The 267391-nt window shown below is 42.3% G+C and overlaps 3 protein-coding genes across 3 annotated transcripts; 1 reads left to right on the top strand and 2 right to left on the bottom strand.

Moving 5' to 3' along the window:
- Positions 1 to 25914: 25914 nt before the first annotated feature.
- Positions 25915 to 27451, bottom strand: LOC117534473. The gene is made up of 3 exons (XM_034198664.1): positions 27283 to 27451; positions 26280 to 27095; positions 25915 to 25925 (listed from the first exon to the last, which is right to left on the bottom strand). Exons 2-3 carry the CDS (start codon positions 26926 to 26928, stop codon positions 25915 to 25917), a joined length of 660 nt encoding a protein of 219 aa, XP_034054555.1. The 5' UTR covers positions 26929 to 27095; positions 27283 to 27451.
- A 30681-nt stretch (positions 27452 to 58132) lies between these two features.
- Positions 58133 to 150253, top strand: phf2 (PHD finger protein 2). The gene is given in 29 exon segments (XM_034198665.1): positions 58133 to 58502; positions 108180 to 108222; positions 108224 to 108266; positions 110861 to 110975; positions 111266 to 111426; positions 114402 to 114451; positions 114453 to 114716; positions 114719 to 114760; positions 114762 to 114795; positions 114798 to 114814; positions 114910 to 114951; positions 114953 to 115027; positions 115029 to 115064; positions 121525 to 121593; positions 121595 to 121650; positions 121945 to 122051; positions 126383 to 126474; positions 126559 to 126648; positions 128488 to 128850; positions 129058 to 129174; positions 138858 to 138973; positions 139059 to 139237; positions 139687 to 139754; positions 143931 to 144097; positions 145797 to 146083; positions 146738 to 146833; positions 146916 to 147025; positions 147105 to 147414; positions 148194 to 150253. Coding segments are annotated over 29 exon segments (3336 nt in total). The 5' UTR covers positions 58133 to 58404; the 3' UTR covers positions 148283 to 150253.
- Positions 150254 to 238180: 87927 nt separating this feature from the next.
- On the bottom strand, positions 238181 to 241822 carry barx1 (BARX homeobox 1). The gene is made up of 4 exons (XM_034198677.1): positions 241325 to 241822; positions 240426 to 240702; positions 238971 to 239056; positions 238181 to 238741 (listed from the first exon to the last, which is right to left on the bottom strand). The coding sequence occupies exons 1-4, from the start codon at positions 241524 to 241526 to the stop codon at positions 238707 to 238709; spliced, it is 600 nt and encodes a 199-aa protein (XP_034054568.1). The 5' UTR covers positions 241527 to 241822; the 3' UTR covers positions 238181 to 238706.
- Between the last annotated feature and the right edge of the window lie 25569 nt (positions 241823 to 267391).

Below are 267391 nucleotides of genomic sequence, written 5' to 3'. Positions count from 1 at the left end.
GACTAGAGGAGGACTAGGAGGGGACTAAGAGGGACTAGAGAGGGACTAAGGAGGGACTAGAGGAGGGACTCGAGAGGGAACTGGAGAGGGGACTCGAGAGGGAACTGGAGAGGGACTCGAGAGGGAACTAGAGGGAACTGGAGAGGACTGGAGAGGGAACTCGAGAGGGACTCGAGAGGGAACTAGAGAGGGGACTCGAAGAGGGACTAGAGGAGGGACTAAAGGAGGGACTAGAGGAGGGACTAGAGGAGGGAACTCGAGAGGGGACTAGAGGAGGGACTAGAGAATTGACTAGAGGAGGGACTTGAGTAGGGACTAGAGGAGGGACTCGGGAAGGGACCAGAGAGGGGACTAGAGAAGTGACTTGAGAAGGGACTAGAGATGGAACTCGAGAGCTGACTCGAGAGGTGACTCGAGAGGGGACTTGAGAGGTGACTCGAGAGGGGACTCGAGAAGGAACTTGAGAGGAAACTGGAGAGGGGACTTGAGAAGGAACTTGAGAGGAAACTGGTGAGGGGACTCGGGAGGGAACTGGAGAGGGACTTGAGAAGAAACTGGAGAGGGGACTTGAGAGGAAACTGGTGAGGGGACTCGGGAGGGAACTGGAGAGGGGACTTGAGAAGAAACTGGAGAGGGGACTCGAGAGGTGACTCGAGAGGGAACTCGAGAGGTGACTCGAGAGGTGACTTGAGATGGGACTCGAGAGGAAACTTGAGAGTTGACTGGAGAGGTGACTTGAGAGGAATCTCGAGAGGGAACTCGAGAGGAGACTCGAGAGGTGACTTGAGAGGAATCTCGAGAGGGAACTCGAGAAGGGACTCGAGAGGGGACTCGAGAGGGGACTCGAGAGGGGACTCGAGAGGGGACCCGACTCGGGTAGGAACTGGAGAGGGGACTCGGGTAGGAACTGGAGAGGGGACTCGGGTAGGAACTTGAGAGGGGACTTGAGAGGGAACTTGTGTCGGTCGGTACGCCGACAGGACACGGGGAGCTGGCGTCGTCTGGGGAGCCAGCAGGAGACGAGGTGCTGGAGTCGGCCGGTACGCCGACAAGACTCGGGGAGCTGGCGTCGGCTGGGGAGCCAGCAGGAGACGAGGTGCTGGAGTCGGCCGGTACGCCGACAAGACTCGGGGAGCTGGTGTTGGCTGGAGAGCCAACAGGAGACGAGGTGCTGGAGTTGGCCGACGCCGACAAGACTCGGGGAGCTGGCGTCGGCTGGGGAGCCAGCAGGAGACGAGGTGCTGGAGTCGGGACCATGACTGCTGGAGCCGGTACTTGAGCCGGAACCATGGCTGGAACTGGGGCCGGAACCATGGCTGTATGGGCCAGCTCTGGTGCAGGGACCATGGCTGTTGGGGCCTGTACTGGAGCCTGGATCATGGCTGTGTGGGCTGGTTTTGGAGCCGGAAACATGGCTGCTGGGGCCGGCACTGGAGCCGGAACCATGGCTGTTGGGGCCTGCACTGGAGCCGGAACAACGGCCGCTGGGGCTCGGGCTGCCAGCCTGGCCCTGCGACGACTCCTCTTAGCAGCCTCCTGAATACTCCGTGGACCTCCATAAGCCTGACGAGTTCCGGAATACGACTCCTGGACAGGAGCAGGAACTGGGGCAGAAGCACGGGTTGACTTCAGGCGGAACCCACCAAGGCGTATGGTGCCAGGTTGGGAATTGGGAGAAATGGAGTTAGCATGCCTGGGGCTAGCAGGCCGGGAATCACATGTTTCAAGGAAGTCCAAAATCCAGTCGGGTAAGAACTCAACAAAACATAGTTTCTCTGCTGCCAACCGGTGCGCCTCTACCAGAGCGGCCCTCTTCTGCCGAACACTGGACGCTTCCTTCCACCAATCGAAGCAGCAAGCCAGATAGAAGGTAAAATGCTGTAATTCTACCTCCCATGGATCATCTACTGGGTCCATTTGTTTGGTCGGGTTGTACTGTCACGGTGTGTGAAGCAGGTAGGACCCAAATGCAGACTAAAGTGAAAGTTCCTTTATTTCAAGGCTAGGTGATAACAGACAGAACAGAACACTCACCGATGAACTAGTCATGACAAAAGACAACCCGACAAAGAGAGACAGAAAACCCAGAACTGAAATACACCCAGGACTAATCACATAAACACGAGACAGGTGAGGAGGGAGGAAAAAACACAGAGGTACCAGGTGAACACAATCGGGTAATCTGGGAGGGAAACAGACAGAAAGCAGACAGGCAGGAAACGGGGGTGAACACTTTACAAAATAAAACAGGAAACCCAAAGATAGAAAAACACCAACACAGACAGATCCTAACAGTATCTGGATCTGGATCTGGATTAATACTGAGCAGAACCCAGAGGTATCACGCTCAGTGGGGGATGGATGATCCCCGCTAAATGTCTCTTAAAATTTGCCGGAAGCACTCCACGGTTTCTGCGATGACAGCTTCTTCTGGTAGCAAATTCCACTCTCTGATTGTTCTCAGAAAGAAGGAGTATTTAAGAGTGTAACTAGTTGCGAAAATTTGCTCGAAGTTCAAAGAGTTGGCTTTGCGGGTTGCACTTCTTCTAACTGGCTCTAGGTACATTGATGCATCAAGGGCTGAGATGTTATGGACAATCTTGAAGAAGAGAACCAAACGAGCCAATCGCCGCCTTTCACTTAATTCCACCCAGTTCAACCGCTTCAGGCCACAAAAGCTGTCTCCTTCAGTTTCTGGGGACAGCGTCGCAGGTTCCGGCGTAGGAAGCCGAGCGAACGGTTTGCCTGTGTTACAATTTGGCCAATGTGTTGGCCAAATTTCAGGTTGTTATGGATTTCTACCCCAAGATAAGGCTGGTGGGTCACCTCTTTTAACACCTGGCCACATAGAGTATAGTTTTTAATGTGCGGGTTTGTTGATCTGCTTGTTCGTAGGATGTAGCACTTACTAGTATTAAAGCACATTCCCCAAGTGTTAGCCCATTCCTGAAGTCTAGTCAGGTCACCCTGTAGGTCTTCTTGGTCACTTCCATTTTTAATAGGCCTGTAGAGCAGGCAGTCATCCGCGAATAACCGCACTGTAGATGCTACATGTGACGGCAGGTCATTAATGTAGTATAAGAAAAGCAATGGACCCAGCACAGTGCCTTGTGGGATGAGGACATTATGCCTTTCCAGGTGATTCAACAGGTGTTTGCAAATGATGTGTTCCAGGAGTTTACAACACACTACTGTCAGGGAAACTGGTCTGTAATTTGCGGCGGTGTGCCGGTCCCCTTTCTTGAATATAGGCGTAACGTTTGCCTGCAGCCAGTCATCGGGTAGATTTCCTGTTTGCAGTGACTGCGTGAATACGCACTTGAGCAGTGGGCCTATTTGGGGGGCCAGCATTTTGAGTATACGATTGGGTAGACCATCTGGGCCGCTAGCCTTGTTGATCTTAATATTTGCCAGTAGTTTGGTCACTCCTTCAGTCGTGATGATCAGGTCTTCTATCTGCGGGGCTGGATCTCCTGATATAGAGCGCTGGCTACCATCATCCTTAGTAAATACAGATTTAAATTGTTTGTTAATTAGTTCAGCCTTGTCTTTGCTGCTACTGTAGAGGTCTTAACCCTCTCTAATAGGGGAGACTCCAATGTTGTCCGCTCCACACACTTTGACATATTTCCAGAATAGTCTGGTATTGTTTTCAGCAAGACTCTGGGTGAGTGTGTTTTCGATATAGTCCCAGTGTGCACTGCGAAGGTTATTTTGAACATATTTCTTTTGGTTGCGGAAGTTTTCCCAATCACGAGTTTTGCCTGATCGCTTGGCTTAGTTGTAAAACTTTTTTTAATTTTTTATTTGGCGTTTCATGCAGTGAGTGAGCCAGGGCAGGTTGTGCCGTGTGGTAGTGAACTTGGTCGGGATATGCTTATCCATCTGTGAAAACAGTTCATCTCTGAGAATATTCCAGTTGTCATTCACAGTTCGCTGGTTTTCTGTTCTAACTAATTCTGTGCTGAACACTTCCAGCTCAGTTTGGATGGCTTCCCAGTCTGCTAATGAAAATTTGTAAATTTTTCTCTGGGCTTTCTTTGTATATACAGGATGTATACTAGAGTCCATCATGACAGCACAGTGATCTGATATGCCTGGTATTGTATGCACATTTTGCACGAGCGTTTGATTTGAAGTGAATATCAAGTCTAATATGTTCTGTTTTCGAGTAGGCTCGAGTTGTACTTGTGTTAGTGAGTATTCTTTGACGATGTCTAAAACATGTTGGTTTAGAGCTATGTTGTTTGTCCCTGGTTGTTCATTTTCCCAATCTATACCAGGTGCGTTGAAGTCACCACCTAGAAGTATAGTTTTTTCTGATGCGTTACCAGGCAATAGAGAAATTGATTTCCGAAGCTCATCCAGTTTGGTGTGATGATCACTTGGTGGTCTATAGAAGCTACCAATGTAGAATGTTTTGCTCGCTTGGGAAACCTTGACCAAGACCCACATGATTTCAATTTCTGTGTCTGTGGTTGCAATCCTTGTTGCTGTAAAGCCTTCCTTTATGCCGATGAAGACTCCACCTCCGTTTATATTGCGATCCTTCCTAAAGATAGTATAGTGTTTGGGGAATATTGCACCATTCTTTATGGTTTCATCTAGCCATGTCTCATTCCCAATTATGCAATCTGGTTTGGTGTCATCGATGAGAGCATGCAGGTTGGGGGTCTTGCCCTTTACGCCACCACAGTTGATCAAGATTGTTCGCCATTGATTATGTCTGTTGGTTGTGGTCCCTACAATGTTGTCGGCTGAGTCATCCACAGAGGTTTTCAGTTGTCAATATTACATTGTTATTGGTGGTTGCTGGGTGTCCGTTTTCTCTATATTGGGTTATGGGTTCGAGATCTATTCTTGCTTCCTTAGTTTGACTAGTCGCAGGTTCCAGGGTGGACCGCGAACTCGGAAGACGTAGTTTTTTGACTCATCGGCTGCTGTTTTTGCCTTGGCCTCCTCGACTTTATTCCTGATGAGTTCACGATCTTCCTTGTTGTAGTCATTTGAAATGCTTATTCTCTGATACTTGTTTTCACTGTTTTTTAGTTTCCTCACATTCTTGAATATTTTCTCTTTGTCATCCCTGTTGTTGAGTACAATTTGTAATAGTCTGTTCCGTTTGGGGCCCTGGGTAGCCTGTGTTCCTAGTCTGATAACCTGTTTGGTCTGAAGTTTCCCTAATTCAAATTTTTTTCCACAAAGACTGTCAAAGAACTCTACCGGGGTTTCTTCAGTACTTTCATCTGCATCTGTACAAAGAATCAAGACAAATATTGGTTTAAATAAATGAAGTATTGACTTTAATACACTGATATACATTCCATTAAACAATACTAAATACTAGATCACCTACACATCAGTTAAGTTGAGGGTTTTTTCCATGCAAAAGGTTACATTTAGATGTTAACAAGCAATATGACTTTGTCAGCTTTCTAATTTAATGTATTCAAGGCAAAGATATTTAACACATAGTGAGAACTGCTACTATTTATCTCTCAATATTGTCTGTAAAAAACGTGGTAAAAGTTATTCTTTCAGTGAGACAACAGAGCAAGCTTCTACAGTTGCACTACGTTTTGATAACAGTTAAATATGATTTTGATAATAACATATATTTCAATGTTGATGAATTTCATACTGTTCATTCATAATCTGATTACAATTTAAAAAATAATTATATCAACAGCCCCATAACACACCAACACACCTCTTTCATAAATAACACACTTGTTCTGCAATAATGTTTTATGTTTCCTGTCATTTTTGTTAGGAAAGGACATGCCCGAAAGACACGACTCAGCATCTCCTCTTTCTCTCAGGGTCAAGAAGAACATCCAAGAGGAACATTAAAGGCTGATGTTATGAGATTTTAAGACCAGTACAGGACATTCACTAAGAAACTACTTTTATTGTGAAAACAAAGATCTGCACACCGAATATTTTTGTAGTCTATCAGGACCATAATTTGTTTGTGACGCTGCCTGCACCTCAGAGAAGGCTTATAAAGTGTGGCGAAAAACACAGTCAACTGATTATTTCTATTTGCCTCGCTTTATGAGCTTCACATCACTTGTGCCTTGTACCGCAGAGTTTGCAACATCACAAATACATGGGGCCAATCTTCAGTCAGATGTGAATGTGTAATCTAACATTTTCAGTAAGAATAATGGACGAAAGGAGTGCAAATACAAATACAATTTATTGAAATGTGAACCAAAAGTTAATCAAACATGTTTTAAATAAAAAGCACATATGGACAGAAGGTGTAAACCTATTAAATGTATAAGTAAACACATTTAGTCAAATAACGTGACAGACTAGGCCTGTGCAGTTGGTATCAGCTTTGCCCAGCATTGGCTCCTCCATCAGGCCTGGTCCTCCTCGCTGAGGCAAGACCCTCAGTCCTCTCCAAACCAACAGACAGGACGTCCATCACATGGAGGTTTCTCCCTGAAGTCTCTGCAGCTCTCTGGACACCACGCTGTCTCAATCCGTCCACACTGAATATGAGAGGGGAAAAATGAAAATAATAAATGCTTTAGACAATAAGAAATATAAAGTTAACTGTTGAGTTGCTCAGTTTTTTAGATTGTCAATACTATTACTGTATAACTAATATCTCAGGTTAAGAGGCACATTCAAATAAAGATTGGTCTTTAAATAAATGTTGTCTTTTGAATTGTTTGTCTAAAGTCAAGGATCTAGAACTGGTACTTGTAGTTTTAATGATACAGTCTGGTTATTATGCTGTTTGGAGGAGGCATCACAGGTAAGAGTACTAACTAGCTACCATCACATGTACCTTAGCTTGACTTAAATGTATAATTAAGTGATATCAAAATATAAATAACTAATGTCATGCAAACATATTAATTAGGGCCGGGACTTTAACGCGTTAATTAAGATTGATTAATTACACAAAAATTAACGCGTTAAAGAAATTAACACATTTTAATCGCACTTATTTTTGCACCGCGGAACGTTTCTCACTGGATGAGTTTCAGGCGTACCGATTATACTGGAGCACCAACTAACGTTCATGACTTCAGACAACAACAAACCACAGTGAACAACAGTGGGAAATGTTGTTTTAAAAAACGGACAGATGGAAGCGTCGATAAGAGCACGGTTGTGTGCAAATTATGCAAAAAAGGAATTCGCATATCACCGCAGCACATCAAGCCTCAAGTATCACCCTCAATGCAAAACATATAGCAGCTAGCGTGGAAGCTAGCGTGGACGTTAGCCTCTTTTATCGCGTTCACACCAAAAAGAGCTGGTACTAAAATTAGTTCATGAGAACCTTTTACCCCCACGAAAGTCCCTGCTAGAGAGCAGAGAGCTGCTAGAGAGCAGGGACTTTCGTACGGCTCTCAGTGAGAAAAGAGCTATATGTCTGATTGGCTGGGCGGATTGCAAACCACGCCCCGTAAAACTCCCAAAAAGTTTTGTGAAGCCGCCATTTTATTATCCTCGCATTAGCATTATTAGCATTAGCCCAGCGCAGAAACGCAGAGAGACTAATTTATGGCAACACAAAATAAAACATGGGAGCGGTGGAGATGAGGAGGTGTCGGCGTTCTGGCGATTTACTCGGAAGGCTTCAGTAGAAGCTGCTGGGACTCCCAGCAGCTTCTACTGAAGCCAGTCCCCAACTCCGGGGACTTCCGGCCGGGGACTTTGGGCGGCAGTATCCCATGGGCAGTATACGCCGTTTGCGGCCTGCCAGTAAACCCAAAGCAGAAGAAGAAGTGACGTCAGCGGCTTCATTTGCCTAATCCTCCCCCAGGTTCAAAGAGTTCTCATGAACTAAATTCTCATGAACCTTTGTGGGAAAAGTACTGCGGTGTGAATGCGCCTAATGGTATACTAAAATCCATGTGAAAAAAATTGCTTCTCACTGTTCTCAGGTCAAATATTTATATGTGATTAAAAATGCGATTAATTTTGATTAATTAATTACAAAGCCTCCAATTAATTAGATTAATTTTTTTAATCGAGTCCCGGCCCTAATATTAATATGTGCTTGATTCCAGAGTTGAATTTAGCACAATTGCATACAAACGTGAAGGGATTTTAAGATTCTGAAGTCTTCGTTCTAAATAGAAAATAGCATGGATCATTTACAAATTCTTTAAAAACACAGCAGGAGCCCAAGACAATTATAAAACTTGTCATTATTTCAGTACAGTTCAATTGGTTTTATTTTTCATAAACGGTTATCAACCGTTAGTGCCAAAGCAGTAGGCTATACTATATTAATTATTAAAACTGCATTATATCTGGGGAAAATGTCCCTTGGAGTTCCCCTGTTAATTTGCAAAGACCATTGATGATTAACAAAGAAACTTATGGGCCTCTCCTGACATCTGGAAACTGCAACAAGACTTTCTGAAAAATACTTCTCAACGGGTAATCTTTTCACTCAAGGCAGAAATCACAGGCTATACTAAAAATGGGACAATTAAAAGGAATATACCAGAAATACGCCTTATTGAACTTTCTGCTATAACACGTTAATTTAATACTCTTCAATTCCCCCTTTTGATCTCATTTCAAGAGATCAACATAACCACTGTCATTCTTTTCTACTGTGTCCGTCCCCCAACTCTATATAAACCCCCTCTTCCGTAAGATCGATCTTGTCTAAAGCTTTGATAGCCTGGCACATGCAATGCAGCGGAGGGAGAGTTGGTATGAAGCCATGTTTCTGATAGGCAGAGAAAATCTAAATTGGAATCATGAAGAAGATGATAGACTTGATCAGCTTTAGGTGTGAGGCTACGGATGTTCAAATGTCCTCCAAGGATGCCCTTCGGTTTATGTTGTTGATCCCAGATCACTAAAGAGTGATTAACAGTTTTAAAAAAATTGAAGTTTCTGTGTTTTTTGAAAACAGGATTTATGGTCCTGTTGCTTTTGTAAGCATGTTGTTGTTTGTCGAACGGACTGATGCGCTGAGTTTGCACCTGAACGCAACATCCAACTATCGGGTTTGCTGGACAGCGCAAGCCGGTCAAGTTAGAAATGCCATGCGGGTCAGAGGACACCTCCTCCATGGCCATCGAGCCATCCTCGACACTGTGGCCGAACGCAGCAAGCCGGTCCCGGTCCCCGACGCTCCCCTCGCCCACAGCCACGGCCCCCGGCGTCCCAGATCTCCGCTCCTCCGCACCGGCAGCTCCACTTCCCAGTCGACACAGCTCAGCCAGTCCGTCTCCGGCACCCAGGCAACAAACGCAAGGCATCACACCAGGTTGGTGTATGTATTCAATCACTTTGCTTTCTCTGTGAGTGTCACGTACCTGAGAGACAGGGTTGTTGCTCTTCGTGACTTCACGGTTGATGTTTCGAGTTGTTGGGCCTGGGCACTGATGTACGTCTCCAGATAGCAACAGGTAGAGTGTGATGATGATACGGCAGTTACTTTGACGTTTGTCTCGGACTTCACTATTTCGCTTAAGGTTATGTTGTTGATGTTGGCCCGCGGTGAGAACAAATGTTTGCATCAGAGCGTGTTTACCGTACCCAAAGTGCTTCAATTTGTCTGTGTGCACTGCTAAGATGCAGGGCCCATTATTCGGATTTAAGAAGAAGTTTCTATGTGTAACCGCGGCCGCGCACACGGCCTAAAGTTTAGCTGTTCTACTGATCAAAGTTGCCCTCTAACTCAACTTGATCAAACAGCAAAAACTCCACAGATTCAATTGAAAGAAAACACGATACAGTTGGCAGTCAACAAAAAGGCTTAAAGGAGAGGTGTCATGGCCATTTCCACTGATCATAATTCCATTGTTGAGGTATACTAAAATAGAAAAATACTGTGCAATTTTCCAAACTCACATTGGTTTCGCATACAGCATCTCTTTAAAGTATGTGTATTCACTTTCTCCACTAAACGGCTCGCTGCAGCTCTTGCCCCCCCCCCCTCCCTGTGAGCACAGTGTGCTCCGATTGGTCGGGACCAGTCGGGACGTTGTGAATCGCGCTGAGCTCCGTGGAGGTGTGATTTCCTTGTTTAGCGATACACAGGGAAACACAGCCAAACTCAACCTGAACACACACAAAGTCACAGCCGAAGTAAAAACAATAAGTGTGGCTTGATATTGAGTAAGAAAAAGGTTGATAAACGCTGTGAGAATGGGTCTGCAGAGAGAATTTCGCCGCGATCCCAACTGTCTGTTATCAGCCTGCAGCCAGGGAGGATAAATCAGTAGAGCTGCCTGCACTGAGTATGTGTGTGAGGAAGTCGTGGATTGGTCAATTTGGACCAATCAGCGGGGGCTTAACGTAACAGCTCCGCGGACGTAACGTAACGGCTCCACGGATTGGCCCATTTGGTTCTGGGTACCGCATGACCGTATCACGTCATAGTTCTGGGCGTGGCTACTGGGTGCTACACATACAGCACCCAGGAAGTAAAAAATGGACAATGACGTTTCACCAACGAGGCGTTTTGGGGAGGTATTTTCTGTTTTAGAGTTTTACTCGCGACAGGGTGTACTTTGAGGGTTTTGACTCTGCACACTGTTTACATGCATAAAAACCTTCATAACACACAAGGGGACGGGTAATAACCGGAAAAGCATGACATGTCTCCTTTAAAGGAATGCTCCACTCATTAGATAATTAATCAAAACTTCAGTATTTAGTGAAACATTATGTTTAAACCATACCCTGAAGAAATCAGTGATATTCCCCGGTAAATAATGATTTTATAGCTCTTTTTTATCAAAACCTGTATATTCCGTCAGGCCGCTGCCATTTTGCCCATTTTCAGTAGTCACGTGATGGTCGTGACGTCATCCATAGCGTTCACTTTGTAAACACACGAAAACATGGCAAAGTTTTGAGCAATATGAAGAGATTGGAAGGGGAATTCAGCCATACAGGTTCGAGCCTACTTAGTACTACTTAGTAGATACAATGATTTTGATTACTAGATATGTATGCATGTAGTACCACCCTTGCTAGCGATTCCCTCTCTAGTTTAGCATACTCAGCCTCGTTGTCCCTGGCCCTTGAACCACGATTTTATGGGGCCGGAAAAAACTGGGGGAAAATACCCACTAGCCGGTACTACGCTATATGGAAAGGCCACCAAAAACTGGCCTGGCCTGGACGATAAAGGACGTTTAAACAGGGCTACCCGCTGCAATGGAAATGCACTATAACATACCTTATTCTTACTCCGAGCACTACTTCTGGTCCTCTGTCGCTTCACACTTGCAGAGGGCGATTTCTCAACTGGCCGAACTGGTGTCCTGGTCGGTGATGACACCAGAAAGACCGATGGTACTGCATCTCCATTAAGTAATGGTTGTTCAATAAATCCCATGTTATGTTTTATCATACTCTCAGAGTAATCGTCCGGAAACTTGAAATGTTCGCTGCATACATGCGCCTGTGGATCTTTCGGTTCGGGCCGGCCACATTTCGCTAGCCACTGCCTCCGAACGTACTTCCTACGCTTACCTTTTGGCAACAGATGGAACCGAGCATTCCGTGGATTGTTCCTATCAGAATTGTGGCAATGTTTCGCGATACAATGAGGCATATTTGAGGAGAGTAACTACAGTAAATAACATGAACATCAACGTGTCCTCGAAACCAAACGCATGGTTTACGTCACATCCGGTAAAATGGCGCCGCCCACAGTGTTGATGTTATTTCGGTAATTAATCAGTTTAAAATCACTGATAATGTCATCGGATTAAAAAAAAAAAAAGAAAGACTGGCAGAGACTGGTCTGTTTTATCGGATGATAATTATTTAAAAATGAGTGTCATGAGCATACCATTCCTTTAAGACAAGGATTTTCTCCCAGGAGTATTAGTGTTTTTACTATCTCAATGAATTGATGTACTATTGTGCTTTGTGTCTTTTGTTGAGGGATCCAGCACCCCTGACGTGAGCGGCAGCCTTGGGAGTTGGGATTCAGCGGTGTTAGGCCCTCACGTGCACTTCACTGCCCCTTAAGTGTGTGTGTGTTTAGTTCATTTTGCACTTTTCTTAATTTATCACTTTCTTTTCAGTTGCTGTGTCTGTACAGGGCACGTGTGAGTAGCGGTGAGTAGTATTTAGATTTGACCTGCTTGTTTCCCCCTCTCAACTGTCTGCGCTCATTTAGTCGTTTTTTTTATACGCTGGATACCATTTTAAATAGCATAGTAGATGAATTCCTAATAAATTGTTGTTTTTTACTGGTTAAAATATTGTTTGTAAATCTGTCCATTTGATAATAAATGTCATACTCTTGGGAGAAAATCCTTGTCTTAAGCCTTTTTGTTGACTGCCAACTGTATCGTGTTTTCTTTAAATTGAATCTGTGGAGTTTTTGCTGTTTGATCAAGTTGAGTTAGAGGGCAACTTTGAACAGCTAAACTTTAGGCCGTGTGCGCGGCCGCGGTTACATTCGCTTTTATTTTGAAGGCATGTTTGGGCACTGGGTGATTAGAGCACCTGGTGTAATTGTATATATTGGAGACAGGTGGGCGGTGGGAGCCAGAGCACTAGTAGGTAAACGTTTTTTTTTTTCAGGGTGTTTCAAGCCACACAAAGGAAAGCCATAGGAACGACTTAAGGCCCTGACACACCAAGCAGTCACCAGAGGACTCGCCAACGCCGGCTGTTGCGTCGCCGTGTTCTCCTGCATCTTGGCCATGTGTCGCACGGGAACACACCGCAAAGACTTCAGTGCGTGAGTGGTAATAACTCTCCTTACCAGCAGGCGGCGGTAGTGTGTATTCGTCATTCAAAAGAGGCAACAATCGGAAGACAGAGAAGAAGAACAGACTGCATGATATAAACAAACAACAAATAGCGTGTGCCAGCGCCATATAGTTTATATACATATATACATAGTCTATATGGCGCTGGCGTGTGCGTTCCATTTCCCTCTCGTCCATCGAAAACATGTTTCGTGCGGCACTGGAGCTAGATTTGGGTTCTGCCCGCTCTGTATTAATGTCATGTGGATTTTCCTGTCATGTTGACAGGTTATCATCATGTAGGCGTTGATAAAAGCTCATTCTAATGTTGTGTTATGTGTGCATGAAGGTATGAAATAAAGTTTTGCATTGCCTATCCTGCTATTTGTGTAATATTCTTTTAATCACACAGCGATAAGAAACAATAACAATGTGCCTACATAACTGTCAGTTGCAGCCCTAGCATTAGTATTGGTTATAGTAACAGCTACAACATTAAAATACTTCTAGGCAGATTGAGGATAATGGGAGAATGAACAGAGGGGCAGAAACATCCATCTGAATAATAATAACTTTATTTGTATAGCACCTTTCATACAGGGGATTGCAGTTCAAAGTGCTTTACATCAGTAAGAAATAAGATATAAAATCAGTGTAAAACAAGCAGCAAGAGCAAAGCATAAAGTGGGATAAAATAATGCAGATATATTATATATATATATATATATATATATATATATATATATAGTAATCCCAACAGGCCACCTTGTTTATGGTTTGATTCAGTTTTAGTAGAATATAAAATACATGAATGATGAAATGAGCACATAAAGTGCAGACATACTATAATTATATTGAGGTACTTGAGACTAATCCTGCAACTGTATAGTTCTGCTCCACAACAGTTCAAGAATGAAGAAACCATCACGTATGGAAGGCTACATGTGAAGAGAGGGGCAGAAAAACGGCTTGCACATTTACATTTCAATCTTGAACAATGAACAGCGGTAGACAGTATCTCATTTAGTATCATCATCCTGCGCTTCGCCGGAGGCCTTCGAGTGCTGAGTGTGCTTGGCCTCTCTCCGAGCCGTGCCGGTGTGGTGCAGATGGTGGATTCTGCCAGGGGAGTGCAGGGCTCAGCACCAAAGTGGAAGGACTCCTCAGTGGTGCTGGTCCAGGTCTGCTGGTGCCACCGGGGGTTGATTCTGCAGCCACCGGACGTTCCTTAATTTTTTTTAAATAAATTCACAGTTAGTTGGATTTAATACCATGGCTTCTTAAAACTGTTTACAAAGCATTCATAACAAAACAATACCCTGAAATGTGTGTGCCATTAGTTTGGGGTGTGGTCAAGTGTGAGAGGCACATTGTAGACACATTGTGATGCTCTATTCAGATGCTAAAGACATACTTCTAGAAGATTCAGAACACTACAAAATATAATCAAGACATATTTGATCATGTATTATTATAGGTTAAGATAAAAGCGTTATTGATCCCATGGTGAATTTCATAAGCTACCCAGCAGTATATCATGTAATTTCAATTAGCTCCTCCTTTACCAGCTGCAACATTAAGGTGATGAGCACATCAATAATTATAATACAATAATATATATTATTCTGTTATTATATATATAATTTTTTATCTATTCGTGTAATATTATATTTTATTATAATGTTATGTTCATTGGGAAGCACCCTCTGTTTTTAAACTGTGCTATATAAATAAAGTGGATTGGATTGTTATTGTTATATTTAACACTGTAACCACCAAATGAATGAAAATAATGTTTTTGTAAATGAAAGAAGCAAGAAACACTTATTTGTACTCAACAAATAAAATAGTTACCGTGACAGTGAGGTTTGAAGTACTCTCCTTCCTTCTTGTGTAGGGCTCTAAAAACTGCAGCCTGGTTATGATCCACTGCTGTCTGCCCGTCTTTGGTGCTCCACAACTACCCGAAGGGGCAAGTCTCCTGTTCCTGGTGTACTGGGTTCGCAGAGAATCCCAATTCTTCCTCAGCTCTTTCTCTGAAGCACACAAATAAACGATGTAAGCATTGTGGCTAGTTAGCATGTCCAATTAATATCTATATGCAGTGCCAAACTGCACAGCTAGCAACAGCTAGCAACAAGATAACAACAAAACACAAGGTTGAAATAACAAGTTACATTTCACGTTAACGTCACTGTACGCTGGCAAACAATAAAAAGCCAACAATATCAGCTAAAGAGCTCAATTGATGAAAAAGATAATCTTACCCGAGAAACCAAGTTGCGTTTCAATCTCTCGCCAGAGTCCGGTTTTCACTACTCGGTTCGAGTACATTTTCTCTGTGATGTCGTACAGAGCTGGCCTCTCCTGGATCAAGGTGATGAGCAGGTCTTCGTTTGCGTCACTCCAGATCGCCATGATGAGATGAAAATGAATATCAGTCTGTGTGTGCCTTCTTAAATCGTTTGTTTACGTCCCTCACTTCCGTTTCGCTTCTCATGCACTGATTCGCTAGCTGAACAGCCAATCAGAGTGATTGCTTGGTCCGACTGCCTGACCAGATGCATGGCCGATTCAACATGTTGAATCGGCCATGCATCGGGTCAGGCAGTCCAAATAAGGCGTGTCACGGCCGACGGTGCGGGACACACCAAATTGAGTTTGGGCGACAAGACACGCTTCATCTTCCGACTAACGAAATCGGCCTGGTGTGTCAGGGCCTTTAAGGAAAAGAGATATAGGAAACCTGTTCATTGTACTTTATTATTGGAATAAAATGCACAAATGGAGGTTCTTGTCTGGACTTGGATGATCATTGCCCTGCGTAAGATCCGCTAACTAGTGCCTCAGCGGCTGTTTTAGTTCTATATGATTTTGGCCGCTACACATATACATACTCACACACATGGGCGTCGCCTGGGGTAGGCATCCGGGGCTTAAGCCCCGGATGTTTTTTCTTTAGCCCCGGACAAATTCTCCCTCAATAATATAATACATTAACCGTACTTCACCTAGAGCAGTGTTTCCCAACCGGGGGTACGCGTACCCCTAGTGGTACGTGGGTGGTCCCCAGGGGGTACGTGAAAAGATTTTGAAAAGTGTAAAAAAAAAAAAAAAAAATGTGATTTTAGATTTTTTTGTATTAAACATTTTACAGGAAAACTGTACACAAATAATGAATAATGCATAATCTGTAATAATGTAACCAAAATTGGGAGCATTCAAATTAAGTAATAATTTGCTGGCTATATATTATTATTGGCGCGGCGTTCGGCTTCCCGCCGGACTGTCAGGTGTTACATCATCATCATCATTGTAGTGGCGCGCTGGTTTTCTTGCTAGCTAGCAAAATATCAACATCCTATCAAGTGAATGCGCTGGTGTTTATTGAGATCAAAATTTCTGTTAACATAATCATTATGGATCAATGGCTGAGTCGAGCTGGTTCATCCAGAAACAACAGCACAGGTGATACTGCTGAATCAGGAGAACCCGTTCTCAAGAAAATGAAAACAGAGAAGGTGAAGAATCGTCAGTTTGGTGAACATTATGTGCTCTCCGGGTTTACGGTCACAACTACAGAGCCACTGCAGCCAATGTGTTTCATCTGTGGCGACGTGCTTTCTAATAATAGCATGAAACCATTCCATTTACATCGGCACCTTAGTACTAGACATCCCGCCTGTGTGGGTAAGCCTGCAGAGTTTTTCCACCAAAAGCTGGCTGAATTTAAGGGAAGCCAAGAAAAACTAAAGAAAGCGACATCGGTCTCAACCAAGGCCTTGGAGGCATCTTATGCCGTGTCGCTACTCGTTGCTAAATCGAAAAAGCCATTTACCATAGCCGAAGAGCTAATCTTGCCTGCTGCTATATTTCTCGCAGAAACTATGCTCGATAAGAAAGCAGCTGATGTCCTGAAGAAAGTGTCGTTGTCAAATAATACTGTGTGCCATCGGATCGACGACATGGGAATTGACATCATTGACCAAGTGGTGGAAAAATGTAAAGCGTCTGGTACGTTCGCTTTGCAGTTGGACGAATCAACGGATGTCAGTGGGGAAGCACAACTGATTGCGTTTGTGCGTTACAAAGACACTTTGGAGATAAACGAGCACATTCTGTTTTGCAAGAAACTCACGGGGAGAACTACCGGACAGGACGTTTTTAACGTTATTGACAATTTTTTCTCTCAACACAAGCTGGATTGGAAATCCTGCTCTCATGTGTGCACAGCCGGCGCTGCGGCGATGACCGGCAGAGTAAATGGATTAATGGCCCACATAAAAAAGGTAAATCCTGACGTTACATGGACGCACTGCATGGTTCACCGAGAAGCATTAGCTAGCAAGAGAATGAGTCCAGAGTTAAACGATGTTTTGAATGATGCCGTAAAAGTGATCAACTTCATACAGTCCAGGCCTTTGAATCATAGACTGTTTCAGTCACCTTGTGAAGACGGTGGGTCAGAACATAAACAGCTCCTGCTTCACACTGACGTCCCCATGGTTATCCCGAGGGAAGACGTTACAGCGGCTGTTCGAGCTACGCAATGAAGTGAGGGCATTTCTGTCGGAGCACACACACCCACGTGGCTATGTTCGACGACGCTGACTGGGTAGCTCGGCTGGGATACCTCTCTGATATTTTCAGCAAACTCAACCAGCTGAATCTCTCTCTTCAAGGTAAAGACACACATGTTCTTAGCTTGTATGACAAAGTGTGTGGATTCATGGAGAAGATCAAGCTCTGGCAGAGCAAATGTGAAAAAAGGGATACAAGTTGTTTCCTGCAGCTGAACGCATACATTGCTACTGGTGAATGTGACAGAGCTCCAATTGTGAAAATAGTACACACACATTTGTCCAAGCTCAAGAATGAGTTCAACTCCTACTTCCCTGATATTGACAACAAGTCATCCACACTGGACTGGGTGCGTAATCCATTTGTGACGTGCATCAAAGCAGCATTCCCGCCAGACTGCAAGAAGACCTCATAGATGTGTCCTCAGATAGGAGCCTGAAGATGAGGTACTCAAGCACACCACTGACACAGTTCTGGTGTGGTGTGGAGAAGGAGTATCCTGAATTGGGGAAACATGCCCTGAATGAACTGTTGCCTTTTGGGTCCACATACCTGTGTGAGGTGACATTCTCCGCCATGATCCACATCAAGACTAAACACAGGAACAGACTCAACTTGGAGAATAACCTGGTCACAGCTGTTGCAACAATCTCCCCCAGACTCACAAAACTGATGAGGGAGAAACAGGCTCAAGTGTCACATTAATTGGTGAGTTACCTTACTTTTTGTTTTAAGTCTTTAAACAATGGCTATTATAATGTATATGATTAGTTATGATTGAATATGATTTAAGTGTCACATTAATTGTCGCATTGGGTCACACAGACAAAAATATCCTCCTCTTCTCTATCTCTCCTCGTCACTTCTCTCCTTCTTCCACTCCCAGGTTTCACCTTAGCTACACACAGGGCCGTATCCAGGCCCCGCCCCCCGGCCCGGGTCTGATATGTGCTGCCACTGCACACACACACAAACACACACACACACACACACACACACACACACACACACACACACACACACACACACACACACACAGCCGGTCTGCCACAATATATAGACTATTAATATATCCTGGGGATCACCACGATTGATTGCGTAGTAGGGGGTACTTTAGGTTGGCTTGAAATGCTTTGGGGGTACAGTACTCAAAAAAGGTTGGAAACCACTGACCTAGAGGATGGCAGAGTTGTAATTTCCCGTGTTCAGTGAATGCAACAGAGGCAACCACCAGACCAATCCGAGAGTTGCATGGAAATAAACGTGTGTTATTGGCTGACCTCTCCTCTGTGACAGTGTTTAAACTTTAAACTTTCAGCCGCGGACGCGGAGTTTCTGAAGATGGACATTAGACATTTTTTAAATAAAAAATACGGCAATTCTCAAGTGGTGGCTCACACAACAACCCCAGAGCCACCACCTGAGCCAGGTGAACAAGGTATGTAAATGTCAGTAAACTTACAAGTTATGTCAACATGTAAGCAAAGCATAAATTATAGCTACGTTGACGTTACTTTGAATCGCGGGGGTAAGCTAAACCGTTAGCAAGTAGCTATAGCTAGCCAGATATATTAAATAAACACTTTGTCATAAAATCTAAATGTTGTGTTTTTTAGCGTTACCTGGTGATTTCAAAGAAAGCTCTCTGGGAAATGTTGACTTACTGTCAGTGTTCGACATGAAGCTAGAAGCTACCTTACATTACACAGTTGATCCGGAGTCCTGTCAGTTAAAGTGTTTCATAGTTAGCTTAGCTAAGCATCAACCTAGCACTGAAATATATGGATGTTATGTGACAGTATTTCTGAGGAAAAGTCAGCTGAAATGGTGGCATAGTTGCCACTGCTTTACGTGTCAACAGCATGTTTGAACGTATTTGCAGCAGTACATGTGGCTGTTTGGCCACTGACGTTGCCATAACAACACCTGAATTTAAATGTGCAACCTCTTTTTGTGACAGATTTTTGCATGAAATTATAATTCTTCTGATTGATATTCCTATTGACAGCTAGTTTCTATGTGTACATTATGAGATGGACAGCCAGCTAACAAGCTTTCAGATCAAAGCTAATCCAGTGGGGCTCCTGAAAGGGGGCAAGGGACACTATGCTCTAGAGATGGGCGAGTCATGATTCATCCGGATCATTAACCCGGATCCTAGTAATGAGCCGGTCGTGACGAGTCTCCCTCTCGATTAACCCGAGTCCTTTGAGTCCTACACCTGATGTGACGTAACAATTAAAACTATAAATTGCGTCACTCTTTACTCTCTTTATAACGTGTACAATCACATTACAACGTTGTTGTATCCAGAGATCCAGCAGACTCGTCGCCATGCACGAATCAACAGCAAATGCAGCCCCTCCTCCGGCTCCCGCGAGAGTCCCGTGAGTCGTGAGTGAGCCGTGAGTCGTTGGACTCGCGGGAGCCGTGAGTGAGCCGTGAGCCGTGAGTCCGCAAATCTCTGAGTCTGCTGCGACTCGTCGAGGGAGCCGTGGGACTCGCGGGAGCCGTGCGAGCCGGAGGAGGGGCTGAGTCTGCTGTAGATTTGTGCATGGGGACGAGTCTGCTGGATCTCTGGATCTGCTGCCTGCTATAAGTTACGGCTCTGAGTCCTCGTAGGCTACTGGTCTCTCTCGATCATTGACCTGGATTCACGGATCCCGCGATTTTTCCGGCTCTAAATTAAGTTTCAGTGTAGACTTCTAACAAAATGGTCATGTTGTGCAACAGTCTCCTGTAATAATATCTGCATTTCCAATAAGGATCTTACTTGGAAACTCGTTTATTTTGAACATGGCACACAAAAAGAAACAAATGATAGAAAATTGCAAAACAGTTAGAATATATAAAATGTAATTATACAATTATTATTATTATTATTATTATTATTATTATTAAATGAAAACAAAATTGTGCAAAATTAGCTTAAGTACAGGAACATATTAAAATAACTATATACATATAATGCAAAACACTTATTTTTTAAAATGCACACACACACACATGTTTTATTAAAGCAAAAGACACTGTGTAGCGGAGGTTAATATAACGTTAGTTTAATATGCTGGTTAAATGCAACAACTTTTCGGTTTCACCGGTAGGATTTCTACGGTCTTGGTCATGCTGACTCATATGACTCAAATGACTCAAATGACTCGTATGATCCGGATCTCTTCAATGATTGACTCAGAAGACTCCGAGTCCATAAAATGATCCGGATTTGCCATCTCTACTATGCTCCCAAATATTAAGCCTTGACCCCCATCTTAAAATTGATATGATCACAAAATGATCTGCATTGTCGGAGGCCTTTTTTCCTCATTATCATGTCAAATTGTACAGCTTTCCTTAGTGTTGAATGCAGAAAGATGACTATATTAGAGTATCAAGTGAAAATGACTATATTAAAGTATGAAGTGAATATATTAAGTGAATTACTCAAACTGCATTTGTATAGGAATGATTATGTCCTATTGGCAGATAACTACTCTAACAGTGATATCTACAAGAGATGTACATTTAACTATTTTCAATTGGTTAGTATTACATTTTGTGAGAGTGTGGTGACACTCATTTTAATGAAGACAAATGTGTGTATCTTGAAATTCATTTATTTGACAGAGCTGGAAACTGATTGACTTACATACTTGTTTGTGTTACCTACACAGTCATCACAGATGAGCCAAACAGAGTAGAGGATGAAGAAAAGGAGAACAGGAGAAAGGGACACACAAGAAGGAGATACAACAGACAAGAACGACAATGGAGACAACAATGAACAGGAACACCAGAACAGACAAGTCAATGAGTAACATGACTGATTTAAGGACTGCAGATACAGGGCCAAGGCAAGGGAGACACCACTGCTTTCCATCCAGCATGTTTGGCCAGCAAAAGAGATCATTTCAACCGCAAACAGCAAGTGATGAGGGATTATTATTTCCTCCTTCCATCCCTTTTTTCTGTTTAATCTGATTACTAACAACTTCTAATAATTTGACATAGTTTATGATTTAATTGGAAAATAAAGTGTTTTTAAATAATAAACCCGTTTCTGATTCTGATTCTTTGATTTTTGTTGACATATGGGTGTTGAGAGATGTATCCATATCTCTTAATGTTGCTCTCAAAGTGCACAAGATTGATGCTTTTAACTTCAACATTTAAAAAAAGTCTTCCTGGGGACCCCAGAGGTGAGTTCCCTCAAAATAGCACTTTATCTCTGCTTATGTAACTCCGGTGTAGTGTCCCCTCGGCAACAGATCACTCAGCTGGTGATTACTTTCCTGCATTTCAATGGACAGCATAAAACGACACGTGAGCTGGGGTCTGGTGCTCAGATTAGTTATTGATGATCACGTTGATAAATCATATAAAACTAATCACACAAAAACATGTTGCTGTGACTGTGAGCATTAAACAATTAACATTAAACTAAACAAACACAACAGTACGTTATTGTCCTTATAAAATAAAAACATACATTTTGTCCACCGAGATAATACAGGCACCTTACCCTCAAGAAATCCTCACGTGCTATGAGAATCTCCCACAATCCATTGCCGTAACAAAGCTAATGCAGACACACGTTTGTGACACCAGATGGCGCAATTGTGTATGTGCGTGTGGGGAGTCTTGCAGTAGAAAATTCGACTGTAGAGCCGCCACTGTGGGCTAAGCCCCAAATGTTTCCAGGTCCAGGCAACGCCCCTGCTCACACATATACACATAAACATAGTCAAACACCTTCCCCATCCCTGTACCTCGAGAAAATAATGTCTCTGTATTTCCTCTTGAACTAGTTAATGTCTGGACATCGCTTTAGCTCCACATTCACACTGTTCCATCGTCTCAGTCCACAGGCTGAGATATAAATGGCGCATTTCCACTACAGTGCGGTTTAAGCGTGCCGTGCCGTTTTTCTCGCCCCATAAAATCGAGGTTCTTATCGGGCCAACAACCGGGCTGAGTCAGGCTGAGTATGCTAAACTAGAGAGAGAATCGCTGGCAAGGGGGCTACAACTACAACAAGATGAACATATTTGACCGTGATTTAATTGTAATACACGTTTCAAAATGATGCCGAAGTAACAACATACTGATACCGGTTAGTAAAAACCATGAATTAATGCTTTGACAAGTCTGCAGACAGACGGCAGGCGAAAAACCCTTTTAAAATGCGCGTTTTCTAAATGGTTAAAAAGCTTTAGCATTTTTAATCTCTATAAAAATCCCGACTGCATATTTGTTGTGTTCAAGGGCATCTGTGATATCCTCAATTGATTCCATAATTGCCACTGATGTTGATCTGTTTGATCTGAATCCGTATTGACTGTCCGTGATTAATTTGTGCTTTTCTGCGTCCAGTCTGTTGTTAAATACTTTTTCTAGTATTTTTGAAAATTGGGGAAGTAAAGAGATAGGTCTGTAGTTCGTGAAGTGGTGCTTGTTCCCAGTTGTGTATACAGGTATGACTTTAGCTATTTTCATTTTGTTTGGACAAGTACCGGTTTGGAATGATAGGTTACAGATGTACGTTAATGGTTTAGAAATCCCCCAATGACCATTTTTACTAATGTCATTATAATCAGTAGACTTTTTATTTTTACATTTTTGAATAATATCTAATATCTCTTTCAGAACTGGTTTAATGAACATTGAGCAGGGATTTATCTCTAAAACAACATCTTGATGTTCCCCAGTTGTCCCTGGATCAGGGATTTTTCCAAAGAATTGATTGAAGTTCTTAGCTACATTATTTATATTATACTTTTCATTATAGTTATCAATAAAATACTCAGGATATCCTTTTTGTTTAGAGTTATTTCTTACAATACTGTTAAGTATATCCCATATTCCTTTAATATTGCTTTTGTTTTTATCTAATAATTCCTTATAATAGTCTTTCTTGCTTGTACTTATAATATTAGTCAACTTATTTTTATATTGATCCTCTGCACCTTGAGTTCTTTGTTTAATGAAGTCCCTATATAGTGTATTTTTCTTTTTGCAGGCATTTTGTAATCCCTTTGATCCATGGACAATGAATATATGTTTGTTTTCTGCTGTATTCTTTAATTGGGCAGTTTGTCATATAATGACCTAAATATCCTTAGAAAGGTTTCATAAACAGTATCGATGTCTCTTTCTTGGTAAAGTTTGTCCCAATTCTGTTCCAGCAATCCATTTGTCAGTGCATTGATGGATTCCTCTGATCGCATCCGTCTGTATCCTTTTTCTTTATCTGACGTATTTTCCCTAGTTACTATCATAGACTGTGAACACTGGCAAGTGATCACTGATATAATAATAATAATAGATTTATTTTGTTAGCGCTTTTACAGGTGCTCAAAGACGCTTTACAGATATAGTGAAAAGAAAAGAACAACAAATAAATATAGTTAAAGTTAAAGTCACACATTAAAAGCCAGATTGAAGAGATTAGTTTTTGTGAGTGTTTTGAAGGTGGTGAGGTCAGTGCATTCTCTGATGGGTTGTGGGAGTGAGTTCCAGAGGGAGGGGGCAGCGACGGAGAAGGCTCTGTCCCCTCAGGTCTGGTGATTGGTGCGGGTGGGGATGGATAGGAGGTTGGCTTCTGATGAGCGGAGGCAGCGGGAAGGGGTGTGGTGGTGCAGCAGGTCTGTGAGGTAGGGGGGGGCCTGGTTGTTGAGGGCTTTGTGAGTAATCAGGAGGACTTTGAAGTTGATTATTTGACGGACGGGAAGCCAGTGGAGGTTCTGGAGGACCGGAGTGATGTGGTCTCGGGAGCGGGTGAGGAGGCGGGCAGCAGAGTTCTGGATATGTTGGAGTTTATTGAGGAGGTTGGATGGTATGCCGTAGAGCAGGGGTTCCCAACCGCCGGTCCGCGGACCGGTACCGGGCCGCGGACGTGTTACTGCCGGGCCGCGAAATAGCTGTGAGTTTATCGTAATATTTGCAGAATTATAAATATATAAAAATATTTGATCATAATATTTTTTTCAAAAAGTGTTTAATGTTCGCACCTATACCAGTCATATTATTTAATCAAGTAGCCTAGTTAACCTTTCACCAGATAACCGTTGAAAATGGCTTTTATGATGTTCCGAAGGATTCGGCGGCTCAGGGTCTCAGCCTCTCGTGCGCACGAGAAAGTTACCGGTGCACCAAGTAGGAAGAGGGAGCGCACAGGAGACAACCGTTTGATTGCAGACTGTTGTGTTTATGTGGGGAAATGGCAGTGCATACATTATTTGAGATATATTTCAAACTCTGACTTCATTTTAAGGACATGTCGGCCAGGGGTGTAGAGCTATATGTTTATTTTATTAGCTTTTCTTTTTAATGACTGATTTTAAATGCCATTTTCTTAATGTCTTTCATTTTTTTGTAAAGTACTTTGAATTGCCTTGTGTTGAAAAGTGCTATATAAATAAACTTGCCTTGCCTTTGTTTAAGCACCGGATTGGCAAAACAGGAGAGTAAACCAGTCTGCCTTGATCTATGAATGCATGTCCGGGACTCTTACGGTATCTGCTGCCCGCAGCTGTTTTATAGAAGGAAAGCCTCCTTCACTTCATGAAATGGCTGCAGGCAGCATCAGGAGGCAGCGGGACGTGTAACTCTGCCTCTGAGAAGTGCAGCACCAGCGCGCCGAGAGCTGTGCCTTTTTACGCACCGCCTTCGCTGTGTTTACCTTCATCAGAACAGCTTAAGAGTGACTGCAGGCTGCAAAGTGTTAACCACACACACCTCTACACACATCAAACTGCCCGATTACTCCCCCTTTTATTAGTTTAATGAAGGAGATGTCCGTCACCAAGGCGCATGATGTGGTGTGTGTGTGCTCAGCTCAGCTCAGTGTGTTTGTGTCTGTCCGACACCGGCATTTGTTTTCAAATGACCATGAACAGTAATTTACACACATCTGGCTAACTCCATAGGTAGCCTATATGCGGGTGTTCCCAAAATAAATTAGTTTAATCTTAATCTCGATGTAGTGCTAAATGCTGTCGGAGTGCACCGGAACGAACGTCACTATCATAATATCTTCTGAAAACAAATGCCAGTGTTACACACACACACACACACACACACACACACACACACACACACACACACACACACACACACACACACACACACACACACACACACACACACACACACACACACACACACACACACACACACACACACCCCTCCTTCATAATGCGCCTTTTCCTCGTTTTCCCAGCATTCACTGGATTATCCGTAAATCATACAAACAAAACCAAAACGTTGATTTATCTGTTTTCCCGTTTTGGTTTAAAAACTGAATAACGTCGGTTTTTTGGTTTTCCATTTTTCCGAAAAAACTAAAAACGACACCGGTTCTTTTTTAAACGTTGTTAATATGTTTTGGATGCATATTGTTCTAGTATTTGTTCAGGCTATTACATACAATTAGCCTCTGTTGCTACCTGCTGGTGGTGAGTAGATATTAAAATCAGTTAAAATTGACAACCGTTTTTTTAATGTATCTGCCGGTCCTTGGCACAATAAAGGTTGGGAACCCCTGCCGTAGAGCAAAGGTTCCCAAACTTTTCAGCCCGCGACCCCCAAAATAACAGTGCCAGAGACTGGCGACCCCCCACTATCACGTGGTGACTGGAAGAAAAAAAAAACGTGTGCACAGGACGCATGCACTAATAGGCGTATACAAACACACGCATAACGACAACACACAAGAACAGAACAGCCTGACAACCATGATATGATTTTACATATACAGGGCATGACATTAAGGATTTTGGGAGATGGCCCTGTGGGCCATCTAAGCTAATTTACAGATGGCCCTGAGTCCAATAGAGATGGCCCTGAAAAATGCGTGCGGACGAAATGACACACGAAAGGTTTTGGGGACCTGCAGGTCTTAGATGCTGTCTGGTGCATTCTCTAGAATTATAAGATGAACCACCACAATATTATATTGTACAATTTCAATTTTATTCTTAATTTAACTTCTTCTTGTTTGTGTTTGCTGATTCAACGACTGATAGTCTTTCAAGAAAGTGTCAATGTCTGACTCGTCTATGTCTGACTCATCTGAGTCGCCAAGAGCTTCAGCCAAGCGCTTCTCGCCAGCAGCCACATTCTCTGCCTCAAGTCCGAGCTCGTCAGATATGGCCTCCTGGCGCACATTCTCCTCCTGCTCGGCTTCCTGATCCATAAGAACCAGGTCTTGATAGAGGTCGTCCCGTATCTCCTGCTCCTGCTCCTTCTGCCACGGGTTGAAGCCAGGGCGACGAGCCCTATTTCCTGAGGTCCACCACTTCTCCACGGCTCCGGCAGCATCAAAGTTGTCCATTGAGGGGCCCTCAATGGAGGAAAACATCAGGCGGCTGAGCTGCTCAGTACCCAGACAGGAACGCCAGTCGTTCTTCACCCTCTTCATGCAGCTGAACCCCCGCTCACACACTGCAGTGTTGACTGCCAGAACAAGGTATATTTCAAACAGTATTGACAGCCCCTTATACTGTTTGCATCTCTCAGTGTCACACAGGATGCCAGAGAAGATCTGTGGCATTCGAAGTGTGCGGGCTGCTGCATAACTCTTGTAGAGGATGAACTCAGACTTCAGCATTTTAGTTGTAACACTGTGCTCGTCCATCAGGGGCTGATCATGCTCACAGATATCAGCAAAGTCTTGTTTGCCATAGGCAGCCAGCTCCTGTCTGTCAAAGGGCCACTGACTGGGGTTGAAGATGGAACATTTTGAAGGGACACTCCCTTTCTGGAGATCTTGGAATCTTTTCTCCAGGTGCTTGATGAGCACATCTGCAAACACATACAAAATGTCAAATTATAATCCCTGTCTCTGGACCACCATAAAAAATCATTTATATCATAACAAATGTGAAATTATATTCCTGTCTTTGGACCACCATAAAATAACCATAAAAGTATCTATTAAAACATGTTATGCCCATATTTACTTATGAAGAAAATATTATTGGGCACATACCTATGACTTTCTTCCGGAGAAAGAGAATCTGCCCTTCGTTGACATACTTGAGTTTAGTCCCTCGGAAGAGGCCGGTTTCAGCTGCAGCTCAGTCTTTCTCTTCTTCTTTCCAGGTTGTTCACCTTGCTTTGGTGGACTAAGAAACATTGTAATACACTCTGACTTTAAATTATTTGATCATTATATATTCAGCATCAGAATCCGTAACAAACTGAAATTCCCGCGAAAATGTGGTTGCATTCGATTCATTGTCTGGGTAGTATTCAGTTGCGCCACTTATGTGACAGACAAGAATAGTCAATTCTAATGTCTAACACTTAATGTGGAGAAAGAGATGTCCTGTGTGGGTTGATTGTGCGTTGATCTGTTGGTAATGCCTCAGGGTTCCGGTGGGCATGTAAACAAATGCATAATGCTGCGCTATACTTTGTGGCCTCACCCAGTTGCATAGCGACACTCATTGTTTAGGTGTCTTTTAATAAGCAGGTAGTCATATCATTAGCTAGAACTAGCTGGATCTGATCGATTTGGACATAAACGCGAGTGAAGTCTAATCTGACGGGAGAGAGAGATCAGCTGCTGCTGCTGCTGAGGAGTCGACACGCAGCTCTGCATGCACATGCAGCGGTGAGCGGACAAAACACACACACACACTTCAGGTTAGAATATCACACGTAGCTATTTAATTACCTCTCAAACTACCTAAACTAGTTATAGTAGATGTGTTTTAGTTTTACTGTCGGGTCACTCATTACTGGATCCGCGAGCTGCATGATACTGGCATAATAGATTGCCCGATCGGGCAACCAGCAGGTGAGGCTTCATTGCCCGAGCTAAATGCTAGATGGCCCCGGGCCATCGGGCCATCCTTAATGTCGAGCCCTGATATAGCAATTTAATATAAGATAACAGCAGAACTCGTGAGTCAAAGTAATCTCCATGTGAATTAGGAGAACATTGTTGCGGTGCAAACTTTAAAAGACATAAAGTAAACATATGAACATTGTTCCAGGAGGGCTTGCAGGTGGGTAGTGTAAGTAATTCAAGAACCCTGAAGGCAGGAGAGACTGAAAAGAGTCAAGGGAAGCTTATAAAAGTTAACAGCATTTAATTACACAAAATATGCGGTGGTGTACAAAATGAAATGTGCGAGTGGAGGCGCTCTCCTCATCCGACCGGTCAGTCCAGGTCAGCAGGTCGAAGAGGTCAATTCTTGGCTTGCTCTTCCTGTTGTCATCTGAGGTCTTCTCCTATTGGCCGGCGTTGTCGGGGGCGGGTCCAATGCAATTCCTGCCTTTTTCTGTTGTTAAATTATATCATTCTGGTGTCTGTGGTTATTTGAACATTCCCTAATAAACGTTATTCAGCGGCAATAAATGAGTGCTAAACCCAGTGTGCTCAGTGTACAACATCACATGTCATTTCACCTTTGATTCACGGTTTGAAAAAGCAGCATTTCGCCACATGCTAATGCTAACCGGAAGTGAATAATTTGCAGAATAAAAGTATTAAGTTAATAGTTAGTGTGAACTTCCGGTTTTTCAGAATAAAACTGATTTAAATTAAATAGTGTATTTAATTCAAATTTCGCCATACCAACATTGATTTTAATTTCTAACAGTAGTGATAGACTTCTTCACAGAGTTAACACTAAGATCATTTTCCTCTATGAATTCCTCCAGCTCAGGAAACAATCCTGCCCATTTCAACTCGCGCAGTCCAGTTTCCTCTTGAATGTGCAGATTTTATCATTCAAGGACATGATGCTTGTGTTTTCACCTTGCAATGACAGGTTAAGTCCGTTCAGTCTGTCAAATATGCAATCTGCCAGCCTTGTTAACCAGTCAGGGTCAGTCAGGTGGTCAGCGAGTCTATGGCTGGGACCCATGCTCCGTGAGAAATAAGCGCACCTCATACAGGCGGCTGAGAACATTTCCCCTTGAAAGCCACCTGACTTCTGTGTGGAACAGCAGGCCCTGATGCTCCGATCCCAGTTCATTGCAGAGACTGGCGAACAGCCTGGTATTGAGTGGACGGGATTTAATGTAGTTGACCATTTTTATCGCAGTCTCAAGAACACTTTTAAGCTCTGGGTCAAGCATTTTACTCGCTAGAGCTTCTCTGTGGATAATACAGTGCGTAAAGATAACGTGGGGCGCCACAGCATTGCTCCAGCACCATCTGTACACACACTGATGCACTCATCCCAAGACAGTCTCTCTTCTTTTATTTTGTTGTCAAGTTTTGTGAAAATTTCCTCGCCTGTGCACTTTAGCTCCAGCGGGGTGCAAAACAGCATGTCCTCATCAAGTTTTCCTTCAAAACTGTATCTGACGAAAACAAGCAGTTGGGCAGAGTTTGACACATCTGTGGATTCGTCTAACTGCAAAGCATATTTCCCTTTCTTCACTCTGTCAATCAGCTGACACTTGATATCCTGGGCCATGTCCGTGATGCGCCGGGATATGGTCCCGTCAGACAGCGGCACTGCTTCCAGCTCCCGTGCCTGTTTATCCCCATGCATTGCCCTACTCATAGCGATAGCAGCAGGTTTAATTAGGGTTTCCCCGATTGTGTGTGGCTTTTTTGCCTGTGCAATTAAATATGCCACCTCATATGATGCCTTTTGAGCCTTGTTGCTTGGTTAGTTATAACTTTGTTTTGGCCTTGCAATTCTCTCTGCTTTCGGCGGAAAAAATCTGCTGGTTTAGTAGCAAGAGAGGGGTGCTTCGTGTTTAAATGTCTGAGCATTTTTACGGGCTTTAAGCTCTCATGTGCAAGAACCTCAGTGCACACTACACATTGGGGATGTTGTGCTTCATTGATAATGAGGCGTGTGAATCCGTACTGGATGTATTCCATTCGATACTTGCGACACTTGGATAAAGGCTGGTCTGACTGCTTATGGACCGCCTTACGGTTGTCGTCTCCCCTCCTCCTCCTCTTCCCGCGCAAGAAGTCGACGGCCTTTGTGATGGCGGCTCTCCGCTCTCCTCCGCTGCCTTCTCCGCTGGCCTGTCTGCCTTCTCACTAGTTGGTATTAACCAACGTTTCATTTTGAAAAATGTATTAAAGATCTGTTCAGAAGAAATATACTAGTGCGTAGTTGATGTGTGTTTTACGTCTGTGATATTTACTGTGGTGCTGTAAAGTGACCTTTGAGCTGCAAATGACTGTCGTAAATCTCCATCCATCCATCCATCCATCTTCTCCCGCTTATCCGTGGTCGGGTCGCGGGGGTAGCAGTTCCAGCAGAGAGCCCCAAACTTTCTTTTCCCTGGCGACATCAACCAGCTCTGACTGGGGGATCCCAAGGCGCTCCCAGGCCAGCGAAGAGATATAATCCCTCCACCTGGTCCTAGGTCTACCCCTTGGTCTCTTCCCAGCTGGACGTGCCTGGAACACCTCCCTAGGGAGGCGCCCAGGTGGCATCCTAACTAGGTGCCCGAACCACCTCAACTGGCTCCTTTCGACGCGAAGGAGGAGCGGCTCAACTCCGAGTCCCTCCCTGATGACCGAACTTCTCACCTTATCCCTAAGGGAGACACCAGCCACCCTGCGGAGAAAACCCATCTCGGCCGCTTGTATCCGTCGTAAATCTGTCAATCAAAATTCCTTTAGTTGTCCCACTTACCTATTAAACAGACTTACATAATACAAAATGTCTATGCACACGTTATTATTATTAATAATAATTAAAAAATATATTTAAACTTTTTTTTTTTTTTAAAACACCTCAGGGGTCACATCAAGAGGATTCTGAAATCATCTCGCGACCCCCACTTTGGGAACCCCTGCCGTAGAGGATGCTATTGCAGTAGTCGAGTCGTGATGTGATGAATGCATGAATCAGGGTTTCAGCAGCAGAGGAGGAGAGTGATGGGCGGAGACGGGCAATGTTTTTGAGGTGGAAAACGGCGGTCCTGGTGATGTGATTGATGTGGTGATTGAATTTGAGCTGACTGTCGAAGATGACTACGAGGTTGCGGATGTGAGGTAGAGTGTGGCTGTCAATGGTGAAGTTGAAATTCTGGATGTCTTTGATACGGGATAGGGGGCCGATGATGATGATGTCTGATTTGGCACTGTTCAGTTGGAGATAGTTTGTTTGCATCCATGGTTTTATTTCTGAGAGACAGTTGGTGAGAGTGGAGTGTGTTGTGGGGGTGATGGTTTTTGTTGAGATATAAAGTTGGATGTAATCGACGAAGCAGTGAAATTGAAGGTTGTGGCGACTAATTATTTTGCCAAGGGGGAGCATGTAGAGGATGAAGAGGAGGGGGCCAAGCACCGAACCCTGGGGGACGCCTTGGGACAGAGGAGCAGTGGAGGAGGTGCAGATGTTGATGTTGATAAACTGATGTCTGTCGGTGAGGTAGGATTTCAGCCAGGAGAGTGCAGTGTCAGTGATGTTGAGTGATGATTCGAGGAGGGACAGCAGGATGGCGTGGTTGATGGTGTTGAATGCTGCGGTGAGGTCGAGGAGGATGAGGATGTTCAGGTTGCCGGAGTCAGAGGAGAGGAGGAGGTCTTTTGTGATTTTCAAAAGAGCTGTTTCTGTGCTGTGTTTTGATCGGAAACCGGATTGAAATGGCTTAAAGAGGTATTACAGCCGCTACTTTCGTTATGCCATTAACTCTGGTTGTGTGTGTATATGTAAATGAGCTGTGCAGTTCCTCTGCTATCATTGGCCGTCCCGACCTCGCAACATCCGCGGTGATTGGACGGACGTCACCCAATCCCCGCCCGCTTCTGCCACGTCATCCGGGGGAGGAGTATAAAGGCCAGGCACGGACACCATTCGGGAGGCTCTGTATTGTGTGACAGACGCCTCAACCCTCTCATTGTGACAAGGCCATTTTCTGTGATTCCTTAGACTGCCTAGCAGTGTGTATTCTGTGCTTCTTTAGACTGCCTAGCAGTGTGTTCAGTAGGGTTCTGTGCATGCACACTGATTGTCGTAGTATTCTGTGTGTAGTATAGGGTTTGTGTGTGTGTATTGTGTAGATCCAGGTTGCTTAGCTCCTGTAGAACCGCATTTAGGATATTGACATTGTGAAACAGCTTAGACCCAGGTTAGCTTAGCGCCTGTAGATCAGCATTTGTGAAAGTATTGCTTAGACCCCGGTGATTAGCACCGGTTGATCAGCAACAGCTGTGTTCCCACACAGCCTCCTTTTGTTTAGTGTTTTGTTCCACTTTCGAAGTGAGGTACTTTCTTTCTTTTGTAGCATACTGTGCAACTCTCTTTTGGAGTCCTCTTTTGTTAAACCGCAACAGTTTGGTCCGTTGTTGGTCCAGGCTGTTCGTGTATTATTGTGTTCATTGTTTTGGGTTACAAATAAACCACCGGTAACATATACCAAATCCAATCTGGTCGTGTCGTGTCCCTTTGGTCCCCCTAGCCCAGGGGTCTGCAACCTTTTTGACCAAAAGAGCCATTTTGCTCCTTTTTCCAAAAAATTGTTTTGTCTGGAGCCGCAAAACATATTAGTTTTTTATTGTTGTATCAGAAAAAAACTACAGTATTTTTGCATTTATTAGGCTATTTATTACATGATATAAAACTGTTAACCTCTAATAAGAAACAAATAACTCTTATAAGGAGAATTACAAATAATACACAGGCCTACTTTAAAATAAATTAAACACATCACTTGGGGAGTCCTCTGCACATTTGAAGGGAAAAAAAATATTATTAAAATGGGCCCACTTTGAAATAAATAAAACATATAGCTGCACCCTAAAAAGAGTTAAAGGTAGGGTAGGTAAGAATGGAGAAACCAGCTCGAGTGCGCTAGAATTTGAAAGTACACAACCGGAAAAAATATGCCTCTTCCTTCAGACTTTCTTACAGAGTCCCTCCTCCAACACACACGAATGCGCACATGACCAATGAGGGCACGAGATACATTTGTGCACAGATGGAAGGCTGACAGGCAGTTAGGCCATCCAGTTATTTTAGCCGGGCCGGCTCAGGTGATTGGTCGTGCTTTTTACAGCGCGACGGCTTCCAGAGATTAATTTTTGTATGTATTTATTGTCAAAGCATTTAATATATTCATTGCTATCGGGACGTTAAGAGCATTCCATGGAATATAACAAAAAGTGTTTTCTGAAATAAATTACATACCCCATTGAATTATGACTGAAGATTGTCAGCTGTCTTCCTCTCCCGTGTTGTTCCTCGATACGTAAAGGCTGCAGCACCTTTGACAACTTCTCTCTACATATCAAACATACCGGTAAACCAGCATCGTTTGCTGTGAAAGCATACAACTCTGTCCACGCAGAATTAAATCCTGTGTTCCTCCGGTACTTTTCTTTGATTTATCCATAGTTCGCTCATCGAGCCGGGGGTCAGGTTATTTGCCTCCAAAAGAAGGCGCTCACGCGGGACCGTAGCGGGATGTGACGCATATTTTAGTTGACCTAATTAAAACCGTTTTGTTTTTTATTTATGTGTCACAGTATCACCTCAAAATACAAGATACGAAACATTTTCAACCATGCAACAAAATATAAATAGTCCTACAAATACTTTTATTTTATTTGCTTCTTATTTTTGTCTAAGCTCAAGGGAGCCAGAGCAGAGGGCTTAAAGGGCCGCATGCGGCCCGTGGGCTGCGGGTTGCCTACCCCTGCCCTAGACCAATAGGGAACGTAACCCGTGGGGACTCGTCCGGGATCTTTAAATCAATTCCTGGGGTTATAGGTGGTTTTATTGTGGCTGAAAACTTGGTGAAACGTGTGGGCGGTACACTCAGGTATGGCATCGTTCGACATAGAGGCGTTCTTGGTCGGGCCGTGCTATGAGCAGCTGGACCGGTGTAAAAAGGACGATTTAATGGAGATAGCGCGGCACTTCAGTCTTGTGTTAAATCTGCAAATGTTAAAGAAGGAGTTGAAGGTATTGCTGGTGGATGAGATGGTGCGAAGAGAGGTACTAGTACCGGCTGTACCAGCTGAGCTCCCAGTGTCCGATGTTCCCACTGAGGGCCTGTTGCGTCCGGGGACTGAGGCAGAGTTAATGTTTACTGAAGGAAGGGGTAGTGACAGCGAGGGGGGCGAGCCGTGTGAGGCACCGCTCACGCCGCCTCGCAGATGTCCACCCTCTCCTGTTGGTAGTACAGATTCCCGGGAGGGGGCTAAACTCAAGGTCCGTCTCGTCCGGCTCCAGTTGGAAGCCAAGGACAGGCAGCGTCAGTGGGAAGCTAACGACAGGGAGAAAGCCAGGCAGTTACAGCTGGAGCTACGAAAGTTGGAAATGGACAAGGAAGTCCGAAAGTTAGAAATTGATAAGGAAGTGCGGATACGTCAGCTGGAGCTAGACTCCGAGCTGCGCGCCTCCGGTGCTTCTGGCCATGTTATGACCTGGTGAAGCGTGCCATACTTAGGGTGTACGAGCTAGTTCCCGAAGCTTATCGGCAGAAGTTTAGGAATCACAGAAAGGGGGCTAATCAAACACATGTCGAGTATGCCAGGGAGAAGGGGATGTTGCTCATTAAGTGGATTGACTCATGTGACGCTGCAGAGTATTCTGCCTTGAAAGAATTAATCCTGATGGAGGAATTTAAGAGGGGATTGCCTGACCATATTGTGGGGCATATAAATGACCAGAAAGTGCAATCTCTCTCCGCAGCTGCTGTACTGGCGGACGAATATGTGCTAACGCATAAAACTGTGTTTTCTCCGGCTGTTGCTGAGAACTCTCGCCGCATGCCGGGTGCACCTGTTGGTCAGCCAGCTAAAGTATTTACGAGGAACAAAGAGGAGAGAGAATGTCACTATTGTCATCAGCCTGGACATGTTATTGCTAACTGCATGATCCTTAAGCGGAAGGAGCAGCCACCAAACATGACCAGGCCGAAAGGCATCGGCTTAATTAACACGAACGCACTCAGTATTTCCGCATCTGACAACGAGGAGGAAATAGATCCCTGTTTTAAGCCTTTTGTGTTCGAGGGGTTGATATCATTAACAGGTGAGTCAGACGATCAGAGACCCGTCCGCATTCTACGAGACATTGGAGGCTCACAGTCAGTGATTGTGGCCTCGGCTCTGCCATTCTCAGACCAGTCAGCGTGTGGGTATGGATCAATATTATGTGGCATTGAAATGGGTTACGTGCCCCGTCCCGTACACAATGTACACATACAATCCAAGTTAATTACTGGATTTTTCACTGTTGCTGTGTGCCCAGCATTACCCATACGGGGTATAGTCCTTTTAATGGGAAATGACATCGCAGGAGGTAAGGTAACTCCCGCACTTGAAGTATTGGATTCTCCTCAGACTGTACTGCCTGAGGTAACAAATGCTCACATTTTTCCCATTTGTGCTGTCACTCGCGCGCAGGCGCGTAAGAGTGACTCGGAGGTGTCTTTACATGATACTATGTTTGGGACCATGTTTTCAGATGACAAAATGCCGGAGGAAAAGCCAGCAGTGGTGATTTTCGCTTTCCCTGCTGTGACCGCTGCGCCAGCGCAACCTGCCAGCCCAGCCGTTGACGGTTCCACACTCCCGGTAACCCGAGAGTGTTTACTCGCCGCGCAGAGGGCGGATCCGACGCTTGCGAAGTGTTTCGAGCAGGTGGAGAGTAATAACAAGGCAAGGGGTGAGAAGGTAGCTTATGTGTTGGATAAGGAGGTATTAGTGCGCCAATGGTCCCTCACTGCTACTGCTGAAGCTGATTGGAGTGTAGTGCATCAGGTAGTCGTGCCGGCACCATACCGTCAACATGTACTATCTGTAGCGCATGAAAGCCAATGGTCGGGACACTTGGGCGTGACTAAAACGTATCAAATAATTCTCAAGCATTTCTTTTGGCCAGGGTTAAAGAAGGATGTCTCTAGCTTTTGCCGCTGCTGCCATGTGTGTCAGGTTGTCGGTAAGCCTAACCAGAAAATTCCGCAAGCTCCGTTACATCCCATACCGGCTATAGGTGAGCCCTTTGACCGGGTGTTGATAGACTGTGTTGGCCCTTTACCACGTACAAAAACGGGTCAACAGTATTTGCTCACCATAATGTGTACGTTGACTCGTTTTCCGGAAGCTATTCCGCTGCGTAGCATTACTTCCGCATCTGTAGTTAAGGCCTTGACGAAGTTCTTTTCTACATTTGAAATTCCGCGAGTAATCCAGAGTAACCAAGGGACAAACTTTAAATCGAAGTTGTTCAAACAGGTTCTTCAAACCTTACATGTAAAACATGTTATATCCAGTGTGTATCATCCCGAGTCGCAGGGGGCGTTAAAACGGTGGCATCAAACTTTGAAAAGCATGCTGCGAAAATACTGTATGGAAACAGAAAAAAACTGGGATGAGGGAATTCCCTTCGTTTTGTTCGCAGCCCGTGAAGCTGTTCAGGATTCAGTCCCGCGGAGCTTATTTTCGGTCATTCGCCCCGCGGTCCACTTAAAATTCTTCACGATGAGTTTCTTTCGACTGATATTCCTCCAGATAAGAACGTACTGGAGTACGTTAGTCAGTTTCGTGAGCGTTTGCACCGAGCAAATTCACTCGCTAGAGAGTCGCTATCCGCTTCACAAGCTGTCATGAAGCGTAATTATGACCGTGCCGCTGTTCCCAGGCACTTTGAAATAGGTGACAAGGTCCTCGCACTATTGCCTATCCCCGGCTCTGCGCTCTCAGCAAAATTCCTCGGCCCGTACGAAATCCGTGATTGTCTCAGTGACACAGATTATGTGATTGGTACTCCAGAGAGACGACGTAAAACGCGTGTCTGTCATGTGAACATGTTGAAGCGTTATTATTCACGCACTGCGACTGATAGTCCGCCGGCCGGCTTGGCTAATCAAAGAGTAGCTGCTTCCGCATTAATAGTTACAGATAGTTCCGGCCCATCTGACGACGGTTTGGTGATGCGTTCACATCACCAGCCGGGTGCTCGGTTATATAACTCGGAGATGGTAAAGACATTGCCAACTACGTTAGGTCATCTGCAGGAGGCACAGCAGCATGACATAACCCAGTTGGTGGATCGTTTCCCGAGCCTTTTCCATGATGTCCCGACACAAACTAATGTGATAACGCATGACATCGATGTAAAGGGCGCGAGGCCGATTAAACAACATCCGTACCGTGCCAATCCGACCAAGCGCGCGCTTATGAAACAGGAGGCTGAATATCTTGTATCAAATGGCCTGGCGACACAGAGCTCTAGCCCATGGTGTTCGCCGTGTCTTGTAGAAGCTAAATCGGATGGTTCTCCGCGCATTATCACGGACTACCGTAAAGTGAACGCGTTACGGTGACCGATTGCTACCCATTGCCGAGAATGGAGGATTGCATCGACAATTTAGGTTCCGCTAAATACGTCAGTAAATTGGACCTACTTAAAGGTTACTGGCAGGTACCTTTAATGGACCGTGCCTCAAAAATCTCCGCTTTCGCTACACCTGACTGTTTTCTGCAGTACACAGTCATGGCGTTTGGCATGTGTAATGCTCCTGCTACGTTTCAAAGATTGGTGAATACTGTCCTCTCAGGGATAAGTAACTGTAACAGAGGTCATTGGAGCTGATGTGGGATTTAAGTTGTGAGGCAATGACACATTCAAGTCTTTTTGACAGAAAGGGGAGATTTGAGATGGGCCGGAAGTTGGACATGGTGTGAGTCCAGGTCTTTTGAGAATGGGTGTGACAGAAGCCAGTTTGAGAGAGGGGGGAACTGATCCAGATCCGAGGGAGGTGTTAATGATGGTGGTGATGAGTTGGGAGATGGCAGGGAGGCTCTCTTTAACACATTTGGAGGGCATTGGGTCAAGTGTGCAGGTGGAGTTAATTCCAGTCATGATGTCAGACAGTTGCATGGGGGTCACAGGGGAGAAGTGGAACAGGGGCTGTGAGGTGAAGGGGGGGAGCCAGGAGGGGAGGTGGGGGGTGCTGATGAGGGTGTCAGATTGCTGTAAATGTTGCTGATTTTGGTTTGGAAAACGAGAGGAAGGAGTTGCACTGTTCGGTGGTGAAGGATGAGGTGGCATTGTCACAGGGTTTGAGAAGTTTGCTGATGGTGGAGAAGAGACACTTGGGGTCGCTGGAGCCAGACTGGATGATTTGTGAGTAGTAATTAGACCGGGCTGCTTTGAGTGCGTTACTGTACTGTTGGAGATAGTCTTTGTAGATTTGAAGATGGACTGTTAGTGTGGTTTTCTTGTGTTGGCGTTCAAGTTGACGTTTCCATGGGTTTTCAGAAAGTGGGGGGGGGGAGACAGACATCTTGCAGGTAATGGAGGCAGTGATTGCTGAAGGTGAGATGGATTTGAGATTTCTGTAGGTTATTGTGCGTTTTTGCTTTTGGGCGGGGATGGGGATGTTGATGTCAATGATGATGGCCTGGGCCCAGGAGTTCAACACTTTTAATCCCTATCTGATCAGATCAGATTTGGATTTTGGGGAGTTCAAAACCAAAACACAGGATTAGGATCGCTTTGATATCCGATCAGATCAGGAAATCCAATCCAAGCTTTAATCTGGATCAAATCTTCAAAACGGGTAGTTCAAACCGACAACACAGGATTGGGATCAGTTTGATCCCAAAAAACTGGATTATCCTGATCCCACCAGAGGGGTGGATTTCCAGTGGATTACCAGAGCAAAATGTACTGTACAATTTATTTAAAAATATGTTTCAATTTAAATTAGATGGCAAAGTTTGTTAACTGAAATAATACACCATTTTTAGCCTTCATGGGAAATACATTTTATTTTTTCCATTTTTGCTCACGTTTGTGGTGGCCTATTTTGTTTTCAACCAAATGTTGATGACATAAATGTTTATGCTCATAAAAGTATCACAACAAAGATTGTCAATCACAAATTTAATTTAGATTCAATTAAAAATATCTTCAACAAAAAAAAAGTCCATCATCTGTCATCACCTTTCAAAAGTAATTGTGAACAATAGATGTCTCTGCAATGTGGTCTCTTGTCTTCCTTGTATTATTTTTCATATCCACTAGATGGCGATCGGTAGGATTAAAGCACTGATATTCAGGATCTAGTCATCTTGAAAAATCGTAATCTGGATCAGGGTGATCCTATCCTGAATTGCTTTGAACTCCAGGGACAAAATTTGGCCGACTTGTCTGATCCTGGATCACAAAAAATGGGATTTCAAAATCTGATCGGATCTGATTGAGATTAAAAGTTTTGAACTCCTGGGCCCAGGTGATCAGAGATGTGGAGATTGAGGCTGGACAGATGATGGATGGTGAGACCAGTGGAGCAGACCAAGTCCAGGATGTGACCACGGCTGTGTGTTGGGAAGTTGATGTGTTGAGAGAAGTTGCAGCAGTGAAGGGTTTCCTTAAATTCAGAGGCATATTTGCAGGTCGGGTCGTCAACATGAATGTTAAAATCACCTAAGAGGAGAACAGATGGGGATATGGCAGAAAGCTGAGTGAGAATGTCAGAGAGGTCAGAGAGAAAGGAGGGGTTTGGCTACGGGGGACGGTAGATGATGGCTGTGACCAGAGGAGTGGGACCAGAGAGTTTAAAGATCAGGTGTTCAAATAAAGAAACATCAGGGATGGGGATTATGCTAGCTTTTATTTCCTTTCTGATAATAGCAACTATACCAGCACCTCACCCTTGTGGGCGAGGTTTGTCAATGTATGTGAATCCTGCTGGGGTGATTTGATTTAAAGAAAAATAGTCCAGGGGTTTTTGCCATGTTTCGGTCAGATACAGAAAGTCGAGGTTATTGTCTTTAATGAATTCATTCAGAATGTGGCTTTTATTGTGGATGGAGCGTGTGTTGAGCAGGGCTGCTCTGAGGTGACGTTGCATTGGGAGGGGTTGTGTGGACCGGGGGAGTGGAAGGAGATTGGTCAGATTCACGTGTTGTTTGTTGTGATGGCGTAGTGTGGGCGTGTGACAGGACCGAATGGACGGGATGTGTGGAGACGTGGAATGAAATAAAAACTTACGGCCAGAGCCTCTGTGTGGAGGACGGCGTTTGCGGAGTATTTCATTATCTGCGAGGAAGTCCATGCAGTCCGGAGGCAGGCGGTTATTAAAGGAGTGGAGATCTGACAGGGAGTAGAGCGGCGGCATGATCCGGTGAAGTGGCGCTAGCACGGAGCTAGCTAATGCTGGGGACCCTGGCAGCAGAGACCAGGAGCCGGATGACCGTGGAAGAACGAGCGGTGTGAGTCCAGGTAAAATCAGAAGGATAATCCACAGCATAACAGGAGAATACTTCCAGTGGTTTCCGGAGGAGAATCGTAGGAGGGGCACAGCCTGGTGCAGAGTGGGAGCCGGGTGACCAGCCTACTAGCTTGATAGCCACCGGCAGTTCTTTCACACACACATACGGGTTTTGGGCCGAGGGCGACACCGTACTTCCGGTATCCACCATTTCACACGAGGTGCAAGCAGAATATCATAGTCTATTGCCTTAATCAATATCTAGTCAACTCTAAAATACCACATATATGCATTGGCATGATAATATTATTGTGACAAGTGGGGTATTCACCTGATGTGTCTAGAAGATAGACGTAGATGCTGCCAAAATCGACCGAAGGCCACTTTCGAGAGTCGTTTTTCCATACATCTGCAGGCAGTCTTTAAGGGCAATCGGACAACCCACACAGCTCTAGTTTACGCTGGTAACGACCTAGAGCACACCCCTCAAGTCCAGAGATGTAATCCGAAGACATGCAGCGATTTCTTCGGTCGTTAATTCAGAAAAAAAACCTAGTGCGCTCTGCCTGGCTACATTACCTAGCTGTTTATATTAGCACCTCCAGGATATTAGCACCTCCAGGAAAATGGCGTATTTCTATATAGATATATGGCGCGCGTTGTATTGTGGGTAGCTTGTGACGTCACTGTGTGTGAAAGAGTAGGCGGCAGGGAGAGACGATGTCAGCGGGGAAGACGGCTGATCGCAGCGGGATGGGAAGACCCACACGAGCCGTGGAGTTAGGGTGGAGTTGGGGTGGAGACAGAAATGTTAGCTCAGCAGACTTCGGGGAGCCGAGGAGCATCTAGGTAGCAGCCTGCTATGTCCGATAATGCTAGCTAGCGGGCTAGGGACCAGTGAGCAGGAAAGAGCCAGCAGGTAGGAGATGATAACACAAAGCTCTGTTTCGATTCGATAGAGAGATGCTGCTGTTTTTGCTGATGACTGACGTTTAAAAAGTAGAGAGCCAGACAGGAGAGGTTCTGATCTGGACTAAAGAACAAGATTTGGGGCGGAGGAGCGGCGAACAAGCAACGCCAGCACCCTCGACGACCCAGAAAAAAACTAACCCGATATCATTGATTAATAAGCCACTTACTGTGTGGTTTTCAATGCCATTGTTAAATAGAGCACTTAGTTGGCATACAGGGAACTGCTTTAGGCTGGTTTAGGTCCTATCCATCTGAACGCTCTCAGTTTGTACGTGTCAACGATGAATCTTCCACGCAAACCAAAGTTAGCCATGGAGTGCCACAGGGCTCAGTGTTCGGACCTATTTTGTTCACATTATATATTCTTCCGTTAGGCAATATTATAAGGAATCATTCTGTACATTTTCATTGTTATGCGGATGATACTCAACTATATTTATCAATCAAGCCTGATGAAATTAATCATCTAAATAAAATTCAAGACTGCCTCAAGGACTTAAAAACGTGGATGACCTTAAACCTTTTGATGTTAAACACGATCAACGCCCACATAAAATCAATTTCAAGGACCGCCTACTTCCATCTACGTAACATTGCAAAAATCAGGCATATCTTGCCTCAAAACGATGCAGAGAAACTAGTCCATGCATTTGTTACTTCAAGGCTGGATTATTGTAACTCCTTATTATCAGGGTGTACCAAGAAGTCAGTCAAGTCGCTTCAGCTGATTCAAAATGCTGCAGCTCGTGTACTAACCAGAGTTAGGAAAAGGGACCACATTACTCCTGTTCTGGCTGCCTTACACTGGCTCCCTATAGAACACAGGATAGAATTTAAAATTATTCTTCTCGCCTACAAAGCCCTTAATGGGCAGGCGCCATCTTACCTTAAAGAACTCATTATACCCTATTGTCCTACTAGGGCATTGCGTTGCAAGAATGCAGGGTTGTTGGTTGTTCCTAGAGTCTCTAAAAGTACAATGGGAGCTAGAGCCTTTTCTTATCAAGCTCCACATTTGTGGAATCAGCTTCCAGTTTGTGTTCGGGCGGCAGACACCCTATCCATGGGTGTGGGAAGGGGGGTGCTGAGGGCGCTGCAGCACCCCCTAGCGGCAGGCAGGGGGTGCGGAGCTCCCCTGTCTGAATTATTATTTGACGGTTATTGCTGCTCAAGCTGTGCATAATCTGTGTAATATTTAGCCAATAAATTCCACATTGTTGGTAAAATAATATTTTGGCCTGCCCCGAATGTTTTTTCTGTAGCCCCGGACAATTCTACCTCAATAATATAATACATTAACCGTGCTTTACGTGAACCTCATCATGACACTAGAGAGGACGACAGGACTGTAATTTCCCGTGTTCATTGAATGCAACAGAGGCAAGACACCAGACCAATCAGAGAGTTGCATGGAAATAAAGTGTGCTTGTGTCATTCAAGCTCGTGTGTGTGTGTGTGTGTGTGTGTGTGTGTGTGGGGTGTGGGTGTGTGTGTGTGTGTGTGTGTGTGTTGTGTGTGTGTGTGTGTGTGTGTGTGTGTGGTGTGTGTGTGTGTGTGGTGTGTGTGTGTGTGTGTGTGTGGTGTGTGTGTGTGTGTGTGTGTGTAGTGTGTGTGTGTGTGTGTGTGTGTGTGTGTGTGTGTGTGTGGTGTGTGTGTGTGTGTGTGTGTGTGTGGTGTGTGTGTGTGTGTGTGTGTGTGTGTGGTGTGTGTGTGTGTGTGAGAGAGAGAGAGAGGGAGAGAGAGAGAGAGACCGGTGCCAGCAGCAGGGACCGTGTTGTTAGCATCTGGTTAGCTAGCTGCACTAACGGACATACGGAGCTGTTGGTCCACAACAAGCTGGAGGAGAGCTCTCCTCTCAGACTGAGAGGCTCAGGTGAGCTAAAGGACTCTGAGTGTTTAGATAGTTAACTTTAGTCTAAGTTATCTCAGTGGGTCTCAAACGGTTTGGTCACAAATTATTCAAAAGATTATTTCCGCGGCACACTTTCATATGATCATTATCGTTAAAAAAAATAAGAGAATAAAGGAAAAACAGTTATGAAATACTATATGGCAGTAAAACAAGAATACAGTTTGAAAGGGGAGTGATTTGTAAAATATCCATAAAGAAAAAGAAAATCTGCTTACAGTTGTGTTTCATCTGGGTGTTGAGAGATGTATCCATAGATCTCTTAATGTTGCTCTCAAAGTGCACCAGATTGATGCTTTCAACTTCAATATTTAAAAAAAATCTTCCGGGGGGAGCATCCCCCGGACCCTCCTAAAGGAGGTGAGGTGAGCTCCCCACTCGTAAAAAAATAGCACTTTACCCCTGCCTATATGCCGTGAGCTGATTATCGAGCCTTCATTGTAACAGTCGCGGGTGTACTGTGTATTTGCGTGTGGGGAGTGCTTTTGTGCGTGCTCTATCGTGCCCGTAATAGTGTTCACTGGAGTCCAGCACCTCAGCACCCCCACTCAAAATACCTTCCCGCGCCTCTGACCCTATCCGTTTTTAAGAGTGCGCTTAAGACCTTCCTTTTTGATAAAGCTTATAGTTAGGGCTGATTAGATTCAGCCCCTAGCTTTGCTGATATAGGCTTAGTTTGTCGGGGGACATCTTACTTCTTCCTTCTCTCTGTCTTGTGTACTCTCATGTTCTGATTAACCCAGCTTCCTCAAATTTCTTTCTTTTTGGTGTCTATATACGTCGGGATCCGGAGTCATGGATGATCGTGTTGCTGCGGTCCTGTGTCCTGGATCGCGAGTCGTGGCTGTGGTCCTGGATCATAAGTCCTGGATGGATATCCTCGTGGATTAATCTTCCTATTATACACACATGCATTTCCAAACATTTGGACTACCTATGTTGCAAATGTATTATCTTTTAAATTTACACACGGCATCTATTGCACGTCTGTCCGTCCTGGGAGAGGGATCCCTCCTCTGTTGCTCTCCCTGAGGTTTCTCCCATTTTTCTCCGGACGTTTTTCCTTGTACGATGTGAGGGTCAAACGACAGAGGGTGTCGTATTGTCATACTGATATTCTGTACAAACTGTGAAGTCCACTGAGACAAATGTAACATTTGTGATATTGGGCTATATAAATAAACATTGATTGATTGATTGAATATATTATCTAGGGTGGCACAATGGGATGTCACTCTACTGGGTCTAGCTATTTTCAGAAACTCCTGAACAACAACAAAAAGCCGGCATTTTATCCAGTTTGTACACAACGATACTCATAGAAGCTGGGTTACATTACGTAACCCCAGTTCTATATCGTATAAGGCTTCGCCCTCTAAGGCTATCGCTATTGGGTTAAGGGCGAAGCAGGATGTAGTCTACGCCCCACTGGTTCAGTCCGTTACCAGAAGCACAAAACACACCTCAGTTAATAACCCATGTCCATTTCGCCAATGCGTAAATGGAGCGTCACATTGCCAGGGCATTAGCATTAAAAAATTAATATTCTCCATCAGGGAACGAAGGAAGGCTTACTCGGGCTACCTGTCGTTTATAAAAAGTAGAGATCGAGTCTCACTTGTTAAAAACAATCAAGAGAGGGGGAAAAAAGGCAGCTCTCTAAGTGCCGACAGGCAGGAGAGAGGGCATGCAATTAAAAAACCCGACATTACTCATTCTGGCAGGCTATTCAGTACTGAATGTGTCAGAGAGGAATGGGAGAAATCCCTCAAATACAAACGAATAAAAGAACAGGGGGAAGACCTAGATGCAGCAGTGCAAATGTCTTTCACTGTTCATTCCTCCGTGCAATGCCGTAAAGGAGGTGATGAGGAGGAAAGAAGCCATCCAAAGTTATCACTCTCGATCTAAAACGAGCTTGTGATAACCTTTGGCATAAAAACCGGGTTAGGGCGCAAAACAGCTAAGCTGCCATCTCCTTGGATCGAGAGACATGACGGAGCCACAGAGAGAGCAGACCAATCACTCACCCTTTTAGCTGATGTCAGAGCCAAGAGCAGAGCTACTTTGGCGGACAAAAACTTCAGGGGAACCTGATCTAAAGGTTCAAATGGAGCTTTACTCAGTGCGCGTAACACTAAAGCCGAAACCCATTGAGGCGCCAAAGCACGTGACACAGGTCTGAGTCTCTGTGCTCCCCGTAGAAAACGTTTTGTCAGAGGGTGACTACACACCGTGCTGACACCAATCTACGTGGCAAGATTAAATGGCAGCAGCATATGTTTCGACCGTGCTATAAGCCAATTCCAGTCCAGCAACAGCTGGAGGAACGACAGCGCGAGGCAGGGGGCCCAACGGGGTCCAGGATTTTCCCTACACACCAAACGGAACATTGTCCATTTGGCTGTGTAGGATGTGTGTTCAGCAGCTGCGCTGATCGAACACCTCCCTGGCGATTTATGTAGGCCGCCGCTGCTTTGTTGTCTGTTCGAATCAACACATGTTGATTGTACAGCAACAGGGCGAAGTGCTGGATTACTTTCCATATAGTAATTCCAGCACGTTTATATGGAGAGACATGTGCGCCAGCCACCCCACTGCCTGCGACATGCACGTTCCTCAGCCTGCGAGAGATGCGTCTGTGAACACTGTGGTGTGTGACGTCACTCTGCTCAGGGGCACCCCCACTGATGTGGAGATTTTTCCAATGGGTTCAATCCAAACCCACGGAAGGAGGAATGTACACCATGCGTCTCCTCTGACGCACGGGGTCGATACGCAGGCAAATAAACCACCTCTGGAGTCTCCTCACTGAAGGAGACCCAGGGGGATCACCACGTGACCAGCTGATATCATACCTAACAGCTGCATCACGGAGAGGGCTGTCACCGCCCCGCGGGGTGTGACGCGCCGGAGGAGAGCTGTCCGAGCTGATTAAAAACCAATAGGTTTTTAAAGACAGCCGGTTTATGCAGCGAGCCATGCTGCCTATAACCGACAGGTCAGGGGCAGCCGGCTTAACCGGTGAGCCTTGCTGCTTATTATTATCCATCTGTCCATCGAACACGCGCGTCGCCACTCTGAGTAATACTCTGAGAGCGCGCGACCTGCTCTGGATGTGCTGTGGTTGTCATGGTGACGAGCCACGTCAGAGCCCTCGCCGCCGTTGCCCGTGAAGCAACCCAAGAGGTGCCCGGTCCGAAAAGGCTGCAAGGGGGCCTCCACACGCTGCATCTCACACCGTCTCTCATCCTGTCTCTGTTTAGGAGAAGGCTCGTAAACTGGACATTGAGGCGCGTTCACGCTCAAACCTGCTGAGGAATGAGCAGAGGTGTGTGCAGTGCTATTCACACAGTGCGTAATAACAGCCCTGGGCTCATTAAGACCGTGTGTAGTAGGCACATCTGGGACAGAGGAAAAACCGTGCTGCCTGCTAACCGACAGGTTAACAGCTGCACCGGAGGAGAGCTGTCATTTTCTCCATTCTCTGCTGTGACAGTCGCGCTCTCATGCGGGCTGAGTTCAATTCCACTCCCAGTTAAATGTCTGGGAGGGAAGAGGACAGCTCTTCTTCCAGTTGATAATGAAACCCAGGCTTGACAGATGAGATACGAACTGTATCGTCTGAAAAACCGCTTCCTCCCTGGAGCGAGCCAGCCACAGCCGGTCGTCCAGGCAAAATAACCCTCATCCCCATTCTGAGGAGCTGCTCCAACCGTCTCCACCCACTTTGAAAAAAGTGCGTGGAGCCAGGAATGAGAAACGCAGGAATTTGCTGTGTTTCGGGATGATGGTTACGTGGAGGTAAGCATCCTTCAGGACTATGGATGTGCACCTCCCTGGTGAACACACTCCAGCACCTGTTTGATCGTCAGCATGGGAAAAGGCCATTCCCTTGTTGGACACTGACAGATCGAGGATGGGTCTCATTCCCCCCGCCCCGTCTCCTTCGGGACCAGAAAATAGCGGGAGTAACAACCCCTGATTTTCTTCCCTTTGAGGAACCCTGGGAAAAGGCTTTCTTTAACCAGAGTTCCTGCCGCTCTGCACTTGAGCACGAGACACTGTTCCTGGGATGACAGGACTTCCTGTATCCCGAAGAACTGCGGGGGAGAGAGGCGAATTGCAGAGACTACCCTCTGCCCATCCGCCTGCTCATCCATCTGTCCATCAGACACACTCGCCGCCACCCTGAGTACCATACAGTACTCTGATAGCGCCGGGTGTACATTCTCTGGATGTACTGTGGTTGGTGATAAACCATGCCAGAGCCCTCCACACGCTGCATTCCACACAGGCTCTCAATATGTCGTCGTTTAGGAGAATACTCATAAACTGCGCGTTCACGCTCAACACCACTAAGGGATGAGCGGAGGTGTGTGCAGTGCTGTCCACACGAGGCGTAATAATGGCCCTCCGTGGGCTTATTACGACCGTGGGTAGGAGGAGGTGTCTGAGATAGAGGAAATATCTATGCTGCCTAAACCCAAATGTTTACGGTAGACGGATTGAATAGCAAGCCCAGCTGTTTTATTAACTGATAAGTTAAAAAACCCAGCCGGCTTAGGCAGCGAGCCATGCTGCCAAGTAACCAATAGGCTATTGGCAGCTGGCTTAACCGGGGAGCCTTGCTGCATATTAACTTCCCTCTGTCCATCTAACCCACGCGCCGTCACTCAAGGTGCGAACCTGCTCTGAATGTGCTGTGGTTGTCACGGTGACGAGCCACGCCAGAGCCCTCCAGACGTTGCATTTCACACAGGCTCTCCTTATGTCGTGTTTAGGAGAAGGCTCGTAGACCTGGACATTTAAGGTGCGTTCACGCTCAACACCCCTAAGGGATGAGCGGAGGTGTGTGCAGTGCTGTCCACACTGTAATAATGGCACTCGTGGCTCATTACGACCGTGTGTATAGGAGGTAGGTTTGGGACAGAGGAAAAAAATCCGAGCTGCCTAAAACCCAACAGGTTTTAAGACAGCCGGTTATGCAGTGAGCCATGCTGCCTATAACCGACAGGTTAGGGGCAGCCGGCTTACCCGGTGGGCCTTGCTGCTTATTATTATCAATCTGTCCATCGAATACACGCGTCGCCACTCTGAATAATACTCTGAGAGCGCACGCCTGTTTTGTATGTGCTGTGGTTGTCATGGTGACGAGCCACATCAGAGCCCTCTCCGCTGTTGCCCGTGAAGCAGCCCAAGAGGGGCCCTGTAAGTGCATCCTTGACATGTTCATAATTTAACTGTAATGTGTATTTTCTAAGTGTAATAATAATTATTGTTCTAATGTTTCATGCGTGCAATATTTCGTCTTTTATTTTGAAGTCCAAGCTCACGTCTCGTTATGCTGTTCTCGCGTGAGTTAGAGAGCGAGAACATGAGAAGCACCCTCAGAGTAAGATGCACAGATACTTAAAGCTCCGTTAGTTTTGTATTCTTATACATATATAAGTTGTGAAGAGAACTGAAGAATACTTCCCTCTGTATACAGAGCATGCAGCCCAACGAGGTATGTTGTTGTGTTTGTATTACTTTTATGTTATTACCTTGCTAGTTATCTCACATGCTGTGCATGTTATTGTGTGTCTAACACGAAACTATGTTTGTCATTTATACTGTTTGTTTGTGTAGTTTTCACGGTGGATTCGGAGGAATAAACCCGTTATGAGAAAGCCACTTGTGTCTGCCTGTGCTTCGAGGGAATTACATTGAAACCTCGACTGTCCATCGACGCGAGTGTGTCTTAATTGACGAAGCTGCAACTTCAGAGGATCACGGACTGAGCACGAGGCTGTCTTCAAATGGCTGCCGGAGGAGGAGAAACTACGCATGCACACACAGAAGTGGACGACGCGCGCAGTTCTTAAAAGAGCAACGCTTCAAGACAGAGCCATAAAGAACTTGGACACTAAGAAATCAAGAGTGATCTGAGTAAAGGGCTTCTGTAAAGGTTTGCTAAACCATTATTACTGTGAGTGCCAACTATAGTAGCGTGTGTGGTTAGCGTTTTGACTTATTTGCTCATGTCATTTTATTAAGGCTTGTTAATTAAAGTTAAAGGGAACATAAGTGTTTTTATTTCCAATTTCTAATTCAAAGTGTGTTTTTGCGGAATAATAAGTGAAAGTTATTTCATTGAAGTTCTGAAGTCTTATTTTGAAAGGTGTAAAGTTCAATTAAGCTGTTTTTTGCACATGTTCTATTTTAAGTGCATTTCTACCTCTATTGAAGTCTTATAGGGTACATTTAAGTCACACTTACATTTGAGTAAGTGTTGAAAGTTCATTAAAGGTTTAACTGCATTTTGCTGTTTTATAAAAGTGAGTCACTTTAAAGTAGTGGTACTAATGTCTACGTCTAGTGAGCCTACAATTCAGGTTAGGGAAAGTGCAGAGTCCCAAGACGAAGCTGTGGATAACACTGAAGCACAGCAGCTAAGAAGAGGTCAAAGAACTAAAACTCCTACAGAAAAGGGTAGAGAAATGCAAGAAGAACAAATGAAAACGCTCCTACAAAAGTTCAACTACAATTATGAGAAATGGAGAACACAAGTGAAAAACAGCTAAGCGGCCATTATCTCAAACAACAGAGTCTTTGTCTGAAGATTTGCTTAATGACATAATTCATGATGTCACAAGTTTGTCAGAAGATGTCCAACATGTTTATGAGGATCTGCGTACAATCTCAACTCCAGACCAGGACACGCGTCGAAGAGTGGATCTGTGTGCAGAGATTTCTAAGTTTGTCATCATCAGAGCCTCAAGTCTCCTGGATGGAAAGGTTCCAGAAGGAGAAAAGAAAGATTGGCCTGAAGCAGGTTCTCTCTTTAACTCAAGCACCTACACTTCTCTTCGAAAAGCAACTCCAAGCAATCGAACCAGTCTTCTGTGAAGCGACAAGAAGCTGCTGCTGAGGCTGCTGCAAGCCAAGCTGTTCTGAAAGTGTTACAAGAACAAGAAAGAGAACATTTGGAGATTCAGCGCCTGGAAGCAGAAGCTAAAAGAAAGATAGCTGATCAAGAGACTGCAGCCATGAGGCGTTGTTTAGAAAGAGAAGCAGAAGAGTTAAGACGTTGTTTAGAAAGAGAAGCAGAAGAGTTAAGACGTCGTTTAGAAAGAGAATCAGAAGAGTTAAGACATCGTTCAAAAAGAAAATCAGAAGAGTTAAGACATCGTTCAGAAAGCGAGGAAGAGGAAGCTAAAATGAAAGCTCGTCTAGAAGAAGAGCATGTAGCTCTACAACAGACTCTGGATGACAAACGGAGAAAAATACAGCATTTGGAAGCAGTAAAAGATTTAAATGCAGCACGAGCAAGAATGCAAGTGTATGACCAAGAAGAGTCCATTAAAGAAGAATGGAAAGACGTGCTAGAGAGGGATCTGGTAAGTAACCCAGTGCCTGTTCCCACAAGTCCTCAACGACAGGTTGTCACTACTTCCTCAAGTGAAAGTACAGCAGAGCTTGTTAAGGTGCTAGCTGGTGCCTTAACTGCCAACATAATTCCAGTTCCTGAACCTTCAGTATTCAGTGGGGATGCATTGAAATACAATGACTGGAAACTTTCATTTGAAATACTGATTGACCAGAAGAACATCCAAGACAAAGAAAATATATACTACTTAAGGAGATTTGTTAGTGGACAAGCTAAGAAAGCACTTGATGGTTATTTCCTGCTCGGAACCAAATCTGCCTATGTTGCAGCATGGGAGATTTTGGAGGAGAGATATGGGAATCCATTTACAATTGCAAAAGCCTACAGAGACAAGCTTCAATCGTGGCCCAAGATAGGATCTAAGGACAGCTTTGAGCTCAGAGATTTTGCAGACTTTCTCCGTAGTTGCGAGGCTGCCATGGTCCATATCAAGGCATTAGAAATCTTGAATGACTGTAATGAAAACAGGCAAATACTTTCAAAATTACCAGATTGGCTAACTGCAAGCTGGAATCGGAAGGTTACTGAAGTCCAAGAAGACAGTAAACAATTTCCCTCCTTCAGCCAATTTGTAAAGTTTTTGACAAGAGAAGCAAAGATTGCCTGTAACCCTGTCACATCATTGCAATCACTGAAGCAAGGTGAAGCTGAAAACACCAAATCTCAAAGACAACAAAGCTTTGCAGCAAAGACACTGACCACAAGTTCAGACGAAAACACCGTCTTAACATGTATTCTCTGTAAGAAGAATTGGCATTCCTTGCACAATTGCAGGAAGTTCATGGAGCAAGCTGTCCCAGACAGAATCAAGTACATTCAAGCTCAGAAGCTATGCTTTGGATGTCTCGAGACTGGCCATCAGTCAAGGAGCTGCCACAGTAGGAGTGTATGTGAAATATGCAAGAAGCAACATCCTACCTGTATGCATGAAGAGCGTACAAATCGAGAAAGATACAAAGAAAGACTTCAACCAACACAACAAGAAGAAAGAACCACAGCGGCTATTTCCAACAGAGTAATACTTGGTGAAGGTAATACACAAACAGCTGCTATAATTCCAGTCTGGCTTTCATCCACATGTCAACCAGCAGAAGAAATCCTTGTATACGCTCTGTTGGATTCTCAAAGTGACACAACATTTGTGCTAAGTGAAGTAGCTGAGGCTTTGGAAGCAAGTAAACAACAAGTCAAGCTCAAGCTATCTACTATGACCTCAAGAACCACAGTTGTAAGTGCTCAAAGAGTGAACAACTTACAAGTCAGAGGCTTTTACTCCGGTAAAAAGATTCCCTTACCACCAGTCTATACACGTGACTTCATTCCAGCCAACAGAACTCACATACCAACAGATGAAACTGCAAAAGCTTGGTCTCATCTAGAGCACCTCCAAGGAGAGATTGCACCTCTGCAAGACTGTGAAGTGGGTCTGCTCATAGGGTACAACTGCTCACAAGCTTTACTTCCAAGAGAAGTTGTGTCTGGCAAAGAAAATCAACCTTACGCACAACGTACAGACCTTGGATGGAGTATTGTTGGAAACATGAATCCCTGTCTAGATTATGGAGACGCCATCGCATAGTAGTAAGACAAGTGACACCAGGTGTAGAACCTTCTCTCAGTCTCAAAACTGAAGTACACTATGTGAGCCGAACCAAAGTTAAAGACAATCCAGCAGATCATGCCTCTCAAGGTTTAACTGCAGAGCAACTGAAGACTTCAAACTGGTTCACAGGACCAAAGTTTCTTTGGCAAAAGGACCTACCTGTAAGAGAATGCAAGGTGGGAGAAATCAATAAGGATGATCCTGAACTTCGCAAGGAAGACGGGTCATTATTGGATCGCTTACAGAAATGCTCTGATTGGTCAAGAGCAGTTGCAAGACTGAAACGACATGCCAAAGAACACCAAGGTGTGAAACAAAGAACCAATGAATGTACAACCATTCAAAGGCGAAAGACCAAAGTTACCTGACAACAAGACGTGTGCAGTACACCGCCTAAATTGTCTTGAAAGAAGTCTTTCCAGGGTCAGATAGTAGGGTCAGAAAACTTAAATTACTGGTTAGCCAAAGCACATTTGACAAAAAGGGTAAACCCACAATTAGGACTGTGTTCCTTGAAAGACCTGTACACAAGGTTGTTACTCTGCTTGAGGCAGAATAAGGTGTTTAATGTGTTGCCTGAGATTCCATGTTAAGTTGTTATCTACAGGTAATGTCTATTTCAAAGGGTAAAGCGTGTACTTTGTACAATAATCTTTTGTGTGAAATCTCACGAGTAATGTGTGATTTGGTGGGAGTGTAAGTGCAGCCTTGAAATGTTCATAATTTAACTGTAATGTGTATTTTCTAAGTGTAATAATAATTATTGTTGTAATGTTTCATGCGTGCAATATTTCGTCTTTTATTTTGAAGTCCAAGCTCACGTCTCGTTATGCTGTTCTCGCGTGAGTTAGAGAGCGAGAACATGAGAAGCACCCTCAGAGTAAGATGCACGGATACTTAAAGCTCCGTTAGTTTTGTATTCTTATACATATATAAGTTGTGAAGAGAACTGAAGAATACTTCCCTCTGTATACAGAGCATGCAGCCCAACGAGGTATGTTGTTGTGTTTGTATTACTTTTATGTTATTACCTTGCTAGTTATCTCACATGCTGTGCATGTTATTGTGTGTCTAACAGGAAACTATGTTTGTCATTTATACTGTTTTGTTTGTGTAGTTTTCACGGTGGATTCGGAGGAATAAACCCGTTATGAGAAAGCCACTTGTGTCTGCCTGTGCTTCGAGGGAATTACAGGCCCGGACAGAAAAGGCTGCGAGGGGCCCTCCACACGCTGCATCTCACACCGGCTCTCATCCTGTCTGTTTCGGAGAAGGCTCGTAAACTGGACATTGAGGCGCGTTCACGCTCAAACCCGCTGAGGGAATGAGCGGAGGTGTGTGCAGTGCTATTCACACTGTGCGTAATAACAGCCCTAGGCTCATTACGACCGTGTGTAGTATAGGCACATCTGGGACAGAGAAAAACCGTGCTGCCTATAACCGACAGGTTAGGAGCATCAGGTTTAACCGTCAAGCCCTGCTGTTTAATAACCTACTGGTTAATTACAGCTGGCTTGTGCCGCGAGCCCCGCTGCCGCGCTAACCAACAGGTTACAGCCGGCTCAAACGGCGAGCCCCGCTGTCTGTTAACCTACAGGTAACAAACAGCTGGCTTATGCACCTCCACACGCTGTATTACACAGCGGCTCTCCTCATGTCGCGGTTTAGGAGAAAACTCGTAAAACGGACATTGAGGTTCACGCTCAAACCCGCTTGAGGAATGAGCGGAGGTGTGTGTAGGAGGCACATCTGTAACATAGGAAACAAACCCGGGCTGTCTAATTAACTGACAGGTTTTAAAGACAGCTGGTTTGAGCCGTAAGCTTTGCTGCCTAACAACCGACAGGTTGTTGAGGCAGCCGTTTATGCAGCTTTTTTTATGTCATCCGGAGGACAGCTCTCCTGAACCGGGGGAACGGGGAGATCTCATTAGGCGGCTGCCTTTCCGATGATCTCCGGGAGTTCCTGGAGAATGCCGCCTATCGACGGCAGAGCCGTGATGGCGGACAGAGGGACCCGGCGTCAGTCCGGCAGCCGAACCTACTTGTTCGGGCTAACACCGGGCCCCCGCCCCGTCTCCCCCGCCGGAGGAGAGGGAGACAGGGCGTGGGAACCACATGGTGATCCGTGAATGGAGGGGAAGGAGTCGCCTGACTGCTGCCCGCCACTCGGATCCAATAAATAAAGGGCTTGGTCTACAGAGTAAAAACTCCTGGACTAGCCAATCATCCTCGGCCGCAGCAGCGAGAGCGTCCGCTCTCCACAGCCTGTGGGCCAGAGGGAGACGGACACAATGAGTGCACGACACCTGGGGAGTGAGAGCCGCGTTTGCGTGCTCTAATCCCCGGCAAAACTCACACGTGAGCTCCGGTCGTAACTCATATGTCGGGTTGACACTGGGCCCCCCACCTTGTTTCCCCCGTCCAGAGGAGAGGGAGGATGGGCCCAGGGGAACCAGGAATGTTTGCTCTTTTAGTAAGTAGCTCTTAACAGAACTTGTTTTGCCTGTCAATGCTTCTGCAACGGAGTGCTGAAGAAAAGTAGGAGTGGATTGTAGGGCCTACTTCCTATTTATACGGAAGTGAGCCCGGAGGTGGGGCCCACGTCATAGGTGGGCGTGGAATAAGTCTGTCAGTGCTGCACACGTGCAGTGGGATTACCCAATAGCGATAGCCTTAGAGGGCGAAGCCTAATATGATATAGAACAGCTACCTACTGGGAATCTGGTCTTCCGAAGAGGAAAAGAGGAACCTGGAGCACAATCGGCCATTGTTGTTGTGGTCGGTGTCAGCTGTGAGGGGTTTCCCGCGCGGTTTGGCTTTATGAAGCAGGCACGCAAACGGTTACGTCATGGCGCAAACGATGACGCAATGACGGAGCACCAGTCGGACTCTGGGCAGTGTGAAAAGAGCCGGAGCTAAACCGAAGAACCGGTTCTGAACCTGAAAAGCTCTAGCACGGAGCTTGAACCGGAGTTGCGTTGGTGTGAATGAGGTAACAGATGGCAACTCCTCCTCCTCCCTTATTTGGTCTATTTTGGTATCTGAGCTCATATCCATCCAGCTCAAAGTCTATGTCCTTTTCGTTGGTGATCCATGTTTCAGAAATAGCAATTATGTTGAAGTAAATGTATGTAAATATTCTCCATCCATCCATCCATCTTCTCCCGCTTATCCGTGGTCGGGTCGCGGGGGTAGCAGTTCCAGCAGAGAGCCCCAAACTTTCTTTTCCCTGGCGACATCAACCAGCTCTGACTGGGGGATCCCAAGGCGCTCCCAGGCCAGCGAAGAGATATAATCCCTCCACCTGGTCCTAGGTCTACCCCTTGGTCTCTTCCCAGCTGGACGTGCCTGGAACACCTCCCTAGGGAGGCGCCCAGGTGGCATCCTAACTAGGTGCCCGAACCACCTCAACTGGCTCCTTTCGACGCGAAGGAGGAGCGGCTCAACTCCGAATCCCTCCCTGATGACCGAACTTCTCACCTTCTCACTGTAAATATTCTCTGATATTGTTAAAGTTTGCATACAGGCTTCTGCTATTAAAATGGATTGATAATTTGCCATTTGATTCAATATTCTGGTTGTATTGTTCATCAGTGTAGTAGTAGCAGATGCTGTTGTTGACGGATCAGTTTCATGTTCCAAGTCATGTAGCTTGTGATCAGTGTACTCGAATGTTTTTAGTTCAAATCCTTTATCCTCTGAGTTATGTCACTATTGACTTCAGATGTATATGAGCAGGTGTCGTCAGTGTGCGCCATGGCTTTGTGTGCGTGTTACCTCACAGTCCGGTGTATGATGATGATCACTGGTATCTGTCCAAATCCATGACGTTCCTGATGACCAGCACTTTTGCTTCCTCTGGTGTTCCATTTAGTTTAATAAATATTTTACAGTTTGAAGTCTAAGTGTTTTGAATTTTTCTCTGTTTCTTTAGGTAGAGCGCTTTTCTAGCTATGTTAGCGTTGCGCTTAGTTAAATTATCATTCATATAGACATCTGTTATGTTTTCTCTCACTGATTGTGCTGTTATGTTAAATGTTTGTTGTTTGTGTTTCATGTATTGTGTCTGGATACTTGTCTGTTGATGTTGGACATGGAGCTGCTGTGACGCAAGTCACATTTTAGACTTGATCTGACAAATAAAGTATTATATTATCGTTATCGTATCATATCTGATCCTTTCAGCTTTCTTCCCTGTTTTACAATAGCAATGCATACAAAAATACTACATATTCTAGAGTCTAGAGTAGACTAATGGGTGTGGGTGAACTTTGACCTGCAGCATCATTATGAGACCCAACTTTCAATTCAATTAAATTCAAAACCTTTATTTATCCAGGTGAAATCCCATTGAGATCATTGATTTATTTTTCAAGGGAGACCTGCAGCAGTAGGTTCCACACGAAGACATAAAAACATAAACAACAACAGGACATCATACAGCAAAACAGAGAACAATTACAGGGATTACAATTTACATATCTATCCACATGTACAGGTACCAACAGCATCTGATTGTGTAGTGGTACCAGATTGGTAATTTTCCATTCTTTTTGCAGACTGTTCCATGTTAGTGGAGCTGCACATCGAAAAGCTTTCTTCCCTAAGACAGTCCTAGCACTTGGCACATTTAATAAAACCACAGCATGCGATCTCAGGCAATAACTACTTTCAATTCGCCGTGAGATCAGGGAGCAGATATAAGATGGTAGTTTATCCAACATGGCTTTGTAGATGAACATGTACCAGTGACTGAGCCTCCGTACAGTAAGTGATGGCAAAACCGCCTGGTATACAGGGTAGTGATGCGTAAGTGCTTTACAATTTGTCAAAAATCTCAGTGCACTGTGATACGCAGCATCTAACTTGCTCAGGTAATTGGCAGGTGTATTCATATATAACAAATCACCATAATCCAGCACAGGTAAAAAGGTTACAGACTAGCCTTTTCCTGGCCTCAAGTGAGAAGCAGGACTTATTTCTGTAAAAGAAACCTAGCCTAACCCTCAGCTTTTTAAGCAGGTTATTTACATGAAATTTAAAAGTGAGAGTCATCAAGCCAGATACCAAGGTATTTAAAACCTGGGTACTTTAAAACAAACAAATCATTTCTGAGGAAATGTGCAGCAAGGCCATTCTGTCATATAGAGGTTAGATATCGTAATGCCTCTAAAAATGAATGCATGTGAATTATGAAGCCAGAGATGTGACTACTTTTCATTTAATAATTCCTGATCAACTCTAAAACTGTAACTCAAAACAATGAGGATCGCACACGTTCTTTTTTTATTTACCTATAAAAACACATAAGAAACAAATATAGCCTAAGTGCTCAGCTTTTAAAAATAACAATGTAGACTGTATAAATCCTAATGGTACAAAGGACCTATGAAAAATCATTAGAAAAGTAAATGACTTAGATGTTCCCATATTTAACAAGCATGACTAAACAGTGAATGGCTTTTGTAATTACATGTCATATTTTTTCTTGATTGAAGAAACATTATTATAACTAATCTAACACATTATGATGTAGGATTTCCTACTTTTTATTAATTTGCTCATTTTTAATGAAATTTAGATTGATTTAACATTCATCACGTAATAATAAAAACAATAATGTAATTGCAAATTATTTATTATTATTTGATTAAGGCTACCGTGTTTTTTTTAATCAGTCTCTGACGTAACTTTTACTTTATTTCTTTATGAGTCGACGATACATTTTCTAGTGGCTCCTCTTATGAGAGCCTCGGTGCCGCGCAGTCACCAGGGGGCATGCTCATAGTAATAATACAAATAATAATAATGATGATAAATGCATTGAGGAAAGCCTTCTACACAAGCCTCCGTCGTTTCCAGCCCCCGGCCGTGTTGTGATGGAGTAGTGCGTTTAGGTTCATGTGTCCGACCGGCGGCTCTGCCCCTGGCTTTTTTTCTGGGGGACATCATATTGGATCATATTGTTTGCAGGACGTTGTTCCTCCTGCAGCCCCCCCAGTCTATCCCGACGTAGTTGTGAATTGAACATGGCGACTGTAGCAGTATATTGCATCTGCAGATTACCTTACGACGTGACCCAGTTTATGATCGAGTGCGATGCTTGCAAGGACTGGTTCCACGGCAGGTAAGCCCACATTGCTCACGTTGTGTTTTTGTGGCGGGTTGCATTTGCTGGAAACAAACAAAAATGGCGAGCTCTCGGCGCGTTTGACAGCTTTGTGGCTCTCGCTCGGCCGTGTACATCTGAAGAGAGGCCGCTGGAGAAGAAGGGGAAGGCGGAGTTAAATATAGACAGACCGGGCTGTGACATTTTTTCGCAAATTAGATTCCCTTATTAAAAGTTCCGTTGGGTTATAAAGCTCTGTCGCTGTGTGCTTTGTCTATTATCTGCACTTTGTGTGTATTTGACATCCCGCATAGCCTACACGAACCCTCCCCGGGTTAGAGAGCGGGCGGGCGGCAGAGGCAGCGAGGGGAGCCTCGGCACACTCGCTGCTCATTTGTCCCCCATTCCCCCTCTTAATAGCCGCTTTCATGCCGATACTTTGCTTTTATTTTGTGTAACCGTTGTTCTGTGCGAGCTTTCACCGAGGAATTATATAGAACACGGATGGAAATCACGACCCGAGTCTGAACCGAGCCTCTGCTGCCTTCCTGCCAGGCGGCAGAAGCTATGGCTGACAATAGCCCGGACTGGAGCCCTGAGCTCCAGCGGGAACAGACAGGCTCAGTTATTATCGTCCAGTAAGCAGTATTGACACAGTTACGCTATTTCGAGCTGCAAATAATGACTGTTTTGTTTTACTGTGATGAAACGGGCTCATCACTTTCCCCTCCGTAACGTGAAATACAGTAGCCCGCGCTGAAGCCTGTGTCAGCGGGCTGTAATGATGCGTGTATTGCCGGGCTTTATGCCCTGCTGCCGCTGTATGTTTGTTGCCTTTAGCTAGTGTTTTTGGGGAGACATCAGGTGTTAATCGTGCTTCGTTAGGTGAACAATCCCCTTCAGATCAGAGGACAGTATTTACGCGCCTGAATGTTAACCCTTTAATGCTCCCCCTGGCTGCTTGGCTGTACTGTATTGCTTTATCACATTAAGAAGTGCGGAGTTAAAAGCTGGGAATGAGCCATGACCTCCACTCATGCATCAGCAAAGCCAAACAAGCAGTATGATAAAGAAGACCCTTCTACAAATGTTCCCACACTAGCTTGATGCTGTTATTACAGAAGAGTTCAAGTCTGAGAGGTTTACAACACATGATCAATAGGAAGCAAAAAGAAAGTGTGTTAAAAATATATTTCCCTTACATCCCTGCTTAGAATACAAAATATAAAAAATCATTCAGCAGCATCAAACTAAATGAGGTTATTTAACTTAAAATACCTATAACTATAATAGCTGTACGTTTAAAATGAAGACAAACAAAGTTATCCTTACTGCACTAACATATTGTTCTTAAAGGAACTGAATGTGTGGATCTCAGTTCAGTCGCTGAATGTTATTGTATCATTCCTTTTTAGCGTGGTTCATGTTCAGCACAGGTCATGTGATGTAATACAGAGACAAAGTGTCACCGATGACATCAACAAACCCAGAAGCATTGAACCATAATGAACCCTGGGGGGGGGGTCTCATCTACCTAAATACTCCACATACAACAAATGTGGCAAAGAGTAGCACTTTGTTGGACGATGCTTTTTGATGTTTGACACATGCATGTCACAAGAGGAGGTGACATGCTAGGGTTGTCATCGTATCAGAAATGTAGTGGTCAGTACCAGTTTCACGATTATCCATACCAATTTGAGCATGCTAAAACAAACACACACACACACATATTCCAATGTACTTTGATACACTCCTCTATACCAGTTTGCATTCTGTTTTTTTGTCTGTTAAGAAGTTAAAGATGCTTCAAACAACAGCTTTATTTATGTTTCTTCCAGATTACATTTTGATCATATCACAAATAGTTTACCTTCACCAAATGCTACATTTTAGTATGCCACGTTTTCAGCATTTTGGCATTGAGGAGCGATTGCAATAAGGTTGTTATATCTTCTATTTTGGATGAGGAAATACGTAATATGCATTAGTCGCCTTTTGTGTTTGAACATTTACAGTCAAAACTTGTGTTACTGCATTAGATTTTTCGGTAACCGAAATATGGTTCAAAGTAAGGTTCTGCTTATCAGTTTCTAAATAGGCACTTTCTCTGGACTGGGTGGCACTCATACGTACATTTTGCTTATGTTTTTCTCAACATTATGGAAAGATTAATAAGAGTTGCGTGCACCAGGGGCTTAAGGTTTTTATCTGAACCCGTCTTTCATTTTGATTTGTGTGCGATGTGTTCTGGGTTAAATAGTTAAACTAAACTAAATAAGAAGGAGGCAGTACTGTGTCTCTTCTACTTTACATCTTTTAAGAATATGAACAAAATCATCCACCTTGTATTTTTTGTGTGTGTGACAGTCTGCTCTCCACTCTGTCAGCTTCTTTACAATAAATATGAATACAAACTTAGATTTAATAGATATTATAAAACGATTACATTTCATATGCTTAATAATAATATCATACCAAAATGAATCACAAAATCTGAAAATAAATTTAAAAAAAAATCTAGATTAGATCTAAGCGATCCGATCTCGCAACAGGGGAAGCAAACACAGACATCACAACACAGAGCTTTTACGGGTGATCGTCTCATCGTAGCTGTCAATCTGATCAAAAGATGTGTTCAATGGCATTACAACGAGAAAGAAAAAACGCGGCTGAATCGGTTGATCCATAGGTTGATAATGTATCTGTGGCTTTGAAGCAATTGTTTATAATCCATAATTCCATTTTTATGTAAAAATCGGAGCACAACAGTTAGCTGCTAATGGTAGCCACCAGAGTGTATGCAGCTTCCGGTTTTGGCTACGCGTCACTCTCACTCCTTATTTGGTAATGTGTGTGTGTTAGACTGCGCTGGACGCCGCATAGCCAAGACCGGAAGCAGCAGCCACTCTGGTGGCTACCATTAGCAGCTAACTTTTGCTCTGCGATTTTTACATACAAATTGAATTATGGATTATAAATGAAATACTTTTTTTATACAGAGATGTTAAAAACCTATGGATTAACCGATTCAGCCGCGTTTTTTCTAGTTTTAATGCCATTGAACACGTCTTTTGATCATATTGACAGCTACGGTGATACATCTCCCCTAGAAGCTACGTAAAGGTACGTGTTGTGATGTCTGTGTTTGCTTCCCCTGTCCGAGTTCGGATCACTCAGTGATGATACTATATACCTAAATAATCTCGGATATCTTGTATGTGCAGCTACGATAAGTAATAAGGGTACTTTTATCTTGAGTTCTGTGCCAAAGTGTGTTAGCATTTTTCGCTCAGGGGTCATTTAGATGCTTCTTATGAGACTTGTGTTTTGTTTTGGTAAAAATGGTTTGTATCGTCAGTTAGCTGAGATTATTTCCATTAATCTGGTATAACACATTAATAGGTTCTTAAATATTAAGATCCCCTGAGACACATTGTCTTGAAAAAAAAAGTAAAGTACCCGCCGGGACTTTGGGACAGGTTAAAAAAACCGCAATATATACCACAGGGGGGAAAAAATTGCGATGTCAGTTTTTTTCAATATCGTGCAGCCCTAACACACACACACACACACACACACACACACACACACACACACACACACACACACACACACACACACACACACACACACACACACACACACACACACACACACACACACACACACACACACACACACACACACACACACACACACACACACACACTTCAGGTTGAATTGAGGCGAATATTTGTAATGATCAGAGGTTGTGATGTTTAATATTCATGAGTATATTTGTCATTGATCACAACCATTTGCATAAAGCATATTTGTCCACTCATATGTTGATAAGAGTATTAAAAACTTGAAAAATATCCCTCTAAGGAACATTTAGAGCAGATAAAAAATGTGCGATTAATTTGCGATTAACTATGGACAATCATGCGATTAAATATTTTTAATCGACTGACAGCCCTAGTAATTATACAATTAAACTCTCTAAGATTAAATTGATGACTAGAAAAAACCCTAATAGTATGTCTTACTGTGTTGTTTCTGTGTGACAGTCGGCGCCCTGATTCATCAAAAATAAAAAGATTGTACTAGGACAGTGATTGGTAAACTAGTTGGGGAACTTCTTAAAATAGCCTATATTCTCCATTTGCACAGAACTAATTGGATATCAGTGTTTCCCCTAGGATGGAGTCATAGCAGCGGTGCTAAAGCACCAGCAAAATGTGAGCGCGGACCGCGTGGAATTTTTGACGAGTGCGTGTGCGAAGTGCGCCCCACCAATATGTTTCTATGTGTCTGCCAGCACAAGAAAGGCCTAGTACATACAGTGGCAATGTCTCAAGTCATTGCCACTGTATGTACTAGGCCTCAAAAGGTGTATTTTGCTAAATCTTGAAGATTTAGCAAAATACACCTTTAATGAACATACAGTAACACAAATACTACAAATCCACATAACAAACAATCAAAATAAAATGAATGCAATTTAATTATTTTAACCTGCTTTATTTGGGGGTGGACCTCACATCCTCTAGGGGACATGTTCCCCCAGGAAGATTTTGTTTAAGTTAAATGCATCAATCTGGTGCACTTTGAGCATAAAATGAATTCATGGATACAGCTCTCAACACTCAGATGAAAGAGAGCTGTATACTTTTCAATAATCCAAACATCTTTAGAATATAATCACAACCAATAACAAATCATTGAAACTTGTTTATTCTCATCTTATGTTACCTAGTTAGTATTCTTTCTTTTTATTTATGCATATTTTACTAATTACTCCCCTTTTAAACTTTTTTTTTTACTGTCCTATAGTACACATTGGAATGATTTCTTACTTTATTTTTCACAACTATATTAAATAGATAAAGGTTTGCTCTCTCTAGCTCTCTGTCTCGCTCACTCTCTCTCTCTCACCACAGAGGCTGTGTGCTCCTCCGTGGCGATGACGGCTTGCATTTAAAATAATAACATATTTGTAAAGTGGGGGGACACTAGTGCTGGGGGGAAACGATTATTTTGAAAACGATTAATCGGGCGATTATTTGATCGATTAGTCGACTAATCTAACGATTATTTTTCTGTTGTTCAATTCATAAAAAACGTAATGTAAAAATTTTTTTTTTCACGATACTGTGTCTCAGGGGATCTTAATATTTAAGAACCTATTAATGTGTTATACCAGATTAATGGAAATAATCTCAGCTAACTGACGATACAAACCATGTTTATCAAAACAAAACACAAGTCTCATAATGACCCCTGAGCGAAAAATGCTAACGGACATTGGCACAGAACTCAAGATAAAAGTACCCTTATTACTTATCGTAGCTGCACATACAATATATCCGATTAAAGCTGAGACTCCACAGATTATGTAGGTATATAGTATCATCACTGAGTGATCCGGACTCGCGACAGGGGAAGCAAATACAGTCATCACAACACGTACCTTCACAGAGCTTCTCGGGAGATCGTCGCACCACCGTAATCTGATCAAAAGACGTGTTCAATGGCAATAAAATGAGAAAAAACGCGGCTGAATCGGTTAATCCATAGGTTTTTAACGTCTATGTATAAAAAAATGATTGAATTTATAATCCATAATTCCATTTTATGTAAAAATCGGAGCAAATGCTAGCTGCTAATGGTAGCCACCACAGCTAGCTGCTGCTTCTGCTAGGCTATGCAGCAGTCTCAGTGAGATATAAATATATAAATATCTTTGCGTTTTGGACTAACTTTAAAATATTCCCATGCTTTTGAAGACCTAGGGCGAGATGTTTTCGTTTGGGGGCTTCGTGCGCAATCCTGTGAGGAGGAGGTGGTAGCCGTTTCAGTCTCCATTGTGTTTGAAGTGCGATTGCGAACTGCTTGTTGCTTTGGGTGACCCACATGTGTGTAGCGACGCGTCGACGCGGAAATATGTCGTCGACGATATTTTTAAGTCGTCGACGCGTCGCTACAGCACTAGGGGACACAAACGGGATTTCGAAAAGTGGGGGGACATGTCCCCAGTGGAAATAACGCCATGTGTGTGTGCGCGTCAAGTGCAATAAATGTATATGCAAGTTGCAACACACACAGAGTAAAGCTCTGCCCCTCATGTGCTGTATAGGCTGGCATGACTAGGTTGTGTTCAATGGGGCTGATGTGTTGTGTAGATTCTGCCAGAAGGAAAGGTCAAACTCGCGTGCCACTTATTATTATATTAATTTATTTATTTTTTGGTACCTGGCTGGCGCCCTGTAGCAGCTGAATGTATATAGGGGAAACACTGGATATTATATATATACACCTAGATTAAACCAGTAGATTACATTTGCATCACAATAAAAATATTTACAACTCACTTTATCAGACGCACTCCACCTCACAGCTTAGCTTACACACACATATTCATAACACGCACACACACAGGTAAGAGATAAAACATACATAAAAGCTTAAAAATAATCATCGGGATTGTTTTAAAAGGGCACGCCAGAAATATATGCATGTATTTATTATTAAATAAATATATGCCTGAAATGGCTACTATTGTGATAGTGTAAAAGCGAAATTCAAATTTAAAACGAACCCTGACTGAGGTTGGTTGAAACACTGCATCTGCTGAGAATTATATCATTTGTGATTTTTGTAAGTGCAGTTGCTGTGCTGTGAAAGGGTTCGTAAAGGTTCAGATGAGATGAGATTTCAGTTTCACCAGGATTCTGGACAGAAAACGGATGTTGGAGATGGGCTGGAAGTTGTAGGGAATGTCAGGGTTGAGTCCTCTTTTTTTAAGTAAGCAGCAAGCTTGAGGGAGGAGGTTACAATCCCAGTGGACAGGGAGGAGTTGATTATGTCTGTAATGATTGGGGAGGGTGAAGGGAGGCAGGTCCTGAAAAGGTAGGTGGGGATAGGGTCAAGGGGACAGGATGAGGAAGGATTGGTTGCTGTGATTTCTCGGAAGGATGAAAGTGAGTGGCTTGGAGGTGTGGGGGTTTGGGTTGAAATACAGTTGTGGTGATGGAGGAGCAGGCGGCCAGTTGTTTGTGTATTGTGTCCATTTTGGAATAAAAAAATGAAAGGAAAGACTTGCATTTGTTAGTTGTGAAAGAGTTGGAGATGGGCTTGAAGAGTTCTTAAAATGTATAAACAAACAAAGAGTGCTCAATAGAAAGAAAATAATTGAGAGAAGAAAAAGAGATTTTATCTAACAAAACCCAGTTTGATTAACATTCCCCGGATTGCACACTTTGTTTGTTTGTGTGGATATGTACGAAAAAGCTGTTCCTGCTGACAGACATTAAATCCGTCTCTCTTTAATTTGATTGTGTTCATAACAAAAATTAATTGGAGATCATGAGAAAATGTTGAATGAATAATATTATTTTTGTTCAGTTATATCACATATTTTCAACTAGATGATACATTAATAACTAAAATAACAGTATAAAATGAGGAGTGATTACCTTTAATCTGTTATATTTAGGGATGCTCCGATCGCCAATTTCGTGGCCGATCGCCGGAATCAGTATCGGCCGATCGCCGATCCGATCAAGTGGGCGGGGCCTAAATGGAAGATTTAAACATCACTTTAAATCTTCCATTTAAAGTGATGTTTAGAACTCAGTTAATGGGGCTCATTCACTGGAGCTTCCACAAACAACAATCAACTTAATTATTACATTCAAATGATGTACATTATTCAAGTTTACATTCACTTTGGAGAATAACACGGGAGAAATGAGCGGAAGCGCTCTCTTTTCCTCTCTCCCCCTCTCCCGACAGTATCTCATGCAGCCCACTGATCCAGTAATGAGTGACCCGACAGTGAAGAATAAACATATTTATAATAACTAGTTTAGCTTGTTCCAGAGGTAGATCAAATAGCTAAGTGTGTTAGGTCTAACTCTTGTGTGTTGCTCCGCCCACCGGTCCGTCACAGCGGGTGGAGCTGCAGGATTTCTGCTTCACACACGTTGCATACCGCTATTTTACTGTCTTTTTCGGACACCTTGAAATACTGCCAGACCGGTGAAGCCATTTTGGCGAGCTTGTATTGCCGCGCACAGAGAAAAGTGTCATGTATTTTACGTCATGCGATCGGCTCTCGCGATCGGCATGTTCAGAGAGCACCGATCGATCGGTAGAGAGTGAGTATCGGCCGATCTCGATCGGTGACCGATCGATTGGAGCATCCCTAGTTATATTCACTTGACTGTTAGACTGCTCTCATGTTAAGAAGCATCAGATCAGTGCATGCGCTGCATCGTCCAATCAGTGACGGATACACAGTAAGGGGGCGGGACGAGTGTCTGAGGATTTCACTGAAGGATGGTCTGGTGTAGGCCTGTCGCGAAAATCAATACATTGACTTATCGTACGATAAATAAAAATGGACTCGATAACTTTTCTGAGCTCGATAAATTGCCGTTTACATGCGTGTTTGTTTACATAAGGATGTGACCAGAATTTTAGCCCGGTGCGCTGTGTCTGCCGGTCCGGCGGGCTGTGTCTGCCGGTCCGGCGCGCTATGAGGGGCGGGGCTCACACACAGCCAGGTCAGGACACTCCGCGTGCAGCAGTGTAGCAGCCAAATTAATAATATAGAGACAATCAGGAGACAACGTGAGACTTACTCGAGGGGCATTTGAAGTTAAATGGAAGTGGTTGCAAAACCTAATACCACATCTCCGGTGTGGGAATATTTTGGATTCAAGCCAAATCAACGAGGCGACCCTATGGACTTGAATGAGCCGGGCGGTGTGTCGCATTTGTTTTAAAAAGGTAGCGACAAAAGCTAGCAATATGACCAACCTTAAACTGCACCTGAAACACAACCACCCCATTCCGTTTTCCCAGCTGGGAGCAAACATGGCAGCTGGAGATGGAGAGCCCCCACCTTCCCTACAGTTAGCAATCAAAGATGCATTTGCCCGACAATGCAAACATGTTGGTGTTCCTTGCTCGAAATCTTTGAAATACAGATTTGGATATGGCCTGTTGAGGCATCTGGGTCTTTGTATGGACAGTGGACTGTACACTTGACTGTTGTTTTAAGGAGGGTTTTTTTACTTGTGAGTAGGGGTGGACGATATTGAAAAATATAATATCACGATATTTTTCAAGCAGTATCACGATAGACGATATTTATCACGATACTTTTTCATGTTGGTTATTATGGTTATTTTTCAAGTTACTTAACAGTACAACCACCTACAAGGTAACAACAACTACAATAAAAAGGAGTAACAGACCAGAATACCATTTCAAGCTGGTTTTAATTCTGCAATGAATTCCTGAATGAACAATTCAACAGGAATTTTGATATGCAGGGTTCGTACGGGTGCTTGAAATCCTTGAAAATGCTTGAAATTTGACGTGGTGTTTTCAAGGTTGGGAAAGTGCTTGAATGTTGGGAATGGTGCTTGAAATTGAGATAAAGTGCTTGAAAATATAAATGCTTTACTTTTACAATAAATGTCTGTCTGACTGAATAGTTCGCTTTTTAGATTAAAAGAAAATAATTGCTTCGCTTCTACATAAAACAGCTCCGCTGCGGCCTTCCCGCGCTATGAGCTGCATAAAAATAGACTCACAATGGTGAGTCTATTTTTATGCAGCTCTGCTTGATTTTGTGGCTACAATTCAGACTAATACGCTACCAGAGGTGGAATAAGTACTCAGATATTGTACTTGAGTAAAAGTACAAGTACTCAGATCTTGTAGTGAAATTATAAGTACTCAGATATTGTACCAGAGTGTAGGAATACTCTGTTACAGTAAAAGTCCTGCATTCAAAAATGTTCCTCAAGTAAAAGTAGAAAAGTATTCTCATCAAGATATAGTTAAAGACAGTAAAAGTATTCATTGTGCAGATTGGTCCATTTCAGAATAATATATATGATATGTTTTATAATGATTGATCATGAAAGTGTTCTCAAAGCTGGTAAAGGTGCAGCTAGTTTGAATGACTTTGTATACTGCAGGGTAGCTTGTGGATTTACTCCAGGTGGAACTAAAGTCTGATTTAACACTTGATTAGATTTCATATCATTCATCCACATCTGTGAAGTAACTAAAGGGATTAAATACATGTAGTGGAGGAAAAGTACACCATTTACCTCTGACTTGTGTTTACTGCCAACCTAAAAGTACCTCAAAAATAGTAATCAATAATCTATTGAAAAGTTATTTGGCTGATTGTTGTATATTGGCTCAGACAGGTTATATGGGAGGCCTAGTCTACGTACAGATCACTCATTTTGAAATATTAAACTTAGTTTTCTTTTCTTTAATTTGTCATCCTCGTGTAGAATGCTATCACGAAACACACATTTGGTTGTTTATAGCATAAAGAACATCTGATTTAATGTGAGGTAGGGAAATAATCATTTGAGCATGTGTATATTAATATGTAATTTACAACAGCTGTAAGCTGCTTGAAAAGCTGGAAAATGCACCTTGAAAATGCTTGAAAAGTGCTTGAATTTGACTTTGGAAAAGGTGTAAGAACCCTGGATATGGCTTCCTCAGTGTTCAAGTAGGTAGGCCTACACCCTACACAAAAAATGTTAAGTGCACTCTCTTGCTAAATAAAATAAAAATATTCAAGGCACAATTTCTCAGTATAAAAATGCACTTTCTGTTTTAGGTAGCACTAGCAGTGATGTAACATCAATAAACATGAAAAGGAGAGTAAAACATAACTAAGTAAAACATAAAACATCAATGAGGTGCCAAACAATTAAAATGTAAACTTTAGACTTGAAGTGCTGTGACGAAGGTAACTTCGACACTGTGGACTGACGGCTTCGGGCCTTGTACTATTGCACATGTGGTTTTATTTTGAAAAGTGTTTCCCTTTCCCCATGTCTGTTACTCCTGATTATGTTCACCTGGTGCCCTGTGTTGTCTCCTCCCCCCTGTCTAATTGCTGATTAGTGTGTGGGTATTTAGGCTCTGTTTCCCTGTCTGTGTTGGCTGGTAGGGTGTGTGAGATCCTTGTGGCTGGTGACTGCTCACGGGAACAGCAAGATTGAGGCTGTGTCCTGTGTTCGAATTTAATAAATGCCCACACCGGGTTATATTTTTGGACGTTCTGCCTCTGCCTCCTTGCTTGGTCGGGCCGCTCAATTGTCGGCTTCACAAGTGCAATCAAAGACTTTATCATAACTGAACATCTGTTTCAAAAGGGAAAAACAATATAAATACCTTATTGATAAAATTAAATATAAGCCAACAGCAGGGTTCGTACGGGTGCTTGAAATCCTTAAAAATGCTTGAAATTTGACGTGGTGTTTTCAAGGTTGGGAAAGTGCTTGAATTTTGGGAATGGTGCTTGAAATTGAGATAAAGTGCTTGAAAATGTAAATGCTTTACTTTTACAATAAATTGCTGTCTGACTGAATAGTTCGCTTTTTAGATTAAAAGAAAAGAATTGCTTCGCTTCTACATAAAACAGCTCCGCTGCGGCCTTCCCGCGCTATGCGCGCGACCTGCAAGTGTTTGTGTTACGTGTGACCTGGGCATTCTGATGAGAGTGATAGATGACTGTGTGCCAGGAGGAGGTTGCAGTTTCAACGAGCGTTGGCTAGCAGAAGACAAATACAAGCCATGGCTAAGACGAGGGTCAAGCCCACGAGTAGCCTCCTGCAAAGTTTGCAACAAATAATGATGGGAGAGTCTGCGCTGACGAGCCACATGAAAGGTACGCCGTAGTTGAGCATTTTAGATTAGGCTAACGTTGCATGTTACGTTTGTTTAAGCTAACGTTAGCGAGCTGAATAGCGAACTCCATGAGGGATAATAATAATTGCAGGGGACAATCATTTCAGAGGAGCGTACCTATGTTATGTGCGTTACAGTCGCCATCCTGTGGTCTTCAGAGGATTAAGCACTCACGGCATTTCGTGTTATAGTCACGAAATATAATCTCTTGATTCGACACAGAGCGATTTTGAAAGCAATGTATTTCTACTGGTAGTATGTTTCGTGCCTAAACCAAATGTGACTTGCTCTATCGAAATCAGTCACATTGACCCGAAGACACATTTTCGTTTGTATTACTGGTCTGGGGGAAGTGTGTGTGTGTGTGGTGTGTGTGGTGTGTGTGTGTGTGTGTGTGTGTGTGTGTGTGTGTGTGTGTGTGTGTGTGTGTGTGTGTGTGTGTGTGTGTGTGTGTGTGTGTGTGTGTGTGTGATTGTGTGTGTGTGGTGTGTGTGGTGTGTGTGTGTGTGTGCTGTGTGTGTGTGTGTGGGTGGTGTGTGTGTGTGTGTGTGTGTGTGTGTGTGTGTGTGTGTTTGTGTGTGTGTGTGTGTGTGGTGTGTGTTGTGTGTGTGTGTGTGGTGTGTGTGTGTGAGTTGGATGTGTGTGGTGTTGTGTGTGTGTGTGTGTGATGTGTGTGTCCCAGGGGCCCCCTCCCCCGCCCCAAACCAGGCTGTTGTTATGCTTGCTGTGACTGTTACCATTAGTCCGTTCTCTGCTTGTAATTATGACGAAGCTTCAAAGTTGTATTATCATCTGAATTTGCCGAAACAAGTTAATATTACTGAAAGCCAAGACTTTGTTTATTTGAAAACAGATGAAAACAAACTTCTCTTTTATATAAAATTGAAGTATTATACAAGTAAAACTACATGTTGCTTTAATGCCATGTAATTGTAGAATGAACACAGTCTTCCTTTGAAGATGTATAAGTCAGGTGTCTTGAGTAGCATTACCTACAAATCATTTTACTGTACACATTTGTAAATATTATTTTCCACTTGTTACCATTGTGAGTCTATTTTTATGCAGCTCTGCGTGATTTGTGGCTACAATTCAGGCTAATACGCTACCAGAGGTGGAAAAAGTACTCGATCTTGTACTTGAGTAAAAGTAGAACCAGTACCAGAGTGTAGGAATACTCTGTTACAGTAAAAGTCCTGCATTCAAAATGTTCCTCAAGTAAAAGTAGAAAAGTATTATCATCTAAATATAGTGAAAGTAGCGACAGTAAAAGTATTCATTGTGCAGATTGGTCCATCTCAGAATAATATATATGATATGTTTTATAATGATTGATCATGAAAGTGTTCTCAAAGCTGGTAAAGGTGCAGCTAGTTTGAATGACTTTGTATACTGCAGGGTAGCTGGTGGATTTACTCCAGGTGGAACTAAAGTCTGATTTAACACTTGATTAGATTTCATATCATTCATCCACATCTGTGAAGTAACTAAAGGTATTAAATACATGTAGTGGAGTAGAAGTACACCATTTACTTACAGTATGTTCACTGCCAACCTAAAAGTACCTCAACAATAGTAATCAATAATGTATTGAAAAGTTATTTGGCTGATTGTTTTATATTGGCTCAGACAGGTTATATGGGACATACAGATGGGTCACTCATTTTGAAATATTAAACTTAGTTTTCTTTTCTTTAATTTGTCATCCTCGTGTAGAAGGCTATCACGAAACACACATTTGGTTGTTTATAGCATAAAGAACATCTGATTTAATGTGAGGTAGGGAAATAATCATTTGAGTATGTGTATATAAATATGTAATTTACAACAGCTGTAAGCTGCTTGAAAAGCTGGAAAATGCACCTTGAAAATGCTTGAAAAGTGCTTGAATTTGACTTTGGAAAAGGTGTAAGAACCCTGCAACAGGACTAACCAAGACAATACATGAAGTGCAATACTGTCTGAATCCTGACTAGACAGCTTTAGAGCATGTCTTTCACATCAGTTTTTTTTTTGTTATAGTTTTTATTTATTTTTATTTTTTACTTCTTGTTGTATGACAGAACACAGTCACAGATTTGTTGCCAGGAAAATCAGTTTGTCAACTTTCTCTGGCTTGAGACTTGCCCTTTGCCATGTGACAATATTGCCACCAGTGGTGAGCACTCTCTCTGATACCTCATTCACACCAACGCAACTCCGGTTCAAACTCCGTGCTAGAGCTTTTCAGGTTCAGAACCAGTTCTTCGGTTTAGCTCTGGCTCTTTTCACACCGCCCAGAGTCCGACTGGTAATGCGTCGTTGCGTCATCGTTTGCGTCATGACGTAACCGTTTGCGTGCCTGCTTCATAAAGCCAAACTGCGCGGGTGAAATCAGTTGCATTCATTTCTTATGGCTCTATCTGCAGCTTTTCCGGAGTCATTTCTGTGGTTTAGTTATATTCTTATAAAAAGTGTAGTCGTGTCAATAAAGGTTTTTTTTAAAACACAACTGCTTCCGCGGTCGGTCTTATTTCTTAAGGTGGACTGAACCATGAGTGTGGAGTAACGTTGTATCTTTCATTTAAATGCACTGTAACCTTCACCCAGGTATGTAACAGCTGTTCTCAAATGAACACGTGAAGTAAAGTTTAATATTTATTAGGGATGCACCGAATATTCGGCCACCGAAAATTATCGGCCGAAAATGGTTAAAAAGGCCCTTTCGGCTTAGCACCGAAAAAATATCACCGAATGTCAGAACAGGCTTACGTTGGTAACCTAACGTGTTGTTGTGATGACGTAATAAAGACGCGGCGACCATGCTCGCGGCTGGCTCACAGGGGGGGGGGAACATTGACCTTTGTCATCGAGATTGCCCTGAGCCTTTAACAAATCGTATTAAATAATTCTGATGACAGACTGTAAACAGAATAGCTGAAATATTAACAAACTAAATAACTCAGTTTCCTCTAATCATTAACCCATGTTTGTATAATGTAGTTAACTCCGTGTGTTGCTGCTAGCATACAGAACACCTGACGTGGAAACGTTACTCGTGATGGAGCTACAGAGCTGCTAGAAAGACGGTCGAACCCGGTACATTCCTCCGTCTGCATGCGGTGCACTTTTGCTAAATGTTTAGACAAATTGCTCGTGCTTACATGCTAAACTCTTATTGCACTTATGGTAACAAGTATTCTCCACATCGAGACGGGTAAAGTTTAACCACACCTCGGAGCGCGTTCTTTCCGCCATCTCCGCAGTGTGCTCCGCTGCATGTAGCAGCTGCGTGTGTGTAAACTGCCCCGCCCCCTCGCACACAGACGGGGGAGAGAGATCTCGTCTGATCGAAAATACATCATAGACGCATTTGTTGTCTTTGCATATTAGAAACGAGTTGGCGACACTAAGACTGCGATATAATGTTTTTTAGCAATAATACATGACATATATAAATGTACTGTATGCATTCAAAAGTGCTGAATAAATGTTTTATGGACCCATAATAGTGATTATTATTTAAGTTAAGTTTTGCCATAATCATGTCTATTTCCATAATCAGAACAACATTGGTAAAAAATGTATACATTATATATATATATTTCTATTAATCATTTTCGGCCTTTCGGCATTCGGCCAACTGTTTCCTATTTTCGGTATCGGTTTCGGCCAAGAATTTCCCATTCGGTGCACCCCTAATATTTATAGTTTTATAGATTTATAATGAGAGGTGATCAACGTGAATGCTCAGGTTCCACCTTAACACGCAGACACGTTGCTTCACCATGAGCAGAAACCTTTATACAGTCTATGGCAGAAAAACTGAAACTCTGGTTAAGTTTCTCCATCGTTGTACAAACTGGATAAAACGCGGGCTTTTTGTTGTTGTTCAGGAGTTGATCTGTCTCTGCCCCCCGCCTCGACGTAAGCGTGACGTATGTGGTGCTTTTGCTCTGGCCGGACAATTTGTTGGTGCTTGAAACGAACCGGATTCCGGAGCTAAGAGGCTGCTCCGCTGCGGTGTGAAGAGGAAAACCCGGTGCTTTTCAAGCTCCAGCTCCGAACCGGCCCTGAAACACCGTTGGTGTGAATGAGGTATGAGGGAGCACTAGTTGCCGGAATGCAGAGATACTTTCTAGCTAATTGGCTAACCCATGGAAAGTTTCCGTCATGGTTTTGCCACCATTCCAGAGGATCCATTTCACTGTCTGCATTTGGTACGGACAGGTAGGACTTCAATTCTGCCTCTATTGCTTCTTTTAGGGATGGAGAAGCAGATGTGCCAGCTGCAGTTACAGCAGAGGTCTTCAAAAAGCTGGCCAGTGTTTTCTTAGCTTTCTTTTGGTGGGGGCCCTGGTTTTCTTCTGCCTCAGGGCTAGGGATGGGTATCGTTAAGGTTTTAACGGTAATACTACTTTTATCGATCCCGCTTATCGGTCCGGTTTTTTAACGGTACTCTTATCGGTTCTTTTGGAGAAAAATACAAGGTAAACTAACTAAACAAATTGTGAACAAAACTAACATTGCTTTTTATTTAAATAAAATAAATAATATGTCACATCAAAAGAAACAACAATGCTTTAACAAATCGTATTAAATAATGTGATGACAGAATAGCTGAAACTTTAACAAAATAAATAACTCAGTTTCCTCTAATCATTAACCCATGTTTGTATAATGTAGTTAACTCCGTGTGATGCTGCTAGCATACATAACACCTGACGTGGAAACGTTACTCGTGGATGGAGCTACAGAGCTACTAGAAAGACAGTGGAACCCGGTGCATTCCTCCGTCTGGATGTGGAGCACTTTTGATAAATGTTTAGACAAACTGCTCGTGTTACCGCCCTTACATGCTAAACTCTTTTGGCAACGAGCATTGTCCACATCGAGACGGGTAAAGTTTAACCACACCTTGGAGGCGCGTTCTCTCGGCCATCTCCTCCATGTGTGTGGTGTGTGTGTGTGTGTGGGGGGGTGTGTGTGTGTGGTGTGTGTTGTGTGTGTGTGTGTGTTGTGTGTGTGGTGTGTGTGTGTGTGTGTGTGTGTGTGTGTTGTGTGTGTGTGTGGTGTGTGTGTGTGTGTGTGTGTGTGTGTGTGTGTGTGTGTGTGTGTTGTGTGTGTGTGTGTGTGTGTGGTGTGTGTTGCTGCATGTAGCAGCTGCGTGGTGTGTAAACTTGCCCCGCCCCCTGCCCAAGCAGGCAGGGGAGAGAGATCTCTCGAATGGATTGGAAAGATCGAAAATACTAAAAATAATCAGACGCATTTTGCAGTCTTTTTGCGTCATTAGAAACGGAGTTGGCGAAACTAAAACTGCAATATAATGTTTGTGTAGGTCAATAATACATACGACATATATTTTTTAGATATCTCCAGTACCGATAAAAAGACCGATAACGTTGGAGCTTAACGGTACCACGGTCTTTAATAATTCGGCGGCCGGGGCCCGTTTAATACAGAGGCTCGGTACCCCATCCCTACTCAGGGCTCTGTGATGTGGAGGTAGATGAAGATGCTGCGGGACACTGTGCTTGTACAGTGACAGTCAGCAAGGACTCAAGCTCAGACACAGTTCTGGCTTGTATCTTCTCTAAGTTGTCACCGTCAATGTACTTTGTTTTGAACCTTGGATCAACAAGTGAAGCCATATCCAGCAGTTCATCAGTTTTGGGATCCTTGTATTTGTCAGTGAGGTAGTTGAGAATGGTCATTTCTCCTGAGAGGTCAGTGTCGTCATCATCCGCTTTTAAGAGGTGTTCTTTGAACAGGTGAAGCACTGGCTTTACATAAGACACACTCACATAGTCCTCACCTAAAAAGAAAAAAGAGGACAAATAGCAGGTTATTGTATTTTAAATGTTGTTGTTGTATTGATTGTATTGCCACTTTTCTAATTAAAAAAATATAAATAATAAAACATTTAAATAAACACAAGTCTTCACCTGAGAGTGCATCTGTGAAGTCCCGTAGTGGACCCAGGGCCTTCACTACAGACTCCATCACATCCTTTTCCATGTATCCAGGGACCAAACACCTTGTCTTCTTGTCTGCCTTAAGGATATCAGAAATGGCCTTTTCCTGTTCCAACACTCTCTCAATCATGGCGAGTTTGGAACCCCATCGAGTTGGTGAGTCGGTGATGAGTTTGTGCGGAGGTAGCCTCATCTCTGTTTGAAGCCTAGCCAACTCCCTCTTTTTCTTCCAGCTGAAGGAGAATGCACTGACCATTTTCTTCAAGATGGACACTGTGCAATCAACACGAGGGTCTTTGGCACTTTTTTTTAAGAAATAGAAGATGAAGATGTATTAATCTGGTTGAACCTCTGCCAACTATTTTGCACAACAATGCAACATAGGGACAGTTTGGCCTAGCTTGTAGAATGCACTATTTATTATCACTACTACATATTTGTAAATAGGGCTTAATTGGTTAATCACACAATACATTTTGATTCACATTTTCATTCAACTATTTATATTTGTACTATTTTTTTTCTTGTTTTGTAGATATCGATTTTTATATATTGAAATGCATTATGCGTGCGTGCACACACACACACACACACACACACACACACACACACACACACACAATGAAGAAACGTATCATTTGTAGTCATATATTAATATAAAAGTATTTATGAATACAATATGAATCCCGACCTTATCTGAATGACAGACAGTGGCAAAATTCTACTTGTTTCACTCATGTGACCAAAGCACTGCAGGCGAGTCCAGGCGTTAAGATCCAAAGCTTTAACCATGTTGGCTCCACTGTCTGTGGTCATGCAGGTCATGTTCTCCTCTTTCAGTCCCCAGCCTTGAAGTAAGTCCCTTAGGCCAAGGGTTCCCAACCCCCGGTCCGCAGAATTATAAATATATACAAATATTTTATCATAATATTAATTTTTAAAAGTGTTTAATTTGTGCACCTATACCAGTCATATTATTTAATCAAGTAGCCTAGTTAATCTTTCACCAGAAAACCGTTGAAAATGGCTTTTATGATGTTCCGAAGGATTCGGCGGCTCAGGGTCTCAGCCTCTCGTGCGCACGAGAAAGTTACCGGTGCACCAAGTAGGAAGAGGAGCGCACAGGAGACAACCGTTTGATTGCAGACTGTTATGTTTATGTGGGGAAATGCAGTGCATACATTATTTGAGATATATTTCAAACTCAGACTTCATTTTAAGGACATGTCGGCCAGGGGTGTAGAGCTATTTGTTTAAGCACCGGATTGGCAAAACAGGAGAGTAAACCAGTCTGCCTTGATCTATGAATACATGTCCGGAACTCTCACGGTATCTGCTGCCCGCAGCTGTTTTATAGAAGGAAAGCCTCCTTCACTTCATGAAATGGCTGCAGGCAGCATCAGGAGGCAGCGGGAGGTATACTCCGCCTCTGAGAAGTGCAGCACCAGCGCGCCGAGAGCTGTGCCTTGTTACGCACCGCCTTCGCTGTGTTTACCTTCATCAGAACAGCTTAAGAGTGACTGCAGGCTGCTACGTGTTAACCACACACACCTCTACACACATCGAACTGCCCGATTACTCCCCCTTTTATTAGTTTTATGAAGGAGATAAAGGCGCATGATGTGGTGTGTGTGTGCTCAGCTCAGCTCAGTGTGTTTGTGTCTGTCCGACACCGGCATTTGTTTTCAAATGACCATGAACAGTAATTTACACACATCTGGCTAACTCCATAGGCAGCCTATATGCGGGTGTTCCCAAAATAAATTAGTTTAATCTTAATCTCGATGTAGTGCTAAATGCTGTCGGAGTGCATTGGAACGAACGTCACTATCATAATATCTTCTGAAAACAAATGCCAGTGTCACACACACACACACACACACACACACACACACACACACACACACACACACACACACACACACACACACACCCTTCATAATGCGCCTTTTCCTCGTTTTCCCATCACTGGATTATCCGTAAATCATACAAACAAAACCAAAACGTTGATTTATCTGTTTTCCCGTTTTGGTTTAAAAACTGAATAACGTCGGTTTTTTGGTTTTCTGTTTTTCCGAAAAACCAAAAAACGACACCGGTTATTTTTTAAACGTTGTTAATATGTTTTGGATGCATATTATTCTAGTATTTGTTCAGGCTGTTACATACAATTAGCCTCTGTTGCTACCTGCTGGTGGTGAGTAAATATTAAAATCAGTTCAAATTGACAACCGGTCCGCGATGTTTTTTTAATGTATCTGCCGGTCCTTGGCACAATAAAGGTTGGGAACCCCTGCCTTAGGCCATGTGCGATTAGTTCCCCTGTATGGTCTACTGGGAAGTATATTGTTTGAACACATGCACTTTGCAGCTTCCACTTGTGAATGAAATGAATGGTCAGACTCATATACGGTTCTGACGTGCGGCTAGACCATAAATCACTGGTTGTAGCAAAAAACTGGCCGTTTTGAATTTCCTGTTGTACCTTCTCTCGGCATTCAGTGTACATGTTTGGAATGGCCTTTGTAGAAACATATTTTCGACTGGGCACCTGGTACCGTGGCTCAACTGTTTTCATCAGCCTCACGAAACCTTTGTTTTCCACGCTCTTTGTTGGATGCATATCCGTGGCCACATAAAACGCCACCGCGTCAGTTATGTCTTTCCACCGTTTGCTAGTCTTTTCATAAGGAGCCCCTTTATCAAATGCCTGCGTTATGGTGGTTTGTTTTGGTCGTATTTGAGCAGTCGCTGCGGTAGATTGTGCATTCACACGCGGGGGACCTTGCACTCTTACAGACTCTGCATACTCTTTCTGGTGCTTGCGTTTGAGGTGGTCTCGTAAGCCCGACGTGTTGCCATCCATAGCCGCGGGAAGTCATTTTGCTCAGGGGGTGCTGCCAAAAGTGAGGATGGAGTCGTTTAAAAAAACGGCTCCATCCTGTTTGTATAAGGCGAGACACGGCAGGTAAAAACATCGTTTTTCATGCACTGGTCAATTTTGAGATGTTGTGCTATTTTGATTCCATAACATGTTTCTTTCAGGCTTTTGGAAGGAAAACGTACAAAATACACATTTAAGTGTTCATTTTACTATAGTTTGTCTATTTGCATCTGTATATTTCTCCTAAATTCACCAAAAGTTAGCATTCTAACGTAACATAAAGTACCGCGATCGCTGTTTGCACAATGTCATCGTTGGAAAAGCTCCGTCTCTCCTGCACAATGATCTCATAGTCATCGGATCCAAATATGGTCATTTCCTTTGTATCAGCAACCAATCGTGAAAGTACAAAAGGGTCTTAAACCAAGAAACAAAATCTCATTGGCTGGTGTCAATTTCTGACAACGTGATTCGTTCAGATGCATCACGTGGTGTGCTAAAACACTTCCTGGTTAGCTTTCCGCTAGAAATGTAAATCTCAAAATGGCAAAAGAACGGCGAAAAAAAACGTTCACAGAGAAGACAACAACAATTGTCACTTGCACGAAGCAAGGTTATACAAAACACAAATGACCCCGAACATGAAATACCTTCACGGAGTGCGTCGATGCGCAAGCTGTCATCCAAAGAACAGGAGGGTTTAGCTAGCGCCTCACTGCAATCTTTAAAGTTCGTTTTCTCAAAATGAGTTTTTTCTCCTACTCTGAGTCCGAAATTTCCACTTCAGTTAAACGTAGATACACCAAACCTTCCAGTTATATTCCTATCAATATTATGAAGGCTTTTACCGAAGGGTTTGTTCATATATCATTCATAGCCTGAATTATATAAGATTTTATACCTAGAAACATGGCGAAAATTGATATTTTAGGGCTGTTGACAATATTTTCTGATTTATGGAGTGATAAAAAGAGATATCCAAAATCCCTTCTGTAAAAGCCTTAGATGCTAATATGACTACAAAATAAAACGAGAATTTTGAACCTGGCTTTATCCAAAGTTCAGATTTCGGTTCCTGAAATGTGTTAAAATATGCGTAAATGTAATGAGATAATGGATAATTTATATATATATATTACTTTAGTTGTAGAGGTGGTGGGCTGAGGAGTAGCTGGTGGTCCACTCCACTCTTTTTATTGGGTTGTTTGTTGGAGAAAAAAATCCAAAATCCTTTTTTGCACCATTCTAGAAAGTTGTCACTCTGCAGTGTGTGTGTCGCGTCAATTACGTCACTCTCCCAAGACCTACGACCTAGATGACTCGGATTTTACTGATTTGGAAAATAAATTCAAGCCACCTGATATATACAAATATATACTATGACTATTATATGCTACTGTATACAGCTAATTTTATTTTAAGTAAAATCATAACTATTTTATGTAGTTTAATCATTTTTATTTAGGTGGTCACTCAGTTTTTCAAATGTACACCACTCGCCAACAGGGGGTGCTGCAGCACCCCCAGCACCCCTACTTCCCGCGGCTATGTTGCCATCTGTCGCTTTCACATTTTCTTTTTTGCAAATTACGTTTGTTTGGTCTGTGTCTGTTGTGTAAAATCCAAAATAGTTCCATACCACAGACGTAGAGTTCTTTTTGGGGACTAATTCTTCTATATCTGAATCTGACTCTCCGTCCATTATTGCTGTGTGTGCAGACTGCCAACAGTGTTGCTTCCCTCGCTGCAAAGAAGAAAGGGGGCGGGGACCTTGGGAGCATGTGATCAACACAACAGACCTTCAAGCAAGCAATGAGGTCATTGCGGTCGAGACGCGTTGTTAGCTTGTAGATCTGTTATTTTTTGGAAAAAACGAAACCGTCGTACTACAGAAGTATAAATGAAGTTATAGAACTGCAAATCATAGAATGTGCACTCGCAGCACTCACAGTGAGTGCACATTCTATGACTGAGTGACTCTCTGTATCACGATAGATATGATATCGCTGAAAAGGCATATCGTGGAGACCTAATATCGTCTCGACGATATATATCGTCATATCGCCCACCCCTACTTGTGAGACAATGTGTGCTCATATTTATTTATATATATATATATATATAGAGAGAGAGCTCTGTTTTTTTGATTGTTTTGGTGTGTGATTTAATACATTTTTTATAATTTAATTTGTTTTATTTATTATATATAATTTATATATTTTAATATTATTTCACATTTCATTTGCAATGTTGGATGTTCAATAAAATGTTCTGTTTGAAAGGATGTACTTGAATTATTATTATATATTATCATTATGTCAGTGGTCTAAAATGGTCTTACAACGGTGCCGACAATATTATCGTTTATCGCAAAATATTTCGGGAAAATGTATCGTCCAACAAAATTAATTATCGTGACAGGCCTAGTCTGGTGGTTCCTCAGTTATCGCTTCTCGCTCCTCCGGGCACAAATAAGCGCCATGGGACGCTCTTTAAAGGTCTCCTATCATGCAAAATGCACTTTTTTATGTCTTTTACACAATTATGTGTCCCCGGTGTATCAGGGAACTCACAAAGTCTCAGAAAACAAAACCCTCTCTTTTTTCCTCCGTACCCACATCTCTAAAAACGGGGGCACAACGGAGCTGATCCAGATTTGCTGCCGATACGACGTAATATCGGAAATGTGGGCTGGCTTTACACCCACAGCCCTATCAGAAACGTCGCTATCAGAAACAATGTGCAACGTTTTGGAAGTAATATGGTCTTTGTTTACATTAGCAAGCATCGCTAACACATCTAACGCTGTACTGGAGAGAGTATGTGTAAGAAAAGCAGGATATAAAAATATACTCACCCTTCTTGTGGTAAACTCGCAAGAGAAAAAGCAATTTAGCTCCATACTGTTTCAGAAATAATCCTTGATGTGGTTTTGAACATGATATGGCGTAAGTAACTAAGTACTCTACTTGGGTACAATTTTGAGATACTTGTACTTTACTTGAGTATTTCTATTTTATGCTACTTTGTACTTCTACTCTACTACAGTTCAGAGGTAAATGGTGTACTTTTACTCCACTACATTCATTTCATACCTTTAGTTACTTTCCAAATTTGGATTAACCTGTTAAGCCCTGAGCCTGTTTTTCAGGTCTCAGGCTCGAAATGACATTCCCAGAACAAATGACCATATCTTCCCTTCTAAAAGGGGTAAATTAATAATCTCTTTTCTCAAAGCAAGGTTACATCTGTGAGTTGGATGTAGAAGTGTCAGAATCAATATAGATGTTTTTATTTTAAAGTAAATTCAGATTGAACACAGTCAAAAAATGTAAATGATTGTGTCCGTCCAAAAAAAAAGAATGGCTTATAGTGAAAACTACGCTTGAATGATGGGATGGTAGACTAAAAGCTTTAGGAATCCAAACTATAACATACAATAAGTACCCTGTATCAAGATTGATGCAAAACAAGTGAAATTTGACCTTTTTATAGAGATTTAGCACAAAAAAACCCACTGCTGGGGTCATTTGGGTGGATTTGACCTATCTCTGGCCCCCCTTTTGGTCGATGTTGATGATTGACATCTCTTTTTAACCGCTAGAGCCAATGGAATCGAGGGGAGGTTTCACATACACACACGTTACCAAATAAGGAGTGAGAGTAGACAAAACCGGAAGCTGCGATACACTCTGGTGGCTACCATTAGCAGCTAATATTTATTCTCAGATTTTTACATACAAATGGAATTATGGAATATCAATAATTTTTTCAAAGTGACAGACACATTGGATTAACCTATGGATTAACCCTCAGCAGCGTTTATATCGTTTTAATGCCATTGAACACGACTTTTGATCAGAATGACAGCTAAGGTGAGACGATCTGGACGCTGCACTAGGTCAGAAACCAGAGGAGACTGTGAAGTCCACCGTAGACGGACCACTTTTGGACAAAATGTCCTCTCCATTAAAGGCAGCTCATTGTGGAATAGCCTCCCAACTGAGATACGGGATTGTCCCAATCTCAATAGCTTTAAAGGTCAACTCAAAGAATGCTTTAGAAACAAATGTGCAATCACCGCTAAATGCACTAAAATGCGCTAAATACAGTGTAGCTCTTTTTGCACTTTATGTAGCACTTTTATCTCCTCCTGCACTTTATATGTCGTAGCTGCTACATTGTACTACCTTGTGGTAAATGCTTGTATGCTGCTCATGCTCTTCTGCATATCATGTATTTCTGTTTGCCATGTATATAAATGTTATGTTCATAAAGGTTGTATGTGACGGGACTACGGATGGAAATTAGCACAAAGCTAAAATCCGGCTCATTTACATTTGAAAGCATTATTTTGTTTAAAATGTTCATTAATGTGCATTGTCCCCGGTTCAAATATACGATTTAAATGAAAAAATCTCCCGTGTTTGCTCCGTAATGCTACGTGTTGTGATGTCTGTGTTTGCTTCCCATGTCGCGAGTTCTGATCGCTCAGTGATGACACTAATACCTATATATTTGTGGAATCTCAGCTTCAATCGGATATCTTGTATGTGCAGTTACGATAAGTAATAAGGGTATCTTTACCTTGAGTTCTGTGCAAAGTGCGTTAGCATTTTTTCACTCAGGGGTCATTTAGACGCTTCTTATGAGACTTGTTTTGTTTTGGTAAAAATGGTTCGTATCGTCAGTTTAGCTGAGTTTCTTCCCGTTAATCTGGTATGACACATTAATAGGTTTTTAAATATTAAGAAGCCCTGAGACTAGGGCTGAACGATATATCGTGTCATGGCGATAACCGCGATATGCGCATGCGATTCACATCGCAGGGACGTGCGATTTTCAAAAAAAAAATTTTTAGGACGTGCAATATTAAGTAGGTAAATTAACTCAAACACGTCATGTTACAATTATTTTGCTGCTTGCTACAAAAGGAAAACTTGCGCGGCTCTCATTTCAGGGTTGTGTTGAGTGAGTGACATGCAGGCTCTGCATGCACAGCAAACCACCAATCACAATAATTCTTGATCAGATCACAGCAGGCCCCGCACCGCTAGTTTGCAGACCATCAAAACACTGGTAAAAAGGGTAGCGAGGTACAGGAGGGACAATACCGGGCGAAAATGAAGATTTACTTCGAAAAAGAAAAGCAACATCTGCCATCTGGAACTATTTGGATACAAAAAGGTTGATGTTGACCAAACAAAGGTACTTTGTAGACAGTGCCATGCAGTTGTTTCGGCAACCCGAGGCAACCACGTCGAATTTACTCACCCATTTGAATAGACACCACAAATCTCTGTATGACGAGTGCAGAGTCAGATCTGAATGCCATCCACAGCCAAAGCAAAAAACTATTTCAGATGCCTTTGCCGGTGTTACACCATATGAGAAAGGTTCAAAACGGCATAAAGACATCACAGATGCCATAACATTTCACCTAGCAAAGGACATGGTACCAATTTACACCGTTACCAAAGAGGGTTTTAAGAAAATGATCTGGTCACTTGATAAGCGGTACGTAATACCGTCACGCACCTATTTTTCTCAAGTCGCCATCCCCGACCTGTACGAGAAATACAGGGCAAAAGTTGAAACACAGCTGTCAAAAGTGGAATACTATGCTGTTACAACGAACGTGTGGTCCAGACGGACAATGGAGCCGTACATAAGCCTGATGGTGCACTTTATTGATGAGGACTTCAAACTGAAAAGTCGCTGTTTGCAAACGGCATTTTTCCCAGAAAATCACACAAGTGAGAACATCGCAGCAGGGCTGAGAGAAGCGGTGGCTGCTTGAGGCCTGGATGAGACACGTCAAGTATAACAACAGACAATGCTGCAAATATGGTGAAGGCTGCCTCCCTGAACGAGTGGACCTTGCAGTTGGTAAGTTACCCCGCCCACGCTTTATTTACTAAGTGTGTGTTTTTTTTAAATAACCTTTATTCAGGGAAGTGTAACAGAGTAATGCTATCTTTTCCAGGAGTGCTTAACAACCTGTCCTGAAATACAACAGTTTTCTTAATTTTAAGGCGAGACACGGCAGGCAAAAACATCGTTTTTCAAGTACTGGTCAATTTTGAGATGTTGTGCTATTTTGATTCCATAACATGTTTTCTTTCAGGCTTTTGGAAGGTAAACGTACAAAATACACATTTAAGTGTTTATTTTACTATAGTTTGTCTATTTGCGTCTGTAGATTTCTCCTAAATTCACCAAAAGTTAGCATTCTAACGTAACATAAAGTACCGCGACCGCTGTGTGCACCATGTCAACAGAGGTATCGCTGGAAAGCTGTGTCTCTCCTGCACAATCTCATCGGATCCAAATATGGTCATTTCCTTTGTATCAGCAACCAATCATGAAAGCACAAAGGGGTCTTAAACCAAGAAACGAAATCTCATTGGCTGGTGTCAATTTCTGATAACGTGATTCGTTCAGATGCGTCACGTGGTGTGCTAAAACACTTCCTGGTTAGCTTTCAGCTAGAAATTGAAATCTCAAAATGCCAAAAGAACGGCGAAAAAAACGTTCACAGAGAAGACGACAACAATTGTCACTTGCACGAAGCAAGGTTATAAACCCTGAACATGAAATACCTTCACGGAGTGCGTCGATGCGCAAGCTGTCATCCAAAGAACAGAGGGTTTAGCTAGCGCCTCACTGCAATCTTTAAAGGTCGTTTTCTCAAAATGAGTTTTTTCTCCTACTCTGAGTTCGAAATGTCAACTTCAGTAGCACGTACATACACCAAACCTTCCAGTTATATTCCCATCAATATTATGAAGGCTTTTACAGAAGGGTTTGTTCATATATCATTCATAGCCTGAATTATACAACATTGTATACCTAAAAACATGGCGAAAATGGATATTTTAGGGCTGTTGACAGTATTTTCTGATTTATGGAGTGATAAAAAGAGATATCCAATATCCCTTCTGTAAAAGCCTTAGATACTAATATGACTACAAAATGAAACAATCATTTTGAATCTGGCTATATCCAAAGTTCAGATTTCGATTCCTGAAATGTGTTAAAATATGTGCATATTTAATGAGATAATGGATAATTTGCATATTTAAACATGCTATTTCAGAAAACTTGTAATACAAAAGACAATTGCCTTATTGTAAGTAATTAACTGGAGAAATTTCTAGCTGATAACTTTAAGTTAAAAAAATTACCCTATTCACCTGGGGTGTCTCGCCTTAATCAGTTTCATAAATGTTACGTTTTATAAGCAATTCATTGTTGAAGGCAGCTCATTTCAAACTGGAGGACACACACACACACACACACACACACACACACACACACACACACGTAAATGTATAGTTAATATAAATGTGTATAATATTTAATCTTTAGTTTTTATTTATTTATTCCCCCTTAGAAAATGCAGTGAAAAAGGATGGCCGCATCAACCATACTGCGGGTGTGTTCAAGAAGCTGGTGGGTCACTTCTCTCACAGCTGGAAGGCCAGAAGTGCTCTTGAAAAAGCCCAGAAGGAACTCAATCTGCCATCACATTCCCTCATATCAGAATGCCAAACAAGATGGGGTTCCAGGCAGATGATGATCAGCAGGATACTGGAGCAGCAGAAAGCTTTAAGTCAGGTCCTGTCTGTGGACAAGAAGCTGCGGCATCTAATTCCAAACTGGCAAGATATAGATGTCCTGGAATCTGTCAGCAAGTCCCTGGGCCCATTGCTGGAGTTCACAGACACACTTTCAGGGGAAGGCTACGTTAGGGTCTCCTATGTGAAGCCAGTTCTTCACCTCTTCAACTCGTCAATGCTGCTAATGCGAGAAGAAGACACAGACCTGAGCAAGACGTTGAAGAAAGAGATGAGGGACTACCTGAACGAGAAATATGAAGATACTCAGAAGCTGCTAGATATGGCATCTTGTTTGGACCCCCCGGTTCAAGATGGACTTCATCACTGCAGACAGCAAGCCCCAAGTCAAGTCCAGAGTGACATCGGAGATGATGACGACAATAATGACATGCCAGGAGACTGCAGCTGCAAGCTGCAGCACTGAAGTGGAGTGCGAAGTGGCTGGCACGTCCCAGGCAAAGAAAGGCAAGAGGTCTTTGGGAAGTTTCTTTAAACAGAGCGAAGCTGCAGCAAAGGCTGATTCGTCTCAGTACCTAAAGCAGGGGTGGGGAACCTCCGGCCCCCGGGCCGTATACGGCCCGCGAGACCATTTGGTGTGGCCCTCGGAGTAATTTATAAACACACGCAAAAAAGAAAAAAATTAAAGAAATCTAGACTGCAAAATAATTAAACAAGTGAGTACCTGTTTTTCCTGGCCAAGGTCAGGGTCCTTGAACACAACACAAGCCTAACGTGTCATCACGTGGTATATGTCTCGTCTGACAGGGGTGCAGTTCTGACGGAGAGCACCAGAACGCCGCTCTGCTCCGGCACTTCCAGAAATTGCAGTACCCATAAGGAGCCGTACACATGCTGCAGTTTCTGCGTGGATGTGTCTTTAGTTGAAAGCCCAGTGGCGATCTGTTCATCTGTCATACTGATCATACAGTCAATAACTTTGTTGTTAGCATCTGGTTAGCTAGCTATGCTAACGAATATAAGAAGCTTTTTCTCCAACCACTGAGGTAAAGGCACATCTTTATATGATCATTATAGTTATTATAAAAATAAGAGAATAAAGTAAACAGGTATAAAATACTATATGACAGTAAAAAAAAGTTGTTATTAATAAACAAGAATACAGTTTGAAAGGGGAGTGATTTGTCAAATATCCATAAAGAAAAAGAAAATCTGCTTACAGTTGTGTTTCATATGGGTGTTGAGAGATGTATCCATAGATCTCTTAATGTTGCTCTCAAAGTGCACCAGATTGATGCTTTTAACTTCAACATTTAAAAAACATTTCTTCCTGGGGGAGCATGCCCCCCGGACCCCCCTAGATGAGGTGAGGTCCCCCCCACTTAAATCATGTTCACATGGATAGGATACTAAATACATTTGCACACATCTTGTGTCCATATCTTTCTGTTTTGGTGGTCATGCCACACCGTGCACGTGCATGCATGCGCGAGTCATGGTGAGATATCTGGATTCAGAGGTTGCTTTTTCTTTGCACAGCATGAAAGAAAGGTCAAATGAGTGGGCTGTGATTTTAGTATCTTTAAGCAGAGGTCAATAATTTGTATGGCCCTCGAGGATGTTGAAAACATTGAAATGGCCCTTGAGAGGAAAAAGGTTCCCCACCCCTGACCTAAAGGATGCTGTGGAAGCAGAGTTAAACAGCTACCTGCTAACACCTTCAATAGACAAAGAGGAAGATTCACTTGCATGGTGGAAAACGCACAAAGTAATCTTTCCACAACTCGCCAAGCTTGCCCGCAAGTACCTATGCATACCTGCTACAAGTGCCCCCTCAGAGAGGCTTTTCAGTGCAAGTGGCAACATTGTCACCTGCCAACGTTCTTGTCTCAAGCCTGCATTAATGGATAGACTAGTATTCTTGGCCAAAAACCTCTAAGCCCAATGCATACAGATGCTTAAAAAGTCAAATTATTATATTTAACTACATTATGCAACAGTTGAAATTGTGAAATAGAAATGTTCAGATTGATTTAACTGCTAGGTGCTCTGTTCAGAAAGAAAGCAGATATGTACTTGTTTAGGCTAGCCATGATGACCAAGAACACTTTGTTTCACTGATTGTTGCTTTGATTTAAAAAAAGGTTTGTTAAACAAAATGGTTCACAAGTTGTTATGTAGTAGATACATTTTTATTACAAGTTATTTGTTTTATGACAAATTATATTTATTTTAAGTTGTTATTTTGTAAACCACTCAGGGAGCTGGTGTATAGCTGTTCTTAATTGTATTTTTATAATGTTGTTTAAAAGATGTCCACTACTTTGCTGCTATTTGCACAAAAAAGGTTTTAATTGTGGAATAAAAAGTTCAATTACCTATTTTGTCACCTATGTTTATGTTTATGTTTATTAAGGATCCCCATTAGCTTTTGCTCTCGACAAAAGCTACTCTTCCTGGGGTCCGACACTTAAAACAATACAACAATAATACAGCAACATTTAGGACATAAGTCCTGACATCATTAACAACATTAAAAACATCACCAATATCATCAACAACATGCGATCAATTCAATTAGGGTTCACAGCTCACAGGGTACATGGTCATTAGTAGATGGCCCTTCAATCTCTTCTTGAAAGAGGCTCTGGACTCTATTTCAGTAAGGTAGTTGGCAATGAGTTTCCATTCCTTTATAGCTCTATAAGACACAGAAGAGTTCAGAAGATGTGTCCTGGGTTTAGGTGCCAGTAGATGGCCTGATGTAGCTTGTCTAGTCTTATGGTCATGCTCGTCTCTTGTGTAAACTATTTGATCATACAAATACAGTGGTTTTTTGCTAAATTGGACATTTTTTAGAAAAGTGATAACACGAGATTGCAGACGTTTCTCAACTGGAAGCCATGATAGGCTTCTATGCATAACTCCAATATGAGTGCGCTTCGAACAGTGGAGAGCTAGTCTGGCAGCCTTGTTTTGAGCTATTTGTAATTTCTGTAAATGTGTTTTTTCTGCTGATGACCATATGACCGGACAGTACTCTAGATGTGACAAAACCAGAGACTGAATGACTTGTTTCAAAGTGGTTGGTGTTACATACTTTGTACATTTTCTCGCCACAGCTATGCTCCTTCCCATTTTAGTACGATACTGTCAATTTGCTTTGTCCACCGTAAACCAGAATCAAGAACAATGCCAAGCAACTTAGTCTCGTTTACCTGTTCCACTGGCTGACCAGCCAGCATCAGGCTTAATGAGGATTGCTGCTTAACATATGTCTGGATCCGAACACCATTGCTTTTGTTTTTGCAATGTTGAGTACCAGTTTGTTATTGTTGACCCAGTCTGCTATGGCTTTAATCTCTATTTTAAGTAGATAGTTTAACTCACTGCATGTTGATGCTGTACTCTACATTGTGGAATCATCAGCATACATTATTACACTGGACTTATTTAATACGTAAGGAAGGTTATTTGTGAATAATGAATATAACAAAGGCCCAAGCGAACTCCTCTGTGGGACCACACACTGCAACACCTTACTTTCAGAAAAGCTCCCATTGAAAAAGACTCGCTGCCTTCTCCTAGTCAGGTAGCTCTCCATCCAACACCTAGCAACAGAACCAAAGCCATAGTATTTGAGTTTGTTCAGCAGCAGACTGTGATCGATTACATTGAAAGCTGCACTAAAGTCACAGCTCCTACAAGCCTCCTATCATCCATGCTCTTTAACCAGTCGTCGGTCATTTGTGCAAGTGCTGTACTTGTAGAGTGACCATCTCTATAGGCATGTTGGTAGTTCGTTGTCAGATTGTTACTTGAAAAGTAGTATTGTTATAGTATTATAGTATGTTAATTCCCTAATGTGATAATGAAGCTTCCTATAGTTTAATGGGCCTGGATAGGGCCTGGATTGTGTTTTGGAGGAGACCAACAGCTTTGTGGATGTCTACATTACATTACATTACATGTCACTTGTTAGACGCTTTTATCCAAAGCGACTTACATACTCAATACTGTGGACAATCCCCACAGGAGCAATTTGGGGTGAAGTGTCTTGCCCAGGGACACAACGACATGCTGACTGCAGTGGGGTTTGAAACTGTGCTCCCCTGATCCGAGCACCAACGCACTAGTCCACTGCGTGATAAAACTGCACGTTTCAGAGTGGCCTTTTATTGTGGCCAGCCTAAGGCACACCTGTGCAATAATCATGCTGTCTAATCAGCATCTTGATATGCCACACCTGTGACGTGGAATGGATTATCTCGGCAAAGGAGAAGTGCTCACTATCACAGATTTTTTCAGATTGTGAACAATATTTGAGAGAAATGGTTATTTTGTGTATATAGAAAATGTTTTAGATCTTTGAGTTCATCTCATGAAAAATGGGAGCAAAAACAAAAGTGTTGCATTTATATTTTTGTTCAGTGTAAGTGAGGACCATCCAGTTAGGCTTTACAGTTTGCAATGATGAGTCCTATAGGGTGCATTTGATATATATCGCAGTGCAGCATGGTAGAGTGGGTCAAGTTTGTCCAAAACAGTGGGACAGGCAAATCTATAAATTGTATCACCGTAGTCAAACTGGGACAGGAATAAGCCAGAGACCAACATTTTATGGGAAGAAGTTCAAAAACAACTTTTAAGTCTGTAAAGGAAGCCAAGAGTGAATTTCAATTTCATTACATGATATTACATGTTACTTGTTAGATGCTTTTATCCAAAGCGACTTACATACTCAATACTGTGGGCAATCCCACAGGAGCAATTTGGGGTGAAGTGTCTTGCCCAGGGATACAACGACATGCTGATTGCAGTGGGGTTTGAACCTGTGACCCTCTGATCCCAACACCAAGGCTCTATCCACTGCGCCACACCCCTAATTTCTTAGTTAGAACTTCAATGTGGTGTTTAAAGTTTAGATTTCTGTCCAAACAAAAGCCCAGATATTTGTATGTATCGACAAACTCAACGGAGACGCCATCAAGGGTGTCAATGGAGAGGCAAGAGGACGCCGACTTGGGAGCAAAAAGCATTGCTTTGGTTTTCTTACTGTTCAATAGCAGTTTCGAATCAAGAAGCGCATGCTGTAGCGGGATAAAATCAAATGTTACCCTAACCCTTGGAAACGGCCATATCCAGAGAAGGAGCACATGAGCATACAATAGTGTCATCAGCATACATATGATAGGTAGAACATTGCATCTGATTACAAATATTGTTTACATATAATAAAAAGAGCAAGGGCCCCAAAATAGAGCCCTGTGGAACTCCATTCTCCAAGGTGACAGGGTCAGAGACAGTACTACCCAACCTGGCGCATTGAGTACGGTCGGTTAGATAACTCTGAAACCAGCAAATGTTGTGACCGAAACGAGACACCAACATAACATTAGACAGAATGTGGTGATCTACTGTGTCAAATGCTTTGGCTAAGTCAATAAACAATGCAACACAGAAAATATTTTGTATCAAAAGCAGCCTTAATATCGTCTAAGACTTTCAGACTGGCAGTCACAGTACTGTGCTTTGATCAGAATCCAGATTGCTTAGGGTTAAGGATGTTATGTGAATTTAAAAAAAGTTTTAACTGAGTAGAAACTAGGGACTCAAGAATCTTTGATAACACAGACATATTTGAGATAGGACGATAGTTATTTAACTCCGTGGGATCACCAGCTTTCAAGATGGGCGATACCAGAGCTTGTTTCCACACAGCTGGCAGTGTGTGAGTGGACATGGAGAGATTACAAATATCAGTTACTGGTTGTGCTATAATCTGAGCTGCAATTTAAAAAAAGAACGGGTTGAGGCCGTCAGGCCCGGCAGACTTTTTAGGATCAATTGAGTGCAAACCCTGTAAGACTTCAGAGACCGAGAAAGAAGCAAAATCAAAAACAGGGGAGTTCATCTCTTGACTAGGGCTGTGAGTACGACCCTGTAGAGAGTCATGACTTTGCTCATCAAAAATGTGACCAGCCTTTTTGAAGTGAGCATTAAAGGCATTAGACATATCATTTGTATCTGAAATAAAAGAATCACTGACCTTCAGTTTTTGTGGGAAACTAGAAACCTTCTTGTTCTGAAGTGATTTAATTGTTTTCCAGAACTTAAGATGGTCATTAAACAATCAGTGGTTAAGCTCAGAAGGTAATCAGCTTTAGCTTTTTTAATAAGCGCTTAACATTTATTTCTGAGGACACGAAAAAGAAGCCAGTCATCACTAGTGTTAGACTTTCTAGCTAAAGACCATTGCTTATTTCGATCATGAATGAGATCAGATAGTTCTCTAGTAAACCATGGAGTGTTCCTATTCTTAACTGAATTTTCTAAGGGGGGCATGTCTATTAATAATCGATAAAAAGTGATCAATAAAGAATTGGACAGCAACATCGACAGATGGAATTAACACTTTGAAGTGCCATTTAACCTCCGCCAGATCGTGTAGGAAAGCCTGCTCAGAGAAGTGTTTGAAGCAGCGCCTGAGCATAAGGCCCTTGGCTATGGGCAACTTAGTGCTCCTAATGCAAGCAATAGTGCACTGATATCATTAGAAAAACACGAACAGACACATACTTATGAGCTGCATTTGTTAGAATGACATCTATAAGGGTATCGTTATTGGGTTTGGCAGGGTTTATTCTAGTGGGACTATCAATAAGCTGAGTTAAGTTCAAAGAATCACAAAGCTGCTTAAACTGTGAAGATATATCACTCAACCAGTCCCAATTTAAATCACCCAATAATATGATTTCAGAAGAAAACTTAGACAACAATTCAGTAAGGCTAGTAGTTGTATCCATGATGGCCGATGGAGGCCTATAACAGCCATAACAGTGAGAGGAGCATTTGCTATAGTTATTTGGACTGCTAGCAACTCAAATTGCCTTGGAATTGAAATAGAATGAAGGACAGAGCACTGTAGTTTCTCAGCAGTGTATATTGCAACACCACCAGCTCTGCCCTTACGATCCATTCTGAATACATTATATCCATCAATGTGAATAACAGTGTCAGTGACAGACGGTTTTAACCAGGTTTCAGAAACTACAACAATATCCGGCTTAGCAACTAAAAACCAGGCCTTGAAAACATCTAATTTGGGCACTAGGCTTCTAGCATTAACATGCAGAAAACCCAATCCTTGCCTACAGCTAAACTTATTCGGAGTTGGCAAATGCTGCAAGGAAGCAGAGAAACAATCAGGACCAGGGTTAATGTTAACGTTACCAGAGAGTAAAAGCAGTAACAATATTAACAGCCTGGAAGATGATTTTTTTCACATGGGCTCTGGATGCGTCACTCCTCGGGGGGCGGGGTCAAATCCGTTACTCTCTATGCTGTCCAAGATTTTCTTTTGGAGTTCACGGGCTGACATTTCCACAAACCCCAAGAAAGCTTAGTTTATCAGGTTATCGTTTTCATCCCTCTGGATTGTCACATATTGGCCAATTTGGTCTCTTTTGGAAATATCTTGGGTGGTGTCCATGATCACAGAAAAAAACTGAGCATTATTTATTTCTACTAGAATGTCGCACTGCATCCGCTTTCCGATTATGTATATTATCTCATTTTGAACAGCTGGACTCTAGTATTTCACAGAACCTTGTGATAGCTCAACAAGTTCTTTCAGAACCGGATCGTAACATGCTTAAAGTTATATCATACTGAGAAAGTTCCCACTGTTGGGCTGTCAAGTTCAAGTACCTGTCTCCAGTAATTAGCAGCATTCCTTGCATTCCTCTCCATGTTTGCATCCATTCTCCCGTTTCTCTTCCACTGTTCATATATTACACATGCTCCGACATGGACCTGAGATTGTGCATGTGTGTCAATCCTTGCCGACAAATGTTACCATTCGCGAACTCCTTTGACCCACGCATCACTGTTGAACGGTGCACCTCGGTCTGCAAACAGCCAGCACGGCTCACAATAGGCACAGTCCAGGCTGGGGGAGTAACACAGCCTTGTCCGTGGCAGTTTGATACCTGCTCTGGTAGTGGTGGTGTAATACGTCATGGAGAAACACCTGTTTCCTTGATGTTTGTCTCTGGGGAATGGGCCGGTAGGCCTACATGGACCAGTTGCTATAATATAGCTTTTGATCTTGGCGTCGGGGGTCTCAATAGCGCCATAGAGTCCCCTATCGGTTGGTGCCTATGGGGGGACTGTAGGACCACCGCCGGGCACAGCCAAATCCAGCCTCTCCTCCTGGCTGGCTGGAGAAGAAGGTTGCACAGCCACGGCCACGAATACAGCTTCACTTGTGGAGCTAGATGGCAATGATGGTGGTAAGGCAGGTGAGCTATCGTTAGCCCCCGGCTCCGGCTGCCGCTGCACGTCAACATTGCTAACGTTAGCGTTCGATTTCGAGGACGATGTATGACCAGAAAAAAGTCTAATTGTGTCAGTTTAGCCTTTACATCTCCTTGTTCTCTCTTGTCCTTTCTCTTTTGAGCACCGCTCTTGTGCTTTGGTTTGCCGTAAATTATAAATGCAAGCTATTCCGTTTTTTATAATGCTGCCGAACTTGCTGCTGCTAGCTACAGTACAGGTTGATTAAACGGTTCGCTTGTCATGCAAGGTATCACATGACATGAAAGGGAGCAAGGTCATTGGACAGACAAATTACAAATTAATTTAGGTTGCTTGGTTACTTTGAAGACTGCGTGAACCGGTCAATGCCATTGGGGCCCCAACAAATATACATAAATATAAAGGGGGGGGCCCAAAAACAAAATCATAATCACGATTATGTTGGTCAATATCATTACACGATCATTACATACAATTATTCATTGACTTTGAAAACATCCATTTATTGAACTTTAAAATAAAATTATAATAATAATTTGAACAGTATCTTTTTAGTAGTTGATTACCCTGAACTTTAAGTATAATTCAACTGCAAAGTATTCAGCTGAAGCCACATCCTTTTCAACTTTGTCATATAGGGCAGGCAGTGCAGATCTGGTGAAATTATGCAGAGATGGCATTGCATAACGCTTGTCCATAGTGTTAACCAGTTGCTTAAAGGGGACCTATCATGCCAAATGCACTTGTGTACGTCTTTTATACATGAATATGTGTCCCCGGTGTTCCAGGGAACTCACCAAGTGTCAGAAAACACAACCCTCTCTATTTTCCTCCATACCCAAATCTCTAAAAATGGGGCTGCAACGGATCTGATAAAAACTGATCCAGATTTGAACACTGTCCTGACGTCAGGACGGTGGTGCTACGGCTATTGGGCCAACTCTCCACCTATCAGGGGAATGAGAGGTTGGGCCACGGCCGGCCATTGCCGCTCGAAAGCGCTGGAGACGCTGTAGTACATATGCCAGGCCTGTAAGTGGTGCTGTAGTCTGCCACAAAAGCAGCGAAGAAGACTTCCCGTGCATGGTTGCCATGGTTGCCCTTCTGTTTATTCTCCGCTGTGGCTCTTTTTCTCCCTCCCCGAGGCAAGCGTTTGCTCCCGCTGCTGTAATTCAATGCAATCCCTCCCCGTCGAGGCAAGCGCTGTAATTCTCTCCGGTTTGCCACCAGCAGATGACAAACACCCACCTCTCCGCCTCTTCCAAGGAACGAGGGGACCGTGCGGCAGAGTTAGGTTTTCTTTCGCTGGTCAAGATGTCCGGTAAAGTTGAAATCTTCCGGACAAAATTAGAAAAGTGCCGGTCAAAGGTCTTCTTTGTTATTTATTGAGCTTTAAAACAAATGAATAACGACTCTATATAATAATATAATAAAACACGGAGGACGGAGAACTATTTGTCTCCCCCTCTTCTGACTTGATCAGAGCACGCTCCCCTCTCCTGCAGGGGGGCGTGGTCAGCTGCAGCTCACAGAATCAGCCCCCTGCAAAAACAGGGCTGGAGAACAGCAAATAGAGCAAAATGAGGCATGATCTGTTTGGTATTTTGAAAACAGAAACGTATAAATATACCGTATATAGGTATGGCCCACAATATATCATTTAAATATAGCATGATAGGTGTCCTTTAACCTGCTAAGCCCCAAGGTCCCCCTCGGCGGGTCCTTTTTTTTTTCTTCTTCACGACACTGTGTCTCAGGGGATCTTAATATTTAAGAACCTATTAATGTGTTATACCAGATTAACTGGAATAATCTCAGCTAACTGACGATACAAACCATTTTTACCAAAACAAAACACAAGTCTCATAAGAAGCATCTAAATGAACGCACTTTGGCACAGAACTCAAGATAAAAGATACCCTTATTACTTATCGTAGCTGCACATACAAGATATCCGATTAAAGCGGAGGTTCCACAGATATATATATCATCACTGAGTGATCCGAACTCGCAGGGGAAGCAAACACAGACATCACAACACGTACCTTTACGGAGCTTTTACAGGAGATCGTTTCACCGTAGCTGTCAATCTGATCAAAAGACTTGTTCAATGGCATTAAAACGAGAAAAAACGCAGCTGAATTAGTTAATCCATAGGTTGATAATGATAATGTTTCTGTGTAATATTTTTTTAAATTTATAATCCATAATTCAATTTGTATGTAAAAATCGGAGAGTAAAAGTTAGCTGATAATGGTAGCCACCAGAGTTATCGCAGCTTCCGGTCTTGGCTATGCGGCAGTCTCACACACACACATTACCAAATAATGAGTATGTGGGAGTTCCCCTTGATTCAATTGGCTCTGATGGTTAGAAAGAGATGTCAATCAGCAAAATCGAGCAAGGGGGGCCAGAGATAGGTCAAATCCACCCAAATGACCCCAGAAGTGGTTTTTTTTTCTTAAACCTCTCTAAAAAGGTCAAATTTAACTTGTTTTGCATCAATTTTGATACAGGGTACTTATGTTATAGTTTGGATTCCTAAAGCTTTTAGTCTACCATCCCATCATTCAAGGGTGGTTTTCACTATAAGTAATGTTTTCTTTTGGACGGACAATAATTTACATTTTTTTTTACTGTGTTCAATCTGAATTTACTTTAAAATAAAAAATATCTATATTGATTCTGACTCTTCTACATCCAACTCACAGGTGTAACCTTGCTTTGAGAAAAAAGATTATTAATTTAACCCTTTTAGAAGGGAAGATATGGTAATTTTCGAGCCTGAGACCTGAAAAACAGACTCGGGGGTTAATGTTTTTTTGGACATGTCTAATAGTTTACTCCACTGAGTGTTGACAAGAAACACGTGTTTTGTTTTGATGACCTATCAGGTACGCAAAGGCGCATAGTGACACAAGTGACGTTACGCATTTCAGATGTTTGCAGCGCATGCGTACCTGCGTTATGTGCAGTGGGGAGGCTGTGGCGCAGTTGACAGGTTCAAACCTCACTGCAGTCAGCATGTCGTTGTGTCCCTGGGCAAGACACTTCACCCCAAATGGCTCCTGTGGGGATTGCCCACAGTATCGAGTAGGGAGGGGTATCGTTAGGATTTTATCGATACCAATACTGCTTATCGATACCGGTATTTTTCGATACTCTTATCGATACTTTTCAATAATTTGGTGCTCAAAATGATATACAAGATGTGACGATTGAACAGTCATTTTATTGTGATTTTCTTGCAGAAATAACTGTATAACTTATACATTAGCTTCTCAGAAGCAGACAAAAATAGATAAAATAACTTAAAGGGCCCCGCCCTATCATGCTTTTTGGGGTTTTCCCTCATACAGAGGATGAAAAAAGGTGCTGCTGCACAGGCAGTATGAGACAAGCATTTTTTTTTTACATGGAAACATGTCCAAGAATGAAAACGAAATACCCCCAAAAAAATGAATGCTGCACTCAACAGTTTTTGTTTAAAAAGATAAGCATGTTCACTTTCTCCGGGAGGAGCCGTGATCTCTCCTTACTGAGAGTGTTGCCAGCTATGAAGAACACTCTCTCAGCAGGCGTTGAGGAAGCCTGAACACAGAGGTAGGTGGAGAGCCGAGAGAGGATAGGAAAAGTTTCCTTCTTACTCCACCACCAGTGGGCAGGGTCTTCTGATGTAGGGATGGGAAGGAGGCCTCTGTAGACTGACAGCTCATTCCTGATGTTCTCGAGGATTGTTGGCGCAGTTTTTTGCTGTTGAATAAGGCTCCTCCGCAGCTCTTTATCATCTTCAGCGAAGAGTTCATCCAGTGCAGAGACCCTGGGTTTCTTGACAACATGACGCTGAAAGGCAAGGCAAGTTTATTTATATAGCACTTTTCAACACAAGGCAATTCAAGGTGCTTTACAAAAATGAAAGACATTCAGAAAGTCATTAAAAAGAAAAGATCATAAAAGAAACATTAAAAGAAAAAATACATTAATAAAAAGTAGATGAATACAAAGTGACAGTGCAGTTTAAGATATGAATAGTTCACACAGAAGTTCCATTTTAATGATGCCTTTCTTTAAGGTTTCTCCGAACATGATCTGTGTACGCTTGTATGGCACATACGTCCCGAGCAGCATACACAGAGAAAACCAGCCAGGACAAAGTCCCCAGACACTGATTCCCTGGGGTTACTAGCCCCAAATGTTCATTAACCAAAAACGAAACACAACGGCTCAGTTTCAATTAAAAGCAGCGACAAAAAGAAAAGTCTTCAGCCTGGATTTAAAAGTAGTCAGAGTTGCAGCGGACCTGCAGGTTTCTGGGAGTTTGTTCCAGATATTTGGAGCATAATAACTGAACGCTGCTTTACCATGTTTAGTTCTGACTCTGGGGACAGAAAGCTGACCAGTCCCTGAAGACCTGAGAGATCTGGATGGTTCATAATTTAGCAGGAGGTCAGAAATGTATTTTGGGCCTAAACCATTCAGTGCTTTATAAACCAGCAGCAGTATTTTGAAATCTATTCTTTGACACACAGGAAGCCAGTGTAAAGACTTCAGAACAGGAGTGATGTGATCCACTTTCTTAGTGTTAGTGAGGACTCGAGCAGCAGCGTTCTGAATCAGCTGCAGCTTTCTAATAGATTTTTTAGTGAGACCTGTGAAGACACCATTGCAGTAGTCGAGTCTACTGAAGATAAAAGCATGGACACGTTTTTCCAAATCCTGCTGTGACATTAGTCTTTAATCCTAGATATGTTCTTTAGGTCAGTGGTTCTCAAATGGGGGTACGCGGCCCCCTAGGGGTACGTTGGAGTACTGCAGGGGGTACGTGAGATTTATTTTATGCTAATGAAAAAAACAAACATAATGAATGCATTTAAACAAACTACTAATAGTAGATTAACTACTTTATTCAAAAGTTTACAGTAATGGATGATAATAAAATGGGAACAATAAACGGGGCGCTCTCTTTTCCTCTCCCTCTCCTGACAGCTCGTCAGGCTCGTGCAGCTCGCTGAACCTGTAATAAGTGACCCGACAGTAAAGAATACATATATTTATAACTAGTTTAGCTAGTTCCAGAGTAGATAAACTAGCTAAGTGTGTTAGGTCTAACTCTTAGTCTATTTTGCAACGCTCAACTGAGGTACAACTTGTAACGCTCTTGTTGCAATTCAGCTTCCCGCACCACTGTAGTTAAGCTTAAACGCTCCATCTCAGTTTCCTGTTCACGAGCTCTAGCCCAGTCCTCACGAGCACTTGCTCGTTCCTCACGTTCACTGTCTTGTTGGTACTGCAGCAGCATTATTTCCTTTCTCTGTTCAAATGTAATTTCACCAAAGTCAAACAAAGAAAAACCTGCACTTCTCTGCCGCTCTGGATTTATAGCTGCCTTCACAGCCAACTCCTCCTCGGAACCATCATCGACAGCTGGCAGAACTTCTTGCAGTACCAACTGGGCCTGTAACGTAGTCACTATGGTGTCTTTACGACCCTGCTTTGGAACCTCTACCTCAAAATGCTCTGCAATTTTTAACAGTTGGTCTTTAGTACATTTTTCCAGCAGTTCCACAATGGGACACTTAACAAAATCTGTCAATGTAGCCATGATTATGCAAACTCCCTTGAACCTGGTGCACAGACACCTAAAAACACATATATATATATATTTTGTTTAACTCTGGAATACCTCTCCCCTAGCTAACTGCCTACCCAATACTAGCTATCTTGTCTCACCCTAGTCTTCATGCATGCCACGACAGGTGTTTTAAACACTTACCCAATGACTCGGTAAAGCCCCAGCAAAGCTGTTACTCACCAAGACAGCCACGGACGTGTACCCATGACAAAAAAATGTCGAATCATGTTTATGCAAAAAATAACAAACCAACAAGCTCCCCTGAAGGAGATGTTGCTTATGATTATCAGGAAAGGTCATTCCAAAGCCACTCCTTAATGCCCTACACCAGGAACAAACTGTCTAACAATCAAGGCAGACAAATCAAGTCAACACATATCACCTGGTTCTTTATCCCGGACGAGTCCCCATATGTTACAAGCTGGCTCTGCTTGCAACATAAGGACAACAGTTCCACACAGGAGTTGCCCAAAACAGTCATTTATTTTACCCAACACAGTGGTTACAACCAACAATAAAACACACAGAGGAGCAGTGTCCTGCTGCACCGAGCAGGGCAGCTGAGAGAGAGCGAGAGCCTGTTCTGCAGCCCTCTTATATACTGGAATCAAGTGCCACAGGTGGGTCCCATCACTGCTGATTACAAGAAACACACAGGTTACAGCAGCACCACCTGGTGGACAACCACAGGGTTGTCACACACTTTTCAACACAAGGCAATTCAATATAGAGTGAGTGATGTGATCCACTTTCTTAGTGTTAGTGAGGACTCGAGCAGCAGCGTTCTGAATCAGCTGAAGCTTTCTAATAGATGTTTTAGTGAGACCTAGGGATGGGTATCGAGAACCAGTACTAAGCCATTCCCGGCAGCCGATTGGACGGTATCGGTATACCGTTAAGCCGCTGGACAAATGGTGCTGCTATCGGTATATGAATTACGCTACTTCCTTAGTTTAAACAATTCTGGTTGGTTGGGAACCCTCATCCTGTGTGACATATCCGGTTTGAGTACCACTCTGATTGGCCACTGTGAATGCCACTCGTCATCTCTCCTAACAGCGCACTTATTATTGTGAGACTCCCGGGGCAGACCATAGCAGGGGCAGACGCAAAATCTTGCTCGAAACAGCGTATCAAGGCTTCTTAACATTTAACAACTTATTAATGATGCATACCCACTTAACGAGAAGAAACTCAGCTAACAGACGATATTAACCATTTTACCTACACGGAACAGAAGTCCAACACCAAGAGTCTAAAATCAACACTTAGCGAAACGGGCTAACGAGGCTAATGGCTACTTTAATAATAATAATACATTACATTTATAAAGCACTTTTCCTGGTGCTGAAAGCGCTTACAAGCAAGTCAAACTTAAGTAAAACTGCTAAAGTAACACTTTAGCACATAACTGGCAAAAGTGATCTTTTCTACGTCATGTTATCTGACGTGTTCTTTCTTAAGTGTTTACCCGCTAGAACAGTGTCATTATATGTATTATATATAACAACTTTACTCTAAGTCCCTCCTGCAGACATCCTGCTGAATACACAGACACACAGCTGGGGGAGGGGATTCAGCTAGATGACTGTATAGGTTGGGACGTATCACATGTGCCACATTTCGCCATTGACGTCAGAGGAGAAAAATACTGGATCTGCTCGTTTGCACCCCCGTTTTTTAGAGATGTGGGTAAGGAGGAAAAGAGAAAGGGTTGTATTTTCTGAAACTTTGTGAAGTCTCCTTACACACCGGGGACACATGATTATGTATAAAAGACATTAAAAAGTGAATTTTGCATAATAGGTCCTGTTCTGCCCTCACTGTCGTTATGAGTACAGATATGCTGACAGATAACTCCTCGACAAGTGGCAAGCGTTTATCTTCTTTAATAAGATGTCAACAGACATAAAACTGAAAGAAACACAATATACATTGAAATTAGACACTTAGCTGTGATGCAGAAATATATAATACAACGGTTAATTACGTCACTCACAAACATCACAAAATATGCATATCAAATGTTTACATGCAAAAGTGCTGTGTAATACACTTACAAAACATGTGCTAACCATACATCAAACATCAATGAATAGCAATCTACCTCAAAATAATCGTTGATATCCTCTTAAGAATACGTACAAAAATACTTACAAGCAATGCAACAACATAGCAAAGAAGGATGGATGCAGATTCAAACAATGATATTTTTCCTCTCTGTCCCTTTCAACCACGACTCACATGTGAGTATCACTTCCTGTGTTTTTAATGTAAGTCTTTCCCATTGGCTGGTACTAACAAAAGAAGAAGAAACAAAAAGTAACAGAACCACCTGCTGGCTGGAATAAGACAGCGTCTTCGACAGCACACTCCCCGCTTGACATCTATGAGATGTCACAATTTTCTTTTGATTGTTCTTATCATTAGTGTTTGGAAGGAGGAGGACAGTGTCCGTTATGGGCCTCAAGAAAACCTTGCATGTTCCTCCAGAGGCAACCTTGACTTCTATCTTCCTGACCTTTCCGTCGTGGCTGGGGAAGGTTTGACCACCATGCCCATTGGCCATTGATTCCGATGGACCTGACTGTCCTTCAGCAGCACGAGGTCCCCTTCTTGCAGGTTAGGTCTCTCCGATTGCCATTTCCTGTGGCCTTGTAGGGTAGAGAGGTATTGGTTTTTCCAACGATGCCAGAAAGCGTTTGCGAGATGTTGCACCTGCTTCCACTGGCGTTTGTAGAGGTCACTGTCTTTGAAGTCACCAGGAGGTATTGATGGAATGCCAACCTTCTGGGTTAGGAGGGTAGCTGGTGTTAGGATGATAGGAAAGCTTGGGTCGGTGGACACTGGGATGAGAGGTCTTGTGTTCACAATGGCTGTCACCTCTGGTTGCGGCGCAAGCTTAGCCTTGCCGAACAGAAATCCAAGTTTACTTTTGCCTTCTGCATCTGTTACTTTAATGTAGGCTACAGTTGCTATGGCTTGTGTAGAGGCGTCGCAGAAAATACAAAGCTCCCTGTGTGTTGAACTGCTCAGGGGGATGGCAGTGTATGTCCTTGGAATGCGGACGTGTTCCAGATCTTTGATAGAGTCTTTCCACTCACACCAGTCTTTAAGCTTCTTTTCAGGAAGGGGTTCGTCCCACTCGCAGGCCTCCGTTGTAAACTCTCTTAGCAGGGCTCTACCTTTAATGCTGACTGGAGCTGCAAAACCAAGCGGGTCGTAGAGGCTATTTAAGGTCGATAACACCCCTCTGCGAGTGTAAGGTTTCTCTGCCCTGGACACCTGGAAGGTGAACTCGTCAGTGGTAACGTCCCAGCTTATTCCTAGACTTCGTAACATGGGTGGAAAGTCTGCTCCAAGATCGAGGTCTTTTAAGCCTTTTGCAAGATCCTCTTTTGGAAAGGCTTTCATCACTTCGATGCTGTTAGAAGCTATCTTGTGCCGCTTTAAGTTGGATGCAGCTAGCGTTTCTTGGGCCGCCTTGAGAGCTGCAACGGCCTCATTTCCCGATGGAAATGAGATGAGACCATCGTCAACATAGAAGTGACGCTCAACTAGGTCTTTGGATGCCTTTCTGAGCGCGTAGTTTGCCACGGCAGGTGATGGACTGTTCCCGAAGACGTGCACTCTCATGCGGTACTCCACTATGGGTTGCTCCAAGTCGTTGTTCCGGTGCCAAAGGAAGCGTAAGAAGTTCCTGTGATCTTCTCGTACCAAGAAGCAATAGAACATCTGCTTGATGTCAGTAGTTACTGCCACTCGCTCTTCGCGGAACCGCATAAGGACACCCAGCAGGCTGTTGTTGAGATTGGGGCCTGTGAGAAGGACATCATTTAAAGACACTCCATGGTGTTGAGTGCTCGAGTCCAAGACCACCCTGATTTGTTCTGGCTTATGAGGGTGATAAACCCCAAAGAAGGGAAGATACCAGCATTCCTCATGTTCTTTGAGTGGGGGTGCCGGTTCTGCATGACCGCTGACAAATATATTTTCCATAAAGTCCACAAAGTGTTGTCTTGTTTCAGGTCGCTTCTTCAGCGTGCGACGAACTGAGGAGAGGCGTTGACTTGCTTGCTGTTTGTTGTTGGGGAGACGTGGTCTTGGAGAGCGGAAGGGCAACGGAGCCACCCAGCTGTTTGAGTCATATTGGTAAACTTCCTTCTCCATTATCTGCAGGAAGGTTCTTTCTTCTATGGAGTAGGCAGGTTTCTCGTCTGCGCTAGTAGACTGAAAGACTGTATCTCCCATGGTGTCTGCCTTAGAGTCCATCCTGTCGCGGTCTTGGCAATCAAAACGTTCCTTTACCTGCATGCTGTTTTGACATGGAAGGAAGTAGCTTGTTCTTCCATTTTCCAAGATGTTTGTCTTGAGAACATTTACATGTCCAGGGTTGTGAGCCCCGCCAAGACAGACATCACCAACATAACCCACCCCAGAGCTAACTTCTGTGCGAATGGAGCATTTAGGGGCCCGTTGCACTGCTCGAGCACCTTGTGGGTCTGAATAACATCTCTTCCAAGTAGCAACAGAATATCAGCCTTGGGATCGAGTGCTGGGATCTCTGTAGCAACGTCCTTGAGATGTGGATGATAGTGAGCGGCTTCAGGAGTTGGTATTTAATTTCGATTGTCAGGAAGCATGTCGCATTCGATAAGCGTGGGCAAAGCCAGACTGGATTGGCCATCTGCTGATTCCACTATGAATTACTCGCTCTTCTCCCAGTCACCTTTGAAACACCTGCACATGTCTTAAGAGTGTATGGAGAACAGTTTTTGTCGATCCCAAAGATATCGAAGAAGGAAGATCTAGCCAGAGACCTGTTGCTCTGATCGTCCAAGATAGCATAAGCTCTGAGTCGCTTGTCATAGTGATCCTTTGGATAGACATCAACGAGGCAAATCTTGGCACATGAGTGTCCACCGATCTTATTTCCACACAATGGTGGCAATGGGTGAAGCTGAGCCTTGCTCCCCGTCGTGATCAAAGGCAGGTCCTGCAAACCTGTGTGTCGCCCATGGTGCAGGACCAGCGTGGAGAGCACTGATATGTGAGTTACTTTCACATTCTGAACAGTGGATTTCCATCTTACAGTTCTTTGCTTGATGGCTGGAAGAAGCACAGCATTGGAAACATATCTGATTTTGTCTCAGATAAGCCTTACGTTCTTCCAGAGACGCCTCTCGGAATAACCTGCATTTTTTGAGTAGATGAGGTTTTTTGTGGATGGGACACTCTTTGCTTGGGTCTGTAGTGGTTTTTTCAGCACTTGGCATTTGTTCGGAGCTAACCACTTCTGTTCTGTGGACTGTGATAGGCATTTTTGATTTGTCGTGTTTTTCCAGATGCTTGTCTGCTTTGAAGGTCGTGAAGGTGGGTGGAACCATAGACATGAAACTGGGGTCATTTCTCATTTTGGCCTCATCTTTAATGAAGGTGGCAAAGACCGAAAAATGGAGGGAATGACAGAATAATCGCTTTTGTATCTGGTTCCGTGCGTCATCCATTTCTCTTGCAGGCCAAATGAAAAGTGTATCCACTATGGGATGGATTCCACGTGCCGTGTCGAGGTACAGCAATCCTGGTATGTGTCCTTCGCTCTTAGCAGAGTCAATCTCTAACAGTAGGTCACCAAGGTCCCGTAACAGATGAGGCTCCTTGTTGGTAATTCTGGGGAACTGTTCTAGCCTATCAAACATAGCCTTTTCTAAGGACTCAGGAGATCCATAACACTCTTGAAGTCTCTCCCACACTTTGTTCAGACCGAGGGAAGGGTAGTTAATATGCACTGCTCTGAGGCGTTTTGCATGTTGTGAGGATTTGTCGCCTAACCACTTAGTCAACAAGTCAAGCTCTTCACTAGCTGTTAGATGTAGACCTTGGATGCATTTTCATATGAGGATTTCCATGCCCAGTAGTCACCTGGCTTGTCGCTAAACCTTGTAAGACCTCCAGTGAGCAACTCACGTCTAGCTAGAAATCTGGGAAGGTCAGAAATACTTGAGGTTTCTTGTGGGTGAATCAGAGGACTTGACCATTGTGGTTGTTCATGCACTGCAAAGCTCTTAGGTAGCTGAGATGCTCTGTCATTTGCGTTGTTCTTGCAAGGCAGCAACGTGTATGGAGATCTCGGGTCAGGCATTTCAACTTCCTGCTTGAGTTGGTTAAATGTGGAGTCCGCTGGAGCCTCGTTAGGCTTCAGGGCTGCATGTGGAGTTGATTTCTCATTTTGGAGAAATTGGTCATTCACATACTCGCTTGTGCGTTCTAATGGGTGAAATGTCTGTGGGAAGCGAACGCTTATGCGGTCTTCTTCTATTTCGCTTGTCGCAGCTTCGTACACATTAGCTTCAGCGAGAGCTGCCTCTGCATCTTGTTCCTGATGAAGCGCTTCCAATGTAGCCTCCAGACGTGTTTCTTCCACTCTGTGTTCTGCTTGTTTTACTCTCAATTCGATTTCCTTTTGAGCATAGGCCGCTCTGGCTAGTGCTGCCTCCGCTCTAGCCCGTGCATTGACCGCAGCCAAGCTGGCAGATGACTTACTGGAGCCCTTTGATGATTTTGATGCATGAGTGTGGACTGATTCATTATCTCCTGGCTGAGACATGTTTAGTTTCTTAGGGAAGACTGACGTGTGTATCCACCTGATACTTTGATGATGTAGACGAATCTGCTTTTTACTGTTCTGCCCTCACTGTCGTTATGAGTACAGATATGCAGACAGATAACTCCTCGACAAGTGGAAAGCGTTTATCTTCTTTAATAAGATGTTTACATCCACAAGTCAACGGAAGTAAAACTGAAAGAAAACACAATATACATTGAAATTAGAACATAGCAAAGAAGGATGGATTGCAGATTCAAACAATGTCCCTTTCAACCACGACTCACATGTGGGTATCACTTCCTATGTTTTTAATGTAAGTCTTTCCCATTGGCTGGTATAACAAAAGAAGAAGAAACAAAAAGCAACAGCACCACCTGCCTGGCTGGAGTAAGGACAGCGTCTTAGACAGCACAGGTCCCCTTTAAGTTGATAACTTGAAACTTTGCAATGCAAGCTCCAGCAATAGAGTTTTGTTTGACTTCATATGTGCTCAAGGCCACCAGCAGTGTGTGTCTTTCTCAGTATCAAGCAAAATAAGAGTTTGATAACCTTTTTTTTTTTTTTTAAGTCAAGCAAAGATAATGTAATTTCAAAAGTATAAGTATATAATTGTTTTACTCATGTTAGTATTTTTTCTTTTCTAACATCTCTTATTGTTTTGCAGTTTCCTTTGCTTCTTTCTCAATGATCAGACGTTTGCTCTCTATGGGGGCTCTGTGGTTACGCTGCAGCTCTCTCTTTGGGCTCGGTCATTTTTTGTTTGCGATTCTGACACAAACCTCTCAGGTGGGCGGGACTTTCAGGGTGTGTCCCCATTGGCTACTCAGTTTTCACAGCCAGAGATGTTTTGATCATTAAAATAATGGTTACAACTGAAAACATGCATGCTGTCACCATGACAGCAGGCAGAGACCTCAGAGCCCAGCAGCGTCCACATGCCTCTGCAGAACGCTCTTTATGCTCACATTCCTAACCTTTAAACCATGCTTCTGTTTCAGCTGTGTTGAGGTGGATGAAGATGACGCTCCAGATATTGACATACTATCACTGTCCAAACTGTGAGAAGAACCACGGCAAATCCACCTGTAAGTAGCAAGTAGTGCTAACTAGCTCAGAGTTCCCCTCCAAATCAAACTGTGTTTCTAAGAAAAACATTATTAAATGTCTTAATATGAAATAAAATGATGTGTTTCAGGGGGCCTCATTTATAAAGCCTTGCGTAGGATTCACGTGGGAAGGTTGCTTACGTAGGACAAAGCAAATAAATACGCACAGACATTTTCCGATGCGTGCGACACGTCCTACGCCGGTTTTCACGTAACGCCCATATTTGCCTATAAATAGTCAAAAGAAACGCCCGTATTAATATTCATTCTGACTGACTGCATGAAGAAGATAGCAGAAATGACGACAGAACAGCTAAAAAATAAATTTCACACCGTGTCAGATTTTGGTTATTTTGGGGAGGTGGAGATAAATCACATTGTTTGGTGGATGCAGTTTGAACCAGAGTAGCAGCATGGAGGTCGGATCGTCACCAAAATAAATAAATAAGTGGGTCCGAAAAAAGTTAATGACAAAATACACATAGCCTACCTCAGGCAGTGTGTTTGTGCCAGACCCCCCTTGATGAGTAACTGTAAGAAAGTATCGGGGGGATCCACTGGCGGAGTGGAGTCAATTCATGTTTATTTTTTTATTTGGTGGTTTGTGTTCCAGCTGTCGATCAGCTGTGCGCAGCGTCTCCACTGCAGCCTGTGCGTCTCAACCCCCCCCGCAGCAACTCTATATCCACCAGTTAAAGGAAATAAAACAACTGTGTTGTGTAATATCAGCTGCCAAATCTACCAAATATATGGGTGTTCTTAGTTTCCATACCTCCTGTGATTTATTAGCGACTAATCAAGTCTTAGCAAACAGCATAAAACATGATTATCAACATGATAGTATACAGTGGCGGTTTTATATGTACAAATTGTTGGTGGGGCCACAAAAACACTTAGATGTCTATATATAACCTTCTGCAGTGAGGTTCATGGCTGGTGAGGCACTGGCACTGACTCTTCAGGTTTACAAATATTATATTTTGACCTAAATCAAAATATAATATTATTTTCAAAGCCTCTTTAGTCTGATGCTTCGATTAATTTTAAACAGACAGTTCAACAAAAGGATACCCACAAAATGTAATTTTATCATTTAAATATTGAATTGTTCTCTCTTAGTAAGATCCCATTTTCAATAAAATGGTGGTCTTACCTTGACTTGAAGATGAAGTCCATTTGCCTATCCTTCTGGACAAAAACCTCTATTACTTTTTTGTAAAAGTCCTCCTTATCTTCTTGTAGTTTTCAAAAGTCTATCATAAATGTAATCGATAGATTTATGATTTGAAAATTATAAAAGTAGGGTAGACATGTGGATATTATCCGGCTGAACAAAATGTGCATTTATCTAACGGCTACGTTTCCCACAGATCTTATTTGGAGCTATTTTCTAAAATCCTATGGAGAAATCTCATTGTTTTTTTGTCGAGGGAACCCATGAGCAGCTTACTTCCTGGTTTTAGGACGCACCACTTTTGCCTCCTCTTCACACACCACACTTTTCGCGGCACACGTACTTACAGCCAATCAGCTCTGAATTATGTGAGATGACGTATGGTGGGGATGGCAGCTCAGTGCCCCTATGGTCATTATTTTTTTGCCACCACACTTAAATAGGACAATATTCTGAGCATGCACAGTGTAGTTTTTACAGTCACCATTAATTTAGACAGTGAGAGGGAGGGGCAGGATCGGGTTTTTGTCCCACATGGCTCTAAACAGCTCAATAGGCACACACTGTAGACACTAATTAGAAGAACACAGACTAAAACAGCAAATGTACAGAACGAATCAGATGATTAAACATGACCTTAAAATATATTTTATATATTTTTTTTTTTTTGCATTTTGTTGTAATCATTATTTGTAATACTTTCTGCTGACACTAGGTGGGGCTGTGCCCCTAATGACCAGGGGCACCTGCCCCTAATGAGCAGGTCGCCATTGATAGTATATAAAAACCATGCATCGTATCTATATAACCTATAGAAATGCAAAACGGCCTCAGTTTGGACGTAATTCTGTCCTCCTGCATACCGCATCATTTATGAGAATACATGTCATAACATAAGGTGGGGACATTAAGACAACATATTCGAGGTGGTTTTCAATAACATATCTGTATATATTTATTTCTCCAAGTTACGTTTTTGTGTGCACTGAGGAGTCTCAAACAGGCGTTTATTAAATCATTTTAAGATTGGCTTCAATCAGTTTTTGCGAATAATTCTTACTATATGATAGCCTACATGAGAGGGTAACATTATATTTATGGTATTATTTTCACAATATTTCTCTCCATTCTTCCTTCTGCCAATGGTTTGGTCGCAGTTTTCTCGTCTCTCTCCCGTTTTTGTGCGTACCGCATACGGATGGGTCCGAGTTTGTCGTGGAGGACCGCACACTTTTCCCGTCAAGTTGTTTTTATAAATCGCAAACATTGCTTAGAAACTGGCGTACGCCATCTTTTGAGCGTACGCCACCGTGTATAAATGAGGCCCCCAGGTCATGTCTGCCTGTGTTGTTCTGCATGGTTACTGTTCTTGAATGTCATTTGTTTTTCTGTTTTTCAGTGAAAAAGAAAAAGAACTGGAGCAAACATGACACAGGACAAAGCACAGATATCAAAGCTGTTCAGAACGGCAGCCAGGTTTTCATAAAGGAGCTGCGCAGCAGGACCTTTCCAAGGTAAAGACATGACACACATCCTGCTGTCCTCATGTCTCATTACTGAACTACAAACAGAGGAGTCCTGTGAGATGAAGTGGGAAATGTTCTGAATAATCAGAATCAGATCTCCCATTTAATACACTCTATTTAACTGTCAATGTTGATTAGGCTTCTTGAAATGTCATTAGTGACTCTAAAGAGTTGTCAATCTCCCAAAGTATTCCTCACTTAACAATAAGCCCACTAGGGGGCAGTATCAAATTACTTTTCAAATTCTGCTTTAAAATTGTTTTGTGTGTGTGTGTCAGTGCTGATGATGTTGTGGTGAAGCTGAGCGGCGGTCAGCTGACCATGGATTACCTTGAGGACGGGGGCTTCAACGAGCCCCTCCTGGTTCTGAAGAAGGAGGGTCTGGGCCTGAGCGTGCCCCCCCCCACCTTCTACATCAGTGATGTGGAGAACTACGTTGGTAAGAATCTGAGCAGCTACTACAGTACTGCTCTCTGCTAACTTCTGTTAGCTAATGACTTAACTACTGTTACTATAAATACTGCAGTACTGCTCTCTGCTAACTTCTGTTAGCTAATGACTTAACTACTGTTACTATAAATACTGCAGTACCTGCTCTCTGCTAACTTCTGTTAGCTAATGACTTAACTACTGTTACTATAAATACTACAGTACTGCTCTCCTGCTACTTCTGTTAGCTAATGACTTAACTACTGTTACTATAAATACTACAGTACTGCTCTCTGCTAACTTCTGTTAGCTAATGACTTAACTACTGTTACTATAAATATACTACAGTACTGCTCTCTGCTAACTTCTGTTAGCTAATGACTTAACTACTGTTACTATAAATACTACAGTACTGCTCTCTGCTAACTTCTGTTAGCTAATGACTTAACTACTGTTACTATAAATACTGCAGTACTGCTCTCTGCTAACTTTCTGTTTAGCTAATGACTTAACTACTGTTACTATAAATACTGCAGTACTGCTCTCTGCTAACTTCTGTTAGCTAATGACTTAACTACTGTTACTATAAATACTGCAGTACTGCTCTCTGCTAACTTCTGTTAGCTAATGACTTAACTACTGTTACTATAAATACTGCAGTACTGCTCTCTGCTAACTTCTGGTAGCTAATGACTTAACTACTGTTACTATAAATACTGCAGTATTGCAACTACAACATGTGCTATTACTACAATATTACTTGTGTACTAGTACTACAACCAGCCTACTGCAGTACAACTTCAATGAGTTCTATCATCACTACTATTACTGCTGTATATTGAATGCAGTAATAGTAGAGTTTTGGGCCCTCCCAGGAGAAATACAGCCGGTTAAAAATGTCTGGGTCTGTAACATATTAGTGAAAATAAACGTGTGTGAGTGTGAGATAGACCTAACAGTCTGTCAGAATAAACGGAGGGTGGTTTGTTTGTTTGTTTGTGTGTGTGTGTCAGAGCTGTGTGGACTCGAGTCACATGACTTGGACTCGAGTCAGACTCGAGTCACCAATTTGATGACTTGAGACTCGACTTGACACAATCACAAAAGACTTGCGACTCGACTTGGACTTGAACACCAATGACTTCGGGACTTGACTTGGACTTGAGCCTTCTGACTTGAGGTGACTTGATACTTTAATTCAGAGGTCTCCAACACGCCGATCGCGAGCTGCCGCTAGAAGAGAGCAGACTCCCGTCGGGGAAAGAGAATAATCTTCAGACCGCTCCTACTCTTGCTGAGAATCCTTGCAGGCAGGGGCGGGTCTTTATTTAGGGGCCACCATGCGGCCAATCATATGTGAGGACACACTAGGATAATACCATTATGTGAAAGAAGGGTGGGGGCACAAAGATAGCTAGTGGTACAGGCCAGCTGCACAGAGCGACGGGGAGACGGATTTAAATGGCAAGCGCGTCGGAAAAAGGCAAGAAATGAGCGAAAACCGAAAAAGAAGCAGCTCTGGCTGCTTTTCAATGATATGGAGAAATAGCCAAAGCTGAGTGCAGATCTGTAAAATGAAACTAACCTTCAGAGCAGGGGTTTTCTTTTTGGTAAACCACTCAGGATTTATTGTCAGAGGTGGGAGAAGTTCAGATCTTGTACTTGAGTAAAAGTAACCAGAGTGTAGAATCCTCGGTTACGATAAAAAGTCCTGCATTCAAATGTTACAAGTAAAAGTAGAAAAGTATTATCATCAAAATATACTTAATAGTACCACCTGCAGAGGGATCTAGATGCAGGTGTTCTCTTCCCCATAGAGACCGCCTGGCTGCACATTATCAACCTTGCATAAAGATAGATTGTGGGTCCCTTATAACATGTTGTACACAGTGGAAATAAACATTCTGGTCACCTTAACATCAGGGATCTTATCCATTAAACTCCTTCTGATCAAACCGTCACGGTAGCCTTACTTTACTGATCCCTCTTCAAATAGAAAAAACACGTTACTTTACCAGCAGAGAGAAAATGGATTATTAAATTATTAATGTGACTAATAAAGAGCTGTTTGATTATTAAGTATCATTCTGTTGATCGATGTCATTACATTTGGTGAAAAACACATAATGACTTGTTTATGACTCGTTTTGTCAAAGTTTAGGACTTGGACTTGGTCCCCTCTGGTGTGTGTGTGTGGTGTGTGTGTGTTGTGTGTGTGTGTGTGTGTGTTGTGTGGTGTGTGTGTTGTGTGTGTGTGTGTGTGTGTGTGTGTGTGTGTGTGTTGTGTGTGTTTGTGTGTGTGTGGTGTGTGTGTGTGTGTGTGGTGTGTGTGTGTGTGTGTGTGTGTGTGTGTGTGTTGTCAGAAGAGGAGCTATGGCAGAGCATGAACATTCTTACATCACAATTGATATGTAATCTTCAAAATGCACATGTGTTTGCGGTATAATGTTTACACATTGACATTTTCCCAATGTTTGAGTATGTTCTCTTTATGTAAATGAGGCCAGAATGTACAAAATAGAGCATGTTTGTCCAAAGAATTGCCGGACTCCCTTACAGAGAATATATCGGTGATGTTCCGGGAAATGTCGTTTTTGTTTCTGAGATGCACTTTAACTGTGTTGTTTTCAGTCAACTGACATTCAAGACGCTCATACGATTAGATACAGATATATGCTTGAAATGAATCAGCAAGATTAGCTTTTAAGCAATGTTGTTATACCATGGGCATGCCCTCACATATGAAATGCCCACCCAAGGACTTAGGTCTGCTGCCCAGTCTGTATTCAAAGTGATCCTTTCAAACTGTTTGTGTTTATTAGTAAATAAAAATACCTGCATCAAATAAACGTTTTAAATGGGGGTAGGTACATGTGTCTTCATTGCCTCTGTGCTCACGTGTAACACATGGACAGAAGAAGATGTTTAGCCAGTAGCGGTTAATTTTCTTCAGCTTTTATCATGTTTTGTCCCCTTTTTTCTCAGGGTCCAGATGTGGTGTGGACGTGGTTGACGTCACCAAACAGACCGACAGCAAAGATGAAGCTCAAAGAATTTTGTAGATTTTACTACAGCACAAACAGAAAGAAAGTGTTGAAATGTCAATCAAACTTGGAGTTCTCCTGACACAAGGTAACATGCTCTTTACCTGACGTGATTTTTAATGAAGTGAAAAGTCCTTGTACTCATCTTGTTTCTCTTTGCTGCGTCAGGATGAATACTTGGTGAAGTCCACACATTGTACGTCAGTTGTCCTGGGTAGAAAACTACTGGCCTGATGATGCTCTGCGTGGGAAGCCAAAAAAGTCACAAAATACTGTCTGATCTGTGTCAAAGACAGCTACAACAGACTTCCACATCGAGTGTGGTGGCGCCTCCGTCTGTACCACGTCCTGAAGGTCTGTCACTCTCAGCGTCACGCCTGTTGTGAAACATCAACACCTTATCTCTCATACGATAGTGATGGTGCTAGAACATGTGATTGTGTTTGCAGGGGGAGAAGATCTTCTTTCTCATCAAGCCCACCTCTGCCAACCCTGTCTCTGTACGAGCGCTGGAAGGGTCGTCGTCCAATCACAGCGGAGATGTTCTTTGCCGACCAGGTGGACAAGTTGTTACAAATGCACTCTGAAGCAAGGGCAGACCGCTGTTCATCCCATCAGGTATCTTATCCAATATAACAAACCAGGCAGAAAGAGTTCAGATCGGAGACCAAAGGAAGTGGAGTCTGTGTGTATAAAATAGAGGAGAACACTTTTATTAGCACAATTGTTCAACATTGAGAATTAATTAGTCAATGCAATAAACTGAAACATACTTCCAGCTTCTTGTCACTTTGTTTTGTCTCTGTAAATGGGATGTCTTGTGTTTATGCTTTTTAATTAAACCTAATATGTAATGTTAATTCATTAAAACAAGTGTGTATTTCAAAATCTGCTACATGTAGGAGAAATCAGGGTTAAAGAGTTAAAAAAAAAAAGTGTGTCCCCTCTTCTTCATGTCTCTTCTACATCAACACGTGTCCCCTCTTCTTCATGTCTCTTCTACATCAACATGGTGTCCCCTCTTCTTCATGTCTCTTCTACATCAAAGATGTGTCCCCTCTTCTCCATGTCTCTTCTACATCAACATGTGTCCCCTCTTCTTCATGTCTCTTCTACATCAACACGTGTCCCCTCTCTTCATCTCTCTCATGTCTCTTCTACATCAACATGTGTCCCCTCTTCTTCATGTCTCTTCTACATCAACATGTGTCCCCTCTTCTTCATGTCTATTCTACATCAACATGTGTCCCCTCTTCTTCCATGTCTCTTCTACATCAACATGTGTCCCCTCTTCTCCATGTCTCTTCTACATCAACATGTTCCCCTCTTCTTCATGTCTCTTCTACATCAACACGTGTCCCCTCTTCTTCATGTCTCTTCTACATCAACATGTGTCCCCCTCTTCTTCTTCATGTCTCTTCTACATCAACATGTGTCCCTCTTTCAGTCTCTTCTACTCAACATGGTCCCCTCTTCTTCATGTCTCTTCTACTCAACATGTGTCCCCTCTTCTTCATGTCTCTTCTACACAACATGTGTCCCCTCTTCTTCATGTCTCTTCTCTACATCAACATGTGTCCCCTCTTCTTCATGTCTCTTCTCATCAACAGTGTCCCCTCTCTTCATGTCTCTTCTACTCAACATGTGTCCCCCTCTTCTTCATGTCTCTTCTACATCAACATGTGTCCCTCTTCTTCAGTCTCTTCTACATCAACATGTGTCCCCTCTTCTTCATGTCTCTTCTACATCAACATGTGTCCCCTCTTCTCCATGTCTCTTCTACATCAACATGTGTCCCCTCTTCTTCATGTCTCTTCTACACAACATGGTTCCCCTCTTCTCCATGTCTCTTCTACATCAACACGTGTCCCCTCTTCTTTCATGTCTCTTCTACATCAACACGTGTCCCCTCTTCTTCATGTCTCTTCTACATCAACACGTGTCCCCTCTTCTTCATGTCTCTTCTACATCAACATGTCCCCTCCTCTCCATGTCTCTTCTACATCAACAGTGTCCCCTTCTTCTCATGTCTCTTCTACATCAACATGTGTCCCCTCTTCTTCATGTCTCTTCTACATCACACGTGTCCCCTCTTCTTCATGTCTCTTCTACATCAACACGTGTCCCCTCTTCTAATGTCTCTTCTACATCAACATGTCCCCTCTTCTTCATGTCTCTTCTACATCAACATGTGTCCCCTCTTCTTCATGTCTCTTCTATCTACATCAACATGTGTCCCCTCTTCTTCATGTCTCTTCTACATCAACATGTGTCCCCTCTTCTCCATGTCTCTTCTACATCAACATGTGTCCCCTCTTCTTCATTTCTCTTCTACATCAACATGTGTCCCCTCTTCTCCATGTCTCTTCTACATCAACATGTGTCCCCTCTTCTTCATGTCTCTTCTACATCAACATGTGTCCCCTCTTCTCCATGTCTCTTCTACATCACATGTGTCCCCCTCTTCTTCATGTCTCTTCTACATCAACATGTGTCCCCTCTTCTTCATGTCTCTTCTACATCAAAATGTGTCCCCTCTTCTTCATGTCCTCTTCTACATCAACATGTGTCCCCTCTTCTTCATGTCTCTTATACATCAACATGTGTCCCCCTCTTCTTCATGTCTCTTCTACAAACATGTGTCCCCTCTTCTTCATGTCTCTTCTACATCAAACATGTGTCCCCTCTTCTTCATGTCTCTTCTACATCAACATGTGTCCCCTCTTCTTCATGTCTCTTATACATCAACATGTGTCCCCTCTTCTTCATTCTCTTCTACTCCATGTGTCCCCTCTTCTTCATGTCTCTTCTACATCAACATGTGTCCCCTCTTCGTCAGTCTCTTCTACATCAACATGTGTCCCCTCTTCTTCATGTCTCTTCTACATCAACATGTGTCCCCTCTTCTCCATGTCTCTTCTACATCACAGTGTCCCCTCTTCTTCATGTCTCTCTTCTACATCAACATGTGTCCCCTCTTCTTCATGTCTCTTCTACATCAACATGTGTCCCCCTCTTCGTCATGTCTCTCTACATCACATGTGTCCCCTCTTCTTCATGTCTCTTCTACATCACACGTGTCCCCTCTTCTTCATGTCTCTTCTACATCAACATGTGTCCCCTCTTCTTCATGTCTCTTCTAACATCACCATGTGTCCCCTCTTCTTCATGTCTCTTATACATCAACATGTGTCCCCTCTTCTTCAATGTCTCTTCTACATCAACATGTGTCCCCTCTTCTTCATGTCTCTTATACATCAACATGTGTCCCCTCTTCTTCATGTCTCTTCTACATCAACATGTGTCCCCTCTTCTTCATGTCTCTTCTACATCAACATGTGTCCCCTCTTCGTCATGTCTCTTCTACATCAACATGTGTCCCCTCTTCTCATGTCTCTTCGACTCAACATGTGTCCCCTCTTCTTCATGTCTCTTCTTCATCAACATGTGTCCCCTCTTCTTCATGTCTCTTCTACATCAACATGTGTCCCCTCTTCTCCATGTCTCTTCTACATCAACATGTGTCCCCTCTTCTTCATGTCTCTTCTACATCAACATGTGTCCCCTCTTCTTCATGTCTTCTACATCAACATGTTCCCCTCTTCTCATGTCTCTTCTACATCAACAGTGTCCCCTCTTCTTCATGTCTCTTCTACCTCAACACGTGTCCCCTCTTCTCATGTCTCTTCTACATCAACACGTGTCCCCTCTTCTTCATGTCTCTTCTACATCAACACGTGTCCCCTCTTCTCCATGTCTCTTCTTACATCAACACGTGTCCCCCTCTTCTCCATTTCTCTTCTACATCAACACGTGTCCCCTCTTCTCATGTCTCTTCTACATCAACATGTGTCCCCTCTTCTTCATGTCTCTTCTACATCAACATGTGTCCCCTCTCTTCTTCCTGTCTCTTCTACATCAACATGTGTCCCCTCTTCTTCATGTCTCTTCTACATCAACATGTGTCCCCTCTTCTCATGTCTCTCTACATCAACACGTGTCCCCTCTCTTCATGTCTCTTCTACATCAACATGTGTCCCCCTCTTCTTCATGTCTCTTCTACATCAACATGTGTCCCCTCTTCTTCATGTCTCTTCTACATCAACATGTTGTCCCCTCTTCTTCATGTCTCTTCTACATCAACTGTGTCCCTCTGTGGAAAGAGACTCTGAAAGTTTCAGGACACAAGAGTTCTCTCTCTTTTCCCAGTCTTGGTCCATTTCTATAAAAACCTGTCTGAAAATGAGCTGATCAGATTTTGGCCACTTTGTGTAGTCATAATGATGTTTTGTCTTGTGTAACCCAGTTGTTCTCAACGTGTCAGGCCTCGGGACCATACTTGCCAACCTTGAGACCGCTCAGAAATCGGGAGCATTTCATGCTTATTGTAGTTTTTAAGAAGTGCACTGTCTTGCGGCCTGTAGCACCATCCTTGATGGAAAGGAGTGAGCAGAGGGTGGAAGTTGTCGATTCTTGTTCTGTTTTCTGTGACTTATCTCATCTTCCTCACCCTCGCAGACCTGTCAGTTGTGCGCGCTACCATGGAAACCAAACAATGGTGTAGCTGTATTAAGTCGTGGTAAATCTGATTTTGTCAGAAAATCGGGAGAAATGCGGGAGAAATATGACCCCCGGGAGTAAACCGGGAGAGGGCAATGAAATCGGGAGTCTCCCGCGAAAATCGGGAGGGTTGGCAAGTATGCTCGGGACCCACTTTTTACTTTTTGGTCAATACATCGCGACCCAACATTTTGAAGCACTCAAATCTATTCAACAAAAAAATCGTGCTGTAATATATATACTTTTCAGCATACAATATTAATAAAAAGTGAAGTACAGTGGCATATATCCCTTATATCCCTTCACAGAACTAAAGTATGCTTTTAAAAAAGGTTTAATGAGATGATGGAATCAAAGCTGAAACGCCAACCCCAGCAGGGGGTCTGGGGGGATTCTCTCCAGGAGATTTTAGAAATACTATCATAAACTATGCATTCTGGTACACTCTGAGAAAGAAAATAAATAAATCTATTACTACCAAATCTATTAACTACCCGACATATTAATAATAGGTTTATGCCATTGTTTGTTTTTCACTTAGTTCTGACATCTTGCTGCGAGAAGAGTAAAGAGGAGATGTGTCTGTGTGACTTACTTTAAATTGTGGGTAAGGGTAGATAGCTCCCATTGTTCTGTGACCTGTCAATCATCAAACCGGGGCCATATTTCATGATGTGTTCATTTCTATCTGAAGTTGTACTCAATGGATGTATAAAGAAGAGTTCTCCTATTACCGCAAAGTTATTCTCCGTGGGGAACTTACAGCAACAATCTTGATTCTGATTGGCCAGAAGACTCGAAAAAACATCAGCAAATATATTTTATTGAGAAGATGATCACTATGTGACAGAAGTTTTCAAAACCGTTTATGGTCCCCGGTACTTCCAGTCCAACTGCCGACTGCATGCACAGCGTTAAGAAATCGGGCCTTCAAAATAAAAGTTGAGACTTTTTCCCCAAAAAAAATCCAATTTGTTTTTCTTCACTCACAACATCCTGCGACCCCCTCAAAATAGGTCCGCGACCCACTTTTGGGTCGCGACCCCACCAGTTGAGAACCACTGTTAAACCATTAGCCAATCAGCAACCAAGGTAACCCCCCCCCCCCCCCACCTTATCACCTGAATCTCCTCCTAGAGCACCATTGTGTTCTTTTTCACCAAATCTCTCTCAGAGGGCGTGGGGAGGGGCTCCTTGTTTTCATCTAAAGCAGGGGTGGGGAACCTCCGGCCCCCGTGCCGTTATACGGCCCGCGAGACAATTTGGTACGGCCCTCGAGGTAATTTATAAACACATCCGCAAAAAAGAAAAAATGTGAGAAATCTAGACCGCAAAAAAATTAAACAAGCGAGTGCCTGTTTTTCCTAGCCAAGGTCAGGGTCCTTGAACACAACACGAGCCTAACGTGTTCATCACGTGGTATATGTCTCGTCTGACAGGGGTGCAGTTCTGACTGAGAGCACCAGAACGTCACTCCGGCACTTCCAGAAACTGCAGTAGCTACCCATAAGGAGCCGTACACATGCTGCAGTTTCTGCGTGGCTGTGTCTTTAGTTGAAAGCCCAGTGGCGATCTGTTCATCTGTCATTACTGTCAATACGTTGTTGTTATTAGCATCTGGTTAGCTAGCTATGCTAACGAATATAAGAAGCTTTTTCTACAACCACTGAGGTAAAGGCACATCTTTTATATGATCATTATAGTTATAAAAAAATAAGAGAATAAAGTAAACAGGTATAAAATACTATATGACAGTAAAAAAAGTTGTTATTATAAACAAGAATACAGTTTGAAAGGAGAGTGATTTGTAAAATATCCATAAAGAAAATGAATCTGCTTACAGTTCTGTTTCATCTGGGGTGTTGAGAGATGTATCCATAGATCTCTTAATGTTGCTCTCAAAGTGCACCAGATGATGCTTTTAACTTCAACATTTTAAAAAAAAATCTTCCCGGGGGAGCATGCCCCCCTAGCGGAGGTTAGGTCCCCCCCCACTTAAATCATTGTCCACATGAATAGGAAACGAAATACTTTTGCACACATCTTGTGTCCATATCTTTCTGTTTTGGTGGTCATGCCACAACCGTGCACGTGAATGCATGCGCGAGTCATGGTGCAGATATCTGGATTCAGAGGCTGTTGTTCTTTGCACAGCATGAAAGAAAGGCCAAATGAATCTGTGATTTTAGTTTTTGTTAAGCAGAGGTCAATAACTTGTACGGCCCTCGGAGGATATTGTAACATTGAAATGGCCCTTGAGAGGAAAAGGTTCCCCACCCCTGACCTAAAGTAACAGACAGAGAATCAGCACTTTGGAAACAGGGTTGATAACAGAGGGGATTATGGGGTAATGCTGCAATGATCTGTTTTGGTGTTTCAAACAAACACTTAGGAGACATGTTTGTATCTGAGACCTATAATATATTGATGAAAAACAGTATAACACCTTTACTGCAATAATAATGTGTTCTACCTTTCAACAGACACAATAAATGTCCCTACAGTTTCTTGCGGTGTTTGAACTGTGATTGTGTCCCTCAGGTTGGATCAATGCCATCCTGACCCCGGTGGACTTGCCTGGCGTTCTCGGGACACTTTGTCCACAACCTGAGTGTGGAGATGCAGATGAGGTGAGGACTCACTCATCCTTTACGCTGCCCTTGTCATCGTCAGGTTTATATGTATTCTTTATTCTAATTGCTGTCGCCATGCCTCCTGCAGACAGTCATGTCCTAATTTGGGGGATCGGTGTGACTTGATGACATTTCAGATTTGTCCTGGCTGAGCTTTTCTCCTCCATTAAGGACTTGTTTTTAGCTCCAAATTCCACCAATCTGATTATGAATTTAAATTGTTTATTGCAATAAGATTGTTGATAATGCATGTTAATGTTGAGCTGAAACATCTTTGTTTATTTTGCTCAGAGCGTATGAAATCGAGAAGCGGCTAAAGGTCAGAACTCTCACCCCCTTCCCCAACTTCGAGACGGCGTGCTGGTATGTCGGACGACATCTCCTCGAGCGATTCAAGGGTAACCTATCAACACAGTTGGATGTATTACTAGATCTCATTTTTAATATTTGAATGTACTCTCTCCCTCTCAGAGATAAATGTGTGAGCATGTCTGCTGCACAGATGAAGAGCACAATGCTCTAACATGAATTCCCTCACTGCAACATGTTTGGCCCAATCCCCTCCATCACTGCCTTCTGGCTGATGTTTCCTCTCTGCTCTGTGGATGTGTAAGTGGTAAAGCCAGACTGGTTTTGTGTGTGGTGCACGCAACGTGTAACACACCATATAACAACATTCTTTTAAACTGAAGATCAGCTTTTGCAGTGCTGGAAAAAGGCTGCTGGTACTATACATCATTAAGATGAAACTTTATTGATCCCTCTAGTGGAAATTCACTTTTCCACTGTGTTTATATATTTTGTGGAATACACACACAGTACAAATACACACATGCATTGGAATACAGGTGTAGGTGCAGACATTAGAGAGGTGCCAGAGCAAAGAGGCTCCAGTCTGACTGGCACCTCTCCCAGTCCACACTGGTTTTTGAATGGCCTGAGAGGGACTTGATTAAGACAATGCTGTTTTGCCATAAAACTGAATTTAAAGAGGAATTCTACAAAAGCTTACTTTAACCTGTTAAACCCCGAGCCTGTTTTTCAGGTTTCAGGCTCGAAAATGACATTCCCAGAACAAATGACTATAACTTCACTTCTAAAAGGTTTATATGAATAATTGTTGTTATCAAAGCAAGGTTACATCTGTGAGTTGGATCTAGAAGTGTCAGAATCAATATAGATTTTTCTGTGTCAGAGTAAATTCAGATGGAACATAGCAAAAAAATGTAAATTCCTGTCTCCGCCTAAAGAAAACCCATTACTTATAGTAAAGACCAACCTTGAATGATGGGTTAGTAGCCTAAAAGCTTTAATAATCCAAAGTATAACATATAATAAGTACCCTGTATCAAGATTGAGGCAAAACAAGTGACATTTTGCCCTTTTTAGAGAGGTTTATGAAAATAAAGTCCAGGCGGAATAAGCTTTGGGCACATTTGGTTCCATCAGTGCCATTTGACCTTTTTCAGGTACCAGACTATAACAATTATTGTATTACATTGAATAATCACTATAGGTATTCATTCCACCCAAAAAAAAAATAATAATAATCTGTGGAGTATCAGCTTTAAGAGAATATGGAGTTTGTGCAGAAAATATTAAGTTTTAAAGATCGTTTTTGCTAGTTAGCACCAGAAGTAGCATCTTCCCGTTTTAGCTAAGGGCTAATGCTAACGCTTCTTGTGAGACTTGTGTTTTGTTTCGGTAAAAATGGTTTGTATAGTCAGTTAGCTGAGATTCTTCTCGTTAATCTGGTATAACACATTAATAGGTTTTTAAATATTAAGATATGTATCTTAATATGTATGTGTAGCTGTGTGGTTATGTGTAGGTGTGTAAGTGTAGCTGTGTGTATGTAACTGTACCAACGCACTATACAATAAAACCACACTGTAGGTCATTGTGTGTAGGTGTACTTGCGCAATAAAAAAAAAAACAGAAACATAGGTAACATTTGACTCCAACTGGGGCAGATTTATTTCAAACATTTTACCAACAACACTATAGGCATGTAAAAACCAAACATTTTACTAATGTACTATACAATAAAACCACACTGTAGGTTTGTAAAAACAACAAATATTTAAGTATAAGTATTTTTTTTTAAATAAACACTCGCAAAACGTTATACCTACCTGAACTTTATACCTACCTGAATGTTCCAGTATTTAGGTCGTGCCACTCCCTGAAACAGTTCTTTTGACAGTGAAGCACAGAGGGACCTGGCACTTCCTGCAGTACACAGGTGTCTTCACCATTTTGAGTCCAGCATCTAGGCACCTCCTGCAGTTCTTCCTGACCTTGGTGGCATCTTCCCCATAATACTCGGACATGCATGTGAGTGGTGGAGGAGGGGGTGGGGGTGGTGGAGGTGCAGGGCCTTCAGCAGGGCCTTCAGCAAACTCCAACAATTCTGTAGCAAGCTGCTCCCTGAAAGTCTTCTGGGTGTGTGCTTTGTCCTGCTGGGGTCACTCCTCATCTAACAAATGTGGAAAACAAGAGATTAGATTAATTCACTGGCTTATACTTATAGGATAATATTGGACTATAAATGAATAATATTACACCAATAAATAAGTAAACACATGTATATTCATTCACTGGCCATTCATTTAGAAAATGTAACTCCAAAAAGACAAGTAACACTATTTAGCATTTTGCCTAATCATTCCTGTAGCTTCTTGGCTAAGCTAACACTGTGATGCATTTCCACCAAACACAAAAGTAATATATAAAAAGGATAATATTGGACTATAAATGAATAATATTACACCAAATAAATAAGTAAACACATGTATATTCATTCACTGGCCATTCATTTAGAAAATGTAACTCCAAAAAGACAAGTAACACTAATTAGCATTTTGCCTAATCATTCCTGTAGCTTCTTGGCTAAGCTAACACTGTGATGCATTTCCACCAAACACAAAAGTAATATATAAAAAGGATAATATTGGACTATAAATGAATAATATTACACCAAATAAATAAGTAAACACATGTATATATATTCATTCACTGGCCATTCATTTAGAAAATGTAACTCCAAAAAGACAAGTAACACTATTTAGCATTTTGCCTAATCATTCCTGTATCTTCTTGGCTAAGCTAGCACTGTGACGCAGTTCCACCAAACACATAAGTAATATATAAAAACAGAGAGATTACATTCCTTTCCCGTGGTGGAAGTTCAACATCCGAGTCACTACTGTCCGGATCCAGGTCTGGCTGGAGGAGATCTTCATCATCCGACGACGAGTCATCTGGTATGAGCTATCGTCAGCTAGCATCTCTAGCACCTGCTCGCCTCGGTGGTGAAGCTCTCCCTTCTGGCTGCGTAATGCGTAATGAAGCCGGAGCATGCCTAGTTTATACTACGCAGGATCATATCTTTGGAACCCATTGGTCGATTTGGGTGATTGACACCTTTTATGAACCGTTAGAGCCAATATAATCGAGTGACAGTAAGTAAGTCCCGCTAAACACTTAGGTCAAGTAGAGAGAGGTCTGCGTAAACAGCACGTGAGACAGCATTAGCTCGGGACTGCGAAACTTTTTACCTACTCTGCTACCATGAATGTAATGATAGATTATCAGGAACAATACAAAGTGACTAATAGACATTGGATTGACCTTAAGCAGCGTTTGTATTCCCTTGAACACGAGCTTTGATCACAAAACAGCAACGGTAAGACATAATTATTGTTATGGTTTTGAAAACAGTTGTTGTTTTTCTTCTCTGTTCTGGCTGATATCTCAGTGAGTCTGTGTCCTACAGTGATGATACTTATAACAAAATAATCTGTGGAGTATCAGCTTTCAGATGATATGTAGTTTGTGCAGAAAATATTAAGTTTTAAAGATCATTTTTGCTAGTTAGCACCGGAAGTAGCATCTGCCCGTTTTAGCTAAGGGCTAATGTTAACGCTTCTTGTGAGACTTGTGTTTTGTTTCGGTAAAAATGGTTCATATAGTCAGTTAGCTGAGATTCTTCTCGTTAATCTGGTATAACACATTAATAGGTTTTTAATATTAAGATACCCTGAGACACAGTGTCGTGAGAAAAAAAAAACAGGGTCCCCGCCGGCGGGAACCTTCGGGCTTAACAGGTTAAATCAGGGCTGTAGTTTAACTGGTGAGCATTTTCAAAAATATTAACCAAAATAATTAACACAACACAAAACAATAAACAAACAAAAAACAATAAACAAACAAAAAACAACCACTAAAATAGTCATGTATGTGATGAGGAGGTTGATGAGGAGGGGTGTGACTGAAAGGACCTCTCAAGTCTGTGAGAGAGCCTCCCACATATATCAGTATCTGCAGAGAGCCCTGACAGTACCTACTTCTACTCCATACATATCTTCATTACAATTCTTGAGAAAAGATCATACATGTTGTTTATGTAATCTGTTCATGTCTAAAAAATGATTATTGGCCGTTAAACATTAATCTGACCTTTTTAAAACTGTATTGGAACAAGAGGCCACATGGCGTCCAGTAGGATGCACTGCAGCTTCTTAATGCAAGAACACACAAGCTCTCTTGAATATGCCCAGTCCTCTTATAGTGCAATACATCACTCTGAATGTGGAGTGAGAGACATCATCATTGTGTTGTTTGGGCATTTTAGGAAGATTGACATGAAACATGCAAAACTGCATTAGCGTACAGTGAAAATTGCACAGTTTTCCCAATGATAACATTTGCATTTCTTTTTCTGCAGGTTTACATAAAGCAAATAAGCAACCAGCCCCATACCTAATACATGGTTCCAAAATCATTAACGGAGCCTTCAGAGCTTGGACTAAGAAACAGGTATGGACATACGCACATCACAATGTGTGTCTGACCATCCATGCTGTGGTGGAAAGTATAAAGGCTTTGTTCTCCTCCCAACAGGCCCTATTAGAACACGAAGATGAGCTTCCAGAGAACATGAAACCATCACAGCTCATCAAAGATCTTGCAAAAGAGATCCGACTCTCAGAGGTATCATATTTCATTTTTGACATCGAGAAGAAGCCATTGTTGGGATGTGCGATCTGAGAGCCAGTCCAAAGATATCTCAACCGCTAAAATAAATCTAATGTGTACACTCATGACAGAGATGTGTCTGTCCCAGGCAAATACACAAACACTGACCTTTTAAATCGCGTTGTTCGTATTCAGTTGCAGTGTTTTATATTGCCCTAAGCTGTCACTGCAGCGGGAAAATATTCTCTCATCTGCTCAATCGGTTGACCATAGACTATAGCTATATAATAATAATAATAATATATAATAATGATTTGCGGAAAGAGTTATAATATAAATCGTTTTCTTATATGTAGCCTATAAAATCCATAATATTCATTATTTAGAGGTTATGTACAATCACTGGCCACTGACAAAATAAACATAAACAAACATGTCAATCAACCACATCGTGAACTATGTCGTTACACATGGTCAAGACCACCTGGTATCTTAAGGTATAATGACTATAACACATGGTTTTATAGTCATGGTCTAATACAGGGGCGTCAAACTCAATTCCATTGCAGTCCACATTATGGTTGCACTCAAAGGGCCGGTTGTAACTTTAAGACTTAATATATAATATATATTAAAGGTCCCATGTCATGCTTTTCCGGTTATTACCCGTCCCCTTGTGTGTTATGAAGGTTTTTCTGCATGTAAACGGTCTGCAGAGTCACAAACCCTCAAAGTACACCCTGTAGCGAGTAAAACTCTAACACAGAAAATACTTGTCTGTGCTGCCCCAGAACGCCTCGTTGGACATTTCTCTTTTTCTTCCTGGGTACAGTGACATGCCCATACCCAAATGGGTATGGACACACACACACACACACACACACACACACTCAGCTGCAGCTCCGCCGATTTCTCCTCCCTGAGACGGCGGGACGCGGCGAGGCTGTCGGTGTGTGAGCACACCACACAAACTCCCAGCCAGGCTGCGGGTGTGTGTGTGTGTTTCGGGCTGGGTTTAGCTGTGTCTCGCAGACGACCACTGGGATCATATGGAGGGGAGGGCAGGAGCTCCAACAAGCCGTGTAGGACAGAGAGTGAATGCACATACTATACAGAGATGCTCTGTGAGAAACCAATGTGAGTTTGGAACATTGAACAATGTGAATCTATTCTAGTAGACCTCAACAATGGAATTATGATCAGTAGAAATGGCCATGACATGGGACCTTTACATTTTATTATTTCAGTTCTGGTTGTAACTTCATAAATAACTATGTTTGAAAGCACACGTCTAGGGAAAATCATTGAAAGCATACATTCAACTATTACACCTATTGTATTGTATATTATATTCTTTGCAAACCCTTCCGGGCCACATAAAAATGGGCCTTGAGTTTGACACCCCTGTTCTAGGGGTGTCAAACTCACCCCCTGTTCTGTTCGACAGCTCATGTCGCAGGCTCACAAAACCGACTCTGTACCAAAACTCAACCATGTTAGCCTTTTACTTCTGCAAATAATATTCACAAACCTTATTTAAAGTTAATGAAAATGTTAGCGCCTCTACTCTCTTCCTATTGGCTCACAGGGCCGAGGTTCTACACACCAGTAAAACACCCAAACCATCAGCACAATAAAAACTGAATAAAGGTCTCAAACACAATCAAATAAGGTTTAATCTATCTATTTTTACACTGCATTGATTTTTCACTTTTTCACCCATTTATTTGTGATCTTAAAATAAATTAATTGACGTATAATTTCAGCACTAGTTCAGGGGTACTTAAATAGTCTCAAGAGGGATTTAACTGCAGATTAAAATGTATACCTTTACGTTCCCTGTGTTTCCTTTAGAATGCAACAAAAGCTATTAAGAGTGAGCCCAGCATCAAGGTTCCAGTGGAGGAACCCCCATCCACACACTCGGATCCTGAAGAGCCTGAAGAGCCTGTCTCACCGGCCCATGTCCCCTCGCCCAGCAGAGAGAAGGCCAGAAAGAAAGCTTTCAAACCCCCCAAGCCTCCGAAGCCTCCCAAACCCCCCAAGATGCCTAAGGCCCCCAAGCCTCCAAAGGTGCCCAAGGTCAAGGAAGGAGGAAAGAAGAAAGGGAAGAAATTGCAAGAGTCGTCGTCGCCTCCCAAACCCTCCAGCTTTGCAGCTCTTGAGTCCCATGCCAAAGACATCTTGAGCAAAATGGACCAGCCGAAAAAGACGAAGGTGAGTGTGTGGTAATGTAACTGTTAATGATATTGTTCTTATTTTGTGGAATGATTATTTGTATCCTTAGTTGTGACTTCACTTAGGCCATGTTGTATTCCATTAAGCAGAACGCTTTATAAATATCTTTATTTTGCTTCCAAACATGCAGAAAAGAGAAGGAACCCACAGTTACTTTTCACTTTTGATAATTGTGTCTCCTTTCAGGCTGTTAAAAACGTCCTGAGTATATCAGAGAAGGAAATATCAAAGCAGAAAAACGCAGAAAAGTTTGAATTCAGAGAGCAGAATAAAAACAAGACTGAAGCAAAATGGAAGTATAAGGTAAGCTGATAAATTGATGATTTTGTTTTAAACACTTTCTTTAATTGTTTTGCATATATAGACAATCTATAAGACAGTACACAAGACATAACAAAATGAAGTACATTACAAGTCACATAAATAAAATTAACTTCACAAACACGTGGATATGCTAAGTAAGGAAATATATAAATATAAAAAAATATAAAAACATGTACATGTAGATATGTTTGCGTTGCAGCAGCATAAAAAACACAAGGCAATGTACATAAGAGAAATTAAGACACATGAAATAAACAGTCCAAAATATTTCAGAAATAGAAATAAAATAGCATTAAACAATTTAAAAATGTAAGAATATAAAATAAACAATATATATACATGTGGAAAATATACAAGTGGAAATACAAATTTCGAATGAATGTAAAAATGTACAGTGGAAGTTTAAGTCCAGTAATCAAGAGAAGCTGGAGCAGAGGGTTCTCTGACAGCCAGAGGTGATTTGTTATAGAGTGTTATTGCAGTGGGCAGGAATGTTTTCCTGTATCGGTCCTTGTGTAGGCAGATATGAAAGGCTTCTGTCCTTCCTCCAGCAGAGGGACATCAATCATCTCCAGTTTGCTGACCCAGAATACTCTCTAGATCTGCATGTTCCAGATAGTTAAGGAAAGGGCCCCATACTTTTTTTAATAGTTCTTGTTTTCCTTGAATTAAATTGGTTATTTTCTCTAATGAGACACATGCAGACAGTTCTTTTAGCCATTTTCCAATACTTGGACTGTTAAAACGTTTCCATTAAAGTGCTATCATGCATTGTCTGCATTGATCAAATCTCTTCTATCATACGTTTTTATCGTGGTACACTCCCAAACACAATGAAAGAAAGTTCCCTTAGATTGTCCACATTTAAAACATAAGTCCGGGATATTACCATTACATCTGTATAGCTTTTCTGGAGTAATATATGTACGCATCAGCCAGTTATATTGTAAGAGCTTAAGATGGGTATTTGCTGTTTGTGATTGAGCTTTCTTAAAGGCACCTTCCCACTCATCAATTGTCCTGCATTTCCTGCAAATCCTACCTCCAATTCCTAAGTTTAGCTTCAGAGGACTCAGGGGAGCCAGATATAAGCAAGTTATAAAGTGCAGAAATTAAGTCTTTCCCCTACAGTCCCTTAACATTATTTTCTCTAGTAGTGAGTATGGAGGTATAGTTAGTAATTGTTTTTGGTTTGCTCCAATATAGCTTCTAATTTGTAAACATTTGAAAAAATGCTTCCGTGAAATGTTGTGCTTGATTGCAAGCTCCTCAAACGACATCAGTTTATCATCATCAAGCCTATATAGATCCTGAATTCTCTGTACCCCCTTATCTGACCAAATCTTAAACCCACTATCAGCTCTGCCTGGAGTAATGTCATCATTTCCCTAAATTGGACTAAAATATGAGAGAGAAAGGTTCGCCCAAGTACTTCCTCGCTTCATGCCAGACTCTAATCATGTTCCTAGTAATAGGGTTAGTTTATAAAAAAAAGTTTCTTCACACTAGTTGAGTACAAATACATGGGAAGAGGTAACTCTAAACATTGGGACTCCATCCCTCTCTAGGCAGGGGGGTTGTCGTTTGTAAAATAAAACATAATAGTCCTAAACTGAGTTGCCCAGTAGCACCAGAGAGGGTTAGGACAGGCTATCATAGGGCATATACAGGAGGGCCAAGCCCAGGCGGGCTCGTTTGTCGTTCCACAGAAAATTCAAAAATAATTTCCTTAACTTTGAAAATAGGTTTGGAGGAGGAGGCAGGGGGATGTTTTGGAATAGATACAGCAACTTGAGGAGTATGTTTACTTTTTATATATGAATTCTCCCAATTAAAAAGATCGGCATTTGCTTCCATCTATCTATTGTGCTTGTAATTGATTCCATCATAGGATCGTAATTAGAATTCACCTGGCTTATTGGTCTTATATGTTTGCATCTATTGCAGGGTTTCCCTGGTTTTGATAACAATGTAATGAAGGCTTCTCTCAGTGATGGTGGAAGGATTTCATTTTTTAAAGATTCTAGCAACATATTTAAGAGGGGAGTTTGTATTTTATATTTAAACTTTTTGTAGATATCTATAGGTAGGCCATCTGGCCCTACAGCATGTAATCAATTGCATTAGAGATCTCTTCTAATGATAATTCACCTTCCAGACTAGGTCTGAGTTCTGCTGGGATACTAGGTATATTGAGAGTGTCTAATAAGTTATTTTGACTTGTCAGTCGTATAGATTTTCATAGACATTTTTAAAAGCCTAATTTATTTCTATAGGATCTATATTATCTCCCTTATTGTTCTGTATTGACGTAATAAGACAATTTGTAATTGTTTAATGCGCTACGCTAATATCTTTCCAGGCTTCTCTCCTTGATCGTAAAATGTTTGTTTGAGTCTTAGTAGATTTGCCACTGCTTTAGAAGCTGATCATTCATTATACTGGGACCTCAGTACTAGCAGTTCTTGTTGTACTTTAGGGCAGGGTTTCTGAAAGGCCTCACTCTCCATGGTTTTTATTTTTGATTCCAACAGTCATTTTATGACCAGCTTTTTGGGATTTAGAGCTTGTGTAGTTAATAATGTGGCTTCTAATACATGCTTTAAAAGCTTCCCATCTTATAGATACTGATGTTTCCGATGTATTTGTCTCAAAATATAAATCAATTGGTTTGCCAAGATACGTCTGAGTCTTGCAACCATTTTTGTTGGATTCGCCATTTAGAAGAATCTCTCACCAGCGTTGAGTGAAGCAGTGAGTTTGGTGCATGGTCCGAAATAAGGATTCCATCATAAGTGCCGTCTTTGATTTTAGAAGCCACATTTTCTGATATCAAAAGTAATCAATACGGGAATACGATTTGTAAGAAGCAGAATAGCAAGACTACTCTATAGCATCAGGCTTTAATTCTCTCCAGATGTCCTTCAAATTTAAATCTTTCATAATATTAAGTAAGGCTTCCCTGCTTTTGGTGTGTGGTTTATCTATGCCCCCTGACCGATCCTTTGTTGGATCCAATACACAATTAAAACCCCCTGCTATGATGTAAATACCAGTAAATGTTGAAAGCGTATAAAACAGGTCCCTAAAAAACTTCGGATCATCATTATTGGGGGCATATACATGAACTAAATTAAAGTTATCTGTTAGTAGAGTACCCTGAACAATTAAGTATCTACCAGCCTTGTCCTTGATTACATTTGTTACCTGAAATGTTACTGATTTAGGAATTAGCGTCATAACACCCCTAGCCAGAGTAGAAATGGTTGCTGAATACACACATCCCGCCCACCTCCTCCTAATTCTAATATCAGCCTTTGGCAATAAATGTGTCTCTTGCAAAAAAACAATTTTAGATTGCAGACCTTTTACTTTTTTTTCTACTTTTTTACTCTATTCATAACCTGTTTAATTGTTTTACATTTTTGCAGGCCTCTGCAATTCCAGGAAGTAAATGTAACCTCCAAACCCTGCAACATGACCTTTGACACAGATTAGGTTACCCACATGTACATAAAAATAAGAAATACATTTAAAAAACATTAAGAAACATAACACGGTTGTTCCAAACCACATCCAAACATGTGAACATGCATCCACCCCAATGGGCCGCACCCCTCTCCTCATGTTGACACTTCCGCTTATAGCTGACAGTCACCGTACTAATACAGCATGTGCTTCAGCTCGAATATTCTTCTATTCCTAACCTTTGTTTTACATTACTAACCGCCATGTAATCATAAGAAATCAGGAGCTCAGGAGGAGCCAACAAATGTTATGCCGCAAAATTCAAGATTATAAAAGTACCTAAATAAAATAAAAAGATGCGTTCATTCCTCAATTTTAAACTGAAGGCTCCACATACCCTTGTCATAAAACGACACACACCCGTTTTGTTAACCAGCCATTGCAGGGCTTAACACAAATGTAGCTGAATAGCTAATTATCAGAGCCAGATTTAACTTAAATCAGCAATCTCCATAAGAGCTGGCCTCTGCAGTACTTATTAACTCAACCTCATAAAGCTATTGCTTTCAAACTTTTAACTTAAATATGCCATGCAACGTTGGCTAGATACTGAGACGTATGGTGTGAATTAGTGCTGGGGGGAAACGATTATTTTGAAAACGATTAATCGGGCGATTATTTGATCGATTAGTCGACTAATCTAACGATTATTTTTCTGTTGTTCAATTCATAAAAAACGTAATGTAAAAAAAAAATTGTTCACGATACTGTGTCTCAGGGGATCTTAATATTTAAGAACCTATTAATGTGTTATACCAGATTAACGGAAATAATCTCAGCTAACTGACGATACAAACCATGTTTACCAAAACAAAACACAAGTCTCATAAGAAGCATCTAATTGGCACATAACTCAAGATAAAAGTACCCTTATTACTTATCATAGCTGCACATACAATATATCCGATTAAAGCTGAGACTCCACAGATTATGTAGGTATATAGTATCATCACTGAGTGATCCGGACTCGCGACAGGGGAAGCAAATACAGTCATCACAACACGTACCTTCACAGAGCTTCTCGGGAGATCGTCTCACCACCGTAATCTGATCAAAAGACGTGTTCAATGGCAATAAAATGAGAAAAAAACGCGGCTGAATCAGTTAATCCATAGGTTTTTAACGTCTATGTATAAAAAAATGATTGAATTTATAATCCATAATTCCATTTTATGTAAAAATCGGAGCAAATGCTAGCTGCTAATGGTAGCCACCACAGCTAGCTGCTGCTTCTGCTAGGCTATGCAGCAGTCTCAGTGAGATATAAATATATAAATATCTTTGCGTTTTGGACTAACTTTAAAATATTCCCATGCTTTTGAAGACCTAGGGCGAGATGTTTTCGTTTGGGGGCTTCGTGCGCAATCCTGTGAGGAGGAGGTGGTAGCCGTTTCAGTCTCCATTGTGTTTGAAGTGCGATTGCGAACTGCTTGTTGCTTTGGGTGACCCACGTGTGTGTAGCGACGCGTCGACGCGGAAATATGTCGTCGACGATATTTTGAAGTCGACACGTCGCTACAGCACTAGTGTGAATATAAAAAATTAAATAAAAAACCCAGAAATAAAAGCTAGGTCAGGGCTAACGTAATTAGCGACTCATGTGTGGAATCAGACTCCAATGTTATATATTGTTAGAAAATACTTCTCCACGCTGCTTTCAAACTGTGAGTAAACAACGTGTGCTTCACTTGGAGGCTGTCTGAAGGTGTACACAGGTCTCAGATGGACTTGGTATCACATTAAGAATGATATTCAGTAATAAGTCTGGCAAAATTAGATGGTTTAAATGATTTATTCAAGCTTGCAATGTTTTGAACAGACATCCCCAGTCACCTCATGTGTCTTTTTGTAGTCCTCGCTGTACACGTCCGCATATCGGCATCGCAACCACTACCTCACACACTGGGACTGAATGTGCATCAAAGTGTTCCTATCCAGCCAAATATACCAAAAGATGAATGTAAACGACAGAAGAAACGATCGAAATGTGTATTTCCTGGTTATTCGACAAAGGCCACACCCCTGTCTAAAATAATACTGTAGAATGACGCCAGCTGTCATGACTCAAGTTATACTCTAACAACGTTATTCAGCCTGTCCCTTCTCTCTTGTAATCCGCTCGATGAAGTTCTCCATAGCAGACGGGTTCTCAAAAGTATGCGACTTGTCCATGTAGGTTACCAGGAGCCGAGCCGGTAATAGCATGCCGTACCGGATCCCCAGGTTCAGTAGTTTCTGACGGACATTATCGAACGTCTTCTACCGCTTGTGCACTCCTGCAGCCAAGTCTGGGTAAAATCTCACTGCTGGTCTTTGTATAGGATCTGTTTTTTTGCCCTGGCTGCCTTCGTTACAACCATCTTGTCCCTATAGTTTAGGAATGTCATGATAAATGTTCTTGGTGGGGCATTAGCATCCCTCCTTTGGCCGATTCTGTGAGCTCTCTCCAGTATAAACTTTGAACGTAGCTGGTCCTAATTCAACACGTCTGGGATCCAGTTTCCAAGGAAAGCACAAGCATCCCCTCCTTTGGCGTCTTTGGCAGATTCACCAGTCTCAAGTTGGATAACCTGGATCTTGCCTCCAAGTCTTCAACTTTATCCTCTAGCTTGGTGTTTTTAGCCTCAAGTGTTTTCACCTTAGCTTGCAAGGAGTTCACGTCATCCTCGGTGGATGAGATTCTTACTTCATCCTCTGCAATTCGTTCTGAGCATTCACGTACCTCCTTTCTCACTCCCTATAATGCCATCAAGTCTTGTGTCAGACTTTAGAGAGCCTATGGCAACCAGGATTTTCTCCGAGCCAGCTTCCCCCAGCCCGATCTCACCCGTCTCAACAGAGGCCATGGCTGGCGCTATGCTAGCGCTAGGAGAACTTTCTTTAGCTTCCACGTGTAGCTTGGATGCTCCAAGGTTTTCTAGTTTAGACTGAAGTGATTTCGTTCGTCCTTTAGTCGATTTTCCGGCTGCATCCGACATTTCACTCTCTTCTCCGTAAAGTAGATGCGATGGGTTGTCATAAAACGTGTTTAAAACAGTATTTAAGATAGAAATTGGCGGAGCACTGATAGTTGCGTCTTTCTAGCGAGCCACCATAACCGGAAGTCGATGATTGATGATTTAAACTAATGGCTGCATGTAAAAGTCAAGAATATCACAAGCCTTTATAATTTCAGACTTTTGGTAAAAGGACTCAAAGAGTTTTCACTGGTTCAAGCTGAACAGGAACAACATGTAAGATCCTCCAAAAGTATTGTTGAGTTCACCTCGTGAAATCACACCTCGTCCCCATCGGCCGCCTTCAATCCAAGTAGTTACATGTGCCCTCTTCTTTAAAAGGACTTTGGTTTCATGGAACATTCCATGCCAAACTGCTGGAATGCTCCAAGGATCTCCTCACATCAAACACTTGCAGCTGGAGCAGAGACCCTGAGGTCCCTGATGCTCTGCTGAGTCATCAAGATCTCTGCTGCAGTAAGGCAATGCTACATGTTATCCTCGGTGAACAGAAAGCATTCTGGTCACAACACGCCTCACATGCCTTTTATTTAGGAGACAAAATGGTTATAGAGGGATTTTTTGAAAAAGAATATTCTTGGATCACAGTTAACCACACAGTGTGCTCATTGGTGATTGTCAGGCCATTCCTGCATTCCTACATTTAGTTTAGGTTGAGTTGGCTCAGAAAATATCATGTGTGATCATTCTGATTTCACTAATTTCTTTTAAATACAATCTCTTCATCACAGAAGAGGGATTGCATTTGTTGTCTTGCAATGAGTTGATTAGACAGGTACTGATCATCCATCCTAAGTTCAAAGGTCCCATGTCATGGCCATTTCCACTGATCATAATTCCATTGTTGAGAATAGAGAATAGATTTATATCGTGCAATTTTCCAAACTCACATTGGTTTCTCAAACAGCATCTCTGTAAACTACGTGTATGGACTGAATTTCACTCTCTGCCTTTAACGGCTCGTTGTAGCTCCAATAGCTCCAGCCCCACCCTCCCTGTGAGCACAGTGTGCTCTGATTGGTCGGGACTTTGTGAATCGCGCTGAGCTCCGTGGAGGTGTGGTTTCCTTGTTTAGCGACAGCGAAACACAGCCAAACTCATCCTGAGCACACACAAAGTCACAGCCGAAGTAAAAACAATAAGTGTGGCTTGATATTGAGTAAGAAAAAGGTTGATAAACGCTGTGAGAATGGGTCTGCAGAGAGAATTTCGCCGCGATCCCAACTGTCTGTTATCAGCCTGCAGCCAGGGAGGAGAAATCAGCAGAGCTGCCTGCACTGAGTGTGTGTGTGAGGAAGTCTGTGGATTGGTCAATTTGGACCAATCAGCGGGGGCTTAACGTAACGGCTCCGCAGACGTAACGTAACGGCTCCACGGATTGGTCCATTTGGTTCCGGATAACGCATGACTGTATCGCGTCATAGCTCTGGGCGCGGCTACTGGCCATTCCTACGTCACAATACCCAGGAAGTAAACAATGGACAATGAGTATCTCAAATCAAATCAGGTTTTATTTATATAGCACATTTATAAACGATTTTTGGTCGAGCCAAAGTGCTGTACATATAATAAAAATAGCCTACAGTAGAGACACTTTACAGCAAATACAACAGCACAGATTGTTCAGAATATCAGTATGAGAAATACGACACCCTCTATCCTTAGACCCTCACATTGTACAAGGAAAAACTTCCAGAGAAAACCCACAGTGTAAAGGGGAACATGGGAGAAACCTCAGGGAGAGCAACAGAGGAGGGATCCCTCTCCCAGGACGGACAGACGTGCAATAGATGCCGTGTGTAAATCGAAGAGATAATACATTTTACAGCATATATAAGATGGCAGCAGCAGTGTTTCTTTTCCGAAATCAGTCGTGATTTTTTAACATTATATAGCTACAAAATAATATTAGATATTCTAAAAAATAATATTTGAAAACATTAAAAATAAACTTTTTTTTTTAAATTCAAAAATATTTTTCATTAGTTTTACCAAAAATAATTGTATTTAATTGTATTTAAAATAACATTTCAAAATAAATAAATCCTTCGAATCTGCCTGTTCAGTTTCTGTTGGAATGTGAAGGGTTAAATGAAAGAAGCTCGTCTGGCCCTCTCTGCGATCTCCAACGAGGCGTTTTGGGGAGGTATTTTCTGTGTTCGAGTTTTACTCGCTGCATGGTGCACTTTGAGGGTTTTGACTCTGCAGACCGTTTACATGCATAAAAACCTTCATAACACACAAGGGGACGGGTAATAACCGGAAAAGCATGACATGGGACCTTTAAGTCAAATAACAGCAGTTTACATCCGATATAACTGCATATGTTACATCCGTACATGTGCTGATTCTAGCCATTTGGTGGCTGCTACAGTACTAAGCGGCATTTTGTGTTGTTTGAAATATAAATGTTTCTGAGAAACATCATTACAGGACATTTAGCTGATGCTTTTATCCAAAGCCTCTTACAATAAATGCAATCAACTATGAACATAAAAATCTCAGAAGCAAGAATCCTGGAAGAACAATAGCTTTTGGTTAGCCAAACCAGTATGTGTTACTGTATTGGCTTTACATTTTGGTCCCATGATTTATTTTGAAAATGTTCCTTTAAATTGAACCCATTGTATCCCAGGTATTGTGTATTGAGCATGGCCTTTTACAGAAATGGATAGTCGTAATTAAAAGATAGAGAAACCGTACATTCATCTTCACTGTAAATGAAATTAACTATAAAAGCAACTAGTACAATATAATGTATGAATGTCAGGAAAATAAAAATCAATCCTATGAAGCTTAGAATAAACATCTGAACTAAAGACTTCACTATTAAATAAACATAACACGCTAACCGGCAGGACTGAATGGGCAGTGTGAAAGCCGCCAGCATGGATTTCATTGATTTGATTGTTTCTCTGGAGGAAATACAATTAGCTGCCAACACCACATTAACATTAAATCATCTTATTTAATTATTATCTGAAACATTAAAAATAATAAAGGCTCCATCATGTTCACCAGGTTGATGAGAGCTGCAAAACAAAGGGCTAAAATGTAAAACTTAAAAATGCTATGATGTGAAAATGTACTTACGATATGTCCTGTGTAACTTTACAGAATAGTAAACCAGATTCCCTGCTGAAAATGGAAGAAGATTGCAAATTTGACAGAACACCACTGTCAGGCAATAAAGACAGATTCAGCTTCACCATGTCTCACAAGAAGACGCTGGGGTATGTTTTCCCCGCTCTCAGATGTTATGTAGTGATCATAGCAGCAGCTCCAACACTGCGTCATTATCCTGTGTTTGCTTTTCAGCTCCAAGATGCTGAAACCTCAGACCAACTCAAGTGTTTTTGGATCATTACAAAACCTAAAAGAGGACAAATCCAAGCCGGTGAGAGACGAGTACGAGTATGTCTCAGATGAGGGGGAGCTGAAGATTGACGAGTTCCCCATCAGGCGGAAAAAGAACGCGGTCAAGAGAGATCTGTCCTGTGAGTGTCCCTTTGTAGCAGGGATGGAGGCCTTGACCTCACGTTCACAGTATTTTTGTAAACATAGCTTTTTCTTTGCATTTTGGCCACACCCACACAGCGTTTAGGTCACAGAGTTATCTTGTGTCAAACAACGAGCTAATACTGTGTGTGTGTTTGTTTTCTGCTTTTTATGTGTACACATTTATTTAACTGTGCTTGTGTGAGCGGCGTTTCAATAGAATGATAAAACCTGCGTATAGGGACTGGGCACTTTGAGACATTGTCTTCCTAGCTAGATAACTAGAACCACACAACATAGCGTGTGAAAGTGAGACCCTGTCAAAGACATTTCAGATATGTTAGAATGTGTATTCACCAGAGTAAAGTATAGATTGTTGTTTGAAGCAATATTTCCATTGCATCCTGTGTTTGAGCTGTTGCTCAATGGTCAATGTTTTTTCTTCCAGTTTTGTCGGACATTAAAGAACCCATTCAACCAGCAAAGAAACCAAAGTTTCAGCCCTTGGTGAAACCGGTACGTATTACAGATGGCAATCCTTCCCTCCTGGCCATCATGTTATCAAGCTTTCCATGACAAGACCATGCTGCAATGCTCCTTTAAAACTCAAATCCAAGTGTAGAGATACAATGTTGTGAATCTGAACAAGAACCCTCTAAGCTGAAAGTAAAAGATGGGGTATGAATATGAAGCAGGTGCTTGTGTGGTCACTGACACCATTCCATCATAACCGCAGCATAATCCTACAGACCGTAATGTAATCCTACAGACCATAATGTAATCCTACGGACCGTAATGTAATCCTACGGACCGTAATGTAATCCTACGGACCGTAATGTAATCCTACGGACCATAATGTAATCCTACGGACCGTAATGTAATCCTACGGACCATAATGTAATCCTACGGACCGTAATGTAATCCTACAGACCGTAACATAGTCCTGCAGACTGCAATGTAGTCCTACAGACGTAACGTAGTCCTACAGACAGGAACGTAGTCCTACAGACAGTAACGTAGTCCTGCAGACTGCAGCGTAGTCCTACAGACGTAACATAGTCCTACAGACAGGAACGTAGTCCTACAGACAGTAACGTAGTCCTGCAGACTGCAGCGTAGTCCTACAGACGTAACATAGTCCTACAGACAGGAACGTAGTCCTACAGACAGTAACGTAGTCCTGCAGACTGCAGCGTAGTCCTACAGACGTAACGTAGTCCTGCAGACCGTAACGTAGTCCTGCAGACCGTAACGTAGTCCTGCAGACAGTAACGTAGTCCTGCAGATTGCAACGTAGTCCTACAGACCGTAACGTAGTCCTACAGACCGTAACGTAGTCCTACAGACCGTAACGTAGTCCTGCAGACCGTAACGTAGTCCTGCAGACAGTAACGTAGTCCTGCAGACTGCTACGTAATCCTACAGACCGTAACGTAGTCCTGCATACAGTAACGTAGTCCTGCAGACTGCAACGTAGTCCTACAGACCGTAACGTAGTCCTACAGACAGGAACTTAGTCCTACAGACAGGAACTTAGTCCTGCAGACTGCTACGTAATCCTACAGACCGTAACGTAGTCCTGCAGACAGTAACGTAGTCCTGCAGACCGCAACGTAGTCCTGCAGACCGTAACGTAGTCCTGCAGACAGTAAAGTAGTCCTGCAGACCATAACGTAGTCCTACAGACAGTAACGTAGTCCTACAGATAGTAACGTAGTCCTGCAGACAGTAACATAATCCTACAGACCATAATGTAATCCTACGGACCGTAATGTAATCCTACGGACCGTAATGTAATCCTACGGACCATAATGTAATCCTACGGACCGTAATGTAATCCTACGGACCGTAATGTAATCCAACAGACCGTAACATAGTCCTGCAGACTGCAATGTAGTCCTACAGACGTAACGTAGTCCTACAGACAGGAACGTAGTCCTACAGACAGTAACGTAGTCCTGCAGACTGCAGCGTAGTCCTACAGACGTAACATAGTCCTACAGACAGGAACGTAGTCCTACAGACAGTAACGTAGTCCTGCAGACTGCAGCGTAGTCCTACAGACGTAACGTAGTCCTGCAGACAGTAACGTAGTCCTGCAGACTGCAACGTAGTCCTACAGACCGTAACGTAGTCCTGCAGACCGTAACGTAGTCCTGCAGACCGTAACGTAGTCCTGCAGACAGTAACGTAGTCCTGCAGACTGCAACGTAGTCCTGCAGACTGCAACGTAGTCCTACAGACCGTAACGTAGTCCTACAGACCGTAACGTAGTCCTACAGACTGTAACGTAGTCCTGCAGACCGTAACGTAGTCCTGCAGACAGTAACGTAGTCCTGCAGACTGCTACGTAATCCTACAGACCGTAACGTAGTCCTGCATACAGGAACTTAGTCCTACAGACAGGAACTTAGTCCTGCAGAGTGCTACGTAATCCTACAGACCGTAACGTAGTCCTACAGACAGGAACTTAGTCCTACAGACAGGAACTTAGTCCTGCAGAGTGCTACGTAATCCTACAGACCGTAACGTAGTCCTGCAGACAGTAACGTAGTCCTGCAGACCGCAACGTAGTCCTGCAGACTGTAACGTAGTCCTGCAGACAGTAACGTAGTCCTGCAGACCATAACGTAGTCCTACAGACAGTAACGTAGTCCTACAGATAGTAACGTAGTCCTGCAGACAGTAACATAGTCCTGCAGACCGTAACGTAGTCCTACAGACCGTAACGTAGTCCTACAGACAGTAACGTAGTCCTACATACAGTAAATTAGTCCTGCAGACCATAACGTAGTCCTACAGACAGTAACGTAGTCCTACAGACAGTAATGTAGTCCTACAGACAGTAATGTAGTCCTACAGACAGTAACGTAGTCCTGCAGACAGTAACGTAGTCCTGCAGACAGTAACGTAGTCCTGCAGACTGTAACGTAATCATACAGACAGTAACGTAGTCCTACATACAGTAAATTAGTCCTGCAGACCGTAACGTAGTCCTACAGACAGTAACGTAGTCCTACAGACAGTAACGTAGTCCTACAGACAGTAATGTAGTCCTACAGACAGTAACGTAGTCCTGCAGACAGTAACGTAGTCCTGCAGACAGTAACGTAGTCCTGCAGACAGTAACGTAGTCCTGCAGACCGTAACGTAGTCCTACAGATTGTATGTAACGTAGTCCTACAGACTGTATGTAACGTAGTCCTACAGACAGTAACGTATTCCTACAGACTGTATGTAACGTAGTCCTACACTGTATGTAACGTAGTCCTACAGACAGTAACGTAGTCCTGCAGACAGTAACGTAGTCCTGCAGACAGTAACGTAGTCATGCAGACCGTAACGTAGTCCTACAGACCGTAACGTAGTCCTACAGACTATAACGTAGTCCCACAGACTGTATGTAACGTAGTCCTACAGACCGTAACGTAGTCCTACAGACCGTAACATAATCCTGCAGACAGTAACGTAGTCCTGCAGACTGCTACGTAATCCTGCAGACAGTAACGTAGTCCTGCAGACCGTAACGTAGTCCTACAGACAGTAACGTAGTCCTGCAGACCGTAACGTAGTCCTGCAGACCGTAACGTAGTCCTACAGACAGTAACGTAGTCCTACAGACAGTAACGTAGTCCTACAGACTGTAACGTAGTCCTACAGACCGTAACGTAATCCTGCAGACAGTAACGTAGTCCTGCAGACCGTAACGTAGTCCTGCAGACCGTAACGTAGTCCTACAGACCGTAACGTAATCCTGCAGACAGTAACGTAGTCCTGCAGACTGCTACGTAATCCTGCAGACCGTAACGTAGTCCTGCAGACAGTAACGTAGTCCTGCAGACAGTAACGTAGTCCTGCAGACCGTAACGTAGTCCTGCAGACCGTAACGTAGTCCTACAGACAGTAACGTAGTCCTACAGACAGTAACGTAGTCCTACAGACAGTAACGTAGTCCTGCAGACAGTAACGTAGTCCTGCAGACCGTAACGTATTCCTACAGACAGTAACGTAGTCCTGCAGACCGTAACGTAGTCCTGCAGACCGTAACGTAGTCCTACAGACAGTAACGTAGTCCTACATACCGTAACGTAGTCCTACAGACTGTATGTAACGTAGTCCTACAGACAGTAACGTAGTCCTGCAGACTGTAACGTAGTCCTACATACCGTAACGTAGTCCTACAGACTGTATGTAACGTAGTCCTACAGACAGTAACGTAGTCCTACAGACAGTAACGTAGTCCTGCAGACTGTAACGTAGTCCTACATACCGTAACGTAGTCCTACAGACTGTATGTAACGTAGTCCTGCAGACTGTAACGTAGTCCTACAGACAGTAACGTAGTCCTACATACCGTAACGTAGTCCTACAGACTGTATGTAACGTAGTCCTACAGACAGTAACGTAGTCCTACAGACAGTAACGTAGTCCTACAGACTGTATGGAACGTAGTCCTACAGACTGTATGTAACGTAGTCCTACAAACTAAATAACCACAAAGAGGTGGTCAGTAGGGGTCCAAAGCTCAGTTTTGTCTGTAAGAACTGCAGAAAAACCTTCAAAAGTAATGATCAGGCACAACCTGAAAAATTCGATCAGAGAAGTCACATTCAAAACAACTTTGGCTGCAAGTGTCTCAACTTTGAAGCTACACCATATTCCTATGTGTGTCTTTTGTCTCTTTCTCCTTAGAGTGTGGACTCTTCAGATGAAGAGACTCTGCACATAGACACAGAGGTCAAGCCTGAGGTGAAGAGTCGCAACTCTAAGGTCAAGAAAAAGGGCGGAAGCGCTGCAGGGATTCTTGACCTACTGCAGGCGAGCAAGCAAGTGGGAGGGATTGACTACAGCACCAACAGGTAGACTGAGCTCCTGCAACACTGCAGTGTTCCTCTTGTTTCTCCTCTCAACAGACTAGGGATATGCATCTCCATCACTGAGGCCGATGCGATGCGCATCTCGATACGTTGCCAACGATACGATACATTTGAAGCACCAGGCGATGTGATACGATACCATTCACCCCTGTTGCGATACAGTTCGATACGATTTGATTCAACATTATGCGATACGGGGCGATACGATGCGATTCAACACCATGCAAAATAATGATACTTCAATATGGTACGACAGAGTATTTTTGTTCTATTCCTCATATGCAGCAAATCATAAATTAACAAAAAAGTGCTTTACATATTTGGTTCTCTCTACTAGTACTGCGCATGCCATCATGCCGTTTATTTTTTACCTGTTTTACCTTACAAACAGGCCTTTTCACAAGTGTAGTAGTGTTCTCTGCCTCCAGAGTACAGTGCCATTTTATAAGACCTCACAGTTAAACAATTTAAGGATGCATTTCCTATGATTAACAATGTGCAAATAACAGCTACCATAGTGCAATGCCCATACAGCTGCCAGCCTGATGTGCTTAACACTCATTCATAGGCTAACTCACCAGTGAGCAGAAAGCAGTGGGTTCTATATGAACAATAAAGAAAAGAACCTTTCACAAACAGCTCTTTCATAACTGCTGACAGTGAGGAAGACATTTAAACTGTTATTGGCCGTCACAGGCTGCTGTAAACTAAACACCACTCTCTCTGACAGAACACCTCACTGAGTGATTTCACTCGCGTCTAACTTTCAGGTTTCTCTTTTCAGCCGCAGACCCCATGTCGCCTCTTTATGTGCGTCGCTAAGTTCCTCGTACTACTTGTGTACTTTAAAGCGGCTCGGCATCGTTTACAATTTGCGAGCGATTTTTCAAGTTGACCGTCTTTCTTGAAAAATCCGAAGTGTTGCCAAATGATTGATTTGTAGGTATTTTTCGGTGCGCTGTGTTTTTCTTTCTCCTCGACTTCATGTGTGTTGATAACTGAGACTCTCGGCCTCCGTAGTGCGAAGCAAAGATCGAAGATCGTCTCTGCTGAGTGCTGACAGGATGAGAGGATATTATATGAATGAATCGTTTGTTTACCGATGCAAAGACGCTACAATCGATGCATCGCGAGTCATCCCTACAACAGACACATTCTAGGTCGTATGCTCCTTCATGGGCAACAACTGGCAAACAAATGTCTTGCTCAACAACGATGTAATTGGATGAAAAAGCAGATATTTTACATCTTCGCTTGTAGCTGAAAAATCAACTAGCAAGTGAAGCAGGTTCTGTCAGCAGTTGGTTGATTCATGGCGGCTCCTGGCTCCCCCCCCCCCAGTCTGCTGCAGCTCGTGATGGTCTACTTTTTACCCTGTAAAATAGTTTCTGGGCTTTGAAGAACAACGTGGTGAGTGCAGAGAATGAAGAGGTCGCACTAGGCTCCATGTTCAGCCTAGCAGCTTCATAGTGTAATAGGTGTGGGAATATATTTCCATGGAGAGTATTTACAGATTAACATTTTATTATATTTTGCTGGTGTCAAATGATAATAATAATACAGCAATACTGCTGACATTTCCATGGACGATCATACCTCTGAGTTACTCTTCACCTCTGCGGCGTGCTGACTGCTGTGTAATGGCTGTGTTGTTGTGTATTCTTTATTGACGTACTTACAGTCAGCCACCTGCATCTCCCAGCACACAGGAGGCCATTCAGGGCATGCTGTCCATGGCCAACCTGTCGTCTTCAGACAGCCTGCAGCAACCGTGGAGCAGCCAGTCCAAGAGCAACTCTCACAGCACGCCGGCCGGCAGGAAGGCGGGCGGGGGGGCGGGCGGTGGCAACAGCAAGCGACCCACCAAACGGCTTCCTAAGAAACCCAGGAAAAGCAGCAGCATTGAGAGTCTGGATTACGATGACGACCAGGACCACATGGACGCGTGTTTCAAGGACTCTGATTATGGTAAGCTGTCCTATTTTAGTTTAGGAAGACGTTGTTGATGTTGCTCAGCGTGGTCAGGACTGATCCTCAGTGCACAGGCGCTGTTACAAAACCAGACCCATATGTGGTTCTTCCATTCCTTTTCATTACACAGAGTACACAATAGGGTTTCTTTTTTGTGCCTTCTATTCCAAATGTGCCTTTCGTGTTTTTCCAAGTTGTGTTTTTTTTTCTTTGAAGTGTTTTCTTTGTGAGTCCAATCCTAACAGTTGTTCAGCTTGTTAGTAAGCCATTAACATGAGCTGCCAATCGTTCATTTACATCCTTTTGAACTTTTAATTTGGGTCTAATTAGTTGCATGAATCACAAATCTTCAGGCCAGTGTGAAGCACTGGCACTCATTTCTTCCTTTGTAAACAGGCCATTTTTTATCTTGATTATCCTATTGTCAGACACGAGAGCTCTCCTGTGCAGTCCACAGCTGTCTCACAGCTGTCCTGCATGCTGTCAGTGGAAAGTTCACATGCATGGAAAACAGAAAGAAGTGCACTTTAGTAACACTCAATGTTTTACATTTGTGACATGATTGGCCGGTACTGTTAAGTTGCTTACATCCTTTCATCGGAAACGTACCCGCCCATCTTGTCTGTAATGCTTTGCATCTTTCGGTTTTAGTTTATCCCTCGTTGGAGTCTGAAGAGGATAATCCGGTTTTCAAATCCAGATCAAAAAAACGAAAAAGCAGTGACGACACTCCCTACAGCCCGACAGGTAAATTCTTGTATTGCTGAAAATGGAAGTTCTACTCTAAAAGGCATATGTGTTCTAAACCTCCGAATGGGTGTGATTTAAGCGCGGGTAGGACCCTCGGTTCCTCGGCAGGAGAGGCCGGCGAGAGACGGGGCGCGCGTGGCCTCCATAGAGACGGGGCTGGCCGCAGCTGCAGCAAAGCTTTCTCATCAGGTATGCCACTTCAATAGTTTTACATAACAACAGCAACTATTCCTATAAGCATTGCTCAACCATATGTATGCGTCAACAGGAGGAGCAGCAGAAAAATAAGAAGAAGAAGAAAAGCACCAAAAAGAAGGCAATAGTAATAGAGGAGCCACCGAAAGCCTCTCAGGACAGCAGCTCGCCGGAGCACAATGTGGACGACGGCAGCCTGACGGACCCTGAGTTCAACACAGGAACAGTAAAGTCGCCAGGGGGGCCACAGCCCATGGCGCCCGGCGTTTTTCTGAGCCAAAGGCGACCTTCGATTTCTTCTCCCAACAACAGCAGCAACTCCATGAGCACCACAAGCAGCAGCATGGCCAAGGTGGAGCGTGTGGTGTCAGCAGACGCCAAAGGTGAGCCTGAACCAAATGTTCAGAGCCGTTATGTGTGGATTTGTTAGCCGTGCTATCGAACTAGCTGCCCTCCACGTGACCAACGCTAACAACAGCTGATCCTCCAGCCTGCCTCAGCATCGGAGACCAATAGCTAAGACCCTTTGCAGTTGTGCTAATAAGCTAATATTAGCATGCTAAGGTTGGCTTGTTTTCTGATCTTTGAGACATTTATCAAACCTAGAAGACTGTCCCAATCATTTCTCAAGAAGTGTAAGTAACTGGTAACATAATTAAAGTCTGTGAGTCAGTAAAACAGGCAAGCAGACATTACAAACATTCATGATGAATAAAAGTTCCAATCACAAATAAAAAACGAGTATAGACTAAGCCTTCCTACAGTCAGTGGAATACAATATGGAATTAGTGACTTTTATCAATGAACAGGTGCAAAGTATATTCATCTAGTTAGACATGAGAAAGAGCTGGAGATGTGTGTCGTCATTGTGTAAATGATTGGTGCTGAAGGTTAGTGCAGTCACTTAATACCGGCATGTAATTACATGCAGTGATCTGAGAATAACAAGTAACCCCCTCCTTTCTGTTGGAAGCAGCATCAGTAACATGATGACCTCCATATAACAATCTGTTATTATACACATCATGTTGTTCCACTGTCGGGCAGTTGGTGGCACTTATGGGCCAGGACACAAAGCCGTGTTGACCTTATAGTATTTGAAGTGGAGGTGATCAGAGCAGCGGAACACTCACCTTGTCTCCTTGTCTTCTTCTCTTCACAGCGAAGCGGCTAAAGAAAGGCATGGCAACAGCCAAACAGAGACTTGGAAAGATTTTAAAGATCCATCGGAATGGAAAGCTCCTCCTGTAGTCCTGCCGGACTGGGACTCCATCCGGACCCCCCCCCCCCCCCCCCCCCCCCCCAAGATCATGCATTTTTCAATTTCTATGAAGAACATCACTCAAATAGGTTTTTGCCTCTACTTATACTTTATAACTTTCAGATATTAAGATGTACAGAACCTACTATAAATATTTTTTAAGAGAACATGTCTCATTTTACTACAGCTGTCAGTTTATCAGGGGTTGCAAACAGATGAAGTAAAAATACATTGCAGTCATTCCAGGATTTGAAAGTATCCCTTGCATGTATTAAGTTGCATGTGCGCTTGAGGCAGGGTATGGGGATTTCTCCTATATGGATGCAGCTTATCATTGCCACACTGATGATTGCGCCCCCCCCCCCTGCAGTTTTCTCTTTATGTTAACACTTAAGTATTTATTGGATTGGAGTCATAGACAGGAAGCCTACTTCAACTGTAAAGCACAAGTGTCTGGACATGAAAAGCATAGGATGTGCGACAGTAGGTGGCGCTGTAGCCAATGATAAGCCTCATCTATGTCAGGTGTGCAGTCACATGGGGATACTTTCTCTCTTCTCTTGATTTCCCAGGCAGCACCTTCACACAGTACAGTTTATAGAATGTAGCTTGTACATAACCTGTTAAATGACTGCTTTTCTATCCTTCCTTTCCCTTAAGGCTTCATTCTACATTTCCACCAAATGTCTTTTGTTTTAATTTGCTTTACTTAGATTTGTATTAACATTTTTAAAGGCAGAAATTCATTTTGAACCCCCATTAGATTTAAAGGTGTTGTCTGGAAAACAACTGAAGAAATAATACATTGTATTGTCATATGGCCTTACATACACAAAGCTAATTGTATTGTGATTCTGTTTGAACAAGAGACACAGCTTGGAGGACATTGATATAACAGGAAAAAAGGAAACTGTGTTTCTGCGACCAGCCTCTTGTTCCACTTGTAGTATCATGAAGGCTTTCGGAATTATTTTACTAGCACCTTGTGAATTGTTTATGTGTCAGTGATGTAATTTATTAATGTTTGTAGCTTTTTATACTTGTAAAATCCTTAAGAATATTATTTTTAATTATTTCATCAACTTGTGAAATTTCCCTTAGCAGACAGTTGTTGTTTTTCCTTCTTCTTTTCTAGGATGCGTGTGTTAGGGGACATCAGGAACATTTTACACACCAGAATCTCCATTAGCACACATTCTTATCTCCATACTGTCTTAATGTCAATGTTATGATAGGAAACATGTCCAATGTGTTATTATTCTTATTGGTAATATTCCAGTTATAGTCACACCCCTTTCTTCTGGTCAGGCCATGTTCAGTGTAATGCGCTGTATACTGTATAGCAGCAATGTTTTAGTCACACATTTACTCCATGCGTGCACTTCTCACAGATGAGATGCGCTCCCATCGAACTTTCAGCGGGGCATATTTTCAGGTTTTTATTTGTACAATATTTGTGTTGTTTTGTTGTGATTTATTTTTCTATGTCCGACCTATTAAATGCATCGGCTGTGCCAGACAGTGGATCATACCTGTTGTAGCTGTCTTCCCTAACTGTTATTTGCAGTACTAGTAAGTATTTACAATCCTTTTTGACCTGAATCTATATTTTTCTGTATTTAGACTATTCTGTTCGAGATCATTGCTCACTTTTTTAAGACATCGAGAAATCCTGAGGAACAAACATATTGTTGTTAATGATATGATTGTCCGCCTTGTTTACTTTTGCAATACAGTTACTGTGTAAAACCTACCTTGTAATGTGTTCCTCTCCCACTTGCAACGTGACGGCGTCTTTTTGACGACTAAACAAGTTTCCTGCTTTGAGGATGCATCAAGTGATCCAGGTTCTGCACTCACTTCAGGGTCTGGTCTCCCGGAGCTTAAGCAGCTGCTTTAGCCAAGTCATTAATTAAAACCAAGCCAAAGCCAACACCATTAAAAATGTATTAACGTAAAAGTGCTCTCCAGTTTTTTACACCATCCTGAGCACGAGTGTTCACATACATCCTCGTGTTCCTCTGACTGAGCTGGGCAGTCTGAGCGTCAGACGGCACGTCTCCATGGTTTATGTATTTGTGTAAATATATATATTATATATTATATATACACAGCACACATGGAGCAGCAATATTTGAGTATGATCTGCATATTAGAACTCAAAGTTAGAACACACTCAGTTCATTTTTAAGCCACGTGTTGGTCCATATCATTTGAAGAGGAAAGGGAAGCCCGGTTGAAGACGGGCTGTGAACATTAATGAGGACGTTCTAAGAAAATGAATTGTTGCACATTCAACACATGTCTCCTACAATAAACTAAATGAGTCAGTTAACAATTACTTAATGCATTTCTGAACTGATCCTGTGAAAATCGAAGTTATGTGAAGTCTCCACACATTAATACTATTAATAATCATTTGTATACCCCCTAATTAAAATGCATCAGGACAAAGTTGATTGGACACTTATGGCGATCTTTATGGGAATGTGCATTTCCCATGTTGATGTTTCATTTAATTTCTCCATCAGATCTGGGATTGTGTTAAAGGTCATGACCCTGTTTCCACCCTGGTTAGCATCAAAGTGAGTTGTTATTGTTAGCTAATTGTTAGCACAAGCTCCGACATCAGCCAATAAACCGCGTGTCCTCAGAGACACTGATTTCACTGGAATTAAACGTAGCCTCTTTTCTTTGTGCTCTAATTTAACATTTGATGTCCAAATCAAAGCAGTTACTATTAATATGTGGTCAAATTACCATTGTGAGATAAACAAGTGAACTGAAAAAGAAGTGAGAAATGTGTCCATCATTTCTCATGAATGTGTCCAATTTTAGAATGTTGTAACAAATGTAATGCAAAATGCTTTAATGTTAGGAAAAAAAGTATTTCCCTCCTAGTTGCTTTGCCACTTCCAGCAGTGCAGTTGTTCCCCTCCAAAGGGCAAGTGGGATCACAATTTAAATGTCAGTGTATTAAAAACAATGCCTGCAGAGTGTTCCAGGCTAACTGCCTTCATGGCCACGCTGCGTGGCTCAGTGATCACAGATGTGAACGGGTTGCTTTGAAAAGCCTCCGGTCCTGTATGGGAGTCCCAAGTGGTCAAGAGAAACGTGCCATGTGAGAGATGTGTTAATTACACAGGAATGTCAGGTTAGCTTTGCCTTTGTGTGGCCGTGCAGGGATGCAAAGTTACTCAAAGAATTTGGTAGAACCCCCCCCTGCTCTGCCATTTATGCATCCCATTCTTCTGAGTTCAGGGGTGTCATAAGTAATAATGTGTGGTGATTCCTCTGCCAACAGACTGGTAAAGCTTGAGATCTACGAATGAGTAGGGGCCCCGGGGCCACGGCCTTACTGACAGTTTGTAGGCTGTCTGGGGGGGGGCACTGATGAAAGGTGGCAGACCTGCAGCTGTTTAAAGCTGCTTGCCTCTGCGTGGATTACCTGCTCTGTCAACCATAGGAAGTCCTCTCTCTCTCACACACAAACACTCAAACAGACACACTAACACACACGCACATACACACACAAACACACAATCACACCCACACAAACAGACACACTAACACACACGCACATACACACACCCTTTATTCCTGGAAGTATAACATGATTTGACTCATGGTGCGTGTATTTGAGCAGGGATGTCACATACTGCGGCTCCAACAGGTAGATGCATTTGTTTTATTTGTATTTAAGTGCTTATAGATTTTCCAGCTCTTTTAAAAAGCAATGTCATAACAAAACACAGTGCTGTGCCAGCATAACATGGAAGTATGGATGATGGAGAAGTAAACGACAAACACTGAAGCTTGTGTTATGGTGCCATGTTTCCTTAACCTTTGGTGAGCCTGAAAGTTTGAAAGTGGAAAACAACACTTCATCGTTAATCTTTGACGCACATCAAGGAAATGACTGTCACGAGTGAAGTGAGAGCCCACCCAACTGAGAGCATTATTAATGTGAGCATGATCAAGGCCTGCTGGAAAAGTTGTTTAATTCTCAGACTGCAGAGAACACTCCCTCTACGTGTCAAAAGCACACCAACGTTTTTTTTTAATGAGTTTATTAAACCTTTGGACGTTAACCATGTTTTTACGTTTCTAATTCTGCCCAACAATGCAAATTGGACTACCTACATATTGATAATGTAATACAAAACCATGGTTAAATCACCTGCTGACAGCTGAATAATGTATGTTTTACTATTACTGAGTAACTCCATCATTGTTGTATTAAGGCAAGAAATAAAAAAGCATCGCTCGCAGTTACTAATGATTATTCCATAATTACATTTCTTATGTGTATGCCCAAAATCTTTGGAAAGAAAAAGCAGAAGGCACAAATGAGATGCAGGTAGGACTCCTGATTGTAGTAGAAGTAGAAGTCATTGTGTGGTAGCTAGCAGAAGATAGTATTTATTTCAAAGAAGTAAGTGTTGAAATTATTTTCTACAACACACTTTTCAAAGTCTACCTTTTTTGCCTTGTCATTTTCTTGTTTTGCATCCGTGCAAAGTAGATGCTGGCCAGCTATGTTGTGATTGGCCAACAGCTTAGAGATGTCCTGCCCATAGCAATAGAATAGAAGCATGTTTCAGGCAGGGGGGGGAGGAGAAACTCCCTCTGGAGGGAACACAGGGATTTTAGCCTTTGCAGACCATTGATATGCACTATAGAACACACTAGAGGAAAGGGAACACTACAGAAAGCATCACTAATGGACCAGACCGTTTTACTCCAACCATTGTCATAATTACTGCCCTATAATTAATCCCCGTCAAGAGACAGACACAAATTGAGCAAGCTGATGAGATAGCGTTAACTTAATGTACTTATCAAATATTCCTAGCTAGTAATAATTCTATAGTAATAACCTGATCATTCTGTCTGGGAATATATACATATTTAAATGCATTATTTTAAGGATCTATTTAGGTATAATTGCCAGAATTAGTAAATGTAAATGGTAGATTGACAGACATATACAGCAAAAACACTTATTCCCTGCATGTGTTCAGGTATATCAATAAAGCCTTTCCTTTTCTTAATAACACACCTCCTGGATCATTATTTGTCTTCAGAACACATGTCAGCATTGGGCAGCTCTGCAGTCACCTGTAGTCCTGACTGAAGTGTTAGTGACTGTAGCAGAGACAGCCTTAATGCTAATGAAGTTATGAATTGTTATTAATATGACGCAGTATTTGTGGTGTGATGAGAAGGTGCTGCTAATGATGGTTGTTCAACACCAGACATTGCTTCTTGTCACAGATCTGCAGAAAATACTGCCAATAACTAACAAACAATCATATCAAGTGCCTAAGATGTGTTTTATTAATGCATATCTTTTGACTGGTGACATTATAAATCAGGCCACATCTTCCATGTGGTTTACATCATTTAAAAGACTTTAACTGTTAAAAAATATTTATTTCATTTGTTGTGTATTAAACCATTTTTCCTATTTCAAATTAAACACATTTGATTTTCTATAGTTTTTTTAAATTAACGACCGCTTTTATTATGATTATTTTTAAACCGTTAGACATCACTGAATATTCTTTGTGTACGAATTTTTATAAACAAATGAGATTTTAAATAGTTTGGTCATGTTATGTGTTCGTAATAGAAAATTATATGAGTATACTTGCCAATATATAATTAATTCGTTTTTTGTAAATGATATTCCAGTTGGAGATGGGCTGTTGGTGGTGTTAGTGGTGATATCATGACCTCCCTCATTGTTTGCATGCAGTATGGAGGGAAACAGTTTGAAAGCGCTCTTTAAAGTCAAGCTTTTGTTGCTCTGCATAAGCTCAATGTTTACCTGAGTAATCTAGAGAAACTCAAGCCTTACCACACATCAACAAGTGTCTTAAACATCTGCACAAATGGCCTGTTTTTAGCCCTACTGAGGCAAATGCTCCCTTAATCCTCTGGAGAGGCTCCTGCGATAGCTCCCTTCATGAGGCCTCTGTAACAAGGTGCTGAAGTCACTTAAGCACTGAGTTAACACAAACAGTCCAAATGATTGGCTGCATTTCCTGCACTCACTTCCCTGTACAACAAAATGCATCTACGGCTGCTGTGTGCTCATCTGTGTGTGATTATTGGAGCTCGAACTGAATCCAGTGACGTGCAGCAAACACCCCGCTCTGAAACAAGTGGGGTTTATTTTCGAACCCCTGCTTTTTCATCACGGCCAGATTGCCCGGAGAGATTGGCTTCCCTGGGCTGTGTAACAGATACCATCTAAATCATTAGGGCTCATTCATTGCCATGTGCCACACTGCGGCTCAGGTTCCTGCGACCCAGAGGTCAAGCGGCTGAGAGCTCCCTGACCTCCAGCACTTCCTCTGAATATTAACAGGGTAGTTATGTAGTCACAAGCCCTGATATAGAACATTGGTTCATTTAGATAATAGCCAATCAGGCGCAGCGGCGAGGAGTGCAGTGATCTCCACATTAAACTGGACAGGATGGCTGGGCCTTTATGTGGCTTACTGAGGGCATAATGACAGCAAACAGAGGAAGCGTAGGCCTCTCTGGCTAAAATTACGTGGTCACATGCCTGCTGGCTGGATGTTTTCCTTTAACTCTAAGTTGGGCTCCTTATGGGGGACAAATCCAGCCAGGCTCCATTATCAAGATGAATGTTGTGCAGTTGCAGACATTAGGGCTATACTATAAGACAGAAACGTTTAGAGGCCAGGCTGGTACAAAAGGCATTTACCATGCAACCTCTGCACATGATGGCAATTTAAATCATCAGGGATTACATTTACAATTGATTTTCTCCTTTCAAATCAGTGCTGGGGATCCAAACTGGAGTCCACGCCAGCATCACTCATGAATAATCACAACTAGCTGCTCTGACACGCCTGCCTTTAAAAAAAAACCTGTGGCTATTAAGTTGCATCAATGCGATCAGTGATGCGTCAGTAATTCATTTGGACGTTATCTAGTCAATCTATGCCTCATCTTTCCTTTAGGACTCCCACAGTATTATGGCGCTTTTCCACTGCAGGACCTAGCAAGGCTTAGTACGGTATGGTTAGGCCTTGGTAGGCCAGCAGGACCGGCCCGTAGCACTGGCGTTGTAGATGTTCGCCTAGGGCGCCAGATCTGGGGGGGGCGCTGCCCTGGTAGGGGAAAAAAATGTTTTGACCGTTGGTGCTTATCCTAATTTTCGGCCTTGATGTAACAACATTCATAACTAGAGAATGCAATTCCTGAAGAAATTGCTAGTGGGAATGCTTTATGCTGAAAAGCTGACGCTAAACTGCTATGCTGAAATGTAATGTGTAAGAAGAAAGTGAATAATTTAGATTGAAATGATACATGAACACTGGGGGCTTGAATGTGGGATGAGAGAAGAAAAGAAAATAAAAAGGCTTGGAAAAGCAGCAGAATATTTTAACTGCAAACTTTTGAACTAACTTGATGGCGAATGATCTGTCACCATGCCAACGGCATTTGATGACATCCCATAATACGCTTAGATGCGTTGATGGCTGCATTGTTACCGAAGCTGTGAAGTTTTGGGCCGTTTGGAGCATTTTCACTGAAGTTATGAAAAAACCATGTTTCATGGTGAGCATTGTGTTGCCATGCCAACGGCATTTGAAGAAATCTCAAAACTGTCCGTAGATGTCTTCACGGCTGGACTGTTAGCACACGTGAAGTTTGAGCACTTTTTGAACATTTTAGTTATACAGTTACATTAGGAGGTTACATTACTCTCTCTCTTATCTTGATCACCCTCTCTCTCTCTTCTCTCTCTCTTCTCTTCTGTCTCTCTTCTCTTGATCGCCCTCTCTCTCTCCTCTTGATCACCCGCTCACTCTTCTATCACCCTCTCTCTCTTCTCTTGATCGCTGTGAAGCTGACAATTGAGCGGCCCGACCAAGCAAGGAGACAGAGGCAGAACGTCCAAAAATACAACCCGGTGTGGGCATTTATTCAAATCATAAGCACATGATTCACAGCCTCAATTGCTGTTCCCCTGAACACAGTCAGCAGCCACAAGGATCTCACCCACACTACCAGCCTCCAAACAGACAGGGCAACAGGGCCTAAATACACACACTAATCAGCAATTAGACACAGGTGGGGGGGGGGGGGTCGGAGACAACACAGGGCACCAGGTGCACACAATCAACAGCCACGGGGAAAGGGAACACTTTTAACATAAAACCAGCAAACAGAGACAGACAAACTAAAACACATACAGATGCACACACTACCTACATTTCGCCACCAACAAAGCTACACAATCCGTAACGGAGGCCGAGATCTATGGCCCCAGAGATCACCTCCGTTACAATCGCCCTCTTTCTCTCTTCTCTTGATCACCCTCTCAATCTGCTATCGCCCTCTCTCTATTTTCTTGATCACCCTCTCTCTTATCTTGATCGCCCTCTCTCTTCTCTTGATCACCCGCTCACTCTTCTATCACCCTCTCTCTCTTCTCTTGATCACCCTCTCTCTCTTCTCTTGGTCACCCTCTCACTCTTCTATCATCCTCTCTCTCTTCTCTTGATCACCCTCTCACTCTTCTATCGCCCTCTCTCTCTTCTTGTGACCACCCTCTTTATCTTCTCTTGATCACCCTCTCCTCTTGATCGCCCTCTCTCTCTCTCCTCTTGATCACCCTCTCACAGGAGAACACTTCACTGTAGGGTTTCTGCCATATCTCCACTTTAGTTTCACTCTCTCTTCTCTTGATCGCCCTCTCTCTCTTCTCTTGATCACCCTCTCTTTTTTCTCTTGATCGCCCTCTCTCTCTTCTCTTGATCGCCCTCTCTCTTTTCTCTTGATCACCCTCTCACTCTTCTATCACCCTCTCTCTCTTCTCTTGATCACCCTCACTCTCTTCTCTTGATCGCCCTCTCTCTTCTCTGGATCGCCCTCTCTCTATCCTCTTGATCACCCTCTCTCTTTTCTCTCTCTCGTCTCTTGATCTCTCTTGGATGCGTTTCCATGGAAACGGCATATAATGACACCCCATAATTGACGTAGAGCTGTTGAGGGCAGGACCATTAACCTTTATCTGAAGTCTGCTGCTCTGAGCATGTCAATTGGAGTGATGACATCATCGTTGCTATAGTAACGCAGTGTAGGCGGGGCGATCGGCTGTTCGGCGGGCGGAGCGACTCTGCATAAAACTGCCGTGACGTCATCTTCAATGCGAACCACAAAACCAAAACATCAGCCGTGACTCAGAGCTCACAGCTCCTCATATCTGTTCAGAAACTAGACAAAAGTTAAACAAGTACAAATCACAGACTGCCTGTGTCATGGTGAATACAGTCGCTGTTTTATTCATGTCTCTAGGCCGTTGTTGTGAGTGTGGACGGTCGGAGCATACAACGTTAGCTTAGCCTGATCGATCCGATCTCCTCACACGCATTTTAACCTGTTAAGCCCGAAGGTCCCCGCCGGCGGGTACTTTAGTTTATTTTTCACGACACTGTGTCTCAGGGGATCTTAATATTTAAGAACCTATTAATGTTTTATACCAGATTAACGGGAATAATCTCAGCTAACTGACGATACAAACCATTTTTACCAAAACAAAACACAAATCTCATAAGAAGCATCTAAATGACCCGAGCGAAAAATGCTAACCTATTACTGCACCGATAATCACTCCTAGCTCCCTTATTCCTTATCCTAGGTGCACATCCAACACATCGTTTATGATCACAAGGAGACACATAATCTAACGGTGCCCACCTTAACACTGAAAGATACAAACTCGTGATGTTATCAACAAAAACGTACATCAAAACAAGTGGCGCTAGGTAGCCCACAATGCTAACATGGCTTACCTTCGTCTTTGTCTGGTCTAAACTGGTCTTCAATGGCATTAAAACGATTAAAACGATGGTGTAGTTAATCCATAGGTTAATCCAATGTGACTGCGTCCCAGTGGCGGTTCTAGACCAATTTGACTGGGGGGGCCAGTTATTTTCTGAGGGGGGCACAATAAATGCAGGATGAAAAAGAGAACTAGATAGTATGAAGTAATTGGGCATAAGAAAACAATGCTATACAGTATTTCTTTCAGTACACTTATTTATTTCAGATAGATCTTATAGTTATTACTGTTAGCTTCAGCTTAAGTTATAGTACAATTTTTGCACTAACACTATATCATATTTATATAAAAATAAAGGCAATGAACAGTTACATCTCTACTTTACATAAGGGTGTCTGCATCCCAGGCTGTTGTTTCCTTCCCAAAATCTCACATTACAGCAACAAAATCCTGCGGTTTTTTGGCAAACCGATCAACAAGTTTACGCAACAAGAGTACCAGAAAATATACATTTTTAAATCCACAGAAAAGGATTTAATGTAAAAGTCTACAAATCTTAAATGTTGACTTTAAATGAAATAAAATACATGGATAGAAAACATAGATTTCAGATGTATTATTTCCCATAAGCACAGACACGTAGGCTATTTAACAAACATGAAGACTGAATACAGAATGCACACCTGTTCTGCACGCGCACTAATCAGTTCCGTCTATTCCGTCACATTTATAATAAACATAAAACAGTGATATCTGGAAAACACACAGATTTACATATAAAAATAAAGGCAATGAACAGTTACATCTCTACTTTACATAAGGGTGTCTGCATCCCAGGCTGTAGTTTCCTTCCTAAAATGTCACATTACAGCAACAAAATCCTGCGGTCTTTGTGATTTTTGGCAAACCGATCAACAAATAAGTCAAGATTCAAAGCCTTTGACCTCCTTGACTCAATACTAAGCAGACCCAAATTGCTCAGTCTCTCATCAGTTATGGTGGATCTGAGAAAAGTTTTGACCAGCTTCAATGTAGAAAAACTACGCTCACAGGAAACAGAACTGACTGGGATTGCGACTGCTATTTTGCAGAGTCTGAAGAGCTCAAAAAACACTTCTTTATAAGGCTCAATGAACTGAACAAGCTCCACTGTACTATCAGGTCTCTGCATCCCAGTCTTTATTTTCCTATCTAAAATTCTGCTGAACTGATGTAGCTCATGCCCCAAGTCCTCAATATTTGCATCATACAACTGAGCAAATGAAAACAGAGTTGTCTCCTTCAGAAATGCATCACTTTTGGGGTTAAGAGCTTGGATGCTATTCATCATGTTGAAAACCGTCTATTAAGCTCATTAAGCATCTGATCAATGACAGGGTAGAAAAAGGCTGTACGAAACCCGTGTTTATCTTGTTCTGTCTCCCTCTGTCCAACAGTAGTCAGTACGAAGCTTTCAGCAAGTTTAGAGCTCAGTCGTTTTTGTCGTTTTGCTGCTGGCTGTATTGCAGTATCACATTGCTCAGAAATGTTCAACACTTCATCCCACAAGTTATCAAAAAATTACTCCTGCCTGAAGTCATTCAATGTCTGAACTAAAGATCCAACTAAATCCACAGCCTTTGAAAGGTCAAGGGATGAAGACTGTAACATGTCAGAGAGAAATGTTGTTTCTGCAAACACTTTACGGAGTGTTACAAGATGCACAATGAATTATAGATCCAACTGTGCCAGCAGACCACATGCCTCAATAGATCTCTCACCATTGCGTTCTTGGGCTATGTCTTGCAGTACTCGCTTGAGGGCCAGTAATCTATCCATAATGTTAATGTTTCCATTATGCTACAATGATGGGGAGTTGTCTTTTCTCTTACTGTGCCACAGAACAACACAAACACTTGTCTTTTTATTGCTATTATTTTTAAAGTAAAGTAACTTGTTACTAGTTACTTTTATAATTTAGTAACTAATAAAGTAACTAGTTAATTTTTTGAGAGCAGTAACTTTTCATTTTTAGGGGGGCCACAGGGGGGTCAGAGGCCAGTGTTAGGGGGGCACTGCCCCCCCCCCCCCTAGAACCGCCCCTGCTGCGTCCCCTTTGAAATGTTCTGATAATCCATAAACAATAAAACAGCTTTTCCGTTGCTTGATATCAGAGCAGCGATATTTCTCCCCTCTAAGGCAAGCAAGCATGCGCAGAGAGGCTACCTTTTTTTTTTAACATGAGTGTGTGCGGGACGATTTCCCTTGGATTATATTGGCTCTAACGGTCAGAAACAGATGTCACATGTCAAAATCGAACAAGGGGGGCCAGAGATAAGGAAAATCCACCCAAGTGGCCCCAAAAGAGGTTGTTTTTGCTATATCTGTCTAAAAAGGTCAAATATCACTTGTTTTGCATCAATCTTGATACAGGGTACTTATTATATGTTGTACTTTGAATTACTAAAGCTTTTAGTCTACTAACCCATCATCCAAGGTTAGTTTTCACTATAAGTACAAAATATTTTTTGGACGGACACTATAATTTACAGTTTTTTACCATGTTCAATCTGAATTTTCTTTAAAATAAAAAACATCTATATTGATTCTGACTTTCCTACATCCAACTCACAGGTTTATCATTACTTTGAGAAAAAAGATTATTAATTTAACCCTTTTAGAAGGGAAGATATGGTTATTTGTTCTGGGAATGTCATTTTCGAGCCTGAGACCTGAAAAACAGGCTCGGGGCCTAACAGGGGTTTTTCGCCTGCTGTCTGTCTGCAGACTTGTCAAAGCATTAATTCATTTGAAACGTGTATTACAATTAAATCACGGTAAAATATGTTCATTATGTTGTAGTTGTAGCCCCCTTGCCAGCGATTCTCTCTGACCATTCAGCAGTCGAGAGTGTTTAGGTAATTAGTTTAGCATATTCAGCCCGGTTGTTGGCCCGGTAAGAACCTCGATTTTGGAGGGCCAGAAAAAGGTGAAAAGGTAGCCCTGAGCCGGAACTACTCCTAGTGGGAAAGCAAAAAAACGTGCTACGTGCTGCAGTGGAAAAGTGCCGTTAGTGAACCAGTTTGTTCCTCCACAGCCAGGCACCAGGCCTTTAATCAGGTAAGCGCTGTGGTGTGTTTGTGGAGCTGAAATGGAGCGTGGCCGCCGCTGGAGGCAGCCACTCGCCGCCACCCCCACTCGCTAACAGCACTCTTACCCTCCATCCATCCGTTGCATTTGTAGATTACAATATAACATATGATGCCAGTGCTCTTTCTGCTATTTAAAAAATGCTGTCTGTATATTGCAGACATCCAAACTTGAAAATAAAAGTTTAATTGAAAATGTGTTAGCTTTTTTAGGAATTATGGACCTTATGATTTAATGTTTTAATCTGTGTTTCCATTATCAAAGTGGAAGCACCATGAAATAGAAAACCTTCTCCACATGAAACCATTTCATGATGGGTTATTTCTTCATATATTTTAATGGAGTTTTTATTATTAACAATGCTCGAAAACTGACATATTTTTTTCTATCTAAACGTTTAGATTGTAAACTCCGTTTCTGAATTGTTCCAACGCACAGTAGACAAGCCTCTATACAGCAGAGCATGGGAAGCCGTCAGAGAACACAGGATTGTAAGATAATGAGCAGAGCCCGAGAATTGTCATTCGAGGTTTGAATGCACGTGAATTACAGCCGCATTCTCCTGGACCTCAGTGAGTAAATAAACACCCTGAAACTAGGGGATAATCCTCATGGACACTTCTGTCTTATTGCAGAATCCAGAGGACTATAAATAGTTGGCAGCAATCAAACAAAATAAATGAACTGTCAGAGCACAACAAGCACAGCAGAATTTTAAGTAATTATAAGTAAATTTGTTGCATTTCTGAGTAAGTGGTAGCAGATAGGCCTCTGACAGGGAGCCAGTGGTGTGTGACGGCTCTCCACATCCCACAGCCACCACATCTCAATGGGGAGGAACGCTAAAGACATCTGGGGGGCCATTACACACACTTAGCTGCATCAAGGAACACTCCAGCTAAACTTCCCTCCAAATGGCTATTTGTTTGTCTGTTAATTATCTTCCCTCCTCAGGGTCTTTTTAGGGGAATTTAAAATGTTGTTTATGGAAACAAGTAAAAAAATGAAATGCGTAATGGAAAATTGCAAAACACTATCCCATGCTCATTTGAGATGACCCGCCACAATACCATATTTGTGGACCATGTGATTTATAGACAATGAAGTGATCATTTACATCATGTTGGCCTCATTGATGTGGCTTGCTGACTACAGAGAGACGTGTGCTGCTAAAACAATGTGAGCGCAGAGAGACTCTTTATAATCACAAGCTAAGAATAAGTCTCAGGGAGCGTTGGATGAACCTGTTACCTGCACAGAGTTCACAGAGTTGGACTGTTTAACTAAAGAGTGTAAACGTGCCAGTAAACCCCCCCCCACACACACTTTTTAGGACATTGTGACAATAACCAAATGACAGATATGGAATGATTTTCTAAAAGCAAAGCCCCAGAAACAAACAAACCATTACGCCGTGCCACAGAGGAGCTGGGTTAGCGCTTCTAATTCAGGTGAACTGCAGGCACATTTCCCCTGGCTGGCAGACTTACAGCTGCAATAACACAGAGAGCCGGCTGCACAGTGTCCACACAGTGTCCACACAGCCAGTCTCACAACACCTCACATTTACACACCTATGCATTATTAAGATGTTTTACAAAATGTGACCTCTTTTTACATTATGTAAATGGTGTAAATAATGTGTTTCCCTGCTACGTGGGACTATCCTAAACACAAAGACAGAGTGGGGTAAATTCTTCCAGGTTTTCTTTTACCACGAGCGGCGTGTCTATTTTTTCTGTCTCGGGTTTCAAAGCGTGGGCACAAAATGCAAAGGAAGCTCAAATGATTACAATTAAAGTTTGATTTAACACTGTTTTTCCTCCCTGTAGCACAAATATTTGCACTTTAGTCCTTTTATGGTGATTTAAATGACATGTCGGCAACACTTGGCTTTAAATGATGTGTTACAGGGACTAAACCTCAGAGAGTTTGGCCTCACCGTCGCCCTGAGTCAGATTATGTTAAACAGATTTAACAGTTTTAATGTTTACAGTTAGCATTTGAAGCTTTGAGCGCTCACAAAATCCATTGGTTATGACTAAGCTGACTGAATGGTACTCAAAGAGGAATCTGCAGAGAGGCTAAAAAGCTTCCAGAAGTAGAATCAGGACATATTCACTTTAAATCCCCATCATCAGGGCCACACACTCTCATGTATTTTCACCATAGCACAGTCTGAGGCTGAGGAAAGCTTGCTCATCAGCGGGCTCTAACCGGCGTGTGTTGTGAGCGAAGGCCGAGCAATGACACGGTCCTGAGCGCCTGATTGCAGCCATCTTGAACAGATCTGGCTGGCTCTGGCTCACCACAGGTCCCCTTTCAGTGGGCTGTCATTACTGCAGAGGTGAGCTCTCACACGCCGACCCACACACATTGAAACACACACATGCTAGGGGGGCCGCGGAATGAATGAGCACACAGAGACCTGGGCCTGATCAAGCGAGCAGCGGCCGGGAGTTGTTGTAAGAAAATCCTCTGCTGGGACTATCAGAGCACATTAGGCTGAGCAGGCCGCTGCCGCAGAGCACACTGAGGCAGTATTTCAGCTGAGCAGGGCTACAGTCATAATATTACTACGCTAGCCAAAGGGCCTTTGTTTACCTTATTCACAAATATTCTATGTAGCAAGGGTGAATTACTTGTCCAGACGTTAAGAATCTAATAGGAATGTGAGGCAGAAGCAAACACGAGTCAGCCCTTTCTCCTGCTGACAGCGTGGATCATCAACAGTGTAGAGCTTAACGCCCCCCCCCCATAGAGTGACAGGTGTGCTGCTCACCTCCATGCAATCACACGCTGTTGGTTAACAGTTCGTTGGCTTCTTGGAGAACAAGGGACCTGAAACATTTGCTCAGGGAAGAGAAATTGCAGCAAAACGAAACAACCTAATTTGGCAATAGGCTTCAGCATGCATGCTAGAGCGAGTGTAATTGCTGGGGGAGGGGGTCGCACTTTTTGTTTACTATCTCTGGGCATTCCTTCCCCTAATAACCACTCCAAGTGAAATCAAACCGGCTCTGTATTTGCTCCAAGAGGTGATTAGCCGGGGAAGTTAGGATTTAAAATGGACCTAATTGGACTGCTCTATTTATGTTAGCTTGAGATTCATCATACCATTTGTGATTCATTTTAAATGGATTATCCCTACGCATTCTATTTCTGAGTAATTGTGCTTGTAATTGGAACATGCAAAGCAACAGATTGGTTTGGTTGAATCATTTCATAATTTAAATGGTTTTCCATTTGCACAACAACAAGAGTGTAATGTCCCTCTTTTGTTGTCATAAGAGACATGAAGACGTGTCCACTGCCTGCTGGCAACTGTGCTGAAAACACCCACTTCAACATATCCACACACACAGACACAGAGACAGAGACACACACACAGAGACAGAGACACACACACAGACACAGAGACACACACACACACACACAGAGACAGAGACACACACAGAGACACTCACACACAGACACACACACTTTGTCTGCCAAGAAAACGATGCCTATATGCCAGATTAGAAACATTTTGTCATTAACAGATGTTCACGGGAATGATTGACTGATTGGCTCTGAAGTCATCATCACATATCTTGGTAAGGGTGTGTTTTTCTCACAGCCATACAGAGAGCAATATGCGTTCACTTGCAGTCCGTTACTGTAGAAAGGTCACTTTGCAAGCCTGTGGATATGCTCTGAAGTCCACACAGCAGCGTTACAAAAATCTTCCAACTAGTGATGTGTCGGTCGCGAACGAGCAAACTCTTTTAAGTGAACGACGGGAGCCGGCTCGCACCCGCGAACGAGCCGTCTTTTTGTTGTTGTTGTTAAGTAATACAAGACAGAATGATGATGATGATCTCCGCGCTACAGCTGCTCCGTGCATGCATGCAGTGACATGTAATATCTAAGGATTAGAGACTGTTGGATGCTGCTGTTTTGAGCATTGCAATATATTTATTTTCACTATGTTATGTATTTATGATTATCCTTGGTGTCAGCTGTTGCTATCTTTTTTTCTATAGTTAATAGTTACTGAAATAGAGCCCTGCTGTTTTGTCAGGGCCTTTTCTTTAAATATAATTTTAAAATGTCCATATAGTAGCCCCTTTTTTAAATGTCTATGCTTAAGTTTTTATAGGTGTTGCTAGTGCGTACCGGTACGCCGAACCGGTACTGGACTTGTAAAAAGTTTCGGTTCAAGTCCGGTTAAAACCGGAACGTCGGGAACCGGTACTTGGACTCGCAAAAAAACTAGCACTTACGTATATTCTGGTGTCTGTGGTTATTTAAACATTCCCTGATAAACGTTATTCAGCATCAATAAATGAGTGCTAATCCCAGTGCGCTCAGTGTACAACATCACATGTCATTTCACCTTCGATTCACGGTTTGAAAACGTAGCATTTCGCCACATGCTAATGCTAACCGGAAGTGAATAATTTTCAGAATAAAAGTATTAAGTTAATAGTGTGAACTTCCGGTTTTTTCAGAATAAAACTGATTTAAATTAAATAGTGTATTTAATTCAAAATTACGCCATATCAACATTGATTTTAATTTCTGTATGTACATCACTATGTATGTAGTATGTACTGTATAATGTACACATGTAGAGTTGTAGAAAATACATGGTGTACAGACAGTACAGTACACTCTGACTGTACAGTCACTACAGTGTAGCCTATACTGTATAGTAGGTGTGTAACAGTGTAATGCGTATAGTCTACTCTACACTCTACCTTTCAGCAACGTTTTAGGGATTTAGGCTCAGTCAGCTCAGAGACTGTTTGGTTACTTTAGTTTGGTAAATGAAATAAATGTTTGAACTTTGTAGTAGTTCACTGTAGTTGCTGTCATAAGTCATTTGTAGACTAAGTGGCAACAAGTGTTTTTTTTACATTTGTACTTTGTAGAGAAATGTAGACACAAGTTGGAAGGGAGCACAATAAACCTGACGAGTTTGAATTTGAGTTGATTATGAGTTAATTTTCAATTGATAATTAGCTCACAATAAGTTCACTTTAGTTACTCACACAACTTGACACAAGCCATGGGTTCAGGTCCGGACTTATAAGTCCGGACCTGAACCTGAACCTCTGGACTTGAGTCCGGACCTGAACCTGAATGTGAGTCCAGGTACGCAGCACTAGGTGTTGCTATCTGCTTTGTGTAGCGTGGTTCTACAAGCAAGTCAGTGCATTCATTGGGTGGTGTATCAGAGAGCTTAAAGGGTCTGTAAATGCAATGAAAACAATTGGCCACAGCAAATCATTTATATTAAACATGTAATTTTTACTTTTTAATACTTCAGTACAAAGGATATATTGAATAATTTAAGTGATATATGTGTATACATATAAATCATTCATTAGTCAAAACAGGGCTACATTTGATTTAATTATAAAAGGTATAATAAGTGGTAAACTGAAGAGCCGTTTGGGAGCCGAAAGAGCCGGCTCTTCTTGGTGAGCCGAGCCAAATGATCCGGCTCACCAAGAAGAGCCGGAATTCCCATCACTACTTCCAACGCTTCTGCCCATTCACTTTGAATGGGGGGACGTCACTTTGCCTCACTTTTCGCCGAACTGCATTGTGGGAAGCAAAACGGAGATTTCCAGGCATCTCAGGATTCAAAAATTGAGCAATGTTCAACTTTTGAATCTTCTGAAACTTTCGGTGGAAGCGTCAGCCAATCAAATCATATACCAGTACAAGCTCTAGCCAATCAAACCACTGCTTGTGTGTCAGGGGCGGGAGATTCATGTGATTGGTTGTTGGTCGAGCTTCAGACACGCCCGCCGGCAAGCTTTATCCAAAGCCGCTGTGTGGACGTACCATAACTGTTGTTAGTACATTTTTAAAGATGGGATTACTACCAGGATTACAATGCTACAGTGCAGTTTAACATTGAAATCGATATATTACGAGGCTCATGCGCACACAGTACAACACTTCACGAGACTAACAACACCAGCAAACGACTCTAGCTAGTCTTCCAGTCATCATGGACATTTGGCCAGTTATTGAGCACGTGGTAGAAACAGCATTAAGTGCAAGCTTTGCCTGCCAGCTGTGAAATATAGCATTTAGGGGTAAATCCATCTACTAACCTGTCTCAGGGTTCGTACGGGTGCTTGATGCTTTACTTTTACAATAAATTGCTGTCTGACTGAATAGTTCGCTTTTTAGATTAAAAGAAAAGAATTGCTTCGCTTCTACATAAAACAGCTCCGCTGCGGCCTTCCCGCGCTATGCGCGCGACCTGCATGTGTTTGTGTTACGTGTGACCTGGGCATTCTGATGAGAGTGATAGATGACTGTGTGCCAGGAGGAGGTTGCAGTTTCAACGAGCGTTGGCTAGCAGAAGACAAATACAAGCCATGGCTAAGACGAGGGTCAATCCCACAAGTAGCCTCCTGCAAAGTGTGCAAAAATAACGATGCAAGAGTCTGCGCTGACGAGCCACATGAAAGGTACGCCGTAGTAGAGCATTTTAGATTAAGCTAACGTTGCATGTTACGTTTGTTTAAGCTAACGTTAGCGAGCTGAATAGAGAACTCGATGAGGGATAATAATAATTGCAGGGGATAATCATTTCAGAGGAGCGTACCTATGTTATGTGCGTTACAGTCGCCATCGTGTGGTGTTCAGAGGATGAAGCACTCACGGCATTTCGTGTTATAGTCACGAAATATAATCTATTGATTCGACACAGAGCGATTTTGAAAGCAATGTATTTCTACTGGTAGTATGTTTCGTGCCTAAACCAAATGTGACTTGCTCTCTCGAAATCAGTCACATTGACCCGAAGACACATTTTCGTTTGTATTACTGGTCTGGGGGAAGCTTGCGTGTGTGTTTGTGTATTTTTGCGTTTGTGTACCGGGGAAACACTCACAAGAAACACCGGCGGTTGTTATGCTTGCTGTGATGTTACATTAGTCCGTTCTCTGCTTGTAATTATGCCGTTACAAGCTTCAAAGTTGTATTTATCATCTGAATTTGCCGAAACAAGTTTAATATTCTGAAAGCCAAGACTTTGTTTATTTGAAAACAGATGAAAACAAACTTGTCTTTTATATAAAATTGAAGTATTATACAAGTAAAACTACATTTTGCTTTAATGCCATGTAATTGTAGAATGAACACAGTCTTCCTTTGAAGATGTATAAGTCAGGTGTCTTGAGTAGTCAACATTACCTACAAATCATTGTACTGTACACATTTGTAAATATTATTTTCCACTTCTTACCATTGTGAGTCTATTTGTATGCAGCTCTGCGTGATTTGTGGCTACAATTCAGGCTAATACACTACCAGAGGTGGACTAAGTACTCAGATATTGTACTTGAGTAAAAGTAGAAGTACTCAGATCTTGTACTTAGTAAAAGTAGAACCAGTACCAGAGTATAGGAATACTCTGTTACCAGGGGCGGCGGGTGCTGTAGGCTAGGGAAGGCTAAGCCTTCCCAAATATTTGTGTCACTGCATCCTGGTAAAATACAAATATAATGTATAATGTCTGTGTCTTTGACATTAGCGCTGCTAGCCACCTGTGCCCTGTACTACGAAGCCAGTTCAACAGACCCTGGATATGTTTGAGTAACAAACAAACTAACAACAACAAACTAACAAACGAGATCTCGCTAAGCGGTCCTACGACGCTGGTTATCAACTCGGTAAATCAAGCCAGGGTTTCTCTCTCCAGCTGAGAGCGCGTTCACTGAAAGGGGCGGAGTTAGCTACATTTGACCAATCACAAACAGGGCCAAGTGTACTGACAGCGCAGCGTCATACTTCATTAATGAAAAGTAAACTAATATTAGACAGATACTGTATGAGCTTTAAACATCCATGACTTAAACATATAATCCAGGATACAACAGTGTGCATCTGGACCACGTGACGACATTACCTATTGACGCAGCTCCACTGTAAGTTATATTCTTGTTTAATTAGACTTCTCTGTTTCATTTATTCTACTCTGTATAATTGTTCTGTAGTTATTGTAGCTAAAACGGCGCTTTTGAGAGATTTTAAATCTCAGATCTGCTCAAGCGAAACCTGCTACACAGGTCTCAGTAGGGGCACTCAAGCCTGCATTACAATATAGGCAGGGCCAGTCTACTGTCGCCCATCAGCTGTAGAGAGTTAACTAATTAGAGGGGCGTGGCCCCACAGCTGTGAGAACTCAGCAATAAGGCGTCCATTTTAGGTAGCTCTTTCCTGGAGCGTCAGCTTCAGCGTCAGACAGCCGAAGACTGACAAAGACATTAGAGTCCTGCGGGAGTAAGACTGACAAAGACATTAGAGTCCTGCGGGAGTAAGACTGACAAAGACATTAGAGTCCTGCGGGAGTCACGAGGGAGGCAAAAAGGAGGCAAATCCTACTCTGATTGAGCTGGTGTCTTATTTCTCTTTTCTTTAGTTTTCTAGCCCCTCATGCTATAATCATGTGTATTTTCTCCATTCCTGTTCATGAGTCTTCTCGCAATTATCACTGGCCCCGTGTATCTCCTAATCGCTATAACCGGCCTGCTCTCATCTATCCCACATGCTCCACTGTGATCCAACATCTAGTTTCAGGTGGCCTGTGGAATTGCCAGTCAGCTGTTCCTAAGGCTGACTTCATTTCTGGCTACGCTTCCCTGCAGTCTCTGGATTTCCTTGCTCTCACTGAGACCTGGATTACTCCATTCAACACATCCACCCCAGCAGCTCTCTCCACAGCATATTCCTTCTCCCATACACCCAGACCCACTGGTAGAGGAGGTGGCACTGGTCTCCTGCTCACTCCCAAATGGAGCTTTTCCCTCTTCAAGCTACCTAACTTCACTCCGTCCACCTTTGAATTCCATGCCGTCACAGTAACCCATCCTATACAATTAACCATTGTTGTTCTCTACCGTCCACCAGGCGCCTTGGGGGACTTCTTGGAGGAATTAGATAATCTCCTCTCACACATCCCTGAAACTGGTCCTCCCGCTGTACTTCTCGGAGACTTCAACCTCCAGACAGGGAAGATAGACAAAGTAACATCTCTGTTAACCGCCTTTGCTTTCTCACTGTCTCCATCCCCACCAACTCATAAAGCTGGCAATGTCCTTGATCTCATATTCTCAAGGAACTGCGCTACTTCTAACCTCTCTGTAAACCCGCTCCACACATCCGATCACTTCTTCATTTCATTCTCTCTACCCCTTTCCAAACATAACAAACTAATCTCTTCTCATCCTGCACCTGTCCGCTGTAACCTTCGTTCCCTCTCCCCCTCTACCTTTGCCTCATCGGTGCTCTCAGCCCTCCCTTCCTCGGACTCGTTCCAACTACTACCTCCAAACTCTGCTGCAGAAACTCTACTCTCTACTCTCTCATCCACTCTGGACTCTCTCTGTCCTCTCACATCTCGGCAGGCTCGTCAGTCCCCTCCTGCTCCCTGGCTAAATGATGCACTGCGTGCTAATATAACCGTCCTTAGGGCAGCAGAGCGGAAACGGTGGAAATCCAAACACTGTGACGACCTCCTAACCTATCAAGCTCTCCTCTCCTCTTTCTCTGCTTCGATCTCTCAGGCAAAAAGCACTTTCTTTCAAGATAAGATCCAATCTTCCTATTCCAATCCCAAAAAACTATTTTCCATCTTCTCCACCCTCTTGGACCCTCCCAAAGCCCCTCCCCCCTCCTCACTTCTGTCAAGCGACTTTGTTACCCACTTTGAAAAAAAGGTTGATGATATTCGCTCTTCTTTTTCTGACTCACATTTACTCACCGCTAGGCCACCAGACCCACCCACACACTAACCTCCTTTTCCCCTCTCTCTCCAAGTGAGGTTCTTACCCTCATTACCTCTGCCCGCCCTACCACCTGTCCTCTGGACCCTATCCCTTCAAACCACCTTCAAACTATCGCTTCTGATATTCTATCGTTTCTCACCCATTTCATCAACACTACTCTAACTTCTGGTCACTTTCCAAACAGTCTCAAGGAGGCAAGAGTAAACCCTCTCCTAAAGAAACCCACTCTCAACCCGTCAGATGTTATAAACTACAGGCCTGTCTCTCTACTCCCGTTCCTGTCTAAATCACTTGAACACGCTGTCTTTAAACAACTCTCCTGTTATCTCCATCAGAACAACCTTCTGGATCCGCACCAGTCTGGTTTCAAGGCAGGTCACTCCACAGAAACTGCTCTCATTGCTATCACTGAGGAACAGCACACTGCCAAAACTGCATCCCTCTCCTCTGTCATCATCCTGTTGGACCTGTCTGCTGCATTCAACACGGTGAATCATCAGATCCTCCTTCGCACTCTCCAAAAACTTGGAGTTTCAGGCTCTGCACTTTCCCTCCTCACCTCATACCTCAAAGACCGTACCTACAGGGTGACTTGGAGAGGGTCTGAGTCCGACCCTTGTCAATTAACTACAGGGGTCCCTCAGGGCTCTGTTCTTGGTCCCCTCCTCTTCTCCCTGTACACAAACTCGCTCGGATCAGTCATTAGCCCGCATGGTTTTTCATACCACTGCTACGCTGACGACACCCAATTAATTCTGTCCTTTCCCCGCTCAGAGACCCAGGTCGTCGCACGCATCTCTGCTTGTCTAGCTGACATCTCTCAGTGGATGTCTGCTCATCACCTCAAGCTCAACCTTGACAAGACTGAGCTGCTCTTCCTTCCGGGAAAAGATTGTCCCACTCTTGACCTAACAATCAACATCGGCACCTCAGTTGTTTCCCCGACTCAGACTGCAAGGAATCTGGGTGTGACCCTAGATAACAACCTGTCCTTCACTGCAAACATCGCTGCTACAACCCGTTGCTGCAGATACACGCTTTACAACATCAGGAAGATACGTCCCCAGCTGACTCAGAAAGCGACTCAGGTTCTGGTCCAGGCTCTCGTCATCTCACGCCTAGACTACTGCAACTCCCTCCTGGCTGGTCTACCTGCATGTGCCATCCGACCTCTGCAGCTCACCCAGAATGCAGCGGCTCGTCTGGTCTTCAACCTTCCTAAATTTTCCCACACCACTCCGCTCCTCCGCTCCCTTCACTGGCTTCCGGTAACTGCTAGAATCCACTTCAAGACACTGGTACTTGCTTACCATGCTGCCAATGGATCTGGCCCTTCCTACATCCAGGACATGGTTAAACCGTACACCCCAGCGCGTGCACTACGCTCTGCATCAGCCAAACGACTCGCTGCACCCTCGCTGCGAGGGGGACCCAAGTTCCCATCAGCAAAAACATGTGGGTTTGCTATCCTGGCTCCAAGATGGTGGAATGAGCTCCCCATTGACATCAGGACAGCTGATAGCTTGCACATCTTCCGGCGCAGACTGAAAACTCATCTCTTTTGACTCCACTTCGAGCGATAGATTTATTAACAAAGCACTTATATACTAATAAAGGACTGGCTTATCTAAAGCCAGTTGAGTAGCACTTGAAATGTTTGGCTCTATGAAACCTGATGTACTTATATGATTCTGTTTTCTTCAAGGTTGTGTCTTCCTGGTCGAATGTACTTATTGTAAGTCGCTTTGGATAAAAGCGTCAGCTAAATGCAATGTAATGTAATGTAATGTAATACAAGCCACAGAGTTGCACCTGCAAGGTGAATACAGAAGAACTGGTTAAAAAATAACTAGGCCTACCGAGTGTTTGAAAGCGTATAGTTTTATGATATCACTGCCCCATCTAAGACACGAGTGGATCTGACTTTAATTACATTTGACTCGAGTGTTTCGTCAACATAATATGTTGCTTAAAATAATACTTCTGCATACAGTATGTGACACTGTAAGTGTTGCACGGCCAGATACGGCTGGAGAAGCTGACTCAGATAAGGAGATATATGATATATTATGATATTATATGATCGATGATCTGATTGATGATGTAATATGAATGATAAGTGCGACACGTCGGCGTCTTCTCTGCATACGGCAGTTTAAACTGTATTTCCTTTATCCTGTAATATGACTTGAGAGATTTAAACTCCGCACACTGAGTTGATCTCTTTTCTATAGACGCCGGAGGCGGGCAGTGTCAGGTAAAAAAAGTTATTTAGCCTTCCCAAACCTGAGCATCACGCGCCGCCTATGTCTGTTACAGTAAAAGTCCTGCATTCAAAATGTTCCTCAAGTGAAAGTAGAAAAGTATTATCATCTAAATATAGTGAAAGTAGCGACAGTAAAAGTAGTCATTGTGCAGATTGGTCCATTTCAGAATAATATATATGATATGTTTTATAATGATTGATCATGAAAGTGTTCTCAAAGCTGGTAAAGGTGCAGCTAGTTTGAATGACTTTGTATACTGCAGGGTAGCTTGTGGATTTACTCCAGGTGGAACTAAAGTCTGATTTAACACTTGATTATATTTCACATCATTCATCCACATGAAGTAACTAAAGGTATTAAATACATGTAATGGAGTAAAAGTACACCTTTTACCTCTGACTTATGTTTACTGCCAACCTAAAACTACCTCAACAATAGTAATCAATAATGTATTGAAAAGTTATTTGGCTGATTGTTTTATATTGGCTCAGCCAGGTTATATGGGATGCCCAGTCTACGTACAGATCACTCATTTTGAAATATTAAACTTAGTTTTATTTTCTTTAATTTGTCATCCTCGTGTAGAATGCTATCACGAAACACACATTTGGTTGTTTATAGCATAAAGAACATCTGATTTAATGTGAGGTAGGGAAATAATCATTTGAGCATGTGTATATAAATATGTAATTTACAACAGCTGTAAGCTGCTTGAAAAGCTGGAAAATGCACCTTGAAAATGCTTGAAAAGTGCTTGAATTTGGAAAAGGTGTAAGAACCCTGCTGTCTGCTACTACTGATGTTACTAGCTACTGAAACAAATCAAGTTTGAATGTATGTGTGGATAGCATACCTAACAAAGTATTCTTTCACACACAGTGACGTCACGAGCTACCCACAATGCAACACGCGCCATATATATATATATATATAAATACGCCATTTTCATGGAGGTGCAAATATCCTGGAAGTGCAAATATAAACAGCTAGTTAACGTAGCAAGGCAGAGCGCACTAGGTTTTTTTCTGAATTAACGACCGAAGAAATCGCTGCATGTCTACGGATTACATCTCTGGACTTGAGGGGTGTGCTTTAGGTCGTTACCAGCGTAAACTAGAGCTGTGTGGGTTGTGGGATTGCCCTTACAGACTGCGTCGATGTTGGCTGCATCTACGTCTAATTTCTGGAAACACCAGGTGAATACCCCACTTGTCACAATAATATTATCATGCCATATGTGGTATTTTAGAGTTGACTAGATATTGATTAAGGCAATAGACTATGATATTCAGTACAGGAAGCTTAACAACACCTAGACGGTGTACGGCTAAACCCTTGGCCTGCTTGCACCTCGCGTAAAACGGCGGATACCGGAAGTACGGTGTCGCCCTCGGCCCAAAACCCGTATGTGTGTGTGAAAGAATATGTACGTGCATAAAGACCGCTATTAATCTGACAAGTGATTATCATAACGAAGGAAGGAATACCTGGAAACGAATTGAACATTGAACAGACATAAACATTATATTAGGCTAAACAATTTTAACAGCACAAATATTAGTTAGTAAAGTAGTGGACGGAACATAGCTTGCTGTTAAACCCAAGAGACCCCGGTACCGGGGCCCTCCTGCAACATCTTGCAGGAAACAGTGTCTGAGGGCATGTTCATTTAATAAACTATGAATGTTGTATATCCATGTAACGGGAAGAAACTCATCTAACTGATCTATTTTTTTTTTAATTCAACAAACAAAAAAACAATGCTAACGCTGAGCCTCTGGATTAGCAACGAGCGGTAAAAGTCTAGCAGATGACTGCACCGAAATTCACTCACAAAACCTTATTATTTATATTTGCACATCCAACAACACATCGTTTCACATCGTGAGGAGACACAGAATCGATGGGTACCCTCATTATCACTCAATTATAAAAACTCGCGGAGATAATAACAAGAACACACATCAAAATATATGGCGCTAGGTAGCTAAAAACGCTAACATGGCTCACCTGTGTCGTAGTCTGGTCAAAAGTGGTCTTCAATGTCATTAAAACGATAAAAACGAGGCTGAAGTTAATCCATAGGTTAATCCAATGTGTCTGTGTCCCTTTGAAATGATTTATGATAATCCATGAGCAATAAACCTGCGTTTCGGTTTCCAGATGTCAGAGCTAGAGCTATAGCTCTACAGCTTCACTCTCATGCAAAACTGCGTCCGCGAAGCCCCCACCTTTTCGTTTTACCATGTGTGTGAGTGGGGAGATTCCCCTTCGATTATATTGGCTCTAATGGTCAGAAAGAGATGTCAATCACCAAAATCGACCAATGGGTTCCAGAGAAACGGTAAAAACCCCCATTTCCACCCAAATCACCTCAGAGGTGAAGTTTGTTTTGCTAAACCTCTCTAAAAAGGTCAAATGTCACTTGTTTTGCATCAATCTTGATACAGGGTACTTATTATATGTTGTACTTTGGATTCCTAAAGCTTTTAGTCTACCTTACCATCATCCAAGGGTAGTTTTCACTATAAGTAAAAAATAATGTTTGGACGGACACTATAATTTACAGTTTTTTACTGTGTTCAATCTGAATTTTCTTTAAAATAAAAAACATCTATATTGATTCTGACTTTTCTACATCCAACACACAGGTTTATTATTACTTTGAGAAACAATATTATTAATGTAACCCTTTTAGAAGGGAAGATATGGTCATTTGTTCTGGGAATATCATTTTCGAGCCTGAGACCTGAACAACAGGCTTAGGGCTAAACTGATACTTCATCATCAAACTCAGTATTGGAGTCCAATACTTGGAATAGTTTGCATATTTGCATATTGATATTGAGATATTCCAAAAGTAACGGAAAGTAATCAAGATTCATACTTTTAATATTGGGTTGATTAAAATAAATGACTGATTACTTTTTTTAACAGGTAATTAGTGACAGATTTGACATTTGTATGACATGCTAACGTTTCATTACCAATATGCGAATTGTTTGGTATTTATACTAAGGCCTACTGTTAGCACAATATACTGCAAGTCAAATGTAAGCTACAGGCTTTTTGGTTTATCGATGACAGCAAATTTCACATATTTTAACACACACACAAGTGTTTGCTGAGATAACAAAGCTCACTTAAATCTCAAATATGTCAGGCAAAATCCTGTGTAAGTATGTGTAAAATGATGCACTTGAATTATGACTCATGAATAAATATTTCTTATTTAAGTGGCATACACCACCAAGTGCACAACTCACATTTGATTAAACACTTTAAACAATAATCTATTGTTAATAAATTGTAAAAGCTACATAGTGTATCAGCAAAGTGTATATGATGTTATACACTATGTGCCTGGAAGAAAAACATTTGTTGAGCAGCAATAATCAACAAATATATCTTTATAGCTTCCTGTTATCCCACTGCAGCCGTACAAGGAGACCCCCCCTCTGGAGCTGTTTGCTGGGCGTGATGAATTGGCTGAACGCTTGAACCTAAAGGCTGGCAAATGAGCAGTTAATTAGTGGTTGATAGATGACAGAACTAATTTTTTTATTTGTGCTCCTAAATACAGAAAAACAAATAATAGACATTTTGTTTTAAGGTACAAATCTGTTTCCTCCCCTGCAATTTGCTTTACTTAGGTAGATTGTTCCAAATAAAAAATAGCAAAATGACACTTCATTCACCTTACCATATTTTCCCCTGCTACATAAATGTTTTGTGAAACATGTCCTGGACTGATTTGGAGTCATTCATGTTTCAGCAGTGAGGGAGTTAGAGGAAACAGTGCATGTATGTACATTCATTACGGCAGACTTGGCATGTGGAGAGAAATAATGTGTTTCAGCTCAGTGAGTGACAGAACAAAGCACATACAGTATTGGAGCTGGTCTTGGAGGGCTGTGGCTATTTGCTGAAACATTTGAGCTGGAGTTTTATGTGACAAAATCATCAGAGGATATGCATTCATGTGGCTTGTGTTTAAAGATTAAGAAAACAGTTAGTGGGAAATTAAAGCAATCCAACTAAATATGATTAATTTCACCGTTGTGCATTTTCTCCTTGAAACATATCTTTTGAAAAGTCTTATCGAGGACATATCATTCATCACTTCAGAATTAGTACCAGCGACAAAAATAGCAAAACAGGCTGTCCAGTGAGCAGAGACCTTGCAGACCTGAGAGTTTATCATTATGGTCGTTCCAAGTCCCTGAGCGATATCACTCATGTTTGCTGGCCCACAGATCTGCAGCTTCATGTGGAGGCTTATCGCTGTCGGGCAACGTAGAACCACACAAAGCCTCTTACTGCAACGGAACAATCCACACTCAAGCTTCCAAATGGTTGTATCAAAAGCTGTTTGTGTTCAAGTTTCTGGGTGCTCAGAAGCAGCATGATTCATTCATCGCTAATGTCAGGAGAATAATTGTCATTATTTCATGGTTAGTTTGACATACGGCTAATATTCACAAGGCAGGAGTTGAAATGAGCAAGCTAAGGAATAGTGAAAATATGGTAGGAGGTCGGCATGTGGCGTGTGTGTGTGTGTGTGTGTGTGTGTGTGTGTGTGTGTGTGTGTGTGTGTGTGTGTGTGTGCGTGTGCGTGCGTGCGTGCGTGTTTTAGGGGAGGGTTCCTGACCATGCCTCTCAGCCGTTTCCTTCAAACAGCAATCAGGCAGAATCAAAGCAGCTGCTCTGTTCTTGAATTTTCCAATTGCACTAATCAAGTCAGTTTAACGGCTCCACAAGCTGCTGCACTAAACTGCGTAACACACACACTTACACACACTAGCTGCTGTCGGCTCAGGCCACCATTCTACAGTCCAGTCAGAGATAATAACACTTATTATTTGGGCCTGTTGGAACACGTGTTGAGGAGAATGGAAGTGTTGAAATGTGGACTGTTCAAGATTCACACAAATCATCAGTGGAGCATAAAAATGTGCAACATGCGATACTGTGGTGGGTAAGGGAAATGATTCTCCTTGATCTGCAGCAACAATTGTCTCTATTGTATACGACCATTCCAGCCTAAACAACATAGCACTAATCCCCCAATTTCCATTCACTCAGATGACAACAATTCAGGTTAATCTTGGGTGTTGAGAGCTACGCAGCAGAGATCCAAACAGCCGTGGATGCTCGGGGAAAGAAAACAAAGCTAATTGTTCTGACTGGCCTAGAGATTCAGTAAGCCTGCAAATGTCATTTTGCTGCTCGCTGTGATCACCATTACATAAATCCTAACATTAACCAACACAAAGCGGAGGAAGTAAAAGCACACAGAAAGTGTTTCAATGTGGTCTGGCTGTGCAGCCTTGGCCCTGGGAGAGACTTCCTCTGTGAAGTATTTAATGTTGGAAGCTTTCCCTCTCAAAACACAGAGCACCTGGGACAACAGCGCGCTCCAGAGCCGGTGTTAATCAGCAGCAATGCAGACTGGCAATCAGTGGTACCCACAAGAATACAATTAAAACGGTATGCCGGCTCTCTATACAACCATGCCGCCTTACTTATGAAAACAAAAATTACAGCTTAAAACGGCTCTATACATTTGGTAGAAGCTGTGTGGTACATCCCGAGAAAAACGTCTTGATTGCTAAAAGTATTTCAAAGACTTTGGTTGGAAACCGGATAAAAGAGGGGAAAATCAGCAGCTTTAAAAGCATTCTTTGCTCCACTGCAAACAATTATTTTCTTCTGTTTCATTCAGAGCAAACACGTCCTCTGGATTTTGATAAGTGTCACTTGACATTACTGGAGAGGATTTCAGAACACTTGCACTTCCACTGAAGATGAGCAGCAAGCTAGGGGTAAGCGGGGGGAAACACAATGATGTGTGTTCTGTTAATACCAGGTGCTATTTTGTACAAATGTTTGGCATAATTAAGTTTTGACTTTAAGTTGCTCATGATCACTTTTGAACCCGTCAACTGTAGCCGGCTTGAAGTGTTTATTTTTGTTTTAAATACACAATCCCAACCGATCGAACCACAAGAACGTTCCTCTCTTTTTTTCCTGGTCCAAGTGTTCAAAGGCCCGGCAAAGTACTTCATTAGCTAGCCACGCCATGACTGTTTATCTTAGCACAGATAAAGCAGCCTGTAACATCAAAGATCAATCATTACATTGACAGAAGTATTTGAACTTCTCAATGTACCTATAATGATTGAATTTAATGTTACGGGCTCCTTTATTTTTGTAATGTCTGGATTGGCTTAACGATAGTTCCTTTAGTGTTAGTCCAACTTTCTCTCTCTTGTATCTCTATTTTAGTTTCACCAAAGACTGAAGGAAAGGCTATCCGTGTCTTTAGCTGCTAAAGCATTTATCACCAGCTAGCCTCCGGGTGTGTGTGTCTGCTGTGTGAGTTTGAAACAAAGCTTTGAAACAAAGTTGATGGGCGTGTCAAGAGTACAGTTACAAGTCTTCAAACTAAATGGTGGGCTGAAAGAAGCTACAATGCTCTCAAGAGCTAAGGGGAACTGCGTTAAGCTGCTGAGCCATTTCCTTACACATATTAGTGCAGCTTTAAGACGTCCAACTCAGTGGAGTTACAGTTGTCATGCATCTCATCACCTTAGTAGGATCCTGACATTAAATATTTCCATGGCTTGAAACCTAATTAATTGAATGTTATATTATGATGAGATATATAACCTCAGAACAGGCCAAACTGCAGGCACTTCTCAACATTGCAATATGCAAAAGGATGAGGACTAATGGCCTGCTTAAAAGTGCACACTGGCATTGTTTTAAAGTGGTCAGTTTTGTCATTAAGTGAATGCTTGTCCACAGTTGGGTCTAAACACAGAGCCTTTTATGGAGTTACCCTAATTAGTGTGACCATTAGCCTTAATGGGGAGTAATGGCCAGTTAGATGTTATTTGGTAAAACAACACGCTAGAGGCTGGAGGTGTTTTATTACAGCTCTATATTAGGCTCATTTCTGGAAGGTAAAGAATGTTTCCAGATTTCAGGCGAAACTGGCCGGGCACTAATTCAGTTTCCACAGCTAGCAGAGCAGGGACCACCCACCAAGAAGGATACTTGCTGTATGATTGTAATTTCACTCAGCTTTATGCTCACTGGCCTACTAAGCTTGACTGTAAACTCTTCTGGTCTGTTTCTGTCACGCTAAAATGTGTGGAGCTGTTAGTTTTTCTAGAATAACTCTACATATTATTCTTTTTTAAAAACATTGCAGATAACCTGGTGCATTTATTCACAGCAATGCATGAGCAGATTAAACTAAACACTATTTGACCAAAGGGCTCCTTCAGGGAATCACACCACTCATCTTTGCAGGATTTATTGTAACAAGACAAAACAAACTAGTATATTTCACTAAAACTTCAATTCTAGTGATGAAGTGTTTCGTTTAGCAGGGGTTTGTAAAATGAAGCCTGTGAACACAATAACCCTTGGCACTGATGTGATGGGGACCAACATGAAATGTTTTTAATATTTGCTGTTAAAATCACAAATGGGCAACCTGGGCAACGAAAAACACACTGTAACACAACTTGACTGAAGTGTAAGTTCCTCTTCGAATGATTTCCAGATCCCGCAGTAATCACCATTTCCAGGGGAATTCCTTCACACCAGAGCTTCTGTAAACATAGCCAATAACGAGCTAATTGCTTTACAGGGTGAATGATAACCAGCTATTTGGCTGCGGTGAAGTCTTAAGGGCGAAGTGTTCATACTGTGTCACTGCATACTGGGTCCAGGAGATTTATAAACGTCTACTCGTTTAATTCTAGTGTCAGGGTTTGGCCAATTACTTTACACAGGCAATTTCTCTTTAGCTGAATACCGTCCGTATTTATGAACCATGGTTATGGCTAGAAAGGATCCGTCTAGTGTAAATATGACGTCACGTTCTCGTTGTAACTCTCGTTGTAATCGGAGCGGCTCGGAAGCGCTCGGAAAGGGTCGGGGTGCAGGACACGGGAAGATCGGCCAATCGCGGGTCTCAGAAGAGGAAGGATGGATGACAGACAAGTTTGTCAGTTTAAATGTCTAGAATATTTAAACAATAGTTTGAGCATATATGAGGAGGAAACAAAGACCACATTTGTATCAACAAAGAAGGACAAATGTTGCCTGACAACATCAGTCACACATCTGGTGTCTTTTGGCCGCGGTTCCATCAGTCCATAAGACATTTACTGCCCTGCACTCACTTTTGTGTGGTGTTCAACACAATTGAAGGTTGTGGTTGGGACAGGCCCGGCTCCAGGATGAAATGACTGAGGGGGCTGTTAAAAAATCCGAGGGGGCGATTTTTTTTTCACAACAACGAAAAATACTGGCAATGTAATGAATTGACACACCAAGCTTTTTTCCTTCTCACTGCTCTACAATCTCTTTGCTTCTTTATTTTTATTCCGGATTGACCCCTCTCATTCTGTTATTTTCCTCTGATCTTTAATAATAGATAGTACATTATTAGATGGCTGCACTTTGGTTAACAGACTAACATTGATTTCCTCAATTTATAAATGGACAGGCTCTGTAATTATACCATAATCTTTTCTCCTCTATCCCTTAACTCGTCTTCCTATACAGATTTACTTACCTCTGGTCAGGATTAAAGAAACATTAATCTGGTCTGTACAAACTGTGAAGACCACTGAGCCAAATGTAACATTTGTGATATTGGGCTATATAAATAAACATTGATTGATTGATTGATTGATTGATTGATTTTTTATTTTCAGGATTGAATGTTCAAACCAAGGCCTAAAACCTGGCATTTCATAAGAAAGTGACTAATATATAAACCAAATGTAATATTGGATAAAACACTACACCAAATGGACAGACACAGATTAAAAATACAAATAAAGTCCCCTGGTTTGTCTCTAGAGTCTAACTGCCATGAGAAAAATCGAATTAATGTTCCAAAATCCGTCACTAGATGTCGCTCATTGTACTAATACGGTTGATATAATGCATAGCATATTATTATTCTAGTAAAAGGGCTCGCTTTGGCAAAAACCTGATCCATACAGGCAGCCCTAAATAATAACAAGTAACCATCATGTGTGATGCTATCTGTAGTTGTCTGTCTTATTTTTTGTTGATGTCATATTGTTTTCACCAGGGCCGGCCCTTGGCATAAGCAGTATAGGCGAATGCTAAGGGAGCATCAACCCATCGGGGGCGCCGAAAATTGGGGAGAAAAATTACATCATGTATTTTTTAGCTGCCCGGATTATAACAGACAAAGACTCATTCTGAAAACTGCACTGGAACAACATAACATCAAGGACATGGATTTCAAGTCAATAAACAAAAGTAAATCAAGAAATGAAGTAAACAAGCTGATCTTCAAGTTCCTCAAAAACACTGGTCTGAGGACAAGGATTTAATATAAACATTTAATAAATCAACAGTAGGTGGCGATATATGCTCCAAGTGGAAGCTATTCGCCATTAAAGAAAATAGAAGAAGAAGAAGAAGAAGAAGAAGTAGTAGAAGAAGAAATATGCTAACGCTACAAACAGGCAAAACACTGTTACTCTGTTTTTACTGACATATAACATTTGATTTCACATTGCTCTATTTTTTTTTACGCACGTTCAAAAACGGGAACATTTTCGGGAGTTTCAACCGGGTACCAGCCACCGAAAACGGGGACTCTGCCCGGAAAACGGGGACGTTTTGGTCTCCCATCCGACTGTGTCACCCATCGCTGCACCCTCGCTGCGAAGGGGACCCAAGTTCCCATCAGCAAAAACACGTGGGTTTGCTATCCTGGCTCCAACATGGTGGAATGAGCTCCCCATTGACATCAGGACAGCAGATAGCTTACACACCTTCCAGCGCAGACTGAAAACTCATCTCTTTCGACTCCACTTCGAGCGATAGAACTATTAACAAAGCACTTATATACTAATAAAGGACTGGCTTATCTAAAGCCAGTTGAGTAGCACTTGAAATGTTTTTGCTCGATGAAACCTGATGTCCTTCATGACCATAGGTGAGGGTAGGAACGAAAATGGCCCGGAAGACAGAGAGCTTTGCCTTCTGGCTCAGCTCCCTTTTCGTCACAACGGTGCGGTAAAGCGACTGCAGTACCGCTCCCGCTGCTCCGATTCTCCGGCCCATCTCACGCTCCATTGTTCCCTCACTCGAGAACAAGACCCCGAGATACTTGAACTCCTTCACTTGGGGTAAGGACTCATTCCCTACTTGGAGTGGACAGTCCATCGGTTTCCTGCTGAGAACCATGGCCTCAGATTTGGAGGTGCTGATCCTCATCCCAGCCGCTTCACACTCGGTTGCGAACCGATCCAGTGAGTGCTGAAGGTCACAGACCGATGAAGCCATTAGAACCACATCATCTGCAAAAAGCAGTGGTGCAATCCTTAGTCCACCGAACTGCAGACCCCCTCCCCCATGACTACGCCTCGAAATCCGATCCATGTATATTACAAACAGGATTGGTGACAAAGCGCAGCCCTGGCGGAGGCCAACCCTCACCGGAAATGGGTCCGACTTACTGCCGAGGACCCGGACACAGCTCTCGCTTTGGGAGTACAGAGATTGGATGGCCCTGAGTAGAGACCCCCCTCACCCCATACTCCCGCAGCACCTCCCACAGTAACTCCCTGGGAACTCGGTCATACGCCTTCTCCAAGTCTACAAAACACATGTAGACCGGATAAGCGTACTCCCAGGCCCCCTCCAGGATCCTTGCGAGAGTAAAAAGCTGATCCGTCGTTCCACGACCAGGACGGAATCCGCATTGTTCCTCCTCAATCTGAAAAGAACGAGATCGCGGATACAAGCGGCCGAGATGGGTTTTCTCCGCAGGGTGGCTGGTGTCTCCCTTAGGGATAAGGTGAGAAGTTCGGTCATCAGGGAGGGACTCGGAGTTGAGCCGCTCCTCCTTCGCGTCGAAAGGAGCCAGTTGAGGTGGTTCGGGCACCTAGTTAGGATGCCACCTGGGCGCCTCCCTAGGGAGGTGTTCCAGGCACGTCCAGCAGGGAAGAGACCAAGGGGTAGACCTAGGACCAGGTGGAGGGATTATATCTCTTCGCTGGCCTGGGAGCGCCTTGGGATCCCCCAGTCAGAGCTAGTTGATGTCGCCAGGGAAAAGAAAGTTTGGGGCTCTCTGCTGGAACTGCTACCCCCGCGACCCGACCACGGATAAGCGGGAGAAGATGGATGGATGGATGGAAACCTGATGTACTTATATGATTCTGTTTTCTTCAAGGTTGTATTTTGTTGGTCGAACGCACTTATTGTAAGTCGCTTTGGATAAAAGCGTCAGCTAAATGCAATGTAATGTAATGTAATGTGTTTACAGCTAAGCACACACGCTAACATTAAGACTACAAGCTCGCTTGGCTTGAGGCTTTTTTACACGTTGCTTGACTGCCTGCCCACATATCTGATCTAAACATAGTAACGTGTATTGGGGAATATAATTATTTAAAGTTATTTAATAATTGTGACATTTATTGTACTTTTTGATGGATGAATGATGCTCAAAGTGAGGGGGCAAAGAATACAACTGAGGGGGCAATGCCCCCTTTTGCTTCCTCGTGGCGCCAGGCCCGGGTTGGGAGAGTCTCAGTGAGACCTAGAGGGAAAACCCTCTGTCTTCTTTGGATGTTATTTGCTTAACTACATCCCAAACAGATTCAATCACTCCCACCTTAGAGGATGCCCTTGTCTGCACGGAGGACACCCCCAACACCCCTGTCTGCACGGAGGACACCCCCAACACCCCTGTCTGCACGGAGGACACCCCCAACACCTCTGTCTGCACGGAGGACACCCCCAACACCCCTGTCTGCACGGAGGACACCCCAAGCACCCCTGACTGCAGGGAGGACACCCCCAACACCCCTGTCTGCACGGAGGACACCCCCAACACCCCTGTCTGCACGGAGGACACCCCCAACACCCCTGTCTGCACGGAGGACACCCCGAGCACCCCTGTCTGCACGGAGGACATCCCCAACACCCCTGACTGCACGGAGGACACCCCGAGCACCCCTGACTGCACGGAGGATACCCCCAACACCCCTGTCTGAACGGAGGACACCCCCAACACCCCTGTCTGCACGAAGGACACCCATTCCAAGAACAGTGGTAAACACTCAAAGTCCTCAAGAGATAGGAAACGACAGCAGTGTGGGACCTTTTTGCGGGAAATTACTGAGCTTACTTTTTGTATCCTCTGGAGCAGAGAGAGGAGCTATAGATTATTGTTATTGATATCGTACAGTAACAAAGTATTTTTACATTAAAAATGTTATTCAAACTGTATTCCCTTCTTATCATGTAGCCTACACTTCTTCCTTTCATTGAAATTACCTGAATGCAACATACCTGCTGCAACCCGGTGCTGCTGCTGCTGCTTCTCTCTGCCTCATCCTATATTGCTGGAGGCAGCTCCGCCTCATCTGATCTCTGATATGAAAGCAATCGTGTTGTGATCATATTGAGCTATTGGTGTGAGTCTAACATTAAACAAGCAGTCTGCTTGTCAGTGGCGTCGGCTGGCCTGGGCATCCGGGGCTTTAGTCCCGAATGTTTTTTCTGTAGAGAGAGAGAGAGAGAGAGAGAGAGAGAGAGATGCCAGCAGCAGGGACCGTGTTGTTAGCATCTGGTTAGCTAGCCGCACTAACGGACATACGGAGCTGTTTGTTCCACAACAAGCTGGAGGAGAGCTCTCCTCTCAGACTGAGAGGCTCAGGTGAGCTAAAGGACTCTCTGAGTGTTTAGATAGTTAACTTTAGTCTAAGTTATCTCAGTGGGTCTCAAACGGTTTGGTCACAAATTATTCAAAAGATTATTTCCGCGGCACACTTTCATATGATCATTATCGTTATAAAAACAATAAGAGAATAAAGGAAAAACAGTTATGAAATACTATATGATAGTAAAACAAGAATACAGTTTGAAAGGGGAGTGATTTGTAAAATATCCATAAAGAAAAAGTAATTCTGTTTACAGTTGTGTTTCATATGGATGTTGAGAGATGTATCCATAGATCTCCTAATGTTGCTCTCAAAGTGCACCAGATTGATGCTTTCAACTTCAATATTTAAAAAAAAACCGCGCGGGGCTCCGTTGGCAGGGCGCAGCGCCCCGCCAAGACAATGGTAGGGGAAACACTGACCTACAGGATGAGACGTGTGTACGGTGATATCAAGACTAAATGATATTTTGGAGGACCTAAAGCAGCCCCACATGACAGTAGTCTTCCTCCCACCTTCACGCCCCCCAAACACAAAAGGCAGGAGAGGACCATAACACCTCTCAGTACCAGCCATCGTAGACACCCTTTTTCAGGCCGGGTGCGTCATAAAGCTGAGGTCATGAGGTCCAACTACAGAGTGGACAGCTTGAACAAGATTTCAAAAGCTAAGTCCCCGGAGTCTAATGCGGGAGGGGCAGGCAGGGGTACGAAGAGGAGGAGAGATGCTTTAGGTACGAAAAAAGTATATTTACTTTTGCCATCTCCTCTGTGCTATGCAACAGTTGCCTACCTCTATATTCACACAACACAGCCAATCATCCATTCCAATCGTGACATGATGGCACAGTTAACTTCAAATGAACTTCTATGTTGTCTCCAATATAAATTGGTATAAAAGAGAAGACCATTAGTCCTCTCATTGTGCTTATTGCTGTGGATAAGTGTTAACTCTTTGTGTTGCATTGTATCATATCACAAGTTGTTTTCATCCAAGGCACCACCGCCAGGTGAATGTCGGAAGCTTGGAGATGAATGGAGCTGTAAAGAGGTGGTAAGTAAAACAATATATGCATTGCATGTGATTGAGTGATAAAAATATCTAAATATCTAACAGCAAAAGCAGCAGAAGGAGGAGAGTCTGAGGAGGAGATGAGAGGAGAGGAGGAGAGGAGAGGAGGAAAGGAGACAGCAAAAGGAGGAGAGTCTGAGGAGGAGAGGAGGAGAGGAGATGAGGAGAGGAGAGGAGGAGATGAGGAGAGGAACCAGGGAAAACAGAGTAAAGAGCATGCTGAAAGAGACGTTGAAAGCAGAGCAGGGGAAGTAGAGGAAATGTAAAAGTCACTTTGAAAAGTATCAGCAAGAAGATTAGAGCTGCATAACGTTATTTTTGTTTTATTCGTTACTGTTATATTAATGTTGTATGTTCATATTTGTACTTAGGATAATAAAGACGATCTTAACCTTGAACTCCATTCATGACTTCATTTAATTATTAAAACCTTGATGTCACACAGAACTGCAAATGCAAACTGCAGAGACAGATTACTGATGTTCAGTCAATAACAGTTGCTAGTGGTGAAACAATGTTAGTGCTGAATGGAACCAAGAGCGACTGTGTAGTAATTGTGCAATGTCAGTTGCGTCTAACAAAGTGATGAGACAAAAGAAAGAGGAACGAACGGTTGCTGGGGACAAGTGGAGATTAAAACCTTAATGGAAAGAAGAAAATAATAACCTGACCCAGGTCTTCATAACATAGCTTTGTGTTAAAATGACATGGGGAAATCATTCAGATTGATCAGAAATAGCTTTATTGGCCATAAGCGTGTACACATACAAGGATGTTGACTGTTTTTTCTAACTCTCAATGGACTTGCATAGAAATAAACAACAGCTCAAAACAAGGACAACAAAGCTGAATGAAGTAAACATAAACATTGACTACTATACAGATATTCATATACAATTCTATCTATATATATACTAGGGCTGTCAGTCGATTAAAATAGTTAATCGCGATTAATCGCAAATTAATCGCACATTTTTTATCTGTTTTAAATGTACCTTAGAGGAATATTTTTCAAGTTTTTAATACTGTTATCAACATATGAGTGGACAAATATGCTTTATGCTAATGTTTATTATCATTTGAACAATGACAAATATTCTCATGAATATTAAACACAACAACTTCTGAACATTACAAATATTCGCCTCAATTCAACCTGGAACCTAATACAATAAAAATGGTGTGTGTGTGTGTGTGTGTGTGTGTGTGTGTGTGTGTGTGTGTGTGTGTGTGTGTGTGTGTGTGTGTGTGTGTGTGTATGCGTGTGTGTGTGTGTGTGTGTGTGTGTGTGTGTGTGTGTGTATGTGTGTGTGTGTGTGTGTGTGTGTGTGTGTGTGTGTGTGTGTGTGTGTGTGTGTGTGTGTGTGTGTGTGTGTGTGTGTGAGAGAGAGAGAGAGAGAGATGGATCATTGGAGCTATGTGCAACTCAAGGCATATGCTCGAACGGGAGCTGCCTGGACGCTGCAATCATGTTGCACTATCCGTGCTGAGTGTGCTGACTTCTCGTACAATGTCCCACTGTCTGGCTTCCTGCATAAAGTCAAGTGCTCGGCGCAGTTGTCGGCGAAATGTCGCTCCTCTGTTTTCATTTAAGCAGCTCCTTATATCCGTTAGCGCAGCTAGCTAGCACCAGATGCTAACAACAACATGCACGTAAGGTCTCTCTCTCGCTCGCTCGGACCACACATACACACACCCTCCCGGTCCTCCCAATAGCCAGTCGGTGCCTGCCGGTGAGCGTGGAAGTGTGGTCTGCCACAAGCGGGCAGCAGGAGCGGGGCTGTCAGCATCAGCTTGTAGATGGTATTTTAAACTCGATGCGCTCTGAAACTACGGGGCGGCCGAGGACAAAAAATACACATGCGTTAATCGCGTTAAAATAATTAGTGGTGTTAATTTTTTTTTGCGTTAACGCGTTATTAACGCGTTAACTTGACAGCCCTAATATATACACAATATATACAGTATCAGTCTGATATTTACTGTTCCTGTGTCTGGTACTTTTGCATACTTTATTTTGATTTATATTTTGGAACTTTTCATTATTTTATTAAATCATCATATAGCTAAATCAACAAATCAAATACCCAATCCTTAGTTACATTGTTAGTTTGCCTCTTAATATGAGATATTGGTACACAAATAGCAGTCAGTACATTTATTCTAATACAGAGGCTACTTAAGTACATATTTAAGGTACTTGTACTTTACTTGAGTATTTCCATGTTATACTACTTCCACTACATTTAGTTACATGACAGCTTTAGTTACTTTTTAGATTACAGTTTTTCATCCCCTTCCAGTCCTGTCTGGACTGAATGTTTGTGATAAACTGAAGGATAAAGTGTTCCTTTATGTGTTGAGAAAATTCCCCTCCTTACGCCAAGTAAGGTGTTTAAAAAGCCTCTTGGATCAGCTGGAAAATGCAACATCACAAAGCTGAAAACAGCTGTTTTTCTGAGGAACTCTTGAAAAGTTTACTTTTGAAAGATACGTGGTTCTCACAGGACATAGAATAGAATATGATGCAGTGTTGTAGTCAAGTCACCAATTCACGAGTCCAAGTCACTCTCGAGTCCCCACTCTTCGAGTCCGAGTCCAAGTCCGAGTCACCTAGGGAGAGTCGTAGTCGAGTCAGAGTCCAAGTCCGAGTCACCCAAGGAGTGTCCGAGTCGAGTCCGAGTCCGAGTCATCATTACCTGTGTTCGAGTCCGAGTCCAAGTCCGAGTCACCCAAGGAGTGTTCGAGTCGAGTCGAGTCGAACCACAAACATTGCTACTTAGCATGCACAATGACGACATTCTGCATGTTAAGTAGCCATGTGCTTTCATGTTATCGGCTGAATCTTTACTTATTGATTTGATCACATTACTCTGATCATAGTGTTCAATACAGCCTACCTATATATATATATATATATGAACTCCATCCTTAGAGTAATGTGTTATGGAGCCTCCGTGACGGAGATCATTTTCAGTCTCTAATTTTCACGTTCATTGTAGGCTAGGGCTAGGCTACTCATCATCTGCAGTATCACCAAGGACATGTATAGCTTTTTAACAGTATCTATCTAGACAATAAAACTGTACTTGGTCCCTAGGATGTGATATCAACCCCTACCTCCATCTAACCCGACATCTTAAAACCTTTGTGGAGTCAATTTAGTGGCTAACGTTAACGTGGGTTAGCAAGCTAACAATAGCATTTCTACTTACTTTTCTGGGTGCCGCCGTGAAAGGTGTCGATTGAAATTCGACGTTGTCCCAGTTTTCTCTTCTATCTTCTGTCCACATAATGTGCATTTTGCGCTGCTCTTTCCCAATATGGAAACAAAATCTTTAAAAGCATACAGCACGATGCGGGGTGTGTCTCTGGACATCTTTAGACTGGTATAGCAGTGGGGGCGCGCCCAGTACGTGAACTCGCCTCGCAGGCGCACACGCCAGGACACAGAGGACATCAGACTCCAGAGAAAACTTGCTCGAGTCCAAGTCCGAGTCATCCAAGGAGTGTCCGAGCCGAGTCCAAGTCCAAGTCATCGTGCGTGAGAATTCACGAGTCCGAGTCGCGTCAATCAGTGCGCGAGTCCGAGTCAAGTCACGAGTCCCGAAAATCGGCACTCGAGTCCGACTCGAGTCCGAGTCCAGGACACTGAAAGGGAACATTTTATTGCACCAGGAGCTATCTTGGGACTTTTACTGCGACAACGTTGACTTGCCTGTGAATAAAAAATAAACCATAGTGTTGGTGATCTACAGTGTTGTCATTCTTCTTTCAATAGAAAGACCGCTAACACCCTATTTTAAGATCCGGGTATTTCTCCACTGGTGGGCCATGTTAACAATCCTGTCTAACTGTGATGTTTTGAGGGGTTAAAATCGTGTCATCCTGACGTCTTCCAGTGTGGACCAATGTGACATTTTCACATCTTGCCGTGATAACGGGTTGATATGCAGTATATACATATATTATATATATATAGTGTAAGTGCATAGCAATGCAATTAATCAAGATACAAAATTGTTATATTGTAATTGTTATATATGTGACCTGCTCTATCGAAATCAGTCGCATTGACCCGAAGACACATTTTGAGTTGTATACACTGTTGGAAAGAGGAGATTCCTAGCTTTCTAATGATATCAGGATTGTTTTTGTACTCCAAATATTAAACGAAATATATCACATTATATAATGACTGTCACTGAGTCATCATTTTGAGAAAAAGGCCTTTAAAGTTTTCTCTTCTCTGGAATCCATCGATCTGATTGATTATTAGCAAATGATCAAAGTAGTACAGAGGGAAGATATTTTAGTTTGGATTACTGGTCTGGGGGAAGCTCGCGAGTGTGTGTGTATACGTGTGTGTGTGTGTATGTACGTGTGTGTTTGTGTAATTTTGCGTTTGTGTGTATTGTGTTTGTTTCCCAGGGAAAACCCTCACGAGAAACACCGGCTGTTGTTATGCCTGCTGTGACGTTAAGTTACTCCATTCTCCGCTTGTAATTATGCCGTTACAAGCTTCAAAGCTGTATTTATCATCTGAATTTGCCGAAACAAGTTTAATATTCTGAAAGCCAAGACTTTGTTTAATTGAAATCAGATGAAAACAAACTGTAACGGACCCTGCCGTGTTATCTATGATTACTATACGCCTTACATTCATAATTTCAGCCGGAGGGAGGGGGGGCGGCGCTGTGGAAGAGCAGATAGCGAGTGAGAGGTGCCTGCCATCTTCCCTTTACAAGCTTCAAAAATGTATTTATCGTGTGATTTTGGAAATAAAAGTTTCATATTCTGAAAGCCAAGACTTTGTTTATTTAAAATCAAACAAAACACCCGAACCCAGAGAAACCATTTTTTTACGCAAATCCACGTTTATTTTGAAATGAGCCGCTGTGACTTCCGACTGATTTCGATAGAGCGGGTCACATATATATAACACATCTTTTTAAATGGAAATATGTATACATACATATTTTAAGGTTGTTTAACTCAAATATCAGAATCAGCTTACTATATTTATCCCAGAGGTTTAATTAGATACTGTGACAATTGCACCATGTTAGAATAAAATAAATACTTGTATACACATAAGAAGTAAAAATGTGCAATAAAAGTCCTTTTAGACTCAGGCTCATGATGAACTCAGGTTCATGATGAAGACTCGGGCTCATGATGAAGACATGATGAAGACTCTTGCTCATGGTGAAGACTCAGGCTCATGATGAAGACAGGATGAAGACTCAGACTCATGGTGAAGACACGATGAAGACTCAGGCTCATGGTGAAGACACGATGAAGACTCAGGCTCATGATGAAGACTCAGGTTCATGATGAAGATTCAGACTCATGATGAAGACTCAGACTCATGGTGAAGACACGATGAAGACTCATGATGAAGACTCAGGCTCATGATGAATACATGATGAAGACTCAGGCTCATGATGAAGACATGATGAAGACTCATGATGAAGACTCAGGCTCATGATGAAGACATGATGAAGACTCAGACTCATGGTGAAGACACGATGAAGACTCGGGCTCATGGTGAAGACACGATGAAGACTCAGGCTCATGATGAAGACATGATGAAGACTCAGGCTCATGATGAAGACTCAGGCTCATGGTGAAGACATGATGAAGACTCAGGCTCAAGGTGAAGACACGATGAAGACTCAGGCTCATGGTGAAGACACGATGAAGACTCAGGCTCATGATGAAGACTCAGGCTCATGATGAAGACTCAGACTCCTGGTGAAGACACGATGAAGACTCAGGCTCATGGTGAAGACACGATGAAGACTCAGGCTCATGATGAAGACATGATGAAGACTCAGGCTCATGATGAAGACTCAGGCTCATGATGAAGACTCAGGCTCATGATGAAGACTCAGGCTCATGGTGAAGACATGATGAAGACTCAGGCTCATGGTGAAGACACGATGAAGACTCAGGCTCATGGTGAAGACACGCTGAAGACTCAGGCTCATGATGAAGACATGATGAAGACTCAGGCTCATGATGAAGACTCAGGCTCATGATGAAGACTCAGGCTCATGATGAAGACTCAGGCTCCTGGTGAAGACATGATGAAGACTCAGGTTCATGATGAAGACACGATGAAGACTCAGGCTCATGATGAAGACATGATGAAGACTAAGGCTCATGATGAAGACATGATGAAGACTCAGGCTCATGATGAAGACACGATGAAGACTCAGGCTCATGATGAAGACTCGGGGACATGATGAAGACTCAGGCTCATGATGAAGACTCAGGCTCATGATGAAGACTCAGGCTCATGATGAAGACTCAGGCTCATGGTGAATACATGATGAAGACTCAGGCTCATGATGAAGACTCAGGTTCATGATGAAAATTCAGACTCATGATGAAGACTCAGGCTCATGATGAATACATGATGAAGACTCAGGCTCATGATGAAGACTCAGGCTCATGATGAAGACTCAGGCTCATGATGAAGACATGATGAAGACTCAGGCTCATGATGAAGACATGATGAAGACTCAGGCTCATGATGAAGACTCAGGGACATGATGAAGACTCAGGCTCATGATGAAGACTCAAGGACATGATGAAGACTCAGGCTCATGATGAAGACTCAGGGACATGATGAAGACTCAGGCTCATGATGAAGACTCAGGCTCATGATGAAGACTCAGGCTCATGATGAAGACTCAGGCTCATGATGAAGACTCAGGCTCATGATGAAGACATGATGAAGACTCAGGCTCATGATGAAGACTCAGGCTTATGATGAAGACATGATGAAGACTCAGGCTCATGATGAAGACTCAGGCTCATGATGAAGACTCAGGGACATGATGAAGACTCAGGCTCATGGTGAAGACTCAGGGACATGATGAAGACATGATGAAGATTCAGGCTCATGATGAAGACATGATGAAGACTCAGGCTCATGATGAAGACATGATGAAGACTCAGGCTCATGATGAAGACTCAGGCTCATGATGAAGACATGATGAAGACTCAGGCTCATGATGAAGACTCAGGCTCATGATGAAGACATGATGAAGACTCTTGCTCATGGTGAAGACTCAGGTTCATGATGAAGACACGATGAAGACTCTTGCTCATGGTGAAGACATGATGAAGACTCAGACTCATGATGAAGACTCAGGCTCATAATGAAGACTCAGGCTCATGATGAAGACATGATGAAGACTCAGGCTCATGATGAAGACTCAGGCTCATGATGAAGACACGATGAAGACTCTTGCTCATGGTGAAGACATGATGAAGACTCAGGCTCATGATGAAGACTCAGGCTCATGATGAAGACTCAGGCTCATGGTGAAGACATGATGAAGACTCATGTTCATGATGAAGACACGATGAAGACTCAGGCTCATGATGAAGACATGATGAAGACTCAGGTTCATGATGAAGACATGATGAAGACTCAGGCTCATGATGAAGACTCAGGCTCATGATGAAGACTCAGGCTCATGATGATGAAGACTCAGGCTCATGATGAAGACATAATGAAGACTCAGGCTCATGATGAAGACATGATGAAGACTCAGGCTCATCATGAAGACATAATGAAGACTCAGGCTCATGATGAAGACATGATGAAGACTCAGGCTCATGATGAAGACTCAGGCTCAGGATGAAGACTCAGGCTCATGATGAAGACTCAGACTCATGATGAAGACTCAGGCTCATGATGAAGACTCAGGCTCATGATGAAGACATGATGAATACTCAGGCTCATGGTGAAGACTCAGGCTCATGATGAAGACATGATGAAGACTCAGGCTCATGATGAAGACACGATGAAGACTCTTGCTCATGGTGAATACATGATGAAGACTCAGGCTCATGATGAAGACTCAGGCTCATGATGAAGACTCAGGCTCATGGTGAAGACATGATGAAGACTCATGTTCATGATGAAGACACGATGAAGACTCAGGCTCATGATGAAGACATGATGAAGACTCAGGCTCATGATGAAGACATGATGAAGACTCAGGCTCATGATGAAGACACGATGAAGACTCAGGCTCATGATGAATACATGATGAAGACTCAGGGACATGATGAAGACTCAGGCTCATGATGAAGACACGATGAAGACTCAGGCTCATGATGAATACATGATGAAGACTCAGGGACATGATGAAGACTCAGGCTCATGATGAAGACTCAGGCTCATGGTGAAGACATGATGAAGACTCAGGCTCATGATGAAGACTCAGGTTCATGATGAAGATTCAGACTCATGATGAAGACTCAGGCTCATGATGAATACATGATGAAGACTCAGGCTCATGATGAAGACTCAGGCTCATGATGAAGACTCCGGCTCATGATGAAGACATGATGAAGACTCAGGCTCATGATGAAGACATGATGAAGACTCAGGCTCATGATGAAGACTCAGGCTCATGATGAAGACTCTTGCTCATGGTGAAGACATGATGAAGACTCAGGCTCATGGTGAAGACATGATGAAGACTCAGGCTCATGATGAAGACATGATGAAGACTCAGGCTCATGATGAAGACTCAGGCTCATGATGAAGACTCAGGCTCATGATGAAGACTCAGGCTCCTGGTGAAGACATGATGAAGACTCAGGTTCATGATGAAGACACGATGAAGACTCAGGCTCATGATGAAGACATGATGAAGACTAAGGCTCATGATGAAGACATGATGAAGACTCAGGCTCATGATGAAGACACGATGAAGACTCAGGCTCATGATGAAGACTCGGGGACATGATGAAGACTCAGGCTCATGATGAAGACTCAGGCTCATGATGAAGACTCAGGCTCATGATGAAGACTCAGGCTCATGGTGAATACATGATGAAGACTCAGGCTCATGATGAAGACTCAGGTTCATGATGAAAATTCAGACTCATGATGAAGACTCAGGCTCATGATGAATACATGATGAAGACTCAGGCTCATGATGAAGACTCAGGCTCATGATGAAGACTCAGGCTCATGATGAAGACATGATGAAGACTCAGGCTCATGATGAAGACATGATGAAGACTCAGGCTCATGATGAAGACTCAGGGACATGATGAAGACTCAGGCTCATGATGAAGACTCAGGGACATGATGAAGACTCAGGCTCATGATGAAGACTCAGGGACATGATGAAGACTCAGGCTCATGATGAAGACTCAGGCTCATGATGAAGACTCAGGCTCATGATGAAGACTCAGGCTCATGATGAAGACTCAGGCTCATGATGAAGACATGATGAAGACTCAGGCTCATGATGAAGACTCAGGCTCATGATGAAGACATGATGAAGACTCAGGCTCATGATGAAGACTCAGGCTCATGATGAAGACTCAGGGACATGATGAAGACTCAGGCTCATGGTGAAGACTCAGGGACATGATGAAGACATGATGAAGATTCAGGCTCATGATGAAGACATGATGAAGACTCAGGCTCATGATGAAGACATGATGAAGACTCAGGCTCATGATGAAGACTCAGGCTCATGATGAATACATGATGAAGACTCAGGCTCATGATGAAGACTCAGGCTCATGATGAAGACATGATGAAGACTCTTGCTCATGGTGAAGACTCAGGTTCATGATGAAGACACGATGAAGACTCTTGCTCATGGTGAAGACATGATGAAGACTCAGACTCATGATGAAGACTCAGGCTCATAATGAAGACTCAGGCTCATGATGAAGACATGATGAAGACTCAGGCTCATGATGAAGACTCAGGCTCATGATGAAGACACGATGAAGACTCTTGCTCATGGTGAAGACATGATGAAGACTCAGGCTCATGATGAAGACTCAGTCTCATGATGAAGACTCAGGCTCATGGTGAAGACATGATGAAGACTCATGTTCATGATGAAGACACGATGAAGACTCAGGCTCATGATGAAGACATGATGAAGACTCAGGTTCATGATGAAGACATGATGAAGACTCAGGCTCATGATGAAGACTCAGGCTCATGATGAAGACTCAGGCTCATGATGATGAAGACTCAGGCTCATGATGAAGACATAATGAAGACTCAGGCTCATGATGAAGACATGATGAAGACTCAGGCTCATCATGAAGACATAATGAAGACTCAGGCTCATGATGAAGACATGATGAAGACTCAGGCTCATGATGAAGACTCAGGCTCAGGATGAAGACTCAGGCTCATGATGAAGACTCAGACTCATGATGAAGACTCAGGCTCATGATGAAGACTCAGGCTCATGATGAAGACATGATGAAGACTCTTGCTCATGGTGAAGACTCAGGCTCATGATGAAGACATGATGAAGACTCAGGCTCATGATGAAGACACGATGATGACTCTTGCTCATGGTGAAGACATGATGAAGACTCAGGCTCATGATGAAGACTCAGGCTCATGATGAAGACTCAGGCTCATGATGAAGACATGATGAAGACTCATGTTCATGATGAAGACACGATGAAGACTCAGGCTCATGATGAAGACATGATGAAGACTCAGGCTCATGATGAAGACATGATGAAGACTCAGGCTCATGATGAAGACACGATGAAGACTCAGGCTCATGATGAATACATGATGAAGACTCAGGGACATGATGAAGACTCAGGCTCATGATGAAGACACGATGAAGACTCAGGCTCATGATGAATACATGATGAAGACTCAGGGACATGATGAAGACTCAGGCTCATGATGAAGACTCAGGCTCATGGTGAAGACATGATGAAGACTCAGGCTCATGATGAAGACTCAGGTTCATGATGAAGATTCAGACTCATGATGAAGACTCAGGCTCATGATGAATACATGATGAAGACTCAGGCTCATGATGAAGACTCAGGCTCATGATGAAGACTCCGGCTCATGATGAAGACATGATGAAGACTCAGGCTCATGATGAAGACTCAGGGACATGATGAAGACTCAGGCTCATGATGAAGACTCAGGGACATGATGAAGACTCAGGCTCATGATGAAGACATGATGAAGACTCTTGCTCATGGTGAAGACATGATGAAGACTCAGGCTCATGGTGAAGACATGATGAAGACTCAGGCTCATGATGAAAACTCAGGCTCATGATGAAGACTCAGGCTCATGATGAAGACATAATGAAGACTCAGGCTCATGATGAAGACATATTGAAGACTCAGGCTCATGATGAAGACATGATGAAGACTCAGGCTCATGATAAAGACTCAGACTCATGATGAAGACTCTTGCTCATGGTGAAGACTCAGGCTCATGATGAAGACATGATGAAGACTCTTGCTCATGGTGAAGACATGATGAAGACTCAGGCTCATGATGAAGACTCAGGCTCATGATGAAGACTCAGGCTCATGATGAAGACATAATGAAGACTCAGGCTCATGATGAAGACATGATGAAGTCTCAGGCTCATGATGAAGACACGATGAAGACTCTTGCTCATGGTGAAGACATGATGAAGACTCAGGCTCATGATGAAGACTCAGGCTCATGATGAAGACTCAGACTCATGATGAAGACTCAGGCTCATGATGAAGACTCAGGCTCATGATGAAGACTCAGGCTCATGATGAAGACTCAGGCTCATGATGAAGACTCAGGCTCATGATGAAGACATGATGAAGACTCAGGCTCATGATGAAGACTCAGGCTCATGATGAAGACATGATGAAGACTCTTGCTCATGATGAAGACTCAGGCTCATGATGAAGACTCAGGCTCATGATGAAGACTCAGGCTCATGATGAAGACTCAGACTCATGATGAAGACTCAGGCTCATGATGAAGACTCAGGCTCATGATGAAGACATGATGAAGACTCTTGCTCATGGTGAAGACATGATGAAGACTCAGGCTCATGGTGAAGACATGATGAAGACTCAGGCTCATGATGAAGACTCAGGCTCATGATGAAGACATGATGAAGACTCAGGCTGATGATGAAGACATAATGAAGACTCAGGCTCATGATGAAGACATGATGAAGACTCAGGCTCATGATGAAGACACGATGAAGACTCAGGCTCATGATGAAGACACGATGAAGACTCAGGCTCATGATGAAGACTCAGGCTCATGATGAAGACATGATGAAGACTCAGGCTCATGATGAAGACACGATGAAGACTCAGGCTCATGATGAAGACTCAGGCATATGTTGAAGACATCGTGAAGCTCTTGGTGCAATTATTTTCGACTAGAACATTCCGTTAGCCATCACTAGAAACATTGCGGTCAGAAAGATCCTGGTGCAGGTATGTTTCCATAAAGCCATTCGATTAAATACACTTCAGACAATCCAGTGACTCCTGGCTAACACCGTTAGCTCGTCCATTTTATTAGCCAATGATCCAACTCAGTCTCACAAAAAAACGTGTAATAACTACGTTGGTCCACAACGTAGGACGTAGTATTTCTACAAAAACTCCTCTGAAATTGTAAGATCCCTACGTTTTTTTTCACCATTTATTCCAATGGCTGGCGTCTGTGTCACGTGATCTTCACATTTCTCCCTGCAGAAAAAAAAAACATGGCCGACATTCATTTTATTCTCGGTGGAAAATGCTTATTTTAAAGTTAGTTTGGCCATTAAAATGCGTTTTGATGTCATTTGATGCGAGAAATATGAGTTGTTATTTCAGATTATGTGTGCAGTGGATGTACATGATCTTTAGTTTGCTAGTTATTACGAAGATTACTTCAGGAAATTGTGTCCATACAACGTTTTCATTGTTACCAAGGTGGTTGCTAGGGACACTGCTATCGATATTATTTCTGTTATGTAACTGTTTAATGGTGTTATCTTTATTGCTACCCCCATCCCCGTCAATGTATAGTGTTGGTCACAGCGCAAACGTATTAGTTTACCAAAATCCGCATCTAAAATTGTGGCATAGATACGTTATTTTCCCCTGTGCAGTTCTCCAACCCAGTTTCACATCTCACAGCACATCGTCATAAACAAATACCGGAAACAGACGTTGGCAAGATCCTCAGCTCGGTGATTGGATGGTTTAGCCGCCGCAATGCACGTTGGGAAATGGTGTTTATGCCATGTAAAATCCGAAAACATTTTTTTTAAATAATACTTTATTCCGAGTGTGCTTGCTTTTCTCTTTGAAAGTCATCACATAACGGCATTGTAATACACGGTTCGGCTGCATTAAATATTACATATCTGCCGTAGATATTTATTTATAGAGCCCTGATCAGAAGACCTTTTGACAAACTGTAAGAAATACCGCCAAAACTGAATACGTGACGTGGATCATAAATATATCATCAATTAAACAACATCTTACATTTCTTTTCACACAATACGTCTCCTTGCAGTATCAACACTAATTCGGTGTAAAATACTTTTATATTTGATCCAATTGGTAGATAGGCTGTATTTACACCATAACGGTGCACAGCTGATATAAAGGGACACCTAGTGGTTAAAGCATGTTATTGAATTTCATTATTTTTATTATTAGATATTAATAGGATCCCTATGAAGTATATTCATTACTCGTTATTCTCTACTAATAGTTAATTAAAGACTGTATATAATGACTATTTTGCACATCCCTTTCAAGATTTCAAGATGTTCTAAGGTTTATTGACATATCATATAGGCCTACACAACTACGGTGTAGTTATGCAATGAATGAAAAACTTGGGTCACAGGTTCCTCAATAGCGCATTACAAGACATCTATCAATATGTGTGTATACCTCCAGCAATGTTAACTATGTTGAAGCACTTATTTTAACTGATATTATACATATGTATTATACTCGTATAAGATGTATGTAGATAGTATAAGAAATGTGCAGAATATGACAGTTTAATGGTGGAGGTATACACATGTATTTCACATGGCATAAACACCATTTCCCAACGGGGAAAATAACGTATCTATGCCATAATTTTAGATGCGGATTTTGTTAAACTAATACGTTTGCGCTGTGGACCAACACTATACATTGACGGGGATGGGGGTAGCAATAAAGATAACACCATTAAACAGTTACATAACAGAAATAATATCGATAGCAGCATCCCTAGCAACCACCTTGGTAACAATGAAAACGTTGTATGGACACAATTTCCTGAAGTAATCTTTGTAATAACTTAGCAAACTAAAGATCATGTACATCCACTGCACACATAATCTGAAATAACAACTCATATTTCTCGCATCAAATGACATCAAAAAACATTTTAATGGCCAAACTAACTTTAAAATAGGCATTTTCCACCGAGAATAAAACGAATAACGGCCATGTTTTTTTTTTTCTGCGGGGAGAAATGTGAAGATCACGTGACACAGACGCCAGCCATTGGAATAAATGGTGAAAAAAACGTAGGGATCTTACAATTTCAGAGGCGTTTTTGTAGAAATACTACGTACCAAGTTGTGGTCCAACGTAGTTATTACACGTTTAGATGTGAGACGTGCAGCCTTACTTGATTGTACTATACTTGAGACATGAAATAAATATTAAAAGCTCATTAGGTAGCTTTTTGGTTAACTGAACCTTGTAAACTGACAGTTTTTGTGTAGGTCAGCTTGATCATAAGGGTGCATTCCCTCGTTCTCTCAATCACTCAAACATTCTTTGACCAAGATTTTCTCCTGACTCAGTCCTGATCTTTAAAAAATAGTAAGGGGCTTAGGGCCAGGGTAATTAGAGGCCTGAGGCTCCACCCACTCTCAATTGACCGTATGGTTGATGGTTGGCTCCAGTGAGAACCAAAGCATGCAGTCGGTGTTAGGACGATCAGCAAGCAAAACCCCTTTTGCTTGGGTGTTGTGGGGACCCAGGGGCGCCGTTTGCCGGCAGGCAAGGCAGGCAACTACTTGGGCCCCGGACCAGAAGGGGGCTCCCCAAGAAGGTTGATTAAATTGATCCATAGCAACGACAACATGAAACCCTCTTTAATGTACTGCAATGATAGAGCCTCCCCTGTCATACTCCAATGTAACGGAGAAACAACTAAAGAAAAACTAAATAGTAATAATAATAAAATGTCTCCACTGATCTGTGTTGTAAATATGATTTATGTTTGATTCCAATCGCTTTTTATAGTCAAAATCAACAAATTTACTGAGCTCCGCTACAACTACGGGTGATGAGAAGTGAGGCAGGGACGAGCTCTGCCTCTCGTAAGCCAACAGTAAATGGCTGGAGCGTGGGCACTAATTTAACGCGGGCACTTATTTTGTGAGCGCGCTCAAGCCAGTTACTGTGTGGTGAGGTGAGGCACAGGTGAGCTCTGCCTCACCTCAGAATGCGTCACCCCACAGAAACTGGCTGGAAAGCGGGCCCTAAGCGCATGCCTGCACCATCTCACTGTATGTCACCAATGTAATGTTTGTAGATCCCTTTATTACATTTATCCTCGCCATCCATAGTCTCTAAATAACTTAGATGCATCTGACATCGGGGTACGCGCTGTTCTGTCCCAGACTGCAGGGCCGGACAATAAGCTTCACCCTTGTGCTTTTTTCTCTCGTCGTCTTTCTCCTGTTGAGAGAAATTATGATGTGGGATACAGAGAGCTTCTGGCGGTGAAGATGGCATTGGAGGAGTGGCGACACTGGCTTGAGGGCAGTGAACAGCCTTTTCTTGTTTGGACTGAGAGCCCTGTAACCTCCTTGGACTCTATTCTCCCCCGGAGTTGTGTGGTGGGTGCCCTCACCTGGGAAATTAGTAACTCGATCCGGGAGGCGCTTTTGGAGCAACCTGACCCTGGTAGCGGTCCGCCTAATCGTCAGTTTGTCCCCAACTCAGTCTGTTCCCAAGTTCTGCAGTGAGTCCACAGCTCCCGTTTTGCCAATCACCCAGGTGCCAACCGTACACTCTCCCTTCTCTGGAGACATTTTTGGTGGCTAACAATGGACAAGGACACAAAGGAGTATGTTTCAGCCTGTTCTACATGTGCTAGGAGCAAGGCCTCTCATCAGAGACCTGCAGGATTGCTTCAGCCCCTTCCAATCCCTAGTCGACCCTGGTCACACATAGCACTGGACTTTGTCACCGGCCTACATCTCTCAAGGAAAACAATACTGTTCTAACCATTATTGACCGTTTCTCCAAATGTGCCCATTTTGTAGCTCTGCCCAAGCTCCCCTCAGCCCTGGAGACCTCCCAACTTCTCACCCAGCATGTGTTCCGCCTGCATGGAATCCCGGCTGACATCGTCTCCGACCGAGGCCCTCAGTTCACCTCTCAGGTCTGGAAGAATTTCTGTCTTTCACTTGGTGCATCTGTCAGTCTAACCTCTGGTTACCATCCCCAGTCAAACGGTCAAACTGAAAGGGCCAATCAAGACCTGGAAACTACTCTCCGCTGTGTTGCCAGTCGCAATTTACCTGGAGCTCCCTTCTACCCTGGATTGAGTACTCATTCAATTCACTCACGTCTTCAGCTACTGGTCTCTCACCTTTTGAAGTCTCCTTAGGGTACCAACCTCCACTGTTTCCTGAGGAGGAGAGGGAATTAGCAGTTCCTTCCGTCCAGCAACACATTCAACGGTGCCGTAAGATTTGGAGGGACACTCGCTCAGAACTCCTCCGGACTTCTGCCAGAAACCAACGGTCAGCCAACCGTCACAGACATGCCGCTCCCCCTTATACCCCTGGTTTGGTTGTCTTCCAAGAACATCTCCCTCCTCACCGAGTCTAAAAAGCTGTCCCCTCGGTTTCTCGGCCCCTTCCTCATTGAGCGCATCATAAACCCCTCTGCTGTCCGCTTGAAGCTCCTCAGTACCATGAAAATTCATCCCACGTTTCATGAGTCCCAGATCAAGCCAGTCCACACCAGTGACCTGTGCCCTCCAACCGTTCCCCCTCCCCCCCCCCCCCCGAGTCATCGATGATCATCCTGCCTACACCGTGCGTCGGCTCATGGATGTGAGGCGCCGGGGCAGGGGCTTTCAATACCTGGTTGATTGGGAGGGTTACAACCTGGAGGAGCGTTGCTGGGTGCCTCGGTCACGCATTATGGACCCTGTCATGTGGAGGGAGTTCCACAGGGCACACCCTGACAAGCCTGCTGGTCGCCAGGAGGCTCCCATTGAAGGGGGGGTACTGTGAGGATTTGCAGTTCTCCCTCCTTCCTCTCCCCTTTGTTTTGTGTTTGTTTTCGTCTGTCTGTCTGTGTGTTTGTCTTCCTGGCTGGGCGTGGCTGACCCACTTCTGTTTCCCGCCAACTCATCCCCTCAGCTGTTGCTCATCATCCGGATTACAACTACTCACCTTCACCTGCATATATACCCGGTTCCTCCATCCAGTATTCACCAGTTTGTCGTTTCACCACGCTGGTAATACGACTTGGTATATTCGCTATAGCTAAACTATACTCTGTGTTCTTGTTATCCTTACCTTGTGCTCTCTCTGTCCAGTATCTGTCTGCCTACTCCTCTGCCTGCCACGTCCAGCCACCAACCTGTGTCTGTGTTCCCCCGTGCTTCCACGCACACCAGCTCCAACCGCTAAACTCTCGCCAGCTCTGAATCCTCGGCTCACCTCGCCAGCGTACCTCTGAGCATCTCTGCACCTCCGCTGGTGAAAACCCTAGCCCAGGATTAAGTGGACATCTAATCCCTCTTTTTGTCTCCTGAAAGGTTTTTTGGTTAATAAACCTTTTTTACCTCATAAACTCTGTCTCCTCTTCCTGGTGTTCAGCATTGTGAGTTCAATCCTGTAAACTCGTGGAGAGCGTAACACTATCTCTCTCTCTCTCTCTCTCTCTCTCTCTCTATCTATAAGGAACCGCAGTAGACAAAAGGTGTTGCTATAGCAACACGCCATGTTTACGCTGCATTTTCTATGAGGTAAATATTACCCGCTGGCGGATATACTGTAGGTATAAATGGCAATTTTTTTTGCCGATTCTTTTTTAAAAACAATTATCTGACTTCCTATTGACAATTTTTAACAACAGAGGGTGCTATATAACACACTTTCAGAAAAAGTCACAGACTGGGAGACTTTAATATGTTATGGAAAAAAAGTTACATACAATCAAAAAAACAGCTGCGGGTAAAATGTACCCGTTCGGTTCTAGTGTTAAGGGGGCCCCATGCATAGCGCGCCGTCAAAAGCTGCTTCATCATTTCAGTTTCGTAATCTCGGTGCTGGCGGTTGTGCTGAATGTGTTGGGGGGCATGCCTCTTCTGCCTGGGGCCCCCAGAGTGTCTTGCAACACCACTGTGGGGACCCTCAGTATCAACAGTTGTCCATCAGTCACCAATCGGGTGGGCTGTTTCCCTAAACCCCAGGGCTGTCAACCAGGAAACAAATATATTACCTAACCCAGGTAATCAAAGCCTGGCTGACATGTAAACCAGATAAGTTTAGTTTGTTAGAGAATATTTAAAACATCTTAGAGGCCAAGTAAGTGAATCCAGCCAATCTCAATGAATTGGTTAGCGTTGTCTAGAGCCACAGGGCTAGAACTGACCTTGTGCATCCCCATTGAGAGGGTTGACATAGTGTTGCCAGAACACACACAATAATAATAATTTGATGAATTTTCATTGTTCCAGATAACATTTCCTTTCAGTCTCACTTGATAATTTAATGCACCCTATAGTTGGCTGGCCAGTGTACATATAACCACACCTTAAGCATTTTCATGTTTAGTTTTAGATAATTATTTTCTATATTTGTGTGAAGGACTCAAGATTTTTTTTTAATTAATTAATAAAAAACGTTATATCTGATTGTGTCAATTATCATTTCCTGTACTAATCCCTTTTCTACCCTTTTTTAAACAAAAAATATGTCATGAGCAGTTTTAACCTTTGAGAGTTTGTTCTTTCACGATTGTAAAACATACCTTGCAGCATGTGGAGTGTGTGCAGTGAGTCCGTCAGCTCGAGCTTCAACAGGGAGTCGCGGTGCGTGATCACATTTCAGAGAGGAGCCGGCAGAGAATAAATGGCTGCACAGTGATAAGTAAATGCTTTTATTTCACAAATATAACATAATAGTACTTTTTACTTGACAGCTTCGCAGTTATTTTATTGATTATGACTTTACCTAAAAAAATGATGGGAATCCTTTAAAGTATGAGGCATTGTGACTGTAGGTATTTATTTGGCAACTTCAGACTTAATTATTGTGTAACCTGAGGGATATATTTCCAAAAGAGTCAATGCACCCTATAATTAAGACAGAAAATAGTCAAAATGTCCATGATTTTCTTTTCTTTTTAAAAATAGTTACCACAACATGCTTTTTATTGTGACCTATGTATGTATACAAAATGGCTCACAAAAATGATTATTTATGAATTAAATGAATAATGTAGTTTAACTGCTCCTTTAATAACACTGTAAAGCAGCGTTTAGATTGCTTTCTGATGACCCGGTGAACACTGAAAACACGAGGACATGAACACTGCGAGGGGCTGATACACTCCTCAGAAACATGTGGAGTGATTCCATAACACAAATCAGGATAAACAGCACAAAACATTCAAATAAGAAGTAGTGAAGAAAAAAAGAATATATAAATAATACAATATTTGTTCCTTTAGGCAAAATATATGTGCTTTCATATTAAAAGAATAGGGACAAAGACATGACAAAGTAAAATAATTAAAATAAATAAAATACTTACGTCTCATCTTACCAATCCAGTCAATTGAATAGTTACAATTTTAATTTAAAGAGCACTGGTGTTATGCTCATTGGTGTTTAACATCATTACAATGTATTTTGGTGTCAGGCAGGATGTGGAGCATTGCAGCGCCGTGATGCCGAGAGTTTGTTAGCTCATGTTGCTGGCTGAGGTAATGCCTGACGTCCACGTGCCACAGTGAGGCCGAGCGGCTTGCCATCTGGGATTGGTAAGAGAGCACAGACTTTCTGATCTTCCTTGATTACATGTGGCAGCCTCTGACCTGAACTGAAGACCCCCTCCTGACATGGAGGATTGACGATTATCGATGCAGAAACCTTTGTTAACTCAAATAGAAGGCTGTTTGCTCTCTGTAGCTGGATAACGCTTTTTACCTTATTCTGAGGAAGTTTCTTTTGGGGATAATAAAAGTTGTGCGGTATGCTTTTTATGCTATTTATCTCTCTGATGCTGCCTTTAATTCCAGCTTTAGTCCAGGGCCTGTGGAAACTGGAGCTGCCTCTTTGAGTGAGTGAATCACCTGCTGTGGAAATTATAAACACTGTGCAGGAATTTACATTAGGCACCCAGTGGAAAAGTGCACTGTGCTGATGGCTTTGTCTGAACGATGGAGTAATAAAATCTCTGTTGTATACACGACATATTTCATCAAGGATATCTGCACTTCTTCACTCCGCCTCCTTAAAAGCCATTTCATTCATCTTCATGTAGAGCTGGAATTGTGATCATTTTTAAACATTTCACATACTGTACTTTGTGCAGTAATTTAAAAGTGGGAATTGTTGCCCTTCAATCTGATTTTCTTGTCATAATTGAGCACACTATTGCTGTTCAGGAAATCACACAGTCACTAATAAATGCCTTCAAATAAACCATGAATGACTGAAGTCCAAAGTCAACTGAGACGAGGCCCTGGGGAGCATGGAGCTGTGGGGCGGGGGGGTAAAGTTACCTGTGTTCCCCGTCTTCCTGATGCTAAAGTGGCTTTGAATGTTCAAACACTTAAAAAGGGTAGAATCATCAGTTATTGTAAACATATTGTAAGCACAGGTAGCTTGTTTATTTGTTATAGTTTGTGATTGGAGTCTACACAGTGTGTACCAGCCAGAGGCCTTTCCTCTATACCTGTGTGTTTATTTTGCTATTTGATCTGGCCAAAAGCCACGTGACTGCTGAAGAATCACACACACAATTAAAGTGTTGCAAGTTATTGGTTGAAAATCATGATTGGAGCTTTCCCTTGACGGCTTAAGACTCCTTTAGGGATGCTGATTGTGTTGTTTTTTTTTTAAAACACATAAACCTTTTGAAAAGGCTTCTGTTCAAAGCAGCGCGTGTGGGACGTGTTAGCTTGTTAGCATCAGGCTGGAAAACAATGTAGCATTCATCAAGACAGGAGAGGTTCATAGTAATGGAGTGTTACTGTTGTGTTTACTAAGTGGAATGAAATGATTTCATTTCAATTTGTAATCCCTTGAAGAGGAACAAGGGATGGTCCAAGCCTTAAAAGGGGTTGGGTTTGGTTCAGTGGAATTCTCTTAGCCTTCCCTAACTGTTTCCAACAAGGTCCATTACGTATGTTAATCACACAGACTGCTAACTTTAGCCCCAGTTATTGCTTCTTACAAATAACAGCATTATGATTAGCGTGCCTGATAAACCTTAGAAGCAATAATGCCCTACATCAACAAGGTTTCTTCCGCTGTAGTGGCGGCCTTAGGCTGTGGAGAACTTCACCAGATGTTTAGGGCAGGTAGATGAACAGCAGCTTTCTACTGACATGGAAGCAGCTCCTTCACATACATGTGCTTCTAGAGAAACAGAGGGGTACTGGTGAAGTCAATCTTTCAGTGCAGCACACATGCACCATACAGAAAGGGAAGATAAAGTGGTTATGGTCACGACATGTTAACATACTGTATGTACTTCCTCGATTGAAAGTGAACTCAATGTCAGTGGAAGTAGGACTGTGGTATGTTACACTACCTGCATGCACATTAAGTGGTCCCAGCTATGGGTCCTTTTGAAACAAGTTATGAGATTACTGTAACATGTCCAACATATTTAGCAGAACATCTTCTCGGCACAGTTCAAATGGAAAAATCATTTGTTGATATTGGTCCAGATTGAGGATCTAGATCTAGCATTTGGCTACATTTAGGTGTAGTTCTTCAGCAGGTTGCCGTGCTAAAGCAGCAAAGACATTTAAATCCACTTTCAGTGCACTTGAGGTCTCATTTATTGTAGAGCACTTGTAAACTATTTCCAACCATAGAGGAACAAAAGTATGTGGGAATTATGTTAAGTGTAGTTTTGCATTTATCATGATGGAGCCCTGCTGAGCAAAGAGAGCTTATTTCTCCGAAGACATTAGTGTGCCACATTAGAGAGCACTCTCATCCTGAAGAGTCTCTATAATGTGATCCATTGCTAATCTGCCTACCTTTTAACCAGTTCTACTTTGGGATTATTACTCTTTGTTTTTGATCACGCTATGTAGACCACCAAAAGCAAGTGGAGCATGCAGAAGAGGCTCCACTCAGTGACAACATAAGTGGACATTGTAGTGGCCGCTGTTACAAAATGGTGAGTTCCTCCGCCACTTAGTCTGCAAAGTATCTCAGATACTTGTGTTTAAATTATTTACATATATTTTGTATCTGCCAATGTACTTCAAGACTTGAACGAGGATTAATTCCTATATTTATTATATAAAATGACGATTCCTTTCAAATAACATCTCCCTGATCCAATCACAACTTGATGTTTCAACTTTGTAGGCTTTGATGTACAAAAATGACACAGAAAACGTTGTGAACACGATCAACAACGTGTTACCAACCTGCAGACTTCTAGCAATTTTCATCTTACTGCATGGTTTAAAAACGATTTGCTCTGGAGCTCTGTACACCACTGTCCGTTTTTGTACACAACAAAATGTCATCCTTCAAACATAACCCTGCCATTGTTTACCTAAACCAGTATTTACCAAACTGTAGAAAAATGTTTGGATTTATTTAATTTTCAGGGGTTATTACTAAAGGCTTCTAGTTTGATCAAGGCCAGGGACACCTATTCTGCATTCTAGTCCCCATGAAATAAATATTCTGTGGGAAGTCTGAAATGCCTGTGGAAAGATAGGTGAGAGGGACAGGCGGCGCGGGGGAGTTCCTCCCTTTAGTGAGAGAACACATGGATTTGGGTCTGCTAAATGTCAACATGAGTAAGTCATGTATCACTTTGTTTCCATGATTTTTGCACAATTAAATCATTAAATGTCATTAAGGGACTTGTGTAATAGCCCCTCTGGTGCTGGAGGAGGCCTGGACAGGAATCCAGCTCGCGACGGCTGCTACAGCTACGCTACACTTTACTTGTTAATCTGCAGGTTATTACAACAGCATATGAAGCTGCATCGAAGCCACACACTCCCTTCCATTGTGGTCTTTGCCCAGAACTGAGTGAACATCTGAACTATGTACAATCAATGGGGAATTATGAAGTTTTATTTCATATGTTGTGATGGCAGGAAAAGGAGGAAAAAAGAGTTGTAATGCTCTACATCCACTTTGGCAAAAGACTTGCTCGCTGGGAGCCAGGTCAACATCTTGGAAAATGAAAGAGTCATTATGAGTGGAAACACTTGTATTTAGATCATTACTTCACACAGTAATTATTTCATATGGAGCGTCATGAGTCATTGCAAAAAGATTAGTTTGCTAATCTCCAGGAAACAAAAGACCTCGAGGACAACGAGCGTGCAGGAAAACATCCAGAATTATTATCAGATCATGTTTATGTTTTCTATGTGACCACAGTGTAACTGAAGCCAGTTTTTGTATTCAAAACAAAGGGTGGGAAAGGGGCCTTCACTTTGACTGTGCCAAAGCTCTGAGGAACACTTATGAGAAAATGTGAGCTTTCTCTTATTAAAGACTCTAACTGGAAGCATCTCAACCTCATGCCTCTTTATAACAACCACTTCTTAATGACATCCTATTAAGAATCGAGGAGTTGTATTCCTTGAAATGCTAACACAGTATAACCTTAAAAATGGCCGTGCAAATACTTTGTGTACTTCCCTTTTTGGTAACAAATTGCCATATCATGTGTTTCGATTACCTCCTCAGTTTGGCCAGCCAATACATCTTCCCAATGCAACATTTGAGAGCTATGAATTATGGCCATATTTCAGTCTAAAAGAAACAAACCACTAATTGCAACGTGGCCTCTCAGTAATTTCAACAGAGATCCCAGATTGGCACTCTAGCAATGGGGAAATCATTTACTGCTGCTCCTGCTTTATTTTGGTTTCGAATAACAGACACTACTAATTTGGTGTCCACAGAGCCCCCCCCCCCCCTCCCCCCACATGCCCTGTGGGGGGAACTCCAATCAGCCCACATCTCCACCGACTTTTTTTCAACATCTTTTAAAAGCCCTCCCCACTACCAGGGAACTGAAGACCGCCTTTCTCAAATGTTTCTGCTAATTCCCATTTCCTTTATAATCACATGCTTTCATGTGAGTGGCTGTCCGGGCCGGCTGGGGAGGGGAGTGGTAATTACTCTGGGGTCCCAGGCATTAACCCGACCAGGTGTCACTGGATGGCCTGTTTACCTCAGTGATTAATGAATGGCCTGCTAGTCTCAGGCTACCCCCACCCACTGCTCTTTAATTCTGCGTGGAGCGTGCCACTGAATCAATTTGCTGAGCACTGACAGGTCTGTGCCACATCAGGCCTCCGAGGCCCTCGGCCCCACCCAGGCCCTTATTTTCTCACCGCACCAACTCCTCTGTTTATAATGGCCTTGCAGGCAGCTTGTATACCGTGCTTTGTTGTACAATGATAAGCAAACTGAGTATATATTTTTCATTAATAACTCAAACAAGTGAGAATGGTTATGTACTATTACAATGCATTTTGTTTCCCCTGTATGGCAGAAGAACATTTAAAAAAAAAAAAAAAAATTACAATAAAATATTTGTTATAACCGTCAAGTATTGGCAGAGTAAAAGCTCTTAAGCAGCTTCAGGTTCAGGATCCAGAGCTGAGCCAGGAATAAGCCTCTACCTGGCCTGCATTAAGAGATTAACTTTTCATCAGTGTACAATAGACCAGCACACAGCTCATCGGGTGACTCTGTTGAAACGGTAAATATGTTTTAGCGTCTCGTAGGCTGCCGCCAGCAGAGCTGTGATGAAAAGGGTGTGAAAGCAGAACTGTGTCATCCCCTCATGTCTGTCAAAGAGGATATGGAGGGAGAGGAGCGGCAGGCTTTGTGTACACAGGTGATTACCTAATCAGCATGTCCTCTCTAAGAGGGGCCAACGTGGGTTCACGTCACTCAGGCGCCACAACTGAACCTCCCGAAGCCAAATACAGCCTCATTGCTATGATACTGACACAATAACATATGGGACATAAGGAGAGCTCATTTCCACAAATGTGAATCGTTCTCCATGGAAGTGGAAACAACAAATTAGGCTACTTTCACTCCCATAACTGTGACAGATTGTCAGAGCATCTACCCATTTTCATTCAATAGGCTGTAAAATGTATTTTTACGATATGAGGGTTTGGGTCAAGGTTTAGTTTTTTAAGGAAAAGGAAACAATACTGCTTACTGTAGACTAAACTGAAGTTAAAAACACCTTTCATACATACAATGTATCCGAAAATAATATTTCTGTACAAATTCCCCATGAGATCAGGTTTTCAATACGTGGAGTAGTTTGAATGATCTATTTGTACTTTTTATTTCTTGATTTAATTACAGCTTCCTCCACTCAAGGGGAAATGTATGGTGGCCGACAGGTGCAAATGCGCTACAAGGGCCCAAAAGCTTCAGCAACAATGCAGATATAAAATCACAAATGTTCCACATGAAGAAACATCTTCAGCAACTTGACAACACATGCAGCGTTTAGAAAACATTCAGCAACCTGAGGAGACATGTGCAGCGTTTACTGAAAACGCTGCAAATACAAAACGCTGCAAGAAGCTCAAAACACAACAGAGACCAGGGGACACTAAAGAGTGACGCACACAGCTGGGAGACCAGGGGACACTAAAGAGTGACGCACACAGCTGGGAGACCAGGGGACACTAAAGAGTGACGCACGCAGCTGGGAGACCAGGGGACACTAAAGAGTGACGCACACAGCTGGGAGACCAGGGGACACTAAAGAGTGACGCACACAGCTGGGAGACCAGGGGACACTAAAGAGTGACGCACGCAGCTGGGAGACCAGGGGACACTAAAGAGTGACGCACGCAGCTGGGAGACCAGGGGACACTAAAGAGTGACGCACGCAGCTGGGAGACCAGGGGACACTAAAGAGTGACGCACGCAGCTGGGAGACCAGGGGACACTAAAGAGTGACGCACGCAGCTGGGAAACCAGGGGACACTAAAGAGTGACGCACACAGCTGGAGACCAGGGGACACTAAAGAGTGACGCACACAGCTGGGAGACCAGGGGACACTAAAGAGTGACGCACACAGCTGGGAGACCAGGGGACACTAAAGAGTGACGCACACAGCTGGGAGACCAGGGGACACTAAAGAGGGACATTTGGTTTCTGCAGCTTTCAGTAAACGCTGCGCATGTCTCCTCAAGTTGCTGAATGTTTTCTAAATGCTGCATGTGTTGTCAAGTTGCTGAAGATGTTTCTTTATGTGTACAGGAACATTTGTGTTTTTATATTTGCTTCATTTTCGAAAGTGCAGCGCCTTTATCCTAATGTTAGTGTTTTGGGCCGATGTAACGCGTTTGCCCTAGACACTATAGAAGGAAAGAAATAACACAAACAGCCCAAACACAAAATGATATCTTTAAAATGGGTCCATGTGAAAAAAGTATCAGCGATGAGATTAAAAAACGAATTTAGCATCAGTGGCAGGTAATGCCAGATCATCTATTTATCTGAGGTTTAGCTACAAGAAGCTCTGCTAGCTACTAGCAACATACATGACTATGAAAACTGTGTTTTAGAAGTTGTAGGCATTTTCTGTGTTGTTGTGTCTATTAATGAATATTGATATACATTTCAGAATAATATTTTATGACGTTCCATTTATTATATGATAGCCTTTTTATACGTCAGTATATAAATGTATTTTTATATTTTCTATCGATTTTGTGTAAGATATAATGCATACTTCCATTTATTAATGCACAACAATCCCTACATTCTTCTGTGAGCAGAAATTAGTTTCAGAAACAACCTCTTTGAGGTTCCAGTCTATTCATCCAAGTTGTCACTTCTCACTTCAAACCATAGGAGGCACATTCAAATGAGTCATTGAGCCGTGATAATAAAATGATCCTTTTGCCTCTAATCACTGCATGTCACGACAGCATACATTCCTACTTGTGTATTCAGGCTCAACTGGCGTACCATGACATCAGCCAACAGTGAACATTAAGACAGGCCATTAACGGAGCTGCTGAGTTACAGGCTGCTGCTGCTATCAGCCCTCAGCTCCAAATGGATTACATTTTGATTGTGTCAGCCAACACTCCAGCGGCCTTCTACAGGGTTGTGGAAGCTTTGCCGTACACTTCCAGCAGCTGCTTTTTCCCCCCTGTCTGTCAAAACAACATGGTGGGTGTTAGGATAGAGAAGTGGGGGGTAAACTGTTGTGACTAACACAGGTAGGGACATGGAAAAATAATTGAGCTGTCATCTAGGAATGCTACAATATCTGTGTTAACAGCACAGGTGTACTGGTGTAAAGCTCTCTTGGATGAATACAGTGTTAATGAAAAGAAAACATTTCAAAATTACCCAGTGCTCATAATAGTATTTGTACCTGCGGTTTTCTCTGCTGTTTGCACTTGTATTCAGTTAATGCTGCGTTTCAAAGGACGCGAGGAATTAGGGCCCTCATTGTGAACTAGGACTTAATGTTTCTGATGAATGCCAAGCATAGCATTACAATTACAAAAGGACCACCATTGTGATTAGAATGGAATACAAACATATTGTTTCAGACAAAAAGCATGCATCTGTGTGGCGTTGTATTATTGTGTTTTATAAACTGTAGCTTGTTATTTAGTCCATTACCTAACTGCCTGTGTGATGAACAAAGTGACATTTTCAGAATATACTGTAGAAACAGAACTTGGCAAAATATTTTTTTTTCACAGTGCTATTATTCTCAGTTAGATATCCACTGCCACAATTATACTGAATACTTATAAGATAATCAGTGGTTGAGTAGAGTGAAGTAAAAGTACAGAGGTATATTAGCAAAATTCTTGAGAGTCAAAGCACTCATTGTGTATCAGGTCGGTACCCTTTAGGGTTGAATTGTGTAGAATAGATAATATAGCGATGTATTATTACAACGTGTGCCTCTCTGTGTAAGCTTCATCAGGTCAAGGAGGAGCATTTTACCTACATTATCATGCTTTTACCCACAAGAGCTTTAAAGGTCAAATGTAATCCTCTTTTAAATGTAATGCTAGCTCAGTGAAGTATTGCACAATATACAGTACATTACTTGATTAAATGAACTTGTATTTGAGTGTAAAGCTAATGCTATGGTAAAGTGTTGTGACTTTGACAGACGGTGTTGGGTGTAACGCGTTACAAAAGTAATGAGTTACAATAATGTATAACTATGCTGTAACGCAGTAATATAACACATCACTAATTAAATGCTGGTAATATTATACCCGTTACAATTCTCAGTAACGCACCTTACAACACATTTTAACGCGAAATTCGTTTTTTTTAATTCACCAACATCGCGATCGACACAAGATAAACAATTGTGCAGGTAGTATAAGTTGTTAGTATAGCCTTAAGGGCCTACACAGTTATTATGCTACACCACATCGCCTTTCACTGACTTATATTGAGCTGCAATAAACTACATTTTAGCCTTTAAAATACCAACCCCTACTTTTGCGGTTAATTTGGTGAAAGTAACTCAAAAGTATGACAAAGGTAGTGTAACGCATTACAAGTTCAGAGACAGTAATAATGTAACTTATTACTTTCAAAAAGACAGGTAATATTACTGTATTACACTTTGGGAGTAACCTGCCTAAAACTGTTGACAGAAGGTGACAAATATCTTATTGATGAAAGGAATGAATTTCTGATGTTCAGTGGTTTTACTTGAAAGGATGTAATGTCTCACACTTTTAGCAAAAATGTGAACTTCATCTGCATCCAGATGGACAGGAGAAGGAGCATTATATTATAATGTATTATATTATCATATATTGCATCCAAACTGCTCTTTAAATGGGAATTTAAATGACCTTCACGGTCTGTGATAATCAGTTCAAATTTCAGAAGCATTTCAGAAGCGGAGCGTCTTGCCTGCCGGCTCGCAGTTGTTGTTGAATTGGGCATATTTCCTGGACAGGCTACTTTGTGCAGACAAAGTTAATAATAATTGTAATATTCCAGTTATAAACGACATGACTCAAAGATGTGTTGCTGTATTTTAGTGGTAAAAAAATGCATTCATCATCATAATTATTCTATATATATAATGTACACAGTGCCTGTAAACCGGAGGAGAACACTGGCATTTATCCTCCTACTTGAAAGACTACGGAGGGATAGGGTCTGCAAAATTATTTTATTTGGGGGATTGACTGGATGCTCTGACCGGTCCACTTCCTGCCCGGCGCTATGCAACGCCTCGCATCGAAAATAGACTTGCATCCTATTTTTAGCGGAGCCCAGCACCGAGGCGCTTCTGGGACACTTCTAGCCGTATAACACGGCGCGTCTGGTGGAATAGCACCCATTGACAAGAGTGGCCGTGATCGCTGTGAACGCCGCGGAGCAGATGGACCCGGTGGAATCTAGTCTCGCCACTGCGAGGCTCCACTAGCACCCCCCCCCCCCCCCCCCCAGTCACCGCTGAGAGAGTGTGAGGGTGTTTCTCAATGCCGAGTACGCTTGCTTGGTAGCACATGTCTTCCGAGCGTCTTGTTTCAGTTTCAGAAGCGAGGCAAGAATACTTCCTGGCATTCGGAAACGAAGAGTGGAACAGGCGAGCAAGTGTGCAGGTATGCGTCATATGAGAGGCCCGCCTTACATTTTCCACCACAGATTTGGGGAAATTGGTCCGTGCGCAAAGCATTGTGGGGATTTTAAGACCGCGGAGTCTACACATGTGCAGCCTCGAATTTCTCCAAACGAAGTACGCCGGGCTCGCCAAGTATGCTGGACATTGGTACAGTCCTTCGGCGGCACTCGATGACGTAGTATGCTTGAAATAGTGGCTCTGGAGCAGCTTTACTCGATATTGAGAAACACTCTGGCCGTTTTCTGGCATGTCTTCCGAGTCTCTTGCTTCAGAAGCTAGGCAAGAATCCTTCCTGGCAATCGGAAAACCAGTCAATCCCCCAAATAAACTATTTTGCAGACCCTATCCCTCCGTAGTCTGTCAAGGAGGAGAAATGCCAGCGTTCTCCTCCGGTTTACAGGCACTGTGTAAATTATATATAGAATAATTATGATGATGAATGCATTTTTTTACCACTAAAATACAGCAACACATCTTTGATTCATGTCGTTTATAACTGGAATATTACAATTATTATTAACTTTGTCTGCACAAAGTAGCCTGTCCAGGAAATATGCACAAATCAACAAAAACTGCGAGCCGGCAGGCAAGACGCTCCACTTCTGAAACGCGCCGGTGGGTTATGACGCTGGAGAAGGTCAGACCAAAACCGCGGCGCAGCTTTTGGGGGTGCGGGGGTGGTGCGGGTGCTAGTGGAGCCTCGCAGATGGGGGTGCTGCAGCCCCCTCAGTACCCCCCCCTTCCAGCGTCCATTCGCGATGTCTCGCTGTCTCGCCGACCCTACACAGCAACCAGGAAACCACACCAGTAAGTCAGCTCACACTGTCCGCTCCTCGCAGCAGCGAGCCTCGCAACGTCCCGCCAACACGGCACCCAGACCCCACGCAGCATTCTCATCTGTTTGTCATTACTGGTGTCATTTTCTGGTTGCTAACAAACGCCATTGTAACACATAAACATTGATGTTCCGCTGTAACGGTGGTGGACTCATCAGAACAGAGTGGGCGAGCTGACCAATCAGAGCACAGTGGGCTCATGGTGAGGGGGGGGGGCAGGAGCTCCAACAAGCTGTGAATACACATACTATACAGAGATGTGAGTTTGGAACATTGAACAATGTAAATCTATTCTAGTAGACCTCAACAATGGAATTATGATCAGTAGAAATGGCCATGACATGGGACCTTTAACAGTGTGAGGGGCACAAAGGCCATGGTGGCCGTAGGACGCACAATTATGTGTGGGGCCTCACGGCCAGACCGAGGGGCAACGGCGGCCATGGCCGTCATGGCCGCCGTGAAAATCCTACCCTGATGCTGACACACATCATCATCATCATCATCATCATCATCATCATCATCATCATCATCATCATTCCATCTGTGAAGAAATGTGTGGAGCATTTAGATCAGCACATAGGAAAATCATGGATAAATGTAAAATGCTAATGACCCATACATGACTCTCTGTGTACTAGAAGACAAGAGGCAGCTGGTAAATTCTTATACAATGCCGGGCCTCATCCATCAGAGGCTTCCTTTGTAGGTGCAGGTAGTTTGTCAGGAGGTCAGCGGTCAGCGTCTGGTGTACACCTCCCTCACTTTGCTCCAGACTGACGGGGGGGTCATGGTATTGATCGGGGCCTTGGATGGTAGCCCTTGACCTGCGCCTCCATTTAAAAGCTGTAAAGGAAGCTCTGCTCCAATCTAATGTTTTCCACGAGGTGCGGGACACCTGCACTCTGTCAGTGTGTTTAGATTGTGAGCTGCAGCTAATAGGCCAGCTGGGCCTCGCTTTCATTACATCCAACTACGCTTACAATAACAGAGGAGAAGGCAACACAGAAACACATTACATGTCAGCTTATTTATGCATTTGATGACAAGAGTACAGCTCACAATCCAACTTGGACATTAGCTGGCTAAATTGATGCAAAGCACTTACGGAGCTCATCCACCCGTCTAGTGTGGAGTGCGAAGATGCTTGTCTGCTGTAAATATTAGGTTAGAGGAACATTTTTAACCTGTCAAAACAAAGCCTTGCAATGGCTTTTAACATCCTCAATTGTTGGATGATTTTTCAAAACAGATTGTTGACTCACTCCGCCTAACATCTGTTCAAACAGCTCCCTTCACAGTGTTCTCAAAGTGCGGGGCTGAACAGGACAACCTACCAGGATTTCAGGTTATGCTCTTTTTGTCATTTTAAAAAGTCAACACAATGGAAATTATAAACATTTCTAGACGTATGAAAGTTATAAATCCAGCTCCTGTTATTTCCTCAAAAAGTTGACCTGATCATATTAATTTGTGAAACTTATACGGAAGTTAACAAAAAGCTTAAGAGTGATATATTCATGTTTCAGATTATTAATACATCTTGGAACAGGGAATTTGTAGGCCATTATGTTTACATTTCTTCTAATTTACTGAAGATATCCTACTATAAAAAGTCATTTATACTGGCTTAAGTTTTTAGAAAACATCAGTCAAACAGGAGGGAATGAACAAACATGTTGTGCTTATTTATGTGTAATGGAGTTGGATCTTTAAATGTTAGAAATACCATATATTTGGCTGTATAGAAAAAAACTTAAGACATTAAATCAAATATGAAATGTTGCTGTAAAATCCAATATGGTGAACCTAAAGTCGGCATTCCTTTGTGTGAATGATACATTCTTTTTATGAAGTAAAGTATGTAGAAATGCACCCAAATATCAATATCATAACATGTGAAAACAAAGAGAAAGACAGAGAGTAACGCTGTGCGACTGAGCAGACTTTGGCAAAGTTAGCCCAGCACCCATCTGGCAGTGTGCATATCAACTGGCACATAGCTCAACAGTGATGCAGTTTGAGAAATGTTAAACACAGCTTATGAAAAGATAACACAAAGCAAAGAGTGAGTCGGGACCGAGCTGTGTCCCCGCGCAGTGTGAGCTGAAGGCCACTGCTGCTCTGGATCCTGGAGCTGCTGGATCAAGGTCTGGCTAAAGTACATCCCTGTCAGATAGAGGCACAGTGTTTATAACGTACCATTAACATTTGGATCAGTATGTTTAATAGAGCCAGCTCCTTAATGCACACTGTCCTGGGCTTCAATGGGATGCACTGGCCTATCTGCCTCTGCCCCCCAGTGTTAACAGGTCATGAACAGACAGGCGGTGTGGCTCGTGACATGTTTTTGGCGGCTGCAGTGTTATTTGGTCAGTGTTGGGGAGGCAGTGGGTTTAGGTGGGGGGTGGGCATCATTGAGACTGTCACAAAGTAATGGTGTTTTTCCACTGCAGGTTTTGGTGCAGCTCGACTCGGTTCGGCTCGGCTCACTTTAAGCTGCGTTTCCATTACAGTTAGTAACTGGGGTAGTAACTATAGTTACGCAGTGTATGCGGGGCGATCGGCGGGGAGATCGGCTGTTCGGCGGGCGGAGCGACGCTGCGTAAAACTGCCGTGACGTCATCTTCAAGGCGACACAACTCACAAACACCATATAACAATGGAGGATATGGAAGCGATCGTGTACTTGGTTCTTGATTTTTATCACAGCAAGGAGGCAAACGTTGTTTCAGAAAAGGCTGCGCATAGCAAGACGAAATACAGAAGAAAAAACAGGAGAGTTTTGGCAATCCTGCAACGCAGCGCAGACGACAGGCGACTGACCACTTCTAAACGACAATGCAAAGGTAAGCTAACGTTCGCTAACTAGCAATGTGTTTAGGGTCACAGTCACTATACGACCAAAGTGTTTCAAGAATTTAATTAATTGTACGTATTAAAATATGTATGCTTTTTTATGTGTATTTCAGAAGTTATACCATTTGCAAAGTCGCCACCGCAGACCATGTGTTTTGTTGTGTTCAACCGAGCTATGGTGGGGTGTGATTATTCCATCTTTCACACACACTCAGTGGGAGCAGAACTTCAGGACGTCTGAGGAAACCTACATTTACCTGTGCAACAAATGTCATGGAGAGGCCTATGATGATGAATGGGATGCAGCAGTAGCAGTGGCACAAGGTGCAGAGGAGGAGGGCAGGGACATACGGGAGGGTCTGATGCGCTAATTGAATAGCTAAATATTCATTGTACTAATTGTAAATGGTATTGAACATAAATAAATATGTTTTACTCTTTCACATATACATGTGTTTGTCAAATGAATTAAAAAAAGATACGTTTCAGAATTGACTATTTTCGTAAATATTTGAATTTCAAGTACTGTCCATAATAAGAACATTTGAGAAAATAACAGATCATGAAAATAAAATCTTTCTAATAAATTAAGAAGGTTGTTTTGTGATCCGTTTTGTTTGTTTAGATCAGAGGTGCCCAGTACGTCGACCGCGGGCGATCGGTCGACCGCGGGGGCAATGCTGGTAGATCGCGAGTCATTCATAAAAAAAAAAATCCTGTTCGTTAAAATAGACAAAACAGGTTTTGATCCCTCCTCCCTTGGCCTCCCTGCCACTTAATTCAGGAGTTTACTTGATTGACAGAAAAAGCGACCTATCGCTTTCCAGTCTGTTAACCCAGAATGCAAAGCGATACAAAATCAGTCAAGTGCCGGGAAAACTCAAATTAAGTTAAAGAGACAAACAACAAAATGAGTGCGGGACCGAGCAAGAAGCTAAAAACAAACCACTTCCACCCAGAATGGGAGGAAGAATATTTGTTTGTGATGTCACATTCAAAGGTTATTTGCCTTATTTGTAAAGCAAGCGTCGCTCTGCCAAAGAAAGGTAACGTGGAGAGGCATTATCGGAGTGTTCACAAGGCATATGACAGCGACTTCCCTCCGAGTAGCGAGTTGAGAAAGAGAAAGGTCATGTATTATTGCTACACAAATATTATCTCGCAGTCTTAGTGTCGCCAACTCGTTTCTAACATGCAAAAAGACAAACAAATGTCGGTGTATTTTCGATCTTTCCAATCCAGACGAGATCTCTCTCCCCCGTCTGTGCGCGAGGGGGCCGGGCAGTTTACACACACGCGGCTGCTGCAAGCAGCAACACACGGAGGGGATGGCGGAGAGAAGCGCTCCAAGGTGTGGTTAAATGTTACCCGTCTTGAGGTGGACAATGCTCCTTGCCAAGAGAGTTCAGCATGTGAGGGCGGTAACACGAGCAATGTGTCAAACATTTAGCAAAAGTGCACCACATCCAGACGGAGGAATGCACCGGGTTCCACTGTCTTTCTAGTAGCTCTGTAGCCCCATCCACGAGTAACGTTTCCACGTCAGGTGTTCTGTATGCTAGCAGCACCACACGCAGTTAACTCAATGATTCAAACATGGGGTAATGATTAGAGGAAACTGAGTTACTCTTTATTTTGTTAAAGTTTCAGCTATTCTGTTCACAGTTCTGTCATCACATTATTTAATACGATTTGTTAAAACATTGTTGTTTCTTTTGATGTGAAATATTATTTATTTAATTTAAATAAAAAGCAATGTTAGTTTTGTTCACAATTTGTTAATTTAATAATATATGTATTTTTGAATCAAGTATTCATCTTTATTGTCTTCATTGTTAGTTTCCACATGCCTAAAACAACCTCAAGCTAAATCTAAAAGTTGATGGCTAAACAAGAGGGTTTGAGAAATTGTGCAAGGCATACAGTAATAGTCTGAATAGTCGATTAGTCGTTTCATTAATCGATAGATTAATCGATTATCAAATTAGTCGTTTGTTGCAGCCCTATTATCCCATGTATAAATAAAACGTGTTATTCAGCAACCCTTGCAATTTGGGATTTTATTTTTGGTTGGTAGACCTCGGTGAGCTGGTCATTTCAAAAGTAGCTCACCAGCCCAAAAAGTGTGGGCACCCCTGGTTTAGATCTACTATTAACACAGAGGAAATCACGATAAAAATACTTGTTACAAACAAACAGTTTAATCATCAAACACGTGCAAATAACAAAGCAAACTATAAACATAAATACAAAAGTGCAGTGGCGGCCGGCCCATAGGGGCGCCGCCCCACCTCTTCCCACATACAAAAAAAAATATTTAAAAAAATATTAAATAAAAAAATATATATTTAAAAAATATATATATTTTATATTTTTATTTTTAATGAACAAGGTAAATATCATACAATTGGTATCAGTAAAATGTATAATCTACAATAAAATCTCGTTTAAAATTGTGTTACGATGTCTAAAGTTACTGATAAGCAGTGGTGTTTTCTCCCGGAGGCCAAGGGAAACCAGGCTTCCCCTGTTTTTTCGGATTGTAGTTATAATTTAAATAAATAAATAAAAACACTTTGTTTTGTTTCGATAATTCTCCTTTGCTGTGTTGCTGCCGGCCCGTCTCTCCCCCATTCTCATTGAGTATTTTACAAAGAGTGAAACAGCGCCCCTCTAGATGTTATGGTGAAACAGTAGATTGCACTCACTGTTGCGAGAGGAGGCCAGCCGAATCTGGCTTCCCTTGATAAAAAAAAATGGAGGGATTGACCAATCAGATGAGGCCCACGTGATGCCCCTGCCAACCTGTGATTGGTCAGTGCCATGCCAAGGGAAGCCAGCCGCCTCTTGCTTCCCTTCAGAGGCGGCTGGCGGCTGGCGATTTGATTGGACACTGCCATCCAATCAAATCACATCAACATCAGTTTTAATACTGTAACTGTCATCACCGCCGTTAGAAATTATCAAGCAAATGAAGCATTATGGAGGGTGGAGATTTGGCGTACTTAATCAAACATAACTTTACTAAACTTCCGCTACAGCAGCAACTACAAATTAAATCAGATGACAGGCCAATGCCCCCACTCGAGCTGTGTGTACACAGAGGAACAAGGGAGAGAATCGGATGTTCAATGAGGACAATTATGTCCGCACGGAGTGGCTAACTGGAAGCGCTAAACTTCAGCGTCTATTTTGCTGGCCATGTCTTCTTTTTGACAAGGATTCGTGCTCCCTGAACAATCCTTGGGCAACTTCAGGATTCATCGACCTTGCCAACCTGTCACGGGCAATTGAGAGGCACGGTAAATCCAAAAATCACATAGATTGTGTGATTGTCTGCATACATTAATAAGTAAAATGCTTAAATTAATAAGGAGAAAGTTTCAGCTGGAGAGTGCGTGCGGACCTTTCGGTTAGATAACAGGCATGTGCAAGTCCTGCATCTGTGTGATACAATTGTGTGTCAAATGATACCGGGCGCTGTAATCACTCATCTGGTTACGTTATTGACCACCCCTCCGACCCAAAAAATGGGCTTCCCCAACATTTTTCCCCACGCCACGCTACTGCTAATAAGTCACATGTTTCCTGCCTGGTCTTGCCCGTGGCATTAGTTTATCATTACCGGGCGCCGTGCAAGGAGCCCCCGAGCCAAACAGCAGCAACCAGCACGTTGCAAAAGTCTCAATAGTAAACTGTGCCGCCGAAACATAATTTCAGCCAATCAGCGCCGTCAAATATTTTGGTCACGAGGGCGCTCACGTTGGCGCCCACGTTGCTTACGTGCGTTGACGTGAGTTGTTTTTTAGACTCGTGAGTGACCAAGGTGACGCAGTAGTTGGATGAGAATGGCTTCGTGTGCAGGTGGAGTCGCCGGACCTCGGTCCGCACCCAATTCCGTTCAAGAGCTACTCTCCAATCCTTTCGAAAGGAGAAGTTTGGGAGATAAACTGTTGCTTAAAGACCTTGGACCGGACCAACCCGATTTGTATATATCGCAGCAAGCTCGTGAAAAAGACAAAACGTATCAACGAGACGTCTCACGTAGCTGGTACACCAGAAAGGCATGGCTAGCTGGATTCAAACAGGTAAAAGCTGTCTTTTGTTTCCCATGCTTGCTCTTCAAACAGCCAGGGACAGATACGATCTGTTCAGAAACTAGACAAAAGTTAAACAAGTACAAACCACAGACTGTCTGTGTCATGGAGAATACAGTCGCTGGTTTATTTATGTCTGTATAGGCCGTTGTTGTGAGTGTGGACGGTCGGAGCATATATAACATTAGCTTAGCCAAGCTCCATTTAGAAAACACGCATTTTAAGAGGGTTTTTCGCCTGCCGTCTATCTGCAGACTTGTCAAAGCATTAATTCATGGTTTTTACTAACCGGTATCAGTATGTTGTTACTTCGGCATAATTTTGAAACGTGTATTACAATTAAATCACGGTAAAATATGTTCATCTTGTTGTAGTTGTATCCCCCTTGCCAGCGATTCTCTCTTTAGTTTAGCATACTCAGCCCGACTCAGCCTGGTTGTTCCTGGCCCTAGAACCACGATTTTATGGGGCCAGAAAAACTGTGAATTAGGACCCGCTAGCCAGTACTAGGCCAAGTGGAAACGCAACCAAAAACGGGCCCCGCACGGCTCGGCACTGTCTGTGTCATGGCGAATACAGTCGCTGGTTTATTTATGTCTGTAGGCCGTTGTTATGAGTGTGGAGTGAGCATATACAACGTTAGCTTAGCCTGGTCGACCCAATCTCCATTCAGAGAACAAGCATTTTAAAAGGTTTTTCGCCTGCCGTCTGTCTGTAGACTTGTCAAAGCATTAATTCATGGTTTTTACTAACCGGTATCAGTATGTCGTTACTTCGGCATCATTTAGAAACGTGTATTACAATTTAATCACGGTAAAATATGTTCATTTTGTTGTAGTTGTAGCTCCCGAGCGCGTCTTGTTTGAATGATGCGAGTAAACACAGCTGGCAGCCGCAGTGAAACTCGAGCGACTAGAGCGATGCGATAGGAGCGTTTAGAGCGAAGCGAATATTCGCACCGCGTCCGGTCTGAACGCAGCATTAAAGCGAGTTCCTCGCTGCACTGGAAACGAACCATTACATCACCAGAAGTCCTAATTTAAGGGGTCATTTCTCCCAAAAAAAAAAGTTTTACTCACTATATCAACAGCCCCACCAAAAATATTTTCCACCAGCGGCCACTGCAAAAGCGTAAAACACAGCAAAACTATATACTTACTGACGATGATCTAAAGTTTAAAAAAAGTCACAACTCCAGTCGTTTTGCCATGCCTATTTCTTACCTAGGTGCGGCCTGCCGGGGAACGGTGCTCCGGAGCACTGCCATCACTCGTTGTTCAGGACCACTCCTCGCTAGTCACAACAGCATCTATGATACATGACTTGTTAATTCCACAAACTATTGCATCACAATGCTAAATAGCAAAGAACAGAGTGTTAGCAAAACCGTACCATCCTGCATGGATGCAGGACGCCGTTGCCGAGTCCAGGCGTTGTTTCACGTTGCGCAGTCGAGCTCCCGCTCTGTTTTAAAAATTGTGCTTATGCGACGCTTGGGGGGCTATCTCGCGCAACAATTGTGAAGATTCTCTCTGACCAATCAGCAGTCGGGGTGTTTTATGTCACTAATTTAGCATATTTTCAGCTCGCTTGGAACCTCGACTGAGGTGGTTCTAAAAAAGTACCCGTGAGTCGGTACTACCCCTAGTGGAAAAGCAAAAAAGTGCGTGCCGACCAGAGTCGAACCGCACCAAAACCTGCAGTGGAAAAGCGCCACAACACTTGAATAATATAAAATGTGTCTTTGTGGTCTGTGTGGCTTTGGAGCAAAATACTTGTTATCATTTGAACGTTTAAAACTTTTGAGCTGTCCTTCTTTTTGTTGAAGAAAATCAAAACCGTAGGCGTTTTTTCTTTTTAGATTTACAAAAAAATTCACACTGCACTCCCACAACGCCATGCCAGTGGGAAAGTGAGCCAGCAGCTTAACAGAGTTGAACGATGAGTCATTTATTATCACACCTGTGCTTTAACACTGTCAGGTCAAAATGTCTTTGTAGATGTGTATGGTCCCAGCTTTATTATTAAATAAAACAGTTTGGGAACAGGAGGGAATCTGTGATCTGCTGTCTCTATAAACAGGGTTAAGGTTAATAACAATGTCAACGACTTCCTCCCTTGCTTCTGTCATATCATTCAGCCACTAGAGGGCACTGTTAATGGAGCAGGAATCAGAAATGCTTTATTTGTACGGCAAAAAAGACTTCAGTAGGCTGAGATATTATTAAAGACTAAAGCCCACATGAAATAAAATCAAAGGTGTACAGCCAAGGTAAAGATAAGTAGTAGCAAACTTTTAAAAGTAAGTGAACTAGACAACATTAGGAACCTGTTGTTGTTTTGCATATTCTGAAACATGTGATGCTGTCGCTGTTCTTCAGAGGAACATGCTAGAGCAGATAGCAGTTTAGGTCCAAGTCCTGTCCAACATGTTTTCCATGCACATCCTTTACATCCATGTTAAGGAATCTCTTTCAATATCCATGGCTATACAACCGTGATTATAACTGTCACCTCGCGTTACTGTCTCCAAGGCCATCAGTGAATTACTTGCCAGGAGGTTCTGATTGTTTTCACACAGGGCCTAAGAGGAAACTTCTCAGTGATTCCAGAGCCATGTGAGGCACATCTGGAGATTACTGCGGCTCTGTCTTCCACTCACTAACACCGAAGGCCTTCTGCTATTTTAATCCACACTGAATATTCCAACAGCCTGCAATCAAACTGAATGAGAAAGGATTGGACATACATACGGAAGGTTGTAAAAGAGAAAGCAATTGCCGGAAATTGCTGAGCATGATTCTGTTGTGCATGTCTTGGTCAAATGAATAACCAGACAACATGTATCCTGAGGTGCAGTGATTTCACTAGGACTTTATAATCCATTAAACGTTTAGAAACTGGTTGTGATGTCTTTTAACCAAAAAACAATGCTTGTGGCTTAACATTTAAAAGACGAGACCAAATGAAAAAAAGGGTTGCATGTACAAGTGTGCTAATCTGATGCAAATATAGATATAGATATATTTCCTATATTTGTCCCACAGCAGGTCATTTTCAGTGTTACAACATACAGTATATATATATATATATATATATATATATATATATATGTATACTGTATGTTGTAATGAGAGAGAGAGAGAGAGAGAGAGAGAGAGAGAGAGAGAGAGAGAGAGAGAGAGAGAGAGAGAGTAGGACTTTCAAGTTGGATTTTAAAAGGTTTTTTTTTTTGCTGTAATTGCTTTCTAATGAGGGTTTCACTGAACTCATGCCACATCTTTTTCATGTTTTTTATTTAGCCGTCTAGCAAAAGGCAGCCATTATTTTTAAAAAGATGGGAAATATCCTGCAGGAATTAGATTTCTTCCAACAGCTGTCTTGCTTTATATAAGCATGAAGTCAGGGAATCGGCCATCTCAAATCAATCATCCGGTGGACGTTTCCTGCAAACTGTTCTGAGCACTGACGCATAATGGCGGTATGATGCACTCTTGTTTATCTCTTCTAATACCTCCCCCATTAGCAACTCCACTCACAGCACAGGAAATCACCTGACACCTGCAGGAGCAAACTCTAACACAACCCCATTATCTCTGAAATGCAGTGCATTCTGAGGATGATGTTTGCACACAATTTTCATTTCTCAATCTTCTAGACTATCTTTGAAAAAGTTATTATTGATATTTACAAGTCCTTTGTGGAAAAAAATCAACATCAATTTGTTGGTCACAGTCCATAGTTATCATTGACATGTGTTGTTGAAGGGATGAACTAAAATCATCTGGCTAAAAAGAAAATATTTGTTTCTGTCATTTTGGTAAACATACCATTTGAACCCAAACACAAAAACAAATAGGATAAGGCTTCCTCGTTGATTGTGGAGTTTTTATTTAAAGAGAACACCGAATGCTGTGCGTGCATGACTGCATCTCACTGATTTTCAGGTAATATGGAAAATCCCTTAAATTAATCATCAAATGATTTAAATTCATGCAAATATGTACACCTTGACTGCACTGAAAGAAACGACTTGTAGGATTTACTTGATTAAGTAAGTATTTGCACTTACATTTGTTAAGTATATTTTACTGCTGTAATATCAAGTAACTTACTTTCCAGTATCAAGTCAAAGTACTTATCACCAGACGTAACATTTGTGAACATATTAAGTACATCTTACTTAATAATGTTCAAGTTACACGTTATATTTATTTTAACTAATTAAGTAAAGTCTAATTATTTTCTTCATGGACAGGAACATCACTGTTATCAAATTATGAAGTAAATCTTAATATATCTGTAATAGTTACTGTTATGAAGTAAATAAGTATAGATTTGATCATGTTTAAAATGTTGAATTACTCACTTTAATTATGTAATTGTTACTCATTTACTTTTGAAAAATGTTACCTAATAAATGTAATAATCTCTGCATTTAATATACATTGAGCACAAATCACACAACTAAAATACAATTAAACTTTATTTTGTCAACATTAAATATAATTTGTGCTAAACGATAACATAAAACCCCAAATACTACACACTGACCCTTTAAGTCTGGATACTCAATAAGCACAATCTCAGCAGTCATAACACAAAATGTAACAGTGGCATGACTGGAATGGTAATTGTTGCTCTATTGAAAAAGTGAATATTAACCCATGGGTCTGCTGTTCTGTAAAACAATTCAATCACTATTAACCAACGTTAACTTATCAAAAATATTAAATAAAAATATCACTGCCACAAGACAAATCTACTCCATCAACATAGATTTGGAGTGGTGCTTTTTAAACTTTCAATAAAAACATACAGCTCCCTGAAACTGAGCAATTGCAACATGTAAACCGGCACTCTGAATTGGTGCACTTTAAGTATGCCATTAAAACCTTAATGCATTTTAACATTTTGATGAACAGCTAAGGTAAACATCAATGTAGGACAGTGGAAGGTACATATCAAGAAGTCAGTTGGGATGTACGATCCAAGATAGTTTTTTGCCATGTCTTTAAGACAGCAGGTTCAACTTTAAAGCTTATACTTTCGGGGTCAGCTTAAGCCCATCCAGTCCGAGAAAAAGTTTCTGGAACACCTCGAAAGTGTAGCGCAGTGTTGGGGGGTATGCCAGGTTTACGGCATAAATCAGCCCCATGAGCAGCGTGCATGCCTCGGCAGTACTGCCGCATCCTGGCATCATCTCTCTGCCTTCAAGCAGGAAGGCTGCATCCACTGGATCCTCTCCATTAGCACCATGGACAACCAGGATCTTCAGGACGTGTTTAGTTGCATCACTGCGGCTGTCCTCCTGCATACAATTTACAAGAACAATGAAGTGAGAAACAACTGAAAATAGAATGCTTGAATCAGAAGAAAATCAAGAAAAAAAATTAAACAATTGGTGGAAAAGGTACGCGGATATTTTACTAAGTAAAAGTCATGCATTCACAACCTTACTTAAGTAAACATTCTAAAGTATTAGTATCAAAATATACTTAAAGTAAAAAGTACTCATTATGCAGAATGGCTCATTTGAGAATAATATGTATTATATCACTGGATTATAATTAGTGATGCACTAACTCACAGGTCTCAAACTGCAGAAAAACACTTTCACTTACTGTAAAAAAAAACAACAACAATATAATAATAAGACATTTTAAGTATAACAAAAATATTTTAGCAATGGTAATAAAAAAGTATTTGTTTGACATGAGAATACCAGCAGTGGCCCCTAGCCAATTTGTGTTGCATCAATAATGTTGCAGCTAGCAAACGTAGAAATTATTTTTGACTACTTTATAGACTGCAGGGTAGCTTAATCCATAATAATACATCATCATTTAGAATTTGATTTATATTTTTGAACTAATCTCATGGTTCAAAGTAACTAATGCTGTCAAATAAATGTAGTAGAGTAAAAAGTACAACAATGTCTTCCAAAGTGTAGTGGAGTATAAGTATAAGAAGCATAAAAAGTAAAGTACAAGTATCTCACAATTATACTTGAGTACAGTACTTGAGTAAATGCACTTAGTTACATTCCAGCTTTATACTGTGAATGGTTGAGCTCCAGGTCGCATTTTTAGGTTACGAAGTTTACTTTATATTGGGGGGGGGACACACACATCCAACATTTTCTAAATTACTGACAGGCATAAGTTATTCAGTTATTGAAAAAAAATAAAACATGATAGACCATCGCTGAGAGCCGTTCAAACAAAAATAACACTGCCATCTTTTAATCTTCACTTGTGGCCTCGGTTTAATTTACGTTAGCCGTGTGTGTGTGTGTGTGTGTGTGTGTGTGTGTGTGTGTTTACTTTGAAGTAGCTTCATTTAGGATTGCATGGTCCGTGTATGCTTCATTGATGGCAGATGGCAGAAACGAGAAAACAGCGGTAGCGCTGGGTCTAACCTGTGTAACGGTGTTACCGTTTAACTGGTGACGCGGGGGAACTCGTGACGTTCGATAACGGTAGGAATGGATGAATGAATGAAAACTTTATTACAGACTCAGGGTCCAGATAAAAGACAAGACATTACATAGATAAAATACAAGGCATTACATATAATAAATTACATACACAGCATAACAGGAATGTGTCAGGGGTGTGTACTTTGAGGAGCCATTGTCGAATAGCCAGGAAATACACATTTCGATCGCTTCTTCTGTTGTTTACATTTATCTTTTGGTATATTTGGCTCCATAGGAACACTTTGATGCACATTCAGTACCAGTGTGTGAGGTTGTGGTTGCGATGCCGATATCCGGACGCATACAGCGAGGACTACAACATGACAATGAGGTGACTGGGAATGTCTGTTCAAAACATTGCAAACGTGAATAAATCCTTTCAAATATGTATTTGTCTCCGACTTTCATTTGTACATCGTTGTTAATGTGATGTTTAGTAGCTTTGATAGCTGTCCATACCTCCAGACAGCCTAAAAGTAAGACACAAGTTGTTTACTCACAGCCCGTATGCAGCATCGAGATCCGTGGCCAGCTGTGATCCTCTCCGATTAACTTGTGACAGGACTTCTTTAGCTATTCTCCAGCGAGCAAGGTTTTTATTAAATACCTCCATTCCTCTCATCACAACAAGACTCTACACTGTGCAGAAAAAAACAACATAAATGAAAATAACCTTGCTGGATAGCTTAGAATGAAACAAACAAACTATCTTCCATGGCTATATATATAGCCTAGAATCTAGGATAGAAATAAATATAAATATATAGCATGTGTATATATATTAGGGCTGTCAAGTTAACGTGGCAGACCACACTTCCACGCTCACCGGCAGGCACCGACTGGCCATCGGGAGGACCGGGAGGGTGTGTGTATGTGTGGCGCGAGCGAGCGAGAGAACGGGCACACCTAACGTGTATTGTTGTTGTTAGCATCTGGTGCTAGCTAGCTGTGCTAACGGATATAAGGAGCTGTTTCAATGAAAACAGAGGAGCGACATTTCGCCGACAACTGCGCCGAGCACTTGACTTTATTACATTACATGTCACTTGTTAGACGCTTTTATCCAAAGCGACTCACATACTCAATACTGTGGGCAATCCCCACAGGAGCAATTTGGGGTGAAGTGTCTCAGGGACACAACGACATGACCTGTGACCCCCTGATCCCAACACCAAGGCTCTATCCACTGCGCCACACGCCTCCCTTTATGCAGGCAGCCAGACAGTGGGACATTGTACAAAAAGTCTGCACACTCAGCACGGATAGTGCGCGCAACATGATTGCAGCGTCCAGGCAGCTCCCGTTTGAGCGTATAATAATAATAAATGTTATTTCTAACATAATATAAGGTTGCGTGCCTGGGTGGAGGGGGAAACAGGGGTGCCATCAATGGTGACTGTCAGGTTGGGGGTTTTGCTGAGGGTGGATTTGGAGCCGATGAGGAGGAGTTCAGTTGTATTGCTGTTGAGTTTGAAGAAGTTGTGTTGCATCCAGGATTTTATTGCAGTCAGACAGGATTCGATGTGGGTCAGGGGGGGGTTGTGGGGGGATTTGGTGCTGAGGTAAATCTGTGTGTCGTCGGCGTAACAGTGAAAGTCCAGGTTGTATTGGCGGAGAATCTGACCAAGGGGGAGGATGTAGATGATGAAGAGGAGGGGGCCGAGTACTGAACCTTGGGGAACACCTTGGGTGACTGAAGCTGTGGCAGAGGAGTGGTTGTTGAGGGAGATGAAGTGGGATCTGTCGGAGAGGTAGGACTGGAGCCACCTGAGTGCAGTACCACACACACACACACACACACACACACACACACACACACACACTTTGTATTTTATTATTGTATTGTATGAGAGAGGTTCCAGGTTGAATTGAGGCGGATATTTTTAATGTTCAGAGGTTGTTGTGTTTAATATTCATGAGCATATTTGTCATTGATCAAATGATAATAATAAACAAACATTTGCATAAAGCATATTTGTCCACTCATATGTTGATAAGAGTATTAAAAACTTGAAAAATAGATGTGCGATTCATTTGCGAATAATCGCGATTAAATATTTTAAATCGACTGACAGCCCTAATATATGTATATACATATATATAAAATAACAATTTCATTATATGGATTCAACTTGTGCCCCCCCGCTGGACTTGTCTGTGGTTTAGCCGTTACTGTGACATCAGTATCAGCCATGGAAGATAGTTTGTTTGTTTCATTCTAAGCTATCCAGCAAGGTTATTTTCATTTATGTTGTTTTTTTTCTGCACAGTGTAGAGTCTTGTTGTGATGAGAGGGATGGAGGTATTTAATAAAAACCTTGCTCGCTGGAGAATAGCTAAAGAAGTCCTGTCACAAGTTAATCGGAGAGGATCACAGCTGGCCACGGATCTCGATGCTGCATTCGGGCTGTGAGTAAACAACTTGTGTCTTACTTTTAGGCTGTCTGGAGGTATGGACAGCTATCAAAGCTACTAAACATCACATTAACAACGATGTACAAATGAAAGTCGGAGACAAATACATATTTGAAATGATGTATTCACGTTTGCAATGTTTTGAACAGACATCCCCAGTCACCTCATTGTCATTTTGTAGTCCTCGCTGTACGCGTCCGGATATCGGCATCGCAACCACAACCTCACACACTGGTACTGAATGTGCATCAAAGTGTTCCTATGGAGCCAAATATACCAAAAGATAAATGTAAACAACAGAAGAAGCGATCGAAATGTGTATTTCCTGGCTATTCGACAATGGCTCCTCAAAGTACACACCCCTGACACATTCCTGTTATGCTGTGTATGTAATTTATTATATGTAATGCCTTGTATTTTATCTATGTAATGTCTTGTCTTTTATCTGGACCCTGAGTCTGTAATAAAGTTTTCATTCATTCATCCATTCCTACCGTTATCGAACGTCACGAGTTCCCCCGCGTCACCAGTTAAACGGTAACAATGGCATAAACATGTGTGCTGGTCCGGCCGGCTGGCTCCGTCTCCCGGCGGTGGGGAGGAAGAGCCAAGGGTGCGACTCGTTTTCTCGTGTCTGCTACTAACGTTAATACATTAAACTATTTTCAAAACGCACAGGACAAGTCTTCTGGCCAACTCGACTTCTTCGTCCTCTCATGTTGGGGCAGACTGGCGCTACAGTGACTCGCTATCGCCTCTCGAGTAACAAGTGGTACTACAAAGCAGGACATCCCAGGGCTAGTCAGTTAGCATGCTAATTTCAGTAGCTAATATATATATACAACACAATAGATTGGCGTCTTTGACATAATGTAAACTGTAATGTTTTAAACTAATTCTGGCCATGTATTTTCTTTATCCATTGTAACCATAACCTGACAGGATGACAAAGCTAATTTTGGAAAACTGCGGCTAACACTAACTCAGCTAACATTACTTTTCCTCTCCTCTGCTTTTGACAATGCTATTCTATGCTTCTTTAGATGCATGTGAGTGTTTTTTTTAATGATCTGGTAAATTACAGTTATGGTTAGCTAGCTAACAGCACGTAACATAGCCTATCCAAAACATAATCTCTCAACGTTGTGAACTATTGCACAGAAACGTTAACATGGTTCAAGCAAACAATAATCAGGCTATTATGCAGAAAGAGTAAGACACATATATTATCATAAGTCTTAAACAGAGAGACAATAACTTACCAACACTTACATGCAGCTCCCCCGACAGCCTTCAAAGTGCAAACCTAACTGAACCGTCGTCCAAAATCGCGGGTATCTTGTCTTGTCAAGACACATGCGCGGATTCAAACAGCTACTATGGTTTTAGATGAACATTTACTTAGTATTTTAAGGTTTATGAGCAGTGACTATAAATAATGTTAATATTATGAGTAAATATATAATAAAACGTACTCCTCCCACACTGTATTATGAATAAAAGGTGTATACATTTGAAATGTTACTTAAAGGTAGGGTAGGTAAGAATGGAGAAACCAGCTCGAGTGAGCTAGAATTTGAAAGTACAAAGCCGAAAAACATCTGCCACTTCCTTACAGAGCCCCTCCTCCATCACACGGAAGGCTGACAGGCAGGTAGGCCATCCAGTTATTTTAGCCGGGCCGGCTCAGATGATTGGTCTTGCTTTTTACAGAGCCACGGCTTCCACCGATGACATTTTTTAAATGTATTTATTGTCAAAGCATTTAATGTATTCATTGCTATCGGGATGTTAAGAGCAGTCCATGCAATATAACACAAAGTGTTTCTGAAGTGAATTACCTACCCCACCTTTAAGAAATTCTAGGTCTTTGTGAATCTTGATATTACCATGTAAAAAGTATGACAGTTAATTAAATATATTTTACTACACCAAAAATCATAGACGTAAATCTGGCAGCTTGATTTGTGTCTTAAATAGTAAAAGCTCAGTTCACCAATATTTCAACCAAGTACCTTCTGGGATATTCAGCAAGGCACATCATTTTATCTCTATATTCCAAAACACTTTTCCCTGGAACACATTCCTATTGAATAAAGATTTTGATTGTTCTTTCCTAAAAAGAGATTTGAAAGGTTTTTGTGTTCAGATTTGAGCAGCACCATGAAACCACAAAACAAAATATCACATCAAGCACAAATGTGAACATATGAAATAATAGGATGAAGTGTTTTTTAATGTTTGTATTGCTTGTTGATTTATGGATATGCACTGACAGAATTTATTTTGTAAATGTTGTTGTTACTGTACAATAACAATAAAGGAATTACATGCTATTCTATTCCGGTAGAATAAGAAACGAAGAGAACTTGGTAAATTAGAGTGTAATTGGTTCGCCGCATGGTTTGACCCACACACACACGCACGCGCACGCACACACACACACACACACACACACACACACACACACACACACACACACACACACACACAGCCTGGGCTCTGTCTAAGCACAGTCCTTCTATACATAAACAGCCGCTATCAGTAATTGGAGTCAGCCTCTTAATGCTGGCAGCAGGGCGCTATCATGCCACAAAGGCCCCTGAATGATCCGAATGCACCAAGTGTGGTTGTTGAGAATGGGCAGATTCCATTGGAAGCAGTACTCCTCCTGTTTGTTATGTCAGAAGTCATTGCTGACCAACACTTGGTCGTTAGAAGCCAGAACAGAATGTGTGCACGTGCCTTTGACATATGACCTTCCTTGTTAGCTCAGAGGTAGTTTACATCAATCGTCATTGATGTTCCATGAAATGCGTGGTGAAATAAAAGAATATAAAATAAATGAGCAGTGAAATAAATGAATATAAAATAAATGAGCAGTGAAATAAATGAATATACAATAAATGAGCAGTGAAATAAATGAATATAAAATAAATGAGCAGTGAAATAAATGAATATAAAATAAATGAGCAGGCAAATAAATAAATATATAATAAATGAGCAGGCAAATAAATAAATATATAATAAATGAGCAGGCAAATAAATAAATATATAATAAATGTGGATCACCATTTTCATTGAATGCTTAGGTTTAGAACGTTGTAGCACCTGGTGTCCTAGTCAAAAAAGGACAGTTCATAGGAAATGATGTTCTCATCAGAGAACACACAAAGATCGACATCCATCCATCCATCCATTTTAGAGTACATTTTCAGTGTTTGTATATTCATGTAAAACTGTATATTGGGACATTGTTTACAGCTTTAAAGAGTTTTAAATAGAATTTGGTGATAATTAATGTTATTTATGTTAATGTAAGAGCAGTTAAAACAGACCGGTCAAATTTGACCGGGAACACCAAAGCAAGGGAGAAACCAACACGACGGAGGGGTGACAAATATTTGTATCAAAAGCCACGTTAACCCTATTTTTTTCAAAAGACATGTAAACACACAATTCAGCATTAAATGTCATTTTAAAATCAAAAGACGCACTTTCGCTGTAAACATCGATGATTCAATCATAACTAATTATATTATAACGATATTATAACAATCGAGTATAGATAATGCTTTGTTCATCCTCGGCGCTCTCCATGAGCGATATCATCATTTAGCTGATTATAACTGTAACTGCTTATAACTGCTTATGACTATCTGCTTTTAACTGTAGCCTAAATAATTATAGCCTAACTGTAACTGCTTATAACTGTAACTGATTATAACTTTAACTGCTTATAATTATAATTATAACTGTAACTTATTTGAACTGTATCTGCTTATAGCTCCGCTCCCTCCGGTTGTTGTGCTGTCCATCACGCTGCACGTGTTCCCATCGCGCGACCAATACAAGGAATATCTCATTTATCTTAATTGGGACAGTCATTTCTTTTGTCTTTTCTTAGCGTACATTATTTGTATCTTATTATATAATCGAATGTTTTATTGGATTTGATCGTATCTTAAATTCATTGATCTTATTTAATTTTGCATTGGATTATATTATTGTATTCTCCTTGTGTGAAGCGGACCGTGTCCCGCGGGGCGCCCGCCCCCTCCCTGCCTCGTACTTTCAGAATGTGTGTTGAGAAGGCACAGTTTAGTCCGTTCTATTTGATTTGATCGGTTCTAAACAAGAGAAGAAATGAAAAAGCAACACATTGATCCACAATCATAAATGTGAGCCTCCTCATGTCTCCTCTTCCGCGTCCTCGAGCTCAAGGTAATGTTGAAAGTCTGCACTCAGTACAAATCACAGCAGTGATTTGAGAGAAGGCTATACACACAGCGACATACAATAAATGTCTGAAGCGCAAACACAGCATTAACACTGTAATTATAAATGAAAATCCAAGGAATATTGGGATTAGAGAAAACGGCAAGTTAAAGCGCAGCTGCTGCTTCAGTCTAATGTTGCCACACCTGCAGCAGGAAATAGAAATGATGTTAAAATAATGCAGGGGAACTGGTTGCACAGCTTTACTCACACAACACGATTAACAGTAGCAACAATCGAGTATATTATTATTTTTTTTATTTGTGTATCCCATAAAGCCATCAAACCATGATCCACATCTTCATTCTCATTTATTTGGAATGTTTATTGAAACATTACTTACACCATTACTTTGACATAACTGATGAGCCTCATCATCATCATCATCATCATCACCATCATCACCATCATCATCATCATCATCATCATCATCATCATCATCATCATCATCAAATTCACTTGTACTGTACGCTCTGCATTCAAAGCTTTGTATGAGCCTTAGTCCTTTATTATAAACAGAGCACATATCAGTCAGAATGTATTTCATAATTAAACATTTACACAAAGGGAATGCAAACAGAGGAGTGCGAGTGATCTTCAGAATATAAAGAGGAGACCTACTGCAAAGCTTTGCGCTCCCTCCTCAGCAGCAGCAGTTCACCATGAGGGGCCCCATGGTGGGCCTAGGCCCGAGGGGACGAGGCCCCTGCAGGGCCCGCGGCACATCGCCCTGCTCCAGCGTCTTCTCCACGCAGGATCTGAGTGTGTCCATCCTAAAGAGCGTCCCACTCTGAGAGTCATTCCTCCTGAGGGTCCTCTGAGCCCCCCGGGGCCCCACAGCGCTCCTGCTCAGAGAGCTGCTCACTGCTGGGGATGGAGTTCTTTTTTGGACGCCCTTTGGGTTTAGTGGGCGACTCCAGACCTCCGCCCTGCAACACCTGCGGGTTAAACAGGCGAAACACTCAACTTCAACACACAACCCTCTTCAGACACCAGGCCTACTGCATCTTAAGACATACGCATTTCATATAACCTCCTCAAATAGTGGGCTATTGCTTCACATGGGTCTTTACTCACTGAGTTACCACTATTATTTCATCATCATCATCATCATCATCATCATCATCATCATCATCATCATCACCATAATAAAGAAAGAATACTCACAATTTTTTTTCCATTTCATCCTCCTATTCTGGTACCATGTTTTCACTTGTAGCTGACTGAGGCCCAAAGACTCTGCCAGATCTATTCTGTGAGGAACAAAGACATTATTAAATGAACAATTCACAATTCAGTTCAACACTTGATCTCTATTGAAAAAATGATCGGAAGAGGTATTTAAGGCCACTTTATATGTTTTAGACCAACACCATAGATAATTGTATTTCTAGAAATGCTAAGAAGACTTTGAAACACCAATGTGGCAAGCAGTATTGTATAATGTTATATTGTATCAGAGGCGGACCTACAGGAACGCAAAAGTTCCCCCCCCTTACTTTTGTGGTCTTAAAACTGTACTAGTTTAAACAAACTGCCACAAGCTACTAAAAGCATTGAAACAAGCAATCAATGTAATGTTAAGCCCCTCAAATATACGGCCCCGCAACAACAGCGTCGCACAGCCGGGCTAAAGGTCATTCAGTTTCCCCTAGCCTCCCTTTGATTAGTTTTGATTTCAATAAAAACAAGAAGTGTTTGAACAAAATATTAAAACTTGCATGTTTGAACCCATCGTTTAACAGACGGGCGGTCTTTGTGGCAGTAGGCCTACGTCACCCAGATCACTATAACGTCAGCTAAGCAGCACTTAGCTCGCAGGTTACTCACACATCACAACAATGAAACCAGGGGAAATCCTATACAGTAAAACTAGTAAATACAAGTACAAAAATTACAATGAACTGGGAACTGATCAGGAGTTAAAGAGCGGGAAACATTGAAAAGGAAAAGAGAGTTTAGATAGCAGGAGGCTAAGAGCAGGAGAAAGTCAGGAGGAGATGAAGACATAAGTGAAGAAGAAGAGGAAACATAAAAAAATGAATGTGAGGAATAAAGAAGTGTCAGACTCAGAAAGAAGGACAGGCAGGCAGAAGAAACTCCAGCTGGACCGCATGGATGTGTTTATTTTCCTTGTATATTCCATTCCAGCAGCACATAGCAGATTTCAGTACTGAAAGATATATTGTGGAATGTTTTGATGATCAGATCGCCTTAAGCTCTCTTAAACAGATGGTGATGTCATTTGTGGACTTTAATTGCTTTCACTTATATAATTGTATGGTAGCCTCTTTGTACTTAACTTTTTGTTTTATACTCATATTGAAGGCAAATGTTATACTTTATATTTGAGTTTTGCTATTCATATACTGTTTAAGAGCTGCACCGTTTAGTGTGAACACTGGCCTTGTTCCTTTTGTGCACTTATAAAACTTGTGTTGGCATTATATAACAATACATAGTTATAGTAGGCTATTATATAAATCTATATTTAAAGTTCCACGTACCGTCAGCCCTCACATGCCACCCTGCTAATACACTTGTCACACTTTTGCCCCCCCATGTAAAATGTTCTAGATCTTCCACTGTATTGGATGATAAAGTCATACACTGCAGACCCACCGATCAGGCGTGGACAGATACTTCTGCTTCTCGAAGCGTTTCTCCAGGCCCATGAGCTGCAGCTCGGTGAACACCGTGCGGCTGCGGCGGCCCTTCTTACTCTTGCTGCCTCCGTCGGCTCCGTGCTCCAGCTTCCCGCGGAGGTGCAGGTCCAGCGGCAGGTGGTGAGACCCGGAGCCGAGCTGCAGGCCCGAGACCGCCGACAGCAGCGGGGAGCCGAGCGGGCAGGACAGCGGGGACAGGGGAAACTTCAGGAGGCTCTGGTCGGCCTTCAGCACTGAAGGAGCGACACACATGCATTTCTGATGAATATAAGCATTATGTCGGAACTTTGTATTTATTTGAGGATTTAATATCAACAAAATAACAATATAATAATAACTGAATAAAGCCCTTTGTGGTCTGTTTAACTTAATTTAGTAGCAGTATATATACACACACATGTATATATATATATATATATATATATATATATAGGCCTATATATGCTATATATATATATATATATATATATATATAGCATATATAGGCCTATATATATATATATATATATATATATATATATATATATATACTGTGACTTCGTTATTGTTCTGAAAACAAATGCAAGGTGACTTTTCATCTACTCTACATGTGCAGTTTCCTTTAACTGAAACATTTTCTGGATTGTTGCAAATGATTAGCTCAAAGTCGATTCTTAAAAATAATTCTGCGTGTAACGAAAGTTAAAAGATCTCCCCTTTAATTGCGTCAAAAATCGAAATACGCTTTGCTGTATTGTATGCAATTAAAAATAATTATAAAAAATGTATCATGATTTTATGATATGAGTAATAAAAAGGCATTCTTTAATTATCTCAGATGTCTTGCATTCCTCTCTTCACATCCGCCTCTCTTACCTAGTTGGTTGTGGAAAGGTCGGGCGGAGAGCAGAGCCTGTACCCCGAATTTAAGCAGCTCCCCGGCCGGAGCCGACGCTTTGTGCGCTGGATGTTCAGTCAGGATCTCCTCTATCATGAAACTCCTGTAGCGATGAGTTCTGTGGTCAGGGTGGCCTTCCAGAGGATAGTAATGCAGCCCTATGTCCAATGGATGCTGCATAATCTGACTGTGGTCACTTTCACAGACACCGAGCGAAACTTCAGCGATGTCTCCTTCAGAGGCCCGAGCCCGCTGTACTCCCTCTGCAATGCCTCTAGTGAAGAGATCCACGCTGTTATTCTCAGCTCAAGCGAAAAAAAGAAAATCAAGTACAGGCAGCCACTTCTGTGCCCGTCGGTGCGTCCTGTGCGCGTTTTACGCAGTACTTCTGGCCAGAATAGGTTTCTTTCCTAGAGCAAATCTTTGACAAAACCCCGCAACCCCGGCGCTGTGGATGCCTTCTCTGAGAGCCGCTCCTCGCGTCAGCTTGGCAGTGAGGATAGGAACCAGCTCCGGCTTTAAGAGTGTGCTCATGGCTCCACCTCTCAGGTTCTGGTGCTCCACTCAGCCAGACCTATACAACAAGTTACATGCAAGGCCGCACGCGCCCTGCATTCATTTACATGCAAAAGGGAGGAAAACATGAAATACCCTACAGGTGAGTTTTAGGCCAGTTTGATGGAGATGATGATGATAACACATAATGAAACACAAGGTGTGATAGCGTTGTAAACATTAAAACAAATTATCTTTCCAGGTCATTAATATTTTAAACTAGTGTAAGTATTATTATGTTTAGTTATTATAGTGTTGTTATTCTTACTTTTGTTTTTATTACTTACTTGTGATGAAGTCAAACATGATGTACAGTCATTTGATGGTGTTGCTTTGAGGCTGTCAGGCTCACTAAAGCCATGAGCTATGAGATGTTTTCCTTTGCGGTTATTTGGCTACAAAGTTGTAAAACATCTCAGCGACAAACTTCTTGAATGCTTTAAAGTTTTACAATATAAATGTTTCTTTCCTTTCAAATATGACACATATTGGTATCAGGATACTATCAGGATTCTTTCTAATATTGTACAATTAGATAGACAACATCTAGTTTGAACATATCTTCCTCTGGTGGCCACTCTCCAGAATACAGGGAGCCTTTTATGGAGCTATATCAGGGTCATATACAATTTATTTGAAAGTTCAAGTTTTTATCCTGAACTTTGAAAAATACAATGATGTATTCAAACTAAAAATAAGTATTTTAAATAATCTTTCAGGTTGAATATTATTTTGATTCAGTTCAGCAATTTTTTTAAAATAAAATATTTATTTTCATATTTCACTTTTATACATATTCAGATTTTACGTTTTCAGATTCAAAACAATAATTGTTTCAGTTTCAAATGTTTTTTTTCAGGTTTCACTTTTTTTCCGCCTTCAGATCGTTTTTCAATTTCAGATCTTTTATTACTTTTGGCCCTGATGTTGCTTGGGGGGCCGGGCTTACCAAAGAGTAGTTTGGCATCCTGAGTGACAGCCCTCCCTCTGTCATGTTGCCTTCATGGATGTTAGGTAGTGCGAGAAATATAACTCAACACTTTCTATACACAATACTCCCGTGATTGGTAAACAAAGTCAAAGTTCCGTTAAGCGAGCTGTTGAGCATCATAGTTGGCAACAATCGCGGTATAAGAGCAATAAACTGTGCAAGAATGTGAAATTACGTATCCGCAGGGTTGGGAGGGTTACTTTGTAAATGTAATCAGTTACTGATTACTGAATACATGGCTCTGAAAGTAATCCGAATACAGTTACAGTTACGTGTCTTAAAAAACGTAATCAGATTACTTTTAGATTACTTTTGGATTAGGCCTACTTTATTTTTCCATCACAGATGGGTATGTTTTGGTGAACAAGAGATACAAAAAGCAAAAGGAAACTGAACGTGTTTTACTGTTTTAATGGCTTATCAAGAGCACAACTGAAACATAACATCTGAAACGATGTAACAACATAATAAACTTTCTGGGGATGCAGCTTGGGATGTGAGGAGTGAGGGACACGGCTTAGAACGGGCGTGTCGCATTTTGTCCTGCCAGTGTTGGTAGGACATGAATTAAAATGTCGAACTCAGACTTCATTTTAATGACATGTCGGCCAGGGGTGTAGAGCTATATTTGTTTAAGCACCGGATTGGCAAAACAGGAGAGTGTGTGCACCAGTCTGCCTTGATCTATGTATTCATGTCTGTGACTCTCACAGTATCTGCTGCCCGCAGCTGTTTTATAGAAGGAAAACCTCCTTCACTTCATGAAATCTCTGCAGCACCAGGAGGCAGCGGGAGGGTTAACTCAGCCTCTGCCCCTTTCACACCAGCGCTTTTTCAGCTCCGGCTCGGAGCTGGAGCCTGAAAAGCGCCAGTTTTTCCTGTTCACACCGCAGCGGCGCCGGCTCTTAGCTCCGGAATCGGGTTCACTTCCAGCTCCAAAAAATTGTCGGTCTAGAGGCAAGAGCTTCGGAGCTAAGAGGTGGCGTTGCTTACGTCTCTCTCTTACGTCGAGGCGTGCAGGAAACTAAACCCACCTCCCCTGAACATGGGTCGACTGTCATGCCTGCCTACAAGCAGTAGTGCTTATAAACACACTTTATAAATCAGGCAACACTAACCAGGCTTCGTGTGATTCTGTTTATTTGAACCTTACTTTGACCATCCGTTCATTGTTATTGATCATTGTGGAGAGAGGCAGACGTTTTGTTTTGTATTATAGCAGCTATCGGATGGAATCAATACATGGGTTGTCGTGTCCGACTATCACAAGTAGAATCATAATAAAAATACGCCGGTAAAATGTGCCTGTAGAAAACGGTTTATGCCACAATAGGATAGCAATAGCAAGTAGTCAGTTTAGCTTCGGTTGCTATGCTAACATCACCCATTTTATACCAGAGAAACTTTCATAACAGCGTTGTGATGCCAAACAGCGTCAATTCAGACTGACACACATTCACTTAGGCTAAGGGGAACTGGGGATATGTATCAGCTGCTTGTGTGAGTCGGACAGTGAATACTTTAGAGCGGCCGCTACAATGTGAGCTAACCGGGAGCTAACGGAGGAGAATAAACTCCCGTGGAAGAGCAGCCAACACTGCAGCGGTCGGTAAATGCTGCAGAAACACATTAATAAACAATGAACCACGGCACTCTGGAGCAAAGTATAAGGTTGGAGAAGTCGTTATTCAATTTAATCTGGCTTCGTGTGATTAAAAGCAACACGATCATCGACCCGACGCAGTTCCCTGTTGTTGCCCTTACGAAAATGCACTATAGTATTACTATAGTTTACTATAAGAGTTGTATAGTATCCTATAGTAAGTTTGTAGAGTTCTATAGTATTTTTCACCAGCTATCGTATTACTATAGTCTTTTCTGTAGTGCCATTTTACTAGCTATAGTAGCCCTATAATATTTCAATAGTAATACTATGTATCTAGATCTTTGTAGTATTCCTATATTATTTTAAATATTATAACTATAGTATAATATATAGTGTTTCTGTAGTTTTGAACACACTATAGACCACTCCTATAGTAATATGATATTGTCATAATGAATGCATATTATTACCATAGTGTTTGTAAAAGTATTACACTCCTAGAATTAATGTGTCATTTTTTTTTAACACACTGCTGTGTCAAAGGCAATTCAACACATTCAGTGTCATTTCTGAACTATTTTACACACATGTGTACGTAGAAAAAATAAAAATGCACGTAGTCAACACATTAGTTTTGACTAACACTGGGCTAACATTGGGCACTGTCATTGGGCACTGTCCTGCCCAATCACGGTTGAGTTATTTCAAATGTATCATTTTTCAACTGTCCAACTGTCCATCAAATGTCCCAACTGCCATTTCACCTCTGGCTGCTGTGGAGGATGGATGTCAGCGGAGGAGAGTCTAACTCTAGGTAAGTTACAGAAACAAAACGTTTTTAACAAAGTGAGCAGATATATTGTCATCATGTGAGCAAGCTAGGGGTCTAAATACATATTTTTAAACTTAAATAAATATGTTTTGCCAATGTTGAACAGCTAACTATTGTTTGAGTTTAGCTGCCTGGATGACAATTATTTTCCTTTAAGCCGTTCTTCTTTTTTATTATATTTATTTTATCTTAACTTAATGTAGCTTACACTCTTTTCTGTGACCATCATTCTTCAATCGGCATTATATTGATAGCATTAGCAGCTATATGTTTAATGCTATCTAGCTACTTTGGCTAGGTTTCATTGTTCGGCCAGATGTGGCGGGAACGTGCGAGTGAGAAGACCGACAGAGGCTGCGTTGATATACAGTCTCTTAAGGCCCTGACACACCAAGCAGTCACCAGAGGACTCGCCGACGCCGACGCCGGCTGTTGCGTCGCGGTGTTCTCCTGCGTCTTGGCCATGTGTCGCACGGGAACACACCGCAAAGACTTCAGTGCGTGAGTGGCAATAACTCTCCTTACCAGCAGGCGGCGGTAGTGTGTATTCGTCATTAAAAATAGGCAACAACCGGAAGACAGAGAAGAAGAACAGACTGCGTGATATAAACAACAACAAATAGCGTGTGCAAACTGCAGCCTGGTTATGATCCACTGCTGTCTGCCCGTCTTTGGTGCTCCACAACTACCCGAAGGGGCAAGTCTCCTGTACCGGGTGCACTGGGTTCGCATAGAATCCCACTTCTTCCTCAGCTCTTTCTCTGAAGCACACAAATAAACGATGTAAGCATTGTGGCTAGTTAGCATGTCCAATTCATATCTCAGACTGCAAGGAATCTGGGTGTGACCCTAGATAATAACCTGTCCTTCACTGCAAACATCGCTGCTACAACCCGTTGCTGCAGATACACGCTTTACAACATCAGGAAGATACATCCCCAGCTGACTCAGAAAGCGACTCAGGTTCTGGTCCAGGCTCTCGTCATCTCACGCCTAGACTACTGCAACTCCCTCCTGGCTGGTCTACCTGCATGTGCCATCCGACCTCTGCAGCTCATCTAGAATGCAGCGGCTCGTCTGGTCTTCAACCTTCCTAAATTCTCCCACACCACTCCGCTCCTCCGCTCCCTTCACTGGCTTCTGGTATCTGCTAGAATCCACTTCAAGACACTGGTACTTGCATGGTTAAACCGTACACCCCAGCGCGTGCACTACGCTCTGCATCAGCCAAACGACTCGTTGCGCCCTCACTGCGAGGGGGACCCAAGTTCCCATCGGCGAAAACACGTGGGTTTGCTGTCCTGGCTCCAAGATGGTGGAATGAGCTCCCCATTGACATCAGGACGGCAGATAGCTTGCACATCTTCCGGCGCAAACTGAAAACTCATCTCTTTTGACTCCACTTCGAGCGTTAGAACTATTAACGAAACACTTTTATACTAATAAAGGACTGGCTTACCTAAAGCCAGTTGAGTAGCACTTGAAATGATTGGCTCTATGAAACCTGATGTACTTATATGATTCTGTTTTCTTCAAGGTTGTGTCTTCCTGGTCGAATGTACTTATTGTAAGTCGCTTTGGATAAAAGCGTCAGCTAAATGCAATGTAATGTAATGTAATATCTATATGCAGTGCCAAACTGCACAGCTAGCAACAGCTAGCAACAAGATAACAACAAAACACAAGGTTGAAATAACAAGTTACATTTCACGTTAACGTCACTGTACGCTGGCAAACAATAAAAAGCCAACAATATCTGCTAAAGAGCTCAATTGATGAATAAGATAATCTTACCCGAGAAACCAAGTTGCGTTTCAATCTCTCGCCAGAGTCCGGTTTTCACTACTCGGTTCGAGTACCTTTTCTCTGTGATGTCGTACAGAGCTGGCCTCTCCTGGATCAAGGTGATGAGCAGGTCTTCGTTTGCGTCATTCCAGATCGCCATGATGAGATGAAAATGAATATCAGTCTGTGTGTGCCTTCTTAAATCGTTTGTTTACGTCCCTCACTTCCGTTTCGCTTCTCATGCACTGATTCGCTAGCTGAACAGCCAATCAGAGTGATTGTTTGGTCCGACTGCCAGACCCGATGCATGGCCAGGTTGAATCGGCCATGCATCTGGTCAGGCAGTCCAAATAAGGCGTGTCACGGTCGACGGTGCGGGACACACCAAATTGAGTTTGGGCGACAGGACACGCTTCGTCTCCCGACTTACGAAAACAGCCGAAATCGGCCTGGTGTGTCAGGGCCTTTACAGTGCAAATACGTAACTTACTCGCACTAAAGTTATTAGTAGTACGTGTACACTACAGTTTACCTGTTTCTGACTAAAACATCAGCCACTACTCTATACTTGCAAATATTATATTGTGTAAAAGGGAGATTTCATATCTGCCTCTTGTCGCTAAGGCAACTTGTGTATGTGAGATGCAGCGTCACACATCTCACATACATAACGTGCCGTTAGGCCTTCCCTTCCGATTATTTGATTGGTCGGAAGGGAAGGGCCGGCGGGCTTTCCTTCCGACCAATCAAATCGTTGGGAGGGAAGGCCGCCGGGCTTTCCTTGACATGTCCCTGACACAGCGGACTGCGGGTGTAGTATAGAGTGAGTGTAGCGTGCAATACTGTGTTTCACCACACATTAATTTAGAGGGGCGCTGTTTCAGTCTTTGTAAAATACTCACTGACAACAGCGGAGAGATGTTTTTTAATACAAATAAAAAATATGAAGAAATACCCAGCCTCCAGGAGAAAACGTCACTGGAGGCTGAGCAGAATATCCCCTGTGCTTCTCTAGAAGTTGTCTTTATGGGTGAAGTTAATTAACTTAAAATTACCATACTGCTTATAATTTATATAAGGTGTGTATTAATGGGTTTAACTAGAAGATGATAGATGATGGCATTTAATTTAATCTGGCATAATATGATTAGTCAACATCAGGATGAATTTGTCTTTTTCTTATAATTACAGGAAGCGGGAATGAGCTGCAGGAATCTGTTAAAGTCCTAGCAAAAAGGAAATTAAAAGAAGAATCTACAGTGTCCAAAGCACAAACCATCTCCTGGAAGTAACAGGTGAATTTGGATTTGTCCTGGATAGGATTTTAAAATACAACACAGACTTCAAAGAGTTTATAGATGTTGATAGAAGTTCAAGTGAGAACATCAGTAACTTTGACAGATTCCAAGTGCACTTTTCTGAATCACCGGATCTTCAGCCTGTCCTAAGAGAAGTCTGTCAAACTCAGGTATACATGTATCATGCTTGTTAAATTGTGTTTCAAAAAATCACACAGGCCAGAACTTTACTTTGTGCTGTGCTTGCTCTTATTGTTTTGTTCAGCCAAGAACCAGTTCTTCTGAATGGCCTTACTGATCTACTTAAGAAGAAAATTCCAGAAGTATTTGATGAACTGCAAACTAATGCCATTCTTACCGAGAAGACCAGCCTCAAACTTGTCAAAGTTTGCATCTCTGACTTGGTGGAGAGGCATGGGTTGTAAGTATATGAATGTGAAATGTGTTTATATATAGGGGTTGGGACACTTTTTCCCTTAATGTCATTGCCCAACCATTTCTGTTTCGGGCCTGAAATTGTTCTTGTACATTTTTTACATTTAAGTTATTCGTATTCTGTGAACAATGTATTTTATCTTGTTAATAAAGTCCCTATCTTTCAAATTGAAACTGCTCTGCTTGCTAACTTGTATTTGTTGATACCATACTTACTATAGGGATGAATACATCATTATTAAAGCTAATTAACTATAGATTCACTATAAGATCACCATAGCCAACTCTAGGCTATAGTATTACTATAGTAATTTTCTGTAGTGTGTTCCAAAAAACCATAGAAATAATATATAAAGCACTATAGTGATACTACATAAAACTCAATAGTATAGCTATAGTAATTTCCTATAGTGGCCGAAAAACCATAGAAATACTACAGGAAACACTATAGTACAACTGTAACTTCACTATAAGATCACCATAGCCAACTCTATAGTATTACTAAAGTAATTCTCTATAGTGTGTCCCAAAACACCATAGAAATACTATAGCAGTTTTTTGTGGTATTTCTATAGTAATTCTCAATAGTAATACTATAGTGTTTTTTCGTAAGGGTGTGAGCGCCGTAATGCCGTTGGGGAGCAAATCAGCGATGTAAACGGTGACGTCATGACGCAGCAGCGGTGTGAACAGAGCGGGAGCAGAAAAGGGAAACCGGAGCTGAACCAGAAAAGCTCTAGCTCGGAGCTAGAAAGGGAAAAGCGCTGGTGTGAAAGCCGCATGAGAAGAGGAGCGAGCAGTGCCTTTCACGCACCGCCTTTCACGCACCGCCTTTCACGCACCGCCTTCACTGTGTTTACCTTCAAAATCATAAGAAAGGCTAACGAGCGACCGCAGGCTGATGTGTTTTAACCACACACACCTCTACACACACACGACTTAAACGCAGACTTTTGTTCCTCCATGTTTTGTTGTTATTGTTTCACTGAGCGGACCCGCCCCTTTTTTTTCAAACCCTCCCTTTTTTGGTCCATCTGCGGCGGTAAAAGTTAGTGTGCGCCGTGATGATTCGGCTGTACCTTTAGTAATGAATATTAAATGTTGTGAGGAAATCTTTCCACCAATAATTCCAATAAGTATTCCAAAATGTATTCACCTCAGGTTTACGAAAGTAACTGTAATCAGATTACTCGTTTTTCAAATGTAACGCGAGCTGAATACAGTTAGGCTACTTGATTGTGTATTCTGATTACGTAACGCCGTTACATGTATTCCGTTACAACCCAACCCTGCGTATCCGCAACGAGCCAGCCAACACACTAGGCTTGTTTGAGACGCGTTGCGGCTCGCCTCGAAAGTAGACGAGAATAGCCGATCGCAGCCGGGGGAGGTCTCAAAAAGCTCGCTTGAAGTCGGACAGCTCGGAGTCGGCTCATAGACTGTATATATAAATGGATGTAGTGTCCGTGACGTCACCCATAGGATTCTGCAGAGTTGCCGTGAAGCCCTTAGTAGGCGGAGTCGGCCACTAACGGCTCGACTGTGACGTCAGAGTCTAATCCCGCCTGCTCCAAATAAGGGCAAAGAGACGGAGCCGAGGCGGGACCTGCTGCCTCCGAACTGGAAGTAAACAGAGCTAGCTCAGGCTAAGAAGCTAAGCTAACATGAAATACATGCATACCAAGTTACTGCTAACAGTGTAGTTCCCCTATATAAACGTTACATTCATAATCAAATGAGACAATCTGCAAGAGAATTAGCTATATTTTGTTATTCTTAATGCTTGTCATTCACACGTTGAGAAAAGACGGACTCCACCGCCCGGACCTAACGGAGCCGCAGTGGGCTAGCTCCGGGACGCCGGCTGGAGCTAGCCCCCTGCGGCTCCGTTAGCTCCGGCGGCCACCACTGGGATAATTGGGTCCCCTATTAACATTTGCTCCCGTTTAGCATTATGGGCGTCATAGTCATAGACTATAAAAGTCTTACCCAAGGCTGAATCATAAACTAAAATGTATATGTATGCATAAAGGGTTACGTCCTTAGCTGGCTAATAAGTAACAAGCTAAGCTACCAAGCACACAAACACCTGCGAACGGGGTTAACATGTATAATATTATCATTTTAGACTTCTTGGAAGTTCTGTTAGTACATTCAAGCGCACAGCACGACATTTTAATTGTCTGGTATTTGTAACAATATTCCCTAAAAGGCACAATCACCACGAACACGGCTAAAGCTAAAGGGTCAAGTACAGTACTATGACGACTAACTAACGTTGTCGCCTCTATGGTTGTAGCCTAGCAGAGTGGACAATAGGGGTGGGCGGATCGATCCCAAAATATCGATACCTCCGATATTACGTTACGTTTCAAAATATCGATACTAGAGCCAATAGGATCGATACTGTTATACTTTTTTTCTCGTCTCCTCTACTCGTCAATTTCTTCAAAAAACTATGTGCAGACCAACACAAGTATATGCTCTTTTCTTCTCTCTCCACTGCTGTCCTCTTCTCCTCGAGGCTCCCTGCCTGAACGCCGATTATCAAGCTGACTGACAGCAGCCAGCAGGGCAGGACAGCAGCAGCCAGCGACTCGCGAGTGCAACACACACACGCGCATGATGGCTGAGAGAAAGAGCAGCGTTGTGTGGAGCAATTTCACAACTGGCCATTAAAACTTAGCGAACTGTGATGTGTGCAAGAAGACAGTTCGCTACTTTGGCCACTTTGTATTGTTATTTTTCATGTTTGCACTTTAAATTTGCAAAAGTAAAACGTGTATTTGTCTATAAAAACTGTCCTGTCTTTATTCATGAAAATGAATTCAGATTTAGTCTATTTATGATGATTTCAGCTCAAAAATCATGTCATGCAGCTCTCCCCTATATGAAAGTACATAAGACGCTTTTCATTAAAAAAAGTATCGGTATCGATATCGGTATCGGCGATACTGGCCCTGAAATACTTGGTATCGGATCGAATCCAGATTTTGTGGTATCGCCCACCCCTAGTGGACAAGTTGCTGTTAGCTGACAGTGAGGCATGTACATGTCCATCAAAGTGACCACGCCCTAATTTATGCAAACACTTTAAGACCTAATATAAATAAAAGGGTCGTGTTAGAAAACAATTCACTCACAGATTCATAATCATGAAGGTGGAATATAACTATATCGATAATAATATGTATTGCATCCATGGGTAGAAACATGTTTTTTTCTGCTGTAAAGTTGGGCATTTTAACATGGGGGTCTATGGAAATTGCTCCTTTCTGCAGCCAGTCCCTAGTGGCCCATGTATGAACTGCAGTGTGTGGCACTTCCGTATTGGCGTCCCGGTGTAGGTACCATATCTGCTCGGGGTACCATATCTGCTCGGGTGTATTTCGTTGAAAAAGCCAAAACATCTAGCAGTTTACCATTGCAATCTAGTAAATCACTAACAAACAAAATACCCCTCTCATACCAATCACTCCTAAACAAGGATTTTCTGTTTATAATAATCACTCTATTGTTCCATAAAGTAGATCCATGAGGAGAAAAATTGAGGGTAAATATCATTTTCCAATAATGAAGTATCTGCTTATAAAACATTGACAATTTGGTCGGAATCTTATTAACCTCAAAATCACATTTTAAAAGAAAATCAAACCCTCCTAGACGTTTAAATATGGCCTTTAGAATATGGAACCACATGGATTCTGGCTGGGACAAAAAAGCTTTCAACCATTTTATTTTAATTGTTCCAATCATTGATTCAAAGTCTAAAGCTTTAATTCCGCCTTTATCATATTCTTTAACAAGCTGTGACTTTTTAATGTAGTGAGTTTTATTTCTCCACAAGAATTGGAAAATAATTGAGTTTTTTTTTTAAATATTGGCCGAAGAGACAAAACATGAGTGGCATGGATAAATAAGTTTAGATATACCTTCTGCTTTAGTAAGAAGAACTCTGCCAAAAATAGTAAGATCGCTAGTTAACCAACGACTGAGAGATTTCTTCATATCTGTGATACGGTTACAAATATTAAGATCTTCTCTCCTGATATAATTTTTAGACAATGTTATTCCTAAATATTTCACTTCAGGTACCACTCTAATAGAGTCAATAATGGAATCATCACATGAATGGATAGGGAGTAATTCACATTTTGAAAGATTAAGAGATAACCCTGATGCTTTTGAAAAAATTGAAATTGTGTTAAGAGTTTCCTTTACCATGGATTTATTCTTTAAGAAAATGGATGTGTCATCCGCGAATTGACTAATGTTAAATTATTTGTCAAAGAGGGTAATGCCTAATATTTTCTGATTCTTTATAATAAGCGTTGTTAAAACTTGGGTGGTCAGAATAAATAATTTTGGGGAACTAGGGCAACCCTGTCGAATACCACGTAAAACCACGTAAAACCTTAAACCATTCCAGGGTTCAAAGATACAGAACTATAGATGTCCGAATAGAGCATCCTAATTATGTTGCAAAAATGTTCCCCAAAACCCAGAAATGTTAGAGTTTCCATTAAAAAGGAATGTTCAACAGTATCAAAAGCCTTGTAAAAATCCAGAAATAGTACGAGACCTTCAGTATCAATAAACTCCTGGTAATCGAGCATATCCAATATCAGTCTGGTATGGTTATGAATACTTCTGCCCTTAATAAAGGCTGATTGACATTCATCTACTAGTTGATTCAGACCTGAGTTTAACCTGTTAGCATAAACATGTGCTAACAGTTTGTAATCATTACATAGTAGGGTAATAGGTCTCCAATTATCCAACAAAAGATTATTTTTATTTGGTTTTGGAATTAAGGTAATAAGGCCATGTTTCATGGTTGGCGAAAGGTTTCCTGCTGAAATGCAATCTGTGAAAGCCTTATAAAGCATTTTTCGCACATCTGACCAAACATATTTGTAAAACTCTATGGTTATACCGTCCAGCCCTGGTGATTTGCCACCAGACATTTGCAGTAATGCACTATCTAATTCTTTAATTTTTAGTCGATCGTCCATATACTGTTTAAAAGGATCATCTATTGTCTTTTTGAATTCTGTAATTTTACTAAAAAAGTTATCACAATTTTCTTCAGAAAACTTTGAGTTATATAAATTGCTATAAAAAAAGTCTAATTTCTTCGTTTATCTGGTCTTGATTTTCAATAGTGACATCATTAACACTCAGTTTTTGGATTTTCTTTTTCACTTGTCTTTGCTTTTCAAGATTGAAGAAATAAGTGTTTTTCTCTCCTTGCTCAATCCATCGGGCTCTCGAACGAATAAAAGCTCCCTTAGCTTTTTCCAAATACATATTGTCTAATTGAGTTTGTAAATTGTTCAGTTTAATTTGCTCATCCAATGATAACTCAGCTTTAAGGCATACATTATTAATTTCACTTGTCATCTCTTGTTGTTTTTGTTTCTTTAATCTAGAGGAGTATTTACTGGAATTTATCACAATCTGTCTCGCACTAAATTTAAACCATTCCCATTTACTGAGAGATGACATATCCAAAGCCAGAGTTTCTTTTATCAGTTGTTTGATCTTTTTACAAAAATCTGCATTCTCCAAAAGACTATTATTGAATTTCCATATAGGTTTAAGATTGGGACTGAAGTTGCATAGTAAAAAGGACAAAGAGATGACACAGTGATCAGTCAGAGGTGATGCTGAAATGTCACACTTTGAGGCATTATTAGTTAAACTAGTAGAGATTAACCAATAATCGAGCCTAATAACGTGTACTGCTAAAGATTATAACACAATCTGTAAAGCAATTCCTGTACCACTTATTGAAATGATTCATAATACTTTACTGTACTCAAATGTTGTATCAGTTTTACCTAGTTTGGAATTTATTGGCGATACTCTTAAGAATAACAAATCTATTAATGCTTCTTTGAAATCCCACATTTTTCACAATTTGAACAGAGGCTTATTTCCACAAGGGACCGATTTAGACACTTTATCTGTAATGGAAAAAGCTCTATCTTATTTTATAAAATGGCCTATTTCTCCTAAAGCAAAATAAACTCATTTTAAAATTGTTCATAAAATCTACCCGGTTTCTACTTTTTTAAATTCAAGATTTAAATTTGAAGTGGAACCATGTTCCTTTTGTGATTTATCTGATGAATCGTTGGAACATTTATTTTTCTCATGCCCTTTTTCTAAATTGTTTTGGTCGAATGTGAGAGATTGGTTGTTACTTAAATTAACAAACATTCCGGCCTTCAAAATATATCACATTTTATATTATATTGATAATTTGGATTCTCCCATATCTGATTTGGTAAATATAATTATTATTTTGGGTAAATATCATTTACATTGTAGTAAATGGAGAGGAGGCAAGCCCTCCTTTCCCTGTTTCATAAATGAGTTCAAGTCCTTTTTTCTGTCCCTTAGGAAAATACAATCTTGTAACATGTCTATAAAGATTTGCAATGACATTTCCAAATGGTTATTATTTTAAGTAAGCTTAATGCCTCTCAAATGTTGTTGTGCCTTTATGCTTTTTTCTCTCCCCCTGGCTCTTATTGGATGTATTTTTGTTGTTGTCTTATTGTGAATGAATGTCTTGCACTTATGTTGATAAGTTGATGATATCCTCACCAAGCTTTTGTATGTTTTAAAAATGTTCAATAAAACATTTATATTTATAAAAAATTTTTTTTTAAAAAAATTAAAAATCTGCTCGGGTGTATTTCCGTCGCATCCGTCATCCGTCATATCCGTTATATTGTAAGGCAATTCACCGCAACTCACCTCCCTCTGCTCCCAGCGCTCTGCTGCCACACTCGGGACAGCTTGTTATGTGTGGGGTGCTATGGTGGGGTCCCATGTACTTGTGCACATAAATAATGTTTCTAATGATTTACAATTAAAACATATATATATTCTGCGTTACTTTAGCCAACACTTTTATAAGGCCACTAGATTAGATAATTACGAAATGTGTAGATATAATACATATCTTTCAGGTTGTTATTTTGTCATTATGTTTAATGTTTTATTTACCTTTTGTGGTGGTTGCATTCTCCAGCCACCTTCCTTGTGTGTGTGTTTTCCCTTTCCCTGTCTGTGTGGGCGTGGTGCCTGTCACTCCTGGCTCCCGGCTCAAATCTCCACCAGCTGCAAACAGTTGAGCACTCTCCTCTGCGACACACCTGATTCCCATCAGCCATTACGGATGGTATATCAGCGGAGGCTCCACAACCTGTCAGCGCCAGATCGTTGTTAAACCCCAGTGGTAAAACTCTTAGCCTTCTCAGCCTTCTTAAAGTATAGTGACTATTTTCGCTACACCTGAATATATTCTTACCTGTTCTTCTTGTGCTCCAGGATTACGCTTCAGTGGATTACGTTCCAGTGGATTAAAACTCCGGAGGATACTCTTCAATGGATTACGCTCCAGTGGATACTCTCCAGCCGGATTATCTCCTCCAAATAAAACCTTTGTAACCAACACACTCTCACTCCCTAAGCGTCCAGGAGCGACGTTTGGTCAGTGTCCGTGGCGTCCAGTTGTGACGCTCCTAGGCTCCTTCAGCGTCATAAAGGGACGCAAATAGCTTTCAACTGATTGCAATGTATTCCCATCTGCGGCTGGATTTGACGCTCATGGAAGCACGGCATTCGTTTGTGTCGGCTGCCCTTAAAGGCAATGTGAGCGTCCATTCCCATTGGATAACGGAGAATTGTACACCCGGAAGTAAGTATTCCTCTTATTGTCGATTGATTTTACAGTGATATCTGCACTACTCATCGACTAAAAAACACCAGATTATCCTTGTTAATTACACAACATTGATTGGTTTAAATTGTGTGCAATGCTTTTGTATTTTTCCCCTTCGATTCGGAGAAACAAATGTTTTTTCTGAGTAAAGGATGGCAGAAGACACTACACTACCCAGAATCCCCAGCTATCGTTTGGACTACACCATGTGCTCTGTTTGACAGACCCCGTGATAGTCCTCAAGCTCTGTGATTGGAGAGTGTGCTCCGAGGGTTACGCCGATTCTCGAACAGCACTTGAAATGGGATGGAACCATGCACGGCAGACTGTCCAAAACTGTATTTGAACGGGTCCACCGCGTCCTTAATATATATATATATACACACATGCCAGCTAAGGTCAGAAGAGCTTTATTTAACAGCTGGTCTTATGTTTGTGACCCCTGTTGTTAATTGATAACATTACATTACATTAATTGATAAGCCTGAAACATGCACTTGTCAAGGTTCAGAGGCAAATGTTGCAAATATGGCAGTAGTGTTTTATATTTAACAATTCTGTATTCTTTATTTATTGATTGTTCAATACCTGACAAGGCCGGAGATGAAATATCTACATACATCTTATAAGAGTATAATACATTATGTATAATATCAGTTAAAATAAGTGCTTCAACATAGTTAACATTGCTGGAGGTATGCACAAATATTGATAGATGTCTTGTAATGCACTATTGAGGAACCTGCGACCCAAGTTTTTCATTCAATGCAGAACTACACCATAGTTGTGTAGGCCTATATGATATGTCAATAAACCTTAGAAAATCTTGAAAGGGATGTGCAAAATAGTCATTATATACAGTCTTTAATGAACTATTAGTAGAGAATAACGAGTAATGAATATACTTTATAGGGATCCTATTAATATCTAATAATGAAATTCAATAACATGCTTTAACCACTAGGTGTCCCTTTATATCAGCTGTGCACCTTTATGGTGTAAATACAGCCTATCTACCAATTGGATCAAATATAAAAGTCAGCCGAATTAGTGTTGATACTGCGAGGAGACGTATTGTGTGAAAATAAATGTAAGATGTTGTTTAATGGCTGATATATTTATGATCCACGTCACGTTTTCAGTTCCTCATGTTTGTCTATAAGTCTTCTCATCAGGGCTCTATAAATACAGAACTACGGCAGATATGTAATATTTAATGCAGCCGAACCGTGTATTACAATGCCGTTATGTGATGACTTTCAAAGAGAAAAGCAAGCACACTCGGAATAAAGTATTTTATTTTTTAAAAAGTTTTTAAAAAAAGAGATTTGCATAAAGGGTAGGAACACCTGGGTTGGCTCTCTGCAAAGAAACTGAAGTGTGTAGCAAACCTAAGTATAACCTTTCCTATTTATTCATCAAGAAGATTGATGAATTTGTTAATGAGGATGTGCTGTGAGACTGAAATTGCACAGGGGAAAAATAACGTAGGCTATCTTTAGATGCGGATTTTGTTAAACTAATATGTTTGCGCTGTGGACCAACACTATACATTGACGGAGAAGGGGGTAGCAATAAAGATAACACCATTAAACAGTTACACAACATAACAGAAATAATATCGATAGCAGCGTCCCTAGCAACCACCTTGGTAACAATGAAAACGTCGCGATTTCCTGAAGTAATCTTCGTAATAACTAGCAAACTAAAGATCATGGACATCCACTGCACACATAATCTGAAATAACAACTCATATTTCTCGCATCAAATGACATCAAAACGCATTTTAATGGCCAAACTAACTTTAAAATTGGCATTTTCCACCGAGAATAAAACGAAGTTCGGCCATGTTCTTTTTCTGCAGGGAGAAATTTGAAGATCACGTGACATAGACGCCAGCCATTGGAATGAATAGTGAAAAAAACGGGGTTTGTCAAACAGAGCACATGGTGTAGTCCAAACGATAGCTGGGGATTCTGGGTAGTGTAGTGTCTTCTGCCATCCTTTACTCCGAAAAAATATTTGTTTCTCCGAATCGAAGGGGAAAAATACAAAAGCATTGCACACAATTTAAACCAATCAATGTTGTGTAATTATCAAGGATAATCTGGTGTTTTTTAGTCAATGAGTAGTGCAGATATCACTGTAAAATCAAAAGACAGTAAGAGGAATACTTACTTCCGGGTGTATAATTCTCCGTTATCCAATGGGAATGGACGCTCACATTGCCTTTAAGGGCAGCCGACACAAACGAATGCCGTGCTTCCATGAGCGTCAAATCCCGCCGCAGATGGGAATACATTGCAATCAGTTGAAAGCTATTTGCGTCCCTTTATGACGCTGAAGGAGCCTAGGAGCGTCACAACTGGACGCCACGGACACTGACCAAACGTCGCTCCTGGACGCTTAGGGAGTGAGAGTGTGTTGTTGTAACACACTGCCGTGTCCTGCGTTTGGGTTCTCTCAGATAACCGTAACACCTTTTAGTATTTTTATATAGTATCTGAACTTTGGAGAGGAGTTGGGAGACACACGACACATCAAATCACATCTACAGATCAATGGAAGTACTCCCATACTCCTAGCGTGAAAATGTGTGCAAAGTCTCCAAAAATCCTAAAAATAAGCTCATATTTGAATTCCCCATTAAAAAAACAACACATAATTCAGTAAAAACAAGGCCCCACTGATCATCTACTCTCTGAGACGATTCCAGGGATGTCTGGCTTGAGTTTCTACCACCAGGGAAAGTGGACAAAAGTGCCCGAGATCAGCCTCTTAATTTACCCAGGGCCTAGTGCTTGGCTTTGGGCATGAAAATTCAGGAAACTCCCCTGAGTATTTTATTAAATATCTGAACTTTGGAGAGGAGTTGGGGGACACACGACACATCAAATCACATCTACAGATCAAGACGAAGCGAATGGAACTACTCCTAGCGTGTGAAAATGTTTGTGAAAAACGTGTGCAAAGTCTCCGAAAGTGGAGCAGTGGCTGTGATGCTAGCTTTGCGGCTAGCGGTTAGTTGTTATTGTTTGAAGTTGTTGCTATGGAAACAACATGACGGAGAAAAAATTAATATCTTCTACATATAATAATCATGATAATAACGGACAAAGTAAAGAATGAAGTGTAGGCTAGTTTCCCCACAGCAGCAGACGCACACAATGACGTCAGCTGGCGCATCATAAACACGTCGGATAGTGAAAGTGCATTCGGATTCTCTAAAGTACCGGGTTGCGTTCCGATAATCCAAAAATCAGCTCCTAAATTCTAACCCTATCTCCTATTCCTTGACCTCTGGGTGAAAGGTCACGGGGTTAAGGGATAGTGGATAGGAGAATTCAAAAGGACTTAGGAGAAGAGACTGCGGTACTTTAGAGAATCGACTGCACTTTCACTATCCGACGTGTTTATGATGCGCCAGCGGACGTCATGAATGTGCGTCTGCTGCTGTGGGGAAACTATGGAAACTACAGTTTTCTATACAGCGGACTACAACATGGATGTTCAATAAGAACGAGGGACTACTGTAAACTCATCTAGAGACTCTGCACCGTGCTCTGATGCTGTTGCTTTATGCTTTATGAACGTGGACAACAGAGAAACATATTCTTCATGACCAAAGTTGGAATTGAAATAAAAAAGGAAAGTGAAACTTATGCTCGTCATCACCCTCTCCCTCCGGTATACATTAATACAAATGATCCCAATACGTATGATTGTATGAAAATATCTTAAAATCAATACAGATGTATTTATTATAAACGTTAGTCCTTAACACCTATCACTGTGTATATCACCATTCAAACATCTTTTAAAAGTTGAACAAACCCCACACAGCTCAGTAAATACTGTGAAATGTTGACTTTTTATTTGATCATTTCAGTAAAAACTAACGTTCATATTTCTCTTTTTGATTATAATACTGATGAACGTTCAAAACAAAGCACTTTGGCAACTTACCACATACGTTTTTAAAATGCTTAATAAGCAACGTAACTTTCATGATATCATTTCTCGGTCATAATCGGTTGTTTCCGTGAACGGCCGACTGTTGAGTGACGGCAAATGCTGCGGCTGCAATGCATTGTGGGGCAGCATTTTCTCCTCTCCTTTCGGTAAGGGAGGTCCAGTGGTTCCTAAGCTAAAGGAGGTTATAAAGGAAGTTTGAAACCTCCTTTCCTTTCATTTGGAAAATTGGAACGGCACTTATCATGGCTGCCACTGAGGGACTTCCGGGTCATTTCACTCCATTAGGAAGGTTCCTATCTAAATGGACTATTGGAACGCAACCCCGCAGTCTCTTCTCCTAAGTCCTTTTGAATTCTCCTATCCACTATCCCTTAACCCCGTGACGTTTCACTCAGAGGTCAAGGAATAGGAGATAGGGTTAGAATTTGAGCTAATTTTTGGATTATCGGAACGCAACCATGGTACCCCGAGCCATAGATATATAAACACTAGATGACTCACCCGCGCTGCTGGCCAATGGAGACCGACGTTGCCACTTGGCCGCCATCTTGCTACAGGCAGTTCTCTCATTCATAACATTATGGTTTACTATTTAAATAACCATAGCTTGCTCAATTTTCCATCAGCACGAATATTCCAAGCCCCCAGGAAGTGCGCCGGAGTCTGATGAGAATATTCATTGTGGCCAAACGGCGGTACTACACTTCCTTTAGGTTGCTGGGCCCGGAAACACTTTTTCCCATTGACTTACATTGGGAAAGAGTGGTTTGTAACTCGTTGGATAATTTTTTTTAAACTAAATAAACAACCCAGTATGAACACTTGTATAGCCCTTATTAAAAACATTCGTTCCTCAAGTTGTAAAAATGTGCTAATAACGTTATTCTGAGAGTTATTTCTCTTTGCATTATGAACGTGCATCTAACCCACGGGACTGCGCTGCCCGGCACGTTCATGTTACGTGTTCAGCACTACATGCGTTTATCTTTACCCATGGATGCACAATAACAACGGACCCATATCGCCTTACTGCCAGCCCACGGAGCTGTAATAATGGATATATTGCACATGTTTGCTGTAATTCATCATTTGTAAAATATTATACTACATGGGCTGTATGATGTAAATCTTGTACTGTAAATGTTGTATTAAATAAAGTTAATATTACTGACGTTAGATTAACGTCCCTGTAGCTTATTATTGCATGATGATGATGATGATTGATGATGATAAAGAATGCATCTAATGTTCCGCTGTTCATTATAATAAAAAAACAGAGCATTAAACAAACCATCATGCTCTTACTTTGAAATCATGCGGAAATGTCGTCATCAGCAGGCCATCACGTGGTTTCCGAAAATCACCGAGTGACACGAGTAGATTTTAGCCGAGACCGGCGGAAAATATGTCTCAAAATTCCGTGTGTGTAAAAAGACGATCCACAAGCAGAAATGTGAGATCCACGAGCAGAGATTTGAGATCTGCAAGCACATTTTTGGTCGACAAATACAAAATGGATTCACAAATGCCTGATCGAAAGTTATAAATGTTAAAGAGATATTCACAGATCTTTTTTTTATTTGTGAAAATATTTAGCGTATTTGCAGATCCGTTTTACACTTGCACATTTATTTGTGAGTTTGCAAATCTTTTAAATGCATTTGTGGATGGTGTTTTACATTTACAAATCACATATTTACACACAAATTATTTTTATGTTCACACAAATAATTATGAGACATATCTATGCCCATACATGCCACGCCCAACAAAGTCAAGCATGTGGATGGACATGCATGATGGAGCTTCTGATGCAGCACACGGACCGGGCCCCAGGGAAGGTCACCGTAGAGGAGAGCAGAGGGACAGCTATGATGTGATGCAGCGTCAAAGTCAGATTACAGAGATGCTGGTAAGGCCGCACAACCTGTTTTATCTTCCTAAAAGAGACTTGCCTGTGTTCAAGGGAGACCCGCTCACCTACAAGTCCTTTTTATAAGAGCCTTCAACCATGTCATCGACAGCAAGGCAGAGAGCAGCAGCGATAAATTGTACTACTTGGAACAGTTCACCGGAGGGGAACCTCAAGAGCTCGTCCGCAGTTACATTACATTACATTACATTGCATTTAGCTGACGCTTTTATCCAAAGCGACTTACAATAAGTGCGTTCGTCCAACAAAATACAACTTGAAGAAAACAGAATCATAAAAGTACATCAGGTTTCATAGAGCAAAAACATTTCAAGTGCTACTCAACTGGCTTTAGAAAAGCCAGTCCTTTATTAGTATAAAAGTGCTTCGTTAATAGTTCTATCGCTCGAAGTGGAGTCGAAAGAGATGAGTTTTCAGTTTGCGCCGGAAGATGTGCAAGCTATCTGCCGTCCTGATGTCAATGGGGAGCTCATTCCACCATCCTGGAGCCAGGACAGCAAACCCACATGTTTTCGCCGTTGGGAACTTGGGTCCCCCTCGCAGCGAGGGCGCAGCGAGTCGTTTGGCTGATGCAGAGCGTAGTGCACGCGCTGGGGTGTACGGTTTAACCATGTCCTGGATGTACGAAGGGCCAGATCCATTCGCAGCATGGTAAGCAAGTACCAGTGTCTTGAAGTGGATTCTAGCAGTTACCGGAAGCCAGTGAAGCGAGCGTAGGAGCGGAGTAGTGTGGGAACATTTAGGAAGGTTGAAGACCAGACGAGCTGCTGCATTCTGGATGAGCTGCAGAGGTCGGATGGCACATGCAGGTACACCAGCCAGGAGGGAGTTGCAGTAGTCTAGGCGTGAGATGACGAGAGCCTGGACCAGAACCTGAGTCGCTTTCTGTGTCAGCTGGGGACGTATCTTCCTGATGTTGTAAAGCGTGTATCTGCAGCAACGGGTTGTAGCAGCGATGTTTGCAGTGAAGGACAGGTTGTTATCTAGGGTCACACCCAGATTCCTTGCAGTCTGAGTCGGGGAAACAACTGAGGTGCCGATGTTGATTGTTAGGTCAAGAGTGGGACAATCTTTTCCCGGAAGGAAGAGCAGCTCAGTCTTGTCAAGGTTGAGTTTGAGGTGATGAGCAGACATCCACTGAGAGATGTCAGCTAGACAAGCAGAGATGCGTGCGACGACCTGGGTCTCTGAGCGGGGAAAGGACAGAATTAATTGGGTGTCATCAGCATAGCAGTGGTAAGAAAAACCATGCGGGCTAATGACTGATCCGAGCGAGTTTGTGTACAGGGAGAAGAGGAGGGGACCAAGAACAGAGCCCTGAGGGACCCCTGTAGTTAATTGACAAGGGTCGGACTCAGACCCTCTCCAAGTCACCCTGTAGGTACGGTCTTTCAGGTATGAGGTGAGGAGGGAAAGTGCAGAGCCTGAAACTCCAAGTTTTTGGAGAGTGCGAAGGAGGATCTGATGATTCACCGTGTCGAATGCAGCAGACAGGTCTAACAGGATGATGACAGAGGAGAGGGATGCAGTTTTGGCAGTGTGCAGTTCCTCCGTGACAGCAATGAGAGCAGTTTCTGTGGAGTGACCTGCCTTGAAACCAGACTGGTGCGGATCCAGAAGGTTGTTCTGATTGAGATAACAGGAGAGTTGTTTAAAGACAGCGCGTTCAAGTGATTTAGACAGGAACGGGAGGAGAGAGACAGGCCTGTAGTTTATAACATCAGACGGGTTGAGAGTGGATTTCTTTAGGAGAGGGTTTACTCTTGCCTCCTTGAGACTGTTTGGAAAGTGACCAGAAGTTAGAGAAGTGTTGATGAAATGGGTGAGAAACGGTAGAATATCAGGAGCGATAGTCTGAAGGAGGTTTGAAGGGATAGGGTCCAGAGGACAGGTGGTAGGGCGGGCAGAGGTAATGAGGGTAAGAACCTCACTTGGAGAGAGAGGGGAAAAGGAGGTAAGTGTGTTGGTGGAAGGAAGGTCTGGTGACCCAGCGGTGAGTAAAGGTGAGTCAGAAAAAGAAGAGCGAATATCATCAACCTTTTTTTCAAAGTGGGTAACAAAGTCGCTTGACAGAAGTGAGGAGGGGGGAGGAGCTTTTGGAGGGTCCAAGAGGGTGGAGAAGATGGAAAATAGTTTTTTAGGATTGGAATAGGAAGATTGGATCTTATCTTGAAAGAAAGTGCTTTTTGCCTGAGAGATCGAAGCAGAGAAAGAGGAGAGGAGAGCTTGATAGGTTAGGAGGTCGTCACGGTGTTTGGATTTCCACCATTTCCGCTCTGCTGCCCTAAGGACGGTTCTATTAGCACGCAGTGCATCATTTAGCCAGGGAGCAGGAGGGGACTGACGAGCCTGCCGAGATGTGAGAGGACAGAGAGAGTCCAGAGTGGATGAGAGAGTAGAGAGGAGAGTTTCTGCAGCAGAGTTTGGAGGCAGGAGTTGGAACGAGTCAGAGGAAGGGAGGGCTGAGAGCACCGACGAGGCAAAGGTAGAGGGGGAGAGGGAGCGAAGGTTACGGCGGATAAGTGCAGGATGAGAAAAGATTAGTTTGTTATGTTTGGAAAGGGATAGAGAGAATGAAATGAAGAAGTGATCGGATGTGTGGAGCGGGTTTACAGAGAGGTTAGAAGTAGCGCAGTTCCTTGAGAATATGAGATCAAGGACATTGCCAGCTTTATGAGTCGGTGGGGACGGAGACAGTGAGAAAGCAAAGGCGGTTAACAGAGATGTTAGTTCGTCTATCTTCCCCGTCTGGAGGTTGAAGTCTCCGAGAAGTACAGCGGGAGGGCCAGTTTCAGGGATGTGTGAGAGGAGATTATCTAATTCCTCCAAGAAGTCCCCCAAGGCGCCTTGTGGACGGTAGAGAACAACAATGGTTAGCTGTATAGGATGGGTTACTGTGACGGCATGGAATTCAAAGGTGGAAGGAGTGAAGTTAGGTAGCTTGAAGAGGGAAAAGCTCCATTTGGGAGAGAGCAGGAGACCAGTGCCACCTCCTCTGCCAGTTGGTCTGGGTGTATGGGAGAAGGAATATGCTGTGGAGAGAGCTGCTGGGGTGGATGTGTTGGATGGAGTAATCCAGGTCTCAGTGAGAGCAAGGAAATCCAGAGACTGCAGGGAGGCGTAGCCAGAGATGAAGTCAGCCTTAGGAACAGCTGACTGGCAGTTCCACAGGCCACCTGAAACTAGATGTTGGATCTCAGTGGAGCATGTGGGATAGATGAGAGCAGGCCGGTTATATCGATTACGAGATATACGGGGCCAGTGATAATTGCGAGAAGACACATGAACAGGAATGGAGAAAATACACATGATTATAGCATGAGGGGCTAAACAACCAAATAAAATGAAACAAAATAAAAAACACCAGCGATACTTAGCTCAATCAAAGTAGGATTTGCCTCCTCTTTGCCTCCCTCGTGACTCCCACAGGACTCTAATGTCTTTGCCAGTCATTGACTCCCACAGGACTCTAATGTCTTTGCCAGTCTTAGCCTGTCTGACGCTGAAGCTGACGCTCCAGGAAAGTGCTACCTAAAATGGACACCTGATTGCTGAGTTCTCACAGCTGTGGGGCAACGTCCTTTTAATTAGTTAACTCTGCAGCTGGTGGCCCTGAAAAGGAAATCTAGACTGGCTTCGTCCTGATTTCTTATTGTCTTTTAAGTCAATTACATTAAACCCTAAGTTATAAAGTTCTGAGTTTAACCCTTAATACAGTTACACCTACTCAATAAAGCTCTTAGTATTCTACAAATGTTTAAATCAAAGTTAACCCTAGTAGTCAGTTAGATCACTTTTAAGGTTTCAGTCAAATGACTTTTCCCAAGTTTCTGTCTGACAGATGCTGTAGCGGTTTTGAGTTTTTAAAAACACAATTCCAGTCAGATCAACTACAGAGCATTGATACAGAGTACACACACTGAAACAGAGAAGTCTACAAACACAGTGTTACTCACACAATTCTAGAAGTCTCCAGTAGCTTTCTTGTCAAAAACTAGTTGCACACTGGCAGGTCAGTGCTTAGGATGAGATTTAAATACAGTTTCTGTTGGGGGAGTTTCCTCAGATCACAGCTGATGGGCCTCAATCGAGACTGGCTTCGTCCTGATTTCTTATTGTCTTTTAAGTCAATTACATTAAACCCTAAGTTATAAAGTTCTGAGTTTAACCCTTAATACAGTTACACCTACTCAATAAAGCTCTTAGTATTCTACAAATGTTTAAATCAAAGTTAACCCTAGTAGTCAGTTAGATCACTTTTAAGGTTTCAGTCAAATGACTTTTCCCAAGTTTCTGTCTGACAGATGCTGTAGCGGTTTTGAGTTTTTAAAAACACAATTCCAGTCAGATCAACTACAGAGCATTGATACAGAGTACACACACTGAAACAGAGAAGTCTACAAACACAGTGTTACTCACACAATTCTAGAAGTCTCCAGTAGCTTTCTTGTCAAAACTAGTTGCACACACAGTTGTGAGCACATGGCACCACAGAGAGGCTACAAAGAAGCCAGGGCTCTACTCCAGAAACATTATGGTGATGAACTTAAGATTGCTACAGCCTATATGGATAAAGCTCTAAAGTGGCCACAGATCAGATCTAAAGATGGCAAAGCTCTGAATGTCTATGCCCTTTTCCTGATTACGTGCCGTAATGCCATGGAGGACATAGAGTATATGGACGAAATGAACAATCCAACGAACATGAGTGTCGTCGCCTCAAAGCTCCCATACAAGGTGAAAGAAAGATGGAGGAGTGCTGCTTTCGAGGTTCAAGAGAAAAAGGGACGAAGAGCAAGGTTTACAGACCTAGTGACATACAGTGTGTGTGTGTGTATATATATATATATATATATATATATATATATACATATATATATATATATACATATATAT

This window comes from Gymnodraco acuticeps, unplaced genomic scaffold, assembly GCF_902827175.1.
Source record: "Gymnodraco acuticeps unplaced genomic scaffold, fGymAcu1.1, whole genome shotgun sequence".
Taxonomy (NCBI): Eukaryota; Metazoa; Chordata; class Actinopteri; order Perciformes; family Bathydraconidae; genus Gymnodraco; species Gymnodraco acuticeps.
The sequence above is the reverse complement of the archived record's forward strand: the minus strand, read 5'-3'. Positions and strand labels throughout refer to the sequence as shown.

What these genes read in the sequence shown, in the direction of transcription:
- LOC117534473 (XM_034198664.1), bottom strand. Translation starts at nt 26,928, where the DNA reads ATGGACGAGCACAGTGTTACAACTAAAATGCTGAAGTCTGAGTTCATC.
- barx1 (XM_034198677.1), bottom strand. Translation starts at nt 241,526, where the DNA reads ATGCAGCATCCATTGGACATAGGGCTGCATTACTATCCTCTGGAAGGC. An exon ending in ACCTTTCCACAACCAACTAG is followed by an intron (nt 240,703 to 241,324) that starts GTAAGAGAGGCG and finishes TCGCTCCTTCAG; the next exon opens with TGCTGAAGGCCGACCAGAGC. An exon ending in TATCTGTCCACGCCTGATCG is followed by an intron (nt 239,057 to 240,425) that starts GTGGGTCTGCAG and finishes TGTTCCTCACAG; the next exon opens with AATAGATCTGGCAGAGTCTT.